The sequence below is a fragment of the Ictidomys tridecemlineatus genome, chromosome X, assembly GCF_052094955.1.
Source record: "Ictidomys tridecemlineatus isolate mIctTri1 chromosome X, mIctTri1.hap1, whole genome shotgun sequence".
Classification (NCBI taxonomy): Eukaryota; Metazoa; Chordata; class Mammalia; order Rodentia; family Sciuridae; genus Ictidomys; species Ictidomys tridecemlineatus.
In genome coordinates this window covers 83,084,029-83,372,386 of record NC_135493.1, presented here as the reverse complement: position 1 = coordinate 83,372,386, position 288,358 = coordinate 83,084,029, and the positions used below count along the sequence as shown (strand labels likewise).

Below are 288,358 nucleotides of genomic sequence, written 5' to 3'. Positions count from 1 at the left end.
TGTGACAATATATGTCTTTTCATTGATGAGTTTAGAAGATTAACATTCAGGTTTATTTATTGAGAACACACATGTGAATTGTATTCTCAAATATTTTTGGTTAATTTTTGATTTTGATTTTGAATTAGTTTCTCCCTTGATTGACCTTTTCTTTAGTGTAGCTCCCCCCCACACGACCTTTTCTGGTTTTCTTCTTCTTTTTCTCCTCCTCCTCCTCCTCCTCCTCCTCCTCCTCCTCCTCCTTTTCATTTTCTCCCTGTGGAATATTTTGCTGAGAATATTTTGTAGTGCAGGCTTTCTAGTTATGAATTCTTTTAACTTCTGTTTATCATAGAAGGTTTTTATTTTATCTTCAGATATGAAGCTTAATTTTGCTGGATATAAAATTCTCACTTGGCATTCATTTTCTTTAAGAGCTTGATATATATTATTCCAGGACCTCCTGGGGTTTAGGATCTGGGTTAAGAAATCAGCTGAAAGCTGAATTGTTTTTTTCTATAATACTTTGATTTTTTTCTCCTACACCTTTAATATTCTATCCTTATTCTGTATGTTAGTTATTATTATTATAATGTGCCTTTGGATGGCTCTACTGTACTTTTGTACATTTGTGGTCCTGTAAACCTCTTGTAGTTGATTTTCCATTTCATTCTTTAGATTTGCTAATTTTTCTGACATTATGTCTCTCAAAAATTGTGCATTCCTTTGTTTGTATCTCCAGGCCTCCATCTCTTCCAATAAATCTTAAATGTGGTCTTTTCTTGTTATTCTATATTTCTTGAAAATTCTATTCGTGGTTTCTTACCATGTTCTCTGTGAGGTCAACTTTATTTTCAAGGGTATATATTTTGTCTTAATTGCTTGAGGTTCTGTCTTCTATGTGGTCTAGTCTGATTGAATTTTTAATTTGTTTTATTGTTTCCTTCACTCCAAGGATTTCTGCTTAATTTCTTTTTATAGTCTCTGCCTCTTTACTGAAGTGATATTTCACTTCCTCTATTTTCTCTCCTATACCATCCTTTATTTCAAATATCAGCCCAACTATGTATCTTCTAAATTCTTTCTTTGACATTTATTCTACTGTGTTGTATATGTATTCTATTATTGAAACATCTTAGTTTTTATGGTGCTTTATTCCCTTGTTTTATTCATTCATGTTGTTGTTGTTTCATGTGTCTTCTCATCTAGCAGTATGGATCTGGGGCAGTACAGTTTCTACCCTGTAGTCTTGTAGTGTCCCTGAAGGCTTCAAGTACCTCACCTTTAAGGGGAAACTAATATTAAAAGCACTCAATGGAAACAATATGTGCCTTTAAACCAAATACCTCCTATGGGCATCCACAGTTTTGTTGCAATAAATAAAAATAATATGTTCAATTATTGTCTAAATACAAACAGTAAGTGTGCTAAAAGGTTTTATCAATTCAATGATGAACAATGAGGGAATATAAGTAGTTTAATTTGTGATGTATATGAAGAGAAAGGAGAGAAGATAGAGGGGAAAATATAGTAAGAGTGAGAGAGGAATTAATAGAGGTTGGCTGTTAGTATGAAAGAAGTGAGAAAGAATCCAGGGAGATAGGTGAGACAAAAAATATATATACGATTTTTTTAAAAATTGGTATATGCAGAGAAGTGTGATAACTGGGCCAAATGGTGTTCCATTCCAACTTTTCTGAGAAATCTTCATACTGCTCTCCAGAGTGGTTACACCAATTTGCAGTCCCACCAGCAATGTATGAGTGTCCTTTATTCCTACATTCTAACCAAACATTTATTTTTACTTGTATTCTTGATATTTGCCATTCTGACTAGTTTTAATTTGCAGTTCTATAATTGCTAGTGACATTGAATCATTTTTTTTCATATATTTGTTGACCATTCATATTTCTTCTTCTGTGAAATGTCTGTGGGTTCATTTCTTTGCCCATTTATTGATTGATTTGTTTGTGAGGGTTTTTTCTTTGTGTGTGTGTGTGTGTGTGTGTGTGTGTGTGTGTGTTTGTGTGTGTGTTAACTTTTTGGAATTCTTTATATAACCTGGGTATTAATGCTTTATCTGAGGTGCAGGTGGCAAAGATTTTTTGCTATTCTGTGGGCTTTTTGTTCACATTCTTGATTGTTTCCTTTGCTGTGAAGAAGCTTCTTAGTTTGATACAACCCCACTCATTGATTCTTTATTTTACTTCTTGCACTTTCTGAGTCTTGTTGAGGAATTCAGTTTCTAAGCTGACATGATGGAGATTTGGGCCTACATTTTTTTCTAGTAGGATCAGTGTTTCTTGTCTAATGACTTGGTACTTGATTCAATTAGAGTTTTGTGCCAGATGAGAGATAGGGGTCCAATTGTTTTTTATTACATATTGATTTCCAGTATTCCCAGCAGTATTTGTTGAAGAGGCTTTATTTTTTCCAATGTATGCTTTACCCATAACATAATTTGATCACTGTCATTCCCTACCTCTTTCCTTTATCATCCCTCCTTCTCCCCCTGGTATACTCACTTCACTCTGCTAATCTCCCTCCTGTTATTAATTTTAATCAGTGCATTATAATTAAATATGAAATTGAGATTTACTTTGGCATATTCGTTCATATAAATGAAATAACTGGATAGATTTACTTTTCTAGTACTCCTTCCCTCTTCATATTCTTTCTCTACTTAAATTATGTACTTTCTATTTTTGTGAGATCCCTTTTTTATTACACTTTTTCTCTTTCTAGTTTCCATATATAAGAGAAAACAATCTACCTTTGACATTCTGAGTGGGGCTAATTTCACTTAGGGTGCTATTCTCAAGTTCCATGCATTTACTAGCAAATGACATCATTTTATATTTTTATGGCTAAAACTCCATTGTTTGTATATGCTATATATTTTTTATACAATCATTGATTCAAGGATAGATAAGCTGGTTCCATAACATAGTCAATTGTGAATTGTGCTGCTAAAAATGTTGATATTCATGTATCACTGCAGTGTACTGATTGTAATTCTTTAGGATAAACACAATGAAATTGTATACCAGGTTCATAGGGTAGTTCCATTTTTAATTTTAAAAATCTTCAAACTGTAATGCAGAACAGTTATACTAATTTTGCAATTCTACCAATAATGTATTAGTTCACATTTTTCCCACATCCTTGCCAGGAAATTTTGTTATTTCTAGCCCTAATGATTAACATTCTAACTGAAGTGATATGAAATTTCAATGTAGCTTTGATTTACATTCACACAATTGCTAACAGCATTGATTTGTTTTTCAATTATTTATTGACCAATTCTATTTCTTCTTTTGTGAAATTACTATTGAATCATTTGACAATGTATTTGTTAGGTTTTCATTTGTAATTTGAATTCTTCTTTATATATTATGAGAATTAAATCTTTGTTAGATGAGTAGCTGGCAAAGATTTTCTTCTACTTTATAGAGCCTCTTCTTAAGTTGTTGAACATATCCTCTGCAGTACAGAAGCATTTTAACTTAATGCCATCCAACTTATATTTTCTTGGGTTTTTTCCTTAAGATTTAGGAGTCTTATTAAGAAAGTTGATGCTTGAGCCAATATGTTGAAGTATTGATCCTAAGTTTCTAGCATTTGAATAATTTCTGATCTACATCCTAGGTTTTGATACATTTTATAATAAGGTAAAATAAAAAAGTTAATTATACACATAAAAAGACAGTATTAAATGACTACATTACAGATGTATCAATAAAGTTAGTCTTTAAAATTTTGATGAAATGTTGTAGGTCAGATAATAATTAATGATTTTCTCTTTTAATTATTTTCTTCCTTTCCTTTTATTTCTTACTCTATCTCCAACTTCTCCTATACGGATCTTCCATTTATCTTTGAGATATATAATCTCTCCTACTTTTCCTCCTTATTTCGATATAACATTCACATATGAGAGAAAACTCTCAACCCTGGATTTTCTTTCTTTTTTAATATGTATTTTTTAGTTGTAGTTGGATACAATATCTTTATTTCACTTATTTGTTTTTATGTGGTCCTAAGGATCAAATCCAGCACCCTACACTTGCTAGGTGAGAGCATTGCCACTTAGCTACAACCCCGGCCCACAGCCCGGGATTTTGTGAGTCTGGCTTATTTCGCTTAGCATGACATTCTCCAGTTCCATCAATTTATGAGCAAATGCCTAATATCATTCTTTTTTATGGCAGAGCAAAAATTGTGTGTCACATTTTTCTCTATTCATTTGTCTCTTAATGGGCATCTGGACTGATTCCATACTTTGGTTATTATAAATTGTGTTGCTATAAACATCGATGTGACTGTATAAGTAGAATGTGGTGATTTTAGATTTTTGGGGTAATTACCAAAAGATAGCTTGGTCATATGGTGATTCAATTTCTATTTTTTAAAATATCTCTGTATTGCATTTCAGAGTAGTCATACAAATTTTGAGTCCTACAAAATATAAATGTGTGTACTTTTTCACAAATCATCACTTGCATTTAGTACTATTTGTATTCTTGAGAGTTGCCTTTCTGAATAGAGTGAGATAAAATGTCAGTGATGTTTTAATTTGAATTTTCTTGATTGCTGGAGATTTTGAATTTTTTTTCAATATTGAATTGTTGTGTGTCTTCATCTAAGAGATATCTGTTATGTTTACAATTTATTGATTGGGTTATTTGGTTTTCTGTTGCTGACTTTTTTGAGTTCTTTATTTATTTTAAATAATAATCCCATGTCAGAGGGGAAGTTGGTAAAGGTTTTCTTCTGTTATGGAGTTTCTCTCTTCATGCTTTTAATCGTATACTTTTCCGGGCAGAAACTTCTTTTTAATTTGAGGGCATTAATTTCATTTATTGATTGCTGGTTATATTTATTGAGCATTAAGGGTCTTTGGAATAAAGTCGATGCTTGTAATAGTATGATGCAGTGTTGGTCCCATGTTTTTCTAGAAGTTGCAAACTTTCTGGTCTAATTCTGAAGCTTTTGGTCCACTTTGATTAGACTTATGTGCAAGGTGAGAGATATTCTTCTACATATGCATATCTACCTTCCTAGCATCATTTTTAAAAGGATATCATTTATCCAACATATATTTTTGGACCCTTTTTGAGAATCAGATGACTGTAAGTAGGTGGCTTTTTCTCTATGTATCTATATTATCCCTTTGATATTCATGTCTATTTTGATGCTAATACCATGTCTTTTTGTTACTATTATGTCTGTAGTGTAATTTAATATCAGGTATTTTGATACCTCCTGAATTTCTTTTCCTACTCAGGATTGCTTTGACTACTCTGGATCTCCTATCCTTCCAAATCAATTTTATGATTGTTATTTATAGTACTATGAAAAATGTTATTGGCATTCTCATGGAAATTGCATAGAATCTGTATAACATTTATGGTAATATATTTGTTTTGGCAATATTAATTCTGCCAATCCAAAACCATGGGAGGTCTTTCCATCTTCTAATATATTCTTCTTCTTTTTTTTTTTTTGGTTTCCATTGCATTTATTACTAATATTTAAAAAATGTTAAAAAGAAAAAAAATCATTCTCAGTTCTCCAGTGGCTCTCCTCCCTCCCTCTTGCCCACACAACTCCTGACCCATTTCCTCAGGGCCAGCTTAAAACTGAACCTGCTCACTGTCTTTTTCACAGAAAACAACCAGTGCCAGGGATGTGAGGGGAGATTGTCAGAAGAGAGCAACAGTACTGCCCATGATCCACCCAAAGATAGGCCAGGTGGAGATTCACAGAATTCAAATGAAAGGGCTGGTAGCTTCATAATGACATAGTCTAACTAAAACGGTGTAAATAGGAGCTGGGTAGGGAGGCCCATCTGAGGCTTTGCAAGACATCACTGGCCTGTGTCAGACCAAGAATAATCAACACCAGGAGAAGTACAGGGAGGACCAGGGAGGCAGTCTTGTGGAGTTTCTCAATGCTCCCAAGTTAGGATGTGGGGAAAGTCTAGAGGGCACCAAGAACCTCACTCATTTTGGCAGAAAAACTTATTCTAGTGTTGGGAAATCACAAAAATGCCACAGACACTGATGGGGGGGGATGCACAGTTTCACAAAGCACAGTGATCACAGACCATAGCAGTGGGGATCATGCTACTGACAGGGAAACTACAAAATCCAAAAGCAGGGGCAGTTGCCTTTCAGGAAGCAACTCTGTACCAGTCACCCAAACTTGACCTCAGGTCAGAAAATCTGGAGAGTTTTTCTAGCAGCTGAAAACACTGGGATGTCACATAAAAAGGACTTAAAACAAGCAGCTAAACTGGGTAGGAAACTGCTCCAGAGCTCTCAGGAATTGAGGGCAGTACTGGGGACAGGTGGAATGATGCACAAGAAACAGCACCAAAGAGGTTTCCTGTTCCGCAGTCATTTGGTGAAAGGGAAGAAGATCCAGGAGGCAGTTGAAGGGAGCAAGAAGGGGTCCCAGAGGCATGTCTCTGGAGGCTGGATCAGAATACAGAGCGCACTGAGCACCAGTGATGAAACACAGCTCTGGACCCCAAACTGGGGAGGTGGTGGATTGGAGTGGATATGTCATTGACCGAGGGTGTTGGGTGGAAGAGCCTCACAGTAGTCTTCACAGGGCCATAGGGAAATACATGGCCACTGGGTCACAGAGGGCTCCTTCCAGCCTGGATGGGAAGGCACAGTCTCACAGAGGAGGTCCATTGACGTCTGGGTGGTAGAAGGCACAGAGGTTTTCATATTTACAGTGGTCTTTTTTGGAAAAGTGTCAACAGACAGGGCAGTCAGATTTGTCTTCCATAACCTGGGGGCCATCCTTAGGAGGGCAGGTATTCTTGATAAGAGACCAGCTTTTGAGCCTTCGAGGGTTTCTCTGCTCTTTGTGAAAGCTCTCCCTAGAGAGACCCCCATGGTCTGGCCCCAGAAAAGGGGGTTCAGCACTGACCCCCCCATACCAACCACAACCGTATGGGCCAGACCTGGGGCCGAGGCCTCCCTGGATTAGGCCTTTGCCCCGGGGAGGATGTGGGAGACTCAGCAGTGGTGGAATCATCAGACCCCTTGATCCTGGAGGACCTCTGTGAAGAGCTGACTTGGGGTCACTAGGCTTTCCATTGGCCATGTGGGAGGGCCCAGAAGGCTGGGACTCTCATCTTCTATGGGACTCTCATCTTCCTCGTCTCCAGTCTCTTCCCGCTCAGGCAGTGGTGGCTGCTGTGGCAGCGGCTGCTGTTGCTGATTCTGCTTCTTTCGTTTCGGCACCATGGCTGCAGCAATGGCTGCAGAGGGATTTGCAGGGCAGTGAGGAAGCCTCATATCTTCTTTAATTTCTTTTTTCAGTGTCCTATAATTTTCATTGTAGAAATATTTCAACTCCCTGGTTATAGTAATTCTCAATGTTTTTTTTAGATTATTTTAAATGGTATAATTTTCCAGATTTCTTTCTCCATAGAATCAGTGGTGAAATGTGATATATATATATATATATATATATATATATATATATATATATATATTGATTATGAATGTAAATTTATATCCTGTTTATTGGGGTGTATCTGGGATTTAATGTCAAGAAGTTTTTATGTAATTTATTACACTGACATTTGGGAAATAATATATTTCCCATTGTTATATATTCTTATTTGTTTATTCCTTTTACCAATATGTAGTGTCATTCTTTCTCTTCAGCTTAATTTTTATTTTGAAATCTGCTTTGAGAGATATGAGAATAGCTACTCCTGATTATTTTCAGACCCTATTTTCATGGACTATTTTTTTCCATGCTTTTACTTTCAGCCTGTTTCCTTGTGGTTTCCAACATGTTTGACTTGCACATCAATTGAGATGGATTTCCATTCTTTTTAATACTTATGTCTTTTTTAGTGTAATTATCTTTTTTGTTCTGGCACTTTTCTCTGTTCTTGATGTATGAATAGAGGACCAGGAGTGGACAATGAGGTCCTTATCTAATTGTTTCTCCTTGGGGCCTGGTTGTTGGTTTGGGGTTTTTCTCTCCTCTATTCTATGTATTGAGTTATTGTTGAAGCTTTCATGAAGATTGATTGTGTGTGAAATGAGGTTGGCTGGTACTTGGAAGAGCTGTGTGTATTGCTCAACAGCAGGATCTGTACTGTATGAACTTGAAAGGTGCCAATCACTTTCCAGCCCTTATTAGAGAAAGGAGGAACCAGGAATTTCAACAAAATTGACAATTGATGTCAATCCTTAAAATAAATGTCCAGTGTCTACTTTGACATCTATAACACTAATCACCACTTGTGAAGGAATTGTGAGGTCAGCACTTAATATCAGAATTAACAACAAACAACCATGAACTAGATTAGACATTAAACAGCAGGTTTACATCATCTCTCTATAAATGATCACAACAAGAATGAGGTAGTACTTACATAGACATTATAAAACTTTATAATTTTATCATATTGTAGAATTACAGTTTCTTAGGTGAAGAGAAACTAGGATAGGAAGGAAAAAGAAATTTTGAAATATGTAAAAAATAAACATAGGAGAAGCAGAAGATAGGTACCAGATGATGACTATTAAAAAAGAAGGTGTAAACATACCTAGGAGTAATAAGATAAAGATGGAGGAAAAAAGGAAAATGTGGCTATTAGTAGGGGAAGAGAGAGTGAAGAAGGAGGAATAAGAGGAATAGAGAACAAGGATTAAACAAAAACAAAAGGAAGATCAAAACAACTCAAACACATGTAAAATATTAACCATGAACGTCAAATCAATAAAATGACGTAAAGAGAACTAAATAAAATGAAAGTAACATTATATGAATTAATGTATGCATATGTATATATGTATGCATGTGTATATTGATACCTCTGCTAAATGATCTCAATATCTCTCTCTCTCTCTCTCTCTCTCTCTCTCTCTCTCTCTCTTTCTCTCCTACACACACACACACACACACACACACACACACACACACATACGCAAACATGTGCAAGGTCACATAAAATAGAAAAAGGTAAAAAAAGAAATGAAATTTAAAAATAGAATTAAATAAAAGGCTTATTTCCACTGTGGTTGTTAAAATATTGGCAAGGACAAATTTTCATTCTATATATTTATTTTTGGGCTCTATAGCCCTTTAGTCTAGGGCTGGGGATAGACTGGGGAGTGCTAACAAGTGGTTACTCCCATTTTGGAGCTGGTACAGAGTTCTAAGTTGAAATTTCCTGTATTTGGGATGGAATCTTGGCTCACCTTGGAAAAACTGTGACAGTGATATTTGAGATTTATTCCAAAATCCCTGCTGTGTATCTGGGTTTCCAGGACCTCCTATAAATTTCTCTTTATTGTGTGTAATCTTAGCCTCTACATGTCTGACATTCACCACTAGGCATGTGAATTACCCAGGAACAGACCTGGTGTGCAGAAGCTCCTGTCTGGCCATCTTCCTGATAGCCTTGATGGGACACCAGCAACAAAGGGAACTCTCTCTTCTGAATATCCTGAGCCTGTATCACCTAAGGCACAATTCTCATTGCAACTGTGTCAATCACAATTGCCAAGGAACACGTCAGAGCCCACAAAATGCAACTGCTGGGTCAGTACAGCAACTTCCATTATAAGTTCCCAATCTCTTTCCTCTGCTTGCTGCTGCAGGGTTCTCATAAATGGTTCTTACTGATACCATGCTGTTGTTTGAGATCAGGTAGTGTGATGCAATGAGCATTGTTCTTACTGATCAGGCTTGTTTTTGACTATTCTGCATTTTTATTTTTGGACTGTTTTGCTAGTTCTTTGGAGAATATCATTGGTATTTTGACAAAAATTGTATTAAATTTGTGGGGTTTTGTTGTAATATGGCCATTTTGACAATATTTATTCTACCTATCCAAGAACATGGGACATCTTTCCATATTCTAAGATATTTTTTTTAAATTTCTAGCTTCAGTTTTCTATCATTTTAATTGAAGAGCTTTTTCTCCTCATAAGTTAGAATTTCCCCCCAGTTTTTAAATTTTTTCTTGAGGGTCCTGTGAATGGAATTGTTTTCCTGATTTCTTTCTCAGCAATTTTATTATTGTAGTATATAAAAGCAGTTGAACATGTGTAAAGCTGTCTACTTTTCTGACTACTTTTTTTTTTGTTCAACAAGTCTAGAAGTTTTCAGGTGGATTTTTTTGGTCTTCTAAATATAGTTCATGCTGTCTGAAAACAGAGATAATTTGAGTTATTTTCCTATTTTTATCCCATTAATTTTATTCTCTTGCCTGATTGCTCTGGCTAGATTCAAGAATAATACTGAATAAAAATGAAGACAGTGGGCATTCTTCTCTTGTTCCTGATTCTGAAACTTTAATATTTTCTTGTTCAGTGTGATATTTGACTTGGGTTTGACATATATAGATTTTATGATATTGAGAGAAGTTACTTCTGTCTCCAATTTCTTCAGTGTTGTTGACATAAATGTGTGCTGGATTTTTGTTACAGGCTTTTTTTCCTTCAGTCATTGAGATTATTATGTAATCATTATTATGTGATGATTGTTTCATGTAAAGATTTACAGTTAATGATTGTGCAAACTGAAGAAACCTTGCATTCCTGGAATAATGCCAACTTGATCATGCTGCATGATCTTAATATGTTTTTGAATGCACATCGCTAATATTTTATTCAGATATTTTGCATCTATTTTGCTCATGCATATTGTTCTGTAGTTATTTCTTCTTGATGTATTTTTATCTTGTATTCATATCAGGGAGATACTGGCTTCATAGACTCAATTTCAGAGTGTTCCCTCACTTTCCCTTTCTTGGAATAGTTTAAGGAGAATTTTGACATTAGCTCTTACTTACTGATCTGGTAGAATTCATCTGAGAGTCCATTCAGTCCTCAGCTTTTATTTGTTGGAAGGTATTTTATTGCTGTTTCTGTTGTGTTGCTTAATATCAATGTATTTAGGTTTTCTATATCCTTATGGTTCAATTTTGGAGGGTCATGTGTGTCTAGAAATATTGTGAATATCTTCTAGATTTCACAGTTTATTAAAAATCTGTTTTCAAAATAATGATATTTTGTATTACAGAATGTCTGTAATGGTGATATCTACATTATCATTTCTAATTTTATTGATTCGTATCATCTCTTTCTTCTGATTAGATTGTGCAAGGGCTTATAAATATTGCTTATCTTTTCAAAAAAATAACTTTTAGTGTATTGATCCTTTGTATTTTTCTCAACGTCATTAATATTTTTTCTAATCTTAATTATTTCTCCTCTTCTACTAATTTGGGAATTAGATTTTATTTTTGTTTTTGTTTTCTAGTAGTGTAGCACTAGATTATTCAGGTTCTTTCGGTCTTCATACTGTAGGACCTTAATCCTATAAATTATACTCTTAGAACTGCTTTTATGGTGTTCCAGAGATTTTGTTGCATTGTATCTTTATTCCCATTTGATTGTAGAAATATTTTAATTTTATCTTCATTTTTTCTATAATCCATTTCTTCTTCAAAATTGCGTTTTCAATATCCATTTGTTTATATGGTTTTTATAACTTTTCTTGCTACTGATATCAAAATTAATTCTGTTGTGATCTGATAAATTGAATGGGATTATACTGATTGTTGAGTATTTGCTAAGACTTGCTTTATGACCTGCAGGATGGTATCTTTTGGAGACGGTTTCATGAGAATAATATAAAAAAGGTAAATTCAGCTGTTCTTGAATGAAATATTCTAAAGATGACAGTTCCATTTTATTTATAGAATTTATAATGAAAACTGTCTGTATTGATTTTTATCCTAGATAAGCTATCTACTGGTGAGATGGCAGTGTTGAAACCATTCAGTGTTTTTGTATTGGGGTCTATCTGAGACTTTTATATAGTAAAATTATATAGTAATTTGCACTGACATTGTGGCATAAATATTTATTATGGCTATATTTTCTTGTCAGATGTATCGTCTTATTCTACTATGAAGTGACTTTCCTTGTCTCTTCTCATTAAATTTTTATTTAAATTCACCTTGTTTGATATGAGAATAGTTACTCCTGCTTTGTTTTGGACTCCCTTTGCATACAACGTTTTCCACCATTTTACTTTTAATCTATGAATGTCTTTGCAAATATTATGTCTTTTGCAAGCACTGTATAGATGAATCTTTTTTTAAATTTATTCTGACAGTCAATGTCTTTTAATTGGAGATTTGAGACTGTTTACATTCAGTTATTATGAATAAATATTTATCACTTCTTGTCATCTTAATTAGTTTTATATGTTAAATCTATCTTAATTTTCACTTGCATAACTAATCTCCTAGTAAGTTTCATCTAATCAGTACCTCTGAGGTTTCTTTTTGAGTTTTTCTATGTGTAACATTTCTTTCAGAATTTTATGTAGTATTGATTGTTTTAGTCAGCTTTTTTCCTGCTGTGACCAAAAGACCTGGCAAGAACAATGTGAAGTAGAAAAAAAATGTATTTTGGTGCTCACAGTTTCAGAGGTCTCAATACATAGATTGCTAACTGAATTCGTCAGGTCCCAAGGTGAAGCAGAACATTATGGTGGAAGAATGTGATAGAGGAACATTGGGGACACATAATATCTAAACCATAACATTCTGCCTCTGACTCCCAACAGCTCATACTTAACTCACAATGCCAAAATTTATTTAGTCTGTTTTCAAGAGTTTCCACAGTCTTTTAACATTTTAAGCATTTCCCCAAATGTCCAAGTCCAAAGTCTGTTTGAAACTCAGAGCAAACTTTCACTGTGAGCTACTATAAAAATCAAAATCAAGTTACATACCTCCAATATATAAAGGTATATAGTAATCATTTCTGTTCAGATAAAAAGAAGCATGGAAAGAAGGGATGGAACCAAAGTGAAACTAAAATACGGCTTTGCAAAGTTCTGTAGCTCTATGTCCAGCATCTGGAGCATATTGCCTCCTGACATTCTCTCCAAAGGGCTTGTGTAGCTTTTCCCCTATGGTTTTCCTAGTTGCAGCCCCCATGTCCTCACTGTTGGCTTGTCTCTGCTCAATTCCTATAACTTTCTTAGTAAGGCATTCCACATTACTGGAATTTATTAGTCTCCACTGCAGTTTCCATTTCCTCCTAACATCTCCACACATTGCTCTATCAGGGGCTGCCTGCAGGGACTTCCCAAGCCTTCCTTTGAAATCTTGGTGAAAATCTCCATGAACCCCTAACTCCAACATCCTGCAACCCTTCATAAACAGAACTGTGTGGTTGATGCCTCTAGTCCAATTACCTCCATCTTCAGCAGTAGCCAAACCTCCAGTGACCTCAGCTGCAGTAACCTGAGTGTATGGATGACTGAGTGTGGCAAAAATAACTTCCTAGGCTGCCCTGTGCAAATGGGTTTCTTTACTTTTATACCCTAGAGTCTGAGAGGGGTGAGGTCTTGTCAATTCCTGAGATACCCTCAAGACATATATTTTTATTGTCTATGGGCAAAGTCTTTAGCATTTCTTTAGTGGTCATAATGTCTTTAATAACCACACATTCTTTAGCCCAGGTTTTCCTCCCAGTTTTATGGCCGCACTGCAAATGTTAAAAAATATTTCTGCTTTCCTTTCTGCTTCTGATTATCTCAATAAATTTGAATAAAAGCTGTTAGCAATAGCCTTGTCACAGCCTGAATACTATGCTGCTTAGAAATTTCTTCTCCCTGATTAAGAAGTCCATCACTTTTGGGCTGGGGTTGTGACTCAGTGGTAGAGTGCTTGCCTGGCATATGTGAGGCACTGGATTTGATCCTCAGCACCACATAACTAAATAACTAACTAACTAACTAACTAACTAAATAAATAAATAAATAAATAAATAAATAAAGTGTTTATCTACAACTAAAAAATGTATAAAAGGAAAAGGAGTCCACCACTTTTAGAATCAGCCTCACAGAAATTCTCAGGACAAGGGCAAAATGCAGACAACTTCTTAGTCATATATTACATAAATGATCTCTAGTCCAATTTCCAATAGAGTCTTTCTCCTCTGAAAAATTCATGATCCCTGTATTTACTGTGCAGTTCTATTGGTATTCTGGTCTTCTGAGCTCCCACAAGAATAACCGATACCAATTGGGCAATTTTTATAAGCTCTACTTACAACATTCTAAAGCACTTCCAGATTTCATCTCTAAACTTCCTAAACTGCTCCCACAAATTCCAAAAAGCTCCAAAAGTTACTAAATCACATTGTCAATTTAGTCTCAGCAATGACCCAACTTCTCAGTTAAAATTTCTGTATTAGTTAGGGCTTTACAGAGGAGCAGATCAAACAATGTGTGTGTGTGTGTGTGTGTGTGTGTGTGTGTGTGTGTGTGTGTGTGTGTTTGTATGTGTGAAATTAGCCAACAGCATATATATATATGTATATATGATTATAAAAAGGGAATTTATTAGATTGAGTTACACAAACAGAAGCTGGATTGTTCCATAATGACTATTTGCAGACTGGAGAGCTGAAGGAATTAGCTGTGCAGTTCAAGAAGCTGAAACTTCAGAATAAGAGGGATCAATGATGCAGCCCAGTCTGGGACTGAAGGCTTAGTAAATCCCTGGAAACTCACTTGGTAGTCTGCCTTGGAAGAGTGAAGAAGCTGGAGCCTGATACCCTCAGGCATCACAGCAACAATCAAAAACCCATTCAAGAAGGATTGAGCTTGCATCTGCTGCTACTTCCTCATTTTTCCAACCTTTTTATTCTGTCCAAGCCTCAACCTATTGGTCAATGAGTCCCACATTTAGGATGAGTCACCACCTCAGTTTGCTCTCCCATATGCCAATCATTCCTAGAAACACTCTCACTGAGGAACCCAAAAGCCTCAATTTTAGGTGTTTTTTTAATCCAGTCAAGTTGACAATTCAGATTAAACATTGCAGTGGTTTAGTGGTCATGAATTATTTTACTCTATGCTTTTTGGAAAGTGTTTATTTATATCTCCTTCAATTCTGAAGGACAACATTGTTGAATATAGCATTCTTTGTTGGCAAGTGTTTTCTTTCATTGCTTGAAACCTCAGTGGACCATGTCAAGAGTTAGGTCCTTTAATCCTTTTCTCTTGACCTGTCTCCCCATTATATCCTTTGCTTCTGTTTTCCAAGTCCTCGTGGATTTTAGATCCAGGGCTGGAAAGTCAGAAGTAACTCTTATTTTTTTGCATCTGAATATGACCTGAGATATTAACTTGAGTATTTTAATATTTTATCCTTATTCTCTCTTAGGATTTCTGATTTTTGTGTGCTTTGGAGAGATGTGTGTGTGTGTGTGTGTTGTTTTGTTTTGATTTATCCTGATATTTTGTTGTTGTTGTTATTTATCTGTCTGTTTGTTTTGTTTTCCTGCTTGGAATTATCTATGTTTTCTCAATGTGAATGTCCATCTCATTCCTAATTGTCAGAGGAAAGCAGGGAGCTGAAACTCTAAACCTTGGTTCTTGTGTTCCAATAAAAGAAGACTTAAAGTCATGCAAGAGAACTTTATTAAAAGTAAAATTGCAGTGAAGATAAAGTATAGGAAAAGTGAGGCTTAAGCCAAAAGCACTCTCAAGGGAGAGAGTGGACCATCTCCAAGCAGAAAATGAAAAATGAGACAACACTGTCCCTAATTTTATTACTGTTTGAAGTTTACCAGGAGAACTGCAGACCTCCTTCTGTACTTTCTGCCAATAGGAGTTCAATTCCTCCTTTATGTTGGGCAGTGGATTTTTTGACCTTACTTAGTCCTCTCCAGAACAGTCATTCATTGTGGCCTTTCTATTTAGGGGGCGCTGCATCTACAAGTCAATCCCATGTTAATGTGGGCACTGGAGTCAATAGCTAGTCAGAAGTTACCTTAGTGTTCCTGTGCTACTGATAAAATATCCCTTACAAGACAAATGGAAACTCCTTTAGTCATAATTCCTAGCTTCACACCAACTTCAGTGAACCCTGTCAAGAGTTAGTTTCATGAATCCTTTTCTCTTGACATGTCTTCCCGTTATATCCTTTGCTTCCGTTTATTTTCTACAAATTAATGACCACCCTTTGTTTTCTCACCTACTTTTGGAAATAATTTAAGGAAAGACCCTAAAGTAATTTAAAGAACACTGTGTCCTTGCCTGCGTTTTACTACTCATTGCTAGCTACTACAGTAACATAACATTTAAATATTTTATGATATTCTTTCACTAATAAAGATTCTTACTACAATTAGTCTGTGTCTTCATGGCCTCTTCAATTCTAATAACTCTAAGAGTGAAGTCCCTTAATGTTGTCCCAAAGGTCTTCTGAGCATGGGCTTTTATTCTTTTCTTTATTTCTGTGTACTTCTCTTAGCGTTCATAATTATATGCCCTGTTATTTTGTGACCTGAAGCTGTTTACTATGTACTCTAATCTGTCAGTGATACTTTTAAATAAAATTTTTACTTGATTTATTGTATCTTTAATTTCTGAGAGTTCTTATTGTTTTCTTTTTACAATGTCACTTTATTGAAATGGCCTTTCACCTGTGCTTTCTATCTAAATGAATTTCTTAGATTTTCTTTTAGTTCTTTAAGCTTTTTAAAAGGCAACATTTTTCAGTCTTTCTATGGAATTTTGTCTCCTTCAATATTTATGGTTTCCTTTTAAAGGGTTGTAAATTTTAGAGGGAGAGTTTTCTCCCAGTTCCTCATGCTTTCAGAGATCCTATATTTGCACATTTGCTCAGATAAATTATTTTTTCTTCTTTTATGTGGAGTTTCTTTTGTAAGTAAATCTCTTTTGTAATAATCCATTGTTGTTATAATAATCCATTGTAAACTTCAACACATAGGCTCAGCTTAATTTATGTGTTAGTTTCAACCACCAATGGCTCTTTGAAAAGAGAGAGTGCTAAAATAGTGATAGTTTTAAAGTAAATTGTATATCAACATATACTGTAATGTAATTACTAATGATATCTATAACCTCATTTAAATAAATGTGGCTGGGGAGTAATATAGTATAGGCTGAAAATTATACTCATTAATTATTTTATACTACATTTAATTTGAACATGGGTTAAAATAAAGAAAATTCATAGAAAAAAAGTGAAAAAAAAGAAGTAAGAAAGGGTTGTGTGAGGAAAAGGAGAGAAGTTAAAATGGTAACAATAATGTGGGTGCAGAAGACAAGATTGATAAGGAATAGTTGCAGATAATAGTGACTAGGAATTACTTAATAAGAATCAGTTAATGTATATGAAAACCATTCATAGGTTCAAATTAATTGTTGCTGAAGTTTATAAAGTAATCATGTATCTGATGTTTCAAATTATAATAACTGCCAGCTGTGAGAAATTCATTAACTTGATTTTGACTCTGACCCAACTGATGAAATTTATGATGTTAATTTGTATGCACAATTTGATACTCTTTTTTCCTGACCACTTCCGCTGGAGGATGTGGCAGGAAACTGCTTTTTTTAATTGATTTTTAATTGCTTTTATTTTTTAAATACATGGGAATGAAATGCATCACAATTCTTTTTTATTATTTGCTCAAGACAATACAATGATCTTGACATATCATACATTTGATTCAAATAGGCTATGAATTCTCATTTTTCTACATGTACAGATTGCAGGATCACATTGGTTATACATCCATGTGTATACATACAGCAACCCTAGTGTCAGTTGTATTCTGCTGTCCTCCCTATCCCCCCTCCCTTCCACTCCCCTCCCATCACCACTCCCTACCCATTCTACTGGGACACTTATCTCTCTCTCTTTTTGTCTCTTCCCTTCCCCCTCACACCCTCGTATATGTATTTTGTGAAACCATGAGGGTCTCCTTCCATGTTCCCTGCAATTACCCTTTTCCCTCCCATTCCCTCCCACCTCTTTTCCTTGTTTCGTGGTAATCTTCTTCTCATGCTCTTCCTCCCTACTATGTTTTCAGTCACCTCCCTTATATCAGAGAAGACATTCGGCATTTGATTTTTAGGGATTGGCTAACTTCGCTTAGCATAATCTGCTCTAACGCCATCCATTTCCCTGCAAATACCATGATTTTGTTATATTTTAGTGCTGAGAAATATTCCATAGTGTATAAATGCCATATTTTTTTATCTGTTCATCTGTTTAAAGGAATCTAGGTTGGTTCCACAATCTAGCTATTGTGAATTTTGCTGCTATGAACATTGATGTAACTGTGTCCCTGTAGTATGCTCTTTTTAGATCTTTTGGGTATAGTCTGAGAAGGGGAATAGCTGGGTCAAATGGTGGTTCTATTCCCAGATTTCCAAGGAATCTCCATACTGCCCTCCATATTGGTCATACCAATTTGCAGTCCCAGCAGCAATGTACAAGTGTAGCTTTTTCCCCACATCCTCGCCACCACTTGTTATTGTTTGACTTCTTAATGGCTGCCAATCTTACTGGAGTGAGATATTACCTTAGAGTAGTTTTAATTTGCATTTCTCTGATTGCTAGAGATGGTGAATATTTTTTCATGTAATTGTTGATTGATTGTATATCCTCCTCTGTGAAGTGTCTGTTTAGATCCTTGGCCCATTTGTTGATTGGGTTATTTGCTTTATGTTGTTTGACTTTTTGAGTTCTTTGTATACTCTGGAGATTAGTGCTCTATCTGAAGTGTGAGGGGTAAATTTTTTTTCCCAGGATGTAGGCTCCCTTTTTACCTCACTTATTATTTCTCTGGCTAAGAAAAAAAAACTTTTCAGTTTGAATGTGTCCCATTTGTTGATTCTTGGTTTTAACTCTTGTGCTATAGGTGTCCTGTTAAGGAATTTGATGCCCAACCCCACGGGATGGAGATTAGGGCCAACTTTTCTTCTATTAGACACAGTTTCTGGTTTGATTCCTAGGTCCTTGATCCATTTTGAGTTAACTTTTGTGCATGGTGAGAGAAAGGGATTCAAATTCATTTTGTTGCATATGGATTTCCAGTTTTCCCAGCACCATTTGTTGAAGATGTTATCCTCTCTCCATTGCATGCTTTTAGCACCTTTGTCTAATATAAGGTAGTTGTAATTTTGTGGATTGGTCTCTGTGTCCTCTATTCTGTACCATTGGTCTACCCGCCTGTTTTGGTACCAGTACCATGCTGTTTTTGTTACTATTGCTCTGTAGTATACTTTAAAATATGGTATCGCTATATCACCTGTTTCACTCTTCCTGCTTAGAATTGCTTTAACTATTCTGGGTCTTTTATTTCTCCAGATGAGTTTCATGATTGCTTTTTCTATTTCTGGGAGGAATGCCTTTGGGAATGTGATTGGCATTGCATTAAACCTATAGAGTGCTTTTGGTAATATGGCCATTTTAATGATATTAATTCTGCCTATCCATGAACAAGGTATATCTTTCCATCTTCTAAGGTCTTCTTCTATTTCTCTCTTTAGAGTTCTGTAGTTTTTGTTGTAAACGTCTTTCACCTCTTTTGTTAGGTTGATTCCAAAGTATTTTTTTTTTGAGGATATTTTGAATGGAGTGGTTGTCCTGATTTCCCTTTAAGAGGGTTTATAACTGATATACAGGAATGTCTTAGACTTATGAGTGTTGATTTTATATCCTGCCACTTTGCTGAATTCATTTACTAGTTCTAGAAGTTTATTGGTAGAATGTCATATGATGGCCAAGCCCTGGAGCTGTGAAACCTGGAGGCCAGGTCTGGTTTAGCTCTTCAGGCCCAACCTGCAGTTCTGGGTACCACCTTGTTCTTTTAGAACCTTTTGCATCCGTTAGGTATAGGATCATGTGATCCGCAAATAGTGATAATTTCAGTTCTTCTTTTCCTATTCTTATGCCTTTAATTTCTATCGTCTTATTGCTCTGGCCAGTGTTTCAAGAACTATGTTGAATAGGAGTGGTGAGAGAGGGCATCCCTGTATTGTTCCAGATTTTAGAAGGAATGCTTTCAATTTTTCTCTGTTTAGAATGATGCTAGCCTGACGCTTAGCATAAATAGGTTTTACAATGTTGAGGTAAATTCCTGTTATCCCTAGTTTTTCTAATGTTTTGAACATAAAGGGATGCTGTATTTTGTCGAATGATTTTTCTGCATCTATTGAGTTGATCATATGTTTTTTATCTTTAAGTCTATTGATGTGGTGGATTACATTTATTGATTTCTGTATATTGCACCAGCCTTGCATCCCAGGGTTGAATCCTACTTGATCATGGTGCACGATTTTTGATATATTTTTGTATCCGATTTGCCAGAATGTTATTGAGGATTTTTGCATCTATGTTCATTAGAGATATTGATCTGTAGTTTTCTTTCTTTGTAGTGTCTTTATCTGGTTTAGGAATCAGGGTGATGTTGGGCTCATAGAATGAATTTGGAAGTACTCCCTCTTTTTCTATTTCGTGAAATAGCTTTAAAAATATTGGTATTAGTTCTTCTTTAAAGGTTTTGTAAAACTCTGCTGTATAGCCGTCTGGTCTTGGGCTTTTCATGGTTGGTAGTCTTTTGATGGCTTCTTCTATTTCCTCAGTTGTTATTGGTCGGTTTAAGCTGTGTATATCCTCTTGACTCAATCTGGGCAGATCATATATCTTAAGCAATTTATGGATGCCTTCACTATCTTCTATTTTATGGGCGTATAAATTTCAAAATAGTTTCTAATTATCATCTGTCTTTCTGTAGTGTCTGTTGTGATATTGCCTTTTTCATCCGTATGCTAGTAATTTGAGTACCCCTCTTCTTCTCTTAATTAGCATGGCTAAGGGTCTGTGGATCTTATTTAGTTTTTCAAAGAAACACCTTTTAGTTTTCTCAATTTTTTCAATTGTTTCTTTTATTTCAATTTCATTGATTTCAGCTCTGATTTTAATTATTTCTTGCCTTCTACTCCATTTGCTGTTGTTTTGCTCTTCTTTTTTCAAGGACTTTGAGATGAAGTGTGAGATCATTTATTTGTTGGTTGTTCCTGTTTTAGAGGAATGAATTCCAAGCAATGAATTTTCCTCTTAGAACTGCGTTCATTGTGTCCCATAGATTCTGATGTGTTGTGTCTGTGTTTTCATTTATCTCTATGAATTTTTTAATTTCCTCCTTGATGTCTTCTGTAACCCATTGATCATTCAGTAACATATTGTTCATTCTCCAAGTAATGTAGAATTTTTCCTTCCTTTATTCATCATTGATTTCCAGTTTCATTCCATTATGATCAGATACGATGCTAAGAGTTACCCTATGGCATAATATGTGGTCTATTTTTGAGAAGGATCCATGTGCTGCTGAGAAAAAAGTGTATCCACTTACTGATGTTTGATATATTCTATATATGTCATTTAAGTCTAGGTTATTAATTGTGTTATTGAGTTCTATAGTTTCTTTATTCAACTTTTGTTTGGAAGATCTATCCAGTAGTGAGAGAGGTGTGTTCCAGTCACCCATAATTATTGTGTTGTGGTCAATGTGTCCCTTGAACTTGAGGAGAGTTTGTTTTATGAACCTAGCAGCAACATTGTTTGGGGCATATAAATTGATAATTTTTATGCCTTGTTGGTGAATGGTTCCCTTTAACAGTATATAATGTCCTTCTTTATTCCTTTTGATTAATTTAGGCTTGAAGTAAATTTTATTTGATTTGAGTATAGCCACCCCTGCTTGCTTCCGAGGTCCATGTGCATAGTATGATTTTTCCCAACCTTTCACCTTCAGTCTGTGTATGTCTTTTCCTATCAGATGAGTCTCCTGAAGGCAGCATATTGTTGGATGTTCTTTGTTAATCCAGGTTACTAGCCTATGTCGCTTAATTGGTGAGTTTAAGCCATTAACGTTTAGGGCTACTATTGATATATGGTTTTTACTTCCAGTCATGTTTGTTTATTTATTTAATTATTTTTAAAATTTGGTTTGTTTTTCCTCTTTGATTAGTTTTTATCCCCCCCATTTATTGAGGTACTTCCCATTGTTGGTTTTGGTTGTTGTTTTTCATTTCCTCTTCGTGTATTATTTTGCCCAAAATGCTTTGCAGTGTTGGTTTTCTGGCTGTGAATTCTTTTAACTTTTGTTTATCATGGAAGATTTTTATTTCATTGTCAAACCTGAAGCTTAGTTTTGCTGGATACAATATTCTTGGTTGGCACCCACTATCTTTCAACGTTTGAAAAACATTGTTCCAGGATATTCTTGCTTTCAGCATCTGTAATGAAAAATCAGCCATTAACCTAATTGGTTTACCCCAAAAATGTAATCTGCCTCCTTTCTCTTGTAGCTTTTAATATTCTCTCCTTGTTCTATATGTTGGATATCTTCATAATAATGTGACTTGGCATTGGTCTGTTGTGGTTTTGTACATTCGCTATTCTGTAGGCTTCTAGGATTTGGATATCCTTTTCATTTTTCATGTCTGGAAAGTTTTCTAAAATTATTTCATTTAACAGATTGCTCATTTCTTTGTTTTGGACCTCTGTACCTTATTTATCCCAATGACTCTTAAATTTGTGTTTATTTTTATGATATCCCATATCTCTTGGATATTTTGTTCATGATTTCTTACCAACCTGTCTGAGTTGACTAGACTCTTTTTGAGATGATGTATTTTGTCCTTGTTGTCTGATGTTCTGACTTCTACTTGGTCTACTCTACTGGTGATACTTTCATTTGAGTTTTTAATTTGGTTTATACTTTTTTCATTTCTATGATTTCTGTTTGATGTTTTTATAACCTCAATCTCCCTGTAGAGTTGTTCTTTTGCATCTTGAATTTGCTTATGTAATTCATTGTCAAAGTGATCTTTCATTGTTTGCATTTCCTGTCTAATAACCTTTTTAAGATTCCATTCCATCTGAATCAAGTATTCCTTGAGTTCTTTATCTGACCATTTTTCTGACGCATCTAGCATCTCCTGTAAATTTAAGCTGTCCTGCATTATTTGTGTTCTTTTTCTTCCTTTTTTCATGATGCTCATGTTTCTTTCCAGCTCTGTTTGACTGCTGTGTTATTATTTTCTCCTATAAATTTGTTTTGGTTTTGTATAGCTCCGAGATCTCTCTCTTTGTGATGGGAGACAATGTCTAGAGATGTTGAGTTTAATTGTGATTTAAAGTAAATTCATTAATTTCATTAAAGGCCTACAGATTCTGATCACATATAGAGAATTAAGGTTTGGTCTTAGGATTTTATGTTAAGGTCAGGAGATGTGATGGTATGGAGGTTAGTATATCTTAGCTTCTTTGGGGGACTTTAAATATTGGGTGGGAAGATGGTGGCGAATGGAAGTGTGGCACCCCCGTGTCCCGCGTCACTGCACTGGCGATGAGGAAGTTCAGAATAGACGGAAAAGTCTTGACAGGAATTTTCAGCAAAGTTGGGCTGCAGTGAAACCTAGGGGAAGAGTTTCAACACCTGAGGATCAGCGATCATGGCTCAATTGTGAGTGAATCTGAGCCAACCCGGGATTCAAAAGAATAGGCTGCCAGTTCCTAACTCCTGTGCTCCACAGCTTTGAAGTCTGGGTGAATAATGAACAAAAAGGACACCCAGTCATTCAAGAGAGCAGGGAATCCAGGAAACTGCAGGCTCAGAGTGTAGCTTGAACTGTGGAGAGGTACCACAGTGGGGAGGACCTGGCTTGCGGGAGAAGCGAGGAGGCTAGAGACCAGAAGCAACCCTAAGTGAACGGGATTGGAGAGACACCAAGTTGGGGAGGGGGAGCCACCTGACACAGATTGTTTCCTACATCCCAAGAGAAGAGTCTTGGTCCAGAAAGCACAGCTCCACCTACTAGAAGCAAAGAAAACAGAATCCTAAGAGAGAATTTTTTAATTTTTATTTTTATTTTACTTTATTTTATTATTTTTTCATTTCTTCTTTTTCTTTTTTTACTCTCCCTTTCTCTTTCTTGGATTTCTTCCTTATGTTTTCCCTATCTTTCCTCCCAAGCATGACCACTTCTATTATATGTAATTTACTAAACACAAATAGGTGAATGTTCCCAGGTGGTCTATAGTCCACCTAAGTCCTTAGCTACCCCCAAATACTCCTGTCTTCTCTTGTTAATATCCACAATTCTTATTCCACTTATAGAACACAATTTTTCATATCTGTTTGTATATAAAGTATGCTCTCATCAATTCATGTCTTCATACATATACTTTGGATGATGATGTCCTTCACATTCCACCATCCTTGCTAACACCCTGGTCCCTCCCTTTCCCTCCCTCCCCTCTGCCCTGTCAAGAGTTTGTCAGTTCCTCCCATGCTCCCTCTCTCTACCCCACTTTGAGTCAGTCACCTTATATCAGAGAAAACATTTGCCATTTGTTTTTTTGGGATTGGATAACTTCACTTAGCATTACCTTCTCCAACTGCAACAATTTACCTGCAAATGCCATGATTTTATTCTCTTTTATTGCTGAGTAATATTCCATTATGTATATATGCCACACTTTTTGAATCCATTCATCTACTGAAGGGCATCTATGTTGGTTTCACAGTTTAGCTATTGTGGCTTATGCTGCTATAAAACATTGATATGGCTGTGTCCCTGTAATATACTGTTTTTAAGTCCATTGTGTATAGACCGAGGAGAGGGATAACTGGGTCAAATGGTGGTTCTATTTCCCGTTTTTCACGGAATCTTCACACTGCTTTCCATATTGGCTGTACCAATTTGCAGTCCCACCAGCAATGTATGAGTGTGCCTTCTTCTCCACATCCTCACCAACACTTATTATTATTTGTCTTCATAATAGCTGTCATTCTGACTGGAGTGAGATGGTATCTTAGAATAGTTTTGATTTGCATTTCTCTAATTGCTAGAGATGATGAACATTTTTTTTTCATATAATTGTTGATTGATTGTATATCCTGTTGTGAGAAATGTCTGTTCAGGTCCTCAGTCCATTTATTGATTGGGTTATTTGCTTTTATTTATGTCTAGCTTTTTGAGTTCTTTATATACCCTAGAGATTAGTACTGTATCTGATGTGTGAGGGGTAAAACTTTGTTCCCAAGATGTAGGCTCTCTATTCACCTCACAGATTGTTTCTTTTGCTGAGAAGAAAGTTTTTAGTTTGAGTCCATCCTATTTATTGATTCTTGGTTTTAGACTCTTCATCTAATAGAAGAAAAAGCAGACCCTAATTTTCATGAAATTAGGCACCAACTTCTTTAATGAGACTCCTGTATTGCAAGAATTAATACCAAGAATCAGTAAATGGGATGGACTGCTTTTCTTTTTCAGAATTTCTATTTTTGTAGTTATTAAATCCACTTTGTTGTGAGAATGTAAGTCTTTTAGGAACATTATTGAGTTCCTTCATCTGCTCCATTTGTGGAGTGATCTTGCTTGAATTGCATATCATGATCCAAGGGTTCTTGTCCATGTTATGTGGTTGAGGGGCTGAGCCTCTTAGTACTGCATAGACCCATATTTCTATTCGCTCTGAGTCATACTTTTTATTCCACAGATTATGATTTAAATTCAAATGAAATTTTATTTTATTCATCTCCACTGTAGAGTTATATCAGGGACTCAAACCTTCTTCTATGCTTAAATTGGTTATCATCCACACAAATCCATTTAAAAATATAATCTAAGTGGCCGTTCAGTCTTGAGTATTCAAAAAGCAAATACAACCAGTACCAAACAAAAACAAGAAGATGGAGCGAGATTATGAGGAGAGTCGTTTCTGGGAGAAAAAAAAAATACAGACTTCAGGAATTAGAATTTCATTGTTTTAGAAAGTGTGATCAATGAGAACTTTATTTTCTGTAAATATAGCCCAAGTTTTCTAAGTTTGTAATCTGCTCCGATTGCAGACATGCTGGTCAGCATCCGTTGATCTTAAGTTTTGTAAGAGAACATCATTTTGTTTGTTCCAGGGATGCTTTTCTACACTTAATGATACACAAACATGTTGACCACTATTGTTGTCTGTTGTTTTTATTAATATTATTTTTATTCTCAAAACTAAGATTTTTTAAAAGATGCTAGCAAACTGCATTTCCTTCCTGATTTTACCCCCAATTTCCTATTTGAGTTTACTTGTACTGAGGTGCTGATTTAATTTACTCTGAAGAGAAATATTGCAATACTGTTAATTCCTTTGGTCTGCCATTTTTTCGACATATACCTATTTTGCTTCCACCCCCTGTTTATGATGTTTTTATTTGTTCCTTATACACATCACAGATATGTTCATGAATGCGTATAACAAAATTTGCTCTGCTTCAATTCATGGCACTTTTCTTTTCCCTTCCCTTCTCCCTCCCCCTCATCTCCTTCCTATTTTTTATTACTCTACTGTTTATTTTTAAATTTATGCATTATACTCATACATAAAATTGTGATAGATGCATATATGAACATGGTATATTTTGGTCAATGATAAGAATAGTTTGCGATTTTGGATTTAAATAAAATAAATAATGTGAGAATTATAAAAAATAATATTTTCATTATTTCATAGTTCATTCCTCAGGTCTTCCTCTTTTCTCCCATCACTCCTCCAACCTTTATCTACTGAGCCCCTTCTATTTTTGTGAGATAACATTCTAAAATAACTTTTTTCTCTCTACCACCCACATATGAGATAAAACACTTGACCTTTCACTTTCTGAGTCTAGCTTATTTCTCTCAGCCTGACATTCCCACTTCCATGCATTTACCAGCATATGACAAAGCTTCAATTTTATTTGATTTTATTTTTTAAATAAATGACAGCAGAATGCATTGCAATTCTTATTACACATATAGAGCACAATTTTCCATGTCTATGTTTGTATGTAAAGTATGTTCACACCAGAGGGGTGGGAGGGGAAGGAAGTGGTGGGGGTTTGCAATGATGGTGGAATTATCCAAGTACATGTATGAAGACATGAATTGCTTTGTTTTGTTTGTATTTGTTTTTGTTTTGTTTGTTCAGCTGTTTTATTAGGGGTTTGTTAGTGTTTTGTTACTCTTTATTTTAATTTTTCTCATTTTTGTGTTTCTTTTGTTTGATTTTTTGTTTTAATTGTTGATTTTAACTTTCTGTATTAATGTTTCAGTTGGATTTATACATTCCATCTTATTTATTTTTTTCTAAATTATATCCCACTCTTTTTTCCTCTCATTTTTCAGTTTCTTCCTGTAATACTTCCCTATTCCTATTTTTCTTTCTTTTTACTTTTTTATTTTGTCCCTTTTCTTTCTTATCTGTTTTCACCCTTGATAATATTTCCACCTTGATGAAAATTAATGTTTAATAATTTGGATATTGCACACATTTTCCACATCTGAACTATTGGGGTTTTTATGGATTATCAGCATATAGTGTGCTGTCAGGTATTTCCAGTTCCAAGTGATTATCATCTCTTCTCAAAGTGGAGTAAGGGATTGAACAAAGTGCTATGAATACATTGAGTGGGTCCTTTGACATTGGAATATAGCTTAGTATTGGGACACATAGTAAAGTGACATCATTTACTAAATGATAGACAACCATGAGGAAGAGATCCATTCTAGCAGATGGACAAATCTCAGTAGAGATATACCAGAATATGTGTAAAAGAAAGAAAACAAGATGCCAAAAGGGTATAAATCCCAACAACTAAATCCACATATACTGATAAGGAAATCCCTGAAAAAGTATACAATTTATCATGAAAATTATTAGTGTGCTAAAAGAAAAATTAAGGAATGACCCAAGAGAGACAATACAGGAGAATAAGAATCATTTCAGTAAAGAGATAAAGAAAGTCTTGAAATTAAAGTCTCAATAATTGCAATTATTAATTCACTTGAAAGTCTCAAAAATCACATAGAAATCAGATTTTTAGGCCTTGAATAATGTACATGAACTTTAACACTCAGCAACACAAAGAAGAAAATAATAAACGTGATATAAATATACAAGAACTCTGGGACAACATGAAAAGATCAAACTTAATCAATGGGATCAAAGAGGGATTTGAGATATAGAATAATGACATTAATAACCTTTTCATTAAATAATAGCAGAATATACATTCAAACTTTGGATATGAGATGAAGACCCTAATAAAAGATCCATTCAGAATACCAAATAGACAAAATCATAAAATAAACTTCCCAGGAAATATTTTATTTTAAATTCTGAGCACAGAGATAAGGGGTACAGTCTTTAAAGATGCAAGAGGAAAATATCAGGTCCCATTCAGAAGTAAGCCAATCAAAATTACTCTGGATTTCTCAGAAGAATCTCAATGTCCAGGAGTGTTTTGAATGATGTTTTCTGACCTCTGAAAGTACATAGTAAATAACTGTCAGGCAAGATGGGCATAACCAGGAAATGTATCCTTCAGAATCAAAGAAATAAAAATGCATGTCATCCAAGTTAACCATAAATTAAAAGATTACATGACCACTAAATCAGCATTACATGAAATACTTTATGAACAACCACACAGAGAAAGTTAAAAAGAAAAAAAGGCCATGCTCATAAATGGATGAATCTTAAAAGAGAAACCAAGTAGGGGCTGGGGTGATGGCTCAGTGGTGGAGCACTTGTATAGCATGTGTGAGGCAATGGATTTGATTCTCAGCACTGCATATAAATAAATAAAAATAAAGGTTCATCCATAAGAACAACAATTTTTTTTTCAAAAAAGAGATTCTAAGGAAATCAGTATATAAAAAGAAATTGTATCTTAGAAATAAATATAAATGGCAGGGAAAAAACATCTCTTGTTTAAATATTTTATTTAAAAAGGGCATAGACAGGCAGAGCACATTACAAATCAAAATCCAACTGTATGTTTTCTTCATAACATTCGTTTTACAGGCAAACGTATGCACAGACTTGAAGTGAAAGAATGGAAAATGATATAACATGCAAATGGAACCCAAAAGTAAGTAGGGGCAACTACTCACGTATGTATCACAGTAAATTTGAAAACAAAAGTAATCAGAAGAGACAGAAATGTTCACTTCACAGTTACAAAAGGAGCAATCCAAAAAGTTATATTAATAGTAAATATATACACCACAGTTGTTTGTATACCTAATTATGCATTAACAACTTTACTAAGCTGGGCAAGGTGGAGTACACCTGTAATCCCAGCAGCTCAGGAGACTGTGGCAGGAGGAGTTCAAAGCTAGCCTCAGCAAAAGTGAGACACTAAGCAACTCAGTGAGAGAGACCTTGTCTCTAAATAAAATACGAAATAGAATTGTGAGTTGACTCAGTGTTCCAGTTCATTCCCTGGTACAAAAAAAAACCAACCAAACAAACAAACAAACAAAAAACCCCAAAACTTTGCTAGACACAAATATTCAAGTGAACACAAAATATCATAATACCATATAATTTCAATACACCTTAATGAACACTACATAGATTAATAAGACACGAAATCATTAAAAAGTGACAGGATGGTGGATTAGCATGAGGGAGCATTTATCTTAGCTCAGCTCCCCAGACCTCAAATAGTAGGAATACCACATCTCCCTGAGGCTTAGAATGAAAAATAGTGAGACTGGAGGGGCAGTCGGCCCTATCCAAGACAGATGTTGTTTGACTCATTAACTGGCTCCAAAAATGGGTTCCAAAACTCCTTTTCATTGTAATTTATCAATTGTCCACCACAAGTCAATCCAGGAACCTTCTTGGGACAAAAGTGTGGCAGAGTCTAGAGAAACTAGAAACTCAGATCCATGAGTTTGCAGCTAGATTTGCATTGGTCTGTCTGAACCTAGCCAACCTGTGGAAAGTCAGAAACTAGGAGCATTTAGCCCCAGGGAACACAGGTTAGAGAGATTGGAGAAAGCCAGGCTCTCCCCAGCTGTGTGAATCCTAAGGCTTGTGAGGACTGTTGGGGCCAGCTACAGAGGATCAGAAGGTTGAAAGTGGATGTGAGGGCATTTTGATCTCAGCTAGCACAACCAGCCCTTGTGGCACCCACCAGGTACTTGGGGCCTAACAGAGCTGGCCCTTGCCATGTTCCAGCACCAGCCTGGTCTGCAGCTCCCTCCCCAGTCTGGAACCCACTCGTCTCTGGGAACAACCAGGTCAAGCATTGGTTTAGCACTCAATAAGGCCTTCTGGTTCCCAGCCCATAGTCTCCTAACCCTTCCCTGTCCTCGACCTGGCCCATCACTTGCAGGTTTGTGGTCAGCCCTCAGGTCCTGTGTCTGGCCTTGATCCACCCAGCACAAAACAGCTGGGCCCCCAGCATGGCTGGGCCCCAACTTGCCCCATATGCTGCTTAGCTGCCAGACCTACCAAGTCCAGCAAACTTCTTCACAGCCTTCCTGCAGGTCCCAGAGCTCTGCTTTGATCCACCCAACTGCTTCACCACCAGACCCTCCTGATCCAGCTTGCAGCTTAATGGCCAACTACAAGTCAAAGGGCCTAACCTTGATACACCTGGTGCAGAACAGCTGGGAACCCAGCATGGATAGCCCTGACTTGGCCCACAAGCTGCTTAGCTATAGTACCAGCCCAGGCCAGCATACAGCTTCATGGCTGGCCTGCAGGTCTCAGTGCCCAGTACTGACTCACTCAATGCCAACCTGGCTGGGCCTTGCATACCACTGGACCCAACCATTTTAGCACACACCCTCCTGGCCAGCCCTCAGGATCCAGCACCAGGTCCTGATCCACCTGCCATCTGGACATGGCCAGCTGCTTTGCTGCCCACCCACAGCCCAGCTTCCCCAGCATGGCACTTCACCTGCAGGTTTGCAGCCTGGCCCTTGCACACCAATCTCCCAAAAAGTGAAATTAGGAAGTCTTAAACCTAAATTTTCAACATGGTGAGTGAACAATACAATAAAGGAAGGATGCACAACCCAGAGCCCATACTTGCAAGCTTAGATCATGCCTCAAGAAGAAAAGAAAAAAAAAAACCAGGTGGGCACAATCAGTGAACCTACACACTACTGACTATTTTGTCCACCATAGGGATATAAATCCTCAATTTGTGAACACTTGACCAAGATTTTCCCTTTTGTTGTTGTTGTTCCTGTTGTTGTTGTTGTAGCTTATTTTTTGGCAGTAGTTGGGATTTGCTTTTTGATTTGGGGGTTCCATATTGAATACTTTCTTTAGTTGAATGGGTACTGATTGATTCAAGGACTCCAACACATATTCATGTTTGTTTCTAATTTCTAGCTTTGTTTTTCTTTTCTTTTTTCTTTTTTATTTCTTTTTTAAAACTTTTTTTAATTGAAGGTGTTATTTTCCTGTACTCTGAAGTTTGAGGTTTAGGGTTTGTGGTTAGCTTTTTAAAAAACTTTTGGTTTTGTATAATCTGTATCACTACTTTATCTCCTATGTCTCATTCTCTAATTTGTCTATTCCTGACACACAAATTCCATTATCTCTCTCCTCTTTATATTCTTCTAGTTTTTCATTCCCTTTCAAACTAACAATATAACCTAAGTTACCACTGCATCTTTCCTTATTCACACTTTGAAATTTCAAACACTTTTCTACCCTCCTATCTCCTCTTCTTTACACATACTTAATTATCCTTAACACCTTTTAATACTAATTGAGGTATGCAGAATCTACTACCACCAACATCACAACAATAATTAATACAGTGGAAGGCATAGAAAACCCCTGTTGTTTGATTTTCAGCCAGACATACTGCATGATTATGCACTTTTTTTTTTACTGGTGGAAGTTGCTGATCTTACTCTCCCTACATATTTTGCCAATTAACACTAGTTATCAAAATAGGAATTAAGGACATAGTCTACTGCTATATATTGTTTGCATAAATTATTGTTATCATTGGACTCTCCCCACAAATCTGTGAACTACTAGTAACATAGAGGGACACTATACAGCATCAGATCCATCCAGATAAATGGGTAGACACACACAAACAATATAAAAAAGCAAAGAACCACACTGTCATAAACAACACAGAATACCTCAGCAACAGACTTCATTGACACCACAGTGGAAGAAATATCAAAGATGGAATTCAAAAAATTCATGATTAAACTGATCTACAAGTTAAAAGATGACATAAGAAATAAAATTAGAGAGAAAACAAAAGAAGTGAAGTATCACTCAAATAAGGATATCTCTATATCCTGAAGAAGAATCAGTTGGAAATACTTGAAATGAAGGAATCAATAAACCAAATTAAAAATTCATTGGAAAGTATCACCAGCAGTTTAGGCAACTTGGAAGACAGAGTTTTAGGCAATGAAGACAAAATACATAATCTAGAAAATAAAGTTGATAATGAGGGAAATATATTAAGAGACCACAAACTGAACTACAGAGACATATAACATAAAAAGACTAAACTTAAGATTTATCAAAAGATGAAGGCTCAGAGATACAATCCAAAGGAATGCATATTTTTCAATTAAATAATATCAGTGAATTTCCCAAACCTTAAGAATGAAATGGAAAAGCAAATAATGGAGGCTTACAGCACCTCAAATATACAAAAATTTAATAAATCCATACCAAGGCACATTATTATGAGAATGCTTAACATACAGAATAAGGATATAATTTTAAAGGCTGTGAGATATATATATATATATATATATATATATATATATATATAAACCAATTTGGATCTCAGTTGATTTCTCAGCCAAGATACTCAAAGCTAAGAAGTCTTGGAATAATATATACCAAGCTCTGTAAAAAAAATGGATGACAACCAATAACCGTGTATCCAGAAAAATTAAGATTCAGATTTGAAGATGAAATTAAGTTCCATGAGGAACAAAGTTAAAAGAATTTTCAACTAGAAAGACTATACTACAGGATATCCTCAACAAAATATTCCCATGAAGATGAAATGAAAATAAAAGTGAAAAACAAAAAAAGGGAGGAAATACACTAAAGGAGTTGCAATCAAATAAGAAACTAATTCAAATTAAGAACTATAAATAAACCCAACTGACTGGAAATACAAACCATATCTCAATAATAACATTGAATATTAATGACCTTAACTCATCAATCAAAAGACAGAAACTGGCAGATTGGATTAAAAAATAAGACCCCAAAATATGCCATCTCCCTTAGACTCACCACACAGGCAAAGACATCTACAGACAGAATGTGAAAGGATGGGAATAAACATAACTCACATGAATCACATAAACAGAGGTTTCCATCCTCATATCAAAGAAAGTGGACTTTAAGCCAAAGGTAATCAGAATAAACAAAGAAGGACATTTCGTACTATTGAAGGGAATTATACAGCAACAAGACATAAAAATTGTAAACATTTATGCCCCAAACAATGGAGTATCTACATACATCAAACAAATTCTTTTCAATTTCAAGATCAAAATATATCACAACACAATCATATTGGGTAACTTTAACATGCCTCTCTGTAAATCCTCCAAACAAAAACTAAATAAACTATAGAAGTAAAAGTACAATTGATAATTTAGACTTCACAGAAAATATAAAGAATATTTCATACATCAATGACTGAATATTCTTTCTTCTTAGAAGCACAAAGTCCTTCTCTAATACAGACCATGTTATGAAAGTTATCACATATGTTGGCATACAATTATAATATTACCTTAATGTATTTTTTACCATCTGAAAGGTTTCTTTAATAGCTCCCTTTTCTTTCATGTTATTTGTGTGTGTGTTCTTGCTTTTTCCTTCATCAGAATTGTTTAATTTTTATCAAATTGTAGCTGTATTATATCTTCTCTGTTTTATATATTTTTGTTCCTACTCTTATTTTTTCTTCCTACTACATAATTTGAAAATAATTTGATTGTTATTCTCACCTTTTTCTGATACAAGTACTTTAAATTATAAATGTGCATGTCAGTATGTTTTCTATCCCAGAGATTCTGATATTTTAAGCATTTATTATCACTTAGTTCAAAGCACTTTTTATTTACTTTTCTTGCACTTTCTTCCTTGACCTCTGAGATATTTAAGTGTGCCATTTAATTTTTAAATAGTTGTCCTGTGGGGATTGGGTTTCGTATATCTTAAGGTGATTGAATTGTAATGTAGTAAGTTGTGCAGGAAATACAGTCTGCATGATTTCAAATTTTAAAAAATAACAGAAATACTTTTTATATTGATTGTTTGGCTGTATACATGTCAAAATGTATCAAATTGCATACTTTAAATATATGCATTTTGTTATACTTCAATTTTTACTGAATAAAGTTATAAAGAAAGAAATGTTCAATATCTTTACCAGTCAGTAAATACAAATTGAAGTTTCAGTAAGCTTTTATCTCACTATGTTTACAACAGCAATTATCATGGATACAAATAATAATGAAGGCTTGTAATTATGTAAGGGGAAAAGAATACTTATACATGGTCAGTGAAACTGTAAATTACTACAACTAATATGGAAATCAGCATGGAGGATGTTAAAAAGATTGGTAAAGGAAGTACCATATGACTCAACTATTTCACTCCTTGGTATATATCTCAAAGAATGAACATCAATATTCTTCAACAATGCATGCTGTTTTTAGCAGCACAATTCATAATACTAAATTATGGAGAAGCATAGGTGTCCATCTACAGATGAATGCATAAATAAAATGTGGTTTTAGCCAGCCATAAAAAATATAATTTTTTTTATTCACAGGTAAATGATTGGAACTTGAGAAGATTATTTTAAGTGAAGTGAGACAGGATCATAAAGCAAAGTCATCAGTTTTCTCTACTATATAAAAGGTAATGAGAAAAAAAGGAAATGAGTTTTTTATGAAAATAGAAGTGACACTGGTAGAATAGGGGAAGGGGTTCAGGAGAAGATTGTAATGAAGAAAACCAAGATTTTGGAAAATAGAATGAACAAATTATGTGTATATACAAATATATCACAATGAATCACACTATTTTATACTTATAGTGCACCAATAAAAAAATTAAAAACCCAAATATATTACCTCAAAAAGCAGGAAAAATGTGAAATGATCCCTAGTTGCTGATGTTATGACTTAAAAGACTGCATCACATAACTTTTACATCTGATAAATTTAGCAAAAGAGCGGCACTCAAATTCAACATACAAAAATCAATGTGTCTTCTACATACAATGAGCCCACTGAGACTTTAAAAAATCAGGAAGTGATTCCATTAAAATTATCCACAAAAATATAGATACCTAGAAATAAATCTATCCAAAGAAATGAAAGCCCCCTACAACAAAAATTACAGGGCACTGGAAAAGAAATTGAAGAAGAAACTAAAAGATTGAAATTCCTAACATGTTCATGGATTGGCAGAACCAATATTGTTAAAGTTTCCACAGCATTATCTACAGATTCAAATCAGGCCTCATCAAAATACCAATGGCATTCTTTATTGAAGTAGCAAAACCAGTCTTAAAATTCAAATAAAAATATGTTTCATAATGAAAGGCACAAAACAGCTGAATCATCCCTGAAAAAAAGAGCGATATAATGAAGATATTATAATATCCAAATTCAAAAATGTACTACAAAGACCTAATGGAAAGCTCAAGAGCATGGTCCTGGAATTAAAAAACTAACATGGTTTAATCAATGGAATAAAATAGATTCCATAGAAGTTTAATCTATAAAACTACAGCCATATCATTCATAAGAAAGGCTTCAAAAGCATATGTTAAAGAAAAGATAGACACTTTTATATATATATATTTGTTTGTTCTTTTTATTTATACATGACAGTAGAATGCATTTTGACATACTGTACATACATGCATTATAAATTCCCAGTTTTGTGGTTGTACATGATATGAAGTTAAACTGGTCATGCATACGTATATGAACATAGAAATGTTATGTCTGGTTCATTCTTTTAAGACAGACGCTTTGACAAATTGTACTGGGATAACTGGATATCCATGTGGGAAAAATTAAAACTATATATCTCAGGAATAAACCCTAATATTAACCAAAGACCTATACATCTTCAAGCATTGAATGTTGTAGATAAAAACACAAATTCTCTATCCATTAAGATAGGCTCCAAGGCTAGGGAACACCTCAAGATATTGTCACAGATGCCAACATTCTGAGTATGACTCAAATAGCTCTACAAATAATAACAAGAATCAACAAATGGGACTACATCAAGTTAAAATGTTTCTGCCCAGAAAAGTAAGCAATTAGCAGAGTAATTAAATAGCCTAAAGAATACAAGATAATATTTCCCTGCTACTCTCCTGACAGAGGATTAATATCTAGAATACATTAAAAACCACAAAAAAAAACACTTAAAACCAAAAAAGAAACCCAATTGTTAAATGAGCAAATGAACTGAGCAGAGTCTTTCCAATAGAAGAAGCACAAAGGACCAGTAAACATATTTAAAAAATTCAACAACTCCACCCATTAGAGAAATGTAAATCAAGACTACCTTGAGATTTCATCTCACCATAATCAGAATGGCTATCATTAATAACACAAAATTAGTAATTTCTGTGGATAAAGTGAGGAAAACAGAATGCTAACACACTGTTCATGAGAATATAAACTAGTACTGCCATGATGAATAATGGTGTAAATTTTCTTCATGAAATTAAAAATAAAAATACATATGATCCAGCTATCTCCCTCCTTGGTAAAAGAAATTAAATCAGCATACTATAGAGATACCTCCATGTCCATCATGTCTATCGTAGCCCAATTCACAATCACTATGTTATGGAATCAGGCTTGGAGCCTATGTATGGATTAATGGATAAAGAAATAGGTTATGTATGCACAATGGAGGTATACATACATGATGCAGTACTGTTTAGCCACAAAAATATAACGATGTTATTTATAGGAAAAGGGATGAAACAGGAGATGATCATGTTAATCTAAATAAGATAAACTAAAATACAAGAAAACTAAAAATATATAATTATCACATATTTTCTCTTATAGGTGGAATCTAGAATAATATGATAGTAGATTGAAAGCAGAAGGAAGACTATTAGGCATGGAATCAAGGGAAAAAGCAAGAGAGATTATAGGAAGTGATGGGGAATGTTGATTGATCAAAGTATGTTCTATACATGTACAAATATACCACATTGAAACCCATTTTCTGAATGATAAATACACAATAATAAAACAGTTATGGTACACTTTTAAAGGAACATAAGTTTTTCATTGCAGGTATTCCAGAAGGAGAAAGAGAAAGGAAAGGCATAGGATAGCTATTCATCTAAACAACAGCTGAAAATTCTCAAACATGTGGAACAAAGTGGACATTTGCTACGAAGGTGAAATTGCACCAAATGTGCATCACCAATAACGGTCTAATGCCATAAAAATAAAGTAAAATGTAAAATGTTCCAGACAAAACAAAAATTTGAAAAAATACAAACAGAACAAAAGAATCAAGCCATATCCAAGCAAACCTCCATTAAACTAACAACATACATATTAGCATGAACCTTAAAATCCAAGAAGGAATTGGATGCCATACTCATACTCCTGAATGAAAATAGCTGCCAAATAATAATATTATACACAGCAAAGTCATCCTTCAGAAATAAAAAATAAAGACTTTCATAAAAATGTAAAAATCTTCTTCTTGGAAGATGGTGGCATCCATTGCTGTTGTCACCAACCAAGGACTTTAGCCTCCAGCTTCTTCACTCTTTTCACTCTTCTAAAGTTGACTCTGACCAACAATTCTCCATGTAGTTTTCAGGTCTTCACTCTCAAACTATGGCTTCATCATTGGATCTTCTTTTTCTAAGACTCCAGTTTCTTGGACTGAGCACCTATCAGTTCCTCTGGCTCTCTGGTGTGCAAATGGCAATTGTGTACTTTCCACATTTAAAATGTGGCTAAATTTTAAAGGCTTCTCATTGGAGATCCAGAAAATTCAAATGGATTCTCATCTCAAAACTACTGGCTAAACATAAAAGGAGTCCACTTGGAGCACAAGACTCTCCTACTGATTTGTTAGTGCTTGGAAATTCATGAAATCATCACATTGGTTCCACATCCTATAGTCATAGGTCCATGTTTCTTGATTACGTAGGTGCTGGAAGATCCATACAAAGAATTTTGGGCACCCTGAAATTCAAGAAATGGTTGACAATGATCTGGGCTCAAGAAGTCATCCTGATTCAGTCTTCAGAACAGCTGGAACTACAGGAAACTTGCTGATGAATACAAAGCAAGAGTATGTTCTCTGAATTAATTACCAAAATCAACCTCCATATTTAGAATTAATCTATAAATTTAGGAATATGGTAGAGTGAATCTAAGCATTACCTCCCTGACCCATCTGCAGACCAGAAAGGAAGCAGTGAAAGACCAGCTGACCAGAAAAAAACATTACCACAAATTTATACCTGGATTAGAGGAACAGAGGAGAACATTCTCCCTGCCCTCCAAATTTTGTTTTTCCTCAGGTTTAATACTACATGAGTTTTATTGAAGTGATTGTAGCAAATAGGGTTTAATTTCTTCTCTTAAAGTGGTACTGATGCTGTGAACAACAGCGGACATGAATTATGTTAAAGTATCAATACATGGATTCAATGGCTCAGGGGTCTTAAGAGAAATATGCTTACAAATAATTCCTTGCATGAAATTAGAAGTGATAATCCCAGATGGGGGATTTAAGGAATAAAATTAAAAAGGGAATATATGAAGTGAAAGTTCATTTCAATACAGAGAAACTCTTAGAAAAGAACCAAACAGAAAATCTAGAAAAGGAAGACTCAATAAATCAAATTCAAAATTTAATGGAACACATCACCTATAGATGAGAACACTTTGAAGACAGATTCTCATGTCTTGAAGATGAGGTGAATATAATCTTGAAAATAAAGAAAATATATGAAGAGATCATGACCAGAATATGTTTTAAAATCTGGTGATAACAGATCTCATACTGTACAGAGATCAAAAATAAGAATCATTTCTGTAACTGAAGTATCTTAAACACAAACTAAAGGAATTCACAGGTTATTCAATGAAATAATACCAAAAAGTTTTCCAAATCTTAAGCATGAGATGAAAATTCGTTAGTAGGATTTGCAAAACTCCAAATAGGCAAATGTTTTTAAAAAGATTATCCAAGACACATAATAAAATGTCTCATACACATAATAAGTATCAACTGTTTAAACTCACATGAATAAAATGGTAGTAACAATTAGAGATACGCCAATTCTGACTTCAATTCATTTCTCATCATAGACCCTAGAAGACAAGAGGCCTTGGAATAAAATATATGAAGCATTGAAAGAAAACAGGTGCCACTCAAGTGTACTATATTTAGCAAAACTAAATTCCAGAATTGAAAGTGAAATAAAAACCTTCCTTTATAAGCAGACTCTTAAAGAATTCATAACCTCTATGCTGTACTAAAAAACATACTTAATGAAATATTTTATGCAGAAGAAATGAAAAATGAAAATGAAAATCAGTATAGTGAAAAGCTGCACTAAAATTATAGTCAATTAAAGGAAAATGAAATCTTAATAAAGCAATTAAAATTGCAGAAAATAGGAATCATCTGTTCATAATAACATTGAATGTAAATGATCTAAATTTTCCAATAAAAGTAATGGATTGGAAGATTGTATCAAAAAAAGACACAAACATATCTTATTTACAAGAGACTCAACCTATGGGCAAAGATATCCACAGACTGAAGATGAATGAATGGGAAAGGATGTACCATGCAAATGGAAACCAAAGGCAAAAAGGGGTAAATACTCTCAGCTCAGGCAAAGTAGATATCAAGCCATAACTAATCAGAAGAGACAAGATTGTCAGTTAATATTGTAAAGGGAGTTATTCAACAACAAAATATAATGATTGTAAATATTTGTGTTCCAAACAATGAATGTGCAAGACAATAGCATCCTAAGTAGTCAAAAATACTGGCCATAGTCATGGTGAAATTCATGGTTACATTGATCCATGTGTGTATGCCATTTTAATATAAATCAAGTATACTATAAGACAAAAATACTGGGTGTTATAAATATGCCTGTTTCAGCATAAGGTAGGTCATCCAGACATAAATAAAGATTCTTCAGAAATAATAAAAAACATTATTAATGAAATGGTCCTAACAGACATCTATAGACTATTTCATCCATTGAAAACTAAACTGAACGATGACAACCAGTATCAAGCAAAAAAGTTGAAGCAGCAATTAGAAACCTTCACATAATCAAACAAACAAAGCCCAAGATAAGATGAATTCTCAGACAACTTCCTCCAGACCTTTAAAGAAGAAATACTGCCAATATTCCTCAAATTATTCCATGAAATAGAAAAGGAATAAATACTGCCAAATTCATTCTATGAAGGCAATATCAAGCTGACTATCAAAACCAGACAAAGGCACATCGAGTAAAGAAAATTTCAGACCAATATCCCTGAAAAAACATACATGCTTAAGTCCTTAATAAAATATGGTCCAACGGGGCTGGGGTTGTGGCTCAGGGGTAGAGCACTTGCCTAGCAAGCGTGATTGCTAGGTTCGATACTCAGCACCATGTACTGGGTTCGATACTCAGCACCATGTACAAATAAAATAAAGGTATTGTGTTCACCTACAACTAAAAATAAATGTTAAAAAATATGGTCCAGCCACATTTACTAATGAAGATAATGCATCATTATTTAATGGGGTTTATCACAGTGATGCAAGGTTGCTTTAACATGTGCAAATTTTAAATGTAATTTTTCCATATGCAGTAAAAGACAAGAACTTAATAATCATCCCAATAAATGCAGGGGGGGGGGGGAAACCATTTGACAAAGTCCACAACCCATTCATGTATAAAATACTAGAGAAACCACAGATAAAAAGAACATACTGAGGTATGTAATATACTGTAATGGCTATATATGACAAAGCCAAAACCATGATTAAACTGAATGGAGAAAAACTGAAAAAATTTACGCTAAACACAGGAATAAGACAAAGATGTACACATTCGTTTATATTCAACATAGTCTTAAAACTGTAGCCAGAACAATCGGGCAAGAAAAATAACAGTATACAAATAGGAAAAAATAAGTCAAACTCTCTTTTTGGTAATAACATATCCTATATTACAGGATTCAAAAACTTCATCAGAAAACTTCTAGAGATGATAAACAAATTTAGCAAAGTAGCAGGATGAACATACATAAATCAATTGCTTTCCTATATGTCAAAAATGAATCTGCTGAGAAAGCAATAAGGAAAAATATCCCACTTATAATAGCCTCAAAAATATAAAATACTTGGAAACCAATTTAACAATGAAGGTGAAACACATCTACATTAAAATTACAGAGCATTGAAGAAAAAAGGTAAAGAACTTAGAGGATAGAAAGTTTAAGGAATAATAATAAAGAGGAGACAGACAAGGTGTAGAGGCAGGGAAGGTGGCAGAGTGGCTGAGAGGCCAAACTGCAAAGCTTTATTTATATTAATAGGTTACATTAGGTCATTAGTTTCATAATTACATTATTGTTTAGAGTATGAGTAAAGTTGCTTATTCTGCAGTTACATTTCACAGTTACAATATACAATGTTAGGAGCTTTGTGTAGTTCTCAAGAAAGTCCATTGTCTGAAGTTACTGTTAGGAGGGCAGATCCAGGCACACCAGACTTGATGAAACATTGTAGTTATCTAGCAAACAAGTTCTTTTATTCCCAGGAGCTATGTGCCTACAATCAAGGTCAAGGCTTGACAATGCTCTAACACAGAGGCTTCTCAGGGCATTGCCATACCAGCTAGACACTGTGCATATATTAGCTATATTACTAGATCCTAAGAGAGATTGCAGGACATTCTGTTACACTCTGGGAGTTTGCTCACCAGGGGAACACTTTCCTGTACATTTCCACAGTCAAAATCCCTATAGGAAAGACTTTCCATTAATTTGGGAAGGCAAAATTGATATTACCAAAATGGCCATGCTACAAAAAGCTTTATACAGATTCATTGAAATATCCATTAAAATACCAATGCCATTCTTCATGGAACTAGCAAAAATAGTTGTAAAATTCATTTGAAAGGACAAGAGACCAAAATAATCGAAGTAATCTTGAGAAAGAAGACTAATACTAGAGGCATCACACCTCAAATGGTAGTAGAGATCTATACTAACAAAAACAGCATAGTCTTGGCATCAATACAGACATAAAAGACAAATGGTATAGAATAGAAGACAAAGAGATAAATCCACATAGATACCATAATCTGATTCTCAGCAAAGGTGTCAAAAACATGCATTGGAGAAAAGGTAGTCTTTAAAATATTTTTTTGCTGGGAAAACTGGATATCCATATGTAGAAGAATAAAACTCGATCCCTATTTCTCATCATTCACAAAAGTCAAAATAAAAGTGGATAAGACCTAGGGATTAGACCAGAAAGCCTGAAAATTCTACAAGAAAATATAGATGCAACAATTCAACAAATTGCCACAGGCACTGACATCCTTAACAAGACTCCCAAAGCACAAGAAATATAAAAGATCTATCTCTATGGAGAAAACCAGACTCTTATGTTATCCAGCTTTCTGTCATTGTAATGAAATACCTGAGATAATAAAATTATACAATAGAAAAGATTTACATTAGCTCAATTTTAGAGGTTCCATTCAAGGATTGATTGTCTCCATCATTTTCCTCTTCTGCTGAAGCAGCTCATCGTGGTAGGGGTGCATAACAGAGCATAAACATTCACCTTATACTTACAAAACAAAAGATGACTTAGGAAAGGTTATTCCCCCAGTCGCCTAAGGAATTCTCAATAGTCAGCATAATTTATAGTGACACCATTTCCATAAAGCACTGCCCTATGGACCAAGCATTTAACATATGGAGCTTTGGGGGTCTTATATTTAAACCAACTCTAGCATTATGCCACTGGATCCCAAAAATTCATGTCCAAGTCACAATTTTAAATGCATTTAGTAAATTTTCAAATTTCTACAAAATTTTAACTGTTCCAGAATTGATGAAAAATTCAAGTGAAAAATATTGAGTCACAAAATAAACTCAAGTTTTTCCCTTTTTAAAAAAAATAGTTGGGCAAGATCCCAGTGGCTCCAGAGGCTGATAAAGGAGAATCACAAGTTCTAAGCTAGCCTCAGCAACTTAGTGAGGCACTAAGCAACTCAGTGAGACCCTGTCTCTAAACAAAATACAAAATAGTGCTGAGGATGTGGCTCAGTGGTCTAGTACCCCTGAGTTTAATCCTAGTACCCTTGAAAAAAAAATTAAAAATAAATGTATATACTTATAAGCTAAAATGATGGGACATACATGGAGTAATTACTATTTTAAAGAGGAGGAATAGTAAAATCAAAAGTGGGGATTAACCCAAAGTGAGACAGATACCCTAAATAGCAAGCATTAATTTTAAAGCTACTCATCCAGCATCTGGAGCACAATAGAGTGGGAAGTATATTCCCAAGATATTGAGAAGACCTACCCCTAAGGTGTTGCTTGTTACTGTCCACATGATCACTCTCTCCAGTTGATTTTGCACATTGCCTGTATATTCCCTCAGCAGGCATTCCACATCATTGACCCATTTACTTTCCTCTGATCTCCACTGCAGCTTCAGTTTCACTTTCAAACCTCAGGGCTTTCCCTGTTGATGCTGCTTAGAAATTTTCTGACTCTGCAACAATCTGGCTTCTCAGAATTGTTTTTAAAAACTCAATGGAAGTCACTCTTGGCCTCATAACTCTCAAATTCTACATGCCTGAAAACCAGTATCATATGGGTGGTGCAAGATAATGCTGCTAATGTGAGCAGAACCTAGGTGTATTTGAACCATGACTGGATTAGCTTAGAAGCTCCATATTGGATGAACACCAAGAAATTAATCCTGGAGAATAATTTGTGAAATGATTCTGGATGGGTAGGCTACCCTGAGGCTCTTTTCTGAAACATTTTCTCTCTGGAAAATGTTTGAAACAAATTTGAATTTCTTCACCCTTGAACCTGTGATAGAAGGGGCCTTGCTGATTGCTGAGATGCCCTTCAGGCATCTTTCGTACTAAACCAGGGCAAAGCATTTGACTTTTTTTTTTAATGGGAATTCGTAATTGCACCATCCTTGGTAATACCATTTTTGCAAAAACATCAAAAATTCCAATGTCTCCACTCTGTTCTCCTTCATTCCTATTTTTTTAAAAAGTTTTAAACATATATTAATAGGGCATATTAATAGGATTTTCTGTGATATTTTCACACATTCATAGAGTACATTGATCATATCCAAACTCCATTCTTCTTCCCTTGCCCTCTATGCACCAACACACACACAAGTACCCTTCCTATTCCTTAGTACTCACCATTCTAATTTCATTTTGACTTTTTATTTTTTACTTTCCACAAGTGAAAGGAAAAAAAACGTAGTACTTTGTGTGCCTGGCTCATTTGATTTAATATGATATTGTCCAGCTCAATTTGATTATGTCTGAATAATACTCCATTATGTATAACTACCATATTGTCTTTATCTGCTAACAAACATATAGGCTGATTCCATATACTAGTTATTGTGAATAGTGTCACAATAAATATGGGAATGCAAGAATCACTTTTGTATATGATTTAATTTCCTTTGGATATGTATACCCAGAAGGAGGAAAACTGTATTACATGTTTTTGTTTGTTTGTTTGTTCATTTGTGTTTTAGGAATTCCCACCAACAGAGTTTAACAATTATTTTTCTGGGCATCACTCCCAGATGCATGTGTCATTCTTTGTTTTCTTTCCTCTTTTTCTTTATTTTTCTTCTAATAACCATATATATGTGATGAGATGGTGTTTTAATAGTTTTGATTATTGAGTTGATATTGAGCATTTTTGTAAATGTTTATTGGCCCTTTGTATTTCCTCTTTTGATAAGTATCTATTCAGATGCTTTTCTAGTTTTAAGTTGGGATGATAGCATATTTTAAATTGTTAAGGTTTTTAGTTTTACAAATATATTCTGTATATTAACCCTTTTCAGATATAAGTTTGCAAATATTTTCTCTATTTCTACATTTGGCCTTTTCAGAGTGTTGATTATTTCCTTTGCTTTGCAAAAGCTGTTTAGTTTGATTTTATTCTATTTGTAGGGTCTGTTTATGTTTCCTGTGCTTTGGGGTTTCTATCCAGAAAAAAAAATACTGTCTATACCAGTGTATTGAAGTGTTGCTCCTTGGTATTTTTCAAATAATTTCATAGTGTTAAATCTTACATTAATGTATTTGACCCGTTTTCAGTTGGTTTTTTTATAGGGTGAGAGATATGGGTCAAGTTTCTGCATATTATATCCAGTTTTTCCAGCTCATTTTGAAGAGATTATTCTTTCTTCAATGTAGTTTGTGAATTTATATGGATGAGATATAGGTTTATTTCTGGTATCTCTATTTCTTGCATTTGTCTACATATTTGCATTTATTCTAATGCATGCTGCTTTAGTTACTATGGCTTCGTGGTATGACTTGATGTGATGCCTCTATCTGTATTCTTTTTCTACATTTTCTTTGGATATTCAGGAGTTTTGCACTTCCATTTGAATTTTAGGATTGTTTTTCTATTTCTGTGAAGAATGTCATTGGTATTTTTCTGAATATTGTATTGAATCTTTATATTGATTTGTATAGTATGTTAATTTTCATATTATTGCTTCCAGTGTATGAGTAAGGGAACTTATTCATTCTTTATTTGTTCTTTTTAGTTAGAAATTACAGTAAAGTACATTTTTTTTTATTGGTTGTTCACAATATTACAAAGCTCTTGACATATCATACTTCGAACAATAGTTTCAAGTGAGTTATGAACTCCCATTTTTACCCCAAATACAGATTGCAGAATCACATAGGTTACACATTCACATTTTTACATAATGCCATACTAGTGACTGATGTATTCTGCTACCTTTCCTATCCTCTACTATCCCCCTCCCCCCATATTCTCTTTCTATCCCATCTACTGTAATTCATTTCTCTCCTTATTTTTCTTCCAATTCCCCTCACAACCTCTTTTATGTAGTTTTTTATAACAATGAGGGTCTCTTTCCATTTCCATGCAATTCCACTTTTCTCTCTCTTTCCCTCCCATCTCGTGCCTCTGTTTAATGTCAATCTTTTCTTCCTGCTCTTCCTCCCTACTCTATTCTTAGTTGCTCTCATTATATCAAAGAAGACATTTGGTATTTGTTTTTTAGGGATTGGCTAGCTTCACTGAGCATAATCTGCTATAATGCCATCCATTTCCCTGCAAATTCCATGATTTTGTCATTTTTTAGTGCTGTGTAATACTCCATAGTGTATAAATGCCACATTTTTTTAATCCATTCATCCATTGAAGGGCATCTGGGTTGGTTCCACAGTCTAGCTATTGTGAATTGTGCTGCTGTGAACATCGATGTGGCAGTATCCCTGTAGTACGCTCTTTTAAGGTCTTCAGGGAATAGACCAAGAAGGGCAATAACTGGGTCAAATGGTGGTTCCATTCCTAGCTTTCCCAGGAATCTCCATACTGCTTTCCAAATTGGCCGAACCAATTTGCAGTCCCACCAGCAATGTATAAGAGTACCCTTTTCCCCACATCCTCGCCAGCACTTGTTATTATTTGACTTCATAATGGCTGCCAATCTTACTGGAGTGAGATGGTATCTTAGGGTAGTTTTGATTTGCATTTCTCTGACTGCTAGAGATGGTGAGCATTTTTTCATGTATCTGTTGATTGATTGTATGTCCTCCTCTGAGAAGTGTCTGTTCAGGTCCTTGGCCCATTTGTTGATTGGGTTATTTGTTGTCTTATTGTCTAATTTTTTGAGTTCTTTGTAAACTCTGGATATTAAGGCTCTATCTGAAGTGTGGGGGGTAAAACTTTGTTCCCATGATGTAGGCTCCCGATTTACTTCTCTTATTGTTTCTCTTGCTGTGAAAAAACTTTTTAGTTTAAGTAAGTCCCATTTGTTGATTCTTGCTATTAACTCTTGTGCTATGGGTGTCCTGTTAAGGAATTTGGAGCCTGATCCCACAATATGTAGATCGTAGCCAACTTTTTCTTCTATCATACGCAGAGTCTCTGATTTGATATCAAGGTCCTTGATCCATTTTGAGCTAATTTTTGTGCATGGTGAGAGGAGGGGATTCAGTTTCATTTTGTTGCATATGGATTTCCAGTTTTCCCAACACCATTTGTTGAAAATGCTATCCTTCCTCCATTGCATGGTTTTAGCCCCTTTATCGAATATAAGATAGTTGTAACTTTGTAGATTAGTCTCTGTATCCTCTATTCTGTACCATTGGTCTACCCGCCTGTTTTGGTACCAGTACCACGCTGTTTTTGTTACTATTGCTCTGTAGTATAGTTTGAAATCTGGTATTGCTATACCACCTGATTCACACTTCCTGCTTAGAATTGCTTTTGCTATTCTGGGTCTTTTATTTTTCCATATGAATTTCATGATTGCTTTATCTATTTCTACAAGCAATGCCATTGGAATTTTGATTGGCATTGCATTAAACCTATAGAGGACTTTTGGTAATATCGCCATTTTGATGATGTTAGTTCTGCCTATCCATGAACAGGGTATATCTTTCCATCTTCTAAGATCTTCTTCTACTTCTCTTTTTAGGGATCTGTAGTTTTCATTGTATAAATCTTTCACCTCTTTTGTTAGGTTGATTCCCAAGTATTTTATTTTTTTTGAGGATATTGTGAATGGAGTGGTTTTCCTTATTTCCATTTCAGAGGTTTTGTTGCTGATATATAGAAATGCCTTTGATTTGTGCGTGTTGATTTTATATCCTGCCACAGTAAAGTACATTTTGACATATTTATACAAATAGGAAGCACATCTTATTCCATCCTTGTGGTTGTACATAATGTAAAGATTCACTGTGGTTTATTCATATATGTACATAGGAAAATTATGCAAGATTCATTCCAGTGTCTTTCCTATTACTGTCCCCTCTCCATTCCCTTCATTCACCTTTATCTTATCTTCTGAAATTCTGCTCTTCCCTTTCACCAGTGACCTGAGCTGACGAGATGAAATGGGTTCAAAAGGCTGGCTGCAACATTTAGCTGAGAAAACAGTGAAGAAATCACACAACACATGGACCTGAGTTTTTCAGATCAAGAGTGGGACTTCTCTACAACCTTAAGGGTCAGCTTCCATGCTCAATACTGGAAAAGAGAGCATGCACCCAGAATCTCTTTATTTTTATAGGGGGACTGACAAAGGAGTTTGATAGAATGTTCTTCACCAAATAAGGCAGGGGATAAGGGTTCAAAGGTGGAATCTTGCTCCTTGATGTCTTGTGGTCAGCAGATTGATTGACATCTTGGCAAGTAATACCCATCTCAGGTGCTATGTGGAATCACAGGGAGAGCAAGAAGAGAGGCACACTTGTATCACACAGCTCAATCAGCATGCAATGCCAGACCTGTCCCCTCATATGGCTATGATGCACACAGCTCACACACACAGCCCATGGATGGCTTGCAACACTTCCCTTACCCCTCCTTGTTGTGTATTAGTGTCCACATATCAGAAAGAATATCCAACCTTTGTTTTTGGAGGGATTGGCTTATTTAGCTTATCATAAGAGTCCTCAGATCCATCTATTCACTGGCAAAACTTTTAGTCATTCTTTCTTATAGCTGAGAAATATTCCATTGTGTATATACACCACAATTTTTTTTATCCATTCATCTGTTGATGGGAACCTAGGTTGGTTCCACAGCTTAGCTATTGCAAATTGAGAGGCCATAAACATTGATGTGGCTATGTCACCATAGTATGCTGATTTTAAGTCCTTCAGTCATATACTGAGGAGTAGGATAACTGTCAAATGGTGCTTCTGTTCCAAGTTTTCAAAGGAATCTCCATACTACTTTCCAGAGTGCTTGCACCAATCTGCAGTCCCAACAACAATGTATGAGTGTACCCTATTCCCCCAGATGTTCTCCAAGATTTACTGTTATTTGTATTCTTGATAATTGGTATTCTGATTGGAGTAAGATGAAATTTGCATTTCTCTAATTCCTAGATATGCTGAACATGTATTTATTTTTTATTTTTAATTTGAAATAATTTATTAATGCATATTGTTTCTTTTGAAAAAAGTACATGTTTTTGAACTCTTATAAAAGAAGTTTTACAAAAGTATAAACCTGTTAATACTAATCTTCTGAGAGGTGAAATTATAGTTCATTTTTGTACTTAGCTTTTTATCTGACCTTTCTAATCTTCTTTTTTTATTGCCTGCTCAAAACATTACAATGCTCTTGACATATCATTTTTTATACATTTGATTCAAGTGTGTTATGAACTCCCATTTTTACCACATGTAGACATTGCAGGATCACATTGGTTACACATCTACGTTTATACATACTGCCATACATTTTTTTATATATTTGTTGGCCATTTACATTTCTTCTTTTGTGAAGTGCCTGTTCAGTTCCTTTGCCCATTTATTGCAGGGTTATTTGGATCTTTTGTTGTTGTTGTTGTTGTTTGTTAAGTTTTGTGAGTTCTTTGTAAATCCTGGAAGTTAACATCACATCTGAGGTGCAGGGGAAAAAGATTTTCTCCTATTTTGTAGGCTCTCTCTTCATTCTTGATTGCTTCTTTGCTTTGAAGAAGCTTTTGAGTTTGATGCCATCCCATTTTTTTGCATTATTTATTCTGTTTTGTGACTCCAAGTGATATATATATATATATATAATTTTTCATTTGATATAATTAGGAAGATTTGTTTGGCAAGTCTTTGTAATCAAAATTACATTTCCAAAGTCAACATCAATTTTACTTACATGAATTTGCAACTATAATTTTAAAGATCTAAAACATGTGTACCTGTATTAATTTATAAGTAAAAATAGTTATCCCCAAATGGCAGCTTTAAGAATTAGAATATCTAGTAGTTCTATATTGAATTCCATGTATTTGTAAACCAGTGTCATCATTTTCTTTGGAAACCAAATGATATTTTAAAATTCTGATTATTCCATTTGCTTTTCCTAGATGTGGGGGCCTTAATATGACTGGTTGAATTGAGTACTCCAAAAGAGTGTAATGCTAACTTCTTAATAGCTCATTAACATTAGCAGAGATCATGCCTTCATAGATAAGCCTAAAGTGAGCCAGTGTAGGTATTGTTACATTGTTAGGCCATATTTATTAGCTCCTGCCACTTCAAAGAAAGGCCCAATGAAGTGGACTAGATTTTGCAGTTCTTATTTGTCCCCCTCTGTAAATATCTCTAAGTAGCCAGTGGTTCAAGTCTCCATACAACTGGCACACAGCAAAGTCCCTAATGGTTTTGTGTAAATTTTTCTCTGCTGAGTTGACATCTTATCAACAATTGATTACCATAATCTCAGGAAACCCAAAGTCCTGCTCTTTTGTGATCCCAACAAATGGGGAGGTTCTTCTCAAAGTTCTAGAAATTCTCCATTTATAAAGAGGCTTAACTATTTTGGTGGTTGGGCTTATTCATCCACTTCCGTGTTGCATCGTAACATCTCTTCCAATTCTTGTTTGCTATGAGCTAGGTTACAGTGTAGAGAGAGAAAAGCACAGATGATACTGTGTAGATTTTTTTCTCCCACATCTTCTTACTCAAAATGTCTTGGTCTTCTATGTTTCAGCCTTTATTTTTACCTACTTTTGATGAATTACTCAGCCCATTAGCCATTGACCAGGAGTTGATGAAAAATAAAAAAACCTTAGAGAAAAAAGTCAAAGGGGTCCTTTATTTTGCCTGCAGCCTGACCCATTGAGCACTTTGATCTAATTTGAATATAAAAATTTTAGTATTACAATAAGAGTGAGTGTGTGGTTGTCAATTTTTTAACCTAGTTTATCCCTTGTTCTCAGTCCATTGATAAAGAAAACATTGGTTCTCTTGTTTTGAGAATATGGATCATCCTCTGTCCAGTCCCCTTTGAGCAAGAGCCAAAAGCATTTCTGGGAGGGAAGGTGTTTGACAAGTTGGCTTCACTCACAGGTTATGTGAATCTTTCCTCATACAGTTGTGTTATTATAGTAGGATCAAGCTTTTCTCAGTCCTGAAGATGCCATTTTTAAAATCAAACTGTGAAAAAATGGTTTGTATAAATTCTTCTCTCCTGGGTTGATTTCTCATCAACAGTTGATTTCCATAACCTTAGGAATCCCAAAGCCCTCTTCTTTTGTGAGCCCAACAAATGGGGAGTTGCCAAACTATTTTTTAACATCTTTCTCAATTGCTCAGGGCATAATAGGAATTCTGGTCCATGGGGTAATTTGTTCTGCCTCAGTAAGGATCTAAATTTCAACAAGTGCTCTGTTTGCTACCAGGATGTGACCACCTAATGGTGAGTACTTTGGGTTGTGTGTGGGAACTATTTACAAGTTTCTAATTGGGACAGAATCCCCAATCATAGGCAGTAATAAGAGATAGATACTGAAGATAATATTGCCTCTAACAGGGTAGTATTATTTTTATCTTTCATTTTTACCAAGAGTTATAGACTTGAATATTATGTTCTATTAAGTAAAAATTTTACAGGTGAGTCAAGCACACTTTGCTTTCATCTTTAAGAGTTAATACTATACCTCCATCCACTTGTTTACTGGGTACTTGTAAAGAGATCTGTTTCATATGCAATACAAAAATGAATTGTCTTGTTTAAGGGTGGAGCAACACGAACAGAAGCATTTTCTTTGAAAAACTGGGCCAATTTTAATACTAAAGTGGGAAATCAACCCATAAATTGATAATACTTGTTCCAGACAGGTATTATCTTGTGGTTTTGTTCACTAAATGCATGAGTGCTACCTGGGATTTAGGGAGATTTAGGTACCCTGTGTGACAGAGCAAGTTGTTGTTATTTACTTTTTGTTATAAAAACAGAAGTAATATGATAAAAAGTGTATATTTCTGCTACAAAGAGCCATTCATGATGGCAGAATTTCTAATTGGGACAGAATCCCCAGTCATGGGCAGTAATCAGAGATAGATATAGAAGATAATACTACCTCTAACAGAAAAGCCCAACAAGGAGAATAAACTAATCTTTTTAATTGTTGTAATTGTTCCAATGAGTCACCAAAGATCATCCAATTTAGAACCATGTTTTAGCTTAGGACCCTAAAAACACTCTTGTTCATATCACAGATTTTGCTCATGAAGAGTCCCCCCCTCCTCTTCCTCTCTCTCTCTCTCTCTCTCTCTCTCTCTCTCTCTCTCTCTCTCTCTCTCTCTCTCTCTCTTTCTCTCTCATATATTTGGCTTAAGAGAGGACAGCCTCACAGTTGTTGTTAATTTTGATTTTATTGGGTAAAGTATTGTTTATTCTGTTAAACAGAAACATCTAACTCTGAGTTTGTCTTTAATGAGTTAGTTTTAAAAAATATTTTTATTACTGCATTATATTTGCATAACATTGCAGTTTGCTTTGTCATAATCATACATGCATGGAATTAACTTGCTCTATTTCAGTCCCCAGTAATTTCTCTCCCCCCACCCCACTCTTCTTCCTCTAATCTACTGGTCTTCTTTCTTCTATCTATTTATTGTTTTTAAATTGGCACCTTATATGTACATACAGATGAAATTCTCTCTGGTATATTCATATATGTACATAGCATAATTTGTTCATGAGTTTCTCTTAGGTCCAGGGCAGCTATGGCCTCTGGATTTGTATCAGCACTGACCATCATGCCTGCAAAAGAGGACTGGGATTTGTCAGGAGCTTCCTAAGAAATACTTGGGTGGATGTACAACTTAATTCAACCTTTCTTCAGATTTTTCATATGCCACATTTCATTTGTCTTTTAATAAGCCCACTTCTATATTCCAAATTTGTCGATAAGATCTATGGGCTTGGCTTTTTTTCCCAGTGACTATTCCTATGCCATTATGATGCCTAATGTAACTTAAGTAACCTTCTAAGTCATAAAAATGCAAATCAAGAAAACATATTTGTGAACAGCTGTCCAGAGCATCTATGGGGGTCATTACTAATCTTTTTCTCTAATTATGTAGGATACTGTGTTGGGGACACCATTTACAACGCTGTACTATTTAATTTCATTCCCTATTGGTTGAAACTTGCTCCCTGTCAAATACATTCTATATAGACAGGCAGTCCCTTTCGGTTTTGTGTCTGGGTCATTAAGAAGAGGCTCAGGCCTTAACATAGAAGATGGATATTCTCCTCCTTGCCAGGATTGCCCCTCCTTACAAACTTTCCCTTTCTTATCTGTCTTTATTACTCTCTGGGTTGTTATTGACTACACAGAGGGTAAATTATCTCAATCCCTATAATGGTGTTTCCATGTTTTGTTTTCCTCTAAGAGAGCACCAATCCTCCCCACTGTGCTCCCCTCCATGGAATGTTTCATTCAAGAGTGTGGCCTCCTGTCTCCTCTCCATGTGCCTCCTGGTGATAAGTTGTTTCCACTAAGGTTGGCACATGTGTCATGGTATGGAGCACCACTGTCTCATTTGCCATAAAGACAGCAACCACCTTCAGAGTCCTGTATTGGGCAGATCTTTAGGCTTCTTTGCCTGTGTTCACTTGAAGTAACACTAGCTAGTTCAGCCCAAGGGATTGCATGGTGATATAACTCTGGGGAGGGGAATAGAATAATGGGATCTACAAGGGCATAAATATCACAAGAGCAAATGCATTTTTTAGAGAAGAATCAAATAGAGAATGCTTGCAAAGACTTCTCCTCCATCGGCTATTAAGACACAGGCCTGGACATGTCTCTGCCTTAGTGGATCATTTACTTGCCTAGGGACCTCCAGAGATGAGGATATTGTCATGCTTCCAAGTATCCCAAATCTTCAACCCAGCTACAGGGAGCTCTGCCCACTATATCATATTATAGATTCAGTCATAGTCCATCCTTATTCCAGAGACACACACCCTCTTTTCAGGTGCACAGGTCGTACAAAGTCCAGTGTCCACCTGGTGTGGGAACTCCAATTTTGACTGTCTTCCTTCATCAGGCAGCTTGGTACCTCTTTCTCCAAAAGTCAGCTCTAATGGCGTAGATATTAATCATATTTATGTTAATAATAATGTTTACCTTATGATGTAAAAATACTCATACTAGACACGTAAAATGAGTGGTATCTTTTAATATCTCAAGAGGAAAATAAGATTAAATAGTTTCTCTAAATAAAAACGTCAAGTCCAGAATTAATAAATGCATATCTAACATATGAAAGACATTTTATTATTATCAATTTACTATATGACATATTAGTGAATACACCAGATTGCATTTTCTCAAATGGCAAATGAGACAGTGGATAACATATTTTCTTTGATTCTCCTAAGAATCTCAATATCATCTGTCTTTTGGAGGATTCAGATTATTTTTTCTTTGTTTAATAATTTTTTATTTGTAGATGGACACAGCACCTTTGTTCATTTTTATGTGGTGCTGAGGATTGAATCCAGTGCTAGGCAAGTGCTCTACAACTGAGCCACAACACTAGCCCACGGATTCGTATTCTTACAATGTCTGTGATACTGTTCATGAGGATATCACTGAGGCTTAGTAATAAATAACATTTTGCTAAGTTTTTCTATCAAGGGTCCTTTCTCAAGGTGTTCACATTTTTCTTCTAATCTGGATTTTAACACTTGATCAAGTGTTTCTTCATTATTGTGCACAGGATCTGTCTGAGGGATAGGTTGTCTTTGTTCATATGGGATATCCCCAGAAAGGTTATAGCATACTATTGTCCTGCCATCAGATGTCAAAACAAGCTCTTCTTGGAAGAGAAGAAAATGTAGATTTATGCCACACACCAGATAAAGCTCTGTTTGGGACTGGAAATAAATGCTTCAAGAAAGTTCTCTTTGATATAACTCATACTAATGCTGTTGCTACCATGATGTTATAACATGATATGATGAAAGATGTTCTGAAGAGCAACCACCTTTAAAATCTGCTTCTAGGCACACCAATTTTTATTTCAAGAAACCACCATGTTGCCTCCTACACAGAAGCAGTGTAATTACCAAGTTCCAAATCTATAGCTTCTTAGGATTGTTTTGCCAATTGACTGTTTTACTGACTGGGTGGACTCAGTGATAATTTCTTATTCTCCAATAAAATCCCGTTCTCCTCACCTGTTGTGAATTCTAAGATTTGGGGAGTGAGCACATGAAAAGACATGACCACAAGATGGCGGTGGAACACAACAAACTTCATTTGGATGGTGCTTTGACAAATTGCTAGCAAAATTGGGAGTTCATAACCCACTTGAATCTAATGTATGAAATATGATATGTCAAGAGCTTTGTAATGTTGTGAACAACCAATAAAAAATTTAAATTAAAAAAATTTTCAGATCAGGAAACTTTCCACAGAGGACAGCAGGGGGCCACCACTCAAAAGGGGAAGAGGATAAAGCAACACCTGGGGAAGAAGGGAATGGGAGAGGGCCTCTGCTCACTCCAGCTGTGAAAAAAAAAAAAAAAAAAACCACCTTATTTTTATTGTTTTGAAAGTGTTGACCATCCTTCATCCAGTCCCCACTGAGTATGAGCCATGGGCATTTCAGAGGGTGGGGAGATTGGCAAGTTAACCTCACTTACAGGCTAGTGTCTCTTTCCTCATTAAGTAGTGACTCTCCAGTAGGGCCAGGCTTATCCCAAACCTGTAGACACCATTTTCATTTTAGTAAACAGATCTCTTTTGCCAATTCAATCGTGGTCCATAGGGTAATTGACTATATAGTCTGGGTGTTGTGGTTCACCAGTAAGAGGGCAAGTCTATGATGTCAGAGTGTTTTTAGGGGGACACACTGGCACATGTGTCTTTTTTTTTAAGTCATCCTTGGATTTGCCTTAACTATTGTTGGGTGCCATTTTGTGAAATATGCAAAGTGGGTAAACTCTGAATGTCTATGGGTAAACTCTAAATGTCTATACATATGCTTTTTGGTCTATAGTTAAAGTCATTTCATGTGCAAATGTTTGCACTTGGTGCTGGCAAGACTTAAGATAAATGTCCCCATCTATTTTGGATAAGTATATAAAAAGGGGCAAATATACAGAGGCCACCTTTATTCTATTGATATAATATGTCACTAGGTAGGCCACTCTGATTAATCTGACTCATAGCATCTGAGTCCAAATCTGTTTAATTTTAACTATCAACATAGATTTAAGCAAAAAGGTCATATCAATTTGTAGTGTTAACCTGAACTTAAAATGTTAAACATTCTACATAACCATACTACTGCTCTTGAGATTTTATGTGAGAGAAATAAAGTTGCACAATGTTGTTTACAAGGATATTCCTAACTCCTGTTTGTAATGATCTAAACCTGCAATAAACTCAAATAATCCTACCATAAATAAAAGCACACAGAAAAAGTAATAGATTATTAATAGTAATAACAGCATGAATAAATACTAATCTAGATATAAAAGGCAAAATGTATATCATGTATGATTTTATTTACATAAAATTATAGAAAGCACATACTAGACTATAGTGCAAAAAATTGATCAGGAGTTGCACATGAATGGGAATGGTTAGGGGTATATTTTCAATCTTTTGTGTGGGGATATCTGATTTTCCGTGTACCCTGTGTTAAAGAGGTTACATTTTTCTCCAAGATATGTTTGTGCTGTCTTTGTCCCTGTGTGCTATAGATATGTGGGTTTATTTCTGGGTCCTGTATTCTACTTCTCACATCTATGTGTCTGATTTTGTGCTAATACTATGCTGATCTTGTAACTCTGGCTTTGTAATGTTCTTTGAATAAGTTATTGGTATGCCTTCAGCCTTGGATTCTCTGCTCTGGTTTGTTTTGTGGTTCAATGTAATCATTAGGATTGTTCTTTCAATTTCTGTGAAGAATGACACTGGAATTTTCATGAATATGGCATACAATCTGTAGATTACTTTAGATAAATATGGCCGTTTAAACAATATTAATGTTTCCATTCTATTTTCTAGTGTATTCTTTGATTTCTTTTTGCAGTGTAATTTTAATTGTAGAGATTTTTCACCTGCTTGGTTAGGTTTATTGCTGGGCATAATGGGTTATTATTTTTATTGATTTTTTAAAAAAAGAAATTACAGTGGAATGCATTATAATTTTTATTACACGTATACAGCACAATTTTTCATATCTCTGGTTATATATAAAGTATGGTGACACCAATTTGTGCCCTCATACACGTACTTTGGATAATGATGTCTATCACGTTCCACCATCCTTGCTAATCTCCTGCCCCCTCCCTTCCCTTCCCACTCCTCTGCCCTGTCTAGAATTCATCTATTCCTCCCATGCTCCCCCTCCCTACCCCACTATGAGTCAGCCTCATAGGGGTTATTTTTACTTGTTATTTTTACTGATTTCTTTCTCTACAAGTTCATTATTGGCTTATAGAAAATCTATTGAGTTTTGTAGGTCTATTTTGTAAATTCCTGCTTTGCTAAATTTACCAGCTCCAAGAGTTTGTTAGTGGAGTCCTCAGAGTTTTCTAAGAGTCATATCATCCTCAAACTGGAATAATTTGACTTTCTCCTTTCTTTTTTTGTATTTCATTTATTTCTTTCTCTTGCATAGTTGCTTTGGATAAATTTTCTGGTAGTTAATTTAATAACAGCATGAATATGTATACCCTTTCATTGTGCCTGATCTTACAGGAAGGCTGTCAATTTTACCCATTTAGTATGGTGTTAGCTATGAATTAGTCATGTATAACCTTTTTGATAATGAAATATGATTATTCTATACGTGCTGTTTCAAGAATTTTATCATGATGGGATGTTGAATTTTACTAGTCTATTTTTGTACCTCTTGTGAAGATCATGTAATTTTGTTATTGATTCTATTTATTTGTTGCATTACTTTTATTGATTTGCATTTATTGATCCATCTTTGCATCCATGGAATGAAAGCAACTTGATCACAGTGTATGATCTGTATAAATGATTACTGAATTTGACTTGAAAATATTTAAGGTTTTTGCATCTATGTTCATAAAGGACATTAATTTATAATTTTATTTTTGTATTAGATTTAGATAGCAGGAAAATACTGACATTATATAATTAGTTTGAAAGAGTTCATTTGATTTTCAAAAATTTTTATTCGTACATTATAATTATTTATAAGACTGGGGTTCATTGTTACATATTTGTACATTTCACCCCTTCTTTTTTTCTTTTTTCTCCAAAGAAGCTTCAAATTATGAGAGAAAACATATGATCTTTGACTTTCAGGGTTTGGTCTTCTTTTATGTGAGGGGGAATGAAGTTCCATGGCAGTTATTAAGAGCCACAACTGAAACAGATGAAGTCTAAGTGCATGCCCACTGTTGTCACCCTTTGCTAGAACAGGTTTTAGGAATTACAATGTGAACATATTTGTAGGTAATTTTTTCTTCTTTTGTATATTATTTGTACACAATGTTAGGATGTATTTGTTGTTGCCAATTATACATACATACAATGTAACAATATAATCTGGCCAATATCCTCCCCATTATTTCCCTTTTCCCCTCCAAGCCTCTCTCCCCCACTTACTTTCCTCTACTCTACTTCTGTTGATTTTCATAATATCAACCTAAATTTTATTTTCCTTTTTAGTCTCAAGCTTCCATATATGAGAGAAAACATATGACCCTTTACTTTCCAAGTTTATCTTATTTTGCTTAATGTAATGTTCTCAAATTCCATCCATTTTCTGGCACATGACATAATTTCATTCTTTATGGCTGGATAAAACTCCATAGTGTACATGTATGATGTTTTATTCTCCACTCACCTGTTGACAAGCCCTTAGGTTTGTTGCATAATTTGAAAATTATGAATTGTGCAGCTCTAAACATGGGTGTTGATATATCACGGCAAGAAGTTTATGTTAATTTTTTCTGGATAAATACCAAAGAATAGTATAGATGGGTCATATGGTTTTTCTATCCCTAGCCTTTTGAGTAAACTCCATTCTAATTTCTGTAGTGGTTAAATAATCTACAATCCCAATAGTTTACAAGAGTTTCTATTTCCACACATCCACACAGAATCTATTACTATTTGTATTGTTTTAAAAATGTATTTAATTAATTCTGATTTTTTTCTAATTGATGCAATCTAGATAAAAGTGGAATTCATTGTGTTGTCTTCATATATTCACATGATATAGTTTGGTTAATTTTATTCTGTTGTTCCTCCCCCTTCCCCACTGTTCCCCTTCCTCTGCTCCACTGTTGTTCCTTCTATTTGCATGAACATTTCCCCATTTAAGTTATTATTTTTCTCTATCTTCCACATATGAGAGAAAACCTTTGACCCTTAACTTTCTGGATCTGGCTTATTGCACTTAGCATTATGTTCTGTTTATTAACCAGGAAACCTCATTATTTCATTTTTTATGGCTGAGTAAAACTCCGTTGGGTATATATACCTCACTTCCTTTATCCTATCATCTGTTGAGGCACATAGAGACTGATTTCATAACTGGGTTATATTGTATTGTGTTGCTGTAAACAATGGTAAGCAGGTATCTCTATAGTGTGTTGATTTTAGTTATTTAGGTAAATAACAAGAAATGTGATAGCTGCATCATATTGGTTCCATATTCCATTCCTATTTTTTTGTACCAGGGATTGAACCCAGGGGTACTTAACTACTGAGTCACATCTCCACATCCCCAATCCATTTAACTTTTTTTAAAAAAATTGTGAGATAGGGTCTTGCTAAGTTGCTCAAGGCTCACTAAGTTGCTGAGTCTGGCTTTGAACCTGCTGTCCTCCTTCCTCAGCTTCAAATTCTCCTGGGATTACAGGCATGTACCACCATTCCAGGCACATTCCTAGTCTTTTGAGGAATCTCTGGACTGCTTTACAAAATGGTTATACTAATCTTTAGTCCCATCAAGAATGTTTAAATGCACCATTTCCTCCACATTCTCACCATATTTTATTATTACTTGAATTTGTATCATTGCCATACCAATTGAAGTGAAGTTAAATCTCAAGGAAGTTCTAATTTGCATATTTCTAATTGCTAAGATATTGAACTTTTTTTTTTACATAAATTGGTTGGACATTTGTATTTCTGCTTTTTAGAAAACTTTTGAGAAATAATCTGTCTAGTTCACTTGCCCATTTATTCATTGGGTTTTATGCTTAGTTTTCTTTCTTTCCTTCTTTTTCTTTTCTTTTTTTTTGTACTGGGGATTAAGCCCAGGGGCACTCAAACACTGACCTACATACCCAGACCTATTTTGTGTTTTATTTAGAGACAGGGTCTCACTAAGTTGCTTAGGCTGGGCTTGAACTCACAATCTTCCTGAAGGCCTCCAAAATTCCTAGAATTATAGACTTGCACCACCACAACTGGCATTTTTTGGTTTTGTTTGTTTGTTTTGGTGTTAAGTTTTTAAAAATTCTCTATATATTCTGGTTACAAATTTCTTTTTGAAAGAGTAGCTGGCAAAGAATATCTCATATTATGTAAGCTGTATCTTCATGCTCCTAATTATTTTCTTGGTTGTGCAGAAGATTTTTAATTTGATGCCATACTGCTTATTGATTTTTGGTTATATTTATTGAGCTTCAGGAGTGTAATTAATGAAGTCAATGTTTGCAACAGTGCTTGTGTTTTTTTCTAGCAGTTGCCCAGGTTAAGCTATGGATCTAGTTTCCTTTTCCTTTTTTAAAAATTTTTATTTGTTCTTTTCAGAAATATTTCACTGCTCAAATTATCACTATTTACTGATGACATGATTCTGTATCTAGAAGATCCAAAAAATTCCACCAAAAAACTTCTAGGACTAATACATGGATTAAGTAAAGTAATAGGACATAAAATCAACTCCCATAAATAAAATGCATTCCTATAAATCAGTGATTAATCCACTGAAAGAAAAATTAGAAAAACTGCTCAACTCACAATACCCTAAAAAACAATAAAATATCTGGGAATCAATCTAACAAAAGAAGTGAAAGACCTCTACAATGAAAACTATGAAACACTAAAAAAAAAGAAATTGAAGAAAATCTCAGAAGATGGAAAGATCTCCCATGTTCCTGGATAGGCAGAATTAATTTTATCAAACACTAAAAAAAAGAAATTGAAGAAAATCTCAGAAGATGGAAAGATCTCCCATGTTCCTGGATAGGCAGAATTAATTTTATCAAAATGGTCATACTGCAATAAGTGTTATACAGATTTAATGCAATTCCTATTAAAATCCCAATAACATTTTTCATAGAAATAGAAAAAGCAATCATTATAATTTATTTGGAAAAATAAGAGACCCAGAATAGCTAAAGCAATCTTTAGCAAGAAAAGTGAAGCAGGAGGCAACACAATACCAGAACTTAAAGTATACTACAGAACTATAGTAATAAAAATGGCATGATATTGGCATCAAAATAGACTTGTAGATCAATGGTACAGAATAGAGGACCCAGAGACAAACCCACATAAATACGATTATGTCATACTAGACAAAGGTGCCAAAAACATTCACTTGAGGAAAGATAGCCTATTCAACAAATGTTGCTGGCAAAACTGGAAATTCATATGCAGCAAAATGAATTAAACCTCTATCTCTCACCCTGCACAAAAATCAACTCAAAGTGGATCAAAGACATAGGCACTAGAACATAGACCCTGCACCTAATGGAACAAATAAAATAGCCCCCAAGTATTCCCCATGTCAGCCTAGGATCTGACTTTCATAACAAGACTCCTAAAGTGCAAGAAGTAAAATCAAATATCAATAAATGGGATGGATTCAAATTTAAAAACTTCTTCTCAGCAAAGGAAATGATCAATAATGTGAGGAGAGAGCCTCCAGATTGGGAGAAAATCTTTACCACATGCACCTCTGATAAAGCATTAATCCCTAGGGATATAAAGAACTTACAATGCTTAACACCAAATAAACAAATAACCCAATCAACAAATGGGCTAAGGAACTGAACAGAACCTTCACAGAAGAAGAAATACAATTGATCAACAGATATATGAAAAAGTGTTCAACATCTCTAGCAACTAGAGAAATGCAAATCAAAACTAAGATTTCATCTCACTCCTATAAGAATGGCAATAATCAAGAGTACAGGCAACAATAAATGTTGACTAGGATGTGAGGAAAAAGATACACTCATAAGTTGCCGGTGGGATTGCAAATTGGTGCAAACACTATGGAAAGCAGTATGGAAAGAAATACTCTGGTAATTTATTCCATTCCACATATGAGTTGATTTGTTTGAAAATTTTGAATATGGGTGAAAAAATTTGTTGTCTTTTTGTTATGTTTTCAGAGGTCTAGGACTTGCATATCACTTCTGGTTAATTCCTCTTCCTTTTTATTCTAGGAACTAATCTCTGCTCAGTAGTAGGATCTCCGTTTGGTGAACATTAAGTACCCCAATCACTTCCCAGTCCCTTTGAAACTCTGTCAGTGGGTACTTGAGGTTTGATTGACACCCTGTATTGCAGGTGATAAGCCAATGTCTGCTGGATGTCTGGGTTTCAGGAATTTGCCCTAAATTCTACTTTAGAATTAAGAGTCTCAACCTCCACAGATGTCACATTTGTCACCATAGATATGAATTATCAATGTAATATCTGGAGTGCAGATTCAACTTGCTGGTAATTATTTAACATCTTCTCAATATCTCAGATGGGATGTCATATGAAAGAAATAGAGCTCACTATCCTCAGTATCCCAAGCCTGTGCTACTCTAGGAATAAATCTTTCTCTCATGCTTGTCCAGGCACACTCTGTACCCCACAATAGGTAACTGCTGGGTCAGGATGGCAACTTTATTTATGAATTCCCAGTCTCTTGCCTCTGCTCACTACCATGTGGCCACCTAAAATAGTTTTCTGCCACTGTGGCAAATCTGGTTCCTGTTGTAGTATCTGCCTATGGGATGTACAATTTTGTTTATTTTTCAACTCAACAATTTCCTATAGTCTCTGGGTCTAATAAAATTAGCCTTGCTCAGCTTCACAGGTTCAGTCAAGCCAATTTTATTTACCATGTTTTCCTCTCTCTTTTCTTATGCTCCTCCCCTGGTCATGCTTTTACTCTCATTTCGTCCACTTTCTAATGTATTTTCCCTCTACTTTAAATATATGAGGGGAAACAAACAATATTTTTCGCCCTGAATCGGGCTTATTTAGCTCAAATATGGTGTCCAGTTCCACTCATTTTTCTTCAAATGATAATATTTCAGAGTAGATAAGGCACATTCAGAATGATATGTCCATAGACTTCAAATGACAATATCTTATGGCTGTAAAAAATCCATTGTGTATTAGTAACACATTTTCTTCATCCATTTTTTGGCAGATGCCTAGGCAGATTACACAACCTGGGTACTGTGAATTTTGCTACAAGAGGCATAGATATGCTTATAACTATAAAGTATGCTGACTTTAATTTTTTTTATCTTTTGTTTTTCATTTGTTCTTTTTTAGTACCTGACAGTAGAGTATGTTTTGACATATTTATACAAACATGGAGTACATTTTATTCTAATTAGTATCCCAGTCTTGTGGTTGTACATGCTGTGGAGAGTCACTGTTTTGTATTCATATGTGTACATAGGAAATTTGTGTCAATTCATTCCACTGTCTTTCCTATTCTTATTCCCACCTCCCTTTCCTTCATTCCCCTTTGTCTAATCCAATGAACTTGTATTCTTCCCTCTCCCCTGCCTTGTTGTTATTGGAGTGGCATATCTGAATCATATAGTAGTTCTATTTTTTGCTTTGTGAGGAATCTCCATAATGGCTTTCTTGGTAATTGTCCTAATTTACATTCCTATTGGCAGTGTATAATTGCTTATTTTTCCCAAATGCTATTCTGCATTCAGTTATATTTGTATTTTTGATGATTGGCATTCTAACTAGAGAAAGACATACTCACAAAGTAGTTTTGATTTATAGTTCCTTTATGACTACAGACATTGAAATTTATTCTCATACACTTTTTGGTCATTTGTACAACTGAAACATGATCTGAAACTGATATTGTGATATCTCTATCATTGTTAATTTGGCTCAGAATTTCTTTGGCTCATATGGATAATTTTGTTCCTTCACATGAATTTCAGGATTTTGTTTGCTAGTTCTGTAAAGAATATCATTGGCATTTTGTTAGTGAATATGTGTAATATATATATTGTTTTTTATTATATGGCCATTTAACAATATTAATTTTGTTCATCAATGAATATATCATGTTTCTCCATCTTAGATTATCATCTTCAATTTATTTCTTCAATTTTCTATATTTTTATTGTAAAGATCTTTCACCTTTTTGGTTAATTTATTCCTAGCTTTACACTATTTTGAAGGAAATCATTTCCCTCATTTTTTTTCTCAGATTCATTGTTTTATTTCATCCTCAATTTTTAAGGATATCTTTGCTGATTATTACGGTTCAGATGTTATGACCCCCAAAATCTGACATGTGAGACAATGCAACAAGATTTGAGAGAGAAATGATTGGGCTATAGCTTTATCCTAATCAGTGAATTAGTCCCTGATAGGTATTCACTGTGTTGTAATTGAAGTGGTAAGGTACATTGGGGAGTTTGGAATTGGGACATGGCTTTAGGGTATATATTTTGTATCTAAAGAATGGAGACGCTCTCTCTGCTTCCTGATCCTGTTGTGAGCTGCTTTCCTCTGCCATACTCTCCTGCATTGATGTTCAGACTCACTGTGAGCCCCAAGGAATGGAGTTTTCCATCTATGGACTAAGACCTCTGAAACCATGAGCCTTCAAATAAACCTTTTCTCCTTACAATTGTGCGGATCAGGTCCTTTAGTCACAGCTGCAAAATAGCTGACTAAACACTGGTTATAGTTATCCACCTTTGCAAATATTTCCTTGAAATGCCACATTCCACACATTTCTTGTTTTTAGAGTTTCTACTGAGAAATCTGCTGTTATCAGTGACTTGTTTTTATAAATGACTTGGTGCTTCTCTCTTGTAGGTTTTTTTTTTAAGACAGAGAGAGAGAGAGAGAGAGAGAGAGAGAGAGAGAGAGAGAGAGAGAGAGGGAGGGAGAGAGAGAATTTTAATATTTATTTTTTAGTTCAAGGCGGACACAACATCTTTGTTTGTATGTGGTGCTGAGGATCGAACCCTGGCTGCATGCATGCCCGGTGAGCCTGCTACCACTTGAGCCACATCCCCAGCCCCTCTCTCTTGTAGTTTTTAAATTTTTTGTTTTCAACTTTTTGCATTGCAACCATAAAATGTTTTGGAATGGCTCCTTTCTGATATTATTTGAAGTTCTAAATGCCTCCAGTACCTTCATGATCATTTCATACACAAGATTCTAGAAATTTTCTACTATTATTTCACCTGTGCCATTGGTATGTATTTCTTCTCCTTCCCAAATTTGAGCTTTTTAATGTTGTTCCAGAGCACTTGGGTATTCTCATTTTTTAAATTTTCTATTATTGTCTGAATAGTCCAATTCTTACGCCTTATCATTGAGCCCTTATGCCATTCTTCTGAATGATTTAGTCTGTTAGTCTCCACTGTGTTTTTAGCTGATTGATTTTTTAATTTCTAAATTTTATTTTTATTTCTTTTTCAGTATCTCTTTATCTTTATTGAAACATTCTTTAATATCCTGAGTTTTCTTCCTCAGTTCATTCCTTAAGTCTTTTAGAAAAATTTATTATTTTAACAATTAACTTTTGAATTCTTTTTGTCTGGCATTTAATTATTTCAATATCTCTGAATTTAGTTTTGAGGGAGTTTTGAAATTTTAGTAGTGTTATATTGACTTCTTTTCACATTATCTATTTTTATTTGAAATTTGCTATTTTGTCTACCTCTACTATTCTTATGTAAGTGGCTTTTTAGTAAACTTCTTTATTTAGTATTTGCCCTGGACTGGGGATAAAATTCAGTGTCAAAACTTCTCCTCAATATAATCACTGTTAAAATTAATCCCTAGCACTGCTTTCAGAAGAACTAGTAATCATCATTAACCATTAAACCATAGATATTTATTAAAGATATTCTTCATTACTTCATTAGTGGAAATGGAAATAGTCTAGGATGGAAAATTAAGTATTATAAAAGTATCATTGCTATTCAACTACATAAAAACAAAATGTGAAGAGATATAGAAGAATATAATGCAAAAAGAGAGAGAGAAAAGTGAGAGTATAGAATCATCAAGAAGAAAAGTGTTAGAATAAATCTAACAGAACCATTATTATTAAGGGTTGCAATATCAATTAATTGGGACAATACCAGTGAAATTATTTTTAAAAAACTAGCTTTAGAGAGGTTTAAATTATTCACTGACTATTGCTCTGTAATATAGTTTGAAATCTGGTATAGCTATACTGCCTGATTCACACTTCTTGCTTAGAATTGAGGCGTCGGGCTCCAAATTCCTTAATAGGATGCCCACAGCACAAGAGTTAATAACTAGAATCAACAAATGGGACTTACTCAAACTAAAAAGTTTTTTCTCAGCAAGAGAAACAATAAGAGAGGTAAATAAGGAGCCTACATCCTGGGAACAAATTTTTACTCCTCACACTTCAGATAGAGCCCTAATATCCAGAGTATACAAAGAACTCAAAAAATTAAACAATAAGATAACAAATAACCCAATCAACAAATGGGCCAAGAACCTGAACAGACACTTCTCAGAGGAGGACATACAATCAATCAACAAGTACATGAAAAAATGCTCACCATCTCTAGCAGTCAGAGAAATGCAAATCAAAACCACCCTAAGATACCATCTCACTCCAGTAAGATTGGCAGCCATTATGAACTCAAACAACAACAAGTGCTGGCGAGGATGTGGGGAAAAGGGTACTCTTGTACATTGCTGGTGGGACTGCAAACTAGTGCAGCCAATTTGGAAAGCAGTATGGAGATTCCTGGGAAAGCTGGGAATGGAACCACCATTTGACCCAGCTATTGCCCTTCTCAGACTATTCCCTGAAGACCTTAAAAGAGCGTACTACAGGGATACTGCCACATCAATGTTCATAGTGGCACAATTCACAATAGCTAGACTGTGGAACCAACCTAGATGCCCTTCAATAGATGAATGGATAAAAAAATGTGGCATTTATACACAATGGAGTATTACGAAGCACTAAAAAATGACAAAATCATGGAATTTGCAGGGAAATGGATGGCATTAGCGCAGATTATGCTAAGTGAAGCTAGCCAATCTCTAAAAAAACAAATGCCAAATGTCTTCTTTGATATAATGAGAGCAACTAAGAACAGAGCAGGGAGGAAGAGCAAGAGGAAAAGATTAACATTAAACAGAGACATGAGGTGGGAGGGAAAGGGAGAGAAAAGGGAAATTGCATGGAAATGGAAGGAGACCCTCATTGTTATACAAAATTACATATAAGAGGTTGTGAGGGGAAATGGAAAAAAAACAAGAGAGAGAATTAAATTACAGCAGATGGGATAGAGTGAGAAGATGGGAGGGGAGGGGAGGGGGGATAGGCGAGGATAAGAAAGGTAGCAGAATACAACAGTTACTAATATGGTATTATGTAAAAAGGTGGATGTGTAACCGATGTGATTCTGCAATATGTATAAGGGGCAAAAATGAGAGTTCATAACCCACTTGAATCTAATGTATGAAATATGATATGTCAAGAGCTTTGTAATGTTTTGAACAATCAATAAAAAAATAAATAAAAGTAATGTGAATATAGGAAAAAAATTCACTGACAAGCAATTTAAGATGGAGTTTCTTTGAGCCTTCTATATTTAAATCTGTAAGATTTGGGGAGGCACAGTAAATACCCATTCCATCTGAACTTGTAGTCTGAGTTTCTCTGGGTATGGAGGTCATGCCCACAAGAACCATCTCCCTGCTGTGTTGGAGAGTTGTATATTTAGATTTTCCCATGGTATAACTCAGTTTTATGCTCAAAAACTGCACAACACTTAAGTCCTGTCATCCATATTCACAGAATTTATTCTGCCCCTCTCTGGCACAAAACTTGGAGGTTTGCATATTTCCTTGGTGTGTTCAGACATCTAGCAGCTATCTGTAAAGTCAGAGGAAGTCTGATTATCTGTGATTTAGTGTCTCAGTCTCTTGCTGGTTGGGACTGCAGACTTTTGTGCCTGCCTATAAAAATGTTTCATATGCTTAGAGCAATCAAAGTTGTGAATCCATATGTGTGGTTTTCAAGGTACACAAGGTATGATGGTCCAAAGCAGAGGCATGACAATTTAGGAGGAGAGCCACAGGGCTTTCCATTCAGAAATGTGGTGTCAGTGGTAGAGGGTGTGGGGTGCCTCATTACTGAGATATGGACCAGGAGTGGTGGCCCACATGTGGGGCAAGTACCATGACAGTCTGCAGCTGGGACTAGAGTGAGACAGCAATGGACCATTTCTAGGGCATACATGCTGTTGATCCATTTCGGGGGGTGGGGTGGGTGGTCAGCATCTGGTGGCTGAGGCACACTGCCTAAAGGCTGCCCTCTTTGGATGTGTCATGAACTGTATCCTGTTCCACTCCAATCCAATTGTTCACAGTAGGGGAGGGGAGTCTTGGCCTCCTATTCTTCAGCTCACAGTGTTTCCACTACACAGGTTACTCAGATACCAATTTCAAAGGCATTTCCTATGATATCTCTCAGTGGGATGAAACTATAGTTTAAAATCCTTCCACACCTGCAGACTGAGGCATGATCATTACATGTCCACCATAGTTTATCATCAGCAAATTGAAAGAATGTGGGCACTTCTCACCAAGTAGCTATGTAGCTCCTGTCTCAGTCTCAGTCTGACTTTCTCTTCTGATCTTTCTGAAGTAAGTTTGTCAAATTTACTTCTTCCTCTTTCTCCCTGTATTACCTTTTCCTCCCAGATATCCTCTTGTGCTGCACATGCCATTTCAGGGTTAGCAAATTCTTTTCTGTGTTTTCTTCCAGCAACCAGAATTTCTGAATTCTTCTAAGCCTGTGACTAAACAATATTATGTTTCACTATCACTCACCTCTCTTATCAGCTGTTATCTCACTGCTTTGTTTGATTCCAACAGCAAAGGAGTTGAGATTTGCTTCCTGCCTCCACTCTACCATCTTGCCAACCTCCAATTTATTTATATTAACATTGAATTTCTACTACATTCCAGGTAGTATCCTGGATAATAGTTACAAAGACAAACCTCAACTTCCCTACCCTTATATGTCTTACAGTCTAATTAGAAAATCAGCCTCGTAAAACTATTGATTATAAGTGTGGTGAATGGCATGAGACATGAGTATAGGGGGCTATGGGAACACACAAGAGAGAGAGTCACCCAGAGGAGTCATGGAATGTTTCCTAGACTGTGGGAGGCGGTCGCACTGAATGACCAGCATTTTTCTTCCCATGATCAGTAGAGGCTCTTTTGGTCAATTTCATAGTGATCTGACCACATTCATAGTGGCCCCAGACACTGCCTCAAAGTAGCAGAATGTGTCTTCATATTTAGGCATGCCTTCCTGCAGCTCCATGGATGGAGTGGAGCTATGTTCACCTGTTCCTTTGTGATATTATCCCTTTGCCCTGTTTGGGATAGAATGTTCTATGGAAACGCCCTTTGTGTGTCCCCTTCTCTTGCTCTGCCTTTGGGTGTAGCCTTCCTACACTTCAGTCAACCTGCTGACAGTAGACATCACGAAGCTAGGCTCAACCCCCCTGAAACATTACCCCTTGCCTCATTTGAATGGCTTCTCCTCAATAAAAGAATTCAGCACATGCTGGTTCTCTCTCTCTTTCTGTAGACCCTTAAGGTCAGCGGAGCCATTACAGGACCCCCAAAGAAAAAGGTATCTCTGACTCTTGTGTGGCTATTTCATGCAGCCCAGTTTTCCTGCAGTGACTTTAAGTATTTTTGTAGCCAGAAACAGGACACTAGGGGTGGTAACTATAGGACAAATATTTTAAGATTAAATGAATAATGAAGCAAGTGTATTTGCTTATCTTTGTGGCACTTAATTTTGTACTGAAATGGATTTGAGGACTGAGTCATATATTTCTTTTCTTTTTCAAAGAGAGAGAGCGAGAGAGAAAGAGAGAGAATTTTTTAATATTTATTTTTTAGTTTTTGGTGGACACAACATCTTTATTTTATTTATTTTTTTTTAGTTTTTTAAATTATTTATTTATTCTAATTTGTTGTATATGATGGCAGAATGCAATCCATTTTATATTACACATATAAAGCACAATTTTTCAAGTCACTGATTCTACACAAAGTATTTTCACACCATTAGTGTCTTCATACATGTACTTAGGGTTGGAATGATCTTTATTTTATTTTTATGTGGTGCTGAGGATTGAACCCAGCGCCCCACGCATGCTAGGTGAGCACGTTACTGCTTAAGCCACATCCTCAGCTCTGAGTCATATATTTCTTTCATTATTATTTTACAAATATTTTTTCTTTACATATTATTAGTAGTGCATTATTGTTATACATAAAAGTGAGGTTCATTTTACCTAATAATACATGCATGGAATATAATTAGCTCCAATAACCCAGTACTTCCAATTTACCTCCCCTCTTTCCTATGTTCCCATTCCTCTACTAAGTTTTCTTCTATTATAGTTTTTTTATGAATTCATTAAGGATAAAGGTGAATTTCACTCTGGTATATTCATATAAGTAAATATGATAGTTTGGTCAGACATATTCCATAATTCTTCTCTTTTCCCATACCTCCTCCTTTCCTGTGAGTCCCTTTCCTCTTTCCTACTTGTCTATCTTTAGTATTCATGGAATTCATGCCCACTTCCTCCCCTTATTTTGGTGTAGCTGCCAAATATGAGAGAAAGCATTCAATCCTTGACTTTCTAGGACTGGCTTATTTCATTTTCCCTGATTTTCTCATGTTATCCATTTACCAAAAAATACCACAATTTAATTCTTATGGCTAACTAAAACTCCGTTATATACATATATGATATCTATATCATATATATCCTATATATGATATCTGTATCTATATCTATCTATATAATATATTTATTATATATTCATCAGTTGATTCACATCTGGGTTGGTTCCATAGCTTGGCTGTTATGAATTGTGCTGCTATAAACACTGCTGTGGCTGTATCCCTATGGTATGCTGATTTTAGATCTTATGTGTGTGTGTGTGTGTGTGTGTGTGTGTGTGTATATATATATATACACATTAGCACTGCTGGATCATATGATGGTTCCATTCCTAGTTTTTGGAGAATGGGTGTAATATTTTGCAGTCATACTAAAGATGTATGAGTATAACTTTTTAATCTTGACATTTTCTGTTCTCACTGTTATTAGATAAAAATATCAATTTAGATTTGATTTTCATTTATCTGAATGCTAGAAATGTTGAACATTTTTTATATTTTTGTTGGTAATTTGTAGTTTTTCTTCAAAAAGTACTTCTTAAGTTCTTTAACATATTTATTAATTAGGTCATTTTTTTGGCATTAAGATGTTCTTTTCGTCAGTGCTGGGGATTCAACTTGGGAACTCAAGGCATGTGAGACAAGGACACTATCGCTGAGCTACATATACATCAATACTGTTAAAGTTTTTTTTTTAGTTCTTTATATATTCTGGATATTAATCTCCACCTGAGGAGGAGAAATCCAAAATTTCCACTTATTCTGTAGACTCTTTCTTCATGCTTTCAGCTGTTGCTTTTGCTTTGCAAAAACTTTCCAATTTAAAGCTGTATCATTTATTAATCCAGGATTTATTTCTGGCACTTCAGGAGTCTTTTTAAAGATGATGGAACCATGTTGGAGTGTTAGGCCTACATTTTCTTCTAGTAGTTGTAGAGTTTCTGATGAAATTCTTAATTATTTGATCCAATTTGAATTGGCTATTGTGCAGGGTGAGAGATAAGGATCAAGGTACATTCTTCTACATAAGAATAGCCTCTTTTCCCAGAATTTTTTGTTCAAAAGTCTGTCTTTTCTCCAGCACTTTTTTTTTTGACAACTTTATTGAGTATCAGATGACTCTATGTGGGTTTGGCCCTCTGTCTTCTATTTTATTTCATTGGTTTTCATAGCTGTACTTATGCAAATATTGTGCTGTTTTTGTTAATTTAATTTACTTGTGTAGTATAATTTCAGGTTTGATACTGTGATACCTACAGCATCGTATTGAATACGAGTGGTGAGAATGAACATCCTTGTCTTTAATTTTCATTCAGTCCTCCCTCTAAGCAACATGGGGTAGGCTGACAAGGGCGTTTCCAGGTTTAAGGTGGATCCTCCTGGGAATAGGGCATATCCTGCTGCCTCAGGCGCCCGCTCCTTGAGTTCCAGTTGAGTTCTCTCGGGATTCAGAGAGTATTTTGGGATGCAGAGACCGGTGGAGAGTGTGGATTTTCCCCAGAACATGCGTGTAGAGTGCCGGTGAGAGTTCGGGAATAAAGAGTTGCTGTTGAAATCTACATGTTTTTGTGGTGGCTCGGTTATTTTGTGCCCAGCTAGACTGCGGCATTATACTCATTATAGATTAGTATTCACTTTAGGCCTTTTTTATTTGTTTGTTTGTTTTGGGGTTGGCTTATTTCACTTAGCATGATGGCCTCCAGCTCTATCCATGTACCTGCAAATGCCATAATTTTGTTCTTCTTTAAGGCTGAGTAATACTCCATTATGTGTGTGTGTATATATATATATATATATATATATATATTACATTTTATTTATCCATTCATCTATTGAAGGACACCTAGTTTGGTTTCATAGTTTAGCTATTGTGAATAGAGATGCTGTAAACATTGAAGTGACTGTGTCACTGTAGGATGCTGATCTTAAGTCATATGCATATAAACTGAGGAGTGGGATAGCTGGGTCAAATCGTGCTCTATTCCAACATTTCTAAGGAATCTTCGTACTGTTGTCCAGAGTGGTTGCACCAATTTTCAGTCCCACCAGAAATGTATGAGTTTCCACTTTTCCCCACATCCTCACGAACATTTTTTGTTGCTTCTATTTTTTATAATTTCCATTATGACTAGAGTGAGATGAAATATTACAGTAGTTTTTATATGCATTCTAGTTGCTAGAAATGTTGAACATTTTTTATATATTTGTTGTTTGATAGTATTTCTTCTGTGAAGTGTCTGTCCAATATGTTAATCACTTATTGATTGGGTTATTTGGGTTTTTTGGTGTTAAGTTGTTTGACTTCTTCAAATATCCTGGGGATTAGTGCTCTTTCTCTGGTGTTTGTGGTAAAGATTTTCTCCCATTCTGTAGGCTCTCTTCACAATATTCATTTATTTTTTTTTGTTGATAAAAAGCTTTAAGTTTGATATCATCTCATTTACTAATTCGTTATTTTTTTTCTTACACTTTAGGAATCTTTTTAAGAGAGTCAGGTCCTAAGACAACATGATGAAGATTTGGGCCGACTTTTTCTTATATTAGGGACAGGGTGCCTTTTCTAGTGCCTAAGTTTTTGACTCACTTTGAGTTGAGTTTTGTGCATAGTGAGAGATAGGGATTTAGTTTCAATTTGCTGAATATCTATTTCCAGCTTTACAGCACCATTTGTTGAAGAGGTTATCTTCTCCAATGTATGTTTTTGGTGTCTTTTCTGGTATGAGATAACTGTATTTATGTGGGTTTGTCTCTGTTTATTCTATTCTGTACCATTGATCTACATGTCTATTTTGGTGACAATACCATGCTTGTTTTCTTTCTATGGTTTGCTTTGCCTATTCTGAATCTCTTCTTTTCCAAGTGAATTTTATGGTTGCGATTTCTATTTCTACAAAGAGTGTCATTGGAATTTTAAAAGGAATTGCATTAAATTTGTGGAACAATTTTTATAGTATGGCCATTTTGACAATATTGATTCTACCTTTTAAAGAACATGACAGATAATTCCAGCTTCAATGTATTTTTTCAATTTCCTTTTTTTGGTGTTCTGTAATTTTCATTGTAGAGGTCCATCACCTCTTTTGTTAGATTAATTCACAGACACTTTTTGAGACAGTTTTCCTAATTTCTCTTTCAATGGATTCCTTACTGATGTATAGAAATGCATTTGATTTATGGGTGTTGATTTTATATCCTGCTAATTGGCTGGATTCATTTATTTGCCCTAGAAGTTTTCTAGTGGAGTTTTTTTTTAGATCTTATAAATATAGAAGCATATCATCAGCAAATAGTGATAGTGTTTCTTCTTATTTTTTTCTTTTTGTATCCCTTTAATTTCGTTCTTCTGTTTAATTGTTCTGGCTAGATTTTCAGGGACTATGGAGAATAGAAGAGGAAAAAGAGGACACCCATGTCTTGTTCCAGTTTTTATAGGGAATGCTTTCAATTTTTCTCCATGTAGAATCATTCTGAAATTGGGGTTAGCATAAATAGCTTTTAAAATATTGAGCTATATAACCCACCATCCCTGGCTTTTATAGTATTTTTATTTTTTTCATTCTAATTTGTTATATATGACAACAGAATGTATTACAGTTCACTACAGTTCATATTACACATATAGAGCACATTTTTTCATATATCGGCTGTATACAAAGTAAATTCACACCTTTAGTGTCTTTATACATCTACTTAGGGTAATAATATCCATCTCATTCAACCATTTTTAACCCCCCATGCCCCCTCCACCCCTTTTCCTTATCTAGAGTTTGTCTAATCGACCCATGCTTCCCCTCCCAAGCCCATTATGAATCAACTTGCTTATATCAGAAAAAAATATCTGGCATTTGGTTTTTGGAGATTGGCTAACTTCACTTAGCATGATATTCTCCAACTCCATCCATTTACCTGCAAATAATTCATCAAATCAATAGACTTAAAGATAAGAATCTCAACAGATGCAAAAAAAGCATTCAACAAAATATCGTACCCCTTCATGTTCAAAACACTAGAAAAACTAGAGATAACAGGAATATAGCTCAACATCATAAAGACTATCTATGCTAAGAACAAGGCCAATGTCATTCTAAGTGGAGAAAAGTTCAAACTATTCCCTCAAAAACTGGAACAAGACAGGGACGCCCTCTTTCACCACTTCTATTTAACATAGTTCTTGAAACACTAGCCAAAGAAATTAGATGAAAGAAATTAAACGGATATGTATAGAAAAAAGAAGAACTCAAATTAGCACTATTTTCTTTTCTAGTATTGTGAACTTGAAGGGGTGGTATATTTTGTAAAATGCTTTTTCTGCATTTATCGAGATGATCATATGATTCTTATCTTTAAGTCTATTGATGTGGTGAATTACATTTATTGATTTCTGTATGTTGAAACAAACTTGATCATGGCACACTATCTTTTAATTTTTTAAAGAGAGAGAGAATTTTTTAATATTTATTTTTTAGTTTTTGGTGCACAGAACATCTTTATTTTATTTTTATGGGGTTCTGAGGATCAAACCCAGGGCCTCACACATGCTAGGCAAGCACTCTACCACTGAGCCACAACCCCAGCCCAAGCTTTCTTTTATTGATATGTTTGTCTGGTTATGTTCTCGGGGTGATCTTATAGGATGAGTTTGGAAGGGTTCTTTCATTTTCTATTTCTTGGAATAATTTGATGAGTACTGGTGTTAATTCTTCTTTGAAGGTCTTCTAAAACTCTGCTGAGAATCCTTCTGATCCTTGGCTTTTCTTGATTGGTAGGCTTTTGATGGCATCTTCTGTTTTATTGTTTGAAATTGATCTGTTTAAATTGTCTATGTCCTCCTGATTCAGTTTGGGTACTACATATATCTCTATAAATTTGTCAATGTCTTTGAGAATTTCTATTGTATTGGGGTATAAATTTTCAGAACAGTTTCTAATTATCATTTATACTTCAGTAGTGTGCGTCATGATATTTTCATTTTCATCATGAATTTTAGTAATTTGAATTTTCTCTCTTTATCTTCATTAGTGTAGCTAATGGGTTATCAATTTTATTTTCATTAAAGAACCAACTTTTTATTTTGTCAATTTTTAAAATTCTTTCTTTTGTTTAAATTTTGTTGATTTTAGCTGTGATTTTAATTATTTCCTATATTATACTGCTTTGAGCATTGATTTGTTCTTTTTTTAGGGCTTTGAGATGTAATGTTAGGTAAGTTTTGTCAAGTTTTTATTCTTTTAATGAATGAGCTCAATGCAATGAACTCTCCTCTTAGCATTGCCTTCATAGTATCACAGAGATTTTGATATATTGTATTGTTGTTGTCATCATTTACCTCTAAGTATATTTTATTTCCTTCTTGATTACTTCTGCTATCCATTTATGATTGGATAGCATATTATTCAGCTCCAGGTGTTGGAGTATCTTCTATTTTTTTTAGTTTTTGTAGGTTTCTAATTTCATTCCATTATGATCTGTTAGGATACAGGGTAGTGTCTCTACTTTTTTTGTATTTTCAAAGAATTGCTTTTTAGCATAATACATAGTCTATTACAGAAGGATCCATGAGCTGCTGAAAAGAAAGACTATTCTCTGGTTGATAGATAAAATACTCTATATATGTCCATTAAGTCTTATTTATTTATTATATTATTTAGTTTGTAGTTTATTTGTTTAGTTTTTGTTTGGAAGATCTATCCAGTGGTGTTAAAGTCACCCAGTATTGTTGTGTTGTGGTGTATTTGATTTTTGAAATTGAGAAGGATTTGTTTGATTTACTTAGATACTCCATTGTTTGGGGCCTAAATGTTTATGTTTATTATTTCTTACTGATGCATGGTTCCCCTAAGCAGTATGAAATGTCCTTCTTTATTCCTTCTGACTAACTTTGGAATGAACGGCACTTTAACTTATATGAGGATGGAAACACCTGTTTGTTTATGCCATCCATGAAAGTGATATATTTTTTCCCCATCCTTTCACTTACAGCCTGTGGATGTCTTTTCCTATGAGGTGATTCTTTTGAAGACAGCATATTGTTGTTTTTTTTTTTTAATCCAATATGCCAGTCTATGTCTTTTGGTCGATGAGTTTAGGTCAGTAACATTCAGAGTTATTAATGAAACATGATTTGTTCTCCTGGTCATTTTGGTTTATTTTGTTTTTTAACTTGACTTAGTTTCTCTTTTGATTACCTTTTTCTTTAATATAATTCTTCCCTTTGCTGGTTTTTCACTTTTCTTCATTTTCTCCTCATGAAACATTTTGCTGAGAAAATTATGTAGTGCAGGTTTTCTGATTGTGAATTCTTTTAACTTTTGTTTATCATGGAAGGTTTTTATTTAATTTTTCAAATCTGAAGATTAGTTTTGCTAGATGTGAAATTCTTGGTTGCTATCCATTCTCTTTAAGAGTTTCATATATATTATTCCAGGACCTCCTACTTTTGAGGTTCTGGGCTGGGAAATCAGCTGAGATCTGAATAGGTTTCTGCCTATATATAATATGATATTTTTCACTCATAGCCTTTAAAACTCTATCCTTTATCTGTACATTAGCCATTCTCATTATAATGTGCCTTGGTGTGGGTCTTTTGTAATTTTGTACATTTGGGGTACTGTAAAGCTCTTGTATTTGATATTCCTTTTCATTTTTTAGATTTGTGAAATTTTCTGATATTTTGTTATTGAAAATATGGTGCATTCTTTTGGTTTGTATCTCCATGCCTTCATCTATCCCAATAAATCTTAAATTTGGTCTTTTCATGTTATCTAATAATTCTTTTAATTTCTGTTCATTGTTTCTTACCATTTTCTCTGTATTCAATTTTATTTTTGAGATTACATAGTTTGTCTTTATTGCCTGAAGTTCTGTCTTTCAAATGTTCCAGTCTGTTGGTAATATTTTCCATTGAATTTTTAAATTGTTTTATTGTCTATTTCATTTTGAGAATTTCTTCTTGAGTTCTTTTTATAATATTTGCCACTTTATTGAAGTGATCTTTCACTTCCTGTATTTCTCGATAATTTCACTTCTTATACCATCCTTTGTTTTGAAGGTCAGTTTAACTATGTACTTTCTAAACTCCTTCTCTGACATTTCTTCTACTGTGTCTACGGATTTTATTGTTGGTACATTTTGAGTTTTTTGAGGTGCTTTTTTCTTTTGTTTTTTTTCCCTTGTTGTGTGTCTTCCCATCTAGTGGTATGGACCCAAGGCAGTACAGTTTCTACTCTGTAGTCTTTCTACCCAGTGTACCTGAAGGCTTTCAATACCTCACCTTTAAGGGGAAAACCAATATTATTAACACACAATGCAGATAATACATAGCCTTAAACCAAATAGCTCCTATTAAAGTGTCTACAGTTTTGTTATAATAAACAGAAATAATGCATTCAATTATTGTCTGCAATATAAACAATAAGTTTGTTATAAGAGTTTACCACTTCCAGTGATGGACAAATGGGAAATAGAATTAATGTAGAATGTGAAATTCATGAGAGAGGAAGAGGAAAGTTAAAGGTAAAAATTTATAGTAAGAACAAAAAAGGAATTAATAGGGGTTAGCTTTCAGCATGGGAGAAATGAGAAACAGAATCCAAAGAAAGATATATATATCTTTGGATTCTGTTTCTTATAATATATATTATAATATATATATATATACATATATATGTGTATATATATATATATTAAAAATACAAACAAAACTGCAATTTACTATTCAGACATCCTACTCTTCAATAAATTCATGCATGAAAAGTATTTGGTTTCAAAGATGGTAGAGATGTGAGAGATAGGGGACAAAGAAAGAAAGAAAAAAGGTTTGAATGGAAAATTTCTTGTTGTTCAAAAGTTTCTTATCTTCCCTATCCACCAACCAATAGGGTTTGTCTGAATTTCCATGGTAGCCCCAGTCCAGTGGGTGCTGGACCATTTGACTTGGCAAGCTGAGAGCAAGGTGCCCTCACACCCTCGTTCAGTCTTCCCACACTCTGAAGAGCTGGCTCCTTCTGTTTCCATGCTCTTCAGGACTCACTGAGCTGGAGAGAGCCTGGTTCTCTCCAGTTTCTCCAACCTGTGTTTCCCTCTGGGGAAATTCCCCAGACTTTGGCTTTCCTCAGGCTTTCCAGGCCCAGCCTGGGCCACACAGACTGATTAGCAATCTGATGGATATGGGCTTCAGGTACCCCAAGCTCTATCTCACTGCAGCCCCAATATTTCAATGTTCCAAGTTCCAGAGAGACCATTAGAGATGTGGTCACACAAGTGAATGACCCAGCAAAGAGGCAGCAAGATGGTGGTCACCCAAAAACAGATTTCTAGACCTTGACCAGTTTCCCCAGACTGAGGTGGACATATCCCAAGATGGTGGCAGTGACCAACCTGAGGGTCCCTTGGCCCTGGTCTCCCAGGCCCTGGCTGATGTCCCAAGGTGGTGGTGAGGACATGTAAACAAACCTGGAGGTACCCTGATAACAGACCTCTAGGCATCAGTGGGCAGACAGAAGCAGGTAATTTTCAGGCAAACAGTGGGCCATCTGCAGGCAAACAGTGGGCAATGACTACAGCCTCACAGAGGTAGAGTATTTCCTCTACTTGAATCCCAAGTCTTGGAGTGACAAAGAATGCAGCCTCCCTCTATTCCACCATCTTGAATCTCTGGCATTGTGTTTTTGTCCTATTATTCCTACACAATCTGTTCTTAGTTTCTTAGTATTTTCACTCATATTGAGTGTTCTAATACCTAGTTTTTATTAGAACACTGATCTTTTTGTTATGCTTTAGCTTTTCTATTGGTGAGACTCTCCACCAAGATATTTATTTGACTAAGTGAGTTTTTTGTTTCCAGGTTTTCTCTTTGATGATTTTTCAGAATCTCTCTTTATCAAAATGTTCTTTCATACCCCATATTTATTCACTTAATTAATTCATAGGATTTTTAATCAATATTTTTGAATTTTTAAACATTTATTTTGATATCTATGTTTCAGTTATTATATGGCTCTACAATTTTGCAACTATTTTATTATATTGTTTCTAATGTTTCTGTTTATTGTCCATTGGTATTTGTGCATCTGCAGGGATACATACCTCTTTCACTATTGTATGAGGACCTTTTAATGACCTATTTTCTCTTTACCATATTCCCAATGTCAGTGGTAAATCTCAACACCAAAGCACCCACTGAATTGTTTACAGTACTCTGACAAATGTCAACAATTGCTTTAAAGAAATATAATAATTACAGGAATTGTGACCACTTGAGAAAAAAACATAATGATAAACCATAAAGACATTTGAAAACATTTTTTACAACTCTACCAGTTCAAAACTTACAAAGTAGAGTAATAATCTGTAACCAGTTGAAAAATTAGATATTAAAAGAAGTAGAATTAATTTTGAACTATACAGAGTATAAAAAGAAAAGAAAAAGAAATAGAGGCCAAGGAAAACACAAAAGACAAAAGGAGTTGTCATGGAAGAGAGAAAGAGGAAGAAGAATGGGAAAAATTGAGGAAAGTGTATAGAAAATAGAAATAATAAAAAATATATATGAGTAGGTACACCTATCACAACGTATTTTTATCAACAAAAAATATATTAAATTGAAATAACATATGCAATGTCAAATAGTGTAGCGTCCTATTAAGCCAACACAGAGGACAACAGCAGTAAAATCAAAACACTAACATTACAGTGCCTAAAACTTCTCCTGGCTGAGACATTGGAGATGGAGAAATTCCTTGCTGGGCCTTCCAGCTTTAGATTATGCTAGGTATTGTGAGGCATGGCAATGCCCAAGCTTCAGCTATGTTACTCCATAAGTGTTTCTCGAGATAGGGCAAATGACCACAGCAGCCAACACTGTAAACTTTGGTAAAATGTTTATTAGTTTTTCCCTCTCTACCTCAGCTTTCCTTTTCAAAAACTGCCCTAAAGTTGTAACAGGGGTTCAGTTAGTGCTTAGAACATAACATTTGTTGTTCTGTAACTATGGCTTATTTTAAAACTGGCCTGCTTTTATTCATTTATTCCTTTCCCCCATTCATAACGATGAAGGATGGAAGAATAATTTTTCCCCATCCTAGATAAGTTACCTGTCCATGAGCTCACTTACCACGGGAATAAAGTAATTCAGAATTCAGGACTGGTGCCAGATGATCTATGATATGACTAACTCTGAAGGCTACAAGTAAATTTTTACTGCTGACATGACATAGCTGGAATGTGGACTTTGAAATATCTCTTTAAAAGCCATCTCTTCCCCCGTACAGAAATACAGCTTCTGGAACAGAAGTCCCCCGTGTTTCTCCTTTACAAACAAAGTGATAAAACTTCATTTTACTTTTTCTTCAAATTTTGTCCTCATTATTAGATTATCAGTAGACACAAGAATCGAGCTTTTGGTTACAAATTGGCACCCAGTATTGGTCCTGAGAGTGGCTTTTCTCTGGACTTCTTGAACTGGTTGGACAGTCCAAGCATTCCCCCTTCCATCCAGAAAAATGTAAGGTCACTGGTGAGCTTGTTAAGAGAGTACCACTGGATAATTTGGAGTCTGATGTTTTAACCTTGTGTTGAAACCCAGGAATTGTTTTTGTAAGTAAAGGGAGAGAGTGATGAAGGACTGTACCAGCAGTTATTAAGGTTCCTTTTGCTTTAGGTATCAACTGTCTTCTCTCTCTGAACAGTTTAGATTGCTTTACCAATTGATCTAATTTGAGAAAAGGGAAACTGAATGTATTAAATCTCAACACATAACTCTAGCTCGTAAGCTTCCATGGTGTACATGTCAAGAGTCTTTATTCCACACATCTGGTTCCCCTTCATGAGGACTTCTAGTTCCCCTTCGTGGTAACATCTTGTTCTTTGGGGGAACATCTATGGAAACATTGATATAGCAGTCATGGTTAAATTGGAGCAGGGAATCTAGGGAATATTTTTTCTTTCTTTTCTGATCTGCCTATTTTAAAGATCACCATGTGTTGGTCCTGGTTTTGTGGAATACCTCTGGTTGTATGTCTCTGTGTTGTTATTTGTATTTCTTACTGGCCCTTTCATACATGATAAATGCTACATTGATCTTACCAGTAATCACTTGGGAAAGATCTTGACTGAATGAGCCACCTGTAAGTATAAACCTACCTAAGAAAAGGTTGATGTTTTTTGTAACACAATCTGTTCATTGGATGGTTCTCTGAATTATACAATCTTTCAGTTGACGTTGGTCTATCAGAGATAAAATGAATGAAAGAAATTCTGAATGTGCTGGCATTTATTCAATTGCATGATAAGGAGTCTGAATAGTCAGAAACTGAGTTAATGGTGCAGAAAATGCACTGACTCTTGTGTGCAAGGATGGCAGAACACCAGAAGAAAGGTTTTAAAGATTTAAATTTATTCAACCTAGGGCTGGCTGTCCTAGCACTGCTTCTGAGTCTATCTCCAAGAAACAGCAGATCATCTTATTGTAGATCAGGAACCCTGAGATGAAAGAAAAATCCCAGAAAAGCTGCCTGGGCTATAGGGAAATTGAAAAAGAGGGCCTGAGTTCAGACATGCCTTCCAGCCCCTTTTTCTCATATGAGATTGTGGCTTCTGGTCAAAAAGTGTGTCTTGTGGGTGTCTGAACTGCTAGATTATGACTTGGGGACAGGAATGGTTTCCCCACTTAAGATTGACAGGGCATCCCATTTGGGCAGGGGACATCCAATACTAGGAAAGAATGATTTATGCTATGACTATAACCCATCAACTTAAATACACAGGGAGATTGGCAGGATAAACACTTGCAAACAGAAAATAAAACCAGCGATGGCTTGAAAGCATATTGCTAGAGTAAATTCTGCAACCCCCTAGCCTTTGTGGACAAAAGCAACAGCTGTAAAACTTGAGCTGAATAACTGCCCAGTCCTAAGGTCTGGCTCAAAAAGCTAAAGGCCCTAAACTGCTTGGACTATACTATAGCTACACCACAAGCAGCAGGGGTTATCTTTATATGGAGATAAATGGAACCATCTTTGTGGCCTCAGCATCAGAAACAAAACTTCTCAGGCCTCAACAGTAACTAACACAAAGTATCCTAGGACTTCTACAACCCCAACCTCCCTTCAACCACAGTAATAGGATCCTAATTAGGATAAGTTATACTTCATGTATGTACTATATGACAAAATACACTCTACTGTCATGTATATCTAAAAAGAACAAATATAAAAATTATTTTTTAAAGCAGCGTAGGAGAGTCAAGGCCTTCTTTGGATGTTTTCTCATTATCTATCTTTAATCAATTTCTGATCTCCTTCCTTGAACTGTGGAAATATTTGGATGAAACTCTGCTGGATGACTCCCAGTGTCCTACATATGCAGATATCTGTCTCTGAGCCCTTCTGCTTTCTTCATGGACAGGTCTCTAAAAAAACTCTGTATGGTCAATGTGATTTTCATTGGATAAAGTGCCCTGGACATAAAAAAAGTTTCAGTGAACAGAGGGGGGAAACTGACATAACCCTTCATGGCTAGTTGATATTTTACTTAAGGTATATAATGGCTTGGAAAAACAGAAACATAAACCAACTTGGGTTATCTTAGCAGTCTCTGAAAAGGGATCTTCAAGGAAGCCAGAAAAAAAGGATGGAAAGGGCATTTCTACAATGAATATCAATGTGCTTACTGCATGTAGATGTTCCAACAAGAAACTCTGGGTGCAATTGATGGGGGGAACTTAAAGTTTATGGCATTGTGAAAATGATAAGAGTGGCAAGTCAGGCTCAACAATATCCTGTGCTTCAACCCTTTGTATGCTACCTGGGAAGAAAAAGAAAGCAGAATTTTTTTTGTGTGTTTATTTTTTGAAAACATCAGGTTGTCTTATCCTTTTCCTTTGATGAGATGTGTTATGTAAATGCAATACTAAGACAACATTTGCACACAAAAAGCAATGACTCCATTTACAAGTTCCATCAGAACACACCTGTGGTTCCAACTTTCACTTGCTATCCAGAAATAGGGATTAAGCCTGTTCTGCTGGAGGTCTCTAAAGGAACCTGAAAAGAGAAATCAATGTTATCCCAATCAATATTTTGTTTAAGGAGAGGTAACTAGATGCATTGATTGTGATTTAACCTTTTCTGGACTATTTTTTAAATATGGATTAAGTCAATTTTGCCTCATACTCTACAATACACCTATTTTTTTCTGTTAAGAAACTTCACACTTATTTAGTAAAACAAGAGAAGGTTTTAGCAGCCTACTCATTGAGGTAGCATTCATAGCACCTGCATTGAAAGAAAAATACAAACCAAAATAAACAAACACTTTATAAGGTTATAACTCCAGCACTAAATCTATGGAACTATTGTTTTTCAATTTCTGGCATTGGAGTGTAATTACTACAATGATCAGAGAATGTGAATCAAGTTTTTTTATTGGTTCTTTTAATACATGACATTAGAATCTGTTTTGATAAAATTATATATGCATGGAATATATCTTATTCTAATTAGCACCTCAGTCTTGTGCATGTACACTATAGCAGGATTCACTGTGTTGTATTTTTGTATGTACATAAGAAAATTATGTGAGATTCTTTCCTGTTTTTCCTATTACAATCTTTCCTTAATTCCCCTTTGTCTGATCCTGACTTTCCTTCATTCTCCTTTGTCTGATCCTGACTTTCCTTCATTCCCCTTCGTCTGATCCTCTGAATTTCTATTATTCCTTTACCCCCTTATTGCTTTCACATATCAGAAAAAAAAACACTTGCCCTTTGGTGTTTGGTATATAACCATAATGATGGAATACGGATTTCAGAAGTCCCTTAATTCCAGAAGCATTCTGTAGAGGAAAGACACTATAATTGAGGACATCAACAAAAAACCTATATAACCATTTTAGAACTGAATATATCTCTCAAAGAGTCAAGTAAATTAAAACAACCAAGTGTAAAATCTTAAAGAATATTTGACACAGAAAATTGGATTAAATATTGAGTACTATTTTAGTGACACTGATAGCTTTTGAATGTACGAAGTTTGAAGGAAGAAAATTGCCATTGATTAAACCCTGGAGAATATTTAAAAGTGAATCAGTGCTACCATGGGAGAATATTATTAGAGGAAGATATAAAGAATAGGATCATGACGTGGAATAATAAAAACAATCTAATAAAATTTATGAAAGAATAATAATTGTCATTATTATAAAAAAGGAAAATGAACCATACCTTTATAAATATTCAATTTTGTCAGCACTCTAAATATTCGTATTGGCTTAAAATATCTTAAATAAAATATTTCAAACTTCATTTGGATTTTTGATGTAGTTTCAAAGAAGCTAAAATATCAAAAGAGATTAAACTATGGACAAAAGGAACTTCACACTTATGAATACTGATTTGTGCAAGTTTTGAGAGTTGTAAATAATATTGTTAAGAATAAACAATCCACAGTACTAAATCCATACATCCTACTCTCTGTGATGCCAGGTAACTATGGCTGATTCACAGTGTTACATTTAAAGTATGCATTCTTTTGCATCCCTCTGGAAAGGAAGTCCCAATTACTATTTACTTTTGAGCTGAAAGCCTCTGATACCATAGTAACTACCCAGAATTGCTGAACTGTCCTACCTCAGGGATTGAAACCACCTACTCTTTTAAATGAGAGTCTAGCTAAAGATCTGTGAAATTTACAGCTGGATCAGGGAATCTTTTTGAAATATGTGGATGATTTGCTTATAGATAGCTCTGAGTATAAACACTGCCTTTCAAACCCTACTGCTGCACTAAATCACCTTGCCTCACATGGATATGTGGTACCCACTATAAAAAGGGATCACTTTTGTAAACAAGTCATCATCTGGGATTCAGGTAAGCCAACAAACCAGGAGTTTGATGTCAGATAAAAATAAGGCTACCTTGAGCTTTAGAGAAGCCAAGAACCAGAGACAGTTATGTGGGTTCCTGGAAATGTCAGGATTCTGCAAGATTTGGATCCCCAGCTTTTGACAAATAACTAAACCTCTGTATGAGGCTTTAAATGTACCATAAATAGAACTTGACTTGGACCCCAGAATGCCAAGATTCCTTTAAGAATTTAAATCAAAACCTCATGACAGGGCTGGGGTTGTGGCTCAGTGGTAGAGTGCTTGCCTAGTATGTGTGAGGCACTGGGTTTGATCCTCAGCACCACATATACATAAATAAAGGTGTATAAACAGCTAATAAAATAATTAAAAATCACCCCATGATAGCCCCTGTCATAGGCCTGCCTGATTTACAAAATGAGTTCATACTATATGTGCATGAGAAACAAAGTACAATACATAAAAGTTCTCTTATAGACATTGGGAAACATACTGTCCAGAAGCTTATTTGTAAAATAGCCTGACTACACACAAAAAAAGAATACTGGCCAAGTATATATCACTGGGATGATGAGGAGATAGAAGGCCATCCTATCAGACAATCCAAATGTCAACCACTTATTGGGGCCTTAATACCACAGCTTGAATTGGACCAATGCAAACCCTTTTATATCAAGAAGGATAAAAAATTTAGCCAAAGAATGGAGCTTTGATGTCTGAGATAGCACTGCCAGGTGGAGACAAATGTCCCATGGGCTCATCATCCTTCTTAAAAGATTGGTCTATCCCTTGGGAAAAATGAAAAGTGCTCACAATGAGAGGGTGCCTTGGTGAATTTCATGAAGCCAAATTTCTGAGGACCACATCTCCAACATACTCTTCAGCAAATTATTTGGCAGTGTGATTTCTGTGCCCCAAACCATTTGAGGAATAAAAAACAGTCTAGCATAAAAGAGATAGAATATGTAAAATTATAGCCATTTGATGATTAACAAATTTGACCCAAATGCCCTGTGCCATGGAAAACTTCAGATATTTGTGTATACTGGTAGATGCTATCTCTGGGTGAGTCAAGATTTATCCTACCAGAACAGAAAAGGTTTTAGAAATAATTAAAGTTGTCTTGAAAGAGCTGGTTCTAAGGTAAGAGATACCCTCCTCAAAGCAAAGTGACAATAGACAATCTTTCATTGAAGAAATGAGCATAGTGTTTGATAATCAATGAAAGTTAAATGCATCCTGGAGACTTCAATCTACAGGTAAACAGAAAAGGTAAAGCACACCTTACAAAAGGCGGTGGCTGAATTATGCCGAGTAACCGACCTGCAATGGAGTAAGGGGTTGCCAGTTTCTCCTCAGTAAAGGTATCCCATGACACAGGTTTAAATTGAACCCAGAAAGAAATGGTATATTATAGACCCTTTATGTTACTCTGGGGTTAAAGGGTGAAATGTGTTTATAACAAATGAAAATAGATTTTAAAAGTATGTACAAAAAATAGTCAAATAATAATTGCTGTACATGAGTGTGCTTCTTCCAGGTCACCAACAAAGTTGGAATCATTTCACCATTCTTACTCATAAAAGTACAAATCAGAAAAAACATGATAAGAAGTAAAAACATTTATTTTAAGACTCTCTCCATCACCCAGTTTCAGTAGAAAGCATCTTGGAGATATCTGTCATCTCATTTTCAGTGGAAATGCAAGGTAGGAATTGACAATAAGCAAATGTAATGGGTCCAATTCATGCTTTAAATATAACTCTTGCTACTCTGCCATCGTGCCTTATTTTAAAACTGACATTTCCCCCTTTATCTTTCCCTCTCCCCTTCTCATGATGGGGAAGCAAGAATAGCCTTCTTCTTATCCTAGGTCAAGTTATCTGTCCTCTAGCTCACATACCACAGTGAAAGTTATTCAGACTTCAAGACTGGTGCCAAAAAAATTATGAAATGTCTACGTCTTGAGGTTACAAGTAAATTATCACCCCTAACAGGGCACAACTGAATGTAGCCTTTGAAACACCTCTTTAAAAGCCCTCTGCTCTGTCTGATATGTGGATTCTAAACCACAACAAGGGAGGTGGGGAGAGGAAGAATAGAAGTTCATTGGATTAGACAGAGGGGAACGAAGAGAAGCAAGAGGGTATGGAATAGAAAGACAGTAGAATGAACTGGACATAACTTTCTTATCCTTATATATGTATACATGACCAGAATAAATCCAACCATGTATAACCACAAAATACAATCCTAATTAGAATAAGTTATACTACATGTATGTATAATAGGGTCAAAATATACTTACTGTCATGTATATCTAAAAAGAACTTTAAAAAGTCCTGTGTTCTTCCGAACAGTTAGAATCATAGCCTCTGAAACAGCATTTCCCTGTGTTTATCCTTTACTAGCAAAACAATAAAATTTCTTTTTTCATCTTCTTAAAATCTGTCTTCATTATTAGATTGGAACTGGGAGAAAGACTGATATTCCAGTATCCATGTGACTGCTACAAGACTGTGTAGACATAAGGAAGAAAGATATTATGTCATTTCCCAGTGAATTAATGGAACTGGAGTCCAACATTGTATGTGAAATAAGCCAGGCCTAAGAAGTCAAAGATCAATTATTTTCTCTGATAAGTAGAAATAGACCAAAACAAGGAGGAAGAAAATTAATGGTGGTAGTGGGGTAATTCTGAGAAAGTAGAAGAGAAATAAGTGGAGTAGAGGAATAGAATTGAGGGGGAGAAAACAGGGAAGGAAAAAGAGAAGAAGGGGAGAATATATCTGATCAAACATTCCTGTGTACACATATAAATATACCACAGTGAATCTCACCTTTCTGTATATGTACAAGCACTAATTCTTAAAAAAATATGTTATGGTTTAGGTATGACGTGTTCCACAAAAGGTCCTGTATGACACAATGCAAGAAAGTTTAGAGGTAAAATAATTGGGTTATTAGAGCTTTAACCAAATCAGTGTGTTAATATGATGACTTTGTAGCAAAAAGAACATTTTTTCCATGTTTGAGAATGAGTATAGGTGTTTTAATGAGTAAAAGTACATATTTTTATTTGTGTCATGAATATATGTTTGTATATATTAACATTGGTATTATGAATATATGTTTGTTGGTAAGGATGTGCATTCCTTTATTTATCTATAACTATGTTTATCTATGTGGGTGGTAGTGGGTTGTGTGATTAGTGTATGTGTGAAGAAAGCATATAATCTGTAGTTAGTTGTCACACAAAATTAATATGTTTTCACTTATTAATTCAGTAGTTAAATAAACACTATTTTAGTGCCTACATTTCTTCAGGCCCTGGTGGTACAGAGAAGACAAATACAGGTGCTTGGCTTTATAAGATTTCCACTCTTTTGAAGAGGAAGATTGTTAGTGCAGTGTGCTGAATGTCATCAAGGGCAAATTTTTTGTTGCTCTGTGGAAACACAAGTAAGCATATCTAATCCCTTTGGGAATGGTAGTGATTAGAAAAGGCTGCCTGAAAGGTTCAGTATCTGGGTTAAATCTAAAAGTTTTAATAGCCAGTATATATTCAGTATGGTGTATTCATATATGTACATAAGAATGTTATGTCAGATTGATTACATTGCATTTTCTCTTCATATCCACCTCCTTTGCCTTTATTTTCCTTTGTCTGATTCACTGAACATCTATTTCATCTCTATCCATCTTGTTGTGTATCAGTATCCATATGTCAGAAAGAATGTTAGACATTTGTTTATTTATTTTGGATTGGCTTATTTCACTTACCATGATAGTCTCTGTATCCATCCATTTACCAGGAAATGTTGTAAAGTCATTCTTCATGACTGAGTGATATTCCATTGTATGTATGAACCATGATTTTGTCATCCATTCATATGTTCACAGTCATCTTGGATGGTTCTACAGCTTAGCTACTGTGGATTGTGCTGCTATAACCATTGGTGTAGTTGTGTCACTATAGTATATTGATTCTAACTCCTTTGAATATATAGAGAAGTGGGATGACCAGGGGTCAAATGGTGGTTCCATTCTTAGTTTTATGAGAAATATCCTATTGCTTTCCATAGTGCACCAATTTGTAGTCCCAACAACAACATACGATTGTACCCATCATAAAGGCTATCTATGCAAAGCCTCAGACCAAAATCATTCTAAATGGAGAAAAATTTGAAGGCATTCCATCTAAAATGTGGAACAAGATAGGATGGGGATGCCCTACTTTGCCACTTCTATTTAACATAGTTTTTGAAACACTGGCCAGAGCAATTAGATACATGAAAACAATTAAAGGAAATAAAATCAATAAAACTAAAAAAGAAGATATACATATGGCAAATAAATACAAGTTGTACTACATTATTAGTCACCGGAGAAATGAAAATTCAACCCACTTTACTATATATCACCCATAATAGCTAAAATACAAAAAATATTGCCAGTTGATAAGAACATATAAAATAGTTTTTTGTTAGCTTTGTGTCAAAAAAAGAGAAAGAATTTAAAAGAATACACTTAGGAAAAGAAGAATTCAAATTGTCACCATTTGCTGATGATATGTTTCTATACCTAGAAGTCTCTACAGTTTTCCACCAGAAAACTTCCAGAATTAGTAAATAAATTTAGCAAAGTAGCAGGATAAAAATAAAAAATCAATACTCATAAATCAAAGACATTTCTGTATATCAATGACAAATTCTCAGAAAGGGAAATGAGGAAAACTACTCCATTTACAATAGCCTCCCCCAAAATAAATAAATAAATAAAACATCTGGGAATCAACTTAATGAAAGAAGTGAAAGATTTATATAATTAAAATTACAGAACCCTAAAGAAAAAAAAGTCAAAGAAACCCTTAGAAGACGGAAAATCTACCTTGCTCTTGGAAAGGCAGAATTAATATTATCAAAATGATCATACTTCCTAAAGAACTATACAGTCAAAATCCCAAAGACATTCCTCATAGAAATAGAAAAAGCAGTCATGAAATTCATCTGGAAAAATAAGGGAACCAGAATAGCTAAAGCAGTCCTTAGCAGGAAGAGTGAAGCAGGTGACATCAGTATACCAGACCTTAAACTATACTACAGAGCAATAGTAACAAAAGCAGGATGGTATTGGCACCAAAACAGACTGGTAGACCAATGGTACAGAGTAGAGGACACAGAGACTAACCCATAAAATTACAATTATCTTATATTAGACAAAGGTGCCAAAAACATGCACTGGAGAAAAGATATCTACTTCAACAAATGGTGCTAGGAAAACTGGATATCCATATGCAACAAAATGAAATTGAATCCTTATCTCTCACCATTCTCAAAACGAAACTCAAAATGGATCAAGGACTTAGGAATAAAACCAGAGATCCTGTATCTAATAGAAGAAAAAGTAGGCCCTAATCTCCATCACATGGGATTAGGCCCCAATTTCTAATAAGACTCCTTTGGTGCAAGAAATAAATCAAGAAACAATAAGTGGGATAGACTCAAACTGAAAATTTTTTTATCACAAAAAGAAACAGTCTGTGAGGTGAACAGAGAGCCTATATAATGGGAACAAATCTTTACCCCTCACACATCAGATAGATAACTATATTCTCTAGGATATATAAAGAACTCAAAAAGCTAATCACCAAGAAAATAAATAACCCAATCAATAAATGAGCCCATGACCTGAACAGACACTTTGCAGAAGATGATATAAAATTAATCAACAAACATATGAAAAAATTCATCATCACTAGCAATTAGAGAAATGCAAATCAAAACCACTCTAAGATTTAATCTCATTCTAGTCAGAATGGCAGCTATTGTGAAAACAAACAACAATAAGTGTTGGCGAGGATGTGGGGAAAAAGGTACACTCATGCACTGCTGGTGGGACTGCAAATTGTTGCATTCAATATGGAAAACAGTATGGAGATTTCTTGGAAAATTTATAATGGAACCACCATTTGACCCAGCTATCCCTCTCCTGGGTCTATACCCAAAGGACTTAAAAATAGCATACTACATGGACACAGCCACATCAATTTTTATAGGCAGCGCAATTCACAATAGCTAAACTGTGGAACCAGCCTAGATGCCCTTCAGTAGATGAATGGATTTTAAAAATGTGGCATATATATAAAAGAGAATAAAATCTTGGCATTTGCAGATAAATGGATAGTGTTGGAGAAGATAATGCTAATGAAGTTAGCCAATCCCCCAAAAAACAAATGCCAAATGTTTTCTCTGATATAAGAAGGCTTATATATAGTGTAATAAGGAGAGAAAGCATGGGAGGAATAGATGAACTCTAGATAGTACAGGGGGTTTGGAGGGGAAGGGGGGGCATGGGATTAGAAATAATGGTGGAATGTGATGATCATTATTATCCAAAGTACATGTATGAAGAAATGGATTGATGTGAATATACTTTGTATACAACTAGAGATATAAAAAATTGTGCTGTATATGTGTAATAAGAATTATAATGCATTTCAATGTCATATAGAAAAAATTTGAATAAATAAATAAATAAAAGAAAAAAGAAAATCTTATACACATAAAAGATATACAAACAATCCATAATCATTTTAAAATGATTATCATTCATTATCTCTCCAAAGCAAATAAATATAAATTTAAATAATATGAAAAATTCCTTTTCCCTATGAAGTTGTTATAGACAATAATACTCAGTTTCATGAGGATATGATAAAGGCCAAATATATATCATATAAATAGATACCTTACTTGCCTGAAAAAAATTAAAATTAAGCATAGTGAATTGTGTTGAAACAGAACAGATTGAAAGGAACATAAGACCAGTAAGTAAGCCAGTACATAATTTAGCTAGTAGTACTGGAAGTGGGAGTAAAAAAAAAACAGGTGGCAGATATACTAGACTTAAGATATCTAATGATAAATGAGATTTAGTAAGGAATCAAAGATTACTCCCAAGTCTCACCTTTGATTGCTAATGGATGATGAGATTACATAAATCCACCTTAAGTTTGATGGGAAGATTTCTCTCTCTCTCTCTCTCTCTCTCTCTCTCTCTCTCTCTCTCTCTCTCTCTCTCTCACACACACACACACACACACACACACACACACACACACACACATACACACATACACACGTGCAGTCTCATATAGAATTTATTTTTTTCTTTTGAGACAAAATGAATTTCTCTTACACATTTTCCTTATTCTCAAGACTGTGCATATTTCTTTGCCCACTACAAGTGAATATGTACCAGAAAGTCATCATCACGAGCTTTACATGTATATCTCATTTAATTTTCTTAACACCATAAGTTAACTGTTATCCTACTTTACAACTGAAGAAGCACATTCAGAGATATTATGTGATTTATACAAGGTCAGAAACATGCGAGATGAGCCTAAGATTTAAATCCATTTTTTTCTGTTCAGTCCCCAATCAGTGAACATTCTTCATACCATCTTCATATATTGGTCATTTACAATTTAGATAAGTAACAGAAGTCAGGCAAAGGATAGACTTCCATTTTGATAAAGATTATTTCTGATAAAAATGGTTCACCCTTGGGGCTGTGGTTGTGGCTCAGTAGTAGAGTGTTCGCCTAGCATGTGTGAGACACTAGGTTTGATCCTCAGAACCACATAAAAAACAAACAAACAAACAAACAAACAAACAAATAAATAAATGTATTAAAAAATAGTTCACTCACCAAAGATTTTGCTTGAAATTATAATGGCATCTAGATTATGATAACCTACTTTAAATACTATGCTCACTGGATCTGCCAGATGTGCCTATCTTGATTAACCTGTATTCTACCAGGTGCTTCCAATTAAGCTAGAAATGTTGTGATGACACCTTGATTATTCACCTGACTTTTGCAAGTGAAAAGGTTGCACCTACCCAAGGCTCTAAATGTCAAAATCAAGTCAACATTCATTCTTTTCATAAGCTCTTACCTTTAACTTACAAAGTAGTGTCAACTGCATGCTAAGTACTATGTTGAGTTTTGACAATACAAAGAAGGTTTAAAATGGCCTTATTCTTCAAGGAGTTCACTTCTAGATGGCAAGTAGTCATAAAAATATTTATGTTTAAATAGAGAAGTACTATGATATTTTTGATCTGTAGTGTGTAGAGTAATTAAAGAGTGCCATTAAAGGCATTCGGGAGCTTGGGGAAAAGTTGAAATATTTGTCCTTAACCAGATAAGAAGGGGAAAGAGGACTTTCAGTTCTGGTTGGCTGTAGCATAGACTTGAAGTATGAAGAGTACAGAGTTTTGCAGACATCAATCGTGAAACCTCTGAATGCCAAAGTAGATGTGGCTTTAACCTGTGGACGATGTAGAATTATTACAGAGTCATTGGCAAGGGAGTAACATGGTCCAATTTGTATATTAAAAATATGGATTCATAAATAAAGGCAGGGAGATCAGCTAGAGTATTTGTAGAAGTTCATGTAAACATCAATAAGATCAGAATGAGGCTGAGTTGGAAGGGAAAGGCATTGTGTGGATTTGGTTATTGTTCATGATGATGTGAGTAAAAGAAGAAGCTGAGAGGATTCTCAGATTTTTGCGTGACTCACTGGGTACATGAAAATGCTACTTGTGAACTTGGAGGAACAGCAAGTTTGGGGAGAAAATGATGACTTTTGGACATGTTTAGTTTGAAGAATTGGTGAGACATTCACATGAAGATGTCAAATAGACATTGGATTTCAAGTGTCTGGAGTTTATAAGAGTGATATAGGCTGGAGATTTAATGTTCATCAGTACTACCTGATAATGGGTTTATAAGGATTAGGTAACATGCATGTGGATAAAATGTATATGCTTTCAAGTTAACCTTTTCTGATCATACTATTTTATATAAAAATGGAAACTTCTAACACTTTTTTTCACAGATACAGATGAAATAAATCATAGCTACTACTTATAACATTTGCTATGAATTGTACTGTGTTGTGATTTATTTATTTATTTATCGCTGTTCATCAAAACTATTTCATGTCAAAGTAATTATGTCCTTTTTTATATGAACAAATTGAATTTGAGATTAGTATAAATTGGACAAGGTAATACAGTAGCAGAACTGGAGAGTCTCAAAGCCAGTATTCTTTCCTACATCTCATTTTCCAGGTTGGATTTATGCCAGCACTAACCACAGGTTGCAGTCACACAGTAAGCTGCTGAAAAGGGTTCATCTCCATTCTCATCTCTGGCCAGGAGCCCAGCAGGTGATAACAAATAAGCTCCTGTGGAATTGTGGGTAGACACTGGATTTGTAAGCCAAAGGAATCCTTTTTTAGCTCTTTGCTTAGTCTTTTCTCCTGCTTTCCCAGGGTGTACGAAACCCTCCAGCACTAGGACCCACCGGAATCCAGGCCTCTATGGCACCTCCATTCCGCGCCCGCGTCCAGCTGCTTCTCTTGCGAGCAGTAGGTTTTCTCATAGGCCTAATAGGCCAAGCGGCTCGAGCCTTCGGCGGCCCAAAATTTGGCTCAAGAACCACCGGTCCAGTGAACGAACCCTTGCTTCTGCTTTCTGCAATACAGCTGGCTAAGCTGATTAGACAGAGGAAGGTGAGAGCGAGCGCAAAGGGAGCAGATTTAGAAGTGGGTGCAGGGGGCGTATTTTAGTCTCAGACTCCTGGAAGTTTAGTGGTGGTAGTGGTTGTGGTACATGACTGAGTTGGGGAAATCAATTTCCTTTTCACCCTCTACTATGAGCCTTGGGAGAGGCTTTCAAATGGGGATTAAAAGGAAACTTCTGTGAGTCATAGTGTGCATGTTTATACATTTGCTGTAAGCACTAGTTGGATTATTTCAGCATCCTTCAGTCATTATGTCCATTTTTCCTGTTTGTGCAAAATAATTGTGCAGAAGAAAAACCAGGAGTGGTTTTTGAAACTGATTCTCAACAATGGGGTTTCTCTCCCTCTTCCTTTTTGCTTTCTGTCCAAGGTGTTTTTTGTTTTTGTTTTTTTTAATTTAGAAGAACAGTAGTATTTGGTCTAAAATAGTGATGACTGTGGCTACCAGTAATAATTAAACATATTTTATCTCACTGATGTAGTTCTACAGGTAATATCCATGTAAAATAATTGGAGTAAAATGATTTGTACAAATGCATGAAAATTTACAAATTTATTTATTTTAAGCAGCTTAAGCAATCATTTTTCTCTATAGTTGTTCTGGCAGGACTAGTAATCTCCTTGTCATATGATTGGTGGATTCCCTAGAGGTGTTGGGCTATTTCCTAGTATTGTTTTTCATTTCTTTTCTTTTTCTCTCTATTGTTTCATTTAACTTCTGGTTACCTTTAAACAATATATTTTTCTCATTCCTCAATTCACTCCCCAACATCCACTAATCATACATGGTTTTGCTAATAGGCAGATAGTGGGATGTAGTGTAAAGATAGTAGATTAAAATGTTGGTGTGTATCTCCATAGCCTGGGCAAGGGTTGCCATGACAATTGCAAATAATACATGTCAAGTCTCTGGCACACAATAAGTTCTGTAGCATAGAGATTACAAGAATGAACACTGGAGCTGGATTACTGGGGTTCAGAAATCCTAGCTATCTTGCTATCTGGATGTGTAATCTTGGAAAAATCCTTTAAACTTTTGTGCCTCTAAATATCCTGTAAGAAAAATGGACTAGATAATAGAATCTACTGTATGGAGTTGTGAAGATTGAATGAGTTCATACACATGAAGCTTTTAAAACATTTCCTGGCATAATAGTCCTGGCTAAAATTACTACCATCAAGTTTTTGATGGCTGTTATTTATATGTTCATACTTGCCCATGATAAGAGCTTATCTAGATATATTTTATATTAAAGTGTTCTGAAGAGAAGTGAAGTAGATATAAAATCTTATTTGTATGAGTTTTCCTTCAGTTCCACCAAGGTTGTGTCCCAACAAGGTAATGTTGATATATACACCATTAGACCTTAACTTTTTGTTATGTGTATTTTAAAACTTTCTTCCTTTCTCTAGAGAAATGGTTGGGGGGTGGGAAGGATTGGCCATCCGGGGACATGTGACAATGTATGGGAACATTTTGGTTTCACAATTGAATGAGTACCAGGGATGCTGCTAACCACACTCCAATGCACAGGACAGCCCTCTCCATAGTAGAGTTATTTGGCTCAATTTTTCAATAGTGCCAAAATTGAAGAATTCTACTCAAGCGTTATTTGAGAAAACTGGTTTCTTTCCAGTCTTATTTTCTAAGGCCTGAGAGAAAGCCATTATAAAATAAATAGGTAACTTGACCTATTTTTTATGTAAGACTTGGTTGATACCAGTTAAATTTTTGGTCAAATTTAGGACTCTAGTTGTCATAATAACAGCCATCATTTATAGAGTGCTTATTTCACACTAGTAACTTTATGAATTTTATCTCCAATTTGCATATTAAATGCCAAGAAATTATTTAAGATCAAGATGGAGGAGGAATTGATACTAATACCTAACTCTAATAGACTGTATATACTGACTCAGATTCTGTCACCCACATGCATTTAAATGCTATCTTTTGGTGCCTCAATACATGGATGAGTAAATTCTATATGTCAGATGCAAGAAAATTCTAAACTGCTGGTATATTCACTTTGCCTTAAGATCATTTTCAGCAAAATCAAGTATTTTCCTTTTCCTTTGACTGTGCTATCAGAATGGCACCTGTATTTTTTAGTATTTATCTATTACAGGATTAACAAGGCCATTTAGTCTGTTTTCCTTATCCCTCCAAAGGTCAAAGTTTTACCTTTTATCTTTCTCTTAAATATCAGTAATTGAGTGACAGTTTCCTTAAATGTAAAATGGGATAAAATAATTTTACCTATTTCATAAAGTTATTGGGATACTTGAATGATATAACAGCTCTAAAATACTCAGCACATTCTCAATGAAAGTTAACTTTAATATTATAGATTGTAGTCTTATCTTTCTGTAGAAAAAGGAATACAATCATGGATACTAGCACATACTGGGGAATTTTGGTTGGGTATCTTGGTTCCTACTACTTACTCTTAGTTTACTCAAACATTCTCTCATGATCTACATTTACACAAATACCTACAAGTATACACATATATACATATATATTCTTACAATGTAATTTTGATGCAGTGAACCCCATCAATTCTGTAGTTTACAAGTTTATGGAAAACTCTGCAAAATGAAAAAAATAACTATGATATATTTATTATTTCTTTTTGAAATTTTATTTATTTTCTTCATAAGCAAAGACTATAAAATATGTAGTTAGGGGTCAGGGACAGTAAGTAAGTAGATCTTAATTCTCCTAATGAGGAGATAAGAACATGTACTGATGACAAGATCTATTTATAGGATTGTTGTGAGAATTAAATGAATTCATGTATGTAAAGCTTTTAAAATAATGCCTGGCATAATAGCACTATATAAGCATTAATTGTATTATTTTTATTATTATTAGGTGTGATATCAATATGTTCATGCTTGCTCATGAAAGAAGATTATATGCTGTATATAATTTATCAGATTATATAAAAATGTTCTGAAGGGGAGAAGTAAAGAACATACAAAATCTTATTTGTCCTAGCTCTTCCTTAGTCCCTGCCTTCTTAATACATAGAAATGTTCTCATCAGAAAACAACTAAATTTTATTAAGCAGCTACCATGTGCCACTTGAGGCAATGGTTAACTTAGACTCTTGTAAACTGAATCCTCATAACCACATTTTGAGGTTGGTACCATTATCATCATCTTATAGATGAGGAAAGAAGGTTTAAAACTGTCCAGTAACTTGTTTAGTGCCATATAGTTATGAAGTGATAGAGCCAGGTCAATGTGATTGCATATTTTCATGGCTCTTTATGAAAGAATAATGCTTCCTGATCACCAGCTCTCTGATTGAACTATCAGTTCCTTCTAATTCACTTTCTATTGTCTTTATGCTTGCCTTTCAATCCCTATATGAGCACTCTTTCACCACTCAGAATTCAGGCTACCTCTATTTCATCTGAAATTTTATAGCCTCAGTTGACTTCCAAGAGTGAGCCTTAAAAAAGAATATCAACATACTATGTTCACTTCTATCCATAGCCTGGGGATTGTTCCTGCATATTTCAAAATTTGCTTTGGTTAGTGATTTCACAGTTGACAGATCCCCTAATGACATATATGATGATATCCTCATATGTTATCAAAGTGAATGTTCATAAAGGCAAATCTAGATCCCAATTTAGTGTGGTACATTATGTCTACAACAAATAATAAATAAGGCAGCACTTTATGTATAGGATATGGAATGAGTTTCCACATGTATTTTGAATGAAAAAATAATTTCTAATATATTGTTATTTTCATGAAAAAATCTTTTGTCTATCTCTATTTAGTATCTGTCTTTCATAGATATACCTATGTCTCTGAAAAGATGCACAAAACTGATAACATTAGTTGTTAATGGAGAGTGTCAGGATTCAGAAGTATATGGGAGCTTTTTCATTGTATAGTTTAAAAATTGTATTTATTTATAAGCAATACATAACAATTGTACACACAGAGAGGAATGGGAAGAATTTGGCAATAGGTACAAAGGTTAGGATGAAGTATTGCTGGTGTTCAATTACTTAGAGTAAATATAATGAATAATGAATCCTATGAAATGTTATTTTTAGATTGTTGGACCATGTGTGTTCATGCTACCAACTTATATTAAATATAATTAGTTACCAATGAGGAAAATTTGAAAATTAGTTTTCACTTTTTATGTAACTAATAAAAATATCAGTGATTTCTCCTTTAGTCTGACCATACAAGGGTATATGTTGTACCTATTAATAAGCATGAAGTAGATCTAAAGGAGCTGATATGTAAATAGTTCTTGAAATATATCAACTGGTAAAAAAATAAGGGATAGAACAATTAGTATCTATAATTAGTCTTGTGTGAGGGAGGAGAAGAAAGAGCTATAGAGAAAGGAAGGAAAGGAAAAGAGAGAAAGAGGAGAGGAGAGAAAGATGTTTTTACTTTTCATTTGTATTTTAGGGAATGAATTTTCTAGTCACACACACCATCTTTATTTCTCTATGGCAGCATGGTTTATTGAATCAAGCAAACATATATATCCTGGCTCAGCCTTGTGATCTCTGTGAATTCACTTGACCTTTTCATGTTAAAACACTGAAGTAACTAGGAAAAGAAGGAACTTACATTAACATGATAAAGAATATGAGAAACCCAAAGACAACATCATAACCAAGGGGAAAATAGCATTTCTTCAAAAATCAGGAATAAGATGTCTACTCTCACCACTCTATTCAATATAATACTTGAAGCACTTAAATTCATTGAGCTTCAGTGGCTTTAGCTATAAAATGGGGATAACATGACATGTGTTACTAGGAGGATTTAATTACATAATAAATGTAAAGTTCTTGACATTTAAAGTATTTAAATGACAATTATTGTTGTCTTATATCCTTTAATATATGCTTGGTTTATTGATTTTTTTCTACTTGCTATGGACTCAATTAGGGCAGTTGTTGAAAGTTTTTTCCCACATCTTTTCCAGCATTTTATTATGGTTTGTATTCTTTTTTAAAATTTTATTTGTTCTTTTTAGATATACATGAAAATAGGGTATATTTTGACTTATTTATACATACATGGAATATATCTTATTCTAATTAGGATCCAAGTCTTGTGGTTGTATATGATGTGGAGATTCATTGTGGTTGATTCATATGTGTTCAAAGGAAAGTGTGTCAGATTTTGAAAATCTTTTGGGTGGCATTCATTGGTGAGGTGGCCAGGTTCTAGACCTCAGTGTGAAAACTCAGGCCCTTAACTCCAGAGCTACCAGAGTAGAGATTCAATTTGTGGTGGATTAAATGACCATTTATGCATGCTTTTAAACAAATATTTACTGAGAACCCAGTAGATGTTTCTAAAGGATAGGTAAGAATTAGCCTAGAGAAATATAATATTTTCTTATAATTTTTTCAATCTTCCTTGCATCTATAATTGTATCTTCTTTTTAATTCTCAGTATTAAGCCATTATTGTGTGTGTACTCTCCTCATTCTCCATCATACTTGTTATGGTTTATAAGTTGTTTTTACTTATGTTTTCACCCTGTTGTTTTTATTATTGCTATTATTTCTTTGTCTTTAAACTTTGTTTTGTTTCTCTATAATTTTTTATTTACTTTGTTTTTACATTATTTTAAGTTGAATATTTTATATATTGTATTAATTTTATACTTTTACAAATAAAATCATATTATTTGTAATTATGCATGTATGGATATATCACAATGCATTCCAATTTTATATATATAATATACATTATATACACATAAAATATATAAAATGAACCAGTTAAAAATAAATAAATAAATAGATGTAAGACCAACAGAGTAGAGGAAGATGACCAGGGACAGGAAGGAGGAAGGATAGGAAGGGAATATTAATGGGGATCGAAATGTAATATATATTTAAGAATATGTCGAAATGAACTACACTGTTACGTAAACTTCAAAACACTAAAAATGCATATTAAATAATTTTAGCTATATCTCATAGAGTTTGATAAGAGATGTCACTCTTCATTGTCAGTCTCTGGATAATTTGCAACTTTAATTTTGTTTACCTCTTAGAGCCATACATTATATAGAGGAATGTTTTTGAAATAGTTAAGGTTTAAAAAAATCATCTTTCTCTATTTGGTTCTAGTATTACTAGATTATGATAATTTACCTAATTGACTTAAACTGTTTCTGAAACATTCGGCGATTTTAAGTTTTGTTTATGAATAAGTGCATGATCATTTTATGTTAATGATTTGGGGATACAGAGATATTCATTTTTGATAGAATAAATTTTTTTTCTCTGTGTTTTTGAGCATGTTGGTTGTACTATTAAGTTCCCATCTATATCTTTGTTTATAATGACTGTCAATTTCTGAGAAAGCTGTATTATCTGTTACGATTCTTGTATTTCTGCCAAGTTCCTTTTGTATTCCCTTTTAAGTTTACACTCTATATATTTGCCAGATTTTTTAATACAGAAAAGAATATGACTATTGTAGCACCATCATGAATTTTTTATTTCATGTTTAAATTTTGAAATGTGCTTAATATGATATTAATGGTGCCCATCCCTGGTGTTTTTTTCTTCTTGTATTTACCTAGTATGTATTTGACTAGCTTTCTGTTGTTTTAAAGATTTCATTGTCTCTTTGCTCCAGGTGAACCTCTTATAAATAATGTATTACTGAGCTTTTGTTTTTTAAACTAAAATTAATTATTTAATGATTTTGCCCTCTAATGGGTAAATTCATTCTTTCACACTTAGTATGATACAATTTTTTATTCCACTTCATACTATGTTTATTATACTTTCCCTTTCCTTACTTTTTCAGTCTTAAACAAGTTTATTTTCATTTACCTTGTATTGAGGGAATATACATTTCTTTGTAATTTCCTAATACATATTGCTTCATGTCTAAGAAGTATCATTAGAACCACAATTGCATATTATAATTAAATAATAAACTTATAGCACCTTCATAGAATGTGTTACTTGCCTTTTCCCTACTCATATGCCTCACCTAAAACCCTACATGCAGTGTTGCCAAATTTAGCAAATAAAAATACAATACACTCAACTAAATTTAAGATAAAAACATATATTTTAGTATAATTATTCCCATACAATAATTGAGGTTTACTTATGCTAAACATTATTTACTATTCCTCTAAATTTCAAATATAACTTAGAATTCTGTGTTTTATCTGGAAACTCTACCTTATGGTATAATGTCTCTGCTCTCCAACTCATGAGTTTTGCAGAGATGTGTAGTGTTAAGTTTCAGGGCATTAGTGAACTTTCAATAAGTACTTGTTGAATGGATGAATTTTTAAATAAGCAAATGCTATCTAACTAAATTATTGTATTTTCAGGTGAAGTGTATAGATGTTGTTCAAGCTTATATCAACAGAATCAAGGATGTGAACCCAATGATTAATGGAATTGTAAAGTACAGGTGAGCATTTTCACTCAATCATGGAGTCATTCATGATGGTTTTTGTTCTACTTTTGTGGCCCTGCTACCTTAACAAGTTTCTTGGACTTGTCTTCCTCTGTGACCTTCCTTTGATTTTTCACTAAAATCTTCTTCTGATTCAGCACTTTTAGACCTTTATTCAGCTTTTATGTTGGTGTTTGCCACTATGCCCCATTCCCTAGCATAAAGACTAGATCCTTGATGGCGAGGACTAAATTTCATTAGTTTCTTTGCATATCTACCATCCAGAACAAGATCTGAAACTAGGTAGGCATGATTACATGCTTATTGAATTAATATCTGGTGGTGGTTTTAATAGAAGAAATTCACCCATCACCTCACATACAAACTTTTCAGTGTCAATTTAATATATTAGATATTATTTTCTACTGTATTGTTATACCTGTTTACTTGGCACTAAAACTGACTTTCAGGGAAGTTTAGTGACTAAAATACAGATCCAAGAAATAGCAGACAGAAATATGGGCTGTAATTCTGCTAGCTTATAGCCTTCTTTTTTCTAATGGGGATTGAACTCCAAACCTCACATGCTAGACAGGTACTCTAACACTGAGCTACATGTCCAGTTCCTCTACTTTTAGTTGACTAATGAAACACTATCTATCACTGTATTACCATCTTGCTAAACTTGTTCTTCCATGAATCACACAAATAAGACATCTGGGTGTAACCCTAGACTCGACTTTCTTTCTTTCTTTCTTTCTTTCTTTCTTTCTTTCTTTCTTTCTTTCTTTCTTTCTTTCTTCCTTCCTTCCTTCCTTCCTTCCTTCCTTCCTTCCTTCCTTCCTTCCTTCCTTCCTTCCTTCCTTCCTTCCTTCCTTCCTTCCTTTCTTTCTTTCTTTCTTTCTTTCTTTCTTTCTTTCTTTCTTTCTTTCTATCAAATTTATCTTCTAACTCCAATTACTCAAATTTTGCTGTATCTCATTCATTACTTCATATCATTCTATCCTTCTCTGTTCCTTCATGTCCTAATCTTCTTGTCACTCTTTCACTTCCTCTGACCCATTTTGCTCTCTCTCATCCCCATAACTTTACATATGCTGTTTCTCCTGCTTATAAAAACCCTTTTCCCTCCCTGATGTTAAGGTTTTAGGACTTAGCTTAATTTTCTGTTTCATTTTATCTAATAATCTCAGCTGGTACATGATGTATACCTCTGAGCTCCCAGAACCCATTGTACTCTTTGTGATTCTTGTATCTTTCAGAATCCAGAAATTGTCCTATGTTAACAAAGAAATTAATGAAGGGAATTGTTGAAATAGGTGGTTAAAGATTGGAAAATCCACAAATGTAACAGTGGTGTAATGCAGAGACAATAACTTCAGGAAACAGCTACGTCCCTTTGTCTGATGGAACATAAGGAGATTGGGATAATCAGAACCTAGAAGCTCAAAGGAGGTTACTTCAGAACTGGGATATCTGTGAAAAGGGTACTGCCTGGTAGCTGCTGATACATCAGAAACTTAGAGAAAAGTCTTTTCCCAACTGTAGTTAATATTTTCAGGAGCAATTGATATTTCTGAGGGGATGTGTTAAGATTGGTTCTACAGTGTTGAAAGACCTAGGAAGCTAGAACTAACTATTGTTGCCTAGAAGAAAATACAGTGTTGTGAGGTACAGCAAGCAAGCTGGAAGGAGCAAATCCCTTCACCTCTTTCTTTCAGTCGCTCTGTAACACTCTGTATTTGAAGGATCTAACAGGGCACTGATATGCAAAGGAATATTTAACTTTCAGAGTTCCATCTTACAGTAAGATATAGAACACCTGGTTTGGAGTTGAGGGACCATTTCAACACTGCATTGTCATTTGCTTTCAAAGACTTCCTCAGTTATGATTTATAGTTAATTATTTCTCTTTCTTGTCTGGAAAGTTACAGATTAGCTACTAGTTATATATATATGTATATATATATATGTATATATATATATGTGTGTGTGTGTGTATGTGTGTGTGTGTGTGTGTGTGTGTGTGTGTGTGTGTGTAAACTTTGAATGAAATGGGAAATAGTCAAGGCAAGCCTGCTGTTAGTCCTATAGTTCAAAGATGGAAAGACATAGAAGTACACACTTATAGAGTATTACATACCTGGGATGGAATTCTTCCTCTGTTTAATTATCATGTGATCTTAGGCATTTTTCTGAACCTCTCTGAATTTTTGTTTCATTCTTTCTAAGTTGAAAATTAACATAGACTCTCAGGCTTATAATTTTACAAAACAGTTTATAAAATCCTAATACTTTTTTCCTTTATCCCAAACATATTTATTGAAACACTGTACTAGGTGTTGGAGGATGCAAAGATGAACAAAATATAGTCCCTGAGTTCCTTTACATCTCAGTCCAGTGGTTGAAACATAAAGCACTGTGTAATTAGGCATATAATAGGAAAAGAAGAGAGCAGTGTGGAAGCACAGAGAAGGTATATCTGTCCAGTACTGTACAGCTATCAGGGAAGGGTTTCTGGAGGAAATAATGTAAAAACAGAATCCTGAGGAGTGAATATGAATAAACCAGAAGGCAGCACTACACAGTTGAGGGAACTGTATAGTTTTCACCAAAGCCTGGGGCGAGAAACCTATTTGTATTTTTATCCCTTACCTTCTGCTCTATTTAGATTACTGGTTGAAGGTAGGATTTCAGGATATATAGATTTAAGGATTCATGATTGGGATGTCTGGTTTTAGCTTGTCTAAAACTATGGGTGTGTCCTTGGTATCAGGGGTCAAGAACTGCCTTTTGGAACTGTGCCCACGTATAAAGATATCTAGATCCATTTCTGTTTAAATCAACCTTCTCTTAGCAGTCTTTGATTTTGTTGATTATATGTGGCTCAGGTTTGAGCAGCATTAATGAAGGTGCATTCAAGACCTTAGTAAAGTGCATATTGTTAAGCTATTAGGTCTTCCTCAGCCTTGGGAAGATACAGCTGGGGAGTCTGAATGCTCTGTTCTCACTTGGTTAGAAAACTCTTGATGTTAGAGTGTTCCAAGAACCTGTATTTCTGTCAACAAGGAATCTGTCAGTAAATGGTACTGATAGCATCAATACTAATAGAACATGTTGAAAGAAGTAGCTGTTGCAGTTCCTCTCATTGTTTTTTTCTGATACAGGGACTTATAGCCTACATCCTAAATTTTATGTTGCATGTTCTATGAGCTCTGTACTTTGGGTAATTTAGCTGTGGATTTATCCGCTATAACACTAATCCTCTTATTTTCCTGACAGGGATATTTTTATTGTCAGAAAACTTGATGATATTATAAATGATAATGGTAATAGCTACTATTTATTAAATGTCTCCTATATGTTAAATCCTGTGTTTTCAGCTTTATTTCATTTTAATGACAGTGCATCTGGGTTCTATTGATACAAAAGTGTTATAGTTGGATAAACTGAGCTTTAGGACATTGTCAGTTGCAAAACTGTGTAACAATCCCAGATCAATCTTTCTCCAAATCCTGGATATGACCATCTGCGTATATTGCCTTTTGAATGGCTAGATTATTTGAGTGGGTAGAATATAATATTTTCATATTAATAGCTTGCTGCACCTAACTGGCAGTATCATTTTTTCTACATATACAAGCTGCTAAAATTTTTAGTCAATATTTACTTTTTCTGAACCCTCACTTTTGTTTTATACCTACATTCACTGAAATCTAGCTTCTATCTCTACAACTAAATTTAAAAATGCCCTATTAATTTTAACACTTTGGATGCTTTTCATTGTAAACAGCAGCAACAACAACAAAATGACTGAAAGCGATAAATAAAATATATTATTACACAAAATAGGAAATCTTTTGATAGTTTAGCTAAAGGATTGATTCGTGACATAAAAAATGTCATCAATAGCCTAAGTGTTTAATTTTGTCTTGGACATCCTCACTTATCAACCTTATTCTCATGTCTCAAGTACCAAAATTGTGATCAAATGTCAATAGGTAGACAATTTCTGGCAAGAAAATTGAACCCAGTGCCTCACACATGCTAGGCCAGTGCCCTACTACTGAGCTACAACCCCAGCCCCCAAAATCATACTCTTAAAGCTAGTGATTGGAGAATTTTCTCTAATGCACATGACAGTGAAAGAAAGGTAAGTGCCTGAAAAAATTGAGGTTTTATTAGTACAGGAGAATAGTGGATCTTGGGGTAAGCAACCAACAATATCTACAACACTTAACATTATGACTTTGCTTTTGCTTTGTGTTTAATTCTTTTTTCATGAATTATAATCATCTATAAAGGTGGGATTCATGGTGACATATTTGTAAGTGCACATAACATTTGATCAGTTTCCTTCCCTAGTACCTCCCATTCTCTGCCCCCTGATCCCATTCTTTACTCTAATGGTCTCTCTTCTAATTTTTAAATTTGTATATAATAATTATATATAAAATGTTATTCATTGTGATATATTAATATGAGGACATAGCATAATATGGCCATGCCCTGCCACTATGATGTTTATACCTTGGATATAGCCAACCATAGACTGAACCCTTTGAAACTAAAATAAATCTTTTCTCCTAGAAGTTGTACTTATCAGGCATTTTCATGACCTTGATGGAGCAATGACTTAACATGAGCATATACACTTTGCAGTGATAAATCCTCCATCTTAGGGAAGTTTCAAGAGCACTTTGTATAATTTTTTTTCAAGAGAAATGCTCTATTATTAAACAAAGGATGGGTACATTCATCCATTTTTACACATTCTTGTCTTTGCTGCCTTATTGGAAGATGTATTCCAAAAGGATTTTATTGATGGGAATTGTAAACAAAGTTGGAGATCAAACACTAATAATATATTTAGATGGCAAGATTAAGAGATTATCATAAAAATCACCAAATTGCATGCCTAGAAGTTTCTGCCTAGTTCTCATGTTGCTTCTACCTATTCCTACCTACCACACACAAGTTCAAAACTGGCTTGAACTCTTTCAGTGATGGGGAACTCATTGTCCTCTATTTCACTTTTGTAGAGTTTGAATGTAGCTGGAATCTCTTTTGCTATGGCTTTGACTGGTTGGACTCAGTTACCATGTGGACTAATTCTGTTCACTTTTCTGCATGATAGTCTTTCAGGTATTGTGAAGATAAAAATTGTCAAAACCCACCTGGGTCTTTTTTAATGTTTTTTATTAGTCCATTATAGTTATTCATAATAGTTGAGTTCATTTTTTTTAAAGAGAGAGAGAGAATTTTTTTTAATATTTATTTTTTTTGGTGGACACAAAATCTTTGTTGGTATGTGGTGCTGAGGATCAAACCCAGGCCGCATGCATGCCAGGCAAGCATGCTACTGCTTGAGCCACATCCTCAGCCCAAGTTGAGTTCATTTTGACAAAATCATACATGCATGGAATTTCACTTACTCTATTTCAGTCCCAGGTGCCCACAACTTTCTCTCTCTATATCCCTCCTCCTGTTCTCCTTCCTCTACTCTATTGATCCTCCTTTTACTCATTTATTTATTTATTCTTGACTGGTGCTTTTTACACACACACACACACACACACATATATGTATATATATACACACATATATACATATATGTATATATTTATACATGCATACAGTGTGATTTTGTTATTCATTACACATTTCCTCCTCTTTTCTGTCCCTCCTTCCTCTCTTGATCTCCTTTTTCTTCTCCACTGATCTTCCCTTTATCTTTATGATATCTGATGTACTCCTTTTCTCCTTATTTTTCTGTAGCTTCCACATATGAGATAAAACATTCTACCCTTAATTTTCTGAATCTGACTTATTTCACGTAACATGATGTACTACAGCTCTATCAATTTAACAGCAAATGCCATAATTTCATGGCTAAGTAAAACTTTATTATATATGCATATATACATATATATATGTGTGTGTGTGTATACATCACATTTTATTAATCTATCCATTTATGATGGGCATCAGGACTGATACCATAATTTGGCTATTGTGAATGGTGCTTTTATAAACATTGATGTGGCCATATTACTATTATGCTGATTTTAGTTCTTTTGGATAAGTACTAAGGAGAGTGATACCTGGGTAATATAGTGGTTCCATTTCTAGGTTTTTGATGAATCTCCATATTACTTTCCTGAGTGGGGTTTTACTAATTTGCAGTACCACCAAGAATGTTTGAGTGTACCTTTTTCCCCTCATTCTTGTTGGCATTTATTATTAGTAGTAATTTTGATAATTGCCATTCTGAATGGAGTGGGATGAAATGTCAGTGTGTTTTTGATTTGCATTTCCCTGATGATTAGAGATGTTAAACTTTTTGTATATTTGATATATTTGTTGGCCATTTGTGTTTCTTGTTTTGAGAATGTCTGTTTAGTTCTTTTGCCCATTTTTGATTGAGTTATTTTTTATGTTAAGCTTTTTGAGTTCTTTATATATTCTGAATATTAATCCCATGTCAGAGGAGTAGCTGGTAAAGATTTTCTCCCATTCTATAGGCTCTGTCTCTTCATTCTCTTAATCATTTTCTTTGCTGTACCAAAGCTTTTTAATTTGATGTCCCAATTATTGATTCTTGGTTTTATTTTTTTTGGGAGACTTTATAAGGAAGTCAGTGCCTTTGCCAATATGATGGAGTTTTGATTCTATGTTTTCTTCTAGCCGTTGCAGTGTCTGGCCTAATTCCTAGGTCTTTGATCCACTTTGATTTGACTTTTGTGCAGGGGGAATTATAGGAACCTAGTTTCATTTTTCTTCATATGGATATCTAATTTTCCTAGCACAGTTGTTTAAAAGGCTGTCTTTTCTCCAACATATTTTTGACACCTCAATTTAGTATTGGATACCTGCATCTATGTGGGTTTGTCTCTGGGTCTTTTATTGTACTCTGTTCATCTTTGTGTCTATTGTAATGACAATCCCATGCCATTTTTGTTACTATAGTTTTGTATGGTAATTTCAGATCAGGTATTGTGATGCCTCCAGCATCACTCTTATTGCTCAGGATTATTGACTATTCTGTGTATTTTATTCTTTCCAGTGAAATTTAGGACTTTTTTGTAGTTATGTGAAGAATACCTTTGGTGTTTTGATGGAGACTGCATTGAATCTGTATATTGCTTTGCATATTGTTTTAGTCAGCTATTTCACTGCTGTGACTAAAAAAATCTGACCAAAATAATTTTAGGGGAGGAAAAGTTTATTTGGAGGCTCATGGTTTCAAAGATCTCAATCCATAGATGGTAGGCTCCATTCCTTGGGGCTCAAGGAGAGGCAGAACAACATGGAAGAAGAATGTGTCAGAGTGAAGAAACTCATATAGTGATTAGGAAGCAGAGAGAGAGAGAGAGTCTCCACTTGTCACTTACAAGTATATACCCCAAAGCCATGCCCCAGTTCTCACCTACAACAGCTATAACCTCTCACTTCAATTCCATTCAGTTAATCCACATCAGGGTATTAATTCACTGATTGAGCTAAAACTCTCAAAACCCAATTATTTCTCCTCTGAACCTTCTTGCATTGAACTTTTGAGGGACACCTCACATCCAAACCATAATAGTCATTTAAACTATATTAATTTTGCTTACACAAGAACATGGGAGCTCTTCTCATCTTCTAAGATCTTTGATTAATTCCTTCAGTTTTATGTAGTTTTAATTGTATAGATTTTTCATCTCCTTGGTTAGATTTATTACTAAGTATTATTTGAGGCAGTTGTGAATGGGATAGTTTTCCTGATTTCTTTCTCAGCATATTTGTTAGTGGAGTATAAAAAAACTGTTGATTTATGTATATTATATCCTGCTGCTTGTCTGAATTTTCTTATCAGCTGTAGAAGTCTTCTGGTAAAATCTTCTGGCATAAGCAAACAGAGAATATTTGACTTATTTTCTTATTTATATACCTTTAATTTTCTTTAAATATTTTACATTCATATGACATGCTATTTAGACAATTTTGAGTTTCTCTTTTAAAGAGTTAGTAGTTGAAACATTGAGAAGTTCCATTGTAATTACATACTTTGGTGTTCATATTAGTAAATACATTCAAATTGTGTTCTTTTGGACATATTGATTTATTATATTTCCTTCTGCTGTGAATTGTATATATTCTAGAAAATTTGTAAAACGCAAGAACTCACCCATAATCTTTGCACCAAAGGAGTTGTTATTCACTCTTAATGTTTTATTTTGCATATATATATATATATATATATATATATATATATACATTTTTCATGTGTTTGAGATTTTGTTAAAAATATCATGCTGTGATCTCTTCATTTAAATTCAGTCATATTGCATAATGAGAATTTCCAGAGTAATGAAACCTTCAAGCAACTGTGCAGTTGTCTATAATGGATATCTATCATAATTTGTTTGATGACAGGTTTCTTAATTTTTAATAAAAATAATGTTGTACAAATCAGCTTTCCACAGTGATCCTTGATAGTATGTTAGATCACTGTTCTTATGATGGATTCTTAAAAGGAGAATCACTGGATTAAATGCTCACTTTGTAAGTCTTTTGGCAAGTATATTAGTTATATTATGTTTATATCTGCTCTTTTAATAAAATTGGGTAGTTGTTTAATTTATGTAGTTTGAATTTGTGCTGTTTAATTTCTTACTAGATTTGAGGCAGCCAAAAAGGAGGCTTATGCTGTTGATCAAAGGCTTTCAGAGAAACTGGAAGATGAATCCACCCTGGAAAAGGAATGGCCCTTCCTTGGGGTTCCTTTGACAGTAAAGGAAGCTTTCCAACTACAAGGTATTATCCTTTGTAATTTTTTTTGACTACAAGAGTTAAACTCAGAAGTGGCATACATTTTCTGAACAGATAAAATGAAAAGGACAACATCAAAGTGGAGGACTAAAATTTCTCTTTAGTTTTGAAATGAGATAAAATATTCACCAAATTCCACAGAGAAGTGAAATGGGTCATCCTATAATGGTCATCCTTATACCTATATGGCATAAGAGGCCACTGTGTTCAATACTAATTAGGACTCACAACAGAGTGATGTTCTCCTGTATTATTGTATTGATTATATTGTATTGATTAAATGTAAGACTAATTTATTTTAAAAATCTACTTAGTGTAATATAAATGTTAAAGTGAATATTATCTTTTTTCAGAATTTTGATCATATATTCATTTATTTTTTTAACATGACATTTTTATTGGTTATTTTTAGATCTATGTGACATTAGAATATACTATGACATAATTATAAAAGCATGGATCATAACTAGTACTTCATTTCCCAGTATTTCCCCATTCTCTCCTTTCCACACCTGGTTTCCTTCCTTTTACTTCACTGTTCTTTGTGTGATTTAGTGATAGGATTTTTAAAATTAATGTCTTGTGGATGTACCATCATGCTTTTAAAAAATATATGGGCCAAAGTAATAAATTGTCAGGGGAACTTTGAACTGAATGTAAACAAAATAACAATGTAAAAAATTTATGGAATGAGCTAAAAGAGTATATAGAGGTAAATTTATGGCTTTGAGTATATTCGATAAGAAAAAATATTTCAAATAGATAAGTTTCCAACTTAGTGAACTATCAAAAGAAAAAAAAAACTTAACCTAGACTAAGAAGGAAGGAATGAGAAGTTTAGAGTGTAAATCAATGAAATAAAAACACTAAAACAGTAGGTAAAATCAATGAACTAAAATTTTGATTCTTTGGAATGATCAACAATTCTTTTTTTAAAATTTATATATGACAGCAAATGCATTACAATTCTTATTACACATAGAGCACAATTTTTCATATTTCTGGTTGTATACACAGTTATATTCACACCAATTTCTATTTTTATACATGCACTTTGGATAATAATGATCATCACATTCCACCATCATTACTAACCCCATACACCCTCCCATCCCCTCCAACCCCTGTGCCCTATTTGGAGTTAGTCCATTCTTCCAATGCTCCCTCCATTATCTTCTCCAACGCTGTCCATTGACCTGCAAATGCCATCATTTTAACCTCTTTTATTGCTGTCTAATAATGTGTATATATGCCACATATTTTTTAACCATTCATCTACTGAAGGGCATCTAGGTTGGTTCAAAGGAAGGGCATCTAGGCTGGTTCCAGTCAAAGGAACCCTGAGGAAGGGCCATCTAGGTTGGTTACACAGTTTAGCTATTGTGAATTGTGCTGATATAAATATTGATGTGGCTGTATCTCTGAGGTATGCTGTTTGTAAGTCCTTTGGGTATAGACCGAGGAGAGGGATAGCTGGGTCAAATGGTGGTTCCATTCCAAATTTTCCAAGAAATATCCATACTGCTTTCCATATTGACTGCACCAATTTGCAGTCCCACCAGCAGTGTATGAGTGTACCTTTTCCCCACATCCTCACCAACACTTGTTGTTTGTCTTCATAATAGCTGCCATTCTGACTGCAGTGAGATGAAATCTTAGAGGGGTTTTGATTTGCATTTCTCTAATTGCGAGTGATGATGAACATTTTTTTCATATATTTGTGATTGACTGTATATCATCTTCTGAGAAGTGTCTGTTCAGGTCCCTGGCCCATTTATTGATTGGGTTATTTATTTTCTTGGTACTTAGCTTTTTGAATTCTTTATGTACCCTAGAGATTAGTTCTCTACCTGATGTATTTGCTCCCAAGATGTAGACTCTCTATTCACCTCACAGATTGTTTCTTTTGCTGACAAGAAACTTTTTAGTTTGAGTCTATTCCATTTATTGATTGTTGATTTTAATTCTTGCACCAAAGGAATCTTATTAAGGAAGTTGGGGCCTAATCCCACATGATGGAGATTAGGCCTACTTTTTCTTCTATTAGAAGCAAATGACTAACATGACAAAAAAGGAAATTTCACAGTAGACACTACAGAAATACAGAACATAATTAGAAATTATTTTAGAACCGTGTATTCCAATAAAATAGGCAATATTGAAGTCATTGAAAAATTTCTAGAGTCATATGATTCACCCAAATTGAAACAGGATGATATATACAATTTAAACAGATCAATTTCAAGCAATGAAATAGAAGACACCATCAGATGCCTATAAACCAAGAAAAGCCCAGGACCAGATATATATAGCAGAATTCTACAAGACCTTTATTTATTTCAGGAAATAGAAAAAGAAGGAGCACTTCCAAACTCATTCTATGAGACCAATATCAACCTGATTCCAAAACCAGGCAAAGACACATGAAAGAAATATATGAAAAATGTTCAACATCTCTAACAATTAGAATAATGCAAGTCAAAACTAAGATTTCATCTCACTCCAGTCAGAATGGCAGCTATTAAGAATACAAATGACAGTAAGTAGTGGTGAGGATGTGGGGAAAAAGGCACACTAATACATTGCTGATGGGACTGCATGTTGGTGCAATCAATATGGAAAGCAGTATGGAGATTCCTGGGAAAACTGGGAATGGATCGACCTTTGACCCAGCTATCTCACTCTTTGGTCTATACCCAAAGACTTAAAAACAGCATACTACAGGGACACAGCCACATCAATGTTTATAGCAGCACAATTCACAATAGCTAAACTGTGGAATCAACCTAGATGCCCTTCAGTAAATGAACTGATAAAGAAAATGTGTATATACACACAATGGGATATTACTCAGCAATAACAGAGAATACAATCATGACATCTGCAGGTAACTGCATGGAATTGAAGAATATCATGCTAAGCGAAGTAAATCAATTCCCATAAACTGAATGCCAAATATTTTTCTCTGATTCATAGTGGGGTTGAGAGGGGGGTGTATGGGAAGATTAAGTGAACTCTAGATACGTCAAAAGGGTGGAAGGGCAAGGGAGGGGGCATGGGATTAGAAATGTTGGTGGAATGAGATGACATCATTACTGTAAGTACATGTATGAAGACACGAATGTATACTTTGTATACAACCAGAGACACGATAAGTTGTGTTTTATATGTGTAATATGAATTGTAATACATTTTGCAGTCATACATAATAAATTATAATTTAAAAATTTAAAAAGAAATAATATTAATCCTTGAAGAACTCTTCTATAAAATAGGAGGAGGAAACACCTTCATAACTAATTACTTGAGGCCAGTGTCAGCCTTAAAACAAACCAGAAGGAAGACATCACATTAAAAGAAAATTATATACAAATTATCCCCCTGAATATTGGTGTAAATAATTCCTCAGCAAAAATATATTTAAAAAAATAAAGCTAGCAACATCTTAAAGGGATTATATATTATGACTAAATTGAACATATCCAGTAAAATCAGGATTTGTTTAATTACAATAGAAATGCTGAACTAATTGACAGGTACAGCAAGGACACAAAGAACAGGCATGTTCAAATATATTCTTAAAAATTAAAGTAAATAAAGAAGTTAAAGCATTATCCTAAAACTGTAATCTTTACTTCAATGGCAATTTAATGAGAGTACAGTAGAAATATAGAGGTTAAAGTCTTTGGATCCATAATTAAATCTTAGTTCTCTCTTTTTTGCTGTGTGATCTTGAACACATTTGTTTTAAAGTAAAGTTTTTGTAGGTGAATAATTTCAAACATGTGCAAATGTTACAAGAATAGCACAAACAACTCAAATGTACCCTTTATTTATAGTCACTGATTATTAACACTTTTGCATCTTTGTTTAATTTCTCTTTGTCTCCTCTTATTCTCTCATTTCCTTTTCCTTTCTTCCTTTTCCTCTTTCTCTCCCATCTCTCTATTTTTCCATCACACTCCTTCTGTCCTTTCTTCTCTCCTGCTCTCTATTTTATGAACAATTTAAGGATATATTATTGGGGCTGGGGATGTGGCTCAAGCGGTAGTGCACTCGCTTGTCATGCGTGCAGCCCGGGTTCTATCCTCAGCACCACATACAAACAAAGATGTTGTGTCCCCTGAAAACTGAAAAATAAATATTAAAAATTTCTCTCTCTCTCTCTCTATCTCTTTTAAAAAAGGATATATTGCACATATTAACTTTAATATTGCACATATTTACTTTAAAACACATCATTGTATTTCTTAATAAAAAGAAGGCACTCCTACATAGTTACAGTACAGTTATCAAATTCAGAACTTTTAACATTGAAAGAATATTATTATCCAATCTGCAATTAATATTGCAAATTCACTAATTGTTGCTATAATGTTTGTCATAGTTTTCTTTCTCTTTCTCTATAATACTATCACAAATTGAATCTATGTGCTAGGTCTCTTGTTCTTTATTTTGAAACTTTTTTTTCATTTTTTTCCTCTGTACTTAATGACATTTTTTTGAAGAGTACTTGGCAGTTTTCTTATAAAATGTTCCTAGTTTGAGATTTTCTGTTTTATCCTTATCTTTATATTTAGGTTAAACTTATTTGATATAGGTGAGAGGAATCAATCATTTTTGATCTGCAACTTATGTGTTATAAATCTTTAAGCTTTATTTTTCCATACTTAAGTGGTTAGTATTTCTATATTCTGTTTTGTTTATGGTATAGTATATGGATATATTTTCATATTAAAAGCTAGCATAACCATTAATGTTATTATTTCCTTATTGATCTCAGCACCATTTCTATTTACTTTTATTATTAAAGCACCAGAGGTGCTTTACTACTGTGCATATTCCCAGTCCTTTTTTTTTTTTTTTTTTTGAGGCAGTGTCTAACTAATTTGCTTAAGGCCTTGCTAAATTGCTGAGACTGGCCTTGAACTTGGAATCCTCCTGTCTCAGCCTCCAGGATAAATGGGATTAAAGCCACCAGCCTGACTCCACTTCTATTTTATATCAAATTTCCTGTATACCTTGATTCTTTCCTGATATCTGTCTTATGTTTCTGCATGATCTTGATGCAATCATTCTACTTCTCTAAATATATTCATCTCTAAGGTGAGCAATAAATGGACTTACCTGTTTGGGTTGTTAGATGGTGAAATTTATATTCCACTTTTATTTATTAAATGTTTGGACATTTATTCTCTCATTTAATCTTCATACAAACTAAAAGTTAGAGAAGTTAAGTGACTTATCCACAGTTTGAAAAGTTGGTTTAGTATAGAGTTCAAATTTGAACTGTCCTGACTCCAAAACCTGTGTACTTTTCAAAATGTCATACCACATTTCAGTACTAAGAAAATTACCTTATACAGCAGCCAGGTTAGTTTTTTGAGGATTCTCAATAAGCAGTCACTCTTTTCTTTTCTATGAATGTTATAGGAATGCCCAATTCTTCTGGCCTTGTGAACCGTCGTGATGCTATTTCAAAAACAGATGCCACTGTGGTAGCATTACTGAAGAAAGCAGGTGCCATTCCCATTGGCATAACCAACTGTAGTGAATTGTGCATGTGGTATGAATCCAGTAACAAGATCTATGGCCGATCCAACAACCCATATGATTTACAGCATATTGTAGGTGGAAGTTCTGGTGAGTTAGATATATTAGTTAAGGATCCTTATGAGGAGTAGATACAATATTGCACAAAACTTTGAGAAAGCAATGGTCAGTATTTATGGTAAAGAAAGTTGTGAAATGTGACTATGAAACAGATCATTGAAGACTATTGTGACAATGAATATTCATATTGTTACTTTGTGTGTGTGTGTATGTGTGTGTATGTGTGTGTGTGTGTATTTATGTATGATGGGAAAAAGAAGAGAATATGAGTTAATGTAGATGCTTTAGCTAATTGCCTATTCCTTATGGAGACAAAGGTGATAAAATAGTGTAAGAATATTGAGTATTAATTACTCTGTAAGAGAAACTGTGAATATAGAAGATGTGTTCATAGAAAACCTCTCTGAGGAATTAATATTTATGTTTAAACTCATTTGATTAGAGAGATTTGGTGACTCATTAGGAGAAGAAGTAGGTGAGCCAAGGAACAATGTAAGTAGAGGTAACAGAAAGTACAAATGTCTCTAAGTGGCTTAATGCTTAGAGTGAACATAAAGAAAGCCAGTATAGTTCATTAAAACAGAGGAGCTAGAAGTGAAATAGGAAAAGTAGATTAATGTAGACTATGTAGAGAAGCAAAGAAAATAGTAAATAGAGAAATGGGAAGTCTACTTTGGTAGCACAAGAGGTAATTGAGAGTGGATTCAACTAGTGCTCCTCAAGATGAAGAAAGCAGATGGTATGCAAGAGACATTTCAGAGGTAGATATATATGATCTACTCATAGATTAAATATGAATATGTAGATATAAAAGTAAAAATAATAATGAAAAATAACTCAAGACTTCTGACTTGAATGATAGCAACAGGATATATTCAGAATGAGGAAATTGGATAGGGGAAACACGGGTGTTTAGCATGATTTAGGAGTGACATTTTGGACATATTATGATTAGAATGTTTTTAAGACATACAGTGAAGGTATCAGGTGGCCAATTGAACATTTTTTATGAGTCAGAGTAAAGATATGGACTATTAATAATTATTTATAAATTATAAGCATAATTATGATAAGTATGTTATCTGTAAATTTAAAAATTTATACAAAATCCATATATTGATGGAAAATAATCAGGGCCTATGACAGAGGATTAGTCAACTTCAGTAATTTGAAGGTGAGAAGATAAGTATCCATCAAAGGCAAATCAGAATGAGCTACAAGTTATGTAAAAAAAAAAACGAGTATAATGAACACTAGAATATACAACATCAAGCATGTGTATGTGGGTTACTAATATAAGGTGTTGAAGGTTTTGGTTGCTAAAGTCAAACAGATTTTTGAAATTTCTTTGTTATCTGATCTTGGTCACATAAAGTAGATGCTCAGGATTCAGTTTCCTCAGACTGTAAATTTGCCATAATAATAAAAACTGTCCTGTAAATTATTGTGATGACTAAAAACATTGTGACTACAGGTTTCAATTATGGCATACAATGAACTTGAAAGTTATTACTTCCATCCACATGGTAAGAAAAACTGGAACAATCGGAATATTGACAACATTTTTATGTTGGCAAGAACACTAAAGTCATAGGGCATAGTGCTTCCCTCAAATTGAGGAGAAAGACAAGCATAGAGAGATTACCAAAACTTAGTAAAGTAAAAGCCTAGAAAGTGTAAAACAAAGGATGCACAGAATAGGGAACACTTAAGCTACAATTGACGGCTTGCTGAGGTTCAGTGTGAAGTTTGAGGGTTTAAATTTCCAGGTGGATGCAGTCTTACAAGTCCCACACTTCCATGAGTTTTAACTCCAGGAACTCTAACATGTTCTTACAGTGAAGATTAGAGAAAAATTCCCTCATATTTGTGGTAGGGGTAGTGGGGAGTACCCTCTTTGAAATACTTCCAAAGTTTTTTCATTCTTTTAACGAGGAATGCCCACTGAGAGACTATTTTATTAGAACCAAACAGACTGTGGTATTGCCAGAGATAATTGACAAATTGGGGAAAAGAAATACTCATGTCTAGTCCCCTCTAGCTTCTTCTCCCATAAAAGTGGGAAAACAAAACAAATGTGAGAAGCACATGTTGTTAGGGTCTCAGGCCAGAGGAAGAACCTAACTAAATGACTAAAATCTAAACATATGTTTATAGAGTATATCTTGTTTCTTCCCTCAAATACCTCACTGCCATATAAATAGGGGTCTTGTACTTCAGAGAAATAAAATGGAATAAATGTGCATCATAGGTGTTACTTAAGAGGATTTTGTGAAACCAAAAGACAACAGGGAAGACCTAAATAAACACCATAGACAACAATAGCTTTATCAGTAATTGAAAGGTCTTATTAATAGCAAATTAGTAAGGACATAATTTAAACAGCATCAACAACTTAACCTAATTGACATTTATAAAACACTTCATTCTAGAACGTAGAAAACTCATTCTGAAGTTCATGGGAAATCATTCATCAAGATAGGCTATGTTCTGGGCCATGAGGCATTCTTAAACAAAATTTTTTAAATATGCATTTTTTAGTTGTAGATGGACACAATACCTTTATTTTATTTTATTTTATGTGGTGCTGAGATTGAATCCAGTGCCTCACGTGTTCCAGGTGAGTGCTCTACCACTTAGCCCCAGCCCCAGCCTTAAATTTTAAAGAATGGAATATTACTATACGGTCTCAAACCACAATGAAATTAAATTAGAAATCAATTACAGGAAGAATTATCGCTAGAAAATACTCAGAGTATATGGAAATTGAATAGCACACTTCAAAATAATAAATGGATTAAAGAAGAAGTCATGAGAGAGATTTAAAAATATTTCAAACTAAATGATAATGAAAATGCAACTTATCAAAAACTGTGAGAGTGTTTTTTCAGCAGTATATCAGATTGGAAAGCTATGGATCCTTTATTACACTTACGAAATCATTAAAATCATTAAAAAGAACATGTAGTGATAGCTAATTGACATGCAAGTGTTCTGGAAAATAGTGAAAAAACCACAGCCACCATGAAAACACATAATCAAGAAAAAAATCCATATTCAAAGTGGTAGGAAAACTCACTAAATACTTGCTTAACAATGATCTACCCTATCTCTGAAATAGTGTGATTGTCAGGAAAACAAAAGCCTAATTCCCTCCCTGGATATAGAGGAAACAAAATAGAACTTACTTTCAGTATTTTAAATTGCCTGAGGGCTATGTGAAGAATTGGTTTCTGTTTTCTTTAACTTGGAGCTTGAGTGGAGAATATCAGTGTAGCTTGGATTTCATGTCAGTGAAAGCTGCAAAGATGGGCACTACTCTTCAATGTTGCCAGTGTACACAGACCCACAGACACCTGGGGAAAGAGTTTATGTATACAGGAATACAATTGAACATGCAAGGACCCAAGAAAAAACTGAATTGAGATAAGATTCTTTAGGACATTAAGATATTTAAAAGCAGTCCTTTATGAAGGAAATTGAAGAAAAAAACACAAACCCAGAGACCCAGACAATACTCATTCTCAGAAAAGACCTTAAAGGACTTTATGTTTTCATTTCAGACTAGTTTCAAGGCTAAGAACCTGTACTGCTAATAAATAAAGGTTTCTCTGACATAGAAACAGTCTACAAAGACTGTGAGATATAGCTGTTTTTACATATGTCCAGATTCAACAGAAACAACAATGACAACAATAGCAATAACAAAACACAAGCATACACATAGAAAATGTGATCCATTCAAATAAAGGATATGAATGATATAAACCATCGATGAACACAGGCATTGTACTTATACAACAAAAAACATCTGTCTTAAGGGTTCTACAAAACAAAAGGAAGACATTGGCAAAAATCTAAATTATATGAATCAGAAAAATTATGTGGTCCAATTAAGTATATGAATAAAAATAATATTTCTGAAAGGAAGTGGGCTGAAATTCTGGAATTCAAAAATACAATAACTGAAAATTTTATAACAGGAGTTTTCTGTAGTTTTGATCTAAAATGTCCCCCTAAAACTCATATGTTAAAGGCTTGAGCCATGGCCCATGTCTCTGTTGGGAGATATTGGAACCTTTAAGAAGTGGGACCAAGGTCATTGGAGATATTTCATTGAAGGGGATATTGGGATCCTGGCCACTTTCTCTGTCTATTTTTGCTTATTGGCTTCCATGAAATAAGCACCTCCTCTGCCACATATTCCCATTATGATGTACTACCTCACTTTGGGCCCAACACAACAGAGCCACCCAACTATTGACAGAATCCTCTGAAACTGAGCCAAAACAAATTTTTCTTCCTTAAATGTTTATTACCTCAGGCATTTTGTCACAATGGAAAGTTGACTAACAGAAAGTTTAATAGAACAAACAAGCAGAATAAAATATGTTAGCTTGAGGATAGTTCATTTGAAATCATTGAGTCTAAGGAGCAAAAAGAATGAAAAAAGTAAACATAGACTAAGAGATTCATGGAAAACCATGAAATGGACCAATATATGCATTAGAGGAGCCATAAATTGAGAAGGAAAAGGACAGAAAATTATTGAACAAATAGTGGCCCAAATTTTCCTACAATGGAGTAAAGCAAATGCAAATTCAGGAATTTCTGTTAACTAAAAGTAGAATAAGTCCAGATAGAACTTCACTAAAACACATAATCAAAGTGTTGAAAAGCAAGAAGAACTCAAACCATTATTATTTGATAATGACATAATTTTATACTTAGAGGATTCAAAAAACTCCACCAGAAAACTTCTAGAATAAATGAATTCAGCAAAATAGCAGAATATAAAATCAATACTCATAAATAAAATGCATTTCTATACATTAGTGATGAATCCTATGAAAGAGAGATTAGGAAAACTACCCCATTCACAATGGCCTAAAATATTTGAGAATCAATTTAACAAAGAGGTGAAAGACCTCTACAATAAAAACTGCAGAACACTAAGGAAAGAAATTGAAGAGGACCTTAGAAGATGGAGAGATCTCTCATGGTCTTTGATAGGAAAAAATTAATATTGTCAAAATGACCATAATACCCAAAGCACTATACAGATGCAATGAGATTACAATTAAAATCCCATCATCTAAAAAATAATGTATTGAAAAGCAATGACAAAGAAAGTATCATGAAAATAAAATGAGAAAAGTGACTTATTTTATTCAAGGGACTTCTCAATAAAATTATTCTGAGATTTCCAAGCAGAAATATGGAGAAAAGAATGCAGTGGGATGATATTATAGGTGTGCTGAAAGAAAAAAAAAAAGAAACTGTAAACTGAGAATTCTATGTCTGGGAAAACTTTCTTCAAAAATGAGGGAAAAATTGAGACAATTCACAGGCAAACAAACCCTAAGGGAGTTTGTTATTACTAGATGTCTTCTATAAGAAATTATGAAAGAAGACTTTTAATATGAAATTAAAGGATGCTAGGGAGTACTGCAAAGACATATGAAAATATAAATTTTATGATAAATGTGAATACATGGACAAATGTAAAAATCAATATTAGTATAATTTGATTGGCAACAAGTTTTTTAATATATATAAACTTTAAAGAAAAATGCACCAAAATTATAAATTCATGTTAATGGGTTACACAATAAATAAAAATAGTTTGCATAAAGCAGTGGGAGGAAGCTGTAAATAAATAGAGTTTTGCAAACAATTGAAATAAATTGGTATAAATTTAAAATAAATTCTTATAACTTTAAATGTTTATGTGATTCTCATGGAACCTACAAAGAAAATGTCTATATAATATACATAAAAGGAAATAACAAGAAAAACATAATATTACAAAATATCAACTAAATACAATGGAAGGTAGTAGTGAAGTAATTGAAGGACAGAAAAGCTATAAGACTAAAAATGTAACAATGTCAAAAGTAAGTTTTTTCTTTTGAGTATTTTAAATTTAAGTATTTTAATCTCTTCAAAATTATAGATTGGCAGAATGGATTAAAGTCATGATCTGAATATATATGCTGTCTACAAGTGACACACTTTTAATCTGACAACACAGAGAGCTTAAAAATATATCCTGTGAAAATAGTAACCTAGCTTATTTCTTTAATTGAAAAGATGAATTCTGGGTTTTTTTTTCATTTCTTTAAAGGTGGTGAGGGATGCACCCTGGCAGCTGCGTGTTCAGTAATTGGTGTGGGTTCTGATATTGGTGGCAGCATTCGTATGCCTGCTTTCTTCAATGGCATTTTTGGTCACAAGCCTTCCCCAGGTAATTTAACATGGTCAGAAGAGTAGTTCTACTTTTATCAATCAGAGCAGTGGAGTTTTGGGCACTAAAATTTTATTTCTATTTTATTTTTATTTTTATAATTATATAAATGAAGATTATATATGAACAAAATTTATGTATATTTGTGTGTGTATATATATAATACATATATACATTGGTATATAATATATGAACATAAAATTGTATATATTAATGATATAATACACTATTTCAATACATGTTCATATTGAATAATGTTTATATCTGGTTAAATATATCAATCTCTTCAAATATTAATTCTTTATGGAGAAAGCTTTGAAATACCTTTCTTCTAGCTTGTTGAAATATATACTACATTACCATTATCTAATTTTACCCCACTTTGTAATAGCAGAACAGAATTTCTTACTCTTATCTACCTATAACTCAGCGTTCATTGATCCATTTCTCCCCATTCCTCCATTTTTTCCAATCATTATATGTGTTTGTTTTTATATTAAAGCTATGCTATTTTAATTACTATGACTTTGGAATATATTTTGAAGTCACATAGTATAATACTTCCTCTTTTGTTCTTTTTGCTCGAGATTTGAACATACTGGTGTTTTGTGTTTACATAAAAATTTAGGAGTTTTTCTAATTTTGTGAAAAACATCTTTGAATATTGATAGGAACTGCATTCTATCAAATGAGTGGTGTGGACATCTTAACAATGTTGTTGATTTCAGTTAATGGACATGGGATGTATTTCCATTTATTTTTTCTCTTCAGTTTCTTTCATCAATGCTTTATAATTTTCATTATAGAGATTTTCACTTCTTTAAATTTATTGTGAGGTATTTTCTTCCTTGTATAGTTGTCATAAATGGAATCGCTTTCCTAATTTCTATTTCTGATAATTGCTATTGGTGTATAAAAACACTACTTATTTTTGTATATTGAAATTTTATCCTGTGAATCTGCTGAATTCATGTATTAGTTCTACTATTTTGGGGTGGAATCTCTGGGTTTTTCTGCATATAACATATTACCATCTGTAAACAGTGAGAATTTGACTTCCTCTTACCTGTTTTTGAATATCCGTTATTTCTTTTTCTTGCCTAATTGCTCTGGTTAGGATTTTCATTACTATGTCAAATAAAAGTAGTGAAAGTGTGCCTCCTTGTCTGTTCTTTATGTTAAGTAGCAAACTTTCAGCTTTTTCACTATCCACTATGATGTTAGTTTCTGTTTTTACATATGATGTTTATTATGTTGATGTATACTTCTACAATAAGTAAGTCATACAGAGTATTTTGTTTAAGCAGTATGTAATTTTATCAAATTCCCTTTCCATGTCTATTGAGATGATCATGTGGTTATTCAGAATTTTTGATTCCCCTTGCTTAGTTTACCACTTAATCATTTTTATAGTGACCTTCCTTTTTTCTTCTTACTAATTTTGATCTAAAATCTGTTTTATCTAATATAAGTACACCAACTGATTCTGATTTAAAATCTATTTTATCTAATATAACTATGCCAACAGGATACATTTTTAAGCTCTCTGTGTCTTCTGTGTCTGCTTACTGTTGAGGTGGACTCATAGTTCTTGAATGATGAAACTCACCACAGGTGGTGCTGGCTGGAATAGAAGACTGATAGATTGCAGCTATGTTTCTCTGCCTGTCATCAGGACTGTTCCTATGGTTCTGTGCAGACTGGCCTGAGGATAGGGGCTTTAGAATGCATCCCATTTTCATCAGCCCATCCCTGAGTTCCAAGGCTAAATTCTTTGCTTCCTACCCTTTTCCAATCCCCATTTAATGGAGTTTTGATCTACACTATGCTGCCCAATGTTGGGATAGTGTTTGTAAAAACAGTCCCTTGGGCACAATGGCTTACAATTAAATTGTTAGCACCTGTGATTCATAACTATAAGGACCTGCACAGTCTCAGGGGTATATCCAGGTCCATGCCACAGCTCTCAGCAATGTAGGCTATAACATAAGTCTATCCCATTGGGTTTTATGTTTCTGCCTAGTACCAGAGCAGGTCTAGAGGTACTGTCTTTGAGTACTGGTTAGGGAGTAGCTGTGTTACCCAAGTTTGGAGGACTGGTATTTGACATAGTTTCTTGTCCACCAAGATTGATGCTAAGCTGTTTGATGCTGAGGCTTATAGTTTCAAGGATTTATAAAGTCTCAATATAGGGCATGAGGCTCAGGATGGCTCCAAGCCTGCATCTACCTGATGCTGGTGCAGGTCTAGAAGCTTCATCTTTGAGCTCTGGCATGAGTATAGGAGTTTTAGTGTCAAGTTTCACCATGGCATGCTTTGCACTGAGCTCCAGGAAAAAGTTATGTAGTAACTTTCATAACTCCCCAGTGGATAGTCTTGCTTTTCCATCTCCCTTGGCCACCTGGATAACACAATTCCAGCAGCCCAGTGTGTGGTTATTCCGTCTGAGGTAAACATTTATAGGTCTGTGTCTGGCAGTGGATTTCATTCTGGTGGGCCTGGTACTGGATTTCAATTCTAAGGTTGGCACCCAATTTCTCTTCTTTTCCCCAAGTAGGAGGTGTCTCTCTACACACTGCTTGAAGTTGGGGGAGAAGTGATGCAGGTTACTCTTTCTTTCGTGCCTTCTTCAATGTTTCTTTTCTTATCATATTAAAAACAGGCACTATTTTCTCTCACCTGGCTCCCTTAGCTCTTGTGAAGGTAGGTTGGTGTATAGATAGCTGTTTATATTGTTATTTCATCAAAGATAATCACTGGAATAAGAGCTTAGCTAATATCTTGATTTGCCTCCCAAATTTTTAGCTTCTTAGAAACTGCCAAGTTGTTGGGCAAACTAGCTTTACCATTTGACTTCCTCAATAGCAGTGTGTGAGAAATTCTGTCCCTCCACAGCTCACCAATTAAGTTGTCATTTCCCATTCCTCCTTCCCATGGCCTCTGGCAACCAGAAATCCATTTCTGTCTATGGATTTACCAACTCTGTATATTTCATATAAATTGAATCATGAAGTATGTGGTCTTTTGTTTCTGGATTATTTTGTTTAGCATAATTGTTTTAGTGTTCATCAATGTTGCAGCATATATCAATACTTTGTTCACATTTATATCCAAGTATTAATACATTATTTTAATATACTTGAGGTTGGGATTCCCTGTGGTATATTCACAGATGTACATACGAAAGTTCAGTCAGATTCATTCCATTGTTCTTTCCCTTCCTTCCTCCTCCTCCTCAGTCCCCTTCATCTAATCTTTTGACCATTTCTCTATTTTGATGAAATTCCCTTCTCCCTTTTTTCCTTTCTCTTTCATTCTTTCTTGCCCTCTCACTTTATTTTGGATTTGCTTCTACATATCACAGAAACATTTGACCTTTGACTTTTTAGAACAGGCTTATTATATTCAATATGCTAATTTTTTAAAAAGCTATAAAAATAACACAAAGATCAATAGGGTATAGGGAGAGAAGTAGTTAGAGTAGAAGGAGGGGAAGTGCTGGTGACTCAGAGAAATTATTTTCCATGTTTCTATGATTATGTCAAAATGTATTCTGATGTTATGTATAACTAAAAATAATAATGCATCATTTGGAAATACCAGAGTTTCTTGATTCACACAGTTGGTAGACATTTGGATTGTTTTTAACTTTTGGCTAATGTAAATATTGTTGCTATAATAATTAACATATCATTTTGTAAGACCTGTTTTTAACTGTAGAATTACTAGATCATATAGTAATTTTATGTTTAACTGATTTAGGAATGACTAAAATGTTTTTCAGTGTGGCTGAACCATTTTAAATTCCCACCAGTAGTTTTGGATGGTCCCCATTTCTCTGTGTTGTCACCAACAATAGTTATTTTGCATTGTTTTAGTTATAATTATCCCTGTTAGGGTAACACACAGTATCATTTTGATCTTAATTTGCCTTTTCCTGATGACTAACAATGTTTAGCATCTTTTCATGTGCTTGTTATCTATCTTATTATTATATTTGAAGAAATGTGTATGTATATTATTTGCACAATTCAAAATGGATTGTTTTTTATTGTATTGTTTTTTAAAGTTGCAGGAGGTTTTTTTTTTATGTGTACTGGAAGTAATCCCTCATCAGATATATGCTCTGTAAGCATTTTTATCCTTCTATGAGTCAGTCTCTCTCTCTCTCTCTTTCTCTCTCTCCCTCTCGATTTTGGTACCAGGGATTAAACCCAGGCATGCTTAACTACTAAACCACATCCCCAGCCCTTTATTTTTATTTTGAGACAGGGTCTTTCTAAATTGCCTAGGATCTCGCTAAGTTGCTAAGGCTGGCTTTGAACTTAAGATCCTCCTACCTCAGCCTCCCAAGTCCCTGGGATGAGATGTGTGTTGCCACTGTGGCTAGCTCATTTTATTCTCTTGATATGTAAAAGTTTACATTCTTCGATATGTAAAAAATTTTAAATTTGATAAAATCCAGTTTATCTATTTTTTCTTTTTGATCCCTGTACTTTTGGTCTTATATTCAAGGAAGAATTGCAAAATACAGTGTCATGGAGAATTTCCCCTATAAATTCTTAAAAATTTTATAGTTTTAGCTCTTTGGTCTGCTGTCAATCAATTTTGAGTTATTTTTATATATAGTATTTGGCTGAAATATCAATATTATGAAAATAGACATGCAGTTTTTTCAGACCTATTTGTTGAAATTGTTAACTTTGACCTATTTAATGGTCTTGGAACTTTGATAAAAAATGAATTGACCCTATATATACATAGTTTTCTCTGTATTCTATTCAATTGGTGTATAAAGCTGTCCTTATAGCTAACATCATACTGTTTTGATTTCTGTAACTTACTAGCATATTTGGAAATCAGGAAATTTGAATCCTTCATATTTGTTTATCTTTTTCAAAATTGTTTTGGGTATTTGAGGTTCTCTCAAATTTCATGTGCATTTCAAAATTGTTTTTTTCTATTTCTGCAAGAAAATGTCATTGAGATTTTTGTAAGAATTGCTTTGAATATGTAGATCAATTTGGATAATTATGTCACCTTAATAATACTATGATTTCAGAGGAAATACAGGAAATGAATGTTTCAGGTCAACACACTCTTCACCATGGGTACCCTGAGCATCCTTGAACCAGTAGTGGGGACTGCCTATGTGGCTATGAAAGGGCTGCCTTAGGACCTGTGTTTTCTAGTGAAACTCAATAGGTGCTGTATGTATTTTGCTACTGTACATTCATTGAAAGATTGGAAAAATGATGCTCATGTATTAAAGAGATATCTTAACACAATTGGACATTGCCAGAGGATACAATCCTCTTAACATTGAGATTTGTTGGCTTATATTTTCAATGCTGCATGGAGATATGTTTGACACATTGAACTATAAGGAATTTGAATAAATTTGGGCTGTATTGGATGACTGGAGATATTACATATAAACTTTGATTAAATCGTAAAATGATGTATTCCCAAGAGATGAAGAAGATCCAGACAACAGTGAGACTTAGGTTCTGAATTCAATTATAAAATGATACAGTACCAATTGAGAGATTGTGTTTAAAAAGAACGTCATCTACTTCATCAAACTAGGGCTGCCATAGATTGTTTTCAAAGATTTGATACTCTTGCATAAATGTTATGAATATCTCTTATGATGATTCCATTTAATGCATAATGTATATGGAAATCAAGAGGAAACTTTATGTTCATAAACAGCTTTTCAACTGGAATTCTCTATTCTTCTTATTCTTCAGTATTTCTTAAATTTTAATTTAATTGAGCTTGGTATGCCTTTTTTGAAATATAGATTAACAGGTAAAATAATTAAATTAGTCTATTGACTCTTGCCAACAGAGTATGTGTCTTATTTTAGGGAACAATGTGAGAGTTACCTTTCAGTGAACAATTAGTTGTCAAACAATGAAAATAAAACATTATTGTAAGGAGAAAATTTCATGAACAAGGAATTGCTCTACATTTATTTGTTTTCAATTTCTTACAACAATATTTCATTGTTTTCCAACATACAAATATTTCCCCTGTTTAAATTTTTTTCTGCATAATTTAATCTTTCTCATGCTATTTATAGAGATTATTTTTATGAACTTTATATTTGAATTGTTCATTTTTAGTATATGAAATGAAACTGACTTTTAGTTGATCTATTTTTTAATTGATATATTATAATTGTATATAAAATTGGTATTCACTCTGTTTATATTTGAACATGACATAGTTTAGTTTCATTTTGCTATTCCTCCCCTTTCCCATCTCTTCTCTGTTCCTTCATTCACATTTCTGTACTCCATTGCTCTTCTGACTTCATTAGATTCCCCCATTTTTAATTTCTTATTTCTCTCTAGCTTCTGCTTCTAAGAAAACCTTGGTTTTCTAAGACTGACTTATTTCACTCAGTATGATGTTATTCATTCAGTTACATCCATTCACCAGAAAAATGACAATTTCATTCTTTGATATGGCTGTTAAAGCTTAACTGTGTATGCAGTGGAGTATACACTGAGCTAGTATTTATGTAATTATGTGAGATGTTTCCATGACTTGACTATTATGAATTATTCTGGAACAAATATTGGTATGAATATATCAATATAGTATGCTGATTTTAGTTCTTTTGGATAAATACAAAGGAATGGTATAGCTCATGGTGATTTCGTTTCTTATTTTGTTATCAAAAGCTCAATCCTTGTCCCCAATGCCAACTCAATAAAAAGGACATGGTTTTGAGAAAAAGGAAAAAGTTTTATTGCTTTGCTAGCAAGGGAGAAACACAGGATACTCGTGTCTCAGAGGCTGTGAGTCTCCCCATCAGAGAAATCAGAGGGATTTAAAAGAAACTATTCAGAAGCTTCCTTTCAAGTTTGCCTTGGCAGGAGGTCCCAAGTACACTCTGACAGTGTGTTGAAATACACTTGTTAATTTGGGAGATAGTCACTTCCAAGTTCTTCTGGTGACATCTCCTTTCTGTGGAGAACAGATAACTCAAGGTGATCTTGTTCCCTGCCCCCAGGTTAGGGAGACTGAGAGGGAGAAGAGGAAAAGAAAAATATGTACCTTTTAAAATAAGCAGCAAGAGCTGTGTCCAAAAAGTAAAGTGGACCACTGTTACATTCCATTTATTATGGAAAAATGGGTGATGACATCTCCAAGCTGCTTCCTGCTGATAGAGGCCAAAGTTGGGAGGAAGTGACCCAAAGTCTATGTTTTCTGTCAGTTTGGGGTATTCATCATCAGACAAGTCTAGAGGTCCATGGTGTCAGTTGGCAGGTGACTAGACAAGGTATACATAGGGCAAGGATCATGCTAGGACAACAAAAAATGAGACAGCAAAACATTACTCTTTTGTGAACAATTAATACAAAAGCAATTAGTATTTCAGCCAGTCTCTGAAATGCAGAACAAGTTTGTGTCTCTGGAGTTCTATTCCATTCTCTGAATAGCTGTCCAAAGCAGTTAGATCAATTTCCCACCAACAACGTATACATACATGTGCCTTTTCCCCCACATCCTCATCATCATTTATTATTTATATTTTTGTTGATTCCCATTCTAACTAAAGTGAGATGAAATCTCAGTAATAGTTGTTATTTTCATTGCCCTGATTAGTAGGAATGTTGAGCATTTAAAAATATTTTTATTGGCCATTTGCATTTCTTCTTTGAGAAATAGCTGTTTAGTTCATTTGCCTATTTATTTATCAGGTTATTTCTCTTTTTGGTGTTAGATGTTTTTTGAATTCTGTATAAATTTTGGTTATTAATGTCCTGTCAGAAGAGTAGCTAGGGCCTTATTTCCTTTGCTTATAAGACTTTTTTAATTTAAAGTCATAACACTTATTGATTCTTGGTTTCTCCTGAGCTTTAGGAGTCTTACTGGGAGGGAACACTCCTTGATTCATTGCATGAATTCAGAATCACCCTGATACCAAAACCCTGAAAAAGACACATCATGGAAAGAAAACTACATACCAGTATCCTAAAAGAACATAAACATAAAATTATTAATTAAATATTAGTAACCTACATTCAGAAAACATTAAGATTTTATGTGTTGGCCAATTTGGTTTCATTACAGGAATTCAATTTGGTTCAACATATGCAAAATCAATAAATTTAATGTATTACATAAATAGAATCAAGGGAAAATACATGATAATCTTAACAGATGCATAAAAAACCTTTGACAAAATCTATCACCCAATGATTTTAAAAACACTGGAAAAACTAGTGATAGAAACAACATACCTCATTATCATATATGAGAAACCAAAGCCAACATCATACTGAACAGACAAAAACTGAAAACATTTTCTCTAATAGCAGGGGGGGAAACAAAGCTCTCTATCCTCATCACTTCTGTTCATTATAGGTCTTAAAGCAGTAGCCAGAGCAGGAAAATAAAATGATACTAACAACAACAGAAGTCAAGTTATCTATTTGCTTATGACATGTTCCTTTATATAATCCAAAAAGTCAACCAGAAGACTTCTAGAGCTGATAAGTAAATTCAGCAATACTTTGTAGGGTACAAGATCAACATTCATAAGTCAATATCTTTCTTTTACTATTGCTTGAGAAAGAAATCTGGAAAACTGTCTAATTTACAATACCCTAAAATATACTTGGGAATTAATTTAACCAAGGAGGTGAAAGGTCTGTATGATTAAAAATACAGAACACTGAAGAAAGTAACTGAAGAAGATTTTAGAAGTTGTTCATGGACAGGCAGATTTAATATCAAAATGGCCACAGTACCAAAAGCATTTTATAGATTCAATGCAATCTTCATCAAAACACAAATGACATTTTCACAGAAATTTAAAAAAAACTGTTCTAAAATTCATTTGAAAAAATAATAGACTAGAATAGTCAAAGGAATCCCGAGTAAGAAGAGCAATGCTGGAGTTATCACAATAACAGACTTCAAATTACACTGCAGAGGTATAGTATCAAAACAGCATGTTACTGGGTCAAAACAGACATGAAGAGTAATGGATTAGAATAGAAGACATAGAAACAAACCCACACAGATAGAGACATACGACACTTGACAAAGGTGCCCAAAACATACTCTGGAGAAAAGATAGCAATTTTAACAAATGGTGCTGGTAAATCTGTATATCCATTTGTAGAAGAATGGAACTAAATTCTTATCTCTATCAGAAATGTCAACTGAAAGTTGATCAAATACCTAAGAATTAGACATGAAACTTGGCAATTTTCAGAAGAACTGGTAGTCTCAACACTTAAGCATATTGTCACAGATACCTACTTCCTTAACAAGATGCCTAAAACACAAGAAATAAAACCAAGAATCAATAAGTGGGACAGAATCAAATTAAAAATATTTTGCACATTAAAGGAAACAATATTGTGAAGAAAGATCCTACAGAATGTTAAAGGATTTTTGCCACCTGCTTCTCAGACAAGGGATTAATATCCAGAATATATAACAAACTCAAGAAACTTAAAATGAAAAAATAATCCAGGCAAACAACTGAACAGATATTTCTCATAAAAAGAAATAGATAGCCAAAAAATATGTGTAAAAATGTTCAACATTTCTAATCAGGGATATGCAAAGCAAAACTATATTGAGATTTAATTTCACTCAATTCAAATGGCAATAATCAAGAATGCAAATAACATTAAAGTGAGGATGTTGGGAAAAATCTACACACATACACTTTTGTTGGGAGTGCCTATTGGTCTAACAACTCTGGAAAGTAATATGGAGATCATTCAAAAGATTAGTAATAGAACCATCATATGACTCTGTTATCCCCATCCTTGGTAGTTATCCAAATAACTAAAAGTAGCATACTATAGTTATGCAGCCACATCAGTGTATATAGCAATGCAATTCACTTATAGAACCACTTATAGAACCAAACAGGTGCCTGTCCACACATGAATAGATATAGAAAACTTGGAGATTTACTCAGCTTTGAAGAAGTATTGGATTTTGGCATTCACTAATAAATGGATGAAACTGGAGAACATCAGGCTAAGTGAAATAAGCCACATACAGAAAGTCTAGGGCAAAGGTTTCATTCATATGCAAAAGCTAGACCAAAATAAATAAAAAAAAGAGGTGGAGAAATACCATGGGAAAGAGCACACAGATCAGTGACTGCATTCTAGGAAGGGGATTAAGGGAAAGGAAATAAAGACAGGAAAAGGAAGAAGTGTTGAAATGAAATTGACTAAATTATGCTTTGAACCAATATAAAAGTGAAATTCACCATTATGTATATCTGTAAAGCACTATTTTTCTCATTTTCCTATATAGATATTTATTTTATTATTATTTTTAATTTTACATGACAGTAGAGTTTATTTTGAGATATATATATATATATATATATACATACACACACACACACATACACACACACACACACACACACACACACATACAAGTATGGAATATATCTTATTCTAATTAGGATCCCATTCTTGTGGATGTACATTATATCTAGATGCACTGTGGTGTATTCATATATGTACCTAGGAAAGTTATATCAGATTCATTCCACTGTCTTTTCTATTATCTTTTCTATTACTATCCCCTCTCCTCTTCCCTTTATTTGCCTTTGTCTAATCCACCAAACTTCTATTCTTCCTCTTCCCCTTATTGTGTATTAGCATCCATGTGTAAGAAAGAACATTTGACTTTTTTTTTAAGCAAGGGGATTGGCTTATTTCACTTAGCATGAAAGCCTTTGGATCCATCTATTTACTGGCACATATTGTAAAGTCATTCTTCTTCATGGCTGAGTACTATTTTATTGTGTATATGTACCAGAATTTCTTTATCCATTCATCTGTTGACAGGCATCTAGGTTGGTTCTATAGCTTAGCTATTGTGGATTGTGCTGCTATAAACCTGTCTACCTGTCAATCACCTCTCTGATCAGCTTCAATTCCAGATTGTAAAGGAGTTGAGATTTTTGGCCTACTTCCACTTTGCCATCTTCACACTGAATGTTTTCTCCATAAAGAAATGATAAATGGGGCTGGGGATGTGGCTCAAGCAGTAACACGCTTGCCTGTCAAGCGTTCACTTGGCTCTGGGTTCCATCCTCAGCACCACATAAAAATAAAATAAAATAAAAGATATTATGTCCACTGAAAACTGAAAAATAAATATTAAAAAATTCTCTCTCTCTTCTCTCTCTCTCTCTCTGTCTTTAAAAAAAAGAAATGATAAATATTTAGGGCTGGAGTTGTGGCTCAGTGGTAGATGACTTGCCTAGCACATGCAAGGCCCTGGGTTCGATCCTCAGCACATATAAATAAATAAATAGGTATTGTGTCCAACTACAACTGAAAAATAAAATATTAAAAAAGAAATGATAAATATTTGAGAACATAGATCTTTAATATTATTTAAATATTATACAATATATACATGTCATTCCACACCAAATTGTACCCCATAAGTATGTATGTGTCTATTAATAATAAACAATTTATAATAACATGAAATATAAATGGGGTTTGAAGTTCAGCAGGAGAATGATTTTTTAGATATATTAAAAATTATGGTGATATACACCAGGCAGAGATTATTTCTTTTTTTGTTTGTTGTTTTTAGAGATGTAATCTGAGTATCTCACTTTTCAGGTGTGGTTTCCAACCAGGGTCAGTTTCCCATGGCTGGAGAAGCCCAGGAGCCTTTTCAGTGCACTGGTCCAATGTGCCGCTATGCCGAAGATCTGATCCCTATGCTGAGAGTCATGGCAGGACCTGGGATTAAAAAGTATGTTCATGTATTTCCCATGTCCTATTCTGACATTCTTTCTTCCTTTGCTTATTAGTGACATGAAGGTACACTCCCAGTCCTCCAACAAAGTATTATCATATTTTAAATAAGAGAAGTTTTATATAAGTGGATAACATGTTTCACAAATTGGGAAGGTACTATGTAAAAATTTTAATGAGAAAATACAAGCAAAGACTTTATTCTGGGATAGAGACAGTGAATCATTTGTTCACTTGGCAATTTGAATATAATGACTTAATTTAAATTGGTGATTTCTGGTTCTGCCATCTGTCAGCACACACATATTTTCCAGCATCACTGGACCATCACTGCTGCCTAGAAATGTTTCCGTAGACAGCTCTTAATCACATTTCTCTATTGCAGTGACTTAAATGTATATTAATTTCCAGCAAGCATGTGATCTTCTTATCCCATTATATTCAAATAAATAATCCTATATCTTATCTCACTAAAAAATGCCAGTAATGTGGAATTTGTTTCAGTTTCTTACCATCACAATTTCCTAGATCTCCAGCCATTCATTCCTTGTTTCTTCTCTTAAAATAGTAAAAATGTCTTTCCTTTTTGTTTTGCTATATAAGTACCTTCACTTATGTTCTGAATTTCATGTTTTCTTACTCTCAGATCTCTGCCCAATTACTACTTCACTTTACTATGACTTCAGCCTCTGTCACACACACACACACACACACACACACACACACACACTATATATATAAATATATATACACACACATATACATACATATGCATATATACATAGCAACACAGTTGCTAAAGTCTGATTCCCTATCTCACTCCTTCCTCATTATCACTGACAAGTGTCTCTCATCTTAAAAACAAATGAAATTTTCTCAGTCTCACATACTGCTTGCTACTGCCCTATGTCATATTTTGTCTTCATGGACAAATTTATTATATTAATTATTTATATTCATTAAATCTAAAACCTCACATTGCCCAATTATTTCTCAACACTCTACATACTGATTTCATCACTGAAATTAGTCTTCAAATCCAAAGTTTCATTTTTTTCCTTTCTGCTAAATACATTGTCAACTTAATACATCATCTCATTATAACTGTTGACACTATTAATTACTGTCTCCATCTTGAAATAATCTGTATCTCTGGATTTCATGATTCCCACTCTTCTGATATAGCTCCTTTATCTATGGGTTTTCCCTTTCCATCTCCCTTGCTGGCTTTTTTCCTTCTGCTAATCTTATATACTCTAGAGATTCTTGGCTTATTTCCCTCTATTCACCTTCCCAGTATGACTCCATCTAGACCTGTAACTTCACCTATTTCCCATTTGTGGATGACTCCCAAATGTACATGTCTAGCTCAGTTTTCTCACCTATTCTTTATGACTGTATTCCCTGGTATAATAGTCATCTTAGATAGCTGAAACTCAGTATGCCTAAAATTGATCTCATTCTTATAAGTTTTAAGAAACTAATCTGATACCTATATTCTTATAAAATTTCAGTGACTGGATCACAATAAAAGTAGTTGCTAAAGACTGATTCCCTATTTTACTCCTTACATCTAAATAGTTCCATCCTATTAAAACTACCTTCCAAATGTATTTATATATGAGATCAGAATGCACTACAATTCTAATTACTTATATAGAGCCCAATTTTTCATACTTCTGGTTGTATACATAGTATATCCAAACCAATATGTGTCTTCATACATGTAATTTGGATATTAATGATCATCACATTCCACCATCATTAATTACCCTATACCCCATCCCTTCCCCTCCAATCCCTCTGCCTCATCTAGAATTCGTCTATTCCTCCCACGCTCCCGCTCTCTATCCCACTATGAATTAGCCTCCTTATATCAAAGAAGACATTCAGCATTTGTTTTTTTTTTGGAACTAATTGTTCATTTCACCTTGACACTTCTCCCCATGAACATGGTTACAGTTATAGTTTACGTACAGCCGTTTCTCAACTGGACTACTGCAGCAAGCTTTTGATCTGTCACTCCAACTCTAGTCTTGACACATTATAAACTGAAATAATAGTCTTAAATGTAAATCTGATTTCTGAAAGCATGCACTGCTTCTGTCATACAATTAAAAAAAAATTTTACAGATACAATTGGCAATGTCTGGGCTTGGCACAAGATTCAGGAGGCACCACACACCTTTGTAGGTTCAAACAGCAATTCTTTATTCCCGCTCTCACACCGCCTCCACACAGGTCCAGGGGCAATCTCGTTCGGCCGTCTCCCGCACAATTCACCTACTCCACGAGGCTATCTCCAAATCCCATTTTAATCTCACGAGAACTCAACGGGAAAAAGCAGCAGGAACACCCTAATCCCAGCAATAATCTTCAATCTCCAACTTCCCTAAAACCCATTGTCTTAAACTGGCAACGCCTTAAACTCAAGGAGCCGGTTACTTCCTCAAACCTGATCAGCTCTAAACCCGGATCCGCCTTGGTCCTTGAGCAAGGTCACCTTATTAAAGCATGCATGCAATGTCCCATCGAATGTCCTCTAAGCAGCATGGGGTACACTTGGCAAGGAAATTTCGATGCGTCATTTCTACTTGGTAATGGCCCTCAGCATTCAATATCTTAATTTTATTTATTTTTATGTGGTTCTGAGGACCAAACCCAGTGCCTCACGTGTGTGAGACAAGCACTCTATCAGTGAGCTACAGCTCTAGCCCTCTGTCACACAATTTTAAGGGGAAATTTTTCATTATAACTGAAGTTCAGTTGTTAAGATTAAACTAATAAGCACATATAAATAATTTATTGACATTAGTTTCTTTTTAATTATACACAGGTTAAAACTGGATGCAAAAGTACATTTACAGCACTTGAAATTTTACTGGATGGAACATGATGGAGGCTCACTTTTAATGTCTAAGGTAGACCAAGATCTCATTCTTGCTCAGAGAAAGGTAAGTTTTAAACAATATTTTATTATTTGTCAATGGACTTTATTTTATTTATTTTTATGTGGTGCTGAGTTATGTGGTGCCTCACACATGCTACCAAGTGCTCTACCATTTAACCACAATCTCAGCCTGAAAGGTAATTTTTAATAGATTCATTTAATAGAATTTATATTCAATAAAAGACAACATTATAACATCTTGAGTTAATTGTGTTGAATATTTTTCTGTCAACATATAGAATTAACATGATCAGAGTAGTACTAAGTAATTTGGGGTGTGATTTTTATATTTATTTTAGATATTTGTTTTTAATACCAAAGAAAGTTATTTTGAAAGTAAAGTAAGATAAAGCAATGAAAGAAATTGCTTAGAGATAATCATTATTAATTGTTTAATATACTTCTAACCAGTAGTTCTTGTGTATCTATGTATAGGTGTAAATTTCATATGATTATAATAGCATTATGCATTTATAATTTTATTCTGATTTTAGTTTTTCAAAAAATACTTTCATAATCAGATGAAATAATGGAACAAATTTGTCTTTCTAAAAGTAAAACTTACTCCAAATAATAGTAAGAAGGGGAAGAGATCTCTCAAAATTTAAAAACACTTAAACAATAAAGTAACATATGTCATCATTTAAAAATAATACATATCATTATTTCAAAACAATGAATTTTGTATTTCAATCCTAAGAGAATTCATGCAATAATACAGTAAGAGTTAGCAAAAAATCCAAATATCTACAAATTAGAATCATCTGAATCTACTTGGAAATAACTAGTAAAATCTGATTTTGCCATACTTATGAATTAGCTTAAATATAAATGAAGGCTAAATTAAGAAAATTATAAGCTTGAGTACTACAAAAATAGCCTTATATTTCTGCTTAGTTCATTTTTTGGTTCTATAAAAAATACATGAGACTGAATAATTTATAAAGAATAGAAATTTCTCACAATATTGGAACTGAGGAAATCCAAGAGCAAGAAATAGGTCAGTTTTATGTCTGTTAAGGACTCTTTTGCTGTGCCCTTCAGAGGGGTTAAATGCTGTACTTTCCCATAAGAAAAAAGCAGAAGAGCAAGATAACTAACTCTTAGAAAGCCTCTTTTTATTTTTTAATTTTATTAGTGCATTATAATTATACAACATAATAGTTGGGTTCATTTTGACAAAATCATATATGCATGTAATTAAATTTACAACATTTCAGTCAGTGAAATGATGGCATTTCAATGACCCACCATTACTTCCCCTTCTCTCTCATTCCATTTGCCTTCCTCTACTCTAATTATCTACCTTATACTCATTTACTTATTTTAATTGTTGTTTTTATAGATATACCTAAAGGTGAAATTCACTGCAGTTTCTTTATACATGCACTTGGTATATTTTTGTAAAATTCATTCTACATTTTCTATTCTTCCTCCCTCCCCCATAAATCTCCTTCTTGTACTCCAGTGATATTCCCTCTGTTTTATATATGATCCCTCCTTTGTCCACCTTACTTGCTCAAGCTTTTGCATATAAAAAAATATTTGACCCTTGATTTTCTGAGTCTGACTTATTTTACTTAGAAAGATGTTCTCCAGTTCCATATATTTACCAGAAATACCCATTTTAAAGGCTTAACTACCAGTAATTAGGGTGCAGACCTACTGGCCTACTCACCTCTTACAAGTCCCATGTCTTAAGTCTGGCACACTGTCAACACCTGAATTTTTCAGGTGACATTCAAATCATGGCATATATGTATTCATTACCATGTTACTAGATTTGAAGACCATGTTATGAAGGGAAATATTACCTTAAATTTATAATTATAACCTATCCAACTGTAATGTAATTCAAATAAAAATTGAGAGGATTTTTGTAATGTTTAATGGAAAAAAGAAAATTAAAATCTGTATAATATATACTCAGAAATAGGCATTTTTCTTGCATTAACTTTTCATGTATATTAAGACAGCTTCACAAATCTGCATTAATACCATTTAAAATGAATGAATTACATAAAATTGGCAGTAATAATGATACAAGGTTCAGTTTAGGGGTGTAACTCAGTGGTAGAGTGCTTGTCTGGTGTGAGAAAAGCCTTAATTTCAATCTCCAGCACTATGAAAAAGAAAAATATAATAGTTAATAATTTTATATAGTCCATGACTCACAAGAAGAGATATAACACCAAAGCCCTAGGAAAAAGATAAAGGCAAATTAAAGAAGATATATATGAAATTTGAAAAAGGTTAGACCTTACAAATAATTAAATAAGTGGGGGGGGGGTGTTACACTCCTATAATCCCATTATCTTGGGAGGCTGAGGCAGGAGGATCACAAGTTGAAAGCCAGGCTCAACAACTTAGTGAGGCCCTAAGCAACTTAGCAAGATCCAGTCTTAAAATTAAAATTAAAACTGGGATGGTAATGGAGCTCATTGGTTAAGTGATCCTGGGTTCAATACCTTGAACCAAAAGTACAAAAATAAAAAAGTAGTCAAATAAAAACTATAGAAAAATTAAGATATGATTCTTTTATTGCTTAGATTATTAAGATTGAAATCATCATTGAATGTAGTGGCAAAAAAAATTGGCCCAAAATTTGTATACACTTTTTCAAACAACATGTTTTCCAAAGTTTTCATTTTCCACTCTTTTTAAAAAAAATTAAATTTGTTATATATGACAGCAGAATGCATTACAATTCATATTACACATATAGAACACAATGTTTTATATCTCTGGTTGCACACAAAGTAGAGTCACACCATTCGTGCCTTCATATATGTACTTAGGGTAATGATGTGTATCTCATTCCATGGTCTTTCCTACCCCAATGCCCCTTTCTTCCCCTCCCTCCCCTTTGCCCTATCTAGAGTTCATCTGATCCTCCCATGCATGCCCCCAACCACGTTATGAATCAGCATCCTTAAATCAGAGGAAGTATTCAGCATTTGGCTTTTGGGGATTGGCAAACTTCACTTAGCATTATATTCTCCAACACCATCCATTTACCTGCAAATGTCATGATTTTAATGCTGAGTAATATTGCGCTGTGTATATATACCACATTTTCTTTATCCATTCATATACAGAAGGGCATCCAGGTTGGTTCTACAGCTTAGCTATTGCAAATTGTGTTGCTAAAAACATTTATGTGGCTGTGTCTCTATAGTATGCTGTTTTGAAATCCTTTGGGTATAGACCGATGAGTGGGATAGCTGGGTCAAATGGTGGATCCATTCCCAGTTTTCCAAGTATTATCCATGCTTTCTATATTGGCTGCATTGATTTGCAGTCTCACCAGCAATGTGAGTGTGCCTTTTCCCCCACATCCTCACCAGCACCTATTGTTGTTGTATTCTTAATAGCTGCCATTCTGAATGGAGTGAGATGAAATCTTAGTTTTGATTTGCATTTCTCTAATTGCTAGAGATGTTGAACATTTTTTTCACGTATTTATTTGTTGATTGATTGTATATCTTTTTTTGAGAAATATCTGTTCAGTTTCTTGGCCCATTTATTTGTTGAGTTATTTGGGTTTATTGGTGTTATGATTTTTGAGTTCTTTATATATCTAGAGATTAGAGATTAGTGTTCTATCTGATGTTCCTGTGGTAAAAATTTGTTTCCAAAATGTAGGCATTCTGTTCACATCACTGATTGTTTATTTTGCTGAGGAGAAGCTTTTTAGTTTGAATCCATCCCATTTATTGATTCTTGGTTTTAATTTTTGCCATATAGGAGTCTTAATAAGGAAGTTTGGGCCTAATCCATCATGATGGAGATTTGGGCCTACATTTTCTTCTAATAGGCACAGTGTCTCAGTTTTAATTCTTATGACCTTGGTCCACTTTGAGTTGAGTTTTGTGTATGGTGAGAGACAGGGTTTAATTTCATTTTGCTGCATATGGGTTTCCAGTTTTCCCAGCACCATTTGTTGAAGAGGCTATCTTTTCTCCAATGTATGTTTTTGGTGCCTTTTTCTAATACAAGATAACTGTAATTATGTGGGTTAGTCTCTATGTCCTCTATTCTGTACTATTGGTCTACCAGTCTGTTTTGGTGCCAATACCATGATGGTTTTGTTATTGTTTCTCTGTAGTATAGTTTAAGGTCTGTATAGTGATGCCACCTGCTTTGCTCTTCCTGTTAAGGATTGCTTCACCTATTCTGGGTCTCTTTATTTTTCCAGATGAATTTCATGACTGCTTTTTCTATTTCTATGTGGAATGTCATTGGGATTTTGATTGGAATTACATTAAACTTGTATAGTGCTTTTGAAAGTATGGTCATTTTGACAATATTAATTCTGCCTATCCAAGCACAAGGGAGATCTTTGCATCTTCTAAGGTTTTCTTTAATTTCTCTCTTTAGAATTCTATAGTTTTTATTGTAGAGGTCTTTCTCCTTTTTTGTTTAGTTGATTCCCACATATTTTATTTTTTGAGGCTATTTTAAATGGGATAGTTTTCCTTGTTTCTCTTTCTGAGGATTTGTCATGGATGTATAGAAATACCTTTGATTTATGGGTGTTGATTTTATATTCTGCTATTTTGATGAATTAATTTATTAGTTCTAGAAGTTTTCTGGTGGAATTTTTTGAGTCTTCTAGGTATAGAATCATATTGTTGGCAAATAGTGTTGAGTTCTTGTTTTCCTATCTGTATCCCTTTAATTTCTTTAGTCTTTCTAATTTATCTGTCTAGTGTTATAAGGACTATGTTAAATAGAGATGATGAAAGAGGGCATCTTGTCTTGTTTCTGTTTTTAGAGAGAATGCTTTCAATTTCTCACCATTTAGAATGATATTGGTCTCGGGCTTAGCTTAGGTAACTTTTATGATGTTGAGATATGTTCCTGTTATCCTAGATTTTGTAGTGTTTTGAACATAACTGGGTGCTATAATTTTTGAATGCTTGTTCTTTGTCTACTGAGATGATCATATGTTTCTTATCTTTAAGTTCATTGATGTGATGAACTGTATTTATTGAGTTTATTGATTTCCATATGTTAAACCAACCTTGCATCCCTGGGATGAATCCATTTGATCGTGGTGCCCTACCTTTTGTATTTGATTTGCCCGAATTTTATTGAGAATTTTTGCACCCATGTTCATTAGACATATTGGTCTGATATTTTCTTTCTTTGATGTGTCTTTGTCTGGTTTTGGAATCCAGATGATATTGGCCTCATAAAGTGAGTTTGGAAGTTTTCCCTCATTTTCTATTTCATGAAATAATTTCAGGAGTATTCTTCTTTGAATACTTTGAATTCTTCTATTCTTCTTTGAATTTCTTGTAGGTCCTGAGCTTTTCTTTTTTGGCAGGCATCTTCTATTTCAGTGCTTGAAATTTATATGTTTAACTTGTATATATCATTCTGATTCAGTTTGGGCAAATCATATGACTCAAGAAGTTTGTTGATTACCTTCAATATTTTCTATTGTAATGCAGTACAAATTTTCAAAATAATTTCTAATTATCTCTGTATTTCTTTAGTATCTGTCATGATATTTGTTTTTATCACAGCTGTTAGTAATTTGAATCCTCTGTCTGCTTCTCTTCATTAGCATAGCAAACAGTGTATCCATTTTATTTATTTTCTTCAAGATCTAATTTTTGCTTTGCCAATTTTTTCAATTGTTTCTTTTGTTTCAATTCCATTCATTTTATCTCTGATTTTAATTATTTCCTGTCTCCTACTGCTTTGGGGGTTAATTTGTTCTCCTTTTTCTAAGGCTTTGAGATGTAATGTTAGGTCATTTATTTGTTGACTTTTTCTTCTTTTAAGGAATGAATTCCATGCCATGAACTTTCCTCTTAGAAATGCCTGCATAGTATCCCAGAGATTTTGATATGTTGCATCAGTGCTTTCATTTACCTCTAAGAATTCTTTAGTCTCCTCTTTTATGTCTTTTGCAACCCATTGTTCATTCTGTCACATGTTATTTAGTCTCTAGGTGTTGGAATAGCTTTTATTTTTTATTTTATCATGAATTTCTAATTTCATTTCATTATAATCTGACAGAATACAGGGTATTATTTCTAGTTCTCTGTATTTTGTAAGAGTTGCTTTGAAGCATGATATATGGTATATTTTAATAAATGATCCATGTACTGCTGAGAAGAAAGTGTATCCACTTGGTGAGGGTTGAAATATGTCAATACCTATTGACTTAATTATTGGGTTATAAATTTTTTGAGGCATCTTGGCCTGTTTATATATTCTGAGGTCTTAATTTGTACATCTGCTGAGTGCATTTTGTTCCTGTAATTTGTGAGTTTCCTTTATCTCTTTATGATATATCTTAGGCTGGTGTTTTATTGTAGCCTCAATAAATCTGATATGTGCACTCAAAATGTTAATTTAAATGCCCAGTATTTCTTTAAAAGAAAAGAGTAATCTGCAGAAATAGTTGTAATTTAAGAACAAAACCATCTATTAACATATGCTATGAATGTTATTATTAATTATCTCTACAACTCTATTAGCCAAGGACAAATGTTGTGAGAAATAATGTAGAAAAGGTTGAAAATAGTACACATTGAATATAGTATACTGAATTAATTTGAATATAGGCTCCAAAATAACAAGAAGAATAAAATGAGAATAGGGTGGTGGAGGAATGAGAAGTGTGAATGGAGATGGAAGGGAAGAAAAGAAGTGCTAAGAAATAAATAATTAATGAAAATATATAAAATCCTATAGAACTCTGACAAAACTCATTTTGGAGAGAATCTGTGAATTGTTAATACCAAGGAATTACTATCTATAAGAGTTTCAGCTTTCTTTCTGCTGAGATTTTTGAAATACAGGACTTATTTTTCTTAATTTTGATTTTACAATCTCCCAACTGTGAGGGTAATTGTGCATCACAAATGTTTTGCTGTTTTCTGTCCTTGACTCTTGTCCAACCTCATTAGGGAAGTCTGTATGTTTACCTCTACTTCCTCATTCTCTGGCCACCTCCATTGGTGGAACTTTGTTTCAGAACATTCTTCACTCTCAAAATAACTCTGTTATTTTGTTCATTGGTGGGTTGAAAGTCTGGTAAGGCTGACCACCTACTTCATCTGCTACATGTGTAGACTGATCTGGTTTGCATCACATCCCTTGTTTGAAGAGCTTCAGTCTCTGTGCCAAAGATGGTTAAATGGGATATATCAATCTATCCTTTATCTCCTTCTGTAATTGGGGAAATAATGCAGGGATTCTCTGATTCCCTATTACCATGATATGTCTCAATTGTCCCCCATTATCCATTCTCCTTATTGCAGATACCAGACCTTGAATTTCAAATGAAAAATGCCCTTCTCTCATCTACAGACCTATCAACTGGTCCTGTGCATTTCTCCCTAGTCTATGTTGCATTCTTAGTCCATACACTCTTATGCTGTGAGCTTGCATTAATCCTGTGAAAAGTACAGCCTATGTGGAGATTTGGTTTCAGATATTCAAAAACAATTATTCCAAGAAAGGAGTAAACAAAATAGAAAATAAAACAAACATAGAGAGTGAAATATGAAAGAAAACGGTAAATTGATGATAGTCATAGTCTGTCATTCTAGAAGTCAGAAAAAAAGAATCATTTCAAGATTTTATTGCTTCTCTATTACAAACACCTCTGCTAATAAGTTCTGATGTTATGGGGCAGACTACTCAGAAAATGTACCAGTCCATTTTGTCTGAATTGAAGATTTTTTTTATTTAGCCAGCCAACTGGCTGGCAACTGCTCCCCACAGGACCCATATCTGTCTCTGCAAGGAACAGCCTGGAGCCTGAGCATTTCAGGGTCTTTAAAGGCAAAACCTACAAAAACCACATCCAGGTTGATGTTGCTTCAAGCAACCAGGTGTACAAGAGCTGAAATGAGCAGTTATTGAAACAATGCAATGGATAAATTTGTATTTTCCATAGGACTTTCCAGGTTGTCATAGCAGCAAGCAAGCAGAAAGGAAGTGGGTCAAAATGACCCTAGTTGAATAGAAGTTAGAAAATGGTTACTAACATCTAGATATTCAATATCTGACAGGGTACATTGCCCAAGAAAAATGGGAACCAAAGAAAGAACAATTTTACATTTTATAAGAATTGCCATTTTATGTTGCCAAACATGCTATATTAAGCAACTATTGATAGGTACAGAGGTGGAGTGTTCCCATGGGAGAAGCATTTCTTACATGACATGGAGTCTCAGGGTAAAATGGAGTCTGTTTAGTCATTGCCCATATAGCCTGGCCCATAACACTGGGAGTTTTTCCACTCAAGAGTGCCAGAACTTTTAGTTGTATTAATCTCACTTCACTGTTCTGAACTTCTTTTCTGTTCATTTTATGAATATGTTGCTCAATACTTTCAGCTTGTTTAAGAGTCAGTTCCCTTCCCACACTGCAGAATGCCCAGTGCTGCAACCATCTGTTGATTTTATTCTTTCTATTCTAAAAGTCATTTTGTTTTGTTTTGTTTTCAACTGGTTGCTAGTTCACTGAATTTCTTACTGGCATTTTCCCACTGTCTTCCTACATTAGTTTGTTGCTAGAAAAATACTGTTTTAACTTACTCTCAGGGAATTGCTACTTGTGGATTTATAAGATACATCATTTTTTCCCTCTTCTGTTTGTAGGATTTTTTTAAAGTATCTTAAACAATGCTGACTTAATAGGCATGAATTCTTTTAGTTTATGCATATCCTGAAAAGTTTTTATTTCTTTTTCAATTCTGAAGGATAACTTTTCTGAGTTTAGCAGTTTTGGTTAGTAGACATTTTCCTTCAGGGATTGAAACATGTTGTTTTATTTCTATTTGGATTTAGAGTTTCTACTAAGAAGTAGGATATTATTCTAATTGACTTGCCTATACAATGGACATGATGTTTCTCTCTGGAGAATTTTAAAAATTCATATTAATTCTGGTTATTTTGCCCTTTAATTATAATATGATGTGGAGTGATATTTTTGGTCTTATTTATTTGGGGATTTTCAAAGCTTCCTGTACCTTGATGACCATCTAATTTCCAAGATATGGAAAATTTTCGATTTTTTTTACTGAATAGCTTTAAGAATGCCATTATCCTGTATCTCTACTCTTTTCTCAATGTCAATGATTTTTAAGTTTGGTCCCTTAATGTCTCATATTTATTTTATGTTCTGATTGTGGTCTTCTTTTTCTTTCTTTTTCTGAGTATTCAACTTCATAGATTTTCTTCAAGGCCTGAAATACTGAATTCTACATATTCTAATCTATTAATGTGCCTTTAATCTGAGGTTTTTATTTGATAAATTGCATTTTTCATTTTCAGATTTTCTGTGTGTTTCTTTTTCATTATCTGTATCTCCTTATTATAATACTTTTTATATCCTTAGTTTATTTCTTAGATCTTTTTTTAGTTCGTTGACTATTATAACAATCAACTTTTTTATTTCTTTATCTGACTTTTCCTATGCTTTGATAACTATGGAATCTGTTATTGAAATGTTATGTAATTTGGGGGGAAGGTTTTTACCTTGTTTTCTCATATTTCTATATTGATTTTTATACACTGGATGGAATGATTATATCATATTCTTCTATGAAGTTTTTAATGTGCTGCTTTATTTTTGCCATATTGTATATATGTCTAAATGTCAAAAATCCCACTCAACATTATCATACTATTATGTTCAGTCACCATAAATGCTTTAGTGGAGATAATAATCCCCGAAATCATATCAGAACAAACACACAAACTAATATACCTCTCATGATTTTGATCTGGACTGCCACAATAGTCATGTATCAAAAGTATGATCCTCAGTGCAGCAAGTTTGATAAGTGAGGCTTTTAGGCAATTATTAGGGATCTGAACTCATTGACAGATTAATCCATAAACCATTGATATCTGAATGGACTATTGAAAGGTAACTGTGGGCAGGTGGCTCATGACTTGAAGAGGGAGGCAAGTGGAGGTATATATTTGGAGACTATATATATAAATATATATATATATATATCCCCTCCCCTTCCTGTTCCTGTCTTTTACTTTGATTTCTGGCTGTCATATTCCACCATGCCCTATCACCATGATGGTTCTACCTTGAAGCCAGCTGTCCATTTACTGACTCCTCTGAAAACATGAGCCCAAATAAATCTTTTCTCCTCTAGTTGTTCTTTGAAAGGATTTTGGCCATAATGACAAAAAGCTGACTAATACCATCTACTTAAAAAGGTATTTAAAAGGTTCTGCACAACTCCACTAATCCAATAGTGGAAAAGGAAAGTAATGCTCGAGAAAAAGCTGATAAATTAGGTACTAATGAATATACAATTACTATTGAACTATATAGTGCATGATAAGGAAAAACATAAAGAACAGGGGAAAAAAGAAAAAAATAGGGGGATGGATAAACAGAAAAAGATAATGCAAGAAGAAAAAGACATATCAAAGATGAAAGAATATAAATATGAACACAGATAATAAACATAGAAAGACTAAATATGATTAATATTTTAAAACATTAAAAGAAACAGAATTAGATTAAGGCATTTGATGTTAAATAATAGAGGGATACATCAAATCAATAAAGAAAATATTGCTATGAAATCAAATCCTGACATTAGAGAGTTTTAAGTCATCTCATGCTGAACATTTGAGATGGAAACATTTTGGGAGAACTTCCAGATTTGTATTTCATTAGCTTTGGGGAAGATTACTAAATGCCCACATCTTCTATCTTTATCTCCATGTTTCTTAGGTCATGGAGGTAGAAACCTCACCAGCCCACTTCAGGTGCAAGTATAGGAGGCTCCCTCAACTTTTTGTTTTTTACAGGCACCATAGCTTTTTTGGAGAGTCAGTGGAAACTATGACATGTTGTTTGTGGGTTAGCATTCATGTCTCTTCTTCATTGAAGATGCAGATTTGGTGAACATTTAAAAATGTTTTGTGTGCCTGGAGTTGTCAAAACAGATGTGAACTCATCTGTGTAGGTTTTGGGATGCTTGGGGAATGGCAGATAACATCACATCATAGTAGCCCAGTGGTAGTGTTGCTGGGTGGCCTTTTGGAGGTCTGTGACAGCTGTTTTCAACAATTGTGTTGGAGGGTCTGCATCTGGGCATGCAGTCACCAGCATCTGTGCAACACATATCTACCGGCTACCTACATGGTGCATGTGGCAGTGTTCGACCACAGGCAACTTCTGCTGGCTTCTGGGGCCTTTGTGTCAGTGGATATGTCTGAGCAGACTCCGTGGTGCCCAACATCTGTGAGACACATGTCTGTGGACTGTTTCTGTGGTATGCATTGTGATGCTTGTTTGCATTTGCCTTCTACTGGCTATTGGGGCCCACTTCTGTGAGCACTTTATAGTGACTGATATCTGTGCTGCAAATGGCACTGTGGAGACCTGGTGTCTTCTGCAGTCTGCTGTGGCTCATACACCTTTGGCAGTAGCTGGGGCCCTTGCTACCACCCCATGCCATACTCCCTGATCGTAACTTGCTCTCTCTTCCACTCCATGCCACTCCCCTTGTCCATGAACATATTACTCAGACAGCCCATTTCAAAGGTATTCCTTTTGATAGTATTTGTTGCTATCTGTATTTGGGGTGAAGATATATAAATTTAATGCCTTATAGAAAAGTAGGCTTAGGTGTGTTCTCTGCAAAAATGGCTGTCTGCTGGTTTTTCACCAGCAATTTCAGATAAGCTGTGCACTTCTAACGAAGTGCTTTTCAGTTTCTTCCCCAGCTTAACTTGGTCTGGCTTTCTTTATTTTCTATTAGTTCTGAAACTTATCAGCATTGTATTTTTCTTTTCCTTCCTTTGCTAAACTTTCCCCAAACTTCCCCTGTTCAGTGTCTACATTTTTTCTTGTTTTCTGATCCAACAACCAGAATTTCTGAATCTCTCCAAAACTCTGACCAGTATTGTGTCTCAGTGCATTACTCTCTGATCAGCTGTTGTCTCACAGCAGATTGTAGAGGAGTCAGGATTTTTGGTCAACTTCCACTCCACCATCCCGCCTTTCTCCAACTTAGACTTTTGTTCAATTGATGTAGACTCTTCTGCATAATGGAATTCTCATCTATTTCACTGCTAAGAACATGATCAACTAGCCAGTGCTATATGTCCATGTGATCAGATTACTCTAATTTCTGCTTTGATTCTTCTAAGAATCTTTTTTTTTTTTTTGGTGGGCATTATGCCTACAAAACCTTTGTCAATTAAGTACTGTCACTTTAACTCTGACACTTGGGGATACAGTTATCCCTGTGGAATTTAGCTTTTCAAGTTTAATAGTGGCTCTTACCCTTGTAATTTCTGATTTTCAGAGAAAAGTGATCACAGAGCATTTCAAAGATGTTTCTCACAATTACTATAGAGTAAAAGATCCAGACACTTAGAAATGTTAATCAATAGTCCATCTTTACTAAGTTTTTGGATCTTTTACTCTGTAGTATACCAATCCAGGACTGGATTTTTTTAATACCAGGGCTTGAACTCAGGGACAGTTAACCACTAAGGCACATCCCCAGCACTTTTTGTATTTTATTTAAAGACAGGGTCTGACTGAGTTCCTTAGGGCCTTCTAAGTTGCTGAGAGTGTCTTTGAACTCATGATCCTCCTGCTTCAGCCTTCTGAGCTGCTGGGATTATAGGCATGTGCCACTGCACCCGGAAGACTGGAATTTTAACTCCATTTACCATAGGCTACATTTTGTAGTACATTTTTCTCAACTTTTTAGAGCCATTTGTAACCCCATGAGCTGTAGTACCATAACAATACATTTGGCCCATTCCAACTTTATGTTCCTTCCACCATTGTTCTATATGTTTAATATCCATTTATATGTCTATACCTTGTATTTTTTTCTGTGTAAATTGAAAAACCACGAAGTTTTTCAGGAGTTTATTGCACCTAGTGGGTCAAAATTTGTGTCTCACCATTATGGGCCTGCTAGGACTTGTATGTAGTTACAGATCTACAAGCAATATTGTGATCCTGAGGATAATCAGCAGTAGCTTACCCCTGCTTATTCTCAAGGGTTTAGTTGTATTTGATTTCTCTTCCTGTAATATTATGTCTATAAGCATCCACAGTTCTGCAGTAACTTTGCAGATCAGTCATAATACAGCTCCCACCACTCCACTTAATTTATTAAACAATTTCTAACCTAATATGCAAAATATGCTACTATTCCTGTCAGTGCTACAAGTCAGGGAAGACAGTAACCAGTCCCTTGAGCTGCCCCAAGACAAACAAGAAGTTTCCAAGCAAGTTCTACTCTTTTACTTTCAACCTGAGAGAGGGTGGAATCAATAATCAAATACCTTCCTCCCAACTGCTCTTTTTCCCATGCAGTGGGGTGGCTAGGGTAAGCAAAAATGCCATGATATTTCCTAGAAATTTTATTGTGTTCTTTTATAGGTATTTTCCTTGTTGCCATGGTTTCTCAAATAGTTCTGGTTATCTCAAAATGCTATATTAGTCTACATGTCATTTTTTGGTGTTTCTGTAGGAGAACAAGAACTTAAACCTCCATAGTCTGACATTTTGCTAACATCACTATCCAGTGGTATAAGTTCTTATCATATTTGTCTATTTTTATATTTATTTTATAAGGTTGTGGCCCACCTTGAAAATATTCTAGGTGCCTCAGTTCAACATGTTAAACTGAAGGAAATGAAGTATTCTTTTCAGTTGTGGATTACAATGATGTCAACAAAGGGACATGATGGAAAGGTATGTTCACTTTTCTTCTTTCTTTCTATAAGTGATTTTTGATATTCTTTTGCAAGTCATATACTTGAAGACATGGAAAAATAATAGGAAAAATAAGAAAAAATGAAATATTTAAAGAAAAGCTTTGATTAGTGAGTGCTATTCTGGTGTAAGAATATATGATTGTATGATCAAAGAGTAGGCCCATCCCTAATGTGGAATTCACTTAAGGTTTATGTTTTAACTTTACTGTATATAGGCTAATAGGAGTGTTTGTATAGATTGTGACAGGCCCAAATTTGAATCACCGGCCATTTCCTAGTTTTGGTATCTGAGGCAGGTTATTTACCTATTCCTCAATAGAGATAAAATTAGGTAGATTCTTATGTTACAGAATTATTATATGGACTAAGAATATTCCTTGTGAATTGTGTGACATGTAGCAGCCTCTCAATAAGAAGAACTCATGCATCCCTTACTACTTTAAATATATAAATAAAAAGTAACTTGTTTAAAAGAAATAGACATTTTTCTTCATATAAACATCTTGGAAATGTCCTAAAAGTTTATGTAAATCTATAAGCGGAGGATGTTTGCCTGAGATATAGGTTAATAATCAGAGTGTTGCATCATAAATAAAGGAAAAGATTAGTAACAAAAACTCCATTCAGGGTCCACTTCCAATCTTTATATTTGGACCTTAACATGCATTATGATTATTAAAATTTGTTCTGAAATTTAATAGCCTTAAAAGACATAAAGGGAATTAAAAATCTGTTCTTTTCCTAACTATAATATGATGCCTAACACAGAGCCAGTGGTCATAATCACTCACTAATAAGTTATTTCCTCAGAACAGGAAGATTGTATAGCTGGTACCTGAAGCTTTTAATAAATAAAAGGGATATGGACATTTTATGGTACATGTGTTTTATTGCAATGTATCATCTGCCTGTATCAATGTGAATTTGTCTCTGTCTTCTATTCAATTGGTCTTCATGTTTGTTTAGGGGTCAGTACCATTCTATTTTTGTTATTATAACTCTGTAGTATAATCTGAGTTATGGTATTGTGATGCCTCTAGCATTTCTCTTCTTTCTCAGTATTCCTTTGATTATTCTGGATCTCTAATTCTTCCAAATTATTTTTAAACATTTAAAAAATTTTGGTCATAAATGAACACAATACCATTATTTTATTTATTTATGTGGTGTGGAGTATCAAACCCAGTGCCCCACACATGTGAGGCAAGGGCTGTACCACTGAGTTCCAACCCCAACCCCCAAATAAATATTATAATTTTTTTCTAGCTCTGTGAAAAATGCCATTGTTTTTTTTTGGTGTTTGCATTGATTTTCTATAAGTTGTTTGGTAGTATGGCCATTTTGACAATATTAATTCTGCATATCCAATAACATTAGAGGTCTTTCCATCTTCTGGGTTCTTATTCAATTGCATTGCTTTTTTTAGTGTACTGTAGTTTTCACTCTATATGTCTTTCACCTACTTAATTAGATTAATTCCCATGTATTTTATTTGTTTACCATTTTTTGCTTTTAAATGTATTGTAATGCATTCCACATGACAGTAGAATGCATTTTGACACATGTAGACAAATGGAGCACAACTTCTCATTCTTCTGGCTGTACATGGTACAGAGTCACACTGGCATTGTAAACATACATGGTAATAATGTCCATCTCATTTCACTGTTCTTCCCATCCTCACAACCCTTCCCCTCCCCTCACTCCCCTCTGCACAATCTAAAGTTCGTTCATTCATACCTACTCATGCCCCCAACCATGGATTACCATCCACTTATCACAGAAAATATTTGACCTTTGTTTTGGGGGGTTTGGCTTATTTTGCTTAACATGATATTCTCCAGCTTAATCCATTTACCTGCAAATGTCATAATTTCATTATTCTTTGAAGCTGAATAATATTCCACTGTGTATGTACCACATTTTTTTTATCCATTCATCTGTTGAAGGGCATCTAGTTTGGTTCCATAGTTTAGCTATTGTAAATTGAGCTGCTATAAACATTGATGAGGCTGTGTCACTGTAGTATGATGATTTTAAGTTCCTTGGGTATAAAGGAGGAGAAAATCTTAACCACATGCACCTCAGATAGGATATATAAAGAACTCAAAAACTTTAACACCAAAAAAATAAAATAACCCAATCAATATATGGGCTAAGGAACTGGACAATTCACAGAGGAAGAAATGCAATTGATCAACAAACATATGAAAAAAATGTTCATAATCTCTAGCAATTAGAGAAATGCAAATCAAAACCCAGTTAATTTTATTTTAATTAGAGTCATTTTAAATGGCATAATTTTAAAAAATATGTTTTTAAGCAGATTAATTTTCAGATTATAGGAAAGTGATTGATTATACATGTTGTTCTTGTATCCTGCTACTTTACTAAATGTACTTCTAACTCTAGAATTCTTCTGGTGAAGTGTCCTGTGTCACTGAATTATAAGATAATGTCATAGGCAAAGAGAGAAATAGATTTCTTTTTTTCCCTATTTCTATCCCTTTATTTGCATCTTCTGTTTCTTTTGGTTAGTTTAGATAGGAGTTTATCAATCTTGCTTATTCTTTCAAAGAAACAATTCTTTGTTTTATTTATACTTTGTATTATTTTTAGTCTCAATTTTTTTAATCCAAGCTCTGATTTTAATTATTACCTGTCTTCTGCTGATTCTGGTGTTAGTTTATTCCTCTTTTCTATGGTCTTGAAGTCTAAAATTAGATTATTTATTTGGTATCTTTCATTTTTTGATGTAGAAAGTCAGTGCTACAAATTGTCCTCTTATAATTGCTTTCATACTCTCCCAGAGATTTTAAAATGTTGTATCACTATTCCCACATTTCTAAGAATTTTTTTCACTTCTCCCCTAATTTCTTATACTGTTTATTCATCATTCAATACAGAGTATTATTTAATTGCCAGATTTTAGAATGTTTTCTAATTTTTATCTTGTTTTTTATTTTTAATTTTGTTCCATTAAATGAATAAATTTTACTTTGTTTTTTCCAATGATTTCCTTTTGTGATCTAAAATAAGATCCATTTTAGAAATTACATGAGCTGCTAAGAAGGTGAATTTAGTCATAGAAGGATGAAATATTCTGTAAATGTCTGTTAAGTCCATTTGATCAAAAATATTTTCAGTTATGAAGAATCTTTACTTATTTTATGTCTGGATGACCTATTTCATGGTGAGAGGGTTGTATTGAAATCACCCAGTATTACAATATATGGTCCATTTAATTCTTTATATCGGGAAAGGTTTATGTACATAGATGCACGTTTAGGGGGTGCATGAATTTTACAATCATTTTCTCTCTTTTTTTGATGCTTCCTTTAACCTTTATGATGTTACCATCTATATCTCTTTTGACTAATTTTCATTTGAAGTTCACTTTATCTGATATGAGAGTAACTACCCTGCTTACTTTCAGCAAATATTATCTTTTGCATTTAATATGTCAATGTCTTTCTGAGGTGAGTCTCTTGCAAGCAACCTATTTTTGGATTTTGTTTTTCAATCCAATATGCCAATCTATGTCCTTTGATTGAAGAGTTTAGACCATTTACAGTCAGTGTTATCATACAGAGATAGGTTTTATTTCTTGCCATTTTTATTTATTTCTAATGGTTAATTCATGATTTATTTTTCTTTAATTAACTATTCTTCTAGTGCAATTCATCCCTATGCTTGTTTTTATTTTTATTTTTTATTCTGCATGAAATATTTCATTGCATATGTTTTGTAGTGCAGACTTAGTGTTTATAAATTCTTTTTGTTGTGTTTCTCACAGGTTTTTCTTTTATCTTTAATTCTGAAGGACAAGTTTTCTGGATGAAGTATTCTTGCTTGGCACCTATTTTCTTTCATTACTGATTTCATTGTTATTGCAACCCTCCTAGCTTGATCTGGGCTGAGAAATCAATTGAAATCTGAATTGATCTGCCTCTAAATTTGACTTCCTGTTTTTCTCTTGTGGCTTTAAAAATTATAGCCTGATTCTGTATATTAGGCATTTTCATTAAAATGTGTCTTAGAGACCACGTTTTTTTTTTTTGATCTTGCCTATTTTGAGTTCCACATGGATATTATATTTGGATTTAAATCTCATTCCTACAATTTGAAAAAATTCTAGTATTTCATTTAAAAGGTTGTGCATTTCTTTAGTTTCTATTTTAGAGCCATATGTATACCAATGATTCTATTTTTAGCTTTTAATTGTTTATTTTATATATCAGATGTATTTGTATATTACATGGGTATTTTCCTATATAAGCTCTTTTTCCCAAAATTTAACATAAAATTGTCTTTAGCAGCTTAGATGAACGGTTGTTGAAATAAATATCACTTGAAACATAGAACTGCTGAAACACAGTAGGATATTATTTCTTGTTCACATAACAGAGGTAATCTCCCTTGTTGATGGGGGTGGTATTTCTCCACCTGAGACGCTGGGCTGATGGAGACTGCATCTTCAACACAAGTTACCCAAAGTCTTTGTGGCCTTTTCTCTCCTAATCACAGAAGTGTTTGAAGTAGCATGTGAGGGAGATTTTTATGGACTATGCCTAAAAAATAATTTCTATCACTTTCTCTCTGCAAGCATATGTGGAATATTTACTAATTTTCTTTTTTAAAAAATTCTCACAAATTCTCTGCTTAAATCACTTTACCCTTCCTCAATGATGGAGGTCCAATTTAGGTTCCATGTCTGAAAATGAGTGAAAAAGTATGATAGATACTCTAAAGAAAATATTTTACCCTGTTATTACCCTGTTATTATAGGCCCAACCAGGAATTTGAACTACTGACCAAGGGACTCCATTGAGGACTAAACCAGAATAAATTATAGGCCCAAAGTTTTGATGTCAGGACATCATAGAACTATATTTGAATACTGCTTCCAATCATCCTGGAGGCCATGCTGGTTTACCACATTAACTCACTGGAATTCCTCTGTATTTTTTGTAATTTATTTTTTGCCTATGTCATTCATGTTAGGGAGAAAATTACTCCCATGCAAGATTTTATTTATTTTTTTTTAATTTTTATTGTTGGTTGTTCAAAACATTACATAGTTCTTGATATATCATATTTCACACTTTGATTCAAGTGGATTATGAACTCCCATTTTTACCCCGTATACAGATTGCAGAATCACATCGGTTACACATCCACTGATTTACATATTGCCATACCAATGATTCTTAAATTTTGTCTCTTGATATCACAGGTTTCTTGAATATTCTGTTCATGGTCTCTTAGCATCTTTTCTGTATTGTCAGCTTTATTTTCAGGATTATATTCTTTTTCTTCAAGTCCTAAAAATCTAGCTTCAAAGTAGTCTCATATATTGGTGATGCTATCTATTGATTTTTAAATTTGAATTTTTCATTTACAGTTTTTCTCTTTTGTTCTTTTTCATCGTCTCTCTTTACTGAAATAATGTTACACTTCCTGTCTTTTCTCTCTAATTTTTATCCTTACATCTCTTTTTAGCTCATTGCACAAGTTATCTATGAACTTTCTAAATTCCTTATCTGACATTTCCTCTACTACAATGTTATTGGAGTCAATTGTCTATGTGTTCTTGTAGGTTTGGGTCATTTTGTTGCTTTTTTATGCTGCTTATATGTCTACCCATCTCTTGGGATGCTTATTGCTTCTTTGTCTTTTTCTTCCAATGGACTATTTCATGTACTTATTTATCTTCAGTTGCCTCTTCTTAGGTGAATATCTAAGTATAGATACTTTAACTCAATGTGTGTCCACTGCTATCCCCATTATCACCACCGTTTTGCAAGAAGCCACTGACCCCTGTTTAGCACAAACACTTCAGAACAAAGTCACATACTATTTAACCATATGGAAAAAAATGATGGTTCTGTTCTCCACAGTTTCTCTATCCCAGGTATAAACTTTATGTTTATGTTTCTTCTTTAATGCTGAATAATATTTCAGTCTGTTTATGTGTACATACATGTGTGAATATACACTGACAAAGAAATCAGTGACTGGGAGTACTATTCTCTTTTATGCATTTCTTTCTTTCAAAATCCTGGGATTTCAAAATATTTTATTTTGTGCACAGAATCAGGGTTGTGCTTTCTGGGCTAGTCTCCTGCACACATTTTTGTCTTAATCACATTATTTTAGAATTATGTTCTATTTTTGAGTAATATGTAAATATTAAACATATTAATAGGATTTAGTGTGATATCTAAATACATGCTTGTAGTATGAATTGATAAAATCAAGCCTTCCTTCATTCATCCTTCCCACAATCCATCCCAATCTCTAATAATCATTACTCTGCATTCATCACATCTTTTTAATTACTACCACATAGAAAAGAGAATATGTAGTACTTATCTTGTGTCTGGCTTACTTCAAATAACATAACTTCCTTCAGTTCAATTCATTTTCTTGCAAATAGCAGATTTTTTTCTTCTTTAATGCTGAATAATATTTCAGTCTGTTTATGTGTACATACATGTGTGAATATACATATATATGTATATACTTATTGATTCATCCATTGATGGATTACTAGGTTGATTCCATATCTTAACTCTTGTGAATAGTGTGAAAATAAACATGGGCATATGATCCCCTTGATATGATGATTTTATTTACTTTTATTATGTACCCAGAAGTGGGATAGCTGGATTAATGTGGTATAGTTTTTTTGAGTAGCATCCATTATACTTGTATAATTTTACATTCCCATCAACAGTGTATGAGCATTCCTTTTTTTCTACATCCTGGCTAACATTTGTTTTTGTTGTTGTTGTTGTTGTTTGGTAATAACAATCTAACTAGGGAAAGATGATATCACATTATAATTTTGATTCACATTTCTATGATAGCCAATGATATTGTCTGTTTGTTCATTAACTCTATGTTTTACAGAAAATATTCTTGTGTTTTCTTTCTTACCTAAATCTCAGGAACCTTTAAAATTTGTGGATCTCCTTGGTGACCATGGGAAACCAATTAATCCTCTTTGGGAATTGATCAAATGGTGCTTGGGTCTGTCAGTATACACTATTCCTTCCATTGGTATGTAAATCATCTTCTTTGATTTACTTGTTGGATATATTAAAGGAAGAGAAGATCATTCTACCAAAAATATCCTAATGAGTACCACTCCCAATATTTGAGGAAAGATGCAACATATGGATAACTTTATCCACACCCACCATATTCTAGTTTATCATTATGTACCAAAAACTGTCTTGTGTATTATATGGCATTCATTTGCTGCAAATTTATTCTGATGACCATTTTACTGGATTAGAAACCATATATAATGCAGTAAGCCTACATCGCTACCAAGTTAAGTAGTGCTCTTCATATTACAATTTCTAAATCTGATGAGAATTTTCTGTATTTTGGATTTCAATATCTAAATGTAAAATTTGTATAATATATTTGACCCTAGAAATAATCCCACTCAATGATATTTTGATGAGTCAACTTATAAAATAGTAATCACTGCTCTTGTACAATAAGTTCAGTTCAGAAGCTCACCAAATTAGCATGGTTAATGCACACTTGTTGAACAATTGATGATTGCTGTTATTGTAAAAAATGTAGATTGAGTACCAAATGTGTACTTCTGGTGTGATATATGTGCCATCCCTTTAAATATTCAAGGGAGTTGGATATTGCAGGTATGCTCATTCTTTATATTGAGAAAAATGAAGTGAATAGAAATTATTTTAATTACATCAAGCTGAAATTTAATCTAACTTTTTCAAAGAGTAGCTTGCTTTATTCTCATTAAGTTGTTTATACTGTCAGTTTTTTACTGTTTTACTCTGCAAAATAAGATTAATAAAATTATGTGCTATCTTTGTAATTGAGTGGGTTAAGTGAAATATATTTCATTTCATGTGTTCCCAGTTAAATAACATGGTGTACACAAAGCATCTGAGATATACCCAATTCTGAAGGCACTAGAAATTTCTCATTTATTAAGGAAGTTGGAAACATGGATCTGAGAACCTAGTAAATATTGAATAAATAGAAACTCTTTTCATTATTTTTATAATCACATAGTTCTATTTATGAAGTCCCTATTACCAGAAAGTTTTCTATTGTGCCTTTAATGGGTATGTTATTTTGATAGAAACAGAAGTAGTTTAAAAAAAAAGATCATTTAAAGTATATATTCAAATATTATTTGACAGAGTTAAGTTTTTTCAAAAAAATCTTGATGGCATGATAGTCACTAATATTCTCTTCCTTGTATGTAGCCATGACAATTCAATTGAGGGAAAGTAGTATACTGACATCAAGTATTTAAATAAATCTTGAAATGTCTTATGCTAGCTTAATCAAAACAAAAAAAAACATATTTTATCTCCCTAAATAATGTAAAGGGCCCTTTGCATTAGAGACATAGCCAAGCTATTATTTGTCATGATAGAAAATAAAAGCAAATCAAAATGGAAGCAACAGTGAATTTTTCATAACTTACTTTAGTATTATAACAAGAGACACATCCTTCAGATGTGGGGGTCTTCTCACTATTTTAGGATCTCAGAACAGATGTCTTCAACAGTTTGTGGACTCTAATGATAAGATAGGGTGAGAGAGGGGGGCTAGGGGTAAAAAATTCTAAATATTGCATCAGAATGGGTAAAAGTGCATCAAGTTTTCTCCCTCCTCCCCAGGGCTGGCAAGTCCTGAAGTAGGACTATGCCAAAGGCCTCATGTAAAAAGATCAAAAACTTCATGTGCCTTTGCTTAGTAATACAAATATGCGTAAGACCGTGACTTGCCAAAGGAGTCTGAGACTGACTGCTACATCTTTTACATACTGCAGTGCCTTAATTATGCACCATGTCTGGTGAAGCTTTCCAGATAAAGCCTTTGTAATTGTTTATGGTTTGGCCTGAAAATCATACATATCATTTTGCCCTGGAGCTGGACTCCAATAAAACTATCATACACTATATATGATTTTTTTCATAAAGATGAACAATACAGCAAGATTTATAATAAGTTATTTGGAAACAACTCAGTGGTGTAATAACAGAGGAATAGGAAATAAATTATCTTTAATGAATATGATGGAATTGTTTTTAGTCATTTAAAGCCAAGTTTATGAAAGTGTATAAATACCACAGGTGTTTTTGTATGTTATAATGGTGATTAGAAGAAGTAGAAGTTTGCACATATAGTATGAACTGTATTATAAGATTTAATAATTGCACTTAGTACAATTGTTACATGAAGTGAAATATGTTTATAAATTTTCCCTTGAGAATTATATTTCTGTTTGAATTTTTATATATGAAATTTATCTGATTTCCTGTGACTTATTTGTTCCTTTCATAATGAGAAAAAATTGTTTTTTAAAATATTAAACTTTATCTTAAAACAGAGAAGTATTTAATGTTAAGTGCTAAGTATTTTAACATTTATTAAGCACTTACAGGGTACTTAATTTGCATGTATGTGTATGAAATTTTATGAAATAAATAAAAACTTGAACATATATTGGATACATTCTTTCAAATAAAATTCTATTATGAAGTATTGCTACGAAGTTTTGTGAATGACGATTTTCAATACAGTATTGAGCTTTTTTCTTTTTTATTGAATCCTAATTATACATAATATCATGATTCACTTTTTAATTTTTTATTAGTTTTTTGAGTTAAATATGACAATAGGATTAATTTTGACATAATTATAAAATACTGGAAAATAATTTGGTCTAATTCAGTCATCGGTACATCCCCTTACATTCCCTTCCTCCCTCCCCGTTCACTTCCCTCTATTCTACTGGATTTTTAAAATATTTTTATAGTTGTTTTTTCTTTTATTTATTTTTAAGACATTTGTAAAAGTATTTATTTTTATTTTACTTTTTTGTTTCATTGATTTCATTTTTAAAAAAATACACAACAGTGGAATGCATTACAATTCTTATTACACATATAGAGTACACTTCTTCATGTCTTTGTATATAGAGTATGTTCATGCCAATTCATACCTTTATACATGTACTTTCTTTTGTTTTTTTCATTACAATTCTTATTACACATGTATACTGTAATTTTTCATATCTCTGTTTGTATAGAGAGTATGTTGACAGCCAATTGGAGTCTTCATACACGTACTTTGGATAATGATGTTCATCACCTTCCATAGCCCTTGCTGATCCCTTGCCCCCTCCCTTTCACTCCCACCCCTCTTCTATATCTAGAATTCATCTAATTCTCCCATGCTCCCCCTCCTTACCCCACTATGAGTCAGCCTCCTTATATTAGATAAAACATTTGTCATTTGGTTTTTGGGGATTGGCAAACTTCACTTAGCATTATCTTCTCCAAAGCCATCCATTTACCTGCATATGCCATGATTTTATTCACTTTCAATGCTGAGTAAAATTCCATTGTGTATATTATATTATATTATATATTCCACAGTTCTTTTATTCATTTATCCACTGAAGGGCACCTCTGTTGGCTCCACAGTTTAGCTGTTGTGAATTGTGCTGCTATAAACATTGATGTGGCTGTGTCCCTGTGGTAGGCTGTTTTTAAGTCCTTTGGGCATAGTTTGAGGAGAGGGAATGCTGGGTCAAATGGTGGTTCCATTCCCAGATTTCCAAGGAATCTCCATACTGCTTTCCATATTGGCTGTACCAATTTGCAGTCCAACCAGCAATGTATGAGTGTACCTTCCCACCCCCCATCCTCTCCAACTTATTTGTCTTTAAAATAGCTGCAATTCTGTTTGGAGAGAGATGATATCTTAGAGTAGTTTTAATTTGAATTTATCTAATTGCTAGAGATGATAAGAATTTTTTTCATATATTTGTTGACTGATTGTATATTCTCTTCTGAGAAGTGTCTATTCAGGTCCTTGGCTCATTTGTTGATTGAGTTATTTGTTTTTTTGGTGCTTAGCTTTTTAAATTATTTATGAATCTTATAGATTAGTGCTCTACCTGATTGTGAGGGGTAAAAATTTGTTCCCAGGATATGGGCTCTCTGTTCACCTCACAGATTGTTTCTTTTGCTGAGAAGAAACTTTTTAGTTTGATTTCATTCCATTTATTGATTCTTGGTTTTATTCCTTGTACTATAGGAGTCTTATTAAGGAAGTTGGGGCCTAATCCCACATGATGAAGATTAGGACCTACTTTTTCATCTATTAAACACAGAGTCTCTGGTTTAATTCCTAGGTCCTTGATCCATTTTTAGTTAAGTTTTGTGCATGGTGAGAGTTAGGAGTATAATTTTATTTTGTTACATATGGATTTCCAGTTTCCCAGCACCATTTGTTGAAGATACTATCTTTTCTCCAGTGCATGTTTTTGGCACCTTTGTCTAATATAAAATAATTGTAGGCTTGTGGGTTTCTCTGGGTCCTCTATTCTGTACCATTGGTATACCAGTCTGTATTGGTGTCAATACCATGATGTTTCTGTTACTATTGCACCACAGTATAGTTTAAGGTCTGGTATAGCAATGCCTCCTGCTTCACTCTTCCTATTCCGGGTCTCTTATTTTTTCAGATGAATTTCACGATTGCTATTCCTATTTCTATGAGGAATGCCATTGGGATTTTTATCAGAATTCCATTAAATCTGTATAGTGCTTTTGGTAGTATGGTCACTTTGATAATATTAATTCTGCCTATCCAAGTGCAAGGTAGATCTTTTCATATTCTAACGTCTTTTTGATTTCTTTGTTTAGGGTTCTGTAGTTTCTATTGTATAGATCTTTCATCTCTTTTGTTAAGTTGATTCCCAAGTATCTTTTTTTTTGAGGTTATTGTGAATGGGGTAGTATTCCTCATTTCCTTCTCAGAAGCTTTGTCACTGATATACAGAAATGCCTTTGATTTATGGGTGTTGATTTTATATCCTGCTACTTTACTGAATTCATTTACTAGTTCTAGAGGTGTTCTGGTGGAGTTTTTTGGGTCTGCTAGATATGGAATCATATCATCAGCATATAGTGCTAGTTTAAGTTTTTCCTTTCCTATATATATCCCTTTAATTTCTTTCATCTGTCTATTTGCTCTGGGCAGTGTTTGAAGAACTATGTTAAATAGAAGTGGTGAAAGAGGGCATCCCTGTCTTGTTCCAGTTTTTATAGGGATTGCCTTCAATTTTTCTCCATTTAGAATGATGTTGGCCTGAAGCTTGGTGTAGATAGCCTTTATGATATTGAGATATGTTCCTGTTATTCCTAATTTTTATAGTGTTTTGAAAATGAAGGGGTGCTGTATTTTGACAAATGCTTTTTCTGCATCTATTGAGATGATCATATGATTATTATCTTTAAGTCTATTGATGTGATGAATTGTATTTATTGATTTCCATATGTTGAAACAACCTTGGATCCCTGGGGTGAATCCCACTTGATTATGGGGTGCAATCTTTTTGATATGTTTTTGTATTCAATTTGCCAGAATTTTATTGAAAATTTTTGCATCCATGATCATTAGAAATATTGGTCTGAAGTTTTCTTTCTTTTATGTGTCTTTTCCTGGTTTGGGGATCAGGACGATATTGGCCTCATAGAATGAGTTTGGATTTACTGCCTCTTTTTCTATTTCCTGAAATAAATTGAAGGGAATTGGTATCATTTCTTCTTCAAAGGTCTTGTTTAACTTGGCTGTGTATCCATCCAGTCCTGTGCTTTTCTTGGTTGGTAAGATTTGATGGATTCTTCCATTTCTTCACTTGATGTTGTCTGTTTAAATTGTGTATATCTTCCTGACTCAATCTGAGAAAGTCGTATGACTTAAGAAATTTGTTGATGCCTTCAATAGCTTCTAGTTTATTGGAGTATAAGGTTTCAAAATAATTTCTAATTATATTCTGTATTTCTGTAGTGTGTGTTGTGATATTAGCTTTTTTATAACATATGCTGGTGATTTCAGTTCTCTCTCTCCTTCTCTTCATTAGCATGGCTAATGGTCTGTCGATTTTCTTTACTTTTTCAAAGAATCAACTTTTAGTTTTGTCAATTTTTTCAATTTTTTGTTTTGATTTTATTGATTTCATCTCTAATTTTAATTATTTCTTACTTCTACTGCTTTTGCTGCTGCTTTGTTCTTCTTTTTCTAAGGCTTTGACATGTAGTGTGAGGTCATTTATTTGTTGACTTTTTTCTTCTCTTAAGGAATGAACTCCATGCAACGGATTTTCCTCTTAGTACTGTTTTCATAGTGTCTCAGTGATTTTGATATGTTGTGTCTATATTCTCATTTACCTCTAAGAAGTTTTTAATCTCCTTGATGTCTTCAGTAACCCATTGTTCATTCGGTAGCATATTGTTTAGTCTTCAAGTGATGGAAAAACTTTTATTTTTTATTTTGTCATTGATTTCCAATATCATTCAATTATGATTTGAAAAATGCATGGTAGTATCTCTACTTTTTTGTATTTGCTAAGAGTTGCTTTGTGGTATAGTATATGGTCTATTTTAGAGAAGGATCCATGTGCTGCTGAGAAGAAAGTCTATCAGCTGAAATATTCCATCTATGTCAGTTAAGTCTAAGTTATTGATTGTATTATTGAGTTCTATAGTTTCTTTATTCAACTTTTGTTTGGAAGATATATCCAGTGATGAGAGAGATGTGTTAAAGCCACCCAAGATTATTCTGTTGTGGTCAATTTGACTCTTGAACTTGAGAAGAGTGTTTTTTGATGAACATAGCTACACCATTGTTTGGGGCATATATATTTATGATTGTTATATTTTGTTGGTGTATGGTTTCCTTGAGCAGTATTTAATATCCATATTTGTCCTTTATGATTAACGTTGGATTTATGTCTATTTGATGTGAGTATGGGAACCCCTGCTTGCTTCCTCAGTTCATGTGAGTGGTATGATTTTCCCTAACTTTTCACCTTCAGTCTGTGTATGTATTTTTCTATCAGATGAGTCTCCTGGAGGAAGCATATTGTTTAGTCTTTTTAAAAATCCAATCTACCAGCCTATGTGTTTTGATTGGTGTATTTCAGCCACTAACATTTAGGTAATAGTAACATTTAGGGTTACTATTAAGATATGGTTTGTATTTCCAGTCATATTTGTTTATTTTTTGTTATTTTAGTTGAATTGGTTTTTCTCTTTGATTGGGTTTTTCTTTACTGTACTACATCCCTCTGCTGAATTTCAATGCTGTTTTTCATTTCCTCTTCATGAAATATTTTGCCAAAGATGGTTTATAGTGCCAGTTTTCTAGCTATAAATTCTTTAAAATTTTGTTTATCATGGAAGGTTTTTATTTCATATTCGAATCTAATGCTTAATTTTGCTGGATACCAGATTCTTGATTGGCACCATTATTTTTCAGAGCTTGATATATGTTGTTTCAGTGTCTTCTAGCTTTCAGGGTCTGTGTTGAAAAATCTGCCATTATCCTAATTGTTTAACCCCTATATATAATCTATCTTTATTCTGTATGTTGGACATTTTCCTTATAATGTTCCTTGGTATAGATCTGTTGTGATTTTGTATATTCAGTGTCCTGTAGGCTTCTTGAATTTGGATTTCCGATTCATTCTTTATGTTTGGAAAGTTTTCTGATATTATTTCATTGAATAGATTGCTCATTCCTTTGGTTTGGACTTCTATGCTTTCCTCTATCCCAATAACTCTTAAACTTTGTCTTATTATGCTATCCCTATTTTTTAATATTCTGCTCGTGGTTTCTTACCATTGTCACTGTGTTCTATGTTTTTTTTCAAAATGATTTATTTTATCTCCATTGTCTGATATCCTATGTTCTAAGTGGTATACTCTGTTGGTGATGCTTTCATTTGAGTTTTTAATTTGGTTTATTATTTATTTCATTTCAAGGATTTCTGTTTGCTCTTTTTAGAAACTTTATCTCCCTTTTGAGGTGACCTTTGGCTTCTTGGATTTGTTTATGTAGATCATTGTTGAAGTGATCTTTCACTGCCTGTATTTGTTCTCTTATGTCTTCTTTGAATTCCCAAAACATTTTAACCATGAAATCTTTCTCTGTTATATTTTCTGCTGAAGCTGCCAATGCTTCTAATGATGTGTCATCTTGATTTGTTTGTGGTACTTTCTTCCATTGTTTCTTCATGTTCCTCATATGTCTTCCTTCCCAGCTCTGTAGATCTTTTGTATTACTGTTTTTACCCTATAGATTTGTAGTGCTCTTGTAGTGCTCCAAGATCTCTCCTTTGTGGGGAAGGACAATGTTAACAGATCCCAATATCCACAATGCATCACTTATGAACAATTTGTTGTTACTAAGACATTTAGAATAAATGTGCAGAAATTTTGAATTCAATTATTATTTATAATATAATCAGTAGTTTCATAAAAAGGTTTACAATTTCTGGTGGTGGACAATTAACTGGGGATCAGGTATAGGACAATATGCTGAGGGGAAAAGATGTGAGGGTATAGATTTACTATATCTTAGGAAATGTGAAGGAGAAATATAATGATGAGGGTTAGTAGCAGGTTTCCAGACAGAAAGTAATTTAAGGTAGACAATTATGTGGGAAGACAGTAGAGTACATAAAATAAAATCACATATGCATTTAGAAAAATACAGGATGTAAAAATAGTAAAACTTGCAGGGTGAAAGAAAGAAAGAATAAAAAGAAAAAGAAAAAAATTAAAAAATGGGCTTATGCAACTCCTCTATATTATATTATTCAGTTAACTCAGTCCTCAAAGTCCTATTTCATGCAAATTTCTTGGTTTTAAATATGTTGGGAATGTGAGGGCCAGAGGATAGAGGGGTAGAAGAGAAAGAAGAAGAAGAAGAAAATAAAATATTAGAGATCCATTTCTTTCCTGCTTCTCTTCTCATCCAGTAGGTGGGGTTGTCTGTTTTAAGCTGGTGTCTTGGCCCTCAGGATGGTGTAGTTAACCAGAGTGAGAAGACTGAACCTTCTGTGGAGCATCTGGAATCAGGGAGTGCCACTCACCAGTCCCAGCAGGGAATTGTGCCTCACGGATCTGTTTCTGTGACCACTTGTCTGACTTGAGCCCCCAGTATCATCTCCCTCTATTGCCTGAAGATTTCCCCAGATCCTGGTCTCTCTGTTATGCTCCAGACGTTAGTACCCTCCCCTCTCTTACTTATCAGGTCCCAACTGCGAGACCTCTCACCCCCAGGCTCACACCAGGTGGGAAGCACCCTGTTCTCACTGCACTCCTGTCCAATTGAGAGCTGTTTTTGTGTTGAGTGGTTATTGTGCCGAGTTGTCACCACGGGAAGTGGGGGGAATGGAAATCAAGTATCTGCTCAAGTGGAGATCCCATCTGATAGCCATGCCCACCAAAAAATGGAGAGGAAGGTTTTTCAAGATGGAGTTTGTCTGCTTCCTGCACCAGAGGGTCTGATGAGGTGGGGGAAGCTGGGTAATGGCCTTATGCTGTTAATAGGTAGCATCAGAGTGACCTCCATGGGATCAGAGTGCAGTCTGGAGTTCTGCAGAGGTGCTGATACGTGATTCTGCTAAGTTGCTTGTGAGCTGTGAGCTACCACTGCGTGCTTTGGGTCTGGAGTCTGGATTGTTACTCGAGTGCAGAGCTCTGATTTCTCTACAGGTGGTCACAGCACTGGTAATTTCTGTGAAAATCTGTTGTATATGGGTCTTCTCACACTCTATGAAATATTGTTTTGTCTAGGTGAGACCTTGTGGAGAAGATGCCTGTCTGCTTTTGTGGTTTCATGCCACAGAGCAGCCAGAAACAGGACTAACTCTATTCCACCATCTTGGCCTCATGTTGTTTTTTTCTTTTAATGAGTGTTTTGTGGATATTCATGATGATGAGATTCTCTGTGGCATATTCATCCACATACATAGGAAAGTTAGGTCAGATTCATTCTATTGTATTTTCCTATCTCATCCCTCCTCCTTTCCCTTCATTTCCATTTGTTTATTTCACTGATCTTTTTTTTCTATTTATCTATACCACCCTATTTTGGACTAGCTTCAACATACCAGAGAAAACATTTTACCTTATACTTTTTGACAATGGTTCATTTTATTTAGTATGATAGTTTCCCATTCCACACATTTATCATAAAATGCCATTAAGTCCTTCTTCCTTATGGTTGAGTAATACTCCATTTATATATATATATATATATATTTCTTAATCTATGCATCAGTTGAAGGGCACCTAGGTTGTCTCAGGATTCATTTTGGCATAATTATAAAAGCATGGGATATAATTTTCCCTAATTCAGTCCCCAGTACTTCCTCTTTCTGTCACCTCCTCCCTCACCCTGATTCCTTCCTTCTACTCTACTGATCTTTCTGCTATTTACTTTTAGGATTTTTTAGTTAGTGTGGTGATATTCGCTGTGGCATATTCATATATGCACATAGGAAAGTTAAGTCAGATTAATTTCACATTTCTTTCCTTATCCTGTCCCTTCTTCTTCCCCCTCAGTTCCCTTTATCTAGTCCCCTGATCTAAATCCCTTCTCTGTACCTCTCCTGCTCTCTTAGAGTTGTTCTCTCCTTCTTCTTCCCCTTTAGTTTGTATTAGCTTCTGCATATCCAACAAAACATTTGGCTTTCTGAGTCTGGCTTATTTCATTTTGCATGATAGTCACCATTTCCATCAATTCACCAGCAAATGCTATACTTTCCTCTTCCTTATGGCTGAATAATACATATATATATATATATATAATAAATATATATATAATAATACATATATATATAATACATATATATATACATATATATACATATCATATATATATACATATATATATACATATCACTATGTATATATATCATATATATATATATATGTATATATATATACATATATATATACATATCACTATGTATATACATATCATATATATATATACATATATATATACATATCACTATAATATGATGATTTTTAGTTATTTTGGCTAAATACCAAGTAATGGGATAGCTGCATCCTATGGTTTTCCATTTCTCTTTTTGTGAGGAATCTCCATACTGTTTTCCAGAGGGGTTGCACTAATTTACAATCTTACCAACAATGTATGAGTGTGCCTTTTTTCCCCAAATTCTCACCAACAGTTATTATATTTGTGTTCTTGATAATTTCTGTTCTAGATGGAGTGAGATGAAATCTCAATGTAGTTTTTAAAAATATTTTTAAGTTGTAGATGGGCACACAATATCTATATTTATTTGTATGTAGTGCTGAGGATTGAACCCAATGCCTCACAGATTCGAGGCCAGCGCTTTCCCACTGAACTACAGCCCCAGCCCCTCAATGTAGTTTTGATTTACATTTCCTAATTGCTAGCAATGTTGAAAAGTTTTTCATGTATTTGTTGGCATTTGTATATCTTTTTTTGTGAGGTGTTCATTTGCCTGTTTATTAATTGGTTATTTGGTTTTGTGTGTGTGTGTGTGTGTGTGTGTGTGTGTGTGTGTGTGTGTGTGTGTTTATACCCTCTGGATATTTATGTTCTAAGGAGAAGATGGCGAATATTTTCTCTCATTCTGCAGGCTGTCTCTTCAGAATCTTGTTTCCTTAGCTGTGCATACATTTGTTTGTTTGTTTTGTTTTGTTTTGTTTTTTAAATTTGATACCATACCACTTATTGATTTTTGGTTTTATTTATTGAATTTGGGGAGTCTTCTTAAGGAAGTCAGTTTCTGGGTTAATATGTTAACATGTTGGGCCTATGTTTTCTTCTAGTAATTGCAGAGTTTCTGGTCTAATTCCTAGGTCTTTGATCCACTTTGAGTTGGCTTTTGTGCAGGGTGAGAGATAGTGGTCGAGTTTTATTCTTCTACATATGGATATTCTTTTTTCCTAGGACCAAAAGAATAGATATAAACACTATTCTTCAAAGTGTGTTTTTGGCACCTTTGTGTATTATCAGACAACTGTATTTATGTGTGTTTGTCTCTGTGTCTTCTATTCTATTCCATTGTCTTTGTGTCTGCTTAACATTGTATTTTAATTATGATAGCTTTGTAGTATAATTTGACGTACTGTGATCACTCTAGCAATCACTATTTTTGTTCAGGATTGCTCTGGTCTTTCTCGGTCTCTTATTTTTCCAAGTGAAAAATAAGAGAACTGTTATTTTAGAATTGTTTTTTTTCTAATTCTGTGAAGAATATCATTAGTATTTTGATGGGGACTGCATTTAATCTGTATAATATTTTTGGTTTATGACCATTTTGATAATATTAATTCTACCTGTCAAAGAATGTGGGAAGTCTTTCCACCCTCTACAGTCTTCTTTTATCACTTTCTTCAGTGGTCTATAGTCTTCATTGGAGAGGTCATTCACATCTTTCATAAGATTAGTTTCCAAGTATTTTTTTAGATTATTGGGAATGGGATAGTTTTTCTAATTTCCTTTTCAGAAGATTCATTATTGGAGTATAGGAAAGTGATTGATTTATGCACCTTGATCTTATATTCTACTACTTTACTAAATTTGTTTATAAGCTCTAAAAGATACATTCTTCTGGTATATAATTCTATCATAAAATATTGCTAAGAGTTTTGGGAGTGTATATTTTTAATCAGCATTGAGTTTTTAAAAAATAGTCTACATATTCAAAATAATGTTCTCATTAAAGAATAATACTATGGTACATTATTTTGATTAAAATAGTATACAGTTAATATTAAAACATGTACATAATTGGTTTTTATATGAAAATATTAATTATGTAATATACTGTCAGGAAAATCTAGTAATCCTATAAGTAGCATTATTTTAAAAGATATGAAGGAGTTGACAGTAAATGCATAAAAATGCTCAGGTTTTGATCATAAGGTTATAAGGTTTTATTTTTATCACTTTCTTAGTGTTCTGTAATGTACATGTATTATTTGTATAAGAAAAGACAATGGGCAATAGTAATTAAAATTATTTATTTATTTAAATTGATATTTATTATTTTGTAGGACTGGCTTTGTTCGAGGAAAAGTTCAAATATAACCAAGAGAAATACAAGAAGTTTAAGGCAATTGAAGAAAGCCTGCATAAAGAACTGGTGGAGATGCTAGGTGATGATGGTGTGTTCTTATATCCCTCACATCCCACAGTGGCTCCCAAGCATCATGTTCCACTTACGAGGCCTTTCAACTTTGCTTATACAGGTACATACCTCTGTTCATTTCATTCTGTAATAGAGATATTTTCACGAAAAGCATAATTTTCTTTTGCTGGCTTTAAACACACTCTGTAGTTGAAAGCATACTGTGAACAAGAGTTCCTAATGTCTTACATGGAAAATGCTTCACTAATATTTGTCCTCCCCAGAAGAAACTACAACTTAATAGTAGTAGACATCTTTTACAGAACTGGGGTTCAGTGGCTTGTATTCAATAACCCAGTGTGATCTCACTGAATTCAAATGTTTCCTTACATGATCTGGCACATTGTAAAATCAAGTTACTATATTTCCTTGGATCTATAGCTTTCTAGAAGATTCTAGTACAGAAGACAATTCCCAAAGGAACCACTTATTTGCCTTAACTACCATCCATCTGAGTTTTATTTATTATATTGTTAAACCTACTCATTTGTTTCACATTGTTTAGGAACCATGAATGAGTCATGGTTATTTGAGTTTTAAAGGACTCAGGATTTGTACTAGGTCAGTTTCTGTGGTTTCTCAAGGGTCTCTCTCAGGACTTTACAATTATATTTGAGATGAAGTTAGGATTTCTGCCAAACCTTGCATTTCCACTCTGGAAACTTCTAGTCCACTTAAACTTCTAATTTGGAGTCCTACTTATTTCAGCTCAAATAATTGTTTTTGGAACTTTTTAACCTATGCCTCCTGGAGCAGGACACCAAAACTTTCTGAACATATTTTCTTATCTTAAAAGTCAGGGTAATCAACATATTACAGTATCACTGTCAAGAATAAATGAAATGAAACATGTAAATAATTGATATAAGGACCATAAAGGATTGGAATGTGGGAGAGGGTATAAAATTAAAGTCCTTATCCTTAATTTCCTCATCCATACACTGTTCCTTAGTTTGGTCATTTACCTCAGAGAATTTTTTAAATATTTATTTCCAAATTGCTCTGGTTCACTGTTATCATCTTTTTATTTAAGTTATGAAGATAGGAAAATTATTTAATATTTAACAAAAAAACTTTACAGAAAATTACTGATCATAGCCACTTTTGGATTTCCCTCAGTTTGAAGTATGTCACAATTTGAAATTTTACCCTACAGTTCAATACTAAATACATTTGCACAGTGTCCATTATAAGACATGTTAGTTATGTTCCAGATGATATAGACACAAAATCCAGGATCAATACTAGCCATGATTTATCAGCTACCTAATATATGCCAGAAACTGTGAACAAGGAATCCCATGCATAATCTCATTTAAGCTTCCCCCAATCCTTCACAATAGGTGTACTTATTTTCATATAAAAGATAAGGAAAACTGAGTTACTTAAAAAGTGAAATAAATCCTTGAAGATGAATGAATATAATTCCCAGTATTCACATCCTCCCACAAAGAGAAATAAAATCAACAGTTGTATAGCTGAATTTTGAGATGAGTGACCATGGGAAAACACTGGAGCCCAAAAATGGAGAGATGGAATCACCTGGGAATGATAGCAAAGAGAAACACAGAACCCTGGCAACTGACACCAGCTTTGTAGCTAGGGGAAGGAGAACTCCCCATTTCAGGGTAAAGAGTGTATTGGTAAACTCCACAGCACAGATGGCAGAAATCCTAGCTACTGGAAAGCTTTGCAACCATCATATGCTTGCAGGCCAGTTAGGGGAAAAATCTGTAGTCTGTATAATAGCTTTAATTTGGAAAAGAATCTCATGTCATTTTCAGGCAATTCCACAAAGCCTAGGGTCCTGTGGTTGGGCATCATCTTGAGAGACGAGCTATCCAAATTCATGCTATTCTTGGGGCCAGAAACATGCACATATTTTCATGTCTGAAACTGCTGCAGACATTGCACAATATGGGCAGGGAGGATTGCAGTATTACAACCCCAACTTGACCCAGAAGAGGAGCTGTGACCCCAGCAATCAAACCCTATCCTTACCTGTATATTAGAAAGGGATAAGCAGGAAAGTGCCATCAAGAACAGAAAATCAAGGATTCTAGTCTACCAGGAACAATGATATGGCCATCCAGAAGTGGACCTTGCCAGTGTCAAGGCTGAAGGCTGGCACCTGTATGATAACATCCAGCCACATTACCTCATGTGTGAGCACCCTACTTTTTTACTGGAGTCAGCAGCCAGTTCCATAGTTCCTACTGCCACCATCACTGCACCTACACTACTTAGGAGTGTATGATCCTCCCCTTTGGGGCTAAGAATTAGCCCCCAAAGTTTTATCAAAATCCACCCCCACAAACTTTCTGGGCATACATGCTCCTTTCCCAGTGAGCCCATCAGCCTTCACTGTAGGTATTATTGTTAATGCCACCTCTGGGTGCACATTGCCTCTGGGTGCACATCCCTCTATTATTGATCCAGCATCACAGGTGCTACCACCACCCTGCAACAATGCCACATCTGAGTGTGTGATAGTTTCAGGACTGAGAAAAGGTACCATAGAAGTCTACTACTTATTCCCCATCACTTCTCCCTGAAAAATGTATGTGTTTATGCTACTGACTGATCTCAGTTATTCCCAATGCTGTGGGACTTCCATGGGTCCTTGCCAGGAACAAAGCTCACTCAGCAGTTTCTAAGAAATCATCTAGCACCTGACTGGTGCCACCATTACAATTATCACTGTGAAAACAACATATATACTATAGTGCACACAACTTTATTAATTATAAGAGTATCCCAATAACTATGTATCCCCAGAGAGAATGGATCTCTTAAACTCTACCACAGCATCTACAGTGTATATAGTGAATAATTATAGCCACAAGGCTGTAGGGTTATTACCCTAAGCATCCTAGCTGGAACCAAATCCAACATTTCATACAAAAGACCATATTAAATAGAAAGCAGTTTAATAAAACGGTCACACTTTATTAAAGGTGATGAACCAGATACACAAATATCAACATAGGAACACAAGAATATGAATATGTATAGTAACATGAAAGATCCCCAAAGATACAATACTTCAGGAATAGATCCAAAAGAAAATTATATTGATGAAATATCTGATTCACAGAATTATTTTAAGGAAGTTCAGTAAGATTCCAGAAAATACAGACAGCTGAACAATTTTTTAAATCAATGCATTGTATGAGAATCTGAAAAGAGTCAGTGATCTTGAGAGACAAACCTTGAAGAGATCAATAAGTCAAATTTTTTAAAAATTCAGTTGAGAGACAACAGACTAGATTAAGTAGAACAAAGATTATTAGAGCTTGAACACAGACTTTTTGAAATATTATGGTCAGACAAAAAAATAAAAATAAGAAGAAAGAAGAAAATCTGTGAGATATTTGGGATGCAAGTAAATAAACAGATATCCACATTTTGGAATTATCTGAAGGAGAACAAAGAAGGAACAGCATAGAAAACCTATATAATGAAATAGCTGAAAACTTTACTTAACTTGGGAAAGGTATGAACTTTTAGATACAAGGGATATATAAGACCCCAATAGACATTGCCAGAAAAGATCCTAACTCTAGAGTATTACAATCCAACTACCAAGAGAATAAGACAAAGATAACTACCAAGAGCATAAAACTTCAAGAGGAAATCACCACATCATAATTGAGGGAATCCACATTAGATTACCTGTATATTTCTTAGCACAAACTTTGTAGGACCAAAGTGTATATAATGATATATTCTAAGATAAAAATAAAAATAACTCAACCAAGAGTACTATATCCAGAAGAGATACCTTTTAAAATAAAAGATAATTAAAGACATTTTAGGCAGGCAAAAACATAGACCTCATCATCACCAGAACAGATTTACAAAAGATATTTAAGAGGGTAATAAATTCAGAATTTAAAGAAATATAGTAAAAGTTTTGAGAACACATAAATGTATAAAATACTCTGGTAGACACAGAAAAGAAACATAAAAATGGAGTCTTATCAATATAGTAAATCAACAAAACACAAAGATGAGTAAGAAAATACAATAAACAACATTTAAAACAAATAGAAATAATTTCAAAAATGACAGAAGTCCTTACTTATCTATAGTAACCTCAAAAGTAAACAAACTGAATATTCCAAATAAAAGAAAGAGATGGACTGAATGGATAAAGAAAAACACCTGCCAGGCGTGGTGGTGCATGGAGGATTGAGAGTTCAAAGACAGCTTCAGCAAAAGCGAGGTGCTAAGCAATTCAGTGAGACCCTGTCTCTAAATAAAATACAAAATAGGGCTGGGGATGTGGCTCAGTTATTGAGTGCCCCTGAGTTCAATCTCTGGTCCTCCCACCAAAGAAGAAAAGTACCCATTGTTATTCTGACTGCAAGAAACTCCCTTTTACTTCACTGGTAAAGAAACTCACAGAATGAAGTTGAAAAATGAAAAAAGACATTCAACAAGAACAAAACCAAAGCAAAAAAGGAGTGGCTATTCTTATATTGGAAAAAATATACTTAAAGACAAAAAATTTGACAGGAGACAAAGAAGGTCACTCTATATTAATCAAGTGATCAATTAATCAAGAAAATATAATAATTTCAAGTGTTGTTCACCTAATGCCAGAGCACACAGTATTATGAAACATGCATTATTAAACCTAAAGGCAGATATAGTATCCAATAGTGGAAGACTAAGATAGCATTTCCATCATTGAACAGATCACCCCAAGGAAAAAAATAACAAAGGAATAGCAAAGTTTAACTATAGATTAAAAAGAACTAACCAACATTAAGAGAGCCTTTCATCCAACAGTTGCAGAATATAGCACTTGGAATATTTTCTAGAATAAAACATATTACACCACAGAACGAGTCTCAATACATAAAAAGAATTGAAATAATATCATTGAGCTTCTCTGAGCTCAATGGAATATAATTGTAAATTAACCAATAATAGAGGATTCAGAAACTATATAAATTCCATATGTGGAATACAGTGAATCGGAGGCACTTATCACCTACCTGCTGCTCCACGAGACTGAACCAAACTAACACCTGTGCAGTTGCAGGTTGATTTGTGTTTGTGTTGAGAAGTCATAGGAAAGAGCTGACGGGCAACTATAGTCAGTGACCTATTGAAACCCATACATATTGTTGTCTAGAGTGGGAAGCACAATACAGTGCACCAAAACAATAGTGCTCAGCATCTTTGCTGGAGGATAAATTCATCTTTATCAGGCTGAAAGAGAGTCCTAGTGACCCTCCAATAGTGCAGCAAACATGAAGGCTGAGCAGATAAGAGACATGGGTTCTACGTAGAGAGATGGCATGGGAAAAAAGATTTTGCTCACTTCCAAACATTTCCATTCAGTACTATGGTAGGGAGACATCTTTAAAGTGACCTATTATCTAAGCATACTGCTTTGAAGATCAGATGCCCCTGCATTTTAAAAATATCTCCCAAACCTAGTGATTTCTTCTTTTCACTGTCTCAATGTGTTCTCAGTGTGAAACTTTGGGCCCAAAGAAATGACTGTGTCTCTAATCTGCTGAGAACACTAAACAGTGGCAAGTGTACTCTGTGAGGTGGAAAGAAATGGAAGGATCATCCACATATATTTGGTGTTCAAATTCTGTGACTATGAGGAAGATGATCTGTGTGTGATTTTGCTAGAGTACTAGGCATGGGAGCAGTGTGGATGGGACTGGCAGATCCCTAAGTTCCTGCAGCACTTCACTGAATACAGATCCCATAGGTTTGGTCACTTCCTCTATGCTTAGAGGCATTCAGATTATAAGACAAAATAACTTGAATATTGGCTATGCCCCTATATGCACTGACTGAAAGTCTCAGGAACAAGGATGTGAAAATCCCATGGGTCCACAGGCACAGTGGGAGAGAGGGGCTGGCATGAATCTTCTGTTGTTCATACTGGAATCCCAAGGTGCAAGGATTGTGGCTAGGGGACTGAATTTAGTCCTGCTGCAGACATCTTTATTGGGCAATGAGGGGTAAAACTCCACCTACAAATTACACTAACTAATTTGGTCTGTTTCACCTGAAGCTGAAAAACACACTTGGATACAGCTGTGACTCACTAACAGGCCCTTACCTGGTCAATTACAAATTTAGGGGACCCAGAAGGAAATGTCTCAATTTTATACGTACTATGCACTAACAAATTATGCCACTGGAATTCCTCAATAATGAGGTACCTTTGACTTGTGTTTATTTTTACTTTTAGTTTATTTTTGTTCTGTATTGCTTTGTTTTCCCTCTTTCCCCCCACACTGTTATGTATTTTAAATTCTCCAATTGGAGTACACTCTCTCTTTTAATTCTTATTTGTTTTTTTACTCTCTTTTCAATTACTTTTATGTCTTTCTTTCATTTTCTATATTTTTACTTAATTTAGTATTAATTTTACTTTCATTAATGTGTAACATTTCTCTGTTCCATATTATCATTTTTTATTTGACTATTTTTATTGATAATTCAGTGTTATATTTGCTGGCTTCTAGGTTTTAAATTTTCTACACTTTCTAGGCTTAAATAAGAAATGAAACCTCATTGCTGAATCTATGAAGAAGAATATGAAGTCTTTTTTCACATAAATCATAGAGGAATATATCCACTGGAGCTGAACAAATGCTTTATATTAGCAGTGTATATTATTATGCCTTTGGCTATAATGTTAGTAGATTGTGAGAAAATACTTGCAATTTAATTTTATGTTAAGTTTTTTGTTCTAATTAGTTATACATGACAGTAGAATACATTCAGGCAAATCACACATAAATGGAGTGAATCTTGTACATGATGTATGATTGCATTGGCCATGGAGTCATATTTGTACGTAGGATATCAATGTCTGATTCATTCTACAATCCTTCCTACCTTGACATCCCTTTCCCCTCACTTCATTTACCTCTGCATAATCCAAAGTACCTCTCTTCTTCCCTAGCCCCCATTATTGTGAATTAGCACTCACATATGAGAGAAAACATTCAGACTTTGGTTTGGAGGATTGGCTTATTTCGGTTAGCATGATATTCTCCAGCTGTATCCATTTACCAGCAAATGTCATAATTTTATTCTTTTTTTTAAGCAGAGTAATATTCCATTGTGTATATATACCACATTTTCTTTATCTATATTAACCACATGAACCTCAGATACAGCATTAATCTCTAGGATATATAAAGAGCCAAAAAAAAAAAAAAAACTTAACACTCACAAAAGAAACTCTAAGCTATAAATGGGCTCAGGAACTGAACAGACATTTCACAGAAGAAAAAAATACAATCAGTCAACAAACATATGAAAAACTGTTCAACATCTCTAGCAATTAGGAAAATGCAAATCAAAACTACATTGTTGGCTGGGGTTCTGGCTCCGTGGTAGAGTGCTTGCCTAGCATGCATGTGGCAGTGGGTTCAGTCCCCAGTACCACATAAAAAAACTAAATAAACAAAATAATGGTATTAAAAAATTACATTGAGATTTCATCTCACTTCAACTAGAATGGCAATTATCAAAAATACAAGCAATAATAAATATTGGCCATGATGGGAGAAAAAGGCATACTCATTCATTGTTGGTGATACTGGAAATTGATGTAACCACTATGGAAAGCAGGATGCAGATTCCGCAGAAAACTTGAAATGGAACCACTATTTCACTGAGCTATCACACTCCTTGGTTTATAGCCAAATGATTTAAAATCAGCATACTATACTGATGCAGCCACATCAATGTTTACAGCAGCTCAATTCACAATAGCTAGACTATGGAACTAACATAGGTGTCCCTCAATAGATGAATGAATAAAAAAAATGTTCTATATTATTATAGTCCCTTTCTTCTCTATGACCAGTGGTGGTGTAAAGATGTTTTTAAAAGATTTTTATTGTATGTCTATATCCTTAAAAATAAGGTAAATGCAAATTAAAACTATACTGATATTTCATTTCACCTCAGTCAGAATGGCTATTATTAAAATAAACAAAATTAAAACAAATTTTGGCAAGAATGTGGGAAGAAGAAACTCTTCTTCAGTGTTTGTGAGAATGTATATTGGCAAAGCCACTGTGAAAAACAGCATGGAAGTTCCTCAATAAAAATAAAAATATTTATGCCATTGAATCCATCAAAACCACTTCTGGATACATAGCTGTATGAATCAAAGTAAGCATACTGTAGAAATTCTAGCACACACATGTGTATTTTGCCAATATTGACAATAATCAAGTTATGGAACCAGCCTATATGCCCATCAGCACAAAAATGAATAAATAAACCATGTGATAGTTTGTAGCTATAAGGAAGAGGAAAATCATGTTATGTGCATGAAAATGGATGGAAAAGAAGGTCATCATGTAGAGAAAAATAAGTCAGAATCAGAAAAATATCATTTGTTTCCTCTCATATGTGGAATTTAGAAAGAAAAAAAATGGCTTACATGAAAGTTGAAGGGGGACTATTAATAGAAGAATGTGGGAAAGGTAAGGGAGGGGAAATAGGGAGGGTAGATATGATCAAAGAAATTGTCACAATTATTCCATTATGTTATATAATTATTATGCACAATAATTATAATTTTAAAATAAGATGTTCAAATTCATGGAAACAATATGCTAAGAAAGAAGTAGTATTAAATAAAATGGAAAGAAAATCTTTGTTTAAAAATATAAAAAGAAACAGCTTAGCAAAATTAATGGGACTCATAAAAAGCAATATTAAAAGGGAAATTTATAACAATAAGCACTTTATAAACATTAAAGTGTTTATAAACATAAAATGTTTCAAGTCTTGGGTTGCAGCACAGTGGTAGAGTGCTTGCCTTGTGCACATGAGGCCCTAAGTTCAATCCTCAGCACCACATAAAAATAAATGAATAAAAAATGTTGCATTTATACACAGTGGAATATTATTCAGCATTAAAAAATAAAAAATCATGGCATTTGCAGGGAAATGGATGGCACTAAAGCAAATGATGCTAAGCGAAGTTAGCCAATCCCTAAAAAACAAATGCCGAATGTCTTCTCTGATATAAGGGAGGTGACTCAAAACAGAGTAGGAAGGAAGAGCATGAGAAGAAGATTACCACGAAACCAGGAAAAGAGGAGGGAGGGAAAGAGAGGGAGAAGGGGAATTGCACGGAAGACGTAAGGAGACACTCATGGGTTCACAAAATACATATACGATGCTGTGAGGGGGAAGGGAAGAAAAAAGAGAGAAAGAGAGAGAGAGAAGTGTCACAGTAGAATGGGTAGAGAATAGTGATGGGAGGGGAGGGGAGGGGAGGGGAGGGGAGATAGGGAGGGCAGCAGAATACAACTGACACTAGGGTTGCTGTATGTATACACGTGGATGTATAACCAATGGGATCCTGCAATATGTACACGTGGAAAAATGAGAATTCATACCCTATATGAATCAAATGTATGATATGTCAAGATCATTGCATTGTCTTGAACAACTAATTAAAAAGTTAAAAAATAAACGTAGTGTCCATCTACAACTAAAAAAATTAAAAATGTTTCAAATAAATAAACTCATAGGGAATCTCAAGAAACTAGAAAAATAAAATCTTAGCAAACTCAAAATTAGGAGAAAGCAAGAGTAAGCAAAATCATTTCATAAATAAATAAGAGATTACAATTACAGAAGACTAATGGAACAGTAGGTTCTTTGAAAATATAAAATAAACAATCCTTTAAATAGGTTAGGAAACTAGAAAAAATAAAAAACTCAAATAAAAATGGAAGATTAAAAATATGTTACAACACACATCACACAAATACTAAGTTTGACTGGAGCCTTTTTTTATTTCTTTCATACATGATAATAGTGGAATGCTTTACATTCATAATTATCCATTGTCAGCCCAATTTTTCATAATTCTGTATATAAAGTATGTTCATGCCAAATTATGCCATTATACATGAGCTCTCTTATTGATTTTTTGCATTACAATTCTTAATACACCTTTATACCACAATATATCATATCTCTGTATATAAGGCATGTTGACAGCAAATTCACATCTTCATACATGTATTTTGTATAATGATGACCATCTCCTTCCACCATCCTTGCTGTTCCCCTTCTCCCTCCCTTTCCCTCCCACCCCTATTCCCTATCTAGAGGTAATCTTCCTCCCCTGCTCTCCCTCCCTTCCCCACTTTGAGTCACCGCCCTTATATCAGAGAAAACATTCAGCATTTGTTTTTCGGATTGGTTAACTTCACTTAGCATAATCTTCTCTAATGCCATCCATTTCCCTGCAAATGCCATGATCTTATTTTTAATGCTGAGTAATATTCCATTGTGTATAAATGACATAATTTTTTATCCATTCATCTACTGAAGGACATCTAGGTTGGCTCCACAATATTGCTATTGTGAATTGTGCTGCTATAAACATTGATGTGACTGTGTCCCTGTAGTATGCTGTTTTTAAGTCCTTTGGGTATAGTTCAAGAAGAGAAATAGCCGGGTCAAACGGTGGTTCTATTCCCAGTTTTCCAAGAAATCTCCATACTGCTTTCCAAATTGGCTGCATTAGTTTGAAGTCCCACCAGCAGTGTATGAGTGTACCTTTTTCCCCACATCCTTGCCAAAACTTGTTGTTTGTCTTCATAATAGCTGCCATTCTTACTGGGGTGAGATGGTATCTTACAGTAGTTTTGATTTGCATTTCTCTGATTGCAAGAGATGATGAGCATTTTTCATATATTTGTTGATTGATTGTATATCCTCTCCTGAGAAGTGTCTGTTCAGGTCCTTGGCCCATTTATTGATTGGATTATTTGTTTGGGGTGATTATCATGTTGAGCTCTTTATATACCCTAGAGATTAGAGCTCTTTCTGATGTGTGAGGGGGAAAAATTTGTTCCCAGGATGTGCTCCCTGTTCACTTCACAGACTATATCTTTTGCTGAGAAAAAAACTTTTTAGTTTGAATCCATCCCATTTGTTGATTCTTGGTTTTAATTCTTGTGCTATAGGTGTCTTATTAAGGAAGTTAGAGCCTAGCCCCAGGTGTTGAAGATTAGGGCCGACTTTTTCTTCTATTAGAAACAGAGTCTCTGGTTTAATTTCTAGATCCTTGATCCATTTTGAGTTAACTTTTGTGCATGGTGGAAGATAGGGATTCATTTTCATTTTGTTGCATATGGATTTCCAGTTTTACGAGCACCATTTGTTGAAGATGCTATCTTTTCTCCAGTGCATGCTTTTGGCAACTTTGTCTAATATGAGATAGTTCTAGTTTTGTGGATTAGTCTCTGTGTCCTCTATTCTGTACCATTGGTCTACCAGCCTCTTTTTGTGCCATTACCATTCTGGTTTTGTTACTATTGTTCTGTAGTATAGTTTAATACCTGGCATAGCAATACCACCAGTTTCACTCTTCCTGCTTAGAATTACTTTAGCTATTCTGGGTCTCTTATCTTTCCAGATGAATTTCATGATTGCTTTTTCTATTTCTACGAGGAATGCCATTGGGATTTTTATCAGAATTCCATTAAATCTGTATAGTGCTTTTGGTAGTATGGTCATTTTAATAATATCAATTCTGCCTATCCAAGAGCAAGGTAAATCTTTCCATCTTCTAAGGTCTTCTTCTATTTCTCTCTTTAGGGTTCTGTAGTTTTCATTGTATAGGTCTTTCACCTCTTTTGTTAAGTTGATTCCCAAGTATTTTTTTGAGGATATTGTGAATGGGGTAGCTTTCCTCATTTCCCTTTCAGAGGATTTGTCACTGATGTACAGAAATGCCTTTGATTTATGGATGTTGATTTTATATCCTGCCACTTAGCTGAATTCATTTGCTAGTTCTAGAAGTTTCCTGGTGGAGTTTTTTGTTTCTTCTAGGTATAGAATAATATCTTCAGCAAATAGTGGTAGTTTAAGTTCTTCTTTTCCTATAGCTATTTCTTTAATTTCTTTCATCTGTCTAATTGCTCTTGGCAGTGTTTCAAGAATTATGGTGAATAGAATTGGTGAGAGAGGGCATCCCTGTCTTGTTCCAGATATTAGAGGGAATGCCTTCCATTTTCTCCTTTTAGAATGATGTTGGCCTGAGGCTTAGCATAGATAGCCTTTACAATGTTGAGATAAGTTCCTGATATCCCTAGTTTTTCTAGTGTTTTGAACATGAAGGGGTGCTATATTTTATCAAATGCTTTTTATGCATCTATCAAGATGATCATATGATTCTTATCTTTAAGTCTATTGATGTGATGAATTACATTTATGGATTTCTCTATGTTGAACCAACCTTGCATCCCTGGGATGAATCCCACTTGATCATGGTGCACAATCTTTTTGATATGTTTTTGTATTCAAAAATTTGCCAGAATTTTATTGAGGATTTTTTCATCTATATTCACTAAAGATATTGGTTTGAAGTTTTCTTTCTTTGAGGTGTCTTTGTCTGGTTTTGGAATAAGGGTTATATTGGCCTCATAGTGTTAATTTGGAAGTACTCCCTCTTTTTCTGTTTTCTGAAATAGATTGAAGAGTATTAGTATTAGTTCTTCTTTAAAGGTCTTGTAAAACTTAGCTATATATCTTTCTGATCCGGGGATTTTCTTTTTTGGTAATCTTTTGATGGCTTCTTCTATTTCCTCACTTGATATTGTTCTGTTTAAGTTGTTTATATCTTCCTGACTCAATCTGGGAAGTCATATGATTCTAGGAATTTATCGATGCCTTCACTATCTTCTATTTTATTACACTATAAGGTTTCAAAGTAATTTATAATTCTCTTCTGTATTTCTGTAGTGTCTATTGTGATATTGCCTTTTTCATCCTGTATGCTAGTAATTTGAGTTCTGTCTCTCCTTCTCTTCATTAGTATGGTTAAGGGTCTGTCAATCTTATTTATGTTTTCAAAGAACCAACTTTTAGTTTCGTCAAATTTTTCAATTGTTTCTTTTTTTGATATCATTGATTTAAGCTCTGATTTTAATTATTTCTTGCCTTCTACTGCTTTTGCTGCTGTTTTGTTCTTTTTCTAGGTCTTTGAGTTGGAGTGTGAGGTCATTTATTTGTTGACTTGTTTTCTTTTCTTTTTTTTAAAGAGAGAGAATTTTTAATATTTATTTTTTAGTTTTTCGGAGGACACAACATCTTTATTTTATTTTTTATATAGTACTGAGGATCAAACCCATTACCCCATGCATACCAGGTGAGCATGCTACTACTTGAGCCATATCCCCAGCCCCAGCTTTTTCTTCTTTTAAGGAATGAACTCCATGCAATGAATTTTCCTCTCAGTGCTGCTTTCATAGTGTCCCAGAGATTTCGATATGTTGTGTCTGAGTTTTCATTTACCTCTAAGAATGTTTTAATTTCTTAAAATGATGACTTCTGTAACCCATTGTTCATTCAGTAGCATATTTTTCATTCTCCATGTGATGTAAGAATTTTTCTTCCTTATTTTATTATTGATTTCCGATTTCATTCCATTATGATCGGATAAAATTCAAGGTAGTATCTCTACTCCTTTGTACTTCCTAAGAGTTGCCCTGTGGCATTTTTTGAGAAAAATCCATGTGCTGCTGAGAAGAAAGTGTATCTGCTTGATGTTGGTTGATATATTCTATATATGTCAATTAAGTCTAAGTTATTAATTGTGTTATTGAGTTCTATAGTTTCTTTATTAAACTTTTGTATGTAAGATCTGTCCACTTCTGAGAGAGGTGGGTTAAAATCACCCATGATTATTGTGTTGTGGTCTATTTGACTCTTGAACTTGAGAATAGTTTGTTTGATGAACATAGTTGCATCATTGTTTGGGGCATCTATATTAATGATTCCTATGTCTTGTTGGTGTATGGTTCCCTTGAGCAGTAGTCCTTCTTTATCTCTTTTGATTAACTTTGGCTTGAAGTCTACTTTACTGGATATGAGTATGGACGCCCCTGCTTATTTCTGTGGTCCATGTGAGTAGTATGATTTTTCCCAACCTTTCACCTTCTGACTGGAGCCTTTTATGAACAACAATATGACAACAAATTGAAAGACAAAAGAAAAGGTAATTTTTGGAAAGATAAAAACTAATAAAATTGAATAATAAAAAAATCTACAGAGATCAGTAATTACTAGTAAGACTGGTTCAGTAATAAATGTCTCCCAGCAAAGTCCAGCACATGAAACAGTTTTAATGCTAAATAATCTCACTTTTAATGAACTAATGACAAATCTCAAACTATTCAAATAAGGAAAAATGAACAAATTCTTTTAAGTTTATTCTATGAGGACAGGTTTACCCAAAGCAGACAAAGACACAAGAGAAAACAAAAATTTAACACTTGACAGTAAGAGAAACTGTAGAGACACATAAATTCAGAAACTTTGAACATAACAAGAATTACTATGTTAGAAACACACCATCTTGCTGCTGCAGAGGTGGAAGCAGTGGCTACTACTCTGGCTGATGAAGAAAGGGTAAGCACAAGTACTTAGAAAGAAAAGCATGGCAAAAAATGGCCTGAGAGAACCTGTGGAGTATCAAGAGACACTATTTTTTTGTTGTTATATCAGTCATATAATCATATGTGCAAATAGTGTAATAATGTTCAGTTTATTCTACTATCTTTCCTACCCCCATGCCCCATCCTCTCCCTTTACTCCCCTGTGTCTAATCCAAAGTACATCTATTCTCCCCTCTTATTGTGAATTACCATCTGCATATCAGAGAAATCATTCATCCTTTGCTTATATAGGATTGGCCTATTTCACTTAGCATCATGGCCTCTAGCTCCATCCATTTATCAGAAAATTCAATAATTTCATTCTTTTCAGTGATTTTTCATTGCTTTTGTATACCACATTTTCTTTATCCATTCATCTGTTGAAGGGTATAATTGCTTCCATAGTTTAGCTATTGAGTTGAGCTGCTATAAATATTGATTTGGCTGTGTCACTATGGTATGCTAATTATAAGTCCCTTGGATATAAACCAAGGAGTAGGATAGCTGGGTGAAATGGTGGTTATATTCCAAGTTTCTGAGGAATCTGTGTCCTGCTTTCCATATTTGAAGTCCCACCAACAATGCATGAAAGTACCTTTTTCCCCATATCTTTGTCAACATTTATTGTTGCTGTGTTCTTGATAATTGCCATTCTGACTGAGGTGAGAAGAAATCTTACAGTAGTTTTGATTTCCATTTCTCTGATTATGAGAAATATTGAGTAGTTTTTCATATATTTGTTGATCAATTGTATTTTTTTTTGTTCTGTAAAATGTCTGTTCATTTTAGCCCATTGATGATTGGGTTATTAATATTATTATTTTTGGTTTTAGGTTATTTAGGCTGCTTATATATCCTGGAAATTAATACTTTATCTGAGGTATGTGTGGTAAAGATTTTCTCCCATTCTGTAGGCTCTCTCTTCATGTTATTTATTGTTTTCTTTGCTGTAAAGAAGAATTTTAGTTTGATTCCATTCCATTTATTCTTTTTAAAAATTGTTTTGTAGTTGTAAATGGAAAGAATGCCTTTATTTTATTTGTTAATTTTTATGTAGAACTAAGGATTGAACCCATTGCCTCATGAATGCTAGGCAACTACTCTGCCTCTAAGCTACAGCCTCAGTACCCATTTATTGATACTTGATTTTACTTCTTGCACTTTGGGTGTCTTGATAAGGAAGTTGGTTGCTAAGCTGATATGATGGGGATTTGGGCCTACTTTTCCTTCTGTTAGGTGCAGGGTCTTTGTTCCAGTGCCTAAGTCCATTATTCACTTTTTAAAAATTTTGTTTTTTGATTGTAGATGGGGACAATACCTTATTTATTTATTTTTATATGGTGCTAAAGCTTGAACCCAGTGCCTTACATGTGCTAGTCAAGTGCTTTACCACTGAGCTATAATCCCAGCCCATCTTGATCCTCTTTGAGTTTTCTAAAGGGTGAGACATTTTGCTATATATGGATTTTCAATTTTTCCAGCACCATATGTTGAAGAGACCATTTTTATCAAATGAATTTTTTGGCATTTTTGTCTACTATGAGATAACTGTATTTATGTGGGTTTGTCTCTGTGTCTTCTATTATGTACCATTGGTCTGCGTGTCTGCTTTGTTGCCAACACTATGCCATTTTTGTTATTATGGCTCTGCAATATAATTTAAGGTCTACTACTGTGATGCCTCCTGATTCATTTTTCTTGCTAAGGATTGCTTTGGCTATTCTGGGTCTCTTATTTTTCCAAATGAATTTAATGATTGCATTTTCTATTTCTATGAAAAACATCATTAGGATTTTTACAGGGATTATATTAAATCTGTATAACCTTTTTTGGGCAGTAGGCCCATTTTGATATGTTAATTCTGCCAATCCAAAAGCATGGGAAGTCTTTCCATTTTCTAAAGTTTTCTTCTGTTTCTTTATTTAGTGTTTTCATTGTAGAAGTCTTTTACCACTTTTGTTAAATTGATTCCCACATATTTTTGAGACAATTGTGAATATTGTATTTTTACTAATTTCTGTTTCAGTTGATTCATCACTAATGTATATTGTATAAGAATGCAATTGATTTATGGATGTTAACTTTATATTCTGCTACTTTGATGAATTCATTTATGAGCTCTAGAAATTTTCTGGTGGAGTTTGTTGTTGTTGTTGTTGATGCTGTGTTTTTCCCCCAGGGTTTTTTCTAAATAGAGAATCATGTCTGGGCAAATAGGAATAGTTTCAGTTCTTATTTTCCTATTCTTATCATTTCGACTGCTTCTTCTGTCTAATTGCTCTGGTTAGAGTTTCAAGGATGATGTTGAATAGAAGTGGTGAAATAGGGCATCCTTTTCTTGATCAAGTTTTTAGAGAGAATGTTTTCAATTTTTGTTCATTTAGAATGGTACTAGCCTTGGGTTTTTGCATATATAATTTTTACAGCATTGAAGAATGTTCTTACTATGCCTAGTTTTTCTAGTGTTTTGAACATGAAGGGATGCTGTACTTTATCAAGCTCTTTTTTTGCATCTATTAAGGTGATCATGATTCTCTATTGAGATGCTAATATGGTTCTTCTCTTTAAACCTATTGATGTGATGAATTACATTTATTAATTACCACATGTTAAACCAACCTTACATCACTGGGATGCACCCCAGTTAATCATGGTGCACTACTTTTTAATATGTTTTATATGTGATTTCTCAGTATTTTAATGAGAATTTTTGCATCTATGTTCATTAGGGTTATTGGTCTGAAGTTTTCTTTCCTTAATGTTCTTTTGTTTTGTTCTGGTATCAGGGTGATACTAGCTTAATGAATGAGATTGGAAGAGTTCCCTCCTTTTTCATTTCATGGAATAATTTGAGGAGTAGTGTTGTTAATTCTTCTTTGAAGGTCTTGTAGAATTCTGCTGTGAATCCATCTGATCCTGGGCTTTTCTTGGTTGGTAGGCTTTTGATGGCATCTTATATTTTATTGTATTAAACTTATCTGTTTAAATTGTGGATGTCCTCTTGATTCAGTTTGGTTACTTATATGTCTCTAGAAATTTGTCAATACCTTCAGGATTTTCTATTTTATTGGAGAAGAAAATTTTAATATATTTTCTGTCTATCATCTGTACTCCAGTAGGGTCCACCATAAAATTTGTGGTCCATTTTTTCACCACAAATTTTAGCAATTCGAGTTTTCTCTCTGTTTCTGTTCATCAGTGTGCATAAAGATTTATCAATTTAATTTATTTTCTCAAAGAACCAATATTTTTATCAATTTTTTGTTTCTTTTGATTTCATTGATTTCAGCTTTTTGTGTTGATTTATTCTTATTTTTCTAGTGCTTTGAGATGTAAGGTAAAGTCATTTATTTATTGACTTTCTGTTCTTTTAATGAATGAGCTCAACACAATGAACTTTCCTCTTAGCACTGACTGAATAATGTCCAGAGATTTTGATATGGTGTATCACTATTCTCATTTACTTCTAAGTATTTTTTTTATTTCATCCCTGTTTTTTTCTGCTATCCATTTGTTATTCAATAGCATATTATTTCATCTTCAGTTGTTAGAGTAGCTTCTATTTTTATTCTATTATTGATTTCTAATTTCATTTCATTGGAATCTGATAGAATGCAGAGTATTTTCTCTATTGTTTGTATTTGCTAAGAGTTGCTTTGTGGCATAAAATATTGTCTACTTTAGAAAATGATCTGTGTGTCACTGAACAGAAAGTGTATTCAATTTTTAATAATTAAATATATATATATATATATATATATATATATATATATATATATATCTGTTAAGTCTAAATTATTCATTGTGTTATTTAATTCCATAGTTTCTGTGTTTAGTTTTTTTTATTGGTTGTTCAAAACATTACAAAGCTCTTAACATATCATGTTTCATACATTAGATTCAAGTTGGTTATGAACTCCCATTTTTACCCCAAATACAGATTGCAGAATCACATCTGTTACACATCCACATTTTTACATAATGCCCTATTAGTAACTGTTGTATTCTGTTTTTGATTTTAGGATATATCCAGTGGTGAGAGAGGTATTACAAAGTTACCCAGTATTATTGTGTTGTGGTCTATTTGATTCTTGAATTTGAGAAAGGTTTGATGTCCTTAGATGCTCCATTATTTGGGGCATGAATCATTACAATTGTTATGTCTTGTTGATGTATAATTTCTTTTAGCAATATGATATGTTCTTTTTTCCCCTTCTGATTACCTTTGGCTTGAAGTCCACTTTATCTGATATAAGGATAGAAACCCTTGGTTTATTACATGATTCATGTTGGCAGTATGTTTTTCCACCATCCTTTCACCTTCAGTCCGTAGATGTCTTTGCCTATAAGGAGAGTCTTCTGGAGACAGCATATTGTTGGGTGTTGCCTTTTAGTACAATCTGCCAATCTATGTCTTTGAAGGATGAGTTTAGGCCATCAATGTTCAGGGTTATTGTTGAAATATGATTTGTATTCATAGTCTTTTGATTAATTTAGAGTTTTTATTTTGAATTAGTTTCTCTCTTGATTGACTATTGCTTTAGTGTAGTTTCTTCCTTTGCTGGTTCTCACTTTTTTTTTTTCATTTCATCTTCATGGAATATTTTGTTGAGAATGTTCTGTAGTACAGGCTTTCTAGTTGTGAATTATTTTAACTTTTGCTTACATGGAAGGTTTTTATTTCATTGCCAAATTTGAAGCTTAATTTTTCCGGATATAGAGTTGTTTTTGGCATCCATTTTCTTTAAGAGCTTGGTTTATATTATTCCAGGTCCTCCTAGATTTGAGGGTCTGGGTTGAGAAATCAGCTGAGATCTGAATTGGTTTTTTCGTATTCATAATCTGATATTTTTCTCTCATAGCCTTTAAAATTCTATCTTTATTAGTTAGGAATTTTCATTATAATATTTCTTAGTTTATGTCTCTTATAATTTTGTGCATTTCGGATCCTGAAAGCCTCTTGTATTTGATTTTTTTATTTAATTCTTTCGGTTTCAGAAATTTTCTGACTTTTTTATTGAAATAATTGTTTATTTATTTAGTTTGTATCTCCATGCCTTCATCTGTCCCAATAGATCTTCAATTTGGAATTTTCATTTATTCCATAATTCTTGAATGTTCTGTTCCTGATTTCTTAACATCTCTTCATGGTCAACTCTGTTTTCGAGATTATATTTTTTTCTTCATTGCCTGAAGTTTTATCTTCCAAGTTGTCTAGTCTGTTCATGATACTTTCCATTGAATATTTATGGATTTTTGTTTTGTTTTGTTTTCTTCCTTTTGAAGATTCCTACTTGTTTTCTTTTACACATTTTCTGCCTCTTTATTTAATTGAACTTTAAATTGCTGTATTTTATCTCTGATTTCATTCCTTATACCATCCTTTACATTTTAAATCAGATTAACTTATATTTGGGATGATAGTTTGGTGAGAACCATGGCTATACTGCAAAAAATGCAATACAGATTTAGCAAATTCCATTAAAATTCTAATGATGTTCTTCACAGAAATTGAAAAGCAGTCCACAAATTCATTTGGGAAAAAAGAGTTCCAGAATAGCCAACGCAATTCTTAGTGAGAAAAGTTAAGCAGTAGTCACCACAATACCAGACCTTAAATGATTCTAAAGTGATATAGTAACAAAAACAGCATGGTATTGGCACTAAAAAGACATAAAAAACAATGCAGTATAAGAGGAAACACGGAGACAAACCCACATATATACAGTTATCTCAAAATAGGCAAATGTGCCATAAACATACATTGGAGAAAAGACAGCCTCTTCAACAAATGGGGCTAGGAAAACTGGAAACCCACATCTAGGAGAATGAAATTGAACCCCTATTTCTCACTCTGCACAAACTCAGCTGAGTGGATCAAGGACCTTGGCAATAGACCAGAGACCGTCTACCTACTAGAAGAAAATGTAGGCCCAAATCTCTTCCATGTCAGCTTAGGAACTTACTTCCTCAACAAGACTCCTAAAGCAAAAGAAGTAAAATCAAGAATCAATGAATGGGGGGCTGGGGTTGTGGCTAAATGGTAGAGCACTTGCCTAGTGTGTGTGAAGTACTGGGTTCAGTCCTCAGGACCAAACAAAATAAATGAAGGTATTATGTCCATATGCAACACAATATTTTTTAAAAGAATAAATGGGACAGTATCAAACTAAAAAGCTTCTTCTCAGCAAAGGAAACAATCAAGAATGTGCAGAGAGATCCTACAGAATGGGAGAAAATTTTGGCCATCTGCTCCTCAGATAGAGCATTAGTCTCTAGGATATACAAAGAGCTCGAAAACACTTAACACCAGTAAACAAATAATCCAATCAGTTAGTCTGTTTTAATTGGAAAGTTCAATATGATTATATTAAAAGTTATAATCAATATTGCTGTTGTTTTGGTGGGGGGTACTGGAGATTGAACTCAGGGGCACTCAACCACTGATCCTCATCCACATCCCTATTTTGTATTTTATTTAAAGTCAGGGTCTCACTGAGTTGCTTAGCATCTCTCTTTTTCTTCGGCTGGCTTTGAACTTGCAGTCCTCATGCTTTACCCTCCAGAGCTACTGGGATTATAGGTGTGCATTACCACACCCAGCTGTTTTGTTAATTTTTATCATTGTATATAACCTTTGCTATTTTCTTTCTCTCCTCCTGTTAATCTTTGTTATTGGGTTATTTTATGTATTGATAGTTTTATTATTTCTCTAGTATGTGTTCTCTAGCAAGTTTTATACTTTATTATGTTTTCATCATGATAGTTGTCATACTTCCACTTTATATTTGTTAGATTTATTTTTTGTTCTAGGAATTAAACTCAGAAATGATTTGCCACATTGAGCTACGTAACCCCTATTATTATTATTATTATTATTATTATTATTATTATTATTATTTATTTTGAGACAGGATCTCACTGAGTTACTGAGGCTGGACTGGAATTTGCTATCCTACTGAATAAAACCACCCAATTGCTGGAATTATAGATGTTTGCCACCACACAGCTTACTTGCACTTTTTGATGTAGATGTCCCTTAATTATATTCTGTAATGTACATATGGTGATTATTTCAGTTTATGCTTACACTTTATTTTTTCTGTGTTTCTATGATATCTTAGCTGAATATAATGTTCTTAGTAGGCAGGCTATTTTTTTTCCTTTTAGAGATTTAACTATATCATTCCATATTTACTAGCTTATAAGGTTTCTGATGAGAAGTCTGCTAATGAAAGGGTAAAGTTTCTAAGCTGCCAAGCCTGAGTTAAAAAGTAAAGGACTAGGTATTGTAAAGTTTCTGAACTGCACACAGAACCTGAAATTCCTGAGGCAGTTAAGACAATGCCCGGTACTGACCATTTAGTTGTTTAATAACCTAGGACCCTGTGAAGTTTGGCATGTAGGCATTCAGGGCCCAAACCAATCAGTTTGAATGTGTACCCCGCTTAGGAGTGACCAATCACCCCCGCCCGACCTGTTCCCGCCAATGAATGTGCTAATCATGTATGAGAGTTGTTGTTCAATTTTCCCGTGCCTCATGATGATTTGTTCTGATGTATGCAAAGCCCCCGCCCTCCCCAAAAAGTGTACTTAAGCACTGTTTAACCTCTGCTCTGGGCTCTGGGCTGCTCTCCCTTCTTGAGTGAGCGCGGAGCCCCAGCATGCTGGATTCTCAATAAATCCCCTTTTGCTGATTGCATGAGCCAGTCTCTTGGTGGTCTCTTTCTCCGACATTGGCGGGACACTTACACTGTTATTCTGAGTGTGGTTTCCTTACCTGTGGCTTGATGCTTTTCTATTGCCATTCTTTAGAATTCTCTCCTTATCAAATGACATTTCACAGATTGACTGCAATATGCCTTGGTGAGGACCTTCTCTGTTTGAACCTAAGTGGGGTCCTCAAATCTTCCTGGACCTGCATTATATAATTTTCCCAAGATTTGGAATTTACTATATTGTTTAATACATTTTCTGTGCTGTTTACCTTCTATTCTCCTTCTTAAACAGCAATAAGCAACTTTTTTGTTTAATTTTTCCTCATATTTTTTGTAAACTTTCTTCATTTTTATTCTTTGTTTTCTCTGACCATAAATACTTCAGAAGACCTGTGTTTAAGCTCAAGAATTATTTCTTCTACCTTACCTGGTATGTTATTGAGACTTTATACTGTATTTTTATTTCAATTACTGAGTTTTCAGCTCAAGGATAACTGTTTAATTATTTTGCCTTCATGATATCTATTTGCTAAATTTTTATTCTTATTATGAATTGTTTTCCTAATTTCCTTGAATTGTCCATCTGTTTCCTCATATCTCAGTTTTCTTGAAATCATTTTTTTTAAATTCATTTCAGACAATTTCTCTATTTCCTTTTCTTTGGCATCTTTTTCTTGAGAGTTTTGTTTCTTTGGAGACATCCCATTATTATGGTTTATCATGCTTCTTATGTTGCTATATTGAAATCTGCACATCTACTCAATTAGTTGCCACTGTCAATTTCAGAGGGCTGCTTTCTCAGTAAAGAATATTCTATGCATATTTCAAAGAATGCAATATGTGTAATAATGTCAGTTTGGAAAGCTATGTTGGCTTTTTTTTCTGGTAGGTGAAGTAATGTGGGCTCCATGGAGCTTATTCTGATGTAATTAATGTTAGTAATGCCTGTATTTTTCTCAGTTATCTAGGCTGCATGAGCTTGTGACACTGCTTAATTAGGTGTAATTTAACTATCTTTGGTTGCAGAGGTTTTCCACCATCTTTGAGACATGGTATGTAGTTGTAAATGCGGGATAGCTGTCAGTTTCCAAGGGTTTCATGTAGGTAGGGCTATTATTTGGATCCCAGGATGCACAGTACAGAGTTCCCATAGCTGAAAGATGGGTGCCATTTGTGTTGGAGGACCACATCAGGGCAAATCAATTCTCGTATGAAGGAATAAGTCTGATGAAATGCTCCTGATGGTGAGGAAAATATACTTACCAGATTAAGAGGCCCACAGTTGAGACAGGCTGTACTGGTGGACCTAGCCATAACATCTGAAAATGTGTAAGAGCTGCAGAATGAACTTTGAAGTTGTCAGTGGTTCAATTCACTCAAGGAAGTCTGCCTGCCTGCTTTCCAGGGCCTCAAACTTTGGGCTGGGTCTGCTTAGATTCTTCATATGGTTTATCCTAGGTGAAAGGGCAATCTGGCTCCTTTCTAGGACCACAGCATGAAAAATTGTTCAGGGGAAGCTACCATTTGTTTTATAAGGCTACAAGTCAGTGGATGGGAACTGTGATGGTGGTTAGAGCAATGCTTTGCACCTTCTTGGGTGTGTAGGAGATTATTTGGGCTAGCCTAACTGCTTTGCAAAACTGTGATTGTGTGGGAAGAGCTGTTTGAAAACATTTCTGACTGGCAGTGTGGGCAGGATTACCGAACTCCATAGCAGAGCCACAAGTGAGACAGAGTGGCTGCCTAGCTCCTTTGCAGGAATGTAGGTGTATCCCATTTCAATCTGGCATTTTGTAACAGGAACTCAAGTGGAAGAAGGTACAATATGGACTCAACTCTTTCTCTTGGGTAGTGAAGAAGTGTTAATTACTCCATAGCCCCTAAAACTGTGATTGGGGTCTGTGTGGGTTTCCTGTTCTCCAACAGAAAATACTTTGATTGTCCACAGCAATAGTAGAGACTGCTGAAGTCCTCACTCATGCTCACCCATCTGTCATCATTGGAAGCCCTTACATGTTTAGAGTTGATAATGAATGATGAGATAGAAACTCTGCGACTTGTATTTGGGATAAATAATGGGAGTTCATAACCAACTTGAATCAAATGTATAGAAGATGATATGTCATGAGCTTTGTAATGTTTTGAACAACCAATAAAAAAAAGAAAAAAAAAGAAATATATCTTGTGTTCTTTGCCTGTTTCTTTATAACACCATCCTAGGTCTCCTGGCTCTGATATCTCACTCACACAACTTTTGCACTCTAGAACTGACTACTTAAAACCAGTAAATTATAAATTACTTTTTTATTGTTTTGGTATATTCTAATGGAGAGAAATGTACCATGCACCACTACCCAACAATCGTGCTAATGTCACTTTTCCCTTGTCTAGTTGTGTTGATTTGGTTGTTCTCTTTTTATTGGATAGTTTGATTAAGAGTTTATCAAACTTGTTTATCTGTTTAAAGAATGAAGTTTGTGTTGATTTTTTTTAATTGTTTTGTATTCTCAATCTCCTTGTGTTAAAGTCTTTTATTTCTTACTATTGATTTCTAATTTTGTTGAGGGCCACAGCTCAGTCAGGATGATGCTGGCATTTTGCCAGAAGGGAGTGGTTGAGAGGTGAGCCATTGAGATGATGATGGTTATGTTAAGCTGTGTATTCAATTGTATATATGACTTTTACTGTCCAGCAATAGGGGAGCGTGTGTGGAGTGCTGGTGGAGTTCAGCAATAAACAGTTACTGTTTGGAACCTACAAGTGCTTCGTGGCAGCTCGGTTATTTGTCCCCAGCCAGACTGTGGCATAATTTCATTCTCTTATATTACAAGATGCAAAGATTTACTTTGTTCTTTTTTCTATTTTCTAAGACTTGTTTTGTGTCCTAAATTTGATCTGTCTTGGCGAATATTCAATGTGAAGTTGAGAAGAAAAAAATAAACTCAATTACTGACATATGAACTATTTTATAGATAATGTTTGGTCCATTTGATTAATATATGTGTTTGGGTCTCAAGTGTCTATTTTTAATGTTTTTGTCAGTGTACTGTAGTTATGCATACTATTTTGGTTCATTTTAACACAATCATATATGCATGGAATATAATTTGATTCATTTGATTGCCCATGCTTCTTCTTTACAACCTTCGTTCCTCTGACTTGTTGCTATCCTCTATTCTACTGGCCTTCCTTCTATTTTTTTAAAAATTAGTGCTTTATAGCCATACTTAAAATCAAATTTCATTGGGGCATATTCATATATGTAATTGTTTATATCTATATGCTCTATGTGTGAGAGAGGTGTTTTGAAATCACACAGTATTATCACATGAATTTCTGAGTCTTAATGGTGAGTATATTCTGTTTCATATAAGGAAGTGCACTAATATTTTAGACATAAATATTTATAATCATGATATATTCTTGTGGGGTAGTTATTTTTTCCATATGTAGGGACCTTCTTTGTATCTTCTGATTAATTTTGGTTTGAAGTCTGTTTTGTTATACATGAGAGGAGCTGTTCCTTCTTGGATTTTATCTATATTTGAATGGTATATATTTTCGTATCATTTTACATTCAGACTCTCAATCCTTTATCTGAAAGACTCTCAATCTCTATCTGTTGTAAAGAACATAGTTGGATTTTGTTTTCTAATTAGCTCTGCTATGCTACATCTTTTAACTGGAGAGTTGTGACTGTTTACAGTGCTATTACAGAGTGATAATAAAGATTTTTTTCTTACCACTTTCACTAAGTTATAATGTTTAATTCACACTTGATTTTTCTTTATTAAGCTACTCTTCTAATGAGATTCATCCATTCAGTGCTTCTAATGTTTGCTCTACATTTTACCGGCCTCAAATGTTTAAGTATTTTCTAGCAGTGCTGGATTAGTAGTCATGAATTCTTTTAGTTAATGCTTACCTTGGAATGTATTTATTTCATCTTAAATTTTGAATATTATCTTTGCTGGATATGTCAGTATTGTTTGAAATTATTATCTTTTAGTGCTTGTCATACACTATCACATGCCCTCCTAGTTTTAAAGTGTGCTACCTCTAATGTGACCTGCCATCTTTTCCTTGTGGCTTTTAAAATTCTATTCTGGTTCTGTATATTAAGTATTTTAATTGTAATATATCTTGGAGAGAATTTTTTATCTTGTCTGTTTGGATTCTAAATGCATCCTACATTTATATTTCTATCTCACTCCCAAGGGATAATTTTTTGTGACCTACATTTTTATTATTTAAAAAAAATTGGTCTTGGGGATTGAACCAAGGGTGGTTGGTCATGCTAATCACATGCTCTACTACTAATCTATGTCCTCAAACTCTCTTCAATATTTTTCTTTTTAAAATTATATATATATATATATATATATATATATATATATATATATATACATACACACATACACATATTATTTTTAGATTTATATGGCAATAGAGTGTATTTTGACATATTATACATACAGTGGAGTATAATTTATTCTATTAGGATTCCATTGTTGTAGTTCTACATGACATGGGGATTCACTAGTTGTATATTCATATATGAACATAGGAACATTATGTTTAATTCATTCTACTGTCTTTCCTCTTCCCATCTCTCCTCCATCCCCTTAATTTCCCTTTATCTAATTCAAAGAACTTATATTATTCCTTCCCCTCTCCTTATTGATTGTTAGCACAAACACATCAGAGAGAACATTCAGTATTAGTTTTTTGGGATTGGCTTACTTAGATGTTTCACTTAGCATGATAGTTGCCAGTTCCATCAGTTTACTGGTGAATGCCATAATTTCATTCTTCTTTATGAAGCAGTAATATTCTATTGTGTATATCTACCACATATACTTTACTATTCATCTTTTGAAGGGCACTAACGTTGATTATGAGCAGCTATAAAAACATTGATGTGGCCACATCATTGTAAAATGCAGATTTTAAACTAGGGTATATACTGAGGAGTGGGATAACAGGGCCAAATAGTTGTTTCATTCCAAGTTTTGGGAGAAATCTATATACTATTTCCAGAGTATATTGCACCAATTTGCAGTCGCACCAGCAATATATGAGTGAACATTTTTCCCCACATCCTTGCTAATATTTTGTGTTTCTTGCATTCTTGAGAATTGCCATTCCGACTGGAGTAAGATGGAATCTCTGTGTAGTTTTAATTTGCACTTCTCCAGTTTCTAGAGATGTTGAACAATTTTGACATATTTGTTGACTATTCATATTTATTCTCCTGAGAAGTGCTTGTTTGTTTCCTTTGTTTATTGATTAGGTTTGTTGTTATTGTTGTTGTTGCTTGCTGTAAAGCTTTTCAAGTTTTTTATATATCCTGGAGATTAAGGTTCTATCTGAGGTACAGGTGGCAAAGATTTTCTCCCATTCTGTATGCTATCTCTGCACATTCTTTATAATTTTTTTTGCAGTGAATAAGCTTTCCAGTTTGATTCCATCCCACTTGTTAATTCTTGATTTTACTTCTTTCACTGTAGTTTGGGATCTACTTTTTCTTCTGTTAAGTGCAGGGTCTCTGATCTAATGCTTAGGTCCTTAATCCACTTTGAGTTGAGTTTTGAGCATGGTGAGAGATGGGGGTTCAATTTCATTTTGCTACATATGGATTTCCAGTTTTTCAAGCACCATTTGTTTAAGAGGTTATCTTTCTCCAATATATGTTTCTGGCACCTTTGTCTAGTATGAGATAACTGTTTTTAGGTTGGTTTATCTCTGTGTCTTCAATTCTGCACCACTGGTCTACATGTCTGTTTTGTTACCAATACCATGTCATTTTTGTTACTATAGCTTTGTAATAAATGTAAGGTCTGGTGTCGTGATGCCTATGGCTTCACTTTTTATACAAAGATTGCTTTATTTATTCTGGGTCTCTTATTTTTCCAAATGTATTTTATGAAAGCTTTTTCAATTTTTATGAAGAATTTCATTGGAATTTTAATAGGAATTCCATTAAATATGTATATTGCTTTTGGTAGTATGGCCATTTTAACAATAATAATTCTTCCTACCCAAGAACATAGAAGATCCTTCTATCTTCTAAGATTTTCTTCAGTTTCTTACTTTTGTCTTCTGTAGTTTCTGTAGTTTTCATTGTAGAAGTCTTTCACCTCTTTTGTTAGATTGATCCCAATTATTTTTTGAGGGTACTATGAGTGGAGTAATTTTTCTAATTTCACTTTCAGTTGATTCATCACTGCTTTATGAGGACACAATTGATTTATGGGTGTTAACTTTATATCTTGCTAATTTCCTGAGTTCATTTATGAGCTCTAGAAGTTCAATGGTGGAAGTTTCCTCCCCTCATGGGGGGGGTCTTCTAAATATAGAATCATGTCATCAGCAAATAGGCATAGTTTGAGTTCTTTTTTTTTTTCCTACTTGTATTTCTTTAATTTCTTTCTTCTGGCTAATTTCTCTGGCTAGCTTTTCAGGGATGTGGGTTTAGCATATATAATGCATTTACAATATTGAGATATGTTCCTACTATCCCTTATTTTTCTAGTGTTTTGAACATGAAGGGGTGCTATATTTTGTCGAAAGCTTTTTTCTGCATGTATTGAAATAACCATGTGATTCTTGTCTTTAAGTTTATTGATATGATCAATTATATTTTTTGATTTCTGTATGTTGAACCAACCTTGCAGTACTGTGATGAACCCCATTTGATTGTGGTGCACTATCATTTTAACATGTTTTGTATGCCGTTTTCCAAGATTTTTAAAAGAATTTTTGCATCTATATTCATCAGTGATATTGGTCTGAATTTTTTTTCTCTGATACGCCTTTGGTTTTGGTATCAGGATAATTACTATCATCATAGAATGAATTTGGAAGAGTTCACTCCTTTTCTATTTCATGGAATAATTTGAGGATTATTGATCTTAATTCTTCTATGAATCTGGTAGGACTTGGCTGAGAATCCATCTGGTCCTGGGATTTTCATAGTTATTAGGATTTTGATGGCATCTTCAATTTCATTACTTGAAATAGGTATGTTTAAATTGTCTATGTCCTCTTGACTCAGTTTATGTAGGTCATATGTAATTCAAAGTTTGTCAATGTCTTCAAGATTTTCTATTTTATTGTAGTATAAATTTTCAAAATATTTTCTGAGTATCATCTGTATTTTACTACTGTTCTTTTTGATATTTCCTTTTTCATCGTGAATTTTAGTAACTTGAGTTTTCTCTCTCTTCCTCTTCATTAGTGTTACTAATGGTTTACCAATTTTGTTTGCTTTTTCAAAGAACCAACTCTGTTTTGTTGATTGTTTGAAGTGTTTCTTTTGTTTCGATTTCATTTATTTCAGCTATGATTTTAATTATTCCCTGTCTTCTAGTGTTTTTGATGTTGATTTGTTCTTCCTTTCCTAGTGCTTTGACGTGTAATGTTAGGTTATTTATTTGGTGATTTTCTATTCTTTTAATGAATGAGTTCAATTCAATGAACATTCCTCTTAGGACTACATCCATAGTGTCCCAGAGATTTTGACATGGTGTGCTGCTCTTCTCATGTACTTGTATATTTTTTGAAATTTTATCCCTGATTCTTTTCTGCTATCCATTTGTTATTCAATAGCATGTTAGTTAGTCTCCAGGTGCTAGAGTAGCTTTTAAATTTTTTTTGTTTATTTCCTATTTTATTCCATTATGATCTGAGAGAATGCAAGGTAATATCTCTATTTTTTTTTTTATTTGCTAAGAGTTTCTTTTTGTTCCAAGATATGGACTACTTTACAGAAAGATATGTTTCTGAGAGGGAAGTGTATTCAGTCATTGATGGAATAAATACTCTATATATGGCTATTAAATCTAAAATATTGATTATATTATTTAGTTCTATGCTTTCTTTAGCTTTCTTGGAGGATTTATGAAGTGGTGAGAGAAGTGTGTTAAAGTCGCCCAGTATAATTAAGTTGTGGTATATCTGGGTTTTGAAATTGAGAAGGGTTTGTTTTATGAACTTAGATTTTCTTCTTTGGTCATAAATATTTATGGTTCCTATGTCTTGTTGAAGTATAATTCATTTTAGGAGTATGAAATGTCCTTCTTTATCTCTTCTGTTTACCTTTGGCTTAAAGTTGGCTTTATCTGATATGAGGATAGAAACTCCTGCATGTTTACAGGGTTCATGTGAGTGATATGTTTTTTCTCATCCTTTTACCTTCAGTCTGTGGATGTCTTTGCCTACGAGGTGAGTCTCTTGGAGACAGCATGTTTTGGGGCCTTGTTTTTTAAACCAATCTGCCAGTCTATGTCTTTTGATTGGTGAGTTAGGCCATTTATATTCAAAGTTATTATTTGGATATGATTTTTTATTCCCAGTCATTTTGGTTTATTTCTGGATTTAATTTGAATTAGAGTGTCTTTGGCTGGCTATTTCTTTAGTTTCCCTCTTTTGCTGTTTTAAACTTTTATTTTTTTACTTCTTTTTCATGAAATATTGTGTTGAGAATGTCCTCTAGTGCAGGTTTTCTAGATGTGATTTTTTTAAAAAAAAATTTGTTTACCATGGCAAGATTTTATTTCATTGTCAAATCTGAAGCTTAATTTTAGTTTGCTGGGTATAGTATTCATAGTTAGCATCTATTTTCTTTCAGAGATTGCTATATATTATTCTACCACCCCATATTTTTGAGGGTCTGGGCAGAGAAATAAGCTGAGATCCAGATTGTTTTCCCTGTATATATTATCTGTATTTTTCTCTGCCAATTTAAAATTCTATTTTTATTCTGTATGTTAGGCATTTTCATAATAATATGCTTCATTGTAAGTCTCTTGTAATTTTGTATATTTGGGGTCTACTAAGCCTCCTGTGTTTGATTTTCCATTTTACTTTTTAGGTTTGAGAAATTTTCTGATATAATTTTATTGAAAAGATTGTGTATTCCTTTGGTTTGAAACTCTGTGCCTTAAATTATCCCAATAAATCTTTAATTTGGTCTTTTTATTTGTCACATAATTTTTGGAAGTTCTGTTCATAGATCTCTTCTCCATAATCAACTTTATTTTTAAGATTATATATTTTGTCTTCACTGCCTAAAATTATGTCTTCCAAGTGGTCTAGTGTGTTGGTGATGCTTTTCATTGAATTTTTAATTTGGTTTATTGATTTCATAACTTCAAAGTTTTCTGTTTGATTTCTTTTTTTTAGAATATTTCTTTTTTGAAGCAATATTTCACCTCCTGGGTATTTTCTCTCTGATTTCACTCCTTACATTGTTCTTTACTTGACAGATCAGTTGAACTATTTACATTCTAAACTACTTCTGTGACATTTCTTCCACTGTGGTGTCAATAGATACTATTATTGAAGAATTGATAATAGAATTTGGAGCAATTTTGTCCCTTGTTTTTTCATGTTGTTTGTGTGTTTTACCCATCTAGCAGTATGTATCTGATGCAGTGCAGTTTCTGACTTGTAGACTTTTAGTGTTCCTGAAGGTTTCTTGTACCTTGCCATTAAGGAGGAGTCAAAAATTATAGCAACCAATGCAACGTATATAACATTAAACCAAAAGGCTCCTGCTAAGTTGAATACAATTTTGTCACAATAAACAGAAATAATTATTCAGTTATTGACTATAATATGAACAGTACGCAAAGGGTTTACAATTTCAAATGGTAAAGAAGGATAGATCGGGATCTGGGGTTATAGCTCAATGGTAGAATTCTTACCTTGCACATGTGAAGCACTGGGTTGAATCCTCAGCACCCACATAAGAATAAATTTTAAAAAATAAAGATATTGTGTCCATTTTTAAAATCTTTTTTTAAAAAGAAGAAAGAACAGAAGTGGTATAGGATGATGTTATTATGAAGGAGAAGAAGAGGAGATAGAAGTAAAATGAAATAAAATTAACATTAAAATGGGAAACAATATAGGTTGGCTGTTACCCGAAGAGAGAGAGAGAATCAAGGGAAACAGATGAGTGAGAGAATAATATATATGGAAAAACTTTAAAAAATTAAAAATAGAAGTAAAAATAAAAGAATAGAAAGCAAAACTAACAGAAACTAATAAGACATTCTTGTCCTCAATAAAGCAAACCATAATTAAAAACTGGTTTCCAGAATGGTAGAAATATGAGAGAAAGAAAAAAATCTCAATGAAAAGTTGAAGAATTGTTTCCATTTGGAGATCAAATGATTTTCATCTTCTTCACAGTGTTTTCTCTAGAGTGTGATTCTTGGTCCACACTCAGGGTGGATTTATTAGGCTGAGAGGGTACACCATGAACTCCTGGAGGCAGAATTCAGGATTAGGTGTGTTCCATGCTCTTCAATGACTACCAATTGGTTTGGGAATTTTAAATCAGTGCACCTCCAATGTCCAGCGATTGCCAGTGCATGCTAGAATACTGCACCCCAGGGATCTCCTTCGGCATCCACTAATGTGGTATAGACACCAATTCTTAGTCCACTACATCCCCTGCCAATGTGTTTCCTGGTCTTGAGTTCAGTCTCCAAACTCAATATCTCCCATCCTTGCCTTTTAATGCCCGGTCAGGCACTTCTCTTCCAGCAGGTCCTGCAAACAGAAGGATCCTGTGGGAGAGGGAAGCTGGGTTGGTTTCCATTCCCCTGTGAAAACTTCTCTCCATGCTTGATTTTCTCCTGTTCTCTTACACACACTCTGTTGTGTACCATCATTTTTTCAGGGCTGTTTATATGTCAGACTCATATCTGCCAGAAATAAGCTCCCTTGGCTGCTGGCTCCTGTGCCATAGCTGTGAAATTATTCCTGCCTCTGTTCTTTGCATGCTGCTGGAAGAGATGCAATTTCTTTTCTGTACAAGGATATTGTGCACTGCATCTTACAGTTTAGTCAGCCAGTGTCTTTGATCTCTAAACTCTTCATACCCACTCACATGTCAGTCCTCCCCAAAATGTGTGTTTCTTTAATTCCCTTGTCACTTTGCTGCATTAATGGAGGGACAGTTCTAACTTGTGACTCTAGCTATTTCTGCAGTTATGAGGCTGGGGATTTCTTCCTTATTTTATTATATTTGATCTTCTGAGTCCCTGATATGATTTAAGTTCAATACTCAGTTCCAGTTACATTGCCCATAATTTTTGTTCATTCATCCACCTTGCTGAGAAGCTTCTGTCTGTTTTTCTTGATTTTATGCCATGCAGTAGTCAGGTAAACAAACTTTCTATTCGACTTTCCCCAGGATCTCTAGCCAAAATATTTCTTAGCAAGAAAAATTAATCAGGAGACATCACAATACCAGATTTAAAGTACACTACAGAGATATAGTAAAAAAAAAAGTGGCATGGTATTGGCACCAAACAGACATGAATACCAATGGAACAGAAAAAAAAGACCCTGAGACATACTCACATCAATACAGTTATCTCCTACTAGACAAAAGCACCATAAACATACATTGAAGAAAAGGTAGCCTCTTCAACAAATGCTGCTGGAAATTTGTATGTAGTACAATGAAATTAAATCCCTCTCTCACCATGCACAAAAATCAACTAAAGTTGATCAAGGACCTAGGCATTAGACCAGACATCCCACACCTACCAGAAGAAGACGTAGGCCCAACTCTCCATCATGTGGGCTTAGGAACCAGCTTTCTACATAAGAGTCCAAAGTGTAAGATGTTAAATCAGAATCAATAAATGGGATGGTATCAAACAAAAAGCTTCTTCAAAGCAAAGTAAACAATCAAGAACAGGAAGAAAGAGCATATGGAATGGGAGAAAATCTTTGCTACCTACACCTCAGATATAGCATTTATTTCCCATATATACAAAAACTCAAAAAATTTTATACCATAAAATTTCTTCTTATATTATCACAATGAAAAGTATTTTCACTCCCTAAGTTTATACCTTGCTGCCTTTTTCTATGATAATCATTTTTTGATTTGGTCTCTTAATTTTGTCCCATATTTCTGAAATATTTCAGTCATGGTCTCTAATCACCTTTTCTTTATTGATGACTCTATTTTAAGGATTATATATCCTGTTGCAAAGAGATGAAAATCTCTCTTAAATGTGGTCTAATTTGTTGGAGATTATTTTAATTTTATTTATCACATTTTTATTTCTAGAATTTATATTATGTTTTCAGAATCTATTTTTATTGAAATGTTTCTTTGCTTCTTATATTTTTTTCTCTTAGCTCATTTCTTAGACCATCATTTAGTTCATTGGACATTTCACCTGTTAACTTTCTAAAATTCGTATTTTACATTTCCTTCACTGTAATGACAAAGGGATTAATTGATGAAGTTTTGTAAGATATTGAGAATGTCTTTTTCCTTTCCTTTATCATATTACATGGATTTTTGTTCATCTTCTGAAATGATTATTATATTATACTGTTACACAATTGAATTATTGGTGATATACTTCCTGTTTACTAAGATCCCCAGGTTTGGCAAATATCTAAACATCACTACTATCATTCAATGTGAACCCACATCAGTACCAAGTATTCACCACTGCTTTGAGTGGAGCTACAAATCCATAGTAAATTCAATCACTTTGGGGGAATAAAAGGCCTATATTAATAAACCTAAAAAAATTACAGAAAATGTTTCCCTCAAGTCCTCAAATTCAATAAAAAAATGAAAGTAATATTCTTCAGTAGGTTAATAAATTAGGTGTTTGTGATGTTTTTAGTGGTGCATTAGAGTCATACATAACATTGGGTTCACTTTGGCACAATCATATATGCGTGGATTATAATTTGCTCCATTTCAGTCCCCAATACTTTCTCTTGTCATCCTCTCTTTTCTCCTCTGTTCCTATACTTGTATCCTACTGGTCTTTCTTATATTAATTTACTGTTTTACAAAAAAGTTGCAATCACTGTGGTATATTCATTCATGAACATACCATAAAAATGTCAACTTTATTCCACGTTTCCTCCATTTTCCTTTCAATCTCCTTTCTTTACACCACTGATTGTCTTTCTATTTTGGTGGGTTTCACCCTACTTTTATCCCTAACTCTGTTCTTGTTTTTATATATGAGAGAAAACATTTGACTTACTGTGTCTGGCTTATTTCACTTAAAATGATTTTCTCCACTTTTATCCATTTACCACCAAAGCTAATACTTTTATAATTCTTTATGACTGAGTAAAACTTTATTTTGAAAACATATCTCATTTTCTTTATCTGTTCATCTTTTGACAGGCACCAGATCTAGTTCCATAACTTGATTATTGTGAATTCTACCACTATGTGGTAGTATCACTATACTATACTGTTTTCACTCTTTTGCATAAAGATCAAGGGTTGGATAGATGGGTCATATGGTGTTTTCATTCAGTCATTTGATAAATCCCATACTGCTTTCTAAAGTAGATGTACTCACTTGTAGTTCCATAGAAATGCTTTAATCTGTATTTTCCCCAACATCCTTGTTAGCATTTATTATTTCTACTCATGATGATTGCCATTCTACCTGGAATGAGATGGAATTTCAATGCAATTTTTATTTTATTTTTCTTACTGCTAAAAACATTGAACTTCTCAAATGTATTTGTTGGTCATTCTGTTTCTTTAATTCTTTTGTTAATTTATGTACCCTGGGGGGTAAGTTTTTTTTATATACACTGGATATTAATCTGTCAGAGGAGCAGCTGAAAAATACTTTGTCCAATTCTTTAGATTCTGATTTTATGCTCTTAATTATTTCCTTTACTGTGCAGAATCTTCTTCATTTGATGTCATCCCACATTGATTTTTGGTGTTATATCTTGATGTTTAGAAGTCTTGTTAAGAAGTCATAGTCTTGTGACTCTGCCAATATGTTGCAGTATAGAGCCTGTTTTCTTCAAGAAATTGTAAATTCTGTGATCTCATTTCTATGCCTTTGTTCCATTTTTACTTGACTTTTGTGTAGGGTGACAAAGACCTAGTTTTATTATTCTACATATGTATATCCACTTTTCCCAGTACAAATCATTTAAAATGCTTTTTTTTATCCAATCTATTTATTACACCTTTTTAAAGTATCAAAGTACTAAAAATGTGGGTTTGTCTCTGTCTTCCTTTCCATTATCTTCATGCCTACTGATCTTTCTGCTATTATAATTTTTAAAAATATAGTGTTTTATGGATGTGCATGATGGTGAAATTCACTGTGGTATCTTCATATATGTACATAGGAAAGTTAGGTCACATTCATTTTACTGTATTTTTCTATTCTATTCTACCTCCCTTCTCTTCATTCTTTTTTATCTCTATTCCACTTATCTTTCTTCTATTCTTTTTTTTAATCCACCATTCCCTTTATTTTATATTAGTTTCCAAATATCAGAGAAAACTTTTGACTTTGGGGGACTGACTTATTTCACTTAGAATGATAGTCTTCTTAAATTTCTTTCTTTGGTGTTTTACAGTTTTTATTGTAGAGGTCTTTCAACTAATTTGCAAGTACTTTTTGAAGTTATTGTAAAGGACATAATTTTTCTGAGCAAAATTATTATTGCAGTATAGGAAATCTATTGTTTTGTGGATATTGATATTTTATCCTACATTTTTAAAAATTGTTATGAACTTTGGAAGTCTTATGGCACAATTTTTAAAAATTTTCTAGATATAGTGTCACATTGCTAATAAACTTATTATTTGATTACATTTTTAAAAAATCTGTTTAAATTTCTTTTCTTGACTGATTAGAGGACCAGAATTTGAAGAACTCTACTAATAGGAGTGGTGAGAGTGGTTAGTCTTGTCTTATTTCTGATTTAGGGCAAATGCTTTCAATTTTTTTGTTTGTTTTGTTTTGTTTTGCTATCTTTAATATGTTGTTGGTTTTCAGTTTGTCCTATTTTGTCTTTGTAATGGTGAAGTAAGTTTTTTTCTATCCCTAGTTTCTCCAGGTTTTTTAACATAAATGGGCACTGGATATTGTCAAAGGCCTTTTCTGTATCTATTGAGATGGTCATATACTTTTTGCCCATAATGCTATCTATATGGTGAATTAAATTTATTTGTTTGCATATGTTGAAACAACTTTTCACACAGGGATAAAACCCGCTTGATCATTGTGTCAACTCTTCCTTTTTTAAATTGATGCATTATAGCTACATATAATACTGAGATTCATTTTGACATGATTGAATACGTCTGGGATATAATGTGCTCCAATTTTGTTCCCAATACATCCCCTTATGCCTTTTCCTCTCCTCTTCCATCATCCCCCTATTCTCCTTTCTCGTCTCTATTGGAGATTATATTCATTATTATTATTATATATTAGGCATTTTAATGCATGTACATCGCATAATTTTGTCAATTTCACTTCACTATTCCTCTTTTCCAACCCATCCTCCAATGTCTTCAATCCACTCCCTCTTATACATTGATATATTTTTCATATTCATGGGATTTTTTCTCTTTTTGTCATAATTTTGTATATTTTGACATGAGCTGCTATAAACACCAATGCAACCATATCATAATTGTATGATGATTTTACCTTTTGGGGAAAATTCCAAGGAGTAGGATAGCTGAGTCATATGGTGATTTTATTTTTGGCTTTGTGGGGGATCTTCCTACTGCATTCCAGAGTGGTTCTACTAATTTGCTGTCCCATCAGCAATGAATGAGTATACCTTATCCCCTATACACTCATGATCATTTGTTATTTATATTCTTGATAATTGTCCTTCTGACTGGATTGACATGAAATCTCAATGTAGTTTGTATTTGCATTTCCCTAATTGCCATTGATGTTGAATATATTTTCACATATTTCTTGGTCATTCATATTCCTTCTTTTGATACATGTATATGTAGTTCTGTTGCCATTTATTAATTGGATTATTTGTGGGGGGGTTTTGGTGCTACTTTTTTGTGTTCTTTATATGTTATGTGTTAGTTCTATGTCATCTGTGGCCTGCATGGGGAGGGAATAAGTAACTCTCTGAGGTGTGGGATGGCTCAAAATAAAAGGGTGAAAAAGTAATATCGAGAAATAAAGCAAAATTAAGGAAAATATTTTTAAACCAGGGGCTTGATAGGTGGAAAAAAACTGATCAGTCTGATCCTAACAAAGGGAAAAGCCTATGAATGCTTCATTTATACTGAAACACACCAAAGGAATTTATTGTGAGGAGGGGTTCTTCAAGGTAAATTAAAAGCAAGAGGTTGTGTTGAAGTTGGCCTGATTGGGGACTTATCACTTGCACAGGAATTCTTCTACCTCCAGGCAGCTTGTGCTTCAAGGCTAGTTGGGGCACTGGTATCTCTCTCTACCTCTGGTGAGTTGCATTTGAAACTAGGGCTGTCTGAGCCAATAAATTCCATAGTATCACAGAATTCTCTTTCAGCAGGATTTTTGCCAAGGCACTGAAGTAGTCTCAGATCAGTAAGATAATACCAAGAGTTCTCTGAGGTGTTCACCATAGCTTAGAAATGGCTCAGATACTCCCACAGTTAATTTTTAGCTGCCCACATCTCTCCCCTTTATTTTTTAAGTAAAAGTGATATGTTATTACTTGAAGTTCCTGGATTTTGTTTCTGGGGGTATGGCAACTAAAATATTGAAAAGAATTAGTTGCAAACACATAATTCCAAAAATATACCATGCGGGATGCTTCAATACATTCTCAGGATTAAAGCCTTTTAGAACATGAAGTATTTGTATAACCAGAGGTACAGGATCCATGAGGACACTAGTGCATTTCTGGGTATCCTTGATTTGATGAGGTAACTCCATAAGATCCAGGCTGTTATTATTATCATGCCAAATGCCTATTCAATTATTTTTTTTACCTTTTCCCAATCCCATTGGAAAGCTTTATATTTGGCTGCAGTAACACAGACATATTTGTAACCAGCATGGCATCTTAGATTAAATTTGAGCCTTAGGTTAAATTTGAGAGTGGCAAGTTCATTTCCAATATTAATTACAGTAGCTTCCAGAGCATTTAATTCAGTCTCAACTCTTTCATCAATACTTACATGATTTTACAGGGTTGGAGAAGTATTTTCAGCCAAATTCTAAGCAAATGAGAAGTATTAATGCTTTTAGATAGAGCTACAGGAGCTGTGTCTATAGAGGTTATAAAAGAAATTAAAGCAGGGTTGGGGTTGTGGCTCGGTGGTAGAACACTTGCCTAGCACATGCGAGGCCCTGGGTTCAATCCTCAGCACCACACAAAAACAGGTAAATAAAATAAAGATGTTGTGTCCAACTACAATTAAAAATAAATATTAAAAAAGTAAATTAAATCAGACACTCTTAGCACTATAAGTCAAATTGCTCACCATGGTCTGCTTAGCTGGCTATTCATCTGTTGTAAAACCTGAACCCTCCAGCATACCATAGCCCTGAGATGTTGGCTGGGAGTAAAACAAATGAGAGTTGGTAAAGAACCAATACCCCTCTCCCTCTATTATATCTAGTGATACAGTTATTTAGATAACAACTCTTACAAGCTACATGATATTTTTCTCCTTTTCTTTGCACTTGCACATATCCAGAAATTAAAGCATAAGGAAATTGAACACAGGCTCACAGCCCATAGCAGAAACCATCCTTGCAGTTCCTGCCTATAAAGTTAGATAAGGGTCCATCTGTAAAATGGAGAAAATCTGTTGCAGGTATTAAATGTCACAGATCTTTTTGTATGTCACCTACACTGAAAGTACCAACAAGTCCACCAAGAGCCATAGAATCCTGACATAACTGTCTTTTATCAATTCTTGGAGACAAATCCAAAACATACCCACCACTTCTAGAGATTTTATATTGTATTTTCAAGACATATACACAATCCATTTATTTAGGAAAGCCACCACATTATATTGCAGATTGATAATGGCAAAAAGTTACTGGTGGATGTTCCATGGGAATAACTGGTCTGTTTTGGGAAAGTTCCATTTTAATAACTGTCCAAATTTTTGATCGTGAGTCCCAGTGGCTAATATGATTACCTGTTCTAGGTCCCCCCATGCTGTATTTTCCTCAAAAGTTACTTTTAAACAACCAGCATGTTTATCATGGGACCAACATATAGGTAAATTCCCACCATACCCAGTATAGTAAAATCCAGCAGCATGAATACGTGTAATGTGTTTGTGAAACTTCCTATCATATGAGTATCATTTTAAATACTGGGATAGTTTCTACAGTCCACAAAGCTGGATGTACTAAAGGTGGATCTGGATAATAGATTCAGTATGTCTCTCCATGGTCTCCACTTTCCTGACAACTCAGCAGAGCCAGCAGAGCCACTAACATTGGGATTGGAATCTTATTACCTCCTTGTTGTTGAACTATATGCTGAACCTGAATTGTCAGGACTTTCAGTTGTCTCCAAAATGACAGGTTGTGTTTTCTGGAAATATACAAGGATAGCCTCTACCATATATTATTACTATATCTGGTTCATATTATTTTTTTAATATATTTTATTTAAATATGACAGTGAAATGGATTACAATTCTTATTCCACATATAGAGAACAATTTTTTCATATCTCTGGTTGTATACAAAGTATATTCATAACAATTCATGTCTTTATACATGTACTTTGGATAATAATGTCCATCATATTCCACCATCATTTCTAACCCCTTACCCCCTCCCTTCCCCTCCCACCCCACTATATCCAGAGTTCCTGTTTTCCTCCCATGCTCTCCTTCCCTACCCCACCATGAATCAGCCTCCTTATATCAGAGAAAACATTTGGCATTTATTTATTTGGGGATTGGCTAACTTCACTTAGCACTTTCTTCTCTAACTCCATCCATTTACCTGCAAATGCCATGATTTTATTTTCTTTTATTGCTGAGTAATATTCTACTGTGCACAAAACTCAACTCAAAATGGATCAAGGACCTAGAAATAAAACTAGAGACCCTGTGTTTAATAGAAGAAAAAGTAGGCCCTAATCTCCATCATGTGGGATTAGGCCCCAACTTCCTTATTAGACTCCTGTGGCACAAGAATTAAAATCAAGAATCAATAAATGGAATGGAATCAAACTAAAAAGTTTCTTCTTAGCAAAAGAAACAATTTGCGAAGTGAATAGAGAACCTACATCTTGGGAGCAAATCTTTACCCTTCACACATCAGATAGAACATTAATCTCCAGGGTATATAAGGAACTCAAAAAGTTAAACACCAAAAAACAAATAACCTAATCAATAAATGGGCCTAGGACCTGAACAATCACTTCTCAGAAAGAATATACAGTCAACCAACAAATATATGAAAAAATGTTCATCATCACTAGCAATTAGAGAAATGCAAAAGATTTCATCTCACTCTGGTCAGAATGGCAGCTATTATGAATACAAATGACAATAAATGTTGGCAAGGAGGTGGGGAAAAGGTACACTCAAACACTACTGGTGGGGCTGCAAATTGGTGCAGCCAATATGGAAATCAGTATGGAGATTTCTTGGAAAATTGGGAATGGGACCACCATTTGACCCAGCTATTCCTCTCCTTAGTCTATACCCAAAGGACTTAAACAGCATGCTACAGGACATAGCCACATCAATGTTTATAGCAGCACAATTCACAATAGCTAAACTATGGAACCATCCTAGATGCCTTTTAATAGATGAATGGATAAAAATAAAATCTGGTCCATGCTATTATAAAGAGTTGCTCAGCAGCAGTGAGACTTTTAACATCAAAATTTTAAAATTTTTAAAATAATTTTGTGGCATTTTGTGGGGTAATGTGAGGTTCTGTTTTCTCATTTAATTTTTTTTTAAATGAGAGAATAAAGTTGATATAAGCTGGAGAATCATGAGCCCTAAATTTTAGAGAATGGTCCAGCATTATAAAAGTATTTAAAGAGTAAGAAGTGACTTAATAAACATTTTTATTTGGCCTAGAGAATTAGCAAGTTACCTGTTAGTCATGTGAAGATTGTAAACTCAATGTTGTGATGAAGAGGGCACCACAGTAAGAGAAAGCCTAGTTTTTATCAATTATATGACTTACCTTTGTCTCCAGTAATGTGCTGAGCAATAAAATTATGAAATGGGATCAGTATACATACTGAAAACCAGTTTTACAACTTTTTGTTATATATTATCTTATTATCTTAAATTAGCTTACATTTTTATATTAGAATTTGTACTTGTGTATTTCATTGACAGACTACAGTTGTAAGGTTTGTAAGGAACAATATAAAATGAAATTAACAAATGTAAAACCATTTAATTTTTAAAATAGCTATAAACCAAGGAACTATTTTTTATTATAATTTTGAACCTTCACATATGTGTGTGTGTGTGTGTGTATATATATATAATATTTTGTTTATTTTAGAAATATAATAGTCTTTATATAAAAATTTTGGTTTTGAACTTAACTTTAAATTAACTTGAATGATTATCTTTACCTGGAATGAGATGAGAGGCAGAGTGTTATTTGCAACTAATCTTTGTTTCTTACTTGAATATTCTTTTACAAAATTTTTATATATAATTTTGAATCAATATGAATGAGTTAACATAAGTTATAATTATATCTGAAACATAAAACAGACTAGTTAAGAGAGCTTTTAACTTCCTCTTTAGGAAGAGTGGTAAAGTGTTTTATATTGTATATTGTTACTTTAAATAAAACAGGCTCCCTTTATTGTCTTTTAGAAATATAGTTTACTTCTCAGTGTAGAGAGTAACATAAAATTTTATAACTTATATTTATTTAACTACAAGACATTAAATGACATAATTAAATTTTCAACTAATTTGATATTTTATATAAGTTTGTAAGAGACCACTGCAGTAGAAATTTTTTTTAGTTTGAAGAGCAGTAGCTTAGTAAAATGTTCCTTTAAATCTTATGATTTAAAGAGGTATATTTGAGAGACAAAAAATTTTAAGTGTAGAAATAAATAACAGTATCACAAGTACACTGATGCTTTTATTTTAACCAAATTCACCTTTTTAAGAAAAATTTGAAATCTGGAATGTAATGTGATACCTTAAAGTACCAGTTATTGTTTAACCAAAATCGTACAAATCTTACGTCATTTAAAACTAATTTTTTCCTAAATAATAAAACTCAACAGACATAAGAAGTTATTTTATTGAAATGAGAATAGATTACTGTTTTAAGCATTTATTTCTTCTCATTCTTTACTTAACAGGCATCTGTGAAAAGATCTTATCTATGCTTGTAAATAGGCCTCATATTAGAAACTTAGAAGAAAGCCAAGCTTTTCTTTTTCAAAAGAGTAAAAAATCTTAAATAACTTTAGCTGATTGTGTTAATTATATATAACCAATTTAATTACATGTAAACTTTTTGAAATTTATTTTATTCAAATTTTCTTTCAATTTACTTAGACACTTACAGCCTTTTACCTTACCAGGTGAAAAATTTCTTAGACCCTTACATATAAATCACACCTGACAGAAGCTTAGCTCCTAGCAACTTCATTCTCAATGAGAATATAGATAGCAAAGGAAATTTAAACCTTTTTTTCATTAACCAAGTTATAAGCACACCAAATGTTTAAATATATTTTAGTTGAGTGCTTGATGTTTCTATATTTAGTAGATGATATTTTAGCATTTTAACTTTGTAAATTAATAAGTGTCTCCTTTAATAAAGACATATAATTAATTCTATTTACCTTAAATGTAACTTACTTATTCTTAACTGTAAAAGACAAGACATCAAAACAAATGTAGATAGCAGTATTATCTCTTTCCTGTTGAAGAAAATTATTAGAAGAAAAGGATAATTATCTTTTCAATCCAAATTAAACTGAATATTTTATAAGTTACTTGAATTAATTAAAAATATATGTTTGGATCCATTTTTTAATTTAAATTTCAAATTATGAGCACAATCATTTATTTACAAGTCATATTTAATAACACGTAATATAGACACAAAGACAACACATTGTGTGCATACAAAATAGACAAACAAAAAATTTTATAACTTTTTTATCCATGGAGCTCCATAGGTTGGAAGCAATGCTACAAATTTTTATGAAAGCTTTTATTTTATTTAACCTGTTTAGAAATTAAGATAGAGCCAATCACTCTTTTATGATTTAATTATAAGGCAGGTCTGTGTAGATGGAAATACCAGATCTGAAATCGGACAATTATGAGGACAATGAAATAAAATATTTCAAATTGCTAACTTATTGATGATTGCCAGATTCATTCCCAGCATTAATCTCTCCTGAAATTGGCCTTTAACAAAGACAGAGTGAAAAATCTGTATATTAGATACAATAAAACTGATTAGAAAAATACATTAATTTAGAAACTGAAAAATAAAACGTGTACACTTAGAATCTTTCCATTTTTCTCTCCTGGTGCTTTTTAAAAAGAAAGGTGAGTTATTAAAAAAAGAAGCGTGGTCAAATCAGAAACAGTTTTAGTTTTAAAAGCTAAATTTGTCCCTCACCTTCCCTGGTCATAAATCCTGTATGATTTCAGCCTCTGCACAAACACAGCTCTGGCTTGGTTTTTGTTTGTTGGTTGGTTGGTTGGTTGGTTTTGTTTTTTGTTTGTTTTTAACAATCAGGCAGCAGCAGGCAGTTTCTGTTTGATTCACTGTTAAAATATCTCTTTCTGGAGTTTTATCTCCAGGAAGGCTGAGAAGTTTTTTCTAAAAGACACCCCAGAGTTTTAGCTGTTCCCTCCTGTTTCCCCTTTCCACTCTCAGAAAACAAAGACTGCAGCTGAGAAGGGGAGGGGCTAGAAGTAAAGCAGGAGGCTGAAGATTCATAGTTAACATTTTGTAGTCTTTAAAATCAGAAATTGTGTTAGAACCCAAATATTTTACACTATGACAAGGTGGATGAAGACAATTTCTTAACCACAAAATAAATCCTCCCACAGGGATTTTGTCCAGACTCTCAGTGAAGAACAAACACCAAACTTCTCTCCATTCCTGTGCTATGCTCTCTGCAGGCAAATAAGCTGTGGTGGAAGGCAGGCAGGCAGGCTGGTACCCTCTGACATCATTCTTAAAGCTAGCAATTGGAGACTCTGTCGACCATATCACACTATCTCAATCTGAATCCAAACAAAGTTGTATCCAAGTCCACATTCTTTCTGCATTTATAATCCTGCACTTGGGTATATTAGCTGAATTACAGCCAGCATCCAACTCTCTGCCAAGTCTTTTCCAAATATGCAAATCAAGTGATCCATTCTTAAAGAAACAAAGAAAAATTTTAATAACAGATTCTAAAAGGGGCATCAACTGGGTCTTCTTCATTCTAAGCATATAATAACTGTTTAGAGTTTGAATTCCCGGTTCTTAACATCAAACTATCTTTTTTTTTTTTTAAAGAGAGAGTGAGAGAGGATAGAGAGAGAGAGAGAATTTTTAATATTTATTTTTTAGTTCTCCGCAGACACAACATCCCTGTTGGCATGTGGTGCTGAGGATCGAACCCGGGCCGCACGCACACCAGGCGAGCGCGCTACCGCCTGAGCCACATCCCCAGCCCTCAAACTATCTTAAAGATACCTCTCTCCACTCTCTCTTTCTCTTTAGTTTTACTAATGTCTGTTTTTCTTGAGGGAGCACCCAAGCACCAACTTGACATTTTTCTTTCTGAATTCCAATGGAGTATCCCTGTTCCAGGCACCAATGATCACCTCTGTCCTACACGGAGAGAGAATAAGTAGCCCTCGGACGTGTGAGCTGGCTGGAAATAAAAGGCTGGAAAATTATTAAAAACAAATAATACAAAAAACATTGAAAACCTTTTTTAAAGCAAGTTAAAGTTGAATATGCAAAAATCAATTATATTTTATATACCTACCAATGAAAACTATAAGCACAAAATTAAGGCAGTTCTATTCACAGTAGTGTCAGAAAGATAAAGTAGGAATAAGAAAAGAAATCCAAGAGCTTTACTTCAAACCTTTCCTGAAAGAAATTAAAATGCTATATAAATGGAAAAGAATCCTATGATGATAAACAAGGTGAATTGATATTAAGGTCACAATATTTCTCAAATTCTGGTAGAGTTTGTGCGATCCCTATCAAAATTCTACATGGCATTTTCTTTTTAAAACTTATACAATTCACTAAAAAATTAATAAGCAAATGTAATCAGATGACCTGCATTAGCCAAAATAGTTTGGCAACATAAAAGAAAAATTTATACAGCAAAAGCAATCAACAAACTCTGGTATTAGCATAAGGTTAGATATAAAAATAAATGGAATAGATTTAAAAGCACAAAAATAAATCCCTACATTTATGTACATTTTATTTGATACTCTTTTAATCAATAAATAATAGTGGTTTACATTTATAAAATATAGTATAATATTTGACACATAATTTTGTAGATAATTTCAGGTGGACACATATGCAAACTCAGAAAGTGGAGTAATTAAATGAAACTAATTAATAAATTCATTATCTTGTCTTTTTTATGCTGAGGCATTTGAAACCACTAATTTATTTTGAAATATATATTTTGTTGACTTTAGTCACTGTACAATACACTCAAAACTTATTATTTCTGTATGACTGGATTATTTTATGTTTGATCATCAACTCTTCATTCTGTCTCATCCTCCCCAGTATATGATAATTAGAATTGTACTCTGTACTTCTATGAGTATAACTGTATTAGAATCTAATTATTAAAAAAAAAGATACTGCAGGATTTCTTTTTCTGTGCTTGTCTTGATTCACTTAGCATGTCTCCTAGGTTCATTCATACTATTGCAGATGACAGAATTTCCTTCATTTTAAAGAATGAATAGTACTCATTTGTATGTGTGTACTACATTTCCCACCATTTTTCTGATAAGGGATATTTAAAATAATTTCATTGCTTAGCTACTGTGAATAATGTTTCAATGAGCATGGAAATGCATAAGTAATTTTAACATTGATTACTTTTGTTATACACTCTGCCATGGGATTATTTTTTCATGAATAATGAGAATCAGTCATAATTCTCTATTTATTTAGGCAGTTTAATTTCTCTTAGCAATGTTTTTTTTAAATTTTTTTTAATATTTATTTTTTAGTTTTGGGTGAACACAATATCTTTATTTGTTTTATTTTTTTTCTTTTTTTTATTGGTTGTTCAAAACATTACAAAGTTCTTGACATCATATTTCATACATTAGATTCAAGTGGATTATGAACTCCCATTTTTACCCCAAATACAGATCACATCGGTTACACATCCACATTTTTACATAATGCCATATTATTAACTGTTGTATTCTGCTACCTTTCCTATTCTCTACTATCCCCCCTCCCCTCCCCTCCCATCTTCTCTCTCTACCCCATCTACCCTCATTGTTATACAAAATTACATATAAGAGGTTGTGAGGGGAATGGGAAAATAAACAAGGAGAGAAATGAACTGCCATGGGATTATTGCATCATATTATATTTATTTTGTATTAGTTATTTTTATTTATATGTAACACTAGAATTCATTTTCACATAATTATAAAAGCATAGGATATAATTTCTCTAATTCTTTCTGCAGCACTTTCCCTTTCCCTCAACTCCTCCCTCTCCATATTTCATTCCCTTCACTATTTTTAACTGTTTTTTTAGATAACTTCATACAGTTTTTTCCAAAATGACAGCACTAATTTACATTCCAACCAACAGAATATAAGAGTACCCTTCTCTCTACATTCTCACATTTATTATTTTCATGTTTTGATAATATCTGTTCTAATTGGTGTGATGTAATAATGTGAGTTCCCTAATGATTAGTGATGCAAAATATTTTTTCTTGAACCTCATGGTCATTTTTATGTATCCTTATGGAAAATGTCTACTTAGGTTCTTTGACCATTTTCAAACAGGCTTTCTTGTCATGGAGTTGTTTGACCAACATATTTTAGATATTGAACCATTTTCAGATATGTGGTTAAGAAATATTTCTCACACTCTGTAAATTGTCTCTTTACTTGGCTAATTATTTCCATTGTTGTGCTGAAGTGCCTTAGTTGGATGTAATCCCTTCATCTATTTTTTATTTTATTACCTGTCCTTTTGGGATTATATCCAAAACCAAAAATAAACAAACAAAAAAAATAATTTCACAGAGCAATGTTGTGGAGAATTTTTCTGTGATTTCTTCTAGTAGTTTTACAATACTATATATGTGTGTGTGTGTGTGTGTGTGTGTGTTTCATTTTGAATTTATTGTTTGACAACTGTATATCCAGTTGGCCCAACAATATTTATTGAAAAGACTTTTTCCAATTTTGTATTATTGGCAATTTTTTTTTCAAAAATCAAATGATCATAAATTGACCATTAACTTGTGACTCTACATTCTGTTCCATTCTTCAATATTTACGTTTTTATACCAGTGGCTTGCTGTTTTTAACTACAATCATTTAGAATATATTGGAATTGTGGGATGCGATTCTTCCAGCACTTTTTTCTTTTTATTCAAGATTTATTTGGAACTTTGGGTTCTTTTATGGTATCATAGAAATTTAAGAATTTTTTTCTATTTATGTGAAAAAGTGGAATTGGATTCATGATGGACATTTTATTTTCACTTTACTTAATATGGACTTTTTTACAATGTTAATTCCTACAATTCATTAATACAAAATATATTTCCATCAGTGTTTTCGTGAATTTTGTTCATAAATGTTCCATCATATGCATGTCTTTCATGTCCTTGATTGTTTAGTTCTATTGTAAGTGGTAGTATTTTCTTAATTTCCTTTTTTAATATTTATTGCTTTATGTGGTACTGAGGATCGAACTCAGTGCCCCATGAGTGGTACTGATTTTTGTATACTGATTTTTTTAACCTGCAACTGTCCTGAATTCACATATCAATTTTAATATTTTTTGATTGAACCTTTAGTTTTCTATATAAGATTTTGTTGTCAACAAACACACAATACCACATTTTAATTTTTTTTTGGTTTCTCTGTTTAAACTTTCATTACGATTGAAAAAGAAATAATGAGAGTCTACTTTCTTCAATATTATTTCCTCATATGCTTTTGTTCTTAACCTTCCATTTCAGTAATTTTATTTATCAAGGCTAATTATCTTTTTTCAAAATATTTTTAGTTGTCAACAGACCTTTATTTTATTTAGTTATATGTGGTACTGAGAATCAAACCCAGTGCCACACATATGGTAGGCAAGTGCTCTACCACTGAGCTACAACCTCAGCCCATGGCTAATTATATCAATGACAGGCCATAATTCTTGCCAGTCTTCTTTATTATTTTATTAGTGACTTATACATGATATTGGAGTTCACTTTGATGTAATCATGAAACTATGGAATATAGGGAGGCATCCAGCACCTCATTAGGGGGTTCTTTCTGCTCAGGAGGATGTAACTAACCTAAGAAATTAAAGTATAGAATAATTAGTGAAGAACAAAAGACAAAGTTGGATTTAGTTCTAAACGAGGGAGTACCTGATAGGTCCAATCTAAAGAGGAGTTAGAGCTAGACAATTAGAAAATGGCTCCTGCGGTTTATTTAAGGGGGTACATCAAAGGCAAGGCTAAAATTTCAGTGATGGAAACTTATTTCATGGTGTCTTGCAGTCAGCAAGTTGATTGGCATCTTGGCAGATCACACCCACCTCTGAGAGGCTGTATGGCTGGGTGGTTGTAGCAGGTCAACCCATCTCTAATGCTGTGTGGGTGGGACTAGGCATAGTTGGAATAGGGCTCACAATGTGTCTGGGCAATCTTAGCCAGAGTAAATGTCCACTGAAAATTCCCAGACACCATATTGTCCTATTCACTAGGCTGTGATGCTGATGTAGTCCACACACAGCCCATGGATGGCTCTCAAAATGGAATATACTTTGCTCCAATCAAGTGGGCAGTACTTCCCATTTCCCATTCATCCTCTATCCCCCTCTTTTCTTTCTTCTATTTGTCTTTCTTCTATTTATTTATAGTTTTTTAAAATTAATGTTTTATAGATACACATGAAGGTGAAATTCACTGTGATATCTTCATGTATGGACATAGGATAGTTTGGACAATTTCATTACCATTTCTCCCTTTCCTCATTTCCCACCCCACTTCCTCTCTCCCCTTTCTCTATTACATTGATTCCCTATTTTCAAAAGGTTCCTGACCACTTTATTTTTTTCCTTAGTTTTTATTATTTATTTTTATTTTGTTATATATAACAATTATTTTGACATAATTACAAAAGCATGGAATATAATTTGTTCTAATTCAGCCCCTAGCACTTTTCCCTCTCCTTCCTCCCCCACTCTCCTATCTCTAATCTTTCTGAAATATACATAATTTTTTAAATTAGTGTCTCATGGATACACTTGGTGTAGAGATTCACTGTGGTATTTCACTTAGCATGATGTTCTTCAGTTCTCTTCACTTACCAGCAAATGTATATTTCATTTTTCTTTAAGTCTGAGTAAAACTCATACATATAAATATGTATATATATATGAAAATGTGATTGTCCATATATCACATATATGTGATATATTGTGTGTATATATATATGATATATAGATGCATTACATATATATCACACATAAATATATAAGTCATATCACATTTTCTATATCAGTTCATCTGTTGATGGGCATCTGGACAAGTTCCATAACTTGGTTCTTGTGAATTGTGGTGCTATGAATATTGATGTTACTGTAACAATATACTAGTCTGATTTTAGTTCTTGTGGACAAATGCTGAGGAGTAGGATAGCTGGGTCATATGGTTCCACTCCTTATTTTTGATATACAAAACTATACAAAATTGCATCCTCAAGAACATACATAAAGAGGAGATTCAATGTGGTTTATTCCTATATGTACATAGGAAATGTAGGTAAGATTCATTCCACTATTCTTCCCTTTTCCTTTCCCTCCTTCCTCCCCTACAATTCCCTTTATGTGCTGCACTGATGTCTTTTCTATTTTCTTGGATGTCTTTTCTATTTTCTTGGACTCCCCCACTTTTTCTTTTTATTTTCTTCCCCTTTTTTTGATCTAACTTTCACATGTCACAGAAAACATTCAAATATTGAATTTCTGGGATTGCCCTATTTCACTTGGCATGATATTCTCCAGTTCCATCCATTTACCAGAACATACAATATTTTCATTCCTATTTATGATTGAATAATACTCCATTGTGTGTGTGTGTGTGTGTGTGTGTATGTGTGATTTTTTTTTATCCATTCATCTGTTGATGGGTACCTAGGTAGGTTTCATAGATTATGAATTGTGCTGCTATAAACATTGATGTCTGCATCCACACAGTATGCCAATTTTGGAAATTTTAGATATACATGGAGGAGTGGGATATTTGAGTTATATGTTGGTTCCATTGCTAGTTTTATTAGCCATTTCTATAATTCTTTATAGAGTGGTTGTACTAATTTGCAGTCCCATCAACAATGTAAGAATGTACATTTTTCCACAGCTTGCCATTATTTATTATTGTTCTTTTCCTACTTCACCTCCAATGTAACACATTATATTGCTTATTTATTTTTATGAGCAATTAATTTATTTATTGTAATTAGGTATGTATTACAGCAAAATGCATTTTGATTCATTGTACACAATAGCAGCACAACTTTTTATTCCTCTGGTTGTACATCATGTAGCATTTCATCATATTTGCAGTCATACATGTACCAAGGGTAATGATGTCCATCTCATTCCACCATCTTTCCTGCCCCCATGCCACCTCTTCACCTCTCCTTCCCCTTTTCCCCATCAAGGTTGCCCCATTTTTTCCATGCCCCTCCATTATGGATCAGCATCCACTCATCAGAGACAATATTTGGCCTTTTTTTTTTTTTAGCGTTGGCTTACTTTTCTTAACACAATATTCTCCAACTGCATCCATTTGCCTGAAAATACCATAATTTTATTCTCTTTTAATGGTGAGTAACATTCCATTGGGTATATATACCACAATTTCTTTATTCATTCATCTATTAAAGGGCATCTAAGTTAGTTCCACAGGTTAGCTATTGTGAATTGAGCTGCTATAAACACTGATATGGCTGCATTATAATACTATGCTGATTTTAAGTCCTTTAGGTATGAACTGAGGAGTGGGATAGCTGGATCAAATGGTTGTTCCATCCAAGTTTTTAAGGAATCTCCACACTGCTTTCCATATTAGTTACACCAATTTGCAGACCCACCAGCAATGTATGATTTTTAGTTTTCCTGCACATCTTCGCTAACATTTATTGTTGTCTGCATTCTTTTTAAAAATATATATTTTTTTATTTTTATATGGTGCTGGGGATTGAACCCAAGGTCTCACACATGAGAGGCAAGTGCTCTACCACTGAGCTACAACCCCAGCCCTGTTGTCTACATTCTTGATAATTGCCATTCTGACTGGCATGAAATGAAATCTTAGAGTAGTTTTGATTTGTATTTCTCTAATTACTAGAGATGTTGAACATTTTTTCATATATCTGTTGATCAAATGTATATCTTCTTCTGGAAGTATCTGTTCATCTTATTGGCCTATTTATTGATTGGGTTGTTTGTTTATTGTTTGGTGTTGAGTTTTTTGAGTTATTTATATATCCTGGAGATTAGTTCTCTGTCTGACATGTGTGTGTCAAAAATGTGTTCCCCAAATGTAGGATATCTCTTTACCATTCTCATCCACCATTCTCACTAGAGTGAGATGAAATCTCAACATAGTTTTTCTTTTCTGCTTTTTTTATAGTCACAATACCTTTACTTTATTTATTTATTTTTATGTGGTGCTAGAATCAAACTTAGTGGCTCATACATGCTAGGCAAGTGTTCTACCACTGAGCTACAACCCCAGCCCCTCAATGTAGTTTTGATCTGAATTTCCCTGATTGCTAGAGATGTTGAAATGTACATATATATATTTCATTTGTATGTCTTCTTTTGAGAAGTGTCTGTTTAGTTTTATTGCTATTTATTAATTGGCCTATTTATTATCTGGTGTTAAGTTTTTTGAGTTCTTTATATATTCTGGTATTAATGCCCTGTCTGCAAAGATCTCACATTATGTATGTAGGCTCTCACTTTACACTCTTAATTGTTTCCTTTGCTGTGAAGAACCTTTTTTAATTTGATGCCATCACACTTAGTAATATTGGGTGTTATTTCTTGCTCTTCAAGAGTCTTATTAAGGGGGCTGGGGTTGTGGCTCAGTGGTGGAGCATTGATCTAGTATGTACAAGGTACTAGGTTCTATCCTCAGCACTACATTAAAAAAACAAATAAAAAAGAGTCTTATTAAGGATGTTGGTGCATATGCTAATACCTTGGGGTGTTGATCTTACATTTTATTATACCTGTAGAAAAATTCTGTTGTAATTCCTAGGTTTTTGATCCACTTTTAGTTGACTTTTGTGCAGGGTGAGAGATATGGGTTGAGTTTCTTTCTTCTACATATTGATAGCCAGTTTTCCTGGCACCATTTGTTACAAAATCTTTTACCCAATGTATATTTCTAGTACTGTTGTCAAGTATCAAAAAGTGTCTAGGGCTATTTCTCCCTGTGTGCTCTATTCTATTTCATTGACTTCGTGTTTGTTTTGGTGCCAGTGTCATGCTGTTTTTATTACTATGGCTCTGTAGTACAAGTTTAGGTATGGTATTATAATGCCTCCAGAATTGCTCTTCTTGCATTGGCTATTCTGGGTCACTTAGTCTTCCAAATAAATTTTAGAACTCATTTTTCCAGTTCTATAATGAATGCCATTGATATAAATATTTTTACTTTTTAATGTTTATCTTTAATTGTAGTTGGACACATTATCTTTATTTCATTCTTATGTGGTGCTGAGGATCCAACCCAGGGCCTCACACATGCTAGGCGAGCACATTACCACTGAGCCACAACCCCAGCCCTGCCATTGGTATTTTGATGAGGATTTCATTTAATCTATATAGCCCTATTAGTAGTATGGCCATTTTTGACAATATTAATTCTGCCTATCAAAGAACATGGGGGTGTCTTTTCATCTTTTAAGAGCTTATGCAATTTTCTTCTAGAGTGTTCTGGAGTTTTCACTGTAGAAATATTTCACCTCCTTGGTTAGATTTATTCCCAAGGTGTTTTTTATTTGGTTGGTAGGTTATTTTTTTTTAATTTGAGATTATTGTGAATGGGATAGTTTTCTTGATTTTTTTCTCAACAGATTCATTGTTGAAATATAGAAAAATTGATTTATGAATGCTGATCTTGTACCCTGTTACTTTGATCAAATTTTTACCACCTCTAGAAGTCTTCTGGTTGAGTTTTTGGATCTTCTAAATATGCTATCATGTCACCAGGAAAAATAATTCTACCTCTTCTGCCTATTTTAATTAATTTTATTTTCTTGGTTCATTGTTTTGGCTAACATTTCAAGAACGAAATTGAATTAGAGGGGTGAAAATGAATATCATTTTTTGTTCCCAATTTGAGAAGAAATGCTTTCAATTTTTCTTCATTCACTGTGTTGTTGACCTGGGGTTTGTCATATATACCCTCTGCATTGTTGAAATAAGTTTCTTCTATCTCTAGTTTCCCCAGTCTTTTTTTAAACATAAATGGATGCTGAAATTTGTAGAATAGTTTTTTGCATATATTGAGATAATCATGAAATTCTGATCCTGAACTCTATTTATTTGTCCATCAGGAATTTCTATCTTTGACGTGTCTTTGGTTTTGGTATCAGGGAGATACTGGCTTCATAGAGTGAATTTGGCAGTTTTCCCTCCCTTTATATTTCATGGAATAATTTGAGGGGGATTGGCATTTGTTCTTTCTAAAGATTTGATAGAACTCCTACTGATCTTTGGCATTTCTTTTTTGAAAGGCTTTCAATTGCTGCCTCAATTTCATTTCTTGATATTGGCCTATTTCAGTTTTCTTTGTCCTTATGGCTCAACTTTTTAGGTCATTTGCATCCAGAAATTTGTCAATATCTTCTACTTTATTGAAATACAAATTTTCACAATAGTTTCTAAACATCCTCTGGACTTAATGTGAGTCTGTGGTGATATTTCCTTTTTCTTCACATTTTTTTTTAATTTTGGTTAGTTTAGCTAAGGATGTATCAATGTTGTTTATCTTTTCAAAGAACCAACACTTTGTTTTATTGATCCTTTGTATAATTTTCCATTGCAATTTTATTTATTTAGGCTCTGATATTATTTTCTTCTTCTACTTATTGTGGAATATTTGAATTTTTTCTGGTATCTTGAGGTTTAACATTAGATTATTAATTTGTGATCTTTCCACTTTTTTATTGTAGGAACTCAGTGAAATAAACTTTCCTCTTAGAACTGCCTTTATAAAGTCCCATATATTTTAACATGTTAAGTCACATTTCTAAGTTTTTAATGTCCCCTGATTTTTTTGTGATCCATTCTTTATTTAAAATTGTATTATTTAATATCCAGGTTTAAAATTGTTTCTGATTTTATCTTGTCATTATATCTAATTTCATTCCACTGTGATCAAATAGATTTCAAAGATTTTATCTATCCTTTTTGTATTTTTAAGACTCGTTTTGTGCCATAAAATATGATCTACTTTAGAGAAAAATTGATGTGCTCTTGAGAAGAAAGTGAATTTAGTTGTTGATGTATGAAATATTCTATAGATGTCTTTTAGGTCCATTTGTGTAATAGTGTTGTTTAGCTCTGAAGATCTTGATTTTTGTTTCCATTACCTAATGGTGAGACAGGTGTGTTGAGATCACAGTGTTATTGTATTTTTGTCTATTTGATTCCTCATACTGAGAAGGATTTTCTTGTTGTTGCTGTTGTTATATATGCATGTACATCAATGCTTGGGGTATAAATATTTGCAATATAACTTATTGGACGATTCCCTTAACCAGTATGAAGTGACCTTCTTTCTGTCTTCTGATTAATTTTGACTTGAGGTTCACTTTGTCTTATATGAGAGTAGCTACCCCTTCTTGATTTAGTTTCCAAGTGCATTTCATATCTTTTTTTCATCCTTTTATTTTTCAGTCTATGTATATCTTTGCATGTAAGGTGAGTCTATTATAAACAATATATGATTGAGTCTAGTTTTGTAATACACTGTGACAGTTAATGTCTGTTGATTGAAGAGGTTAGACAATTTGCATTCAGTGTTATTATACAGAAATCTTTATTTTTCTTTTCTTTTAATTTATTTTAAATATTTATATCAAGCTTTATTCTTCTTTATTTGACTGTTCCTGTGTGATTTATTCTTATTCTGGTTTTCATGTTTAGTCTTTATATCGTTTGCATTAAATATTCCATTTTTATAGTGAAATCTTGGTGGTTATGAATTCTTTTAGTTTTTGTTTATTATGGAATGTTTTTATTCCATCTTCAATTCTGATGAGTAATTTTGTTGAATAAAGTAATCCTGATTGACACCTATTTTCTTTAAGGGTTTGGTATACATTGTTCCAAACCCTCCTGACTTTGAGGGTCTAGGCTGAGAATCAGTTGAAATCCTAATTGGTTTACCTCTAAATATAACCTGCCATTTTCTCCTGTTGCTTTTGAAATCATATCCTTATTCTGTATTTTAGACATTTTCATCTTTCTTTGAAGGATTCCAGAATTGAACGAAGTTGAATAGTTTTCTCCAACTCTTCCCACCCCTCATTAGAGGGGTGATGTGGTCAAGTGAAACAATTCTTCTTGCATCTAATGTGGCTTTTCTTAGTTATGTGGTCCAAACAGGTTTCTCAGCCTCTTTTAATTTCAGATATATTAACAAATATTCTTATGCATGAACACTTGCTGTATGCGTTTTCTTGAGAAGCACTGAAGCTGGAGAATTCTATTCTTCCATCTTGCGAAATTACCATTTCTACTGTTCTTGCAATTTTTGATACAGGTTCCAAGACAATTCAATGAAAAAATAATAATCTTAAACCTAAATGATACTGGGAAAACTAGATATTCAGATGCTAAGAATAAAGTTGGACCCCTACCTCAAAGCATATGCAAAACCTTATTTAAACTGAATCAGATGTCCAAATGTAAAGGGTAAAACTTTAAAATATTTAGAAAAACACATGAGTTAATCTTTTAGCATTGAGTTAGTGAGAGCTAGGAATAACCAAAATAGGAAATCAATAGAGATAAAAAACAGATTAGTGCTTGCTAAGAGTTCGGGTAGTACAGAAATGGTAATTAGTAAGAAGTTATTTGGGGGATGAATATCTTAGGATACGGTAATGATTGCATCATACTCTAAGTTTTTTAGACAATTATTGAGTTCTATATTTGAAAGTGAAATCTTAGTTTATGTAAATTATTCTGCAGTATAGATTCATAATACAAATGACTAATGCAAATTGATATTACAAAACGTTCACAAATGAATGGAAAATCTGAGAATACATTACATATCTGGGAAAACATTAGCTTACCCTAGCATTTACTCTGATGTTTTTTGAAAATACCAGAGGGTACAATTTAGAAATAGTATACCGAGAAGACCCTTGTGCTCTCATTCACATTTTATTTATGAGTTCAGTTATGAGACAACATTTTATTAACAAAGTAACTTTGAGCATGTTTTCCTACTTCTCTATTCAGTCATCTTATCAGTAAATAAGGTTAATATTGCTCTTATCATGAGTTTGCTGTGATACTTCATTTACTACACATAAACTCCCTACATGTGTCATCAGCAGATGGCAACCCAAATTATGCTATAGCTATTATTCTCATTATTGACCAAATGAAGGGTGAAATAAGTTTTCTAAAACAAGTTGACTACTCAAGTTTTCCCTGTTTGTTTTCTTTAGGTGTCTTCAATGCCCTTGGTTTGCCTGTGACTCAGTGTCCACTGGGTTTGAATGCCAAAGGACTTCCTGTAGGCATCCAGGTTGTGGCTGGACCCTTTAATGATCATCTTACCCTGGCTGTGGCTCAGTACTTGGAGAAAAGTTTTGGTGGCTGGGTATGTCCTGGAAAAGTTTAGCAGGATATTTTCCAAGGTCAGAGTGTGTGTGCACATGCACATGCACATGCATATATGTGCATGCATGCACATTTCTATTGGTTGCATGAAATCAAGCACCAGCAAGCATGTAGATTGAAAATATTTGGAGAATATTTTTCTTTCTACTTTTATTTCCTGCACTAACTTTTGTTTGCATTATAATGGTAATACTTGATTTCCACTTTACTGGATAAGGTGTACATGTAAATGAATAAGTGTAATAAAGTTTAACAGATGATGAGATGGTGTCTGATTTATTTGCAGTGTGGAAATTAAAGGAAGGAATTTATTCTTTTTTTTGTTGATGAGGCTGCTTTAAAATTTTTTAATTGGTTGTTCAAAACATTACAAAGCTCATGATATATCATCTTTCATACATTTGATTCAAGTAAGTTATGAACTCCCATTTTTACCCCAAATACAAATTGCAGAATCACATCAGTTACACATTCACATTTTTACATAATGCCATATTAGTAACTGTTGTATTCTGCTGCCTTTCCTATCCCCTATGATCCCCGCTCCCCTCCCCTCCCATCTTCCCTCTCTACCTCATCTGTTGTTGTTCAATTCTCTCCCTTGTTTTTTCCCCCCGCTTTCCCCTCACAACCTCTTATATGTGATTTCGTATAACATTGAGGGTTTCCTTCCATTTCCATGCAATTTCCCTTCTCTCTCCCTTTCCCTCCCACCACTCGTCTCTGTTTAATGTTAATCTCATGCTCTTCCTCCCTGCTCAGTTCTTAGTTGCTCTCCTTAAACCAAAGAAGACATTTGGCATTTGTTTTTTAAGGATTGGCTAGCTTCACTTAGCATAATCTGCTCTAATGCCATCCATTTCCCTGCAAATTCCATGATTTTGTCATTTTTTAGTGCTGCATAATACTCCATTGTGTGTAAATGCCACATTTTTTTTTATCCATTCATCTATTGAAGGGCATCTAGGTTGGTTCCACACTCTAGCTATTGTGAATTGTGCTGCTATAATCATTGATGTGGCAGTATCCCTGTAGTACGCTCTTTTAAGGTCTTCAGGGAATAGTCTGAGAAGGGCAATAGCTGGGTCAAATGGTGGTTCCATTCCCAGCTTTCCCAGGAATCTCCATACTGCTTTCCATATTGGCCGCACCAATTTGCAGTCCCACCAGCAATGTACAAATGTACCCTTTTCCCCACATCCTCGCCAGTACTTGTCGTTATTTGACTTCAGAATGGCTGCCAATCTTACTGGAGTGAGATGGTATCTTAGGGTGGTTTTGATTTGCATTTCTCTGACTGCTAGAGATGGTGAGAATTTTTTCATGTACTTATTGATTGATTGTATGTCCTCCTCTAAGAAGTGTCTCTTCTGGAAGGAATTTATTCTAATGAAATTATCTTATGAACTTTCATGGAAGAGATGCTGCTTAAGCTGGGAAGTGAATGACAGTTATGTGATTTCCAGGAAGACTGTGGATTAAGGGAATTATAGTTGGAAGGAACTATAATAAAAATGGCAGAGCATTAGATTTTCCCGAGTGTTTGTGCACTATAAGTTGGTTAAGACTGGTTTGGAACCAAAGAAGATTATACAAGCAATTAAACAAACAAACAAAAAAGAACCTCCAAAGTCACTGAAAAAAATTATGATTTTGTCCCTAAGAAGGTCTAGAATCAATTGCACCTCAGAAAAATAATCATGGAACATAGATTTTTGTTTCAAATACATTTTCCCATAAAAGAAAACAGCTTTTCTTGGAAAAAAAGTTGTTTCCAGAAATAAGACAGTGAAACTATAAGAAGGATCTGTGAACTTGAAGACAGGCTATTTAAAAATGTATGGAGGAAATAAAAGAAAGAAATACATATGAATGAGCCTATGAGATCTAGATACAGCATCAAGAGAGCAAGAGAGCAATATGCAAGCAATGGGCATTCAATCAAGAGTAGAGAATGATAAAGAAATAGAAAGTTTATTAATGAAACAATAGCAGTAAAAATTCTAAACCTGAAGAAAGATATAAATACCCAGGTATAAAAAGGCCAAAGGCCAACAATCAGAGTCTACTTAAAATAACTCCACAATATATAATAGTCAAACACTCAAAAACAAAGAGATGATCTTGAAAGAAGCAAGAGAATAAGAGCAATAAAATATAGGATATTCTTGAACAAAATGGTTGGCTAGCAGTGCCTGGATTGCTTCCTTCCACAACAAAGGACAAAACAAGGGAAACAAATAGCAATTTCACCACAGTGTTTGAGAATCAGAATACAATAGCATGTGGCAAACATGTTGCTGAGCACAGATATATGTAAAATCAATTGTAGACCAAGTATTAATTCATCAGTGGGGAAAGGAGAAATATGAGAGCCCAAGGAGTCACCACTTCTATCCCAGATAAAAAAGTCACTTAGTATTGGAAAACTGTGTGATCTTCACAGTCCTTGAGCCCATTTTTTGGAACTTCTGGGCTACAACACTGCAACATGCCCCCTGAAAAAGAGCCTCACCTATTTTATGCCCCATCTCAACAGGCTTTAGATGCATGGACCCATCTTGATAACCCAGCCTACCTGGGAAATTGTGATTAGGTGGACAGCTACTCCCAGCAACTCCACTGATCCTGCCATAAAAATAAAAAAGAGACCTCATCCACTGTTTAGTTAGATTTCTGTAACTAAAGTTTAAAAACCTGAAAAAAAACAACATAGAGAAAGGGAAGTCTATTTTTTGCCCATGATTTCAGAGGTCTCAGTCCATAGATAGACAATTCCAATACTCTGAACCTTAGGTTAGGCAGAACATTATGGTAGAAGGATAGCAGCTCAGCACCTGACAATAAGGAAGCAGAGAGAGATCTCACCACCGGGGACAAATTATAAACACTGAAGTATATGGTTACCTACCTGTTCTCAAGCCCCACCCTAAACTCTTCTCATTACCTGGCTCTGTCTACAAAGAGGGCCCACCAAAAGTAACCAGCTCCTCCCATGACTTGGCTCTGCTAAACCCTATAAAACCCAGAACCTCATGATGACCCACCACCATTTTCCTCCTGAAGATGTGCCCCTCTGGTGCTGAATAAAGCATTGCTAGTCCATGAAGTCTACCTCTATTTTATTTTTCTTTTTGTATTATCTTTTATGTGCTTTCATTTGGTTGCCTGACCAGTTTCTGGGGTTCTTTAGACACATTCCCATTCCAACAAACCTCCAGGTTTTCTCTCTCTCCATGAGACCTCCAGATCAGAAACCACTTTGGCCATTTTTCCCCCTCATGTAACACTGGCTTCTCATTCCTCTGAGAGGTAGGATTCTTTCCAGTCTCTTGCAGAGGTGCACTGCTCAAGATCCTTGCCTTAGGCTTCTCCAGCCCCTGGGGCCCCCCACTATTGAGATTGCAGAGAAGATGTTCTCTAATTCTCTAATGGAACTGTCTAGTGACAGAAGGCATCAGGGTACACCCTGATATCCACTACAACCTTGGTTAAATGTCTTCAACATGGGAACTACCCAGTCCATTCCACCGGACTGCCCCTCAGGTTGCCTCATTGCTCATCCAAAACCCAGGGTTTCTTCAGCAACCTAGCTGTGATCTAAATAAGGCCACCTAAATCAATGGCCCAAATTCAGAATTCAGGACCTTTAACCCACAAATCCTCCAACATTTGGACAATTTCCTCTAATGAATTAGCAAACCACCTGAGGCTTTCTACTATAGTGGCATCCCCTCCTCCACAGAAAGTCTTAACTAAGTCTCTCCAGAAATCTTCACCATAATTGATTATAGGACTATTAGCAAAAGTCTCTACAAAAGAGTTCAATGTAGGTAAACTTCCTATTTTCCTGTTGCTTTATTTTACTTGGCCACTGGCCTGGAAGAAATCAGCACTCCTAGTGCTGAATGCCCCTTTACTATTTTTTTTTTTTTTTACAAACATTTATCGGTAGAAGTGTGTTTGCAAATGCAAAATGTGTTTAAAAAAAGACAAATCCTTTAACAAGGCCAGCCTCTGCATTGAGCTGGAGCTTCACAGAGATGTCTACATTTCTAGGATAAGAGCAGTCACCAATTGGGCTTCATGGTAACAGCTGGCAGGGGGAGGAAATACAGGGGAGAAGAAGCTCTCCCCTTCTCAAGCATTGTCCTTGAAGGGTTAACTTGCCCAGTACAGTGAAAGAAAAAGGTGCTTTTATGTGAATTTCTGCAGACTGAACTTCTGAGCCCTCCCCTTACATGCTGGGTATAAAGATCTGAAACTACGTGACCTTGGGGTTCAGGGGATTAATTGATTACAGCAAAAGCTGTGTCCTATGAACCTGGCTGAAGCCAAATAAAACTGTTGCCTGCTATCTTTCATGCCTTGCCTCATCTGTCCCATACAATACTACCTCCAAGCTTTTTTGGTTTGTTTGTTTTAACCCCCCCCCCAAAGTTCTCATTGTGGCAGCTTTGCTCCACAATTAATTCTCACCAATACCCCACTCCATAAGCCCCCTAGATCAAGTCCTGACCTCCCTCTTCTTCATTTACTACCCTCAAAATAGCAGTACACCATGGCTGGGATTGCAGCTCAGTTGACCAGCATTTGCCTCACAAATGTGAGGCACTGGGTTCAATTCTCAGCACCACATAAAAATAAATAAAAATAAAGGTATTGTGTCCATCTACAACTAAAAATAAATGAATGAATGAATAAATAAATAAATAATTTTTTAAAATGGCAGTGCACCAAATCAGCTCTTGCCCACAGTTTACTTGTGTACATCAGTGCTGCCTACAGTGAGGTCTATGTGTTGGAGAGAGTGCAAGTCCATGTTCAGGTAACTTCACATCCTTGGTGGTCCACATGGACCAGTCCCACTTCCTTGCTCCCTCTTGCCATCTTCCTGAGAAGCCCCTGGTTGCCACTCCTTCCGCATGGCCCAGGCTACTCTGATGTTCACCATTACTTGCATCCACACTCACCCCACTAAGATGGGGCTCTTACCATGGGAAAAAGTGCATGTGTGGGACCACACTCTGGGGATGTGTGCCTGTCAGCAACCTGTGGGGCACCACAATGTCATCTGCCATCACATATCAAAAACAGGTGGATTGGATTTCCCATCACTCAGGTATTGGAAATGTCTGTCCTAACTTGCTTCCGTTTTATTTTTTTTTCCTGTGGGATAAATTTGTTGGGTGGAAAAGAGGAAAGCTTGAGACAAATGAAGGCAGCTGGCCAAGGCCACCCCTGTTGCTACATGAAGGTCATATGTCCCAAATTTGACCTACATTCCTGATAACTTTGATAACTAATATCCTTAAAGATTTACAATCCCAAATAAAGGCCTTGTCCTCATTGGACTTGTTATGGGAACAACTTAGCTCTTGCACCTCCAAGTGAGAAATTAATGATATCTATCATTGTCATGATATTCATTGGCAGGTTCAAGATGTTGTAATATTTATTTTTATATTAATCTCATTCCAGTACTCATGTTTTTTTGTTTCCCTCATTGGAACACCCACCCCCCAGATGACTTTAATACCTGTTATTTCTGAACTAGGTTTTTTCACAGACCTCCTAAACTGCTTGCCCCCACATCACCCCTTCATAACTTGAAACAGCCAGAGTGATCATCCTCCATTTTCCTCTAACAGCAGTTAAAATTATGTTTTCAGAGGGAGGAATGAGTCAATGGAACAAAAAGACAGTGTGGGTGATAAATGATTGGGTCAGAAATATGGGGGCTAACTCAGGAGGAAATAAAATGTTAATCCACAGGACACTTGCCCCTCCTCCACCTGTTACCAAGATAATCTGTCTCCAGGGAATTGTTCCTCCATAAAAGAAGTTGTTAATGAATGAATGTTCCCTGGGCCACTCCCTTCCTGCCTTTATCCCTTGATGGCTTTGATCCTGCCCTTGTATCAATTCACCTTCAGCCCAATTTTTTTCATTAGTCACATAAAGATGGGGGGAAAAGAGAGTAAGGATGGGAAGAGGAAAGTGCATACTAAATGCTGACCTCCACATGCTTTCAATTTCAGGAAGCAATTTATCTGAAGCCCTGCCTGGCCTCTGAGGACAGACTATGTCACATTTCTTAGCAAACTACCTGTTTACTGCAGAAGAAATGCATACCTAAAATAATGTTGATAAGAGGAACCAAGTTTCCTTGAAGTAGGAAACTTTTATGACATGATCCTGAAACTTTAAAAAAGATTCTCAAGATAGAGCTCCCCTAGATTTTAAAATTAGACTATCTTCTCTAGACTCTTATAAAACACATTTTTTCCTCTACTCCCCTCAGCTGGCAGGAAAAAGAAAAAAAAATTTTCTCAGTTAATTACAGTAAAACTAACCCTCATCTCTCCTAGCTCTGGAATCCAAATTATTATTTTCTGTAGTGGATACATCACCCAGAGCACTAACAGGCTTGCCTCTCACTTCAAATTGAAGAGCATAATATAAAATTATGGTCCTGTGAGTAAGAGGACCCAAAAGAACAAAGGGAACATGAAAGAAATTTTAAGGGCACAACTAGCTGGCAAATGTGCTCCCTTAAATTAAAATAGTTATCAAAAATTAATATCCTCCATTCTTAGTGAAGCCCCAGCCAGAGTTCATGGATGGAATGGCAAAAACTACTGACCCTTGAGACTCTGGGATTGGGGAGTTGCCCCTAGCCAAAGAAACAGTTTTCTTGGCACAGGCATCCATATTTCTTCTGTTCTCTTTATTTTTGTTCAGAGGGAAGCCTCATCCTTAAAAATAATAGTAGAGGATGACTTAATCACACTTAAGATAAAGGAGATGCCTAATAATTTTCTGCATCAAACCTGTCCTGATTTGCCGAAGTCTAGCTTGGCACAAATCAGGAGCCACTTGTCAAAAAGAAACTAACTTTATTTTTAGAACTACAAACGCCAAACAAAACAGCTCCAGGGAAAAACCCTCAGAGCCCAACTGCCACCACCGGCTTCCACAAGCCTCTCTCCCCCACACCAGCCTCTCAACCTCCCACAATCCTCCTGCTCCTGAGGCTGATTGGCTGGGTTGCGTGGGCAGAGCCAAAGAAGTCACCCAATGAGCAGCTCCGTGGAGGAGCCAATCAGCTAGATGTTGCTGGGGCCGCTGTGAGCCAATCATCAGCTGGCAGTCTGAAGGGCAGGGAAACAGCCCAATGAACATCACCGCAGAGGAGCCAATCAGCTAGATGTTGCTGGGGCAGTCTGAAGCTTGCTGGCAGCTGGAAGTTTTCTGGGGCCCCTTTGGCTGTGGCTCTCAACACTGATTAGTAACTGGGGGATAAAAATGTTTCAAACACCCTGTAACTCAAACAGCAGATTCCCTTGGCTTCTGCCAAATTTCACCAATGCTTACATTGAAGTGTAAGTGGCTAAGGCATTCCCAGTTTACAGGATTTGAGATCAGAAGGGAGGAAATCTGTCACTTTAAATCCAAGCTGGTTTTCTTCTTTACCTTGAGAATATTTTCCCAAATGTTTCAGAGCTCTCTCTTATTTTTTCAATATCTGAACTGACTAATCTGAGACAAAAGTAAACCGCATGTTCCTTTATAAGAGTAATGAATGTCCATTTAATTTTCCCCTGTTCTTATCCACAGAATTATTATATAGAATATATAAAGAATTTGAAAAAACTTAACACCAAAAAAACCCAATTAACAAATAGGCAAAAGAACTAAACAAACACTCCTCAAAAGAAAAAGAAATGGCCAACAAGTATATGAAAAAATGTTCAACATCTCTAGCAATCAGGAAAATGCAAATCAAAATTACATGAGGTTTTATCTCTCTCCATTCAGAATAATAATCATCCAGAATGCAAATAATACCAAGTGTTGGTGAGGATGGAGGGTGGGTACAATTATACATTGTTGTTGGAACTGCATATTAGAGCAAACACCATAGAAAGTAGTATGAATATTTCTAAAAAAACTAGAAATGGAACCACCATATGACACAGCTATTTCACTTCTTGTTGTATATATTTTAAAAAGTCTAAAATCAGTATACCATAGACATTCAGTCACATCAATATTTATAGCAGTATTGCAATATCCAAGTCATGGAACCAAACTAGGTGCCCTTCAAAAGATGAATGAATTGAGAAAATGTGGCATTTATACAGAATGGAGCCTTATTCAGGCCATAAAGAAAAATGACTTCATGGAATTTGTCAGTAAATAGATGGAAATGGTCTCTCTTATGATAGTCTCTATCATACTGACTAAAAACCAGAAAAATCAGATTGAATGTTTTCACTGAAGTCCAAAATAAGGGGAAAATGAACAAAGAAAATTTTAAAAAAGGAGAGGGAACTTCATCCAAATAGAAGAAAGATTAGTGGAGTAGTGAAAGGGAATGAGGGGAGCAGGCAGGAATGAGATAAAGAAAGACCAGTGGAATTAATCTGATGTGAATTTTCTATGTACACGTGAATCTCACCATCATTTATATCCACAAGCCACTAAGTAAAACATAACTATAAGTCAATTGCAGAAAAATCAGTGAAGTAGAGGGAAGGAACAGGGGAGGGGGCAAGGGAAAGAAAGGAAAGTACTGATAATTGAATTAAAGTGAATTAGATTGCATTAATTTACAATTATGTTAAAAATCATTCTCAATGTTATATATAAAATGTTAGGAAAATTAAAAAAAAACAAATTAAAAGCAGCACAAAGAGACAAGGCACGTCATTATATAATGACTAGAGTGACAATACCACAAGTGCTAATAGCAATTCTAAATATATTTGAACCAAATATAGAAGAATCCAAACATGTAAATTAAGTATAAACAGACCTAAAAGGAAAATATATTTCAACACACTAATAGTTGGGCATTTTAACACCTGAGTTTCAGTAATAGACAGATCATATAGCCAGAACATCAATAAAGAAACATGAAAATTACATTGCACTGAAGAGGAAATGTACCTATCAGACATCCACAGAGCTTTATATTCAACACCTAACAAATATAGTTTTTCCATCAGCACATGTTGTCATGTTCAGGATAAATTGTGCAAGTGGTAAAAATTTTCTCCTCAAGCTGTAGGCTCTCTATTCACCTCACTGATTTAGTCTTTTTCTGAGAAGAAGCTTTTTAGTTTGAAATCATCCCATTTATTAATTCTTGATTTTAATTCTTGTGCTACAGGAGTCTTATTAAGGAATAGGGGCCTAATCTGATATGATGGAGATTTGAGCCTACTTCTTCTATTAGACACAGGGTCTCTGGTTTAATTCCTAGGTCCCTAGTCAATTTTGAGTTGAGTTTTGTGCATGGTGAGAGATAGGTTTCATTTCATTTTGTTGCATACGGACTTACAGTTTTCCCAGAACCATTTGTTAAAGAGGCTACCTTTTCTCCAATGTATGTTTTTGGTGCCTTCGTCTAATATAGCTGTAATTATGTAGCTGTTAAGTTGTGACCTCTATTTTGTACCACTGGTCTACCAGTCTATTTTGGTGCCAATACCATGCTGTTTTTGTTACTATTGCTCTGCGATATAGTTTAAGGTCTGGTATAATAATGCTATCTGCTTTACCCTTCTTGCTAAGAATTGCCTTAGCTATTCTGGGTCTCTTCATTTTTCCAGATGATTTCATGACTGCTTAGTGCTCTTGGTATTATGTTCTTTATGACAATATTAATTCTGTTTATCCAAGCATAAGGGAGATTTTTCCATCTTCTAAGGTCTTCTTTAATTTTTTCTTTAGAATTCTGTAGTTTTCATTGTAGAGGTCTTCACTTCTACATACTACCCTACAATGGTAGTGCACAAAATATGTCTCAGTAATTATATTCAATGAACTCATATTTTGTACCATTTCTGACCAAAATGCAAATAAACTTAGGAATCAACTAAAAAATCTTGGAAACTATAACAATATATAATATTTAAACAACTTACTTTTGCATGACCAACAAATCAATGGAGAAACCAAGAAGCACAATAAAATTTCTTCAAACAAAATAAAATAGAAACACAACACACTAAAGCCTATGATATGCAGTAAAAGTGGCACTGAGTAAAGATTACACCAATTAATACCCACACGAAAATAGTGGAAAGATCTTAGATCAAAACCAAATCACTGCAACTTAAGGAATTAAGAAAATGAGAAAAAATATCAAAATATTAGTAGAAATAATAATAAAATATAAAGGTCAGAACAGAAATAAATCAAACATAGACTAAAAGTACAAAAAAATCAAGAAAACAAATAGCTTGTTCTTTGAAAAGATAAAACACAAATGATTAGCTAGATTAAAGAAAGGAGACACAGGACACAAATAAATGAAATCATAGATGGAAAGAGAAATATTAAAATGACACCACAGAAATATAAAATATCATTAAAACTATTATAAACAACTGTAGGTAAGTAAATTTGAGATTATATAATAAATGATCAAATTTCTGGTTTAATACAGCTTATGAGGGCTAAATCATGAAAAAAAGAAAATATGATCAGTCTAAAACTATGTTGGAAGATTGAATCAACAGTAAAGTTTATCCCATTAAAGAAAATCCCAGGGTCAGATGGTTTCCTTGCTGAATTCAAATACTTAAAAACCAACAATATTTCTCAAGTTATTCAAAAAATAAGAAGGTAAAATAATTCTTTTAAACAAGCTGACACTGGAAACAGAAAAGGCCAAAATATAAATGAAAACTAAAGAACAATATCTTTAATGCCATAGACTCCAATATTCTTAAAAATATACTACCATACTGAATCCAACAGCACAGTAAAACAATATTCTTCATGGTCTAGTGGAGCTCATCACAGAAATTTAAGTTTGGTTCAATACATGCAAATTGATAAACATAGTATTCCATATAAATGGAAGGAAAGTAAAAACCATATTGGCCCTCTTGAATTTTTCTATGTGCATGCATGAAAATGGCATAATGAGTTCCAGCATTGGCGTATCCACAGGACACTATTTTAAAAAAATGTAAACAGATTGAAGATAGTAGAGGGAGGGATGCTGGGTGGTGGTGGTAATGGAAATGGTGGGGATTGAACTGGACCAGATTGTGATCCATGCTTTTGTCATAATACCAGTGGGTATATATGTGTTGTATATAACTAAATAAATAACATGGTAATCTCAATGAATGCTGAAAGTCATTGAAAAATATATAATTTTTAATAATATTTATGATTTTTAAAAAGCCATGGGAACTCAACACAACATAACAAAGGCCATTGGTAATAAGCCAACAGCTAACAGTATATAGAAAGAGGAAAGCTGAAATCTAAGATCTAGAAAAAGACAAGGATGTTCATGGTGTTGGCTTTTTATTAGTGTTACTAAAATATCCAACCAGAACCAATTGGAGGAAGAAAAATTTATTTTGGCTCACAGTTTCAGAATTTAGGCAACTTGAATAAATAAAGGGCATCCAAATTAAAAGCACAGGAGGTCAAATTGTCACTATTTGCAAAAATCATGATATACATAGAATATATATAAAGAAAACCCCAAAATCTCCATCAAAACTCTATTATAACTCATATGTAAGTTTAGCAAATTTGCCAGATACAAAATCAATATTAAAAATGAGTTGTGTGGCTATATGTCAATAGTAATTTATCTGCAGGGAAACAATTGTTCAACATTACTGGCAATCAAAGGAATACAAATCAAAAATGTATTGGGATTTCATCTTATTTAAGTCAGAAAGGCAGTCATCAAGAACACAAATAATAATAAATTCTGGCAAGAATAGGGGTTCACATTCACATTATTGGTGGGATTATAAGTAAGTACAGCCATTCTGAAGAGCAGTATGGAGATTTTCTCAAACACTACAAATAAAATCACCATATCATCCAGCTATCCCATTTCTCAATATTTATCCAGAAGAACTAAAATCAGCATACTCTAGTCATATGGGCATATAAATATTTATAGGAGCACAATACACAATACTCAACTTTGGAACTAACCCAGATGGCTTTCAAAAAATGTATAGTTTTAAAAGTTTCATATAGGGGCTGGAATTGTGGCTCAGTGGTGGAGCATTTGCCTAGCATGTGTGAGGCCCTGGGTTCAATCCTCAGCACCATATAAAAGAAAGAATAAACAAATAAAATAAAGTTATTTTTTAAAATTACATATATATTGGAGTTTCAATCAGATATAAAGAAGAATGAAATTATGACATTTTCTGTTAAATGGATAGAACTAGAAAACATCATGCTAAGTGAAATAAACTGGACTCAGAAAGTCAAGGCTTGAATGTTTTCTTTCAGATGTGGAATTCAGATAAAAATGAAGGGAGAAAGGGTTAACCCCCAATAAATAGAAGGAGATCAGTAGATCAGAGAAAGTGGATTGGGTGAGGAGAATAGAAAAGGAGAGGAATTGTGAAATGAAATTGGCCAAATGATCCTATGTTACATATATGAATTTACCATAGTAAATTTCATATATATGTATATCTATAAAGAACTGATTTATAAAAAGAACTATAAACAAATAGCAGAAAGACATATAGAGGAAGGGCAACAGGGTTAAGAAAAGAGTGGAGAGAAAGTGGAATTACTGGGGACAAAGGTAGAGAAAATTATATCCAACACTTGTATGATTATTTCAAAATGAGCCCCAATATTGTGTGTAACTCTAATGCACTCATAAAAACGTTTAAAAGTCAACAAAGCAATCTAATTTTCAATAGCTATAAAAATACAATAAAATAACTAGGAATAAATTTAATCATTTGGTGAAATACTTCTACAATGAAAATTTTAAAGCCTTGGTGAATGAGATTGAAGGGGATAAAAAACATGGAAAGAAATCCAGCATTCAAGAATTGGAGCTCCTCAGAAGGACAGCCTTGTCAGTTTGCTCCATGCTCTGAAAATAAATCTCTTGCATGGGAAAAAAAGTGTTGGATGTATGAACATCATTAAAATGCAAATATTATTCAAAGAAATTTATTGATTCAATGAAATTCCTAGCAAATTATCAATGATAATGTTCAAAAATCAATTTTATACTTTATATAGAAACAATAATATCAATAAACTTTCTCAAATATCCCAAGCAATTTTGAGCAAAAATCAGGAGGCTCCCTGATTTTAAAAAAAATACTTTGAAGCTGTAGTGATTTAAAAAACAATACTTTTTGTATTGGTAATAGCATGTTACCAATACAAAAACAGTAAAACAGAACAACAGAACAAAACTGAGAGCCCCAAAGTAAACCCATGCATCTACATTCAACTGCTTTTCAATAAATGTAGTAAGAGGAGGCATTGGAGAAAACACAGTGCTTAAATGAATTATGTTAGAAAACTGTATACCCACATGTAGACCTCTGTCTCTCAATACCCACAAAGATCTACTCAAACTGTACTGAAGAATTAAATGACAAACATGAAGCTATGAAAATATGAGAATAAATATTAGAGGTGATGCTTCAGGACATTGGTATAGGCAAAATATTTTTGAACAATAGCCCACAATCAGAGACAAATGTAACACTGCAAATTACAAAAAAAAAAAAATCAAAAAACCTTCTGTACAGCAAAGGAAACACAAAATAGAGTTTAGAGTCAGAATGAAATAATATATATTTTAATGTACATTTATGATAAGGGGTTGATATTCAGAATATATAAGAAAATCCTAAATTTTAATAGCATTTTTTAAATGAGCAATGTATAGAAATAGATATTCTCAAAAAATACTTATAAATACAACAGCTACATGAAAAAAAATACTCATATCACTAGTCAGCAGGAAAATGTACATGAAAATCACAATGAAATATCACCACACACCAGTAAGTATGGTCAATTAAAAAAAAAAGCCTGAACATAACAAATGATAGTGAATTAATGGATAATTGGGAACATGAACACAATATTGGTAGGACTGTGAATTAGAACAGTCATTATGGAAAACAGTATGGAGGGTTCTTAAGTATTAAATATAGAACTACCATGACCCAGCAATTCCATTATCCAACTCCTTTGGGTTTGTATCCAATGGGAATAAAATCAACATATCAAAGAGACATCTTTATTACCAGGTTTATTATAGCACTATTCACAATTGACAAGAAATGATAACAACCTAAGTGTATATCAACTTATAAATTGATAAATTAAATATGGCATATACATGCAAGCATACTAGTTAGCCACAAAATACAATAATATCCTCTCAGTTGTGAAAACATGGATAGAAACATTATGATTGTAGATCATAATGTTAAGTAATATAAACCAGTCATAGAAAGACAGATACCATATGATTTTCACATAGTAGTTGAGATAGATTGGTGATTAGCAGAGGCTAGGAACATTAGTTTAGGCAAGGGTTGAAGAGAAATGTTGATCAATGGGTTCTAAGTTATAGATAAGAAGAGGAAACACTGACGTTCACAGCACAATAAATAAAGACAAAAATTACATACCATACATTTCAATTTTTAAAAAATCTTAATATTTCTTTAATATTGGGGTCTGTTAACATTGTCCTTCCCCACACACACAAAAAAAGAGAGATCTTGGAACCCTACAAGAGCACTACAAATCTATAGGGTAAAAACAATACCACCTCAGACCCACAGAGCCAGAAAGGAAGACACATGAGCAACATGAAAATACAAGGGAAGAAAGTGCCCTCCAAAAAATCAAGACACCACATCACTAGAATCATGGGCAGCCAAAACAGAAGAAATTACAGAGAAAGAGTTCAGGATGCACATTGTTAAAATGTTCTGTGAACATAAGTAACGATATAAGAGATCAAATACAGGCAGTGAAATATCACTTCTACAAGGAGCAACAAAAACAAATACAGGAATCAAAAAATCAACTCAATAGGAAGATAGAGGTTCTAAAAAGAAAGAAATGAAATTTCTTGATATGAAAGAAATAATAAAACAAATTAAAAGTTCAAATGAAAGCATCACCAACAGAGTAGACCAGTTGGAAGATAGGACATCAGACAATGAAGATAAAACATATAATCTTGAAAAGAACATAGGCCACACAGTGATAATGGTAAGAAATCATAAGCAGAACATTTAAGAAATATGGGATAGCATACAAAGACCAAATTTAAGAGTTATTGGGATAGAGGAAAGCATAGGGGTCCAAACAAAAGGAATGAACATTATACTCAATGAAATAATATCAGAAAACTTTTCAAACATAAAGAATGAATTGAAAATATAAGATAGAAGATTATATTTTTAAAAAATACACAACAATATGCTGCCTCCAAGACACTCATCTGATAGGAAAGGACATACACAGAATGAAGGTGAAAGGTTGGGAAAAAATCATACCACTCACATGGACTGCAGAAGAAATTACGGGTTTTCATCCTCATATCAAATAAAGTAGACTTCAAGCCAATGTTAATCAAAAGGGATAAAGATGGACATTACATACTGCTCAAGGAAACCATACACCAACAAGATGTAAAAATCATAAATATATATGCTCCAAACAATGGTGCAGCTATGTTCATCAAACAAATGCTTCTGAAGTTCAAGAGTCAAATTGATCACAAAACAACCATCTTGGGTGACTCTAACACACCTCTATCACCATTGGATAGATCTTCCAAACAAAAGCTGAATAAAGAAAGTATAGAAATCAATAATAAAATCAATAAATTAAACTAAACTGACATGTATAGAATATTTCAACATGCGTCAAGCGGATACACTTTCTTCTCAGTAGCACATGGATCCTTCTCTAAATAGACCATATACTATGCCACAAATCAACTCTTAGCAAATACAAAAAAGTAGAGATACTACCATGCATTTTATCATATCATAATGAAATAAAATTGAAAATCAATGTCAAAATAAAAAATAAAAATTGCCCCAACACCTGGAGAATAAACAATCTGCTACTAAATGAACAATGTGTTACAGAAGACATCAAGGAGGAGATTTAAAAATTCCCAGAGGTAAATAAGAACATAGACACAACATATCGAAATCTCTGGGACACTATGAAAGTGATACTAAGAGGAAGGTTCATTGCACGGGGTTCATTCCTTAAAAAGGAGAAAAAGTCAACAAATGAATGACTTCACACTACATCTCAAAGCTGTAGAAAAAGAAGAACAAATCAATAGCAAAAGCAGAAGGCAAGAAATAATTAAAATTAGAGCTGAAATTGATGAAATCAAAACAAAAGAACTGAAAAACTAAAAGTTGGTTCTTTGCAAAAATAAATTTAATTGACAGACCCTTAGCAACCCTAACAAAGAAGAGAGTAAACTCAAATTACCAACATATGTGATTTAAAAAGTAATATCACAATGAACTCTACAGAAATACAGAGGATAGTTAGAAATTATTTTGAAAGCTCATGCTCCAATAAGATAAAAGATATTGAAGGCCTCAACAAACTTCTTAAGTCATATGATTCGCCCAGATTGGGGCAGGAAGATATACAATTTAAACAGACCAATATTAAGTGATGAAATAGAAGATGCCATCAGAAGCCTATCAACCAAGAGAAGCCCAGGACTGGATAGATACACAGCCAAGTTCTACAAGACCTTTAAAGAATTAATATGAATATTCTTCAATTTATTTCAGGAAATAGAGAAAGAAGCAGCACTTCCAGACTCAATCAGTGAGGCCAATATCACCCTGATTCCAAAACCAGGCAAGATACATCAAAGAAAGAAAACTTCAGACCAATATTTCTAATGAACATAGATGCAGAAATTGTCAATAAAATTCTGGCAAATCAAATACAAAAAAAACATGAAAAAGATTGTGTACCATGATCATGGGGGATATATCCCAGGGATGCAAGGTTGGTCCAACAAATGGAATCAATAAATGTAATTCATAACATCAATAGACTCAAATATAAAAAGCATATGATCATCTCAATAGATGCAGAAAAAAGCACTTGATAAAATACAGCATCCCTTCCTGGTCAAAACACTAGAACAAACTAGGGGTAACAGGAACATATCTCAACATGGTAAATGCTATCTATGCTAAGCCCCAGGCCAACATAATTCTAAATGGAGAAAAATTGAAGGCCTTCCCTCTAAAAACTGGAACAAGTCAGAGATGCACTCTTTCACCACTTCTATTTAACATAGTTCTTGAAACATTGGCCTGAGCAATTAGACAAATGAAAGAAATTAAAAAGATATACATAGGAAAAGAACTGCTGATGATATAATTCTATACCTAGAAGACCCAAAAAGTTTCACTAGACAAAATCTATATATGACAGAGGGGTGTGAGGGGAAGGGAGGGGCTGGGGGTTTGCAAGGATGGTTGAATTTGATGAACATCATTATCCAAAGTACATGTATGAAGACATGAATTGGTGTGAACATACTTTATATACAACCAGAAATATGAAAAATTATTCTCTATATGTGTAATAAGAATTATAATGCATTCTGCTGTCATTTATTTTTTTAAAAAAATCAATTAAAAAGATTTTAAAAAATAAAAACATAATGTACATGATATTTCTGATAGAAATAATATGTATATAACAAGTATCTAATAAAATTTTTATTTTGAAACTAAAAAAGAAATACATCAGAGTCAAGTCAGTTATGAACATGGCATTAGATCAACTGCAGAGCAGAGGAACAACACAAAGTTCAAAAGAGAGAAACAGCAGAAAAATTTGGCAGAGAAAGACCTGTGGAAGGAAATCTCAACTTATGTGATACAGAGGCTACAGTTAACTTATATTTCAAGTTAGCTCTGTTTTTCTCAACTCATAAGTAGGAAGTTGAGGCAGAGATCCATATTTCCATGTTGTGGAGGTCATGCTGGAGCTTACTACTATGGGAACCTAAAAATTAGCAAATACCAGCATATTTCCTGTCCAGTGCTTGCTATAAATCCTCAGGGGCACGTAACAGAATGTTATGGGAAAAGGCATAAATAAAATTGAATCCAGGGGGGTTCAGGACAGAAATAAGGGAGTGAAATTCAATTTGCCTTTCAGCTTGGTGACTTGAAGGACCAGCTGAAAAAGGGTCAGAAAACCAAACAGGCAGGCATAATTATACTCATGGACTGAAACTTGGAAGGTCATGGTGGTGGAGTGAACTCCATTGGTGGTGGAGTGAACAAGATTTGCTATATCCTCTCCAATAAGATTGGGTGTTTTTGTTTTGTCCTATACTACAAAGAAAATTCTATGAGTCACTTGAGACCCTGAAGCTCAGCAGAGATTAGCTACAGTCTGGCCCTAACTGTATTGATCTAACATCTCCAGGAATAGATACCACTGAATGAAGTTATAAAGTTTTTTTTTCAGAATTTTATATTTTTAAGATATACATGAGATCAGGGTGTATTTCAACATATTATACCTACAGATAGTGCAACCCATCCCAATTTTATCTCATTCTTGTGGTTGTACATGATGTGAAGTTACACTGGTCATGTATTTATATATGAGCATAGGAAAATTACGTATGATTAATTCTACTGTCTTTCCTATTCCCATCCACCTTCCCCTCCCTTCATTCCCCTTTGCCTAATCCAATAAACTTATATACTTACCCTCCCTACCCTCCCTTGTTATGGGTTAGTATCCACACATCAGAGAAAACATTCAGCCTTTGATTTTGGGGGGACTGGCTTATTTCACGTTGCATGATATTCTCCGGTTCCATCCATTTCTTTAAAAAAATTGACATGATTTTATTTTGATTAATGCTAGATGTCACCTGCTGGAATTCCTCTGCAGCAGCCTGACCCTGCTTTGATGTAGGCTGTTCACAATAAAACTTTGATAGACAAAGCTGCACATTCTTGACCATCTTGAATTGATGGATGGAAGCAAAGAACTATTTTAACCAGCTTCAGTCCCAGGACATTTCAACAGGAAGCTTGGTGAGCAACATGAATAGGGGGAAAGGTTTAATAACCGACAGCCCTTGATATCTCTGAGGGGAACACAGCCAAAAAATAAAAAGAATAATCTGGCATAGTGAGTAAATTTATCCAGGCTTGAAAAAACTTTTGACAACCTCAATGGAGAAAATTCTGTCATTTCTTACTAAGAAAGTTTTTTTAAAAAAATTTAACTTATGGTTTCTGCTTGATTCATGTGTGTACACACACACACACACACATACACACACACACACACACATACACACACAAACACACACACTTCTTTTTTCTTCTTTCATTTCCTTAATTAATATTTGCTATTTTGTTTTGGTTGTTTTTAAAGAGTATTCTTGTTTATTGTTTTCTTTGGGGGATTTTATTTGTAATTATTTGATTTTGTTTTGCTTGCTTCTCTTGCTCTCATCTCTCTCTCTCTCTCTCTCTCTCTCTCTCTCTCTCTCTCTCTCTCTCTCTAATGGACAAATCCTCTTTCTCTCTTTATTTTTTCTTCTCTTTCTTCTAATTTATCAATGTCAAGTGAAAACTCTCTTCTGCTTTCTATATTTGACTTTTTCAACATTCTAATCTTTTTTACAGTACCCTCCCTTTTATTTTCTCTTAATAAACTATATTTTAGGAGTCAGAGTTGTGATCAGTTGGTAGAGCACTTGCTTAGGACATGTGAGGCACAGGGTTTGAGCCTCACATATAAATAAACAAAACAATGGTACTGTGTCCATCTACAACTAAACATTTTTTAAAAGCCTACTTTAAAAAATAAATAATTAAACAAATTATATTTTAACATATTTTAAATCTATTTAGTTCAGCCATTTAGGGAAGAGAAGAAAGTAGATCATAATAACCCAAAATATCATAACAGCTCCAAAACAGTAAATCAAAACAGCAGTTCTGTAGCATCAAACTTAACCTAATAACCTGAGAAGAGCAAAGGGCACATTGACTTGAAACTGGTGACCTAAGCTCTGGGGCAAAGTTTCTGACTGATAGTGCAAGTAGAGAACTGGAAATGATTGGAATGATTATTGTCACACATAATACGGTAATCTCTTAGTCTCCTCTTCCAAGCCTAGAAAGGGCTGTAAGATAAGTTGATGCATTCTATGCATTTCCCAGGAGTGGAAAGACAGATTCATGGAAGGATGAATTCAAAAGAACTGACAGAGTAGGAGGAGGTGGAACTCTGTACATAAATTCTAATTTTAAAAACCTCAGCAAGGGGGCTGGGATTGTGACTCAGTGGTAGAGTACTTGCCTACTATGTATGAGGCACTGGGTTCAATCTCTGGTGCCACATAAAAATAAAAACAAATAAAATAAAGTTATTGTGACCATCTACAACTAAAAAAATGTATTTTTACAAAGAAAAGGGAGCCATTAAAAAAACTCAGTAAGAATAAAACAAATTGCATCAGCTGCTTAAGTTAATAGATTTCTAATGTATTCCCATACTTTGTGTTTTCTCAATGCTATATATAATTTTAGATGTTTTGTCCATAAATTTTATTCTTCCATGTTATGTGTTCCCTTTTATCTATCTCTTCTTTCACTTTCTTTCATACTTTATGATCACCTCATTTTAATGTCTTTTTTCATTCTCCAAATATGTTTTCTTCTTTTTTCCTTTTCCTCTTTACTATATTTTCTTTAATTTTTTCTATTTTTACATCTTTTTCCAATCAAATATATTTTACTGCTTTTAATGCTTAACTTTTCAGCCTATTTTAATCAATTCTCACATACTTGTCTTTGTCAAAAAAAGTTATAGTCATCCATAATAATAACTTGTATAGCATACATTGATACAGGGTTTGCTATCAAATTACCATTGTTAGTGGTGATTACTCTCTCCTTCCAAAGTTGTACTGCTGGTTGAAACTATGATTACAATGATCAAATGTGTGAAATCTAAGATATATGCTCAGTGTGGGACTTATTAATAAGAGATATGTCCTCATTAGAATTTCCCCCCAAAATGAGAAGAATCCATCTCTATATATACACAATAATAGGACTTCAGAAGATATAAGAAAATAGACCAAAAACATATCTCCAGAAAGCTATGACCTCCAAATAACTGAATCCAAAAATATTGATGTGGATGATATTTCAAAGAATATAAAAAAATATGCTTAAATTGAGTTTGACCAATGAATTAAAAGAACTAAGAAATGGAATTCTGGGAAAATGGCATAAAGTAAGTAGGCAGTGATTCCTTCACAACAGAAAAAGCAGATAGTGAAGAAACAACAGACCTCAGAGGTGGGTAACCAAATAAATGCTATTAAGACCCCAAAAGACTTGGAGAGACTTGAAGTTTGGTTACCAGAGTAAAAAGTAAGCACAGAGTTCCCCAACACTGTATCTGGACCAGGATGAGAGAAGGGTGGAGGGACAACAGAGAGACAAAAATGGAGCAGAAAACCACATAAGCTCACCCATTTAACAACATTTGGAATGAAAACCAGAGAAACTTAAAATGACAGGAACAGTTGTGTCCTAGAAGCAGATCAAGCAGCATAAAACCAAACCATAAGTAGAAATCCCTGCTAAAACTTCAGATAATTTTGAGGAGTCCACAGTTGTCAAGTCACCCCCTAAAATTAACATGGCATCTTTTCAACTCCGGACAACAACAAAATTAAATCAGAGCACCCTTGCAGTGTATTCTCTTAAGGATTCTGCTAGAAAGTACATGTAGAGGGATTGCTATTAGCTGACAGTCACTGGAAACCCCCTCCCCCTCACCACAAACAAGGGGAATGTATGGACCAGGCCATCTAAGGAAATGCTTGCCAAACCCAGCACTAGATCAAATTCTTCAAAGCTTTGGACAGAGACAACCAGATGCCCACAATTCAGGTTAGTAGAAGTAAGAACTCAGATCTAAGCAGCAAGGAGTTTTGGCACTAGGCAAGGAAATGAAAAAGGGAAGCTCTTAGAACCAATTTTACCACCCCCTGACACTGGCGAGGGAGACAAGGAAGGAGGTTACACCAGTCCTAAGAAACCCAGAGTGATGGTTCCTCTAATAATGGGCCTTCATGGAGCTAACCTGGAGATAAGCTGCTTGAATGTCCAGTGGCATAGAGATACAGATCTCCCAGGTTTTGGCTGCACATGATGGAAAGAAGCATAACATAAAATTGCCCAGACCATTACCACATTTCAGTGGTCAGGAAAGGCAAAAAATTGCCTGGGATCAAGGCCACAAAAAGCAATAGCCACTAGCCTGACTCATATCCCAGCCTAACATAGCTCCCAGTGTGACCCACGACCATAAACCATGGAGTGATAGACATTGGATACTGACTGCTATGTATTGGGAGTGAGGTGTTCCCCAAAAGCTCACATGTAAGAAAATATGAGAGGATTCATAGGTGAAATGATTAGGTTGTGAGAGCCTTAACCCAATCAGAGAACTAATCCCCTGATGGGATTAATTGGGTGGTAATTGAAGGCAGGTAGGTTGTGGCTGCAGGAAATGGAATATTTGGGGTATATATTTTGTATCTGACAAGAAGAATCTCTCTGCTTCTTGATCACCATGTGAGCTTCTTCCCTGTTCCAAATTCTTCCTCCCTGTTGTTCTTCCTTACCTGGAGACCTGGGGAATAAATCCAGCTGTAAACGGACTGATACCTCTAAAACTGTGAGCCCTCAAAGAAACTTTTCCTCTTCTACAGTTTGTCTGGTCAAATCTTTGAGACCCAGTGGTGAAAAAAAAAACTGACTAAAACACTGACTGGACCCTACCTCAATCACAATCAGCAGAGGAAACTGGCACCTGCCCTTCACAACTTGGGCCAGTAGAAACTAGAATCCAGATGAACCAGCTGGGTCAATTTACTCACAAGTAATGACAGAACCTCTGTGAGATTCATAGGCCAGGGTGAAAGGTTCTAAAACAAGATCACCTGAATCAACAGCTGAATGATCTATGCTTATAGAAAATCACCAGATATTATACAACCAATAAAAGAAAACCTGTAGAGGGGAACAGGTACATGGTAAACCACAACAATAACAAAAAAAAAAAAACAGAGTCTGCACCAAGAACTTCTGCATGCAGAACTTCTGCACACAATAGAAACAACCAATGGACACAAAACCACACCCTATGAATAGTTAGCCACAGGCCTCTGAGCTGATAACCCAGAACCATTTTGTGGGAGGTCCATAGCAACTAGGAGAGTGGCTCCTATTCCCCCACACCTCTGGAGGGATCCAAAGCCAAAAACCAATGGACATCTTCTAAATGTTCCAAATCCTAATGAAATCTGACTCAAGATTCAATAAGAATTTTCTTCACCATGGCATGGTCTACTGCAAATAACTCTAATGTCAATTTTGATCATATATATTACAATTTAACTTAATTATTGGTTCTTACTCTCCTGGTCAACATTGTTCCTCAGTCAATTTGAATGTATTTCTTTCTTTTTTGGTGTGTATTATTATTATTATTTATATGTAATAGCAGAATGCATTACAATTCTTATTACATAAATAGAGCACAATTTTTCATGTCTCTGGTTGTATACATAGTATATTCATACAAATCCCTGTCTTTATACATGTACTTTGGATGTTAATGATCATCACAATCAACCACCATTAATTACCCCATGCCCCTTCCTTTCCCTTCCCACCCTTCTGCCATATCTAGAGTTCATCTATTCCTCCCATGCTCCCTCTCCCTATCCTACTATGAATCATCCTCCTTATATCAAAGAAAACATTCAGCATTTGCTTTTTGTGGCATTGGCTAACTTCACTTAGCATTATCTTCTATAGCTCTATCCATTTACCTGGAAATTCCATGATTGTATTCTTTTTTATTGCTGAATAATATTTCATTGTGTATGTATGCCACATTTTTATCCATTCATCTGTTGAAGGACATCTAGGTTGGTTTCACAGTTTAGCTATTGCAAATTGTGCAGCTATAAATATTAATGTGGCTGTATCCCTGTAGTGTAATGTTTTAAGTCCTTTGGGTATAGACTGAAGAGAGAAATAGCTGGGTCAAATGGTGGTTTCATTATCAATTTTCCAAGAAATCTACATACTGCTTTCCATATTGACTGCACCAATTTGCAGTCCCACCAGCAACGTATGTGTGTACATTTTTACCTACATCCTCACTAACACTTATTGTTATTTGTCTTTATAAAGCTGCCATTCTGATTAGAGTGAGATGAAATCTTAGAGTGGCTTTGATTTGCATTTATGTAATTGCCAGTGATGATGAACATTTACTTGAGAATCAACTTAATTAAAGAGGTGAAAGATCTATATAATTAAAATTACAGAATCCTAAAGAAAGAAATCAAAGAAGACCTTAGAAGATGGAAAGATATACCTTGCTCTTGGATAGGCAGAATTTATATTATCAAAATGACCATACTTCCAAAAGCACTATACATATTTAATGCAATTCTGATAAAAATCTCAATGATATTCCACGTAGAAATAGAAAAAGCAATCTTGAAATTCATCTGGAAAAATAAGAGACACAGAATAGCTAAAGCAGTCCTTAGCAGGAAACGTGAAGCAGGTGGCATCACTATACCAGATTTTAAACTATACTACAGAATAATATTAACAAAGGCAGCATGGTATTTTCACCAAAACAGACTGGTAGACCAATGGTACAAAATAGAGGACACAGAGACTAATCCATAAAACTACAATTATCTTATATTAGACAAAGGTGCCAAGAATATACATTGGAGAAAAGACAGCATCTTCAACAAATGGTGCTGGGAAAACTGGAAATCCATATGTAACAAAATAAAATTAAACCCCTATGTCTCACGATGCACAAAATTCAATTCAAAATGGATCAAGAATTTAGGAATACAACCAGAGACCCTGCATCTAACAGAAGAAAAAGTAGGCCTTAATCTCCATCATGTGGTATTAGGACCCAACTTCCTTAATAAGACTCCTGTGGCACAAGAATTAAAATCAAGAATCTATAAATTAGATAAACTCAAACTAATTTTTTTTCTCAGCAAAAGAAACAATCTGTGAAGTGAATAGAGAGCCTACATCTTGGGAGCAAATCTTTACCCCTCACACATCAGATAGAGCACTAATCACTAGGGTATATAAAGAACTCAAAAAACTAGACACCAAAAAATAATAACCCAATCAATAAATGGTCCAAGTACCTGAAGAGACACTTCTCATAAGAAGATGTATAATCAATCAACAAACACATGAATGTATTTCTTCTAACCATTAAAACTCTTAACTGGAATTATATTTCCTATCTTTGTCTTACTAGCCCTAGTTTATACTTGCTTCTCCAACCCCTTATTCTCCTTTTCATACTGATACTACCTCAAATACCACAATCTACCATTTTCTCCTTTTTAACATGTTCCATGTTATTCTATTCTATCTTCTCATGATTTTTTCTCAATCTTTGCCCAACACTCTTCATTTGGAGTTTCAGTCCAAATATAATATAATAACAATTTTACTGTATATAATAATTAATTATTTATCATTCCTTACTAAAAGTTTATGCCTGGATGAGTGAAACAATTAAAAATTACATCAGCAAGTCTTTCACACTTCATAAAGTTGAATAGTATGTGGCTTGGATCAGAATTGAATAAAGTAAATATGGTCCAGCAGCATCTCTAAATATGGACCTGATTTTGGAATCAATAGAGGACACAGAGAGTTAAACTATTAATACTTGTATATTCATCAAATACAGTCTTATAAGAAAAAGAATCTCAGAAGAATTGATAATGATCCAAATAGATGAGTAGACATTCAAGCAAATGAAAAAGAAAAGAAACAAATGTCCTCAAAAAAAACCCATCATTTTTCAAAAACTGACTCCATCAACATCACAGTGAAGAAAATGTCAGAGGAAAATTTTTAGTAAAAATGTTCAATGAACTAGAATAAAACATAATGAGTGAAATTAGAGAGAAAAACAGGAAGTAAAGTATCACTTCAATCAAGAGAGATGCTGAAAAAGAACCAAAAGAAAATCCTGAAAATGAAAACCTCAATAAACCTAATCAAAATAGTTAATGGAACACTTCACTAATAGAATAGACTGCTTTCTAGATATTTTCAGGCACAAATTACATAATCTTGAAAATAATATTGACCACAAATATAATATATTAAGTGACCATGACAAGAATATTTAAGAAATTTTGGATAACATCAAGAGACAAAATTTGAGAATTACTGGGGTTTATGAAGGCTCTGAAATGCAATCTAAAGGGATACACATTTTTTAATAATATTATATTAGAAAAATTTTCAAACCTTAGGAATGAGATGGAAATACAAGAGACAAATATAAAATATTAGGACTCCAAATGTAAAATAATTACAAAAGATCTATTCCAAGACACATTATAATGAAAATCTCTAACATACAGATTAAGGATAGATTTCTAAAAACTTGCAGGAGAACATATCTGGTCACATTTAAAGGTAAACCAATTTTTCTCAGCACAGATCCTGAAAGACAGATTAAGAATAATATATACCAAGTTCTGAAAGAAAATGATGTCAACCAAGACTACTATATACAGCAAAATTAAGGTTTAAAATTGAAAATAAAAGAAAAATTTTTCATAAAAAAAGATAATCTAAAAGAATTCATAACTACAAAACCCACACTATAAAAAATACTTGATTAAATATTTAATGATGAAGAAATGAAAAAAATTAAAAGCAGCATAAGGATGCATTAAACTAGAAAACAAGAATCAATTAAAGAAAAACAAGTCTGGATAAATAAATAAAAATAATTTCTCTATAATAACATTGAATGGAAATACTCTAAACTCGTCAATCAAAAGACAGATTGGCAGTGTAGATTTTAAAAAACAAGACCCAACAATATATTGTTTGTGGAAAATGCACCTTACAGACATATACATTCACAGACTGAAGGTGAAAGAATTCAGAAAGATATAAACTGAAAATTGTACCTGAAAACAAGAAGAGGTAGCCATTCTTGTGTCAGGCAAAATGGAGTTCAAACCAAAATTAATCAGAAAAGACAAGTAAGGTCACTTCATAGTGGGTAAGGGAATCACCCAGTAAGATATAAGGACTGTAAATATTTATGCCTCAAACAATGGTGCATCTATGTACATAAAACAAACTTCTCTCAATATTAAGAATCAAGTAGACCACAATACAATGGCACAGGTAGCCTTCAACACATTATCTCCCAATACTATATAGATCATTCAGACATAGATTAAGTAATTATTCCTTAGATGTAAAAAACACCTATTAACCAAATGAACAAACATCATTAGAATATTTCATCACATTAATGACTGATTTTACCTCATTATCAGAACATGGGATATTTTCCAATGTGGATCATATTTAATATCACAAAGCAAATGTTCACAAAAATAGAGATAATACCTTGCATCCTATCAGGTCATAAAGAAATGAAACTAGAAATAAATGATGAGATTTTTTTAAAAAGTGAGAACACCTGAAAACAAGAAAAATACACACTTGAAAGACAATGGATAGCAGAATAAATCAGAGAATAAATTTAAAAACTTAACAAACAAATGGCAATATTGACACAAGAAATACCTGAGACATTATGAAGACAGTTCTAAGAGGAACTCAGTGTATAGCACTGAGTTCATGCATTCAAAAATTAGATATTAAATGAATAATCTAACATTATATCACAAAGCCCTAGGAAATGAACAAACTAACATCAAAGTCAGTATAAGAAAGGAAATAATTAAAATCAGAATTAAAATCATTGGAATAGAGAATTAAAAATATAATCCAGATACAGTGGTGCAGACATGAAATCCCAGAGATTGGGAGGTTGTGGCAGGAGATTTACAATTTTGAGACTAGCCTCAGCAACTTGCTGAGGCATGAAACAAAAATTTGGTTTTACAAAAGGATAAACAATATTGATAAAATATTTTCAAAATAACCAAAATAAAGAGTGAGAAGACTCAAATAAATAAAATAAAAGATAAAAAATGAAATGTTACCAAAACATAAAACTGAAATCAAGAGAAACACCAAAAAAATTTTTAAATGCATACTTCAATAAGATAGAAAATTTTGAAGATACTGATAAATTGAGCCATGAGGAATAGAAACAGGAAAAGGAGAGCTCAAATTACTTCTGTTGTCTGAGAACATGGTCTATATTTAGAAAGCCCTCCGCCAGAAGATTTCTAAAACTAACAAATAAATTAAGTAATGTAGCAGGATACAAGATCAACATATATAAATCCATTGCCTTCCTATACTGTAATAAATAATCTCCTGAAAAAGAAATTAGAAAAATTATTCCATTCATAACAACCTCAAAAATAAGATAAAATTCTTGGGAATAAATCTTAGGAAGGATGTTAATGACCTCCAGAATGAAAACTATAGAACAATAAAGAAAGAAATTGATGAAGACCTTATAAGATAGAAAAAATTACCATATTCTTAGATAGGCAGAAGTAATATTAAAATGGCAATACTACAAAAGCATCATACAGATCCAATGCAATTTCCAACAAAATACCAATGATATTATTCACAGAAGTAGAAAAAGCAATTCTAAAATTTATTTGGTAAAATAAGAGATCCAGAATAGTCAAAACTATTCTAAGCAAAATGAATGATGCAAGAGGTTCACAATACCAGACCTCAAATAATTCTTCAAAGGTATAGTAATGAAAATAGCATGGTGCTGACACCAGAACATACATAAAGACCAATGAAATAGACTAGAAATGCAGAGGTAAATCCAGATAAATAAAATTATCTGATACTAGACAAAAGTGCTAAAAAAAAACATTCATTGAAAAAAGATAAACTTTGCAACATATGGTGCTGGAGAAAATGGATGTACATATGAGGAAGAATAAAGTATGACCCCTTTCCTTTGCCCTTTACAAAAGTCAACACAAAGTGGATCAAAGACCTAGGAATTATAACAGAAACTCTGGAACTATTAGAAGAGAATGTAGGCCTGTGGGCTCACTCTGTCCAACCAAAGCCCACCAAACAGCTGATAAGGATGTGGCAATGGAGTCAAAAGGGAAAGGGAGGGAGAAGGGGAATTACATGGATGGTGGAAGGAGACCCTCATCATTATACAAAATACATGTATGAAGATATGAAATTGGTATCAACATATCTTGTATACAGAGATATGATAAATTGTGGTATAAAAATGTATTGAGAATTATAATGCAAATAATAATAATAAGAAGAAGAAGAAGAAGGAGAGCTCACATAAAAATAAATAAATAAATAAATAAATACTTTTTTAAAAAAGAGAGACTGCCAGAGACCAGTTTTAGAGAAACCCATCCACTTTATTATTGCATAGGCAAGCCCTTTATGCATACTCTGCTACTGGGCAAATTTAGCTGAGAGTTGTAATAATCCAATGAGCTAGCAACCAATGGGCTGAAAGGTCAGCAACAAAAAAACAGAAGGAAGGGAATATGCTGTGCACCTGAGGGTGGCCAGGTTATATGGTGATCAGATTAGTGGTGGTTGGTATTCCAAACCACAAATATCCGAACCCAGTGTGCCAGGCCCTAAGAGCTCCTCACATAGGCAACACAGGTTGCTTTCCAGCTCATAGGCCCAACATCTCCCTCCTCTGAATTTGCCCCAAGAACCTCAGCAAGCATGGTTTCTTTCTGTTCAATGCTAGCTATTATTTGGCAAAATTGTCTAATAATGCAATAAAACACAATAAGTAAGACAGTAAGCAGAACCAATATGATAATATTATAGGGGAACATCAATTTAAAAAGCATGTTTTTTCAGTGCTCAGTCAATCCCTGAAACAAAGAGGAGGCTATCAAAGTAGATAATTTAGTCTTCTTGATTTTGACAATTGCCTTAGTAAGGTTACATTTTCAGACACAGCATATTGGGGGACACAAATACTAGGGAATTTAGGGTCAGAAGTGAGCCTTTGCAACTAAAACAGTATATCTAGTTGTTCCTGGTGGAGGTCTAGTTCTGGGTAAATAACTAAAATAGCAGCTCCAGACAGTTTATTTAACTTATTTTAAACAGCAAAAGCTTCTGCGATGGAAGTAGAAAAATTGTTTACAGTATGAGCAGTCTGGATACCCTGAGTGAGAAAAGCAGTGGCAGTGGCTGTGGCAGTGATGGCAGTCACCAGGGCAATAATCCCAGCGATGATGAAGCCAATTGCATGCCTTCTCCAGTGCAGGCATCATTCAGAAGTTTCTTCAACTCCATTCCCCATGGACTCCTCCATTCTCTGGACAGGTTCACTGGAAGCCAGATTGCTGGGGACACTCTGAGGATAAATATGTGTTTAGCTTTCATAGAAGGAGTTAGGCAATTTGTGAGCCAGCAGGATGTATTGTCTGTACAAGGGATCTCTGTATGAGTGATATTTATGCCATCAGTATCATTGATTATTAGCATAGAAAAGAGTGGCAAAACACAAGCCTGTGCATAGTGGGTATGGGTATAATTTTGGATAAAGGTGAATCCATGGTTAGGGCCTTGTCTCAACATGGACCCATTCATCCAGCTAGCTACTATCCGTTTGATGGATCTAGCAGCCAGAAATATTAGTGTGATATAAATCATGCTATATTGATTTCTTGCATAATAGTTGGTAACAGCTTGTCCTGTGTAGCAGGTACTATAGTAGCCCATATGGTTTTTGGACACAGCAGATGGATTTCAGGGAGCTGCACCTGCCCTAGTGCATAGGTATTGTTCTTCCCCAGAGATATTCCTCTTATTGAAGGGATAAGGCCTGGATATGAAGCATTGATTCCAGATAACAGCATCATTATCTGAGGGGAGCTTTCCAAAAAGTGTCTTAGGCTTATTGGTAGCAAGAGACTTTTGTATTTTTCATTGGGGAGTGTATGGACATTGGTAGCATTAACTATAACTCTAAGGTCAGTGAGAGATAGCCCAACATATGACTTCTTATATTTATCTACAATATTTTCATTAGCAAGTGCAAAGCAAAGGGGATTCTTTTGGTTATATGTCTTATTACCAACTACAGAGAAACAAATTGTCAGAAAAGTCATGGGAATGCTGGAGCTCCATTGTACAGTTGTTTCTTGTACAGCTAATTCAGGATCAATAAGGTTAGAGTTATTGGGAAAGAATTTAGGTAGGGTTTCTTCCCAATTGGCCACCATAAAAGACGTGGCCTAGTGACCAAAGCCATATTTACCTGCTGAGAGGTTTCACTGTTATCAGTAAGTGCCACACAAAATAGGACCACCATCATAGGCTCAGGGATGGGGTTGCCACCAGGAAAAGGGGCCAATCTGGTGGCTTGTCAACAAGACATTTAACATCACAACAGGTTACTTTACATGAGGTCAGTTTGTATGGTTGAGTTCTTTGTTTTAGGGGTTTATCCTCCAGAGTTAGTTCTTTCATCTTCCTGGTTGGTATTCTGGGGGTCCAAGGCTTGACGTTCCTGGGAGGCACACAGATGGGTAGAGGATCCTGTTAACACATGCAAACCCTCGACCCATGGTTAGGAGGAGCCCTGGGCCATTCCATGAATTTGTTATGAGATCCTTCCATGAGACCATAGGTAAATGGGAGGGCCCCATGCGGGAGGCCCAATGTTTATGGGCTGCTGTTTGTGTAGAAAAATTTGAAATTAAAAGAAAATTTAAATAATGTTTTGTTCAAGGCATCACAAGGGGACTTGGTATATTTTTCCCCCTCTGTTTTTGTTGTGTGGTCTTAATTCCTTGTGTGTTCTCTCTATGATGCCTTGAGTCTGAAGGTTATAGGGGATCCCAGTTAAGTGCTGTGTATGCCAATCATTGTAAGCTGCCTTAAAAGTCTTGCTAGTTTAGGCTGGCCCATTGTCAGTTTTAATAGACATGGGAAAATCTATGATTCCAAATCACTTAAGGAGATGGGAGATGACATTTTTGTGGTTTCTCCTGTGGAGACTGTGCCCATTACACAGTCTGAATAGGTATCAATGACTACATGTATATTTTAAATTTCCAAAAGGTGCATAATGGGTGATTCCATTTGAAATAAAGCATTAGATTTTAACCCTCAGGGATTCACTCAAGCAGGTTGCAAAGGGCCTGTGGGGAGAAAAGGGGCACATTTTTTTGCTGTCTCTGACTAGCTTGTTTGCAAGTCTCCTTAATCAGTTCTGGAAGTAATTTGTGGAGGCTCTGGACATTCTTGCCAGAACAGTCCCATTTCTTCATATCCCCAACAAGTGGAGCTCCCTCTTTATTTGTTAATACCTTCTTCCTGCTTTAATACAGCTGCCATGGCTGAGTACAGCAGAGAGGCTTGAGCTGCTTGTGTACCTATAACCAGGGTGGCCAAAATCCAGTCATCAAGTGTAACATTACACACAGGAGCAATGGGAGCCCTATTTTCCTTGTTTAATCCTTTCCAAATTAACACTTTAACTAGGGTTTTCCTAGGTCCTGCATGAGATACTTTCCCTCCCACTGCCTTGTTTACTCTATGGACAAACTATAGCAAGTCTTCAGTAGATTTCTGCCTTAGGCCCTGTATAGAAACTGTACCTCCCCCAGATGGTAATTTTCTCCAGGCCCTTAAATCACATAGTTTCACCTGATCAAAATAATTTGGGGACCTGTAGCTTGTACAGTAGATTCCTTCTCCCTGCAAACATTGAGCTTGAAGGTTAAAATTTGCAGTGTGGTTGTAATCCCCCTGCTGTTCACATTTATCATAAAAAAATGCCTTCCACTTTAGGTATGTGGGGGATTCAAGGGCAACCCTTGCCAAGTCTTTCCAATTGTATGGGCAGTTTAAATTTAGTCTAAGCAAGCATCTCAAGGGCCTGTTCAGCAACAAGACCTCTAGGTCCATCCTCCTGCACTGCCTTCTTTAACTTCTTTAGTGTAGCTAAGTCATGAGGATACCAGTGAAGTGGCCTATCAGGGGTGGGGTTGGTGCTAACTGGTAATGCAGCTGGCATCTCCTGTTAACTTGGTCCCTTTTCTGACATAAGTCTGAGAATGAATTGGTGTCTGATCATGAAGGAGGGGCCTCTGGCCAAGGTAGAAGGGGGCCCACGCCATTAATACTGAAGCAATGATTATTGCATTAGATGATGTGGCTGACACCTGTTGTTTGCTTTAAAGTCAGATATAGTTCACAATTATTGTTTTTATTGTTGACAATTGCTGAACATACCATTCCTGGTATTGGTGGTAGCCAATGTTGAAGAAGTCATAGTAGGAACTGGGTATTTACTTCAGTGTTGCATGTTGTTTGCCATAGTTTTTACTATTATTTATGTTGTCATATTCTGTGAGGTGTTGGGAACCTACAAGAGCATTAAAGTTTATGTTTAAAGACTGCTGCTAAACCAATCTCAAACAAAAGATAGCAACTGTGCTTCACACAAAAATTAATAACACTCAATCTTCAGCTATACTTTAATACAAAAATAGAAGAAAAAACCTAATGATTAGATTTTGTAATTTCCACCCCATTCAAATTGGAGTGATCATAAATGTACTAGATAACATAGTAGATACATATTAACAAATTCCTGATCTAATTTACAGTCTTTTATTAGTAGTACTCTTGTTAAATGCTGATTTCACCATCACTGTAAATGCTGCAAATAATATTACAGATGTTAAAGTAGACTGAACACTTACCATAAATCTGTACATTTAGTGCTGACATCAGTACCACTAATGGCTTCCCCTTTTCTCCAATAAAATAGATTGGGAAACTTCAAGTTCACAGAGATCCTGAACCTTTGAAATTCTCCACATATCCACCAAGTAACAGTGAATCTTACTTCACATTCTATTACACCTGAGCTCTGGAATTACTCCAACTCAAAGAGGTAAGAAAGCAAAAGTCCCAAAACAAAAACAAGAACCCAAGGAGGAACAACAAGACAGGAACCTCAGGTTCTTGGCATGTACCCATACTTTAAACACAGAGAAAAGTCCCACAACGGTAGTTTTGTAGTTTTGCTGTTTTTAAGTCCTTTGGGTATAGACCAATGAGAGAGATAGCTGGGTCAAAAGGTGGTTCCATTCACAGTTTTTCAATAAATCTTCATTCTGTTTTCCATATTGGCTGCACCAATTTGCAGTCGCACCAGCAATGTATGAGTGTACCTTTTTCTTCACCTCTTCACCAACACTTATTGTTGTTTGTCTTCATAATAGCTGCCATTCTGACTGGAGTGAGATGATATCTTAGAGTAGTTTTGATTTCTATTTCTCTAATTTCTAGATATGATGAACATTTTTTTATATATTGCATAATTGTATATCATCTTCTGAGAAGTGTCTGTTCGGGTCCTTGGCCCATTTGTTGATTGGGTTATTTGTTTTGGGGGGGCTTAGCCTGTTGAGTTCTTTGTATACCCTAGAGATTAGTGCTCTACCTGATGTGAGAGGGGTAAAAATTTGCACCCAGGATGTAGGCTTTCTGTTCACCTCGAGGCTTGTTTCTTTGACTGAGAAGAAACATTTTAGCTTGATTACATCCCATTTATTAATTCTTGGTTTTAATTCTTGATCTATAGGAGTCTTATTTAAACAGTTGGTGCCTAATACCACATGATGAAGACTAGGGCCTACTTTTCTTCTATTAGACGCAGAGTCTCTGTTTATTCCTAGGTCTTTGATCCACTTTGAGTTTTGTGCATGGTGAGAGATAGGGGGTTTATTTCATTTTGTTACATATGGATTTTCAGTTTTCCCAGCAACATTTGTTGAAGATGCTATCTTTTCTTTAATGCATGTTTTTGGCACCTTTGACTAATATAAGATAAATGTGGATCTAACATGGCGGCAGGCAGGGAGGCAGCGCTTTTGGTACCTCCTCAATAACGGGGTCAGAAAGACACATTAATACACTTAGATTCTACCTGCTGAGAAACTTGTAGCAAAATTCCACTGAAGTGAGACCAGACAGGAATTGGTAGGATTTTTGGAGGTGATAGCCCCAGATGAGTGAATCTCCGCCACGTGGCACAGAGGTCCAGACCCGCCAACCACCGCCCGCATGGCCCCTGCCCAGCGACTGGTGGCCGCGCGCCCACACAGCTCAGTGACCAGCCTCCAAGGTGAGGCCAAGCAGGAGCATCGCAGAGACCTTAGGAAGAGACCTTTAGCCAAGCCTTCATGAAATAGCAAACCAGGAACTGAGGCCAGCCCAGATTGGGTCAGACCAGAAAGAGGCCAGTCCCACCCCTCCCCTTGGACACTCTGGCAAGGAGCCTGGGGCTCGCCATAGCAGAGAGGTGATGTCTCCGGAGTCTGGCCGACGAAATTCCTTCCCAGCGCAATCCACTGTAGCAGGTGTGTGACTCCCACCATCACCAGATACAGACAGCCAGGAAACCTCAAGGATCTCTCCGAGGGCATGATTGTAGGGGCCGAGGGACTCCTGACCCCCAACTCCCCCTGCCACCAGCGGTGTGGGTGTGACTGTAGGGGCGGAGGGAAGCAGAGACGACTCCCCACCCCCAACTCCCCGACTGCCAACAAAATGGGCATGACTGTAGGGGCAGAGAGAAGCAGAGGGCACTCCCCACCCCCAACTCCCCCTACTGCCAGAGGCATGGGGGTGACTGTATGGGTGGAGGGAAGCAGAGGGCACACCCGATCCCCAACTCCTCCTACCACCAGCAGAGTGGATGTGAGGGTAGGGGCTGAGGGAATCAGAGGGGCTTCCCGATCCCCAACTCCCCTTACCACCAGCGGCGACACCCAAGGTCTTAGACACCAGTTTCCAGTGCGTGCCAACCAAAGGGGTCTGGAAAAATTAAACTGTTGGTTCCCAGATCACCGCTCCACAGCACTGGGGCTTAGATGAATGACAGAGAGAGTGCTCAGTCGTTCGGGAAATAGGGCACGTGGTGGGGCTGCAAGTGTAACCAGATTCTTGGGGAACTGCCTCTGGTGAACAGGACCTGGCTGGCTGGCAGGAGGAAGGGGGGAGGGGCTGGATAAGTGAAATGGACTAACAGGATTGAGAGACTCCCAGAGCCGCCTTACAGGGATTGCTGTCGGCACATAGAGGGCAGAAGCTCGGCTCGGAGGGCACAGCTCCACCTACTGGAAGAGAAGAATATGGATCTCTAAGACTTCATTTTTTTTCTCTTTTTTCTTTTCTCCCCTTTTCCTTCTTTTTTAATTTCCCATTTCAAGTTTTATTGTTCTTTCCATTCTCCTCTAATCTACCTATCTCTCTCTCCTTCTTTCTTTTTAGGAGCACCTTCCTTCCCCTATCCCCCAACGTTCATCCCAAGCATTACGTCTTCCATTATGTGTAATTGTCTAAATGCAAACATATGAATGTTTCCAGGCTGTCTATAGGGTTACTAAATACCTTGCTACTACCAACACCCTGATCCAATCACCTGTTAGTATCCCCCCTCAGTAGAGCAATTTTCTAAAGTAGCCAAGACATACTAACCCTCATACCATCATAGCACCTAACCTAAACATAAAGTCCTAAGAACAAACAACAAATCACTATATGCATACAGAATCCATAAGCCTTTTATGAATTGAATGAATCAGCTTTAAAGTACAATAAAGCCCAACATTTCTAGGCATAGTCTCCCACCACAAAGGAGAGACCACAGAGATATACAAAACCAAAACAAATTTACAGGAGAAAACAGAAACACAGCAGTTAAACAGAGTTGGAAAATAACGTGAACAACATGAAAAAACAAGGGAAAAAAGGATTACAAACAATGCAGGACAACTTAAATCTACAGGAGAACCTAGAGGCATCAGAAAAATGGACAGAGAAAGAACTCAAGTCATACCTGACTCAGATGGAATGGAATCTTAGAGAAGTCATGAGAGAGCAAGTAGAAACAATGAAAGAATACTTTGAAAACTAATTGCATAAGCAAATTCAAATTGCAAAGAAGGAACTCTACCAGAAGTTAGAGATCTTTAAAAAAATCAAACATTAATCCTAGAAATGCAGGAAACCATAAACCAAATTAAAAACTCAAACAAGAATATTACAAATAGACTAGATCAAATAGAAGTCAGAACATCAGATAATGAAGACAAAGTTTATCAACTCGAAAAGAATATAGTCAACGCAGAAAAGATGTTAAAAAATCACAAGCAATCCATGCAAGAGATATGGGATGTCATAAAAAAAAAACCAAACATGAGAGTCTTTGGGATAGAGAAGGTATGGAGGTTCAAACCAAAGGAATAAACAATCTGTTGAATGAAATAATCTTAGAAAACTTCCCAGATATGAAAGATGGAATGGATTGCCAAATCATGGAAGCCTACAGGACCCCAAACATACAAGACCATAATAGACAAACTCCAAGACACATAATTATGAAGATATCCAACATACAGAACAAGGATAGAATATAAAAAGCTACAAGAGAAAAGAGGCAGATTATATTCAGGGGTAAACCAATTAGGTTAACGGCTGATTTCTCATCATAGACGTTGAAAGCGAGAAGATCCTGGAACAACGTATTTCAAGTGCTGAAAAATAATGGATTCCAACCAAGAATACTGTATCCAGCAAAATTAAGCTTCAGGTTTGACAATGAAATTAAAATATTTCACGATAAACAAAAGTTAAAAGAATTCACAGCCAGAAAACCAGCACTGCAAGGCATTTAGAGCAAAATACTACAAGAAGAGGAATGGAAAAATAGCACCCAAAAATAACAGTGGGAGGTATCTCAGTAAAGGGGTAGAAAAATAACCAAAGAGGAAAAACTAGCCAAACTAAAATAAATAAATAAATAAATAAATAAACATGACTGGAAGTACAAACCATATTTAAATAGTAACCTTAAATGTTAAGGACTTAAATTCGCCAATCAAGAGATATAGGCTATTAACCTGGATTAAAAAAACAGATCCAACAATATGCTGCCTTCAGGAGACTCATATGATAGGAAAAGACTTACACAGGCTGAAGGTTAAAGGTTGGGAAAAATCATACCACTCACATTGCCCTCAGAAGCAAGCAGAAGTGGCCATATTCATATAGAATAAAATCAAATTTAAACCTAAGTTAATCAAAAGGGATAAAGAAGGACACTATATACTGTTAAAAGGAACCATCCACCAACAAGACATAACAATTATCAATGTGTATGTACCAAACAATGGTGCTGCAATGATCATAAAACAAACTCTCCTCAAGTTCAAGGGTCAAATAGACCACAACACAACAATTATAGGTGACTTCAACACACCGTTCTCTCCATTAGACAGACCCTCCAGACAAAAGCTGAATAAAGAAACTATAGAACTCAATAACACATTCAATAACACATTCAATAACTGACATATATAGACTATATCAACCATCATCAAGAGGATACACATTCTTCTCAGCAGTACATGGATCCTTCTCAAAGATAGACCATATATTATGTTATAGGGCAACTCTTAGTAAATATAAAGGTGTGGAGATAATACCATGCACCTTATCTGATCATAATGGAATGAAACTGGAAATCAATGATAAAAGAAGGAAGGAAAAATCCTGCATCACCTGGAAAATTAACAATATGTTACTGAATGATGAATGGGTTACAGAAGGCATAAAGGAGGAAATCAAAAAATTCTTAGAGATAAACGACAATACAGATACAACATACTGGAATCTGTAAAAAATGACCAGATTATTAGATACATGTAGTCCAAATAATGTACACGAAGATATAGAAAGCTTAACTTAACAAGAAGATATAGAAAGCTTAACATACCTAGAAGCAAACCAATAAATTAAAGCAGAAATAAAAATTCTTTCAATAAAGAAAACTCAGGACATGTGGGATTACAGATAAATTCTAACAGACTTTAAAATGAGAACTAATGCCATTGTTCTTCAAAATAGTCCATGGAATAGAAAAAGAGTGAGTACTTTCAAATTTATTCTATGGAGTCAGTATCATCCTGACCCCAAAATCATATAAGTACACATCAAAAAAAAACTATACAAAATTTTGATAAATGTATATGGAAAAATCCTCAATAAAATATTGGAATTCATACTCAAATAATATTACCATAATTGTGCATCATGGTCACATACAATCAGAGATGCAAGTATGATTTAAAATATATACAACAATAAATATAATTTATGACATAAATATAAATAAGAAAGATCACATAATAATCTTAATAGATGCATATAAACTCTTTAACCAAATGCAGCAAACATTTATGTTTAAAACACTAAAGAAATTAGGGATCAAAGAAACACATAAACATCATGAAGATTATATATGACAAACTCAAAGCCAACATTACACTACATGGGGAAAAAATGAGATAATTTCCTCTAAAATCAGACAAGGATGCCCTTGTCTAATTCTCCTATTCAATATATTAGTTGAAAATTTAATCAGAGAAATTAGGAAAGTAAATGGATTAAAAGGGATACAAACAGGAAAGAAAGAAATCAAATTATCAGTTTGCAGGTAACAAAATTCTATGTTTAGAAGACCCAATATACTCCATGACAAAACTTCTAGATATGATAAACAAATACAGCAAAATGGTAGCATACAAAATTAAAAACAATTAGCTTTTAGATATACTAGTGATTCTGAGGGAAAAGAAAACAATTCCATTCACAATAGTCTCAAAAAATTAAATGCCTAGGAATAAATCTATCTAGGAGGTAAAAATTCCCTACAATATAAATTATAGAAAGTAAAGGAGATATGCAAAGATAAAAGGACTCCCATGGGGTTAAATAGGTGGAATTAGGATCTGGAATAAAAGGAATCCTTATACAATTTTTACTGTCATGTAAATTAGTACAGACATTATAAACAGGTGTGGAAGTTCCTCAAAATGATAAAATGGAACTATCATAGGATTAAGCAATCCCAGTCCTGTGTATATATCCAGAGAAAATAAAGTTAGTATGTTAAAGAGAAATCTGCACTACCATATTTGTTATAGAAGTTTTCACAATACTTAAGAAATAGAACCAACAAAAATGTCCATCAAGTAACAAATGAATAAAGAAAATGGTGTATATAAACATAATGAAATACTTTTCAGTCATAAAAGATAAATTCCTATCACTTGTGACAATTAGATGAACCTGGGTATCTTTTGGTTAAATAAAATATGCAAGGCACAGAAAGATATGAATCATGTGAGCTCACTGAGATATAATGTGGAAAAGTTAATCCAGTAGCAGTTCAAGGTAAAATGGTCATTAAGAGAGGTTGGGGAGGGTAAAGGGAAGAAAGGGATGCAAACATGTTGATCAATATACTATGTTAGAGTTAGATCATAGAACTTCTTTTGTGTTACTGTACTCTAGGATTACCATAGATAACTGTACATTTGAAAAGCTAGAAGAAATTATTTTAATGTTTTCAAAATATAGAAATGATAAATTTTTGAGGACACAGATATTTTATATTGATTTAAACATTACACAGTCTACACATGTATCAAAACATTGGATGTTAACCTAGTAACATGCACAATATTTATGTTTTTATTTATCAACTAGAAATTAATTTCATTTCTTGAAAATGCTATTCATTTTTATATGATGATTTTATACACTATAAATTTTGCTAATAGTTGTCTTCTTAATTGCTTTAGTTAAATATAAGACTCAAAGAGCTATTGTTGAAGGACCTAAAAGGAAATTATTTGGCTGATCCTTTACTCTATCCTGTATTCTGGCAAAGCCATACTTTTAGTCAACATTCTGATAGATTCCCAATATCAAATTTTAAAATTTTGATGAAGAAAATGGAGGGACATCAGAATGATACTGATCAAACAATACTATGTACATATACGAATATACCACAGTGAATTATGTCTTTATGCATATCTATAAAATGCCAATTAAAATAATAAAAAAAGAAGAAAGACAAGTAGAGTAGAAGAAGGAGAAGAGGGAAAGGCAGAAGGAGAAGGAAAGAGGAAGTACTCATAATAGTAATGAAGCAAATTGTATTCCATGCATACATAAATATGTCAAAATGAACTCCACTATTGTGTACAAATATGATCTACTAATGGAAACATTAAAAATTTATTTTGGGAAAAGTAGGATTGCACATCTTATCTCAATAATTTTATGGTATTCCCCAAAAGCTTTCCTAGTTTTCAACAGATATTACTGCTCATCTTACTCAAGTAACTTACTCAGTGTCACATGTAAATAAAAGATTGTTTAGCAATAGGAAAATAATATTACAATGCTCTGTACTTCCAAAATAACTCAAGATTATTGCTTTATATATTCTGTATAACAAATCTATAATATGAGTAAAACTGAACATAATTTATGTCAGATGCTACCCTGTTAATTACTAATGAGTGTTAAAACTGAAAAAAAAATGAGCTGGGATAAAACCATTAGATTTTTCTTGACTTTCTGATCCAAGAGTAAGTAATAAAATGAAAACTAGGTGTTTATACACAAAAAAGGCAAAGATATTGACAACCAACACAAATATCATTGAAGGTAATGTAAAGTCTTTGAAAGTTGTAACAGCTGAATAAACTAGGCTTTCACTTCCTAGCTCAGGAACCATTTGGAAGATTAATATAATATAATATAATATATAATATAATTTTGGCTTCTATTTTGAAATAAACGTTGCATTAAATGTTCTTCAGACAAGCGAAATCAAGCCTGACAAAAATGAGAAGTATTTTTTGCACATTTATATCACTCTTTTTTGAAAAATTTGTCTAGCTCCTCTGCCCAAATAAAAATTGGATATTTTTCCCTTCATTTTGAATTGAGTTATTTATGTATTTTAGATAATAATCCCCTATCATATGTATGGTTTTCTAATATTATTCCAAACTGTGGGCTGACTCTCACTTGCTTAATTATCCATCCACAGAAACAGAGAGTATTAAAGGTGGTTACCAAAGGCTGAGTGATGGAAGGGATAAAGATGAAAAAGGGAGATGTTAAGAAAAGATAAATAGGGCTGGGACTGTGGCTCAGCAGTAGCGCACTTGCCTGGCATGTGTGAGGCACTGGGTTTGATTCTCAGAACTATGTATAAATAAATAAAATAAACATCTATCAACAACAAAGAATTTTTTTTAAAAAAAGACAAAATTAAAACTTTTCGGGTGGACTGGAGGAATAAATTCTAGTGATCTATTGCACTGAGTGATCACCAAATTTGCTAATTAGATATTCTTATGGTTTAGATATGTCATATCCCCCAAATTCTCATGTGTGAGAGGATGTGAAAAGGTTTAGATTTAAAATGCTTGGATTTTGAGAGCCTTAACTCAGGGGGCCGAGAAAGTTGTTTCAATGAATTAATCCCTTCATATGGATTAACTGAATAGTAATTGAAAACTGGTAAGATGGGCCTGGAGAAGGTGGGTAATTGTAAGTGTGCTTTTGGGGCTTATATTTTATCATTGAGGGGAACTCTCTCTGTGCTTCCTGGTATGTTATCTTGAGAACCTTACCTCCACCACAATCTTCTGCCATTATGTTCTGCCTCACTTCAAGCCCCAAGGATTGAAGTCTGTTGTCTAGACTTCAATGGAATGGGACCTCTAAAATCTTGAGCTCCAAAATCAACTTTTCCTCCTTAAAATTGTTTTTGTTAAGTCTTTTAGCACAGTAGCAAAAAAAATGACTAAAACAGAAATTGGTATCAAGAAGTGGGATCCTTTCTGTGACAAATCTGACCATGTGGTTCAGAATGGATGGAGCTTTCTGGAATTTTTGAGAGAAATTTTAGAATGTTTAGGATTTAAGATAGAAAAGCTCTAAAATGTTGCCAATAGACCTTAATGTGCAATTCTGGAGGGAATTCAGAAGACAAGATTCCTGATAGAACTATGAACACTAAAAATAGGGCACATGAGTTTTCAGAGAAAGAAGTCTCTATTGGAAATTGGATTGGAACCCATTCATGTTATGTCCTGGCTAAGAAGTTGTCTGCATTTTGCCCATGTTCTGAGACTTTTTGTGAGACAGAATGTAAATGCAATAGATTTCTTAATCTGGCCAAAGGAATTTTTAGGCAACACAGTATTGAGTCAGTGGCATAAATAATTCTGGCAGCCAAGTATATTGTGATAACCAGGAGCATAAAGCAGAGAAGAAGATTTGAAAAACTTGCAATTTTGCCAGACATTTACAAGTTAAACTGAGGTTAAGCAAGTTGTGGTGTTGAAGATATTACAGCCACTAAAATAATGCTAAAGGCTTTGCCCAGAGACAATAAGAAATATGGCTTGAGGACATCTCAAGAATTGGCAAGATCACACCCATTTCAAGCTCAAAGATGAAAAATCTCTTTGAGAAGAGATCAGTGGAACACCCTACTTGCACAAGGAGCCTAGAAATTTGTTTCACCATGCTTAGCCATCCAGTACTCAGAGGCTGCTGCATCCATGGTCCTTGAAGGCTTGGCTACTGCTTGACATGGTGGTAGACCATGGCATCAACTATCTTGTTGGGTAGATGCCAAATTGCTATATTGTGGTTCTCTCCTCAAGACTTCCAGCAGATTATGTCTTAAGTATATAGTAAAGATTATAAACCTTTGCTTCTGAGCATGAGCCCACTGATGTAACCTATTTGTAGTGTGCCCTTTTTGTCTAGAAGGACCCAGGGTGCACTGGAACTATCTGGAGGCTAAAGTTGGCTAAATTGTTCTCCTGCCTCTTAATAAAGCATGTCTACTATCCCAACTAAATTTTCCATTTTATTTCACCTGCTGGGTTTCTAAATATGTTTCCAAGGGTCTGAGACATAGCATGATACATGTGGTGCTGGTTCTAAAGAAATGAATAATGATGGAGTTAGGAGGTCATGACAATTTCAGCCAAAATTTCAAAAGAAGTCATGGGAGAGGCTGGGATTGTGGCTCAGTGGTACAGCACTTGCCTAGCATAGGTGTGAGACATTGGGTTTGAATTTTGGCACTGCATATATATAAATAAAATAAAGGTCCAGTGACAACTAAAAATATTTTTTAAAATAAGAAGGAGGAGGCGGAGGAGGAGGCAGCCTGGGAGGTCTGGAAAAGTATAGCAGGGTTGAGTCCTTGAAGGCTGTTTCTGAGAGGGTGATGTGTGTAGAAGTGAAGGAAGCCAAAGTTGCAGTGGAGACACAAGTCTAAGAAATGCCAGTAATTAAGTTAGGAAAAATAGCAAATTAGAGAAGGTACCATTCCTGGTCACTCTATGGCATGAAACCAAGATCTCAGACACAAAGTTTTTCAATAAGATGAGAGAGAGGATCTTAAGGAAAATAACTCTGGACATTAAAAATAGATCAGGAAATCAGATGGTTAGATATAACAAAATAAAATAGATCACCAGAACTGCTGCTCCTGGCAGATGCAATGGCAGGTAAGATCTCTTCTGTGCTAAAATTGTGGAGCAAGACTTCAATTTAAGGAACCCCAATATGGGGATGTCTGAGGTGTGTATATATATATGGAGAGATCAGAGTTCAAAGTCACTGCACAACAATATTGTGTAGGGGGGGAAAGGAGGAAAACATGTGTCCCATTTCCCAGGCTATGAGGGAAATCAGAGAAAGGAATAATTTTGCAGCTGCAACAAAGGGGAACATAATCCAGAAGATCAGAGCCTTCTACAGCTGTGGCAGTCTAAAAACCAGGATTGGCACTCATAACACATGACATGGTGTATGTCTAAGAGACTAGAAGAAAATCAAAAGTGGAGTGGGGCTATTCAGGGGATAACTGGTTGAAAAAAACACACCTGACTTCTGGCCTCCTTCTCCAGAATGGCCACTTGTAAGATTGGCTACTTAAAAAGTATGGCTGGAAGGCATGCCAGGCCAAGAATTTGAAAGGGTAGGGAGGAAAACATTGACTTTTAAGTTTGAACCCAAGAGTCCTAAAAACACGCAGTTCACATGTATCTGAAGAGAACAAGAATTGACTCTTCCACCATAAGAATGAAAGCACAGGATTTTTCTTCTGGGACAGTCTACAAGGATTTCCCAGCATCTTCTCCACCAGGGAGGGGAGCCTATTTAAAATCTTCAGACCAATCCAAGGAAGACCTTGAAAGCTAACAAAGCCTAAACCCCACCCCCAATGGTTTTGCCTGTGGGATCTCCCACAAATACAGCTACCTCAACTATCACACCTGAGAAGAACATTTGAAACACCAATGATTCCCTAATTTTTCAGTATTATCATATGCTTTATTTTATGTTTATCTTTTTAAATTTTTACTTTTTAATTTTTTCCTATAACTGTTCAATTGTGGCCTGAATAAATCATGGACATTTATAAATAGTCACACCTATCTTTTTTGTTGTTGTTTTTGTTTATTTGGCTGGTCAGTTGGTTTGTTTTGTTTTGTTTCTTTGTTTCTCATTACTATAATTTTTCTAAGATTTTTTTTCTTGTAGATCAATAGTTTGAGGATTAAGTTTTGTTCATGTAGTCTTTTTCTGTTATTTTTATTTTTAATATTAATTTTAAAATTTTTATTCTATACACTCTTTTATCTTACTTATGTTTCCCTTGTACTCTTTCCCTATTTTTCTTTAGTAAGAGGCAATCTTTTTTCAAGGAATGCTTCATTGATTTTTTTTAATATTGATTTTTTATTTGCAGTTGGACACAATATCTTTATTTTATTTATTTATTTTTATGTGGTGTTGATGATCAAACACAGAGCCTTGCACATGCTAGGTGAGGAGGACTCTACTGCTGAGCCACAGCTCCAGTCCAGTAAAAGCCAAACTTTACTATCGATCTATTATTTATTCTCTATTTTATACTTTCTCTCACAAACATCACATTCTATACTAGTTCTTTTCCATAAATACTCACATCAAAAAAGTGCAAATCCATATATAAACTCACCATATTGAGAGTGGGTAATAACTGAACATATTATCTTGCTTTGATGCTGTAAATGATTTGCATTGCTTGTGATTATTATCTGTCTCTCCCTAAACTGTGAGGTACCAGAAACCTTCAGAGTCCCTAAGAGTCCATGGGATAGAAAATCTACTGCCTCAAAACCATAGTGTCAAATAGGTAGATACACACACAAAAAGAAAGTAAAAATGGAACAGAGCAAATTACATTAAACAAACCAATTTAATTCAATAACAGAATTCATTGACACCATACTGGAAGAAATGACAAGAGTTTAGAATGTCCTAGTTAAATTGATCTGTGAGGTAAAAGATGGTATAAGGGAGAAAATACAATAAGGAAAAACTCACTTCGATAAAGAGACAGAGATTCTGGAAAAAAAAAAGAAAAAAACAAACAGAAATCCTCAAAATGAAGGAATCAATAAAGCAAAATAAAAATTCATTGGAAGGCATCACCAGTAGATTAGATCACTTGGAAGACAAGAGTTTCAGGCAATGAAGACACAATATATAATCTAGAAAATAAAGTTGTCCATGGAGAAAATATGTTAAAAAAACATGAACAAAAGTTTCAAAAAATATGGAATACCATGGAAAAAACAAATTTATCAGGATAGATGAAACCTCAAAGATATGAACAAAGGAATGTACAATATTGTCAGTGAAATAGTATCTAAAAATTTCCCAAACCTTAAGAATAAAATGGAAAACCAAGTCCAGGAACCTTATAGTGTAGTGGCACCCCCATCTCCACAAAAAAATAAAAAATCTTAACTAAGTTTCTCCAGAAATCATCATAATTGATTTTGTGACTACCAGCAAAAGAGTTTCTACAAAAGAGTTCAATATAGGTAAACTTTATATTTTCCTGTTGCTCTATTTTATTTGCCCACTGGCCTGGAAGAATCAGCACTACAGGTTCTGAATGCCCATTTATTAGTTTTTCAAAAATATTTATCCAATATAGTAGTTTGAAGAAGTGTGTTTGCAAATGCAAAGTGTGATTTTTAAGAAAAAAAAAAGACAAATCATTTAACAAAGCCAAGGCCAGCCTCTGGCCTTGAGCTGGAGCTTCACAGAAATGTCTACATTTCTAAGATAAGAGAAGTTACCAATTGGGCTCCATGATAAAAGCTGGCAGGCAGAAGGAAGAAAGGGGAGAAGAAGCTCTCCCCTTATCAAGCACTGTCCTTGAAGGGTTAACTTGCCCAAAACAGTGAAAGAAAAAGCTGCTTTTGTGTGAACTTCTGCAGACTGAACTTCTGAGTCCCTCCCCTTACACGCTAGGCATAAAGTTCTGAAACTATCTGAACTCAGAGTTCAGGGGATTAATTGATTACAGAGAAAGCTGTACCTTATGAACCTGGCTGCAGCCAAATAAAACTGTTGCCTGCTATATTTGGTGCTGTGCCTCATCTATCCTCTACAATAATAGGACCCCAAATACACAAAATTACAACATACCCACATAAAGTCACATTGTTATGAATATGCCCAATACAAAGAATAAGGATAAAATTTTGAAGGCTTCCAGAGACAAATGAGAGATTGTTTTAAAGGAAAATGTATACAGATCACAGCAGATTTCTCAACCCAGACCCTTAAATTTTAGAGGTTATGAAATTACACTAACCAAGCTCTGCAAGAAAATGGATGCCAACCAAAAATACTACACCCAGAAAAATTAAGATTCATATTTGAAAATAAAATAAAAATCTTTCATGATTAAAAATGTGAAAAGAATTCACAATCAAAAAGCCTGAAGTAGACAACATTCTCAGCAAAAATATTTTAGGAAGAAGAGATGAAAAATAAATATGAAAACAAGCAAAGGAAAAAATACAATAAAGGAAAGTCAAATAAAAGAGAAACTAATTCAAATTTAAAACCAGAAATAACTCAAAATGACAGGGCATAAAAATCATTTCTTAATATTAACATGGAATGTCAATGGACTCAACTCATCAATAAAAAGACAAAGAGTGGAGTGAATGTCTGCCACGTGGCATGGAGGTCCAGACCCACCGCCACTGTATGGCGACCAGCACAGTAGGAGGCAGTTCAGCAAGACCCAGCATAGGGACCCTTTGAAGAGGTTGCCAACCAAGCCTTCATGAAACAGCAAACCAGAACTGAAACCAACAAAGACTGGGTCAGACCAGAGACAGGCCAGACCCACCTCTCCCATCGGATACTCTGGCAAGGAGTCTGGGGCCCGCCATAGCAGGGAGGTCATGTCACCAGAGTTCGGCGGACAGGATCCCTTCCCAGAGGAATCGACTTTAGCAGGTGTGTGACTCCCACCCCCACCAGATACATACAGCCAGGTGTTGAGAGCCACAGCCAAAGGGGCCCCAGCAAACTTCCAGCTGCCGGCTGATGATCCAGCTGCCAGCAAACTTCCAGCTGCCAGCTGATGATTGGCTCACAGTGGCCCCAGCAACATCTAGCTGATTGGCTCCTCTGTGGTGATGTTCATTGGGCTGTTTCCCTGCCCTTCAGACTGCCAGCTGATGATTGGCTCACAGTGGCCCCAGCAACATCTAGCTGATTGGCTCCTCTGCGGTGATGTTCATGGGGCTGTTTCCCTGCCCTTCAGACTGCCAGCTGATGATTGGCTCACAGCGGCCCCAGCAACATCTAGCTGATTGGCTCCTCCACGGAGCTGCTCATTGGGTGACTTCTTTGGCTCTGCCCACGCAACCCAGCCAATTGGCCTCAAGAGCAGGAGGATTGTGGGAGGTTGAGAGGCTGGTGTGGGGGTGAGAGGCGTGTGGAAGCCGGTGGTGGCAGTTGGGCTCTGAGGGTTTTTTCCCTGAGGAGCTGTTTTGTTTGGCGTTCGTAGTTCTAAAAATAAAGTTAGTTTCTTTTGACAAGTGGCTCCTGATTTGTGCTAAGCCAGACTTCGGCAGCCAGGAAACCTCAAAAATCTCGCCCCAGAGTTCTGTGGGCATGACTGTAGGGGCTGAGGGAAACAGAGGAGACTCCTGACCCCCAACTCCCACTACCACCAGCAGCGTGGGTGTGACTATAGGGGCCAAGGGAAGCAGAGGGGATTCTCAATCCTCAACTCCCCCTACCACCAGAGGTGACACCCAAGGTCTTAGCTGCCAGTTCCCGGGGGCATGCCCACCAAAGGGGTCCAGACAAATTAAACTGTCGGTTCTCAGATCAATGCTCCACAGCCCTGGGGTTTGGATGAATGACAGAGAGAGTGCTCAGTCTTTCGGGAAATAGGGCACACAGTGGGGCTGCAAGTGTAACCAGATCCTTGGAGAGCACCTCCAGTGAGCGGGGATCTAGCTTGCTGGCAGGAGGAAGGGGGGGAGGGGCCAGAGAAGAGAAACGGCCCTAGAATAACAAGATTGAGAGATGCTCAGGAGCTGCCTTACAGGGATTGCCGCTGGCATATAGAGGGAAGAAGCTTGGCTCAGAGGGCACAGCTCTGCCTACTGGAAGAGAAGAAAATGGATATCTAAGACTTCATTTTTTAAAAAACGTTTTATTTTCTATTTTATTACTTATTTTTCCTTCCTTCTTTCTTTTCCCTTTTCAAGTTTTATTGTTATTTCCATTCTCCTCTATTCTACCTCTCTTTATTCTACCTATATCTCTTTCTCTTTAAGAACTCCTTCCTTCCCATTCCCCCCAACTTTCATCCCAAGCATTATGACTTCCATTACATGTAATTGTCTAAATGCAAATAGGTGATTTTTTTGAGGCTGTCTATAGGGCTCCTAAATACCTAGCTATTAACATATACCCTGAACCAATCACCTGTTAATATCCCCCTTCAGTAGAGCGATCTTCCAAAGTAACCAAGACAAACTAACCTTCCTACCATCATAGCACCTAACCTAAACATAAAGTCCTAAGAACAAACAACAAATCACTATATGCATACAGAATCCATAAGCCTTTTATGAATTGAATGAATCAGCTTTAAAGTACAATGAAGCCAACATTTCTAGGCATAGTCTCCCACCACAAAGGAGAGACCACAGAGATAAACAAAACCAAAACAAATTTACAGGAGAAAACAGAAACACAGCAGTTAAACAGAGTTGGAAAATAACGTGAACAATATGAAAAAACAAGGGAAAAAAGGATTACAAACAATGCAGGACAACTTAAATTTACAGGAGAACCTAGAGGCATTAGAAAAATGGACAGAGAAAGAACTCAAGTCATACCTGACTCAGATGGAATGGAATCTTAGAGAAGTCATTAGACAGCAAGTCCAAACAATGAAAGAACACTTTGAAAATGAATTGCATTAGCAAATTCAAATAGCAAAAATGAACTCTACCAGGAGATAGAGATTTTAAAAAAAATCAAACATTAATCCTAGAAATGCAGGAAACCATAAACCAAATTAAAAACAAAAACGAGAATATTAAAAATAGACTAGATCAAATAGAAGTCAGAACATCAGATAATGAAGACAAAGTTTATCAACTCAAAAAGAATATAGTCAACGCAGAAAGGATGGTAAGAAATCACAAGAAAGGCATCCAAGAGATATGGGATGTCCTAAAAAAACAAACGTGAGAGTCATTGGGATAGAAGAAGGTATAGAGGTCAAAACCAAAGGAATGAACAATTTGTTGAATGAAATAATCTTAGAAAACTTCCCAGATATGAAAGATGGAATGGATTGCCAAATCCTGGAAGCCTACAGGACCCCAAAAATACAAAACCATAATAGACCAAATTCAAGACACATAATTATGAAGATATCCAACATACAGTACAAGGAGAGAATATAAAAAGCTACAAGAGAAAGGAAGCAGATTACATTCAGTGGTAAACCAATTAGGTTAATGGCTGATTTTTCATCACAGACATTGAAAGTGAGAAGATCCTGGAACAACATAATTCAAACGCTGAAAAATAATGGATTCCAAACAAGAATAATGTATCCAGCAAAATTAAGGTTCAGGTTTGACAAAGAAATTAAAATATTTCACAATAAACAAAAGTTAAAAGAATTCGAAGCCAGAAAACCAGCATTGCAAGGCATTTTGAGCAAAACACTACAAGAAGAGGAATTGAAAAACAGCACCCAAAAATAACAGTGGGAGGTAACTCAGTAAAGAGGGGAAAAATAACCAAAGAGGAAAAACTAGCCAAATTAAAATAAATAAATAAATAAGCATGACAGGAAGTACAAACCATTTATATCAATAGTAACCCTAAACGTAAATGGCTTAAACTCACCAATAAAGAGACATAGGCTAGTAACCTGGATTAAAAAAAAAAAAAAACAGATCCAACAATATGCTGCCTTCAGGAGACTCATGATATTGAAAAGACTTACACAGGCTGAAGATGAAAGGTTGGAAAAATCATACCCCTCATATGGTCCTCTGAAGGAAGCAGGAGTGGCCATACTCATATCGAATAAAATCAAATTCAAACCTAAGTTAATCAAAATGGATAAAGAAGGACACTATATACTGTTAAAAGGAACCATTCACCAACGAGACATAACAATTATCAATATGTATGCACCAAAAAATGGTGCTGCAAAGTTCATAAAACAAACTCTTTTCAAGTTCAAGAGTCAAATAGACCACAACACAATAATTATGGGTGACTTTAACACACCGCTCTCTCCACTGGGCAGATCCTCCAGACAAAAGTTGAATAAAGAAACTATAGAACTCAATAACACAATCGATAACCTAGAGATAACCGACATATATAGAATATATCAACCATCATCAAGTGGATACACGTTCTTCTCAGTAGCACATGGATCCTTCTCAAAGATAGGCCATATATTATGCCATAGGGCAACCCTTAGTAAATATAAAGTTGTGGAGAAAATACCATGTGTCTTATCTGATCACAATGGAATGAAACTGGAAATCAATGATAAAAGAAGGAAGGAAAAATCCTGCATCACCTGGAAAGTGAACAATATGTTACTGAATGATCAATGAGTTACAGAAGACATAAAGGAGGAAATCAAAAAATTCTTAGAGATAAATGAAAATACAGACACAACTTATCGGAATCTTGGGACACAATGAAAGCAGTTTAAATAGGGAAATTTATTGCCTAGAGTTCATTACTCAAAAAAAAAAGAAAGAACCAACAAATAAATGAACTCACACTTCATCTCAAAACCCTAGAAAAGGAAGAGAAAAACAACAGCAAATGTAGTAGAAGACAAGAAATAATTAAAATCAGAGCAGTCTGGCAAGGCACAATTAAGGAGCCACTTGTCAAAAGAAACAAACTGTATTTTTAGATCCCCACATGCCAAACAAAACAGCTCCTCAGGAAAAACCCTCAGAGCCCAACTGACACCACCTGCTTCCCACAAGCCTCTCCCTCAACCACAAGCCTCACCACCTCCCACAATCCCCTTGCTCTTGAGGCTGATTGGCTGGGTCACATGGGCAGAGCCAAAAAAGTCCCCCAATGAGCAGCTCCGTGGTCTGAAAGGGCAGCGAAACAGCCCCATGAGCATCACCGCAGAGGAGCCAATCAACTAGATGTTGCTGGGGCCCCTGTGAGCCAATCATCAGCTGGCAGTCTGAAAGGGTGGGAGAACAGCTCAATGAACATCTCCAATGAGCATCACCACAGAGGAGCCAATCAGCTAGATGTTGCTGGGGCTGCTGTGAGCCAATCATCAGCCGGCAGCTGGAAGTTTGCTGGGGCCCCTTCAGCTGTGGCTCTCAACAGTAGTAGAAGACAAGAAATAATTAAAATCAGAGTGGAAATCAATGAAATTGAAACAAAAAAAAATTGAAAAAACTGATAAAATTAAAAGTTGGTTCTTCAAAAAAATAAATAAGAGCAACAGACCCCATAGCCATGCTAACAAAGAGAAGAAGAGAGAGAACTCAAATTACTAACATACGGGATGAAAAAGGCAATATCACAACTGACACTACAGAAATACAGAAGATAAGTAGAAATTATTTTGAAACCCTATATTCCAATAAAATAGAAGATAGTGAAGATATGGATAAATTTCTTAAGTCATATGATTTGCCCAGATTGAGTCAGGAAGATACACACAATTTAAACAGACCAGTAACAAAGGAGGAAATAGAAGAAGCCATCAAAAGACTACCAAGCAAGAAAAGCCCTGGACTGGATGGGTATACAGCAGAGTTTTACAAAACCTTCAAAGATGAATTGATAACAATACTTTTCAAGTTATTTCAAGAAACAGAAAAAGAAGGAGCTCTTCCAAATTCATTCTACGAGGCCAACATCACCCTGGTCCTTAAACCAGAGAAAGACACTTCAAAGAAAGAAAACTACAGACCAATATCTCTAATGAACATAGATGCAAAAATCCTCAATAAAATCCTGGAGAATCGAATACAAAAACACATCAAAAAAATTGTGCACCATGATCAAGTAGGATTCATCCCTGGGATGCAAGGCTGGTTCAATATATGGAAATCAATAAATGTTATTCACCACATCAATAGATTTAATGATAAGAACCTCATGATCATCTCGATAGATGCAGAAAAAGCATTCAACAAAGTACAGCATCCCTTTATGTTCAAAACACTAGAAAAACTAGGGATAACAGGAACTTACCTCAACATTTTAAAAACTACATATGCTAAGCCTCAGGCTAGCATCATTCTAAATGGATAAAAACTGAAGGCATTCCCTCTAAAATCTGGAACAAGACAGGGATGCCCTCTCTCACCACTTCTATTCAATTTACTTCTCGAAATACTAGCCAGAGCAATTAGACAGACAAAAGAACTTAAAGGCATAAACATAGGAAAAGAAGAACTTAAATTATCACTATTTGTGGATGATATGATTCTATACCTAACAGACCCAAAAGGGTCTACAAAGAAACTACTAGAGCTAATAAATGAATTCAGCAACATGCCAGGATATAAAAACAACACACATAAATCAAAGGCATTCCTGTATATCGGGAACAAATCTTCTGAAATGGAAATGAGGACAATCACTCCATTCACAATATCCTCAAAAAAAATAAACTACTTGGGAATCAACATAACAAAAGAGGTGAAAGATTTATACAATAAAAACTACAGAACCCTAAAGAGAGAAAGAGAAGATGATCTTGGAAAATGGAAAAATATACCCTGTTCATAGATAGGCAGAACTAACATCATCAAAATGGAGATATTACCAAAAGTTCTCTATAGGTTTAATGCAATGCCAATCAAAATCCCAATGGCATTTCTTGTGGAAATGGATAAAGCAATCATGAAATTCATATGGAAAAATAAAAGACCCAGAATAGCAAAAGCAATTCTAAGCAGGAAGTGTGAATCTGGAGGTATAGCGATACCAGATTTCAAACTATACTACAGAGCAATAGTAACAAAAACAGCATGGTACTGGTACCAAAACAGGCAGGTGGACCAATGGTACAGCATAGAGGACACAGAGACCAATCCACAAAATTACAACTTTCTTATATTTGATAAAGGGGCTAAAAGTATGCAATGGAGGAAGGATAGCATCTTCAACAAATAGTGCTGGGAAAACTGGAAATCCACATGCAACAAAATGAAACTGAATCCCTTTTTATCGCCATTCACAAAAGTTAACTCAAAAGGGATCAAAGAGCTGGATATCAAATCAGAGACTCTGCGTCTGATAGAAGAAAAAGTTGGCTCCAATCTACATATTGTGGGGTCGGGCTCCAAATTCCTTAATAGAACACCCATCGCCCAAGAGTTAGTAACAAGAATCAACAAATGGGACTTACTTAAACTAAAAAGTTTTTTCTCAGCAAGAGAAACAATGAGAGGTAAATAGGGAGCCTACATCCTGGGAACAAATTTTTACTCCTCACACTTCTGATAGAGCTCTAATATCCAGAGTATACCAAGAACTCAAAAAATTAAACAATAAGATGACAAATAACCCAATCAACAAATGGGCCAAGGACCTGAACAGACACTTCTCAGAGGAGGACATACAATCAATCAATAAGTACATGAAAAAATGCTCACCATCTCTAGCATTCAGAGAAATGAAAATCAAAACACCCTAAGATATCATCTCACCCCAGTAAGATTGGCAGGTATTATGAAGTCAAACAACAACAAGTACTGGGGAGGATGTGGGGAAAAGGGTACTCTTGTACATTGCTGGTGGGACTGCAAATTGGTGCAGCCAATTTGGAAAGCAGTATGGAGATTCCTGGGAAATCTGGGAATGGAACCACCATTTGACCCAGCTATTCCCCTTCTCGGACTATTCCCTAAAGACCTTAAAAGAGCGTACTATAGGGATACTGCTACATCGATGTTCATAGCAGCACAATTAACAATAGCTCAACTGTGGAACCAACCTAGATGCCCTTCAATAGATGAATGGATAAAAAAATGTGGAATTTATACACAATGGAGTACTACTCAGTACTAAAAAATGTCAAAATCATGGCATTTGCAGGGAAATGGATGGCACTAGAGCAGATTATGCTAAGTGAAGCTAGCCAATTCCTAAAAAAAATGCCAAATGTTATCTTTGATATAAGGAGAGCAACTAAGAACAGAGCAGGGAGGAAGAGCATGAGAAGAAGATTAACATTAAACAGGGATGAGAGTTGGGAGGGAAAGGGAGAGAGAAGGTAAATTGCATGTAAATGGAAGGAGACCCTCATCGTTATACAAAATTACATATAAGAGGAGGTGAAAGGAAAGGGAAAAAAACAAGAGAGAGAAATGAATTACAGAAGATGGGGTAGAGAGTGAAGATGGGAGGGGATGGGAGGGGATGGGGTATAGTAGAGGATAAGAAAGGCAGCAGAATACAATAGACACTAGTATGGCATTTTGTAAAAACGTGGATGTGTAACAGATGTGATTCTGCAATCTATATACGGGGTAAAAATGGGAGTTCATAACCCACTTGAATCAAATGTATGAAATATGATATATCAAGAACTATGTAATGTTTTGAACAATTAATAAAAAAAGACAAAGAGTGGAAGATTGATTTAAAAAGCTAGACCCAGAATATGCTATCTTCAAGAGACAACATCAACAATATGCTGTCTTCAAGAGACTCACCTCATAGGCAAAGACATCCACAGCCTGAAGGTAAAAGAATGGGAAAAAAACCCACAAAAATATGTCATTAATGGATCTCAGAAACAATCAGGTATTTCTATCCTCATGTCAGATAAAGTGGACTTTAGGCCAAATTTAATCAGAAGGGATCAAGAAGATCATTTTATACTGCTTAAGGAAACAATACATCAACAAGACTTTAAAATATTAAATATGGATGCCCCAAATAATGGAAAAATACATACATCAAACAAAACCTTCACAATTTGAAGAATCAAACAGATCACAACTCAATAATACTAGGTGTCTTTAACATGCCTCTCTCACCACTCTTTAGATCTTCCAAACAAAAACTAAACAAAGAAGCTACAGAAGTAAAAAAAAAAAGTTACAATTAACAATTTAGACTTAACAGACATGTATAGAATATTTCACTTCTCAATAACTAAACACAATTTCTTCTCAGCATCACATGGACCCTTCTGTAAAACAGAACATATCTTTTGCCAAAAATCAATGCTCAGAAAATAAAAAAATAGAAATGATACCTAGCATTTTATTAGATAAGAATGTAATAAAATTAGAAATCCATGATAAACAATAAAAGCTGCTCTAACATCTGGAGACTAAATAATACACTATTGAATGACCAAAGGATAGCTGAAGGAATCAGGGATAAAGTTAAAAAATACTTAGGGTTAAATGAGAATAGCAGCATAATTTATTAAAATTGCTGGGACAGTATGAAGGCAGTTCTAAGAGAAAAGTTCATTGCATTGAGCACATATATAAAAGAATAGAAAGTAACAAATTAAATAACCTAAATTTACATCAAAGTCCTAGAAAAAGAAGAACAAATCAACAAACAAGTGTAGAAGACAGGAAATAATTAAAATCAAAGCTGAAATTAATGAAATTGAAACAATAACAAAATTCGAAAAATTAAAAAAAACAAATAGTTGGGTCTTTGAAAAAATATACATAATTTATAAACACTTAGCCTCACTAATGAAGAAAATAAGATAACCCAAATTACTAAAATTTGTGATGAAAAAAAAGAAATATCACCATAGACACCACTGAAATACAAATAATAATCAGAAGCTACTTAGAAAATCTATACTTAAATAAAATAGAAAATCTTGAAGGTATTAAAAAGTTTCTAGCGATATATGACCTACACAAAATAAATCATGGGGACATAGAAAATGTAATCAATGTGAAGCAATTAAACTGAAGGTGCTAGCAACAAAGAAAAGCCAAGGACCTGATGGATTCTCAGCCAATTTCTATAAGACCTTCAATGAAGAACTTATACCAATACTCCTAAAATTATTCCATGAAATAGAAAAGGAAGAAACTCATCCTATGAAGCTAGTATGACCCTGAAATCAAAACCAAAGACACATCAAGGAAAGAAAACTTCATACCAATGTCCCTAATGAACATAGATACAAAAATTATCAATAAAATACTGTCAATTCACATACAAAAACATATCAAAAATATAGTGCAGCATGATGAAGTGAGGTTCATTCCAGAGATGCAAGGTTGGTTCAACATACAGAAATCAAAAAATGTAATTCACCACATCAATAGACTTAAAGATAAGAATCACATGATTATCTAATTAGGAAAAAAAAACACTTGACAAAATCCAGCATCCATTCATGCTCAAAACACTAGCAAAACTAGAGACAGTAGGAATATATCTCAACAATGTAAAAGCTATATATGCTAAACTCAAGGCCAACCTTATTCTAAATAGACAAAATTTAAAAGCCTTCCCTTTAAAAACTGGAACAAGACAGGGATGCCCTTATTCACCAATTCTATTCAACATAAAACTTGAAACCCTATCCAGAGCAATTAGACAAAAGAAAGAAATTAAAGGGATATGAATCAGAAAAGATGAGTTCAAACTATCCCTGTTTTCTAATGACATAAGTCTCTATTTAGAAGACCAAAAAACTTCACAAGTAAGTTACTAGAACTCATAAATAAATTGAGGAATCTAGCAGGATATAAAATTAACATCCATAAATCAGTTGCAATCCTATACATCAATGACAAATCAGCTGAAAGAGAAATCAGAAAAACTATCCCATTCACAATAGCCACAAAAAATTAAATATTTGAGAACCAATCTAATAAAAGAGGTGAAACACCTCTACAATGAAAAATACAGAATACCAAAGAAAGAAATTAAGGAAGACCTTATAATATGAAAAGATCTCCCATGTTCATGGATAAGAAAAATCGATATTGTCAAAAAGTCCACCCTACCAAAAGCGCTAAACAGATTTAATGCAATTCCTATTAAAATTTCAATGACATTTTTCATAGAAATAGAAAAAAAACAGTAATTAAATTCATTTGGGAAAAGAAGAGGCCCAGAATAGCCACAGCAATATACTTAGCAAGAAAACGGATATGTGAGGCATCACAATGCCATGCCTTAAGTTATAT

General features: G+C 34.4%; 1 protein-coding gene and 2 pseudogenes across 2 annotated transcripts; 1 reads left to right on the top strand and 2 right to left on the bottom strand.

Moving 5' to 3' along the window:
• Positions 1–6,747: 6,747 nt before the first annotated feature.
• On the bottom strand, positions 6,748–7,101 carry LOC144371632 (proline-rich protein 3 pseudogene; annotated as a pseudogene).
• Positions 7,102–54,199: 47,098 nt separating this feature from the next.
• On the bottom strand, positions 54,200–54,751 carry LOC101964455 (large ribosomal subunit protein mL42 pseudogene; annotated as a pseudogene).
• Positions 54,752–94,897: 40,146 nt separating this feature from the next.
• Positions 94,898–230,261, top strand: Faah2 (fatty acid amide hydrolase 2). Of its 2 annotated transcripts, XM_005342200.4 has the most exons (11): positions 94,898–95,214; positions 102,595–102,677; positions 111,325–111,461; positions 116,910–117,119; positions 123,217–123,336; positions 134,982–135,117; positions 137,956–138,073; positions 151,681–151,800; positions 158,777–158,888; positions 171,755–171,949; positions 229,824–230,261. In XM_005342200.4, exons 1-11 carry the CDS (start codon positions 95,023–95,025, stop codon positions 229,997–229,999), a joined length of 1,599 nt encoding a protein of 532 aa, XP_005342257.2. In that variant the 5' UTR covers positions 94,898–95,022; the 3' UTR covers positions 230,000–230,261. The 2 variants fall into 2 exon arrangements, with proteins under 2 accessions (XP_005342257.2, XP_021577014.2); XM_021721339.3 differs by lacking the exon at positions 116,910–117,119.
• Positions 230,262–288,358: the final 58,097 nt, after the last annotated feature.

Bases quoted from the DNA above. Each gene is read 5' to 3' on its own strand.
- Faah2 (XM_005342200.4), top strand. From the start codon at position 95,023: ATGGCACCTCCATTCCGCGCCCGCGTCCAGCTGCTTCTCTTGCGAGCA. The intron at 95,215-102,594 runs GTGAGAGCGAGC...TTGTATTTTCAG, and splicing joins AGCTGATTAGACAGAGGAAG to GTGAAGTGTATAGATGTTGT. The intron at 151,801-158,776 runs GTATGTTCACTT...CCTAAATCTCAG, and splicing joins CAAAGGGACATGATGGAAAG to GAACCTTTAAAATTTGTGGA.